General features: G+C 38.8%; 50 protein-coding genes, 3 long non-coding RNA genes, 3 other non-coding genes and 1 pseudogene across 114 annotated transcripts; 23 read left to right on the top strand and 34 right to left on the bottom strand.

Moving 5' to 3' along the window:
* Positions 1-636: 636 nt before the first annotated feature.
* Positions 637-6,187, bottom strand: LOC111804903 (T-complex protein 1 subunit epsilon). The gene is made up of 9 exons (XM_023689729.2): positions 5,840-6,187; positions 4,303-4,621; positions 3,425-3,773; positions 2,940-3,072; positions 2,474-2,526; positions 2,040-2,142; positions 1,456-1,622; positions 1,265-1,378; positions 637-1,148 (listed from the first exon to the last, which is right to left on the bottom strand). Exons 1-9 carry the CDS (start codon positions 6,036-6,038, stop codon positions 978-980), a joined length of 1,608 nt encoding a protein of 535 aa, XP_023545497.1. The 5' UTR covers positions 6,039-6,187; the 3' UTR covers positions 637-977.
* Positions 6,188-8,482: 2,295 nt separating this feature from the next.
* Positions 8,483-11,859, top strand: LOC111804899 (protein terminal ear1). Its single transcript, XM_023689715.2, has 5 exons — positions 8,483-9,428; positions 9,653-10,310; positions 10,577-10,699; positions 10,803-10,944; positions 11,023-11,859. Exons 1-5 carry the CDS (start codon positions 8,717-8,719, stop codon positions 11,314-11,316), a joined length of 1,929 nt encoding a protein of 642 aa, XP_023545483.2. The 5' UTR covers positions 8,483-8,716; the 3' UTR covers positions 11,317-11,859.
* Positions 11,860-12,123: 264 nt separating this feature from the next.
* LOC111804905 (vignain) lies at positions 12,124-13,900 on the bottom strand. Its single transcript, XM_087128438.1, has 4 exons — positions 13,191-13,900; positions 12,786-13,018; positions 12,556-12,697; positions 12,124-12,468 (listed from the first exon to the last, which is right to left on the bottom strand). Exons 1-4 carry the CDS (start codon positions 13,714-13,716, stop codon positions 12,257-12,259), a joined length of 1,113 nt encoding a protein of 370 aa, XP_086984564.1. The 5' UTR covers positions 13,717-13,900; the 3' UTR covers positions 12,124-12,256.
* A 2,310-nt stretch (positions 13,901-16,210) lies between these two features.
* Positions 16,211-17,145, bottom strand: LOC111804906 (uncharacterized). The gene is made up of 2 exons (XM_023689732.2): positions 16,868-17,145; positions 16,211-16,564 (listed from the first exon to the last, which is right to left on the bottom strand). The coding sequence occupies exons 1-2, from the start codon at positions 16,970-16,972 to the stop codon at positions 16,478-16,480; spliced, it is 192 nt and encodes a 63-aa protein (XP_023545500.1). The 5' UTR covers positions 16,973-17,145; the 3' UTR covers positions 16,211-16,477.
* An 83-nt stretch (positions 17,146-17,228) lies between these two features.
* On the top strand, positions 17,229-17,300 carry TRNAT-UGU (transfer RNA threonine (anticodon UGU)). The gene has a single exon. It is a non-coding gene; the product is annotated as a tRNA-Thr (tRNA).
* Positions 17,301-17,881: 581 nt separating this feature from the next.
* LOC111806240 (small nucleolar RNA snoR137) lies at positions 17,882-18,023 on the top strand. Its single transcript, XR_002816790.1, has one exon. It is a non-coding gene; the product is annotated as a small nucleolar RNA snoR137 (small nucleolar RNA).
* Positions 18,024-18,827: 804 nt separating this feature from the next.
* On the bottom strand, positions 18,828-22,170 carry LOC111804898 (protein SIEVE ELEMENT OCCLUSION B-like). The gene is made up of 7 exons (XM_023689714.2): positions 21,636-22,170; positions 21,416-21,526; positions 20,873-21,321; positions 20,680-20,789; positions 20,462-20,604; positions 19,864-20,349; positions 18,828-19,767 (listed from the first exon to the last, which is right to left on the bottom strand). Exons 1-7 carry the CDS (start codon positions 21,834-21,836, stop codon positions 19,147-19,149), a joined length of 2,121 nt encoding a protein of 706 aa, XP_023545482.2. The 5' UTR covers positions 21,837-22,170; the 3' UTR covers positions 18,828-19,146.
* A 45-nt stretch (positions 22,171-22,215) lies between these two features.
* On the bottom strand, positions 22,216-26,186 carry LOC111804901 (coilin). 9 transcript variants are annotated; one of them, XM_023689724.2, is made up of 12 exons: positions 25,757-26,160; positions 25,538-25,602; positions 25,194-25,451; positions 24,520-24,706; positions 24,364-24,397; positions 24,241-24,297; positions 24,101-24,141; positions 23,824-24,012; positions 23,605-23,676; positions 23,391-23,525; positions 22,877-23,171; positions 22,216-22,788 (listed from the first exon to the last, which is right to left on the bottom strand). In XM_023689724.2, exons 1-12 carry the CDS (start codon positions 25,949-25,951, stop codon positions 22,667-22,669), a joined length of 1,650 nt encoding a protein of 549 aa, XP_023545492.2. In that variant the 5' UTR covers positions 25,952-26,160; the 3' UTR covers positions 22,216-22,666. The 9 variants fall into 9 exon arrangements, with proteins under 9 accessions (XP_023545492.2, XP_023545493.2, XP_023545494.2 ...); XM_023689725.2 differs by having other exon boundaries at positions 24,364-24,394; XM_023689726.2 differs by having other exon boundaries at positions 24,529-24,706; positions 25,757-26,159.
* Positions 26,187-27,206: 1,020 nt separating this feature from the next.
* On the top strand, positions 27,207-30,895 carry LOC111804900 (alpha-galactosidase). The gene is made up of 14 exons (XM_023689717.2): positions 27,207-27,368; positions 27,759-27,906; positions 28,058-28,315; positions 28,421-28,595; positions 28,791-28,852; positions 28,934-29,097; positions 29,187-29,284; positions 29,394-29,452; positions 29,526-29,660; positions 29,746-29,990; positions 30,068-30,194; positions 30,290-30,365; positions 30,442-30,492; positions 30,576-30,895. Exons 1-14 carry the CDS (start codon positions 27,301-27,303, stop codon positions 30,797-30,799), a joined length of 1,890 nt encoding a protein of 629 aa, XP_023545485.2. The 5' UTR covers positions 27,207-27,300; the 3' UTR covers positions 30,800-30,895.
* A 232-nt stretch (positions 30,896-31,127) lies between these two features.
* On the top strand, positions 31,128-36,987 carry EIF4B2 (eukaryotic initiation factor 4B2). Its single transcript, XM_023689682.2, has 3 exons — positions 31,128-32,520; positions 36,183-36,608; positions 36,708-36,987. Exons 1-3 carry the CDS (start codon positions 31,412-31,414, stop codon positions 36,724-36,726), a joined length of 1,554 nt encoding a protein of 517 aa, XP_023545450.1. The 5' UTR covers positions 31,128-31,411; the 3' UTR covers positions 36,727-36,987.
* Positions 36,988-38,385: 1,398 nt separating this feature from the next.
* Positions 38,386-39,517, bottom strand: LOC147790062 (uncharacterized). Its single transcript, XM_087128316.1, has one exon. The coding sequence runs from the start codon at positions 39,515-39,517 to the stop codon at positions 38,543-38,545; it is 975 nt and encodes a 324-aa protein (XP_086984442.1). The 3' UTR covers positions 38,386-38,542.
* Positions 39,518-41,254: 1,737 nt separating this feature from the next.
* LOC111804878 (putative protein phosphatase 2C 14) lies at positions 41,255-44,280 on the bottom strand (annotated as a pseudogene). The gene is made up of 7 exons (XR_015422911.1): positions 44,107-44,280; positions 43,794-43,894; positions 43,566-43,719; positions 43,302-43,473; positions 43,148-43,241; positions 42,840-42,948; positions 41,255-41,738 (listed from the first exon to the last, which is right to left on the bottom strand). The product of XR_015422911.1 is annotated as a putative protein phosphatase 2C 14 (transcript).
* A 487-nt stretch (positions 44,281-44,767) lies between these two features.
* LOC111805120 (ethylene-responsive transcription factor ESR2) lies at positions 44,768-46,160 on the bottom strand. The gene has a single exon (XM_023690019.2). The coding sequence runs from the start codon at positions 46,024-46,026 to the stop codon at positions 45,040-45,042; it is 987 nt and encodes a 328-aa protein (XP_023545787.1). The 5' UTR covers positions 46,027-46,160; the 3' UTR covers positions 44,768-45,039.
* Positions 46,161-47,607: 1,447 nt separating this feature from the next.
* LOC111804875 (protein DOWNY MILDEW RESISTANCE 6-like) lies at positions 47,608-49,915 on the bottom strand. Its single transcript, XM_023689683.2, has 2 exons — positions 49,098-49,915; positions 47,608-48,400 (listed from the first exon to the last, which is right to left on the bottom strand). Exons 1-2 carry the CDS (start codon positions 49,884-49,886, stop codon positions 48,140-48,142), a joined length of 1,050 nt encoding a protein of 349 aa, XP_023545451.2. The 5' UTR covers positions 49,887-49,915; the 3' UTR covers positions 47,608-48,139.
* Positions 49,916-50,768: 853 nt separating this feature from the next.
* Positions 50,769-52,581, bottom strand: LOC111804876 (RAF-like serine/threonine-protein kinase PRAF). 4 transcript variants are annotated; one of them, XR_015422998.1, is made up of 4 exons: positions 52,172-52,543; positions 51,517-52,059; positions 51,077-51,144; positions 50,769-51,003 (listed from the first exon to the last, which is right to left on the bottom strand). XR_015422998.1 is itself a non-coding variant. In XM_023689684.2 (3 exons), the coding sequence occupies exons 2-3, from the start codon at positions 52,341-52,343 to the stop codon at positions 51,641-51,643; spliced, it is 591 nt and encodes a 196-aa protein (XP_023545452.2). In that variant the 5' UTR covers positions 52,344-52,399; positions 52,483-52,581; the 3' UTR covers positions 50,769-51,640. The 4 variants fall into 4 exon arrangements, 1 of the variants encoding a protein (XP_023545452.2); XR_015422999.1 differs by having other exon boundaries at positions 50,769-50,994; XR_015422997.1 differs by having other exon boundaries at positions 50,769-51,144.
* Positions 52,582-53,475: 894 nt separating this feature from the next.
* Positions 53,476-53,549, top strand: TRNAN-GUU (transfer RNA asparagine (anticodon GUU)). Its single transcript has one exon. It is a non-coding gene; the product is annotated as a tRNA-Asn (tRNA).
* Positions 53,550-53,560: 11 nt separating this feature from the next.
* Positions 53,561-55,868, top strand: ARO4 (armadillo repeat only 4). The gene has a single exon (XM_087128689.1). It carries the CDS (start codon positions 53,842-53,844, stop codon positions 55,672-55,674), a length of 1,833 nt encoding a protein of 610 aa, XP_086984815.1. The 5' UTR covers positions 53,561-53,841; the 3' UTR covers positions 55,675-55,868.
* A 692-nt stretch (positions 55,869-56,560) lies between these two features.
* LOC111804954 (F-box family protein) lies at positions 56,561-59,023 on the bottom strand. The gene is made up of 4 exons (XM_023689794.2): positions 58,262-59,023; positions 57,780-57,913; positions 57,245-57,427; positions 56,561-56,997 (listed from the first exon to the last, which is right to left on the bottom strand). The coding sequence occupies exons 1-4, from the start codon at positions 58,872-58,874 to the stop codon at positions 56,830-56,832; spliced, it is 1,098 nt and encodes a 365-aa protein (XP_023545562.2). The 5' UTR covers positions 58,875-59,023; the 3' UTR covers positions 56,561-56,829.
* A 400-nt stretch (positions 59,024-59,423) lies between these two features.
* Positions 59,424-64,160, bottom strand: LOC111804951 (glutamate--glyoxylate aminotransferase 2). Its single transcript, XM_023689792.2, has 14 exons — positions 63,431-64,160; positions 62,954-63,119; positions 62,798-62,863; positions 62,552-62,669; positions 62,109-62,190; positions 61,887-61,974; positions 61,653-61,811; positions 60,753-60,926; positions 60,533-60,664; positions 60,331-60,396; positions 60,158-60,222; positions 59,975-60,066; positions 59,729-59,885; positions 59,424-59,618 (listed from the first exon to the last, which is right to left on the bottom strand). The coding sequence occupies exons 2-14, from the start codon at positions 63,068-63,070 to the stop codon at positions 59,513-59,515; spliced, it is 1,422 nt and encodes a 473-aa protein (XP_023545560.2). The 5' UTR covers positions 63,071-63,119; positions 63,431-64,160; the 3' UTR covers positions 59,424-59,512.
* A 147-nt stretch (positions 64,161-64,307) lies between these two features.
* On the bottom strand, positions 64,308-66,947 carry LOC111804952 (uncharacterized). The gene is made up of 8 exons (XM_023689793.2): positions 66,529-66,947; positions 66,343-66,437; positions 66,158-66,261; positions 65,948-66,048; positions 65,763-65,866; positions 65,081-65,518; positions 64,843-64,974; positions 64,308-64,609 (listed from the first exon to the last, which is right to left on the bottom strand). The coding sequence occupies exons 1-8, from the start codon at positions 66,778-66,780 to the stop codon at positions 64,450-64,452; spliced, it is 1,386 nt and encodes a 461-aa protein (XP_023545561.2). The 5' UTR covers positions 66,781-66,947; the 3' UTR covers positions 64,308-64,449.
* Positions 66,948-68,513: 1,566 nt separating this feature from the next.
* LOC111805725 (protein neprosin) lies at positions 68,514-70,949 on the bottom strand. Of its 2 annotated transcripts, XM_023690930.2 has the most exons (7): positions 70,601-70,949; positions 70,427-70,513; positions 70,136-70,348; positions 69,867-70,031; positions 69,608-69,661; positions 69,367-69,513; positions 68,523-69,266 (listed from the first exon to the last, which is right to left on the bottom strand). In XM_023690930.2, the coding sequence occupies exons 1-7, from the start codon at positions 70,817-70,819 to the stop codon at positions 68,889-68,891; spliced, it is 1,263 nt and encodes a 420-aa protein (XP_023546698.1). In that variant the 5' UTR covers positions 70,820-70,949; the 3' UTR covers positions 68,523-68,888. The 2 variants fall into 2 exon arrangements, with proteins under 2 accessions (XP_086984791.1, XP_023546698.1); XM_087128665.1 differs by lacking the exon at positions 69,608-69,661 and having other exon boundaries at positions 68,514-69,266.
* Positions 70,950-71,837: 888 nt separating this feature from the next.
* On the bottom strand, positions 71,838-72,332 carry LOC111806025 (putative pectinesterase/pectinesterase inhibitor 26). The gene has a single exon (XM_023691352.2). The coding sequence runs from the start codon at positions 72,330-72,332 to the stop codon at positions 71,838-71,840; it is 495 nt and encodes a 164-aa protein (XP_023547120.2).
* A 748-nt stretch (positions 72,333-73,080) lies between these two features.
* Positions 73,081-74,915, bottom strand: LOC147790061 (uncharacterized). The gene is made up of 2 exons (XR_015422993.1): positions 74,775-74,915; positions 73,081-74,549 (listed from the first exon to the last, which is right to left on the bottom strand). It is a non-coding gene; the product is annotated as an uncharacterized LOC147790061 (long non-coding RNA).
* Positions 73,596-76,221, top strand: CRK2 (cysteine-rich RLK (RECEPTOR-like protein kinase) 2). Its single transcript, XM_023690049.2, has 7 exons — positions 73,596-74,361; positions 74,471-74,584; positions 74,708-74,847; positions 74,921-75,131; positions 75,210-75,444; positions 75,532-75,682; positions 75,769-76,221. The coding sequence occupies exons 1-7, from the start codon at positions 73,596-73,598 to the stop codon at positions 76,102-76,104; spliced, it is 1,953 nt and encodes a 650-aa protein (XP_023545817.2). The 3' UTR covers positions 76,105-76,221.
* Positions 76,222-76,623: 402 nt separating this feature from the next.
* On the bottom strand, positions 76,624-82,169 carry LOC111805142 (2-phytyl-1,4-beta-naphthoquinone methyltransferase, chloroplastic). Of its 19 annotated transcripts, none has more exons than XR_015422983.1 (13): positions 81,882-82,169; positions 81,722-81,786; positions 81,547-81,637; positions 81,369-81,457; positions 81,040-81,173; positions 80,775-80,836; positions 80,544-80,643; positions 80,360-80,388; positions 80,164-80,287; positions 78,515-78,586; positions 78,374-78,437; positions 77,858-78,303; positions 76,624-77,743 (listed from the first exon to the last, which is right to left on the bottom strand). XR_015422983.1 is itself a non-coding variant. In XM_087128667.1 (9 exons), exons 1-9 carry the CDS (start codon positions 82,011-82,013, stop codon positions 80,198-80,200), a joined length of 792 nt encoding a protein of 263 aa, XP_086984793.1. In that variant the 5' UTR covers positions 82,014-82,168; the 3' UTR covers positions 78,653-80,197. The 19 variants fall into 19 exon arrangements, 2 of the variants coding, with proteins under 2 accessions (XP_086984793.1, XP_086984794.1); XR_015422984.1 differs by having other exon boundaries at positions 77,858-77,985; XR_015422986.1 differs by having other exon boundaries at positions 78,527-78,586.
* LOC111805141 (cysteine-rich receptor-like protein kinase 2) lies at positions 77,066-79,913 on the top strand. The gene is made up of 7 exons (XM_023690050.2): positions 77,066-77,816; positions 77,904-78,020; positions 78,129-78,271; positions 78,364-78,574; positions 78,654-78,888; positions 79,010-79,160; positions 79,260-79,913. Exons 1-7 carry the CDS (start codon positions 77,066-77,068, stop codon positions 79,602-79,604), a joined length of 1,953 nt encoding a protein of 650 aa, XP_023545818.2. The 3' UTR covers positions 79,605-79,913.
* Positions 82,170-82,731: 562 nt separating the features above from the next.
* LOC111805834 (homeobox protein knotted-1-like 6) lies at positions 82,732-93,876 on the bottom strand. 2 transcript variants are annotated; one of them, XR_015422975.1, is made up of 6 exons: positions 93,368-93,876; positions 92,752-92,871; positions 92,478-92,613; positions 83,649-83,887; positions 82,931-83,178; positions 82,732-82,876 (listed from the first exon to the last, which is right to left on the bottom strand). XR_015422975.1 is itself a non-coding variant. In XM_087128666.1 (5 exons), the coding sequence occupies exons 1-5, from the start codon at positions 93,662-93,664 to the stop codon at positions 83,014-83,016; spliced, it is 957 nt and encodes a 318-aa protein (XP_086984792.1). In that variant the 5' UTR covers positions 93,665-93,876; the 3' UTR covers positions 82,914-83,013. The 2 variants fall into 2 exon arrangements, 1 of the variants encoding a protein (XP_086984792.1); XM_087128666.1 differs by lacking the exon at positions 82,732-82,876 and having other exon boundaries at positions 82,914-83,178.
* Positions 93,877-96,101: 2,225 nt separating this feature from the next.
* On the bottom strand, positions 96,102-98,145 carry LOC111805086 (protein trichome birefringence-like 2). The gene is made up of 5 exons (XM_023689969.2): positions 97,373-98,145; positions 97,045-97,237; positions 96,764-96,954; positions 96,529-96,687; positions 96,102-96,454 (listed from the first exon to the last, which is right to left on the bottom strand). Exons 1-5 carry the CDS (start codon positions 98,143-98,145, stop codon positions 96,112-96,114), a joined length of 1,659 nt encoding a protein of 552 aa, XP_023545737.2. The 3' UTR covers positions 96,102-96,111.
* Positions 98,146-98,810: 665 nt separating this feature from the next.
* LOC111806039 (protein CLAVATA3 INSENSITIVE RECEPTOR KINASE 1) lies at positions 98,811-102,736 on the bottom strand. The gene is made up of 11 exons (XM_023691375.2): positions 102,010-102,736; positions 101,670-101,802; positions 101,484-101,555; positions 101,208-101,351; positions 101,050-101,121; positions 100,915-100,974; positions 100,729-100,817; positions 100,495-100,638; positions 100,040-100,381; positions 99,453-99,844; positions 98,811-99,280 (listed from the first exon to the last, which is right to left on the bottom strand). The coding sequence occupies exons 1-11, from the start codon at positions 102,107-102,109 to the stop codon at positions 98,963-98,965; spliced, it is 1,866 nt and encodes a 621-aa protein (XP_023547143.2). The 5' UTR covers positions 102,110-102,736; the 3' UTR covers positions 98,811-98,962.
* Positions 102,737-104,489: 1,753 nt separating this feature from the next.
* On the bottom strand, positions 104,490-106,359 carry LOC111806038 (F-box/kelch-repeat protein At1g23390). The gene is made up of 2 exons (XM_087128297.1): positions 104,993-106,359; positions 104,490-104,924 (listed from the first exon to the last, which is right to left on the bottom strand). Exons 1-2 carry the CDS (start codon positions 106,091-106,093, stop codon positions 104,601-104,603), a joined length of 1,425 nt encoding a protein of 474 aa, XP_086984423.1. The 5' UTR covers positions 106,094-106,359; the 3' UTR covers positions 104,490-104,600.
* Positions 106,360-106,588: 229 nt separating this feature from the next.
* Positions 106,589-111,267, bottom strand: LOC111806037 (ATP-citrate synthase alpha chain protein 1). Of its 2 annotated transcripts, none has more exons than XM_023691373.2 (13): positions 111,100-111,267; positions 110,802-110,910; positions 110,107-110,283; positions 109,822-109,983; positions 109,612-109,692; positions 109,330-109,381; positions 108,974-109,088; positions 108,790-108,871; positions 107,749-107,844; positions 107,550-107,651; positions 107,297-107,413; positions 107,102-107,218; positions 106,589-107,011 (listed from the first exon to the last, which is right to left on the bottom strand). In XM_023691373.2, exons 2-13 carry the CDS (start codon positions 110,898-110,900, stop codon positions 106,940-106,942), a joined length of 1,272 nt encoding a protein of 423 aa, XP_023547141.2. In that variant the 5' UTR covers positions 110,901-110,910; positions 111,100-111,267; the 3' UTR covers positions 106,589-106,939. The 2 variants fall into 2 exon arrangements, with proteins under 2 accessions (XP_023547141.2, XP_086984790.1); XM_087128664.1 differs by having other exon boundaries at positions 110,802-110,931; positions 111,100-111,178.
* Positions 111,268-112,194: 927 nt separating this feature from the next.
* Positions 112,195-115,928, bottom strand: LOC111806035 (uncharacterized). 5 transcript variants are annotated; one of them, XM_023691370.2, is made up of 9 exons: positions 115,676-115,928; positions 114,687-115,041; positions 114,081-114,114; positions 113,527-113,742; positions 113,249-113,338; positions 113,050-113,115; positions 112,870-112,961; positions 112,742-112,789; positions 112,195-112,670 (listed from the first exon to the last, which is right to left on the bottom strand). In XM_023691370.2, the coding sequence occupies exons 2-9, from the start codon at positions 115,007-115,009 to the stop codon at positions 112,547-112,549; spliced, it is 993 nt and encodes a 330-aa protein (XP_023547138.2). In that variant the 5' UTR covers positions 115,010-115,041; positions 115,676-115,928; the 3' UTR covers positions 112,195-112,546. The 5 variants fall into 5 exon arrangements, with proteins under 5 accessions (XP_023547138.2, XP_023547137.2, XP_023547135.2 ...); XM_023691369.2 differs by having other exon boundaries at positions 115,648-115,815; XM_023691367.2 differs by having other exon boundaries at positions 114,687-115,038; positions 115,648-115,815.
* Positions 115,929-116,218: 290 nt separating this feature from the next.
* On the top strand, positions 116,219-116,923 carry LOC111806036 (ubiquitin-ribosomal protein eS31 fusion protein). Its single transcript, XM_023691372.2, has one exon. The coding sequence runs from the start codon at positions 116,280-116,282 to the stop codon at positions 116,748-116,750; it is 471 nt and encodes a 156-aa protein (XP_023547140.1). The 5' UTR covers positions 116,219-116,279; the 3' UTR covers positions 116,751-116,923.
* A 1,046-nt stretch (positions 116,924-117,969) lies between these two features.
* LOC111805021 (axial regulator YABBY 4) lies at positions 117,970-119,627 on the top strand. The gene is made up of 7 exons (XM_023689882.2): positions 117,970-118,228; positions 118,314-118,448; positions 118,517-118,679; positions 118,760-118,808; positions 118,917-118,992; positions 119,075-119,148; positions 119,406-119,627. The coding sequence occupies exons 1-7, from the start codon at positions 118,142-118,144 to the stop codon at positions 119,410-119,412; spliced, it is 591 nt and encodes a 196-aa protein (XP_023545650.1). The 5' UTR covers positions 117,970-118,141; the 3' UTR covers positions 119,413-119,627.
* Positions 119,628-119,860: 233 nt separating this feature from the next.
* On the bottom strand, positions 119,861-121,193 carry LOC111805022 (uncharacterized). The gene is made up of 4 exons (XM_023689883.2): positions 120,847-121,193; positions 120,636-120,741; positions 120,453-120,530; positions 119,861-120,175 (listed from the first exon to the last, which is right to left on the bottom strand). Exons 1-4 carry the CDS (start codon positions 120,910-120,912, stop codon positions 120,117-120,119), a joined length of 309 nt encoding a protein of 102 aa, XP_023545651.2. The 5' UTR covers positions 120,913-121,193; the 3' UTR covers positions 119,861-120,116.
* A 996-nt stretch (positions 121,194-122,189) lies between these two features.
* LOC111805024 (DNA-directed RNA polymerase subunit 10-like protein) lies at positions 122,190-123,299 on the bottom strand. Its single transcript, XM_023689885.2, has 4 exons — positions 123,151-123,299; positions 122,917-122,975; positions 122,655-122,749; positions 122,190-122,537 (listed from the first exon to the last, which is right to left on the bottom strand). The coding sequence occupies exons 1-4, from the start codon at positions 123,184-123,186 to the stop codon at positions 122,512-122,514; spliced, it is 216 nt and encodes a 71-aa protein (XP_023545653.1). The 5' UTR covers positions 123,187-123,299; the 3' UTR covers positions 122,190-122,511.
* Positions 123,300-125,135: 1,836 nt separating this feature from the next.
* On the top strand, positions 125,136-128,223 carry LOC111805019 (SBP (S-ribonuclease binding protein) family protein). 4 transcript variants are annotated; one of them, XM_023689877.2, is made up of 5 exons: positions 125,136-125,365; positions 125,455-125,513; positions 126,566-126,742; positions 126,937-127,298; positions 127,535-128,223. In XM_023689877.2, the coding sequence occupies exons 3-5, from the start codon at positions 126,637-126,639 to the stop codon at positions 128,084-128,086; spliced, it is 1,020 nt and encodes a 339-aa protein (XP_023545645.1). In that variant the 5' UTR covers positions 125,136-125,365; positions 125,455-125,513; positions 126,566-126,636; the 3' UTR covers positions 128,087-128,223. The 4 variants fall into 4 exon arrangements, with proteins under 4 accessions (XP_023545645.1, XP_023545647.1, XP_086984635.1 ...); XM_023689879.2 differs by lacking the exon at positions 125,455-125,513; XM_087128509.1 differs by having other exon boundaries at positions 125,136-125,513.
* A 65-nt stretch (positions 128,224-128,288) lies between these two features.
* Positions 128,289-132,655, bottom strand: LOC111805020 (uncharacterized). 2 transcript variants are annotated; one of them, XM_023689881.2, is made up of 8 exons: positions 132,499-132,654; positions 132,311-132,394; positions 132,014-132,094; positions 131,786-131,925; positions 131,553-131,655; positions 131,415-131,484; positions 128,745-128,807; positions 128,289-128,656 (listed from the first exon to the last, which is right to left on the bottom strand). In XM_023689881.2, the coding sequence occupies exons 1-8, from the start codon at positions 132,558-132,560 to the stop codon at positions 128,579-128,581; spliced, it is 681 nt and encodes a 226-aa protein (XP_023545649.2). In that variant the 5' UTR covers positions 132,561-132,654; the 3' UTR covers positions 128,289-128,578. The 2 variants fall into 2 exon arrangements, with proteins under 2 accessions (XP_023545649.2, XP_086984636.1); XM_087128510.1 differs by lacking the exons at positions 128,289-128,656; positions 128,745-128,807 and adding an exon at positions 129,548-131,279 and having other exon boundaries at positions 132,499-132,655.
* Positions 132,656-133,267: 612 nt separating this feature from the next.
* Positions 133,268-135,115, bottom strand: LOC111805023 (cytochrome b-c1 complex subunit 8-1, mitochondrial). Its single transcript, XM_023689884.2, has 2 exons — positions 134,812-135,115; positions 133,268-133,584 (listed from the first exon to the last, which is right to left on the bottom strand). The coding sequence occupies exons 1-2, from the start codon at positions 134,979-134,981 to the stop codon at positions 133,536-133,538; spliced, it is 219 nt and encodes a 72-aa protein (XP_023545652.1). The 5' UTR covers positions 134,982-135,115; the 3' UTR covers positions 133,268-133,535.
* A 341-nt stretch (positions 135,116-135,456) lies between these two features.
* On the top strand, positions 135,457-142,130 carry LOC111805017 (PPR superfamily protein). 4 transcript variants are annotated; one of them, XM_023689876.2, is made up of 5 exons: positions 135,457-137,837; positions 138,066-138,147; positions 138,253-138,574; positions 140,894-141,002; positions 141,754-142,130. In XM_023689876.2, the coding sequence occupies exon 1, from the start codon at positions 135,590-135,592 to the stop codon at positions 137,579-137,581; it is 1,992 nt and encodes a 663-aa protein (XP_023545644.2). In that variant the 5' UTR covers positions 135,457-135,589; the 3' UTR covers positions 137,582-137,837; positions 138,066-138,147; positions 138,253-138,574; positions 140,894-141,002; positions 141,754-142,130. The 4 variants fall into 4 exon arrangements, with proteins under 4 accessions (XP_023545644.2, XP_023545642.2, XP_086984675.1 ...); XM_023689874.2 differs by having other exon boundaries at positions 135,457-137,891; XM_087128549.1 differs by having other exon boundaries at positions 135,457-137,891; positions 138,026-138,147.
* Positions 142,131-143,426: 1,296 nt separating this feature from the next.
* LOC111806050 (polygalacturonase At1g48100) lies at positions 143,427-147,591 on the top strand. Its single transcript, XM_023691393.2, has 7 exons — positions 143,427-144,191; positions 144,681-144,812; positions 145,014-145,241; positions 145,336-145,380; positions 145,475-145,682; positions 146,490-146,680; positions 146,961-147,591. The coding sequence occupies exons 1-7, from the start codon at positions 143,631-143,633 to the stop codon at positions 147,354-147,356; spliced, it is 1,761 nt and encodes a 586-aa protein (XP_023547161.2). The 5' UTR covers positions 143,427-143,630; the 3' UTR covers positions 147,357-147,591.
* A 600-nt stretch (positions 147,592-148,191) lies between these two features.
* VPS34 (vacuolar protein sorting 34) lies at positions 148,192-158,245 on the top strand. Its single transcript, XM_023689446.2, has 17 exons — positions 148,192-148,462; positions 148,769-148,865; positions 149,212-149,308; positions 149,741-149,899; positions 150,004-150,213; positions 150,644-150,822; positions 153,241-153,388; positions 154,019-154,114; positions 155,086-155,221; positions 155,326-155,447; positions 155,680-155,874; positions 156,039-156,209; positions 156,292-156,429; positions 156,770-156,924; positions 157,380-157,523; positions 157,630-157,777; positions 157,861-158,245. The coding sequence occupies exons 1-17, from the start codon at positions 148,351-148,353 to the stop codon at positions 157,996-157,998; spliced, it is 2,445 nt and encodes an 814-aa protein (XP_023545214.2). The 5' UTR covers positions 148,192-148,350; the 3' UTR covers positions 157,999-158,245.
* Positions 158,246-158,810: 565 nt separating this feature from the next.
* Positions 158,811-162,812, top strand: LOC111804695 (ADP-ribosylation factor 1). 2 transcript variants are annotated; one of them, XM_023689447.2, is made up of 7 exons: positions 158,811-158,968; positions 159,591-159,761; positions 159,949-160,019; positions 160,152-160,271; positions 161,015-161,133; positions 161,214-161,295; positions 162,556-162,812. In XM_023689447.2, the coding sequence occupies exons 2-7, from the start codon at positions 159,614-159,616 to the stop codon at positions 162,559-162,561; spliced, it is 546 nt and encodes a 181-aa protein (XP_023545215.1). In that variant the 5' UTR covers positions 158,811-158,968; positions 159,591-159,613; the 3' UTR covers positions 162,562-162,812. The 2 variants fall into 2 exon arrangements, with proteins under 2 accessions (XP_023545215.1, XP_023545216.1); XM_023689448.2 differs by having other exon boundaries at positions 158,869-159,007.
* LOC111804697 (type 2 DNA topoisomerase 6 subunit B-like) lies at positions 162,623-167,542 on the bottom strand. The gene is made up of 12 exons (XM_023689451.2): positions 167,452-167,542; positions 167,230-167,338; positions 166,918-167,001; positions 166,417-166,443; positions 165,897-166,005; positions 165,733-165,808; positions 164,674-164,694; positions 164,360-164,550; positions 164,010-164,151; positions 163,718-163,909; positions 163,486-163,620; positions 162,623-163,123 (listed from the first exon to the last, which is right to left on the bottom strand). The coding sequence occupies exons 1-12, from the start codon at positions 167,485-167,487 to the stop codon at positions 162,830-162,832; spliced, it is 1,416 nt and encodes a 471-aa protein (XP_023545219.2). The 5' UTR covers positions 167,488-167,542; the 3' UTR covers positions 162,623-162,829.
* Positions 167,543-168,190: 648 nt separating this feature from the next.
* On the bottom strand, positions 168,191-172,489 carry LOC111804696 (Thioredoxin superfamily protein). The gene is made up of 7 exons (XM_023689449.2): positions 172,205-172,489; positions 171,942-172,034; positions 170,682-170,801; positions 170,531-170,609; positions 169,703-169,789; positions 168,957-169,019; positions 168,191-168,562 (listed from the first exon to the last, which is right to left on the bottom strand). Exons 2-7 carry the CDS (start codon positions 171,995-171,997, stop codon positions 168,494-168,496), a joined length of 474 nt encoding a protein of 157 aa, XP_023545217.1. The 5' UTR covers positions 171,998-172,034; positions 172,205-172,489; the 3' UTR covers positions 168,191-168,493.
* Positions 172,490-174,116: 1,627 nt separating this feature from the next.
* LOC111805087 (uncharacterized) lies at positions 174,117-175,071 on the top strand. Its single transcript, XM_023689970.2, has one exon. The coding sequence runs from the start codon at positions 174,117-174,119 to the stop codon at positions 174,981-174,983; it is 867 nt and encodes a 288-aa protein (XP_023545738.2). The 3' UTR covers positions 174,984-175,071.
* Positions 175,072-175,096: 25 nt separating this feature from the next.
* On the bottom strand, positions 175,097-178,394 carry AMSH2 (associated molecule with the SH3 domain of STAM 2). Of its 9 annotated transcripts, none has more exons than XM_023689974.2 (9): positions 178,258-178,390; positions 177,876-177,913; positions 177,634-177,777; positions 177,228-177,317; positions 176,436-176,498; positions 176,255-176,329; positions 175,823-175,885; positions 175,579-175,631; positions 175,097-175,489 (listed from the first exon to the last, which is right to left on the bottom strand). In XM_023689974.2, the coding sequence occupies exons 1-9, from the start codon at positions 178,346-178,348 to the stop codon at positions 175,312-175,314; spliced, it is 795 nt and encodes a 264-aa protein (XP_023545742.1). In that variant the 5' UTR covers positions 178,349-178,390; the 3' UTR covers positions 175,097-175,311. The 9 variants fall into 9 exon arrangements, with proteins under 9 accessions (XP_023545742.1, XP_023545739.1, XP_023545740.1 ...); XM_023689971.2 differs by having other exon boundaries at positions 176,240-176,329; positions 176,436-176,501; positions 178,258-178,381; XM_023689972.2 differs by having other exon boundaries at positions 176,240-176,329; positions 178,258-178,381.
* A 297-nt stretch (positions 178,395-178,691) lies between these two features.
* LOC111805090 (uncharacterized protein At4g28440) lies at positions 178,692-182,348 on the top strand. 2 transcript variants are annotated; one of them, XM_087128508.1, is made up of 4 exons: positions 178,786-178,849; positions 179,676-179,776; positions 180,052-180,292; positions 181,773-182,348. In XM_087128508.1, the coding sequence occupies exons 3-4, from the start codon at positions 180,070-180,072 to the stop codon at positions 181,961-181,963; spliced, it is 414 nt and encodes a 137-aa protein (XP_086984634.1). In that variant the 5' UTR covers positions 178,786-178,849; positions 179,676-179,776; positions 180,052-180,069; the 3' UTR covers positions 181,964-182,348. The 2 variants fall into 2 exon arrangements, with proteins under 2 accessions (XP_023545751.1, XP_086984634.1); XM_023689983.2 differs by lacking the exon at positions 179,676-179,776 and having other exon boundaries at positions 178,692-178,849.
* Positions 182,349-186,242: 3,894 nt separating this feature from the next.
* On the top strand, positions 186,243-188,617 carry PG1 (polygalacturonase 1). Its single transcript, XM_023690322.2, has 2 exons — positions 186,243-186,376; positions 186,561-188,617. The coding sequence occupies exons 1-2, from the start codon at positions 186,308-186,310 to the stop codon at positions 188,361-188,363; spliced, it is 1,872 nt and encodes a 623-aa protein (XP_023546090.1). The 5' UTR covers positions 186,243-186,307; the 3' UTR covers positions 188,364-188,617.
* Positions 188,618-189,643: 1,026 nt separating this feature from the next.
* LOC111805899 (Radical SAM superfamily protein) lies at positions 189,644-199,494 on the top strand. 2 transcript variants are annotated; one of them, XM_023691185.2, is made up of 10 exons: positions 189,644-189,998; positions 190,422-190,540; positions 196,775-196,851; positions 196,989-197,091; positions 197,250-197,347; positions 197,526-197,656; positions 197,761-197,869; positions 198,456-198,647; positions 198,740-198,876; positions 199,017-199,494. In XM_023691185.2, exons 1-10 carry the CDS (start codon positions 189,811-189,813, stop codon positions 199,303-199,305), a joined length of 1,443 nt encoding a protein of 480 aa, XP_023546953.1. In that variant the 5' UTR covers positions 189,644-189,810; the 3' UTR covers positions 199,306-199,494. The 2 variants fall into 2 exon arrangements, with proteins under 2 accessions (XP_023546953.1, XP_023546952.1); XM_023691184.2 differs by lacking the exons at positions 189,644-189,998; positions 190,422-190,540 and adding an exon at positions 196,296-196,643.
* LOC111805897 (protein CORTICAL MICROTUBULE DISORDERING 4) lies at positions 193,859-195,930 on the top strand. Its single transcript, XM_023691182.2, has 3 exons — positions 193,859-194,760; positions 194,856-195,099; positions 195,198-195,930. The coding sequence occupies exons 1-3, from the start codon at positions 193,980-193,982 to the stop codon at positions 195,922-195,924; spliced, it is 1,752 nt and encodes a 583-aa protein (XP_023546950.2). The 5' UTR covers positions 193,859-193,979; the 3' UTR covers positions 195,925-195,930.
* A 9-nt stretch (positions 199,495-199,503) lies between the features above and the next one.
* LOC111805900 (equilibrative nucleotide transporter 1-like) lies at positions 199,504-201,824 on the bottom strand. 2 transcript variants are annotated; one of them, XM_087128505.1, is made up of 2 exons: positions 201,045-201,824; positions 199,504-200,444 (listed from the first exon to the last, which is right to left on the bottom strand). In XM_087128505.1, exons 1-2 carry the CDS (start codon positions 201,584-201,586, stop codon positions 199,667-199,669), a joined length of 1,320 nt encoding a protein of 439 aa, XP_086984631.1. In that variant the 5' UTR covers positions 201,587-201,824; the 3' UTR covers positions 199,504-199,666. The 2 variants fall into 2 exon arrangements, with proteins under 2 accessions (XP_086984631.1, XP_023546954.2); XM_023691186.2 differs by having other exon boundaries at positions 199,504-200,397; positions 201,061-201,822.
* A 375-nt stretch (positions 201,825-202,199) lies between these two features.
* On the bottom strand, positions 202,200-205,257 carry LOC111805898 (benzaldehyde dehydrogenase, mitochondrial). The gene is made up of 11 exons (XM_087128504.1): positions 205,071-205,257; positions 204,580-204,714; positions 204,293-204,435; positions 204,071-204,224; positions 203,747-203,976; positions 203,584-203,673; positions 203,311-203,484; positions 203,099-203,236; positions 202,874-203,011; positions 202,738-202,799; positions 202,200-202,657 (listed from the first exon to the last, which is right to left on the bottom strand). The coding sequence occupies exons 1-11, from the start codon at positions 205,138-205,140 to the stop codon at positions 202,384-202,386; spliced, it is 1,608 nt and encodes a 535-aa protein (XP_086984630.1). The 5' UTR covers positions 205,141-205,257; the 3' UTR covers positions 202,200-202,383.
* Positions 205,258-207,293: 2,036 nt separating this feature from the next.
* LOC111805924 (uncharacterized) lies at positions 207,294-209,437 on the bottom strand. 2 transcript variants are annotated; one of them, XR_015422931.1, is made up of 3 exons: positions 209,280-209,437; positions 208,487-209,200; positions 207,294-207,495 (listed from the first exon to the last, which is right to left on the bottom strand). It is a non-coding gene; the product is annotated as an uncharacterized LOC111805924 (long non-coding RNA). The 2 variants fall into 2 exon arrangements; XR_015422930.1 differs by having other exon boundaries at positions 207,294-209,200; positions 209,280-209,436.
* Positions 209,438-209,633: 196 nt separating this feature from the next.
* LOC111805923 (uncharacterized) lies at positions 209,634-211,108 on the top strand. Its single transcript, XR_002816719.2, has 2 exons — positions 209,634-210,604; positions 210,690-211,108. It is a non-coding gene; the product is annotated as an uncharacterized LOC111805923 (long non-coding RNA).
* Positions 211,109-212,045: 937 nt separating this feature from the next.
* Positions 212,046-216,243, top strand: LOC111805720 (potassium transporter 6). Its single transcript, XM_023690924.2, has 8 exons — positions 212,046-212,477; positions 212,578-213,070; positions 213,176-213,229; positions 213,826-214,086; positions 214,175-214,227; positions 214,450-214,573; positions 214,665-214,919; positions 215,041-216,243. The coding sequence occupies exons 1-8, from the start codon at positions 212,439-212,441 to the stop codon at positions 216,120-216,122; spliced, it is 2,361 nt and encodes a 786-aa protein (XP_023546692.2). The 5' UTR covers positions 212,046-212,438; the 3' UTR covers positions 216,123-216,243.
* Positions 216,244-216,449: 206 nt separating this feature from the next.
* Positions 216,450-218,892, bottom strand: LOC111805721 (protein RICE SALT SENSITIVE 3). 2 transcript variants are annotated; one of them, XM_023690925.2, is made up of 8 exons: positions 218,558-218,892; positions 218,455-218,477; positions 217,877-217,907; positions 217,676-217,810; positions 217,490-217,610; positions 217,346-217,387; positions 217,201-217,257; positions 216,450-217,074 (listed from the first exon to the last, which is right to left on the bottom strand). In XM_023690925.2, the coding sequence occupies exons 1-8, from the start codon at positions 218,695-218,697 to the stop codon at positions 216,610-216,612; spliced, it is 1,014 nt and encodes a 337-aa protein (XP_023546693.2). In that variant the 5' UTR covers positions 218,698-218,892; the 3' UTR covers positions 216,450-216,609. The 2 variants fall into 2 exon arrangements, with proteins under 2 accessions (XP_023546693.2, XP_023546694.2); XM_023690926.2 differs by having other exon boundaries at positions 218,455-218,474; positions 218,558-218,888.
* Positions 218,893-226,913: the final 8,021 nt, after the last annotated feature.

Raw genomic sequence — 226,913 nt, 5'->3', positions numbered from 1 at the left:
CTGTCAGAGCAAAGAGAGGCAGCAAACGCACAGCGGGCGGGTGGACTTTTGAGGCGTTGCCCCATAAATTACATTGCCACTTCCTGTCTCACCCCCACTCATTTATTACTATCATATGTATGTAGTGTCTTAAAGCTCTTAAATTCAGCTGCAAAGATGTTTAAAATCAATCATTAAGTAGTAACTGCTGTTTTTACTACTAGGGAGAAAATAATAATGGAGGACAGGGAAGAGAATTCTAATTATTTGCTTCAAGTTAATCCCAACCGTAGAACTTGCATGCCCATGAGATCCTCCTCTTTTTCAATGTCTCCTTTTTCGAATATGATAAGCTTCAATCACACCATTTATTGCATTTCCATTCCTTTGCTAAGCAAAAGAAGAGAAAAGAAAAAGGACCCACAACTCCTTTTCCCCAATATTAAAACAGAACCACATTCACATTTCAACTAAAACATGATTTAAGGAAAACTAGAGCACTCTCTCATAAGGGCCACGCCAGCTCCTTCATTGTGGAAAACATCTGGGGCAAACACGATTCAATTCTATCGTCAAGGTTCCCTAATGTAAACAAAAGTTCAAAAGAAGAAAAAGAAGGATAGGCACCGCAATGGGGATGACTGACAAAGACGATCATACAAAATAGTCCTCCATTCATTGATGATAACATCAGAAGCCCAGAAAAATGAACTTACAGCAAAATAGATGGTGAATGATGTTGTAACATTGCTCATGTAGAAGCCACGACCACCTGGTGATGCCTTATATTCAGCTCATCCCTTACACACACATAAACAATAATCTATCGTCCCAAAAAAAACCATACACTCGGAATATTTAAATGATGCCCGCAAAATTCCAAGGAACGTGTCCCTATTTTACTAACAGTACGAAAAATGTCTATCACGTCACAGACTGACCCATGCCATTAGAAAGCCGTGGCTCAAAAGTTGGCAGCACAAAGCACAGTAACATTATTAATATTCTGAAGGAGAAATGACATCATCAATCTTCAGGATCATCTTCACCACCTGAGTTGCCAATAAAATCTGCTGTTGCTTACCAATCAAAGTCTCAAATACATTTTGCTCCCGCATGTCATTTGTGCCGATATCATTGCAGTCTATTCCACAATATGGATTGTTCTCCTGCACATTAAATTCAAATCAATGATGAGTCTTTCAAGCAAAAGTAGAAGCTTGAAGTCACAAATATTAAATCTGTAAGACAGTAGTGATTTGAGATGGTTGTTAGTCTCACTTACCTTAATTTGCTGAGATTTTACAGCAGAAAGTGTTTCGATTGGTTGTAAACCACTGTTCTCCGCAAGAGCCATTGGAACAGAATCCAAGGCATCAGCAAATGCCCTAATAGCATACTGCAAAAACAAGGAGAAAATACTCAACATGCTTTGTCCATTTAGAAGAGGCTATGGATAAGAAAAAATCCTCATACCTGCTCAACACCAGGGTATTTATCAGCAGCAGCCTCAACGGCAACTGAACAAGAAATCTCAGCTGAACCACCGCCATACACAATAGAGTTATTGCGGATGAGATTCCTAGCCACACATAAAGCATCGTGGATACTGCGTTTTGTCTCCTCTATCATCATTTTGTTACCTAAAACAAAACATCGCATGATATAGCTCAGGAGCTTGTAATCATCAACGGTCTTGAATCAGGACATTGACTTGCGTTCCATCATATCTATCTACTAAATTTTATTGACTCTTTTATATTGTACAATTTTTTTTTTCCATCTTTTCTGATTTGCTAATGTCAACAGCCTGTCTACCTACTTGTGCTGAAACTGGATACTGCCAGTCTGCTACCCAATTTAAAGCTGTGCAGTCATGAACTCGGTTCACTTTTGGCCATAATGCTATAAACTTGCCACCACTGGCAGTGACAAGTCTTTACTACTGAGTCAAATTTGACACATCTTTTCTCTAACCACTTGTCAAATTCTATCGATCAACACATAATGCTAAAATAAATTACTTGAAAAAGGAACAGAATAACAAAGGATCTACTTACCTCCACGGATAAAAATGGTCACAGCCCTTGAATTTGCACAATGTTCAATGTATATCATCCGATCTTTTGTTGTACCAAATGATTTTTCTCGAACCAAACCAGCCTTTAAATGAGGATAAGAGAAAGGGAGATATCATTGTGAGTTTAGAGTTGGTTGATATATACAAAGAATGAAATTCAGAAAAACAGCAAACATAAGATACAAGTAACCAATACTTCATTCTTTCACCAAATCCCCCAACAAGTTCACAAAAGAGGAATTGGCTGGCAATTTAACTCAGAAGACCAAGTTAAATTTATTTTTCATCCACATTAACTCCAAATGGTTTAGACAGAATATCCTTGCTATCAACCATGAAGCAACGGGATGTAACAGCAATACCATGAAATTACTTGAATTAAACTAAAGATAAACGAGATATGATCAGCGTTACCTTCCCAAGTTTCTCTGAAGTCAATTCCTGGAACCTAGGGACTATTCTCCCACCTACAAAGTAGATAAACCAAAAATTTAGACAAGGAAGTGAATTAGAATAATACTATCCTGGGTGAATGACAATTGAAAAATTAGGGATACCACTGAGCAATTTGGATTAAAAACAGTGACTAAAACGTCAACTAATTCTTAGTATAATTACAAATCAAAACATTTTAAATCTTCGCATCAGGCAGAAACTAGGTTTGAGAATAAAAAAAATTAGTCAGGGACACAATTATGCTCTTTTTAATAAGAAACAAATAATAAAATACTCAAAATATTCAGTAGTTACAGAACTCTTGAGAATATTCACATCCCAACACTGCTAGGCGGAATCTAAGGGTTTTCACTGCTGAGCCAAAACATCATTTGTCACCAACATGACTAATTCCAAAAGCTTATAAAATAATTGAGAGATAAACCTGTGGCTATTGCTATCAACTCTAGCTCCACACCACCAACCCATCTCACAGCTGGCAAATTTCGGTGTAGCAGCAGATGATTTGCCTCATCATCAAACCCCCATTGACAAATAACCAATGTAGCGCCAACATCCTGAAACACAACATGTATCAGCACAAGAATAAAATAAATCTTCCATGAGAGGGAAAGGAAAAGGAAAAACCCTAAATTTCAATATTAGCAACGGAAAAACTAAAAAACATCGAAACATAGTCAATGGAACAAAAAAAAAAAAACAATTCTAAAGAAAATTATTAAAAGAACCATAGGGGAATATCCCTTCAAAAAAAGAAATGTAAGTCCAAAACACTCATTGATGGGCAGATTTCCAGGCCTCTTCCATGAAACTTATCTATTCCCTAATAACCTCTCTCAAGCCAGAAAGACCACAAAATAGATAATAGGATTACATTATAGAACAAGATTTGGTAATTTCCGTTTCTACCTTGCATTTTTGCACCATGTCGTCAAAGTACTTCTGTTCTTGCAGTCTCAACGTCTGGAACTTCTCCACTGTATCAATATCAACCTTATGCTTTGTCTTGGGTTTCGGAGGTTCAAACGGGCAAGTTAATATGGCAATCTTAGCATCTTCAATTTGCTTTGGCATCTGAGGGTGACTCATGTCCTTGTCAACAATAATACCATATACAAGTTCAGTATCTTCTAACTTCCCCCCTACTTTCCCCTCAACTTTTATCAAGTCTAAGTTAACATCCCTTCTTTCAAGATCTGCCACAGCAACAACCGCTTTAACAGCAATTTCTGCTAGACTGCGCTTACAGCGATTCACACTGCAAGATCAGGAAAAGTGCTATAAACAATGTTGAAGTTACAAAACATCATAATAAAGATTCATCAACCATCATTCTTTAGCCTGCAAAATTAGATTACAAGAGCACTTGACTGCTGGTTTACACAAACAACTCAGTTGCTTAAGTTTTCTATGTTCATAATAGGATCTCCGATGCAACATTCATGATGCTACCAAACCAAGTTAAGAGGAACCCACGGTTTAATAATTTTCATCTGTTCGTGTTTCACATAATCAAACCTATGCACTACCAATAATTTAAATTACATTTTATGAGAACTAGATTAATGATACTATAATTGCATGTGAGCGAGCACAAGACTAACAAACAAGATATGCAACGCTTATTAAATATTATCAAACAAAGGTTACAATAATTATACTTTGTACCCTTAAATATAACATGCACTAATGAAATTAATCCGTCCAACATCAGTAAAAGATCAAGAATGCTGATGTAATTAAGAAACAGCAGAGCATACTGGACAAAAAAAGTCATGTTACCGTACATCTTAGATGATAAAGTGGTCATGCAAGTTTGAACCAAAGGCTCTAAGTCCGTCTCTCCAAAATCAAACTTCTGGGCAATATGCTCCAGATGGTCAACAGCTATCTTTGAGGCCAGCTCATAACCCTCTGCAATTCGAATAGGATGAATTCCTCGTTCTAATAGTCGCTCGGCCTGTTCTAAGAGTGCACCAGCCATTACAACCACCCCAGTGGTGCCATCACCAATCTCATAATCCTGACTTCGAGACAACTCAACCATCAATTTTGCAATTTGATTATCAACATCCATCTGCTCCAAGATTGTTGCACCGTCGTTTGCTGAAAAATACATAACAAGTGGAATTTACTGGAAGATTAGCCAACAATACAAAATAGGCAACACTTCCAAGAAGTTTAACTTCAACAGAAAAAATGAAACCGAACTTACAACACTACTGAAATATAAATTTTGGGAAAATATTATTGAATATAATGTAAAAATGTATTGTTTTCCATTACATCCATGATACCATACCAAAAAGAAAAAAAAAAAAATACATTAGACAGATGTTTGGAGGTAACTTCAGGTATTCAAAATCTATTGGAGTTACAACCTAAGTCCCATTATTCAAAGAACAAACTATCGATTTTATCATCTGTTAAACTTCAAAATCAATTTTATCAGCTGATAAACTTCAAAATCAATAGGACCAGAGACCAAGAGGAAGAATAGTTGCAAGAACTTAAGAAAGCAAATTATGGGGTTGTTGATGAAGTACATTGCCATTGGAATCTTGACATCAGATTTGAGGCTAATATTATTCACCAATTAAAATTGTAAGAAAAACATAAGAGGAAACGGAAGTTTACGGAAAATACCACCTATTGATTCACCTAGGACTCAAAGTAAATCCACAATGGGAAAAAATGAGGTCTAGAAAAAATTGCATAAAATTCAATTTATTCGCGGCTAAAACGCGACACGATATCCAGGCTCCAGCCCTAAAGAAGATAATGGTTTCCTTTAAATCTGAGATAAACCTTTTCAACTTTTCTTTTTTCTTTTAAAGAACAGTAGTGAGTGTTCTGAGTATCAAATGGGGTGTGAAGGAGGAATTCAAATTAAGCGCTGAAGAGCGAACACGAGGCAGTGATCAAAACCACATAATTTAATGAATGACAACCTTCCACTAGCGATCGTTTCTGATTTACAGTCTAACTCATTTCCTAGTTATCAAACTTACATTAATTATCGACAAAACCTCAATTAACTATATTATTATTAGCTTATCTGTAAATCGCTAAAATTATCTCCAGTTATAGACCCTGAACAGCGAGTACAGATACCTATAGAAGATTTTTTTTTTTTTTTTAATGCAGAGTATAATAGTATGTCCCCCACCCCCTTTCAAGTACCACTCACTAACCCTTTACGATGCTACGTCCATATTTAAACAACGGACAACGCTTCTCATTCTCAAATCCCATGATAGAATGTAAGAATTAAGAAACATACGAGAGTACAAATGAAAATGAGAGGAAATGAGCGAGACTAACTTATTGTAACGTCGCCATCAGGACTCTGGAGCATCTTGTCCATGCCCTTAGGACCGAGAGAGGTCCTGAGGATACGAGCAACAGCTTTACCAGAAGCAATATTAGCCTTCTGAGCATCGAGGCCCCTCAATCTGGTCTTCTGCTCCTGCTCCTTCAAGATTATAAATGGCCTCCCAAACTCATCGAACGCGAGCGCCATGACTTGGAGGAGATCAGCTTCACTCTCGGATTAAGCAAGTTCCAGATCGTATATAACTATGAAATGGATCTCCGACCGTGGTAGCGAAGCAAGAAGAAGCTACTGGAAATGGAAATGGAAGTGGAAATGGAAATGGAAGTGGAAATGGAAGTGGTTGGGAGTGGGAGGGAAATAGCGGGAGGGTTTTAGAGTTTCCCTCCTTTCAGAAAGCGAAAGCCCTAATTGAATCCACCTGTCCCCTTCGTGGGCTTCCCTTACGTTTTGGGTTTTAGATTTTTGGGCCTCTCTTTCACGGCCCACTTCTGCTTGTCATTAAATGAAATAATAAAAGAAGAGAAATTAACCCAAAATAGCAGAGATTTAAAATAATAATAAATAATAATGTGCGTTTGTGTGGCTTCCCTCACAATACGCAGCCTTCCGTTTCGCGCCAAAGGCTAACCATCCCGAATTCCTAACCGAAATGATGGTGAATTCGTAACTATATAAACGCCTTCCCATTGTAGTTTCAACTCAAGCCTTCACCATTCCTGCAGTCCTTCGCCTTCACCATTCCTGCAGTTCTTCGCCTTCATTTCATAGAACTGCATTTTCATTCAATATTCAATCCCCTTCTTCTTTAAAACACAGCATCAAAAATGGCACGCCAATTTGTTGTTCTTGCTCTCGTCCTCTTCGCCCTTGTCGGCTATGCCTGCGCAGCGTCCCCCGCCGATTCCCCAAAGGGCTCTGCTAATAACACCGACGTTGGAGATCTCTTGGCTCCCGGCGCTGACAAAGAGATAGGAAACACTGATGGGGGTGACGCTACCGACGGCAGCAACGACGTGGTTGAAGGCCCAATCAGTGGACCTGGCGTTCCTGGAGGTGAATCTGTCCCCGCCGAAGCTCCTAAGAGCGGTGCCTCTGCCGTGGAATTCTCTGGCATGGTAGCGGTTGCCGGATTTTTCTTCTCCCAAATGTAGGAGAGCTTCCATGTGTGTTGTTGATGCTTTCATGTAACCATTTGCAATTGTACCTGAAAATTGAAATTTTAATAAAAAGGGAATAAGTGAGGCTCCTCTTATTTGATTTCATTTTGAATGAGTTAATAATAACAATAAAAATAATAAAAAGTAAATAGGAAGGAGTTGAATTGGAAGTGAGGGTTACATTTCGTTAGGGTGGGGTTTGCAGCTATGAAGGTACCCCGCCAGCCCCTCTAGCTGGAGGCTGCATCTGGAGTGCTGCAGGCTGCAGCAATGTAGTAGTTCAGAAATGGCTATTGAAAATGCAACAGCCGTAGCCTAATGCACATAGGATTACGTGCCACCGTTTTTAGAAGGGGCGTGAAGGCCCTTCTGTTTTACGCACTCCCAGATTATATATTTATAAATATTTATATATTTATATATTTATATATTTATGTTGCAATGAGCAGCTAACGCTACGTGCATGGATTTGCATGCATGGGTCATTTCATTTCAATTCTCATTCCAATAGTGGTTAAATTATAATGTTTTTAAAGTAAATTAATTTGGGAACCAGATTTAATCAAAATTGAAGAAGAGGAAGCAATACATTGGTTAAGTTCATATTATTATATTTTCATGTGGTATATAGTTCCTGAAAACAGGGTGGGGGTGGAGAACAAAAGCAACGTAGATTTTTAGAGACAGTACGTGGGTCATCGCTTAATAAATCTCGTTCTTAGTGTTAATGGGGAACACAAATGCAGACACACCATGCTAAATTGCTACCCACTCTGTTTATTATAATATTTGTCCACTCAATTCAATTTTATACCCATTATTGAATTATATTTACCCCAATTAATGTTATTTTTTTTCTCACCTTTCTCCAAAAATGCCTCCTATTTTGGCATTTTATTTCCATCGCTATTGTTACACCGTATAATCTTTGTAGTCCAATAAGGAAGATTTTGATTAGAGTAACCGGCGGCCATTTATGGTGAGTATTTTCAGATTTTTATTCGCTTAAATATTTTGAAATTTCAAAAGTTTAAATAAAAATAAATAATGTGTTACGAATTTCGAAAATTAAAAAATTAATATAATATAAGTTAACAAGGCGTTTGTGCGTTGATAGCTGAAGAGGGTAGGGAGCAAAAACGAGGAGTCGGGCAAATTAAATAAATGTACGAACAAACAGAAGAAAGAAAAAGGAAATAAATAAATAAATAAAGCAATTACAAGGTGAGGAGGTGCCCGTGAGAACAAAAAATAATAAATATTATATATAAACGGAAAAAAAAAAAAAAAAACAAAAAGGAAACATTATTATTATTATTATTATTATTATTATTTCGCTTCGGCTTCGGCAAACGCGCGACGTTGATACGTGGCGCTCCTACCTTTTTGTCCCTCTCATTGCCCTTCCTAAACATTCGTATGGTCGTTTTCTTCTCGATACCTCTCAAGGGTACTTCCGTATTTTCCTCTTAGGTCACTTTCATTCCATATCCCTCTCTTTTTAGCAACCTATTCCTGCTCCTTAATGGATGTGGCGAAACAGGAAACAGCCAAACCATACCAAACCAAACCCTTCTTCATCTCCTTTTGTCTACCGGAATTTATTAGGGTTTCTTACGAGAGAAACACGTCCGGTTTCCGTCGGAAAACGGCTTAACTGACCTCGGCTTTTGTCCGCCGGCGTTCCTTACGAGTTTCAAGTCGGCCATGGGAGAAACAGGTGTCATCCGGCTTCAGAGAAGTTTGGACCCGGCCGCTCGAGAGTTCCGACCCGGAAACTTCAGTAATCTGCCTCCTGTTGTTGGGCCGCCCGTCTGCCATGTTTACTATTCCTTCGGTGCTCCGTTTCCACCGTCGATGAGCGAACTGCAAGTGGAACCGTTTAGCAATTCTGTGATAACGTATTCCCCTAATTTTCCGGTTAATTTTGATCCGGTGTTTGTTACTCCAGTGGAGGAAATTGCGGTGCCGCAGGTTCAGCCGTTGTCGTCGTGTCCGACTCGGTCGCTGTTACTGAGTGCGGTGCCTAGTGACGTGAGCGAGCCAGTGGTGCGAAGGGATTTGGAATGGTTTGGGGATGTGAGAGGGGTTCAGATGGAGAGAATCAGGGATGGAATCCTGACCGTTCATTTTTACGATCTGAGGCATGCAGAAAAGGCCTTTCGAGAGATGCGGAACCAACATTCGATGCGTCAAAAACAACTTCGCAACCAACATTCTTGGTTTTCGCAGAACAGTTTCGACACGCCGCCGCGGTTGGCTCGTGCCCTAATCGGCGGCTGTGCTGTGTGGGCCGAATTCGTTATTCCGACTAATAACCCCGCCGTATTGGACTGGAACAATCAAGGCACCGTCGTTATTTTCAATTTGGAGTTGGATGTCTCCGCCTCTACTCTCAAGGAAATCTTCGAGCGTTTTGGTAATTTTTCTTCCTTCCCATTCGTTTGGGTGGGGACTTTTTTTTGGGGGTTTCGTTATTATATCTGATGCCAACTCCTTCCCCTACTTTATGTTCTCTGTCAGATGCATGATGATGATTGTACAGTAATTGTTTTGTTGTTCTTTTTTCCGTGGGGGGTGGGGTGTTTTTGTTTTTTCCCTTTCCTATTTCGCTTCAGTGATTACCTTTTTCTTTGGAGTAAGGCCCCGTGAAGGAATTTAGGGAGACGCCATTGAAGAAGCACCAACGGTTCGTTGAGTATTTTGATGTTAGAGATGCCGCTAAGGCCGTTAAAGAGATGAACGGTAAGGAAATACACGGCAAGCCGGTCGTCGTTGAGTTCAGCCGTCCCGGTGGCAATGGCCGGAAGTTCTTCAATCCCATGGTCGCCTCCAGAACACTACACACTGGACACCACCAGCAGTCAACCTCGTCTCGGCCTTCGAAGCTGTCTGGTCGTTTCAAAGACCCACATCGTCCATTCTACCCGCAAGCGCAAATTTTCCCCAAGAAGGTGCAATATGTGAGCGGCCGGAGCTTAAACAATGCAGATGAACTGATGGACAAGTTGCAGCCATTGAACTGCAGTGGAAATACAGGAAATGGAATTGAAATAGGGGCCTCAGTCGACACTTCGAAGGGGATAAATGCAAAGAAGATTATGAATAATCAATCTCCAACCAGCTCAAAACAAGAAGCATTTTCTCAACCTAGGATTAATTTTAGGTTGAGGAAGAACAACTTCTTGAAGAAATCTGACCCGTGTTTCTTAATAAGCGAAAACGCAATGGATGCAGAAGCACCCGATTGCAGAGAGTCCAGAACTACGGTTATGATCAAGAACATACCCAACAAGTATAAGTGAGTTTTCTGTTTCATTCTTTATGTACATTTCTATTTTATAGAAACAAGCTCATGAATGTCCTTGGTTCGTGTTTAAAAACGTTTTCAAACTCAGTCAGTCAACCTCTAGGGAGGTCTAAATAAAAAAATGTTTCCATTTTGAAGCAAACGACAGAAGTATTTCTGAACAGGCCTGAAAGTAGGATCTCTTTTAAAGGAAATTATTATTATTATTATTATTATAAGGCATGGACTAATGGGGGAAACAAACATATAATGGGCAGTCTGAAGTTATTACTGAAGACTCTGGACAAGCACTGCGTGAAGTGCAACGAGGAGATAGGCAACGATGGAAAGGGCCTTCCTTTGTCCTCCTACGATTTCGTATATCTTCCTATTGACTTCGTGTGAGTGATTATGGTCCTTCTTCGTCTGTCATTTTTTGTTGATCTTGCTGGACCACAGTTCATTGCCTTATTATTTGTTTTGATTTTCCTTTCCAAACTGCAGCAATAAATGCAATGTGGGATATGGGTTTGTGAATATGACCTCCCCACAAGGAGCATGGAGACTGTACAAAGCTTTCCATCTCCAAGCTTGGCAAATCTTCAACTCCAGAAAGATCTGCCAGGTTACCTACGCTAGACTTCAGGTGGGTAATAGTCATATGGCTGGGCTAATTAATTTCCAAAAGTTGCTTATTTTGGTTTGTTTGTTTGTTTTTGTGTAGGGGTTAGAAGCACTGAAGGAGCACTTCAGGAACTCAAAATTTCCATGCGAAATGGAACAGTATGAGTTGCCGGTGGTGTTTTCGCCTCCTCGAGATGGCATTCAATTGACAGAGCCGCTTCCCGTTGCCGGAAACATGCATGATGGTGATGGAGAACACGCGTGTGATGCCACCGAGACCACCACAGATGAGTCATCGGAGGCAGTGGTGTGTGAGGAAGGTGGTAAAGAGGAGGAAGGTGGTAATGGTAAAGAGGAGGAAGCAGACAGCAGCAAGAGATCAGAAGATTGGTAATGGGTGTGTGGCAGTGGGGGGGAGAACGTGTATGTGGTGTTGTGAACCCACCCACCCACCACACAACCGCACCGAACTGTACAAAAAAATCACAAAACACAAATCAAAATGACGGTAGCATTGGAGCTCGGGAGCCGTCTTACAAGGCAAAGCTCGCCTCCACCCACCTTCTTGACTGACTATCCATCACTTCTCTCTCTCTCTCTCTCTCTCTCTCGCTCATGGATGGGGGTTTCTTTGACATTTTATGCTCTTAGCCAAGGAGATGAAAATGGCGTTTCTCTCTCCTTGCATAGGGATTTGAGATGGTGAGGGTTTGTTGATATTTCGATGGTGGTCTTGGAGGTCGTGTAGGTGGAACATCTGTCTCTTTTTTTTTTTCTTTTTTTCTTTTTTTTTTTTTTTTTTTCTTTTTGTCCTTTGCAGAATTTTTAAAACATGTTTTTCAAAGTATATTTATCGTATGTTTAATTAAATTAGTTTTTTTGTTTAAATATGGTTGGCGTTTAATTTTATATTAATGGAAACATGTGAGTGTACTAATTTTTAGGGGCTTGTATGCTCAAGACTAGTGCGTTTATTTATTTTATTTTTAAAGGGAGGTTAAGAAGAGAGAAGGGAGGGCAGAGCTGACCAACTTTATTACTTTATACATCAAATCGGCAATGTCAAATACTCTGTCACTTTCACCGCCTCTCTCTCTCATTTGAATTTGAATTTGAATTTATGTTTGGGTGGAAATTTGATGAGGAGTTTAATACGTTGCATTGTGTATTTAGAACTGAATTATGGAAATGAATGGAAGAAAGAGTGTTTTAATAAGACCACACTAATTTCTTATTTTTGATTTAAGAGTAATTCATGAAACATATATATATTTAATTAATTATGATAGAAGAGTGAGAAGTAAGTAATCTGGTTGTGGGTGGGGTTTGGAGTGCTAGTATTTGATGGGATAAGAGGCTTCCATCACTATTCCACACAGCCCTTCCGACTGCTCCACTCCTCGCTTCATCCTTACGTAACCTTCCTCTCCCCATCCAACTCCCCACGAGTTCCTCACCATCCAGTAATCTGTTCCCTCTTCTGTTGTTCCGTAACCAATCGCCACCACTCCGTGATTCAGCTCCGTTCCACAGTATCCATCGAACACTCCCTGCAGTTTTCCCACGGTTTTAAGATTAACAATGCCTGAAGATATTATAGTGAAGCAATCGATTGCTCGAATCAACCACAAACTTGCCTGCGAGTAGAATTGGAAATCTCTCCCCACGGCGTCGATGGCGACTGACACTGGTTGGTTTGCGACGGCTTGCATCAGGGCATTCTCGTTTTCAGGTACGCTTTCATATCCATCTATTGTTACTGTCGGTGAAGATTTCTGCTCAAACAAATAAATAGATGCTTAGTTTTATCATTTCTGAAAGGATCAACGATATTTTAGTGTTGAATTGAATTATAAAACTGACTCTGGATGAGCGACACAATCCTCTTGCGCCGTGGTACGGATAGTTGTTCTCAGTGGCGATTCCACCATTTCTCTTTATGAAATCGAATGCGATCTCCATGAATCCTCCGTTACAGCCTTTGTTCCTGAAATTGCAGTCGAGCAGCTCCTGCTCTGATAGAGATAATAGCTGGTTGGTTTTGATTTGGTTGATTCCTTCAACTGCAGCCACAGATGAAAACGCCCAACAGCTTCCTGCAATATATTTCATAATCCATTGGTTATTTATGATTTCCATTGACATCGAATGCTTCACATTTTCATAATCTAATTGTGAGAACTCTCAAAACACTTAAACGTTGTGTCGAGTAGTCTAACTTTTTTCCTCTCCTACAAGAATCTACAAAGCCAGAATTAGAAATTCTACCACATTTGCCTTGCTCTTTGATGTCATTGACAGCTCCTCTTTCCCTCCAGTCGATGTATGATGGGAGATCTGTAGCCTGCTCATACATGAATCCACCTGATCTTTTGCCATGTAACTTCCTGTAGTGGCTAATATTGGAGCGAGCATAGAAGCTCACAAACTCAGAGTTGGACATATCCGCGAACTTGTTCAGCTTCAGCTTGTATGGTTTGTTCATTTGGTTCACTGTGAACACATGGTTCACGTTCTCTTTAAACACATTGAAACGTTTATGCTTCTCCTTTAGGCCCCTCGAGATAGTGTGGTGGTTACCCCACCTCTCATACAGCCGCCATAGACTTTCCTCTGTTGCCAACTCCTTCTCATCGAATTCAAAGCTTTCACCCAATCCTGAAACTAGAACAATCAAAAGAAAAGGAACCAAAAGAAATTTGCTAATGGCCATATTGATTTGGAGAACTAGTTCAACAGGGATATGAGTAATATGGATGAGAAAGCTGTTGGTTGAGTTGGTTTGGCAATGCATGTCTTAGCAGCTTATATAGACATGGCGTTGGTGCAAGAAATTGAACTGGATCAATTTGAACCCAACTAAACCAACTTGATCGCTTTTTCCGTTGGTGATGATATGGTGATAAGGTTTTCTTGATTGTAGCAATACAATTTGGTTAGCGTTTACTCCATATGTACCTCTTATCCATTAGGTGCCGAGTGTTTTTACTATGATCATGTTGATCAACATATTTGACCCAATATGAATTGTTGTGCTAGGTAACTAGTGTAGCTTAGTTAATATTAGTTTGGTCGTTATTTTTAAATCAATTATTGCTTAATTAGTAGCTTGGATTTGTTTATTTATGAACATTGTTGTGGGGAGTATTCTCTAAACTTTATGGATAAATCATTTTCTTTGTTTGGCATCAATATTACAGATAATGTAGATTTTGAAATACAATCAACATAATGTCATATTCATAATTTGTTTGAATATTTCAATATACATGCATGGTGTGACAGCTTTGGGTTGATTGAGAGTGAAGCATCTATGATTGTTCAAACTTTTAGCCAGAAAATGTGGAAGGGGTGACTCTAATGGTTATGCATCATCGGAATGGGAACTCTTCATCGGGAATTGGGAACGATCGTTTTTTAATATTATATTTTAGTCCTAGTTTCGATTGTCAAAAAAATTCAATAAATCTTTAATTTCGTTATTTAAAGTTAAGTTATTTCTATCGAAATTGGTTAAATAATAATTATTTTAGTAAAAGAAAAAAAACATTGAATATTGAGACTATTTTTAAAATTAATAAAAAGTATAGAAACTGAATTTGATATTTTATCCTAATGTATATATGTATATATATTATGGTGGAGTACATAAGAGGTGGCACATATGAAATAGTGGAAGGTGTTTGGTCTGTTGATGCTTCTTGTTCTGTTCAATGTGTTATGCGTAGGAGACATGAAGAGATACTCCCATCCCCCAAATGTTATGAAGCAGTGTGGAATTGGGAATGAATCCTCCTCCAATTGCGACCGTCTTTTAATGCAAAACAGAAATCTTTTCACAAAACGGCGAAATAGATGAATCACTACCTTTTCCACTACCCCACATTTTTCGAAAATTCCGTTACTGTGCGTCCTTCTATCTTGTATGCTAGGCTGGAGTCTATCATGTATATATTTTTATATACAAAAATTTGGATGAGAAGCATTTCAATCCCTTAACTATAGTGCAAAAGTATATATATATATTTTTTTTTACCAAAAAAAAATTACACAGCAAATGAAGAGTTAAGAGTTCCTAACATAGAATACACTAGGTTGACATACAAATAATACAATTGCTTAACTTCTAAGTGTTACCTGTACATGTGATACGAGTTCCTTGGTTAATACTTATTTTTGATCTATCTCTCCAGAACATATAATCCATGGATTACCAAGTCCTCATGCTCACAAGGGATCCATATGTTTAAGTAGAAATTCAGATGAACTTAATCAATATAATGTTAGTAATTACCATGTTGAGGAAGAAGAGAAGTTACGAAGATGTAATGGATACTGTTTTATTTTGAATATTCATGGTATTGGATAGAACACACCCTCCCTACTAGGCAGCAGACATAGACATTGAAGGCTCAAAACTTTGGGAGAATATATGGTCAAATAGTTCCTCCCAATGGCCTTCGTATATTTGCACCAGTGAATAATGAAACCAACACCTTGCAGGTTGCAAAATGTTTGGTTTCTATGGTTTGCTTCTAAATCCATCACACGAGAGACAACTATTAAGGTTTTTGCATATGGATATACGAAAGCCCACCATACAACATACAAATAGCCAGGGCAAGCAAGAACTGATATGCAATAAACTTCTAGGAAATTAAACAACTGCATAATATTCTTCTCCTTTCTCAACTCGTCAACAGAACTGAGCAAATGCGTTACAGATAAGGGTTGTGGTGATGTCTTAACTTAAGGACGTCTTGTTGTATCAAATCCCTAATGTCCACAGCAGTATGGGAAGCTTGAACTCAACCTAGAAATAATGAATCTTATAGAGTTCATAATGATTCTATTTTTCAATAAAAATGGCCAAATAATTCCAACTTCGGAAGAACGATGTCTTTCTGAACACATTCTACATGAAATGATGAACAGATATCAAGAAACAAGGAACTCTCATCTAACATGGATAAACAAAACAGGGACTGATCAAGAGACAAGCAAGCATGTCAACACTACAACCGGATTTAAAAAAACATGCAGTAAAATGAGTATCCGTTTATCTCAACAAGAAACTAAAAGGAGCTAAAAGATTATATAGAGAATCTTTTCCAGGTGAATCAAGATGCAGATGCAATTTTTCTCCATACAAGGAACGTTTGCTCAAGAAAAGCAACCTTTAGATAGCTGCATTGGTATCTGTTCATCAACTGAAACAGGAATTTGATAACTCCTGAACCCAAAGCAAACAGATTCTCATCCCAAAGACAAAGGTAAGAACACAACAGGAGAGTCAAGTTCAGGAATTTCAATTATTCAAAAAGCAAGGCTCCATATTGAAATGAGCATTGCTTACGATTTGATAAGCAGGGAAGGTGTAGAAATGAGTAATCGACCATTTATAGGCCACCCCATTATCATTGTTGTAGAACGGACAACCGATACTTATAAAATGTGTAGAGTCTAAGCTGATCGATCAATACCGATAACAGCAACAGAAAGTACAGAAAAACAAAAAAGAGGACGGAAGGCCACCGGTCAAGAAGCGTTAAAAGTCAAGCAAGAGAGTCGTTCTGTTTCGCTTGTTGCAGTAGCTCTTCTCTAACTCTTCTGATCTCTGCTTCCCTTTCCAATCTCTCTTTCTGAAACACCAAAGTGGAACACAGAGATACCTTATAAATGGTTATGATTTACATTCCAAAAGAATTGCAAATAGATTCAAAACAGTTTATCCAATGTTCTGCAAGCCAAAAGAACATCAACCACAAATTTCTAATTAACAAAAGTTATATGAAATATCGCATTCAAAGCTAAGCTGCCGAAGACTTGCCACCTAGGGTTTTCTCTTTTCCTACTCTTCTATGGAGAAATGGAATTCAATTGAATAATTAACTATAAGTACCAGAAAATTGGAGAAATCTGAAGGGGGAAAATCGAAACAGAACCTTTTCGTCTTGACGGAGAGCGATCCAAACATGGAGTTTATCCATCGACTGCCAGAATACAAAGGCCCCTAATGACATTGCAAAGAACGTCGCTACTTTCACCATCTTCTTCCCTTAGCTTGAAAAGCTCGTCGTCTCAACAGATTATAATTCCGCAGAATGATCAACAAAACGCGACGCAGGAATGCAGGAGAACAAGGCCAGGAGTTGGAGATGGTGTTGCGATGCGAAGACGACTAAATCTCTTTGAGAAGTAATCTGATGCGATGAAATTACATGTATCTCCTCGTTTGATCAATTTTGAGCGTGCGACTGATTGTTAAACCTTGTATGTGGAGAATAAACAGGAAAATGTCAACTAGCCCCTATAGCTCAGTGGTAGAGCGTCAGTCTTGTAAACTGAAGGTCTGTAGTTCGATCCTGCATGGGGGCAAATCTATTTTCCTTTATTTTTTAAAAACATTTTTTTTACTTTTTTTAATACAATATTTTTGAATTGGGCCGGATCTGAAATTCTAGTCAAGAGAAACCAGAAGCCCAAGCACACCAACGGAGTTCCATTTTTTCCGCTCGTCATTGCTCCGCGATTTCCTATAAATAAAGCACCTAAACCCTAAAGTTCTATCACTCTCGACTGCCGCATCTGCGACCATTGTTGGGACTTTGTTCCCGAAATTTGGTGACTACGGAACTATTGGGGTCTTCAATCTTTTCTTCCCTGCTCGTTTTCATTGGCTTATTGATTTTTGCTTCTGCTTGCAATGTTTGTTTTAAACTTTTTGGTGTTGTATCGCCTTTGATAGGCGTTGCGTTCATCGGTGGGTTTTATATCCAGATGGACGTGTCAACGAAGGCGTACATTAACTCCAACTCTTCAAACCTAATCGACTTCGTTTGAATCGGAGTCAAGATATGAGTGTTTTGTGACTTGTAGCTTTGCTGGTTTGACGTTGAGACATTTGCTTTTCGAAATCTAGGGTTTACTGACCTGTCGTTAAATTAATTGCTTTAATTGTTGCTTCTTACTGGTGAACTCTTTCAGATTCAAATGATGGATGTTCATGTTTCCGAAGCATAAATTGATTTAAATTTGCCAGTATTAAACAGCGTTGTGTAAATTCCTATTGCACTCTGCTACCTGTCTCCTGGTACAGTTACTTTTACAAGATCAAACTTTCCTTCCTATTTTTCTAATGCTATTTCATTAATCTTTCCTATTTTCCTAAAGATTTCCTTCCTATTTTCCTATTTTTCTAGTACTTTCCTACGTATTATAACTTCCAATTCTCTTAACAATTTTTTGTCTTGAACTGTCTGACGAAACTTTCACTAATAATCTTTTTTATTAGTAGTCGCTTTACTGTTATTTTAAATTTTGGTTTCAATTATATCACCTGATTGGAGGAAATGATTTTGATTCGTTTGCAAGTTTACAGATGCTTAAATGTATTCAACTTGAGACTAATCGTACATGGGGGTAAATGCAAATATATAGTTTAAATGTAATTAAGAGAAACCATGGATGTGTCTCTGAAACTGAAAACCTCCGCCGGTCAGTGGTTTTCTTTAAAGTTATATTTCAATGAACGTTCTTCAGAAAAGTAATGGTATTACTCCCCAGTATCTTCAGAAATAATACCTTTAGATCCCTAATCGGATCAGGATATACCCAATAATATTTAGGCTAGATTTGCCGCATTGCACTAGTCTGGAATCCCCCTAATGTGGGTGTCTGACAGAAAAAATTAAGTAATTCCTAGCATATGACGACCTGTCGGACTCATTCTTAAAGATACAAAATTTATACTTGTATGAAGCTGTTATCACCGCCTGTGTTTAATTCCAACAGTCAAATGTATGCCTTTCAAAGACAGAATGGATATACTGCAATGAAGTAGAAGGGAAATCTAATGGAAGCCGATTATAGTTGTTTAATAGATAGGGGATGATAAAGACTTAATTATTTCTGACGATCAAGAAAAAAGCCTATGAATAGAATCAATTAGGTCTGTTGGTTACTACTCTCTTTCCGTAGAAAGTCGGAAGCATATGGGTTGAGTAGATAAGTATAAATATAAATTTGATCTGAATGGTACGTAATAACGGAATTGGAAAAGAATCTTCAGTTCCATGCATCCATGGAATTAAAAGTACTTGAATTACACAAACAAACCACACTGCAAACAACAAACTCACTCCCTTTCTTTAGGATGGACTCAGAACTCCGCTTCAACTCTTCCAGTGTTCTAAATTAGGTTGCTTCCGTTCTTAGGATTAACTCAATCGTTGCAGCAGCGATACATAATGAACTTTTCCATGGCGGTACCACATTCCGAACAAACGATCTTCTCTGGAATGGTGCCATTCGAAGAAGGCAGAATCAAGCGGTTGCAATGCTCGGGAGTGTGGGTATCCTCAAGCTCTTTCCTCATAGCAGCCATGAATCCTTTCTCCTTCGCATTCACCTTCCAGCGCTTTTCGTACCCATCCACCACATTGCTTATGATCTCGGCTTTGGCTCGAAGCATGTCGGTTGACCCCTTGCTCATCACCGCCCACCCCTGCCCTCCACTGTCCAAGCTCATCATCGTCATTGTCTCTTGCATTATGGGATCGTTTTGGATTGTGCTCCCTCTCTGTGTTTTCGAGTACCACATGCTCTCTAACCTCACCCAGAAGAACCAAATCAGGGTCGGATCTTCCAGGGTGTGGATCAATTTGTCTTCTAAAATTGCGGCCATGTTCTTCCTTATTTTTCCTCCTGGATTGCTCTTCCCTACGTAGAGTACCTCCAATTCTATCCCGGCGTCCTTCGCTACTTCCACCACGTTTCTGCTGAAGCTTCTTATCCATGCCAGATCTTCCCCTCCTATAATGCATATGTATTTCCCTGTTTCTATCTGAATTTACAGGAGCAGAGTGAGTGAGATTATATGAAGATTGGAAAAGTGCGTTCAATTTGGTTGAGATTAAGGAGTCTATGGGGAATACAATACCCATTGGAACACTTGGGGCTCCACTGAATCCACCAACAGCTCGAGTCTCCAAGTCTCTTCTTTCCAAAGTGAATCCTCTCGAGCGCTTGTGAAAGGGTGGGCCAAGTTTCCCCAAATCCACATCATATGGAAGGCGTTGGTATTAACCACTTTGCCTCGAGGGTCCAAGACCACCAAGAGAGGCTTTTTGACAAATTTCCATACCTGTCGTATGTACTCCACGACGGCAGATTCGATCATTGAAGGATGCGCCACCGAGTACCATGGCATCATCCCCAATAACCGTTCGAATTTCTTCTGTTTCTCATCTGTCCATGGGGACTCCACAATTGGCATCCACACCACCTCGTAATCGCTCTCTGCTCTACTTTTGTTGTTTATACAGTCCCTGTAGATTTGTTCCAGCATTGAAAGCTCCACTGTGGTCAGGTCCAGGTCAGAGATGAGGAGCAACACATTTTTCTTTCGCAGCACTTCGAGGGTAGCCTGTGATGTTGTGATTAAAGTTTGAAACCCAAATAGAATGTGTGGAGTACTTTAGATATTCTCGTTATAATGTGTGTCCGGTTTGTTAGAAAAGGGAAAACTGAGGACCCACCTTTTCCTTGCTTTGACCATCGATGAGGGGCGGCTTATCATCCTTGGAGAAAATCAAAGCCTTCAGAATCTTGTGGTTGTCAATGTGGGGTATCTCGAAAAGTCGAACCAGGTTCGCATACGCTTCTTGATGCATCTTCTCATCTGTGTATCAATCAATCACAAACACGACCAAAAACAGGGAAAGAATTGAAGTTTAGAGAGCTACAGAAGCCTCACTTATGTAATGATGACAAGCACGAAGCAGCTCTTCAAGATGCTTCCGTATGCTGTCGATCTTATGGGTCAAATTAGACAGCTCCCATGACTCAGATGCTGATGCTAAATACCTGATCAAATGTTGGAGAGAAGAAACTAAGAATGGTTGGTTAGCTAAGTTCGATTACCAAAAGTAGGAGACGGTGGGGCATACTCATGGCCGACTCCAACGAGGCCTGCAGTCTGTGCAGCACATGCAACAATGCTTCTGATTGTCCAGTAAGTAGCTGTGGGAATAAGAGTGATTGCGCTCTTCATTTCAGGCGTGTCTGGAGTAACGTAATGGGGAGGAAGCATGGTGAAATCAACAATGCACTTGGCCACAGCCATGAGTGTGTTGATGAGTTTGTCAACTTCTTCAAATTTTTGCTTCACAATGTCGATCCTCTCGAACATTTCTGGGAGTTTCTTGAGGAGCGAGATGTCTTTGGCGAGGAAGTCAGTTGTGGATTGCTGAGCCAATAACCAAAACTCTCCATAGTTTATGGCAAATGCAGCCAAGGCCAGCACCACCTTAGCATCCCATGGCCAGTTTGATAATAAATTGAGCACTTCCATCGTCACGGTATGGGTATCCCCAGCTCTTGAACACCTGTACCGTATCTGTGATCATTCAAAACAAGCAAACAAAATGAATCTCTGAAAGGACGTGAACTTCTTCTTGTGTGCCTAAAAGGAAGAAGAAACTGTAAGCAACCTCATTGGAAACTCTATTGATAGTGAACGATACAAAATTCAGCAAGTCCAGCAAGTCTGTTGGGCCTGGAGAGCGGTCTTCGATTGCCTCCAGTTGAGCTCGTGTTGTTCCCTGCAGACAAATTTAATCAGTGAGCACCATAACTTTCTTCTAGACCAAACAGATGATTTGGTTCAATTTGAATCATGAATATGCAAGAAAACAATTGTTATGTATGTGCCTGGTGAGTATTGAGTTTAGCTCGAAGGAAAATTTTTTCAACGAGGCCGAGCAAAGGGTTGACAGGCAACTCGAGGGGTTCCTCAGAATGAGTGGCCAAAACTTGCTTAGTGAAGGCATTTTCATCGCGTGTTGCGAATAGATGACGGTCTTGTTTAACAAGACTCGACTTACGCGGTGCTGCAGCAGCCATGGCTTGCATTGTTCAATGGGGAAGCTAGAGTGGAGTATGTATGTATTGAGTAGAGAATTGTGGTGATTGTGGGATAGAGTTGAAACCAGGTTAAATAGAGGGATAAAAAGGGATTAAAGGTGAAAAGGTTTGATGAATTTCTACCTTGCTTCCAGGGGGGTTTAAATTAGTATAAAAGTAAAAAAGAGAGGATTAAGACAAGGCATGAGTGTTTGAGTGGAAAAATGAAGTGTTGTGATCCAAGTAGTGATATAAAAGCATGTGCCAACTGGGGAGCTGCATTCAAGTTTGCCTCGTATCAGAATCTCAGCGTCATGCCATATATGAGTATTGGAAGATTAGAAGAAAGAAGCAAAAGAAAAGAAAAGAAAAGAACGGGTGGGAGATGTTTCCTTTTAATCATAACTGAAACTAAGAGAATGTCACTTTATCAAGCCAAACAAAGCAATCGTGCAGCACATGGATGCAGTTAGGAGGATATTAGGACAGTTTATCAACATTCTGGCTGTCCAACCAAATTGGGATGTGCTTAATATTTCTATGCTTAGTATACTCCTCAACTATTTATTGTTTCTAACATTCAAGTTTATCCAGCAGACAAAATGGCTATAGATTCTTGTAGCAACGTTCCCATTTTGTTTCCATCATGACAGACAACTTCTCCACAACAAAATGAAATTACGTCGATCGTGTGCCTGAACCGAGCCTAACCGCTCACACAAAATGGCTACCTTCCATAGCCTTCCCACTTCTTACAGAGCAAGTGGTAAATTTTTGTACAAAATTACGTTAATTGAGAGGTAATCAACTAGCCCCACCGGAGTATCTGTCATGGACTATTATGAAGCTCCTTTCCAAGATTTCTTCTCCCCTCTTCCCCATCCAACGTCCTTGGACAAATTAGCTTTCTTCGCGCTGGAAGCCTGGACAATGTCATCCCATGCATTTTCCTTTCCATTTTCTGAAACCACCAGAAAACAACACACAAGGTTGAGAGCAAATAAGCAGCTTTACTTATTCCTAACACACAACACAAGTCGTGTCTGTACCCCGTTTACTGGTATCGTTTTCCCACTTTTTCCAGCTTTGTTTTGATGCCCTGGGCTGGTTCTCCCCTTGTTTACTGGTATCGTTTTCCCACTTTTTCCAGCTTTGTTTTGGTGCTCTGGGCTGGTTCTCCCATTTGTTCCAGCTTTGTTTTGGTGCAATGGAATGCTTCTCCCACTTGCTCCAGCTTTGTTTTGAAGTAGATGCTTCACTAATATTACCACCACCAGCTGCTTCAAAACCTAGTGAGTTTTCATGCTCAACGATTCTGATGTCAACGAGTGAGGAGTAATCAGCCTGCATAAATTAAAAGAGTCAATTAGCAGCTGCCATGCTGTGTTTTCCATCTTGTTCATCGATCATGAAGCTGAGCCTAGCCTGACAACAGAAAACACACATCTGGCAAGTGTAATTTAATTTGTTTGATTGTCCCTAATCCCATATGCTTATCTGATTAACTCCCACTTCAAGTGAACAACATAACTAAAGATGATAGATGATGGCTAATTTGAGCACCTTTAAAGACCCATCTTCCGCATATGGATGCTTGACTGCTTCCTCGTTCATTGCCTTAAAAACAAATGGATATTCTGGAACAGGAATCAGCATAATCTTATTTGCTTCAGGATTACACCATGATACCTTTCCAACCTAACAGGATTGAGCAAAGTATAAGTATGGGCCTCATCGAAGATATTAATATCATAATGGGAACCAAAGGAATTATTACTCTGAAGGAGGAAAATTCTGGAGTCCATGATGATGATAATTCAATTAAACGATATGCAATTATATCACCTCTCTGCAATATAGAAGTTCATGGCTGAGATGATTCCAACACCAAACAATGGTAAATTTAGACATATCCAAGCAACAGAAGCTAATTCCAGATTAGGGAAGGACAATGCAATATTCACACAGAAACATGTAAAACTTATCGAAAACAAACCTCGGGCAAGCTCAAACAAGGTCTGAGTTCATTGAAGTCAATTGGACATTTCCTAGTTGATGAATCTTTTTTAGCTTGCGACTTGGAACTTTGTCCTTCACAGTTGCAATTACTCCTCCAAAATGAGGATTTCCCTTTACCCCATTTTTTTTCATTCTTAATTGTTATCCCATTTGACCGCGCGGTGTCCTGAAACACTCAATTCGAATGTCAAAGAACTTGGTTTCACTTGCAAGGACTATATAAAAGCAAAGAGCTCTAAGCACAGGGATAATACCATAGAAGCTTGAGCTGGATGCACAAACTGGTTAGCTTCTCCTGGATCGAACACAAATTAAAATACACAAGTTAGCACTTGCACCAAGCAGCATAAAGTTGTAACACGAATTTTGGAAAGAATGAGAAACACAAACAGACCTTGATCAAGAGGCAGAAAACGAACATGTCCTGGTCTAGTTTCCACGGGGACAATTCCTTCATCAACACTACTGTCATCTAGCTGTTCAGAGTCCTCAAAGTAATTCTCAACAGGTAACTTACCGTTACTATTTCGAACTATTCGTTGCTGTACCTGCTGAACGATCAATGAATAAACATCACTTTTAACGCTTAAAATGGAGATTTTTTTTAAAGGAAAGGCCTTCCTTATTTAAATTTAACTACAATGACAAGATATAACATCCTCATAAGACTTACTTTACGAACCTTTTGCTTCTTGTTTGTACCAGTATTGCCATTGGATGATTTGCGCTTCTCGACCAGACTCTTATAAGAAACAGAAACTTCCTGCTGCGATCTACAATTATGGTCTGTATGAAACTGCTGAAGATTTGATGGAGAAGCCAGACATTTGTCAGTTGGAGCAAATCTATTCTTCTTCTTCCTACAATTTGGATAATGTAATAAGCATCAGATAGTTCATGCAGGGTACGACTTCGCCAAACTAAATGAAAAATGCTCTAATACTAGCATATGGATATTGGTCATGTATCTAGAACAGAATGAGACGGCATCACATGAAGACCATTGTGGCTGTTATTGATCGACAGAAGTTGCACGGTCAAGATGTGATGCTATCAATGAACAACCAAAGCCCAGTTTACAACAACACAAAACATTCACCATCCCTTAAGAATCACAGCATGAACCAACAAGTTCGTGGCTCTAACATCCCGGTACTTGTTTTACATTCCACTAGAATCATAAATGGCATCATTCACATTGAAGCAGCTAGCATAAACAAAAGCAAGATATGAGGATCAAGCACCATCAAGAACATGGTATTTGAACTAGAAATGTTGCCTGCATATAAGAATCTAATGCTATACGATTCTTTAGATTTAGCATTGATAGAGACTGGTACTAAATACTTTGAGCTGTGAACTGTTTTCAGTGCCTTCCTTTTCCTGCAAACTGTTTTCTCTTTGCTTCCCACATCCACTGTGTCTTCCAACTGATTCAGCAGATCATAATGTTCATCATCTTGTTCTGCTTCATTTTTGTAGTCAGTGCACTCCTTCACAAGCTCCTCGTTGGCTAGAAGCTGAACATCTAGACCAGCAGGTTGCCCCTCCTCCATGTCTGCCATCGTCTCAACTGCAATCACATTGTCCTCACTCTTCTTCACCCTGTTAGAAGAACAATACGGCAAACTGGGAGACTTGGTCTTATAGAGACGAAGTATTCAAAGAGCAAATATCGCCCACAAACTGACCTAACAATATCTCCATCCTTCAAAATAGAAGTAGGCTCAAAGGGTGGTAGAACAAACCCATCCATCTGTAAGAGGGAAAAGATGAGCTAAGCATGCATATCACTGAAAGTGCCTAATCAAAGACAACCAAACAACTCTCCCCCCCCCCCCCCCCTCCTCCATCGGGAATTGCAAGTGAGAAGAACGCAGAGAAAGCGAGAGAGAAAAAAACAAACTTACAGAAAGAAGGAGGCCATGAGGGCAAGCATCGCGAAGAAGGAAAAGGTCGAGAAGATAGGAGGAGAAGTCGGAAATGGAATGGAGGTGGGATTTCAGAAGAATCCAACTCCGTTTCAGTCCATTTCTCCTCTGCGGCTTGCTCAGTAGGCGCCCCTCTTCGAAAACCAAACGCACTCTTACTGTCCCCGAATTCATCGATCATCCGAACAAACCCGACACCCACCAAGATTGCTTGCAATTCGCAACAAATGGAAGATACAATTAGGCTTCAAATCGCTCGATTGCTTCGGTGCTTGCTTTCAATTATTTATTTATTTAATTAACACAAAATCACACCTTTTCTCTCTCGATTTTTAAACTCAATTGCATTAGCCTTTATCTCTTATTTGTATACTCAAAATCTCAAATTTTCTTGAGAACCCACAACTTTGTAACCAATATCATGGTAATTTAGTCTTCTTCCCCCAATATATTTTATCAACTTTGCTGATCAACCGTTGTCGATCCACATCAATGGATAACAACGGATATGTTTATATGTCCATAAAAGTTGAGTATCAATAGAATACCATTATCTTCGTGAATAGGAGATCTATGAGATGAAATAAAAGGTAATGTCATACTTGTACGATCTCGTCGATCATGGTCGATTTTAAGACTTTTTTTTGTTTGTTTGTCTGAGGATCCCTTCTTTACACAATTTAAACATAATTGTCTACTCTTTCTTACATGATTCAAAAAATTCATGCGAGGCGGGAAATGGGGAGTGGCTTCCCTGTCCTCGTCCCCGTCTCAATTAGTCATTGTTATTATTTTTGTTCGAAAGTAACATTCTTTAACTCCAATAAAAACAAAACAATAGTCGAAAACTGAGATGTGGTTGGTCGGCGCCGATTCTTTCTAATATTAATAAAGCATTGGCACCTCAGCTATATGCATGCATCTTCATAAAAAGAAAAATCATAATTAAATTTATTGTGCGTGTATGTATGTACATATATATAATAATGATTTTGAATCGAATAAGAATACCATAAATCATCTTACAAATAAACATTCCTTATTTAGTGTCAAAATAAGGAACATAGTACAATTCTCTTTGTGATGAGAAAGGGATTTCGATTAGGATAAGAATAAACGTATAAAAATTAATAAGCTAAATTAATAAAAATAGTTTTATCTGTAAAATTATTAATATAAAATTTTAAAATAGTTAATAATACTCATGATTAATATTTGAATTGAAAGGTATAGTACACCTGGTTTAAAAATTTATATATGGACACGTAGTAATACCTTAACCATAAAAAAAAATTGAATTTTTTCTTTTATTGTAACTATATGGATAAGAGTGGTTAATCTTAATAATCCATGCACTAAAGAAAAACTATTTTCACCCATTTATGGATATATTGTTATTTAAACGGGTCTTTATTGTTTTTGTAATTCACATTTTTAATTTAGCAGTATAAAAAGAACTCTGTTTCATGCTCTATTATGAATTTGATAGTTGAGAACAGCCATCGCTGTAGATAGCACACATCATGAAAGACGTCTTCTTCAACTCTCTCTGCTTTTTCTTCTTCTTCTGTTCCGTGTTTCAATTCAATCGGTGCGTAAATCTCTCATTTCTCTCACTTTTCTTTCAAGTAGTATAGCTTATATGGTCCTTAACTCTGCGTTGTTTAAAGAATTCCGTTTCCATATTTTGTAAAGGTTCCTCTACTTCCTGTGAAAAACTAGGATTGTTGTTGAGGGAAGAACGAAGATCCATTTCATTTCTTTTTAAAAATTGTATTCCCGTGAAAGGGATTCTATTGCTTCCTCTCTATTGTTACTGCAAATTTAGAGATGTGCTTGGTTTAGGACTTTCTGTAAAGCCCATCTGTGAGCTTGTGTTGTGCTGTGAACTTCGTTAACTTTGGATCATCTAGGGCTATGGTTTGGATGAAGCCTCTTGATTTACTAATCATATGGTGCATACTAACTTTAATCTTTTTAGGGTGTCCTCACAAAATGGAACAGAACGTGCTGTCGTCCCGCCGAGAGGTTGGAACTCTTATAATTCATTTTCCTGGATTATTTCTGAAGAAGAATACCTAAAGAATGCAGAGGTTGTGGCCAATCGGCTTAAGTCTAAGGGATATGAGGTAGGGCTTTGGTAACTTGCTGAAAATTGTACCGATAACATTGCTCATTTTATGATCTAATTAATGTGTGCATTCCTTTAAATTTGTTGTAATGTAATGCGGTAAAATGGTGGTAAGATGATTAATCTTCTCGGTTGTTTGATGGATGCAGTACGTGATTGTGGATTACCTATGGTATAGGAGAAATGTTCCTGGTGCTTACGCTGATTCTCTTGGATTTGATGTGATCGATGAATGGGGGAGGATGGTCCCGGACCCGAGTCGGTGGCCTTCCTCGCAAGGTGGAAAGGGATTCACTGAAGTAGCTAAGAAAGTTCATGATATGGGTTTGAAGTTTGGAATTCATGTCATGAGAGGAATAAGTACACAGGCAGTCAATGCTAATACGCCTATATTGGACATTTCAAAGGTAACTTAGTTCCCTTATTTTTCTGTATTACGTGAGCATTTGTAAATAGTCAGCCCTGAAACACACACGGGAGAAATGATTATAAGGTTCTCAATTGCTTGGTAGGGAAGTGCCTATGAAGAATCCGGGAGAAAGTGGTTTGCAAGTGATATAGGGGACAAGTCGAGGACTTGTGGATGGATGAAAAATGGTTTCATGAGTGTGAACATGGATTTAGGAGCTTCAAAAGCCTTCTTAAGGTCCCTTTATCAACAATATGCTGATTGGGGGGTTGATTTTGGTAAGTTTACTGTCATTGACACAACGCAAGCTCACTTTCTACATGTTTGCATGCCTCTCTCGAAGTATTTGATAGTGTTTTAGATCTGTGATGAATTTCATTTTGTTCTTCAAAGTAAGATGTCTGAATCAAAAAGATCTTGCCATTACCTGGAATCTTGATACTAAACTGAAATGATCATTCTTTTTCCGGCAGTGAAACTTGATTGTGTCTTTGGCGATGATTTGGATTTACCTCAAATAAGCTTTGTGTCTGATGTATGTTCTCTTCTGTCTCTGTCACAGACACATGCAATTGTTACTCATATGCTAAATGCTAATTCATTTAAGTACGCACAGGTTCTTAAACAACTTGACCGCCCAATATTGTTTTCTCTGTCCCCCGGAAAAACTGCGACGCCAGCCATGGCCAAGGATGTAAGTGGGCTGGTTAACATGTATAGAATAACAGGTGATGATTGGGATAATTGGAACGACCTCGTTTTCCACTTTAACATCACCCGGTAACTTAAGTTATTATGTTTGAGTTCAAGAGATTCAAATACATACCATTTGATATTGATGTCATCTCAACTTGTACTCTCTTCTTCAGGGATTTCTCTGCTGCTAATATGATAGGCACCACAGGCTTGCTGGGTAAATCTTGGCCTGATTCAGATATGCTTCCATTTGGGTGGCTTACCGATCCAGGTTATACATTTTATAAGACTGAACACACTAAAAATGACTGTACAATTAGATTGAGTAACAATCTTAAGCTTGTATACATGTTATTAATAATGTTGGATGAAATGTTTAGCTGCAAATGAAGGCCCACATAGGACAACCAACCTCAGCGTAGATGAACAAAGAACTCAGGTAAATTTGTGGTTAAAAGAGGGAGAGAAAGAGAGTAATATCATCGCTGAAATGTTGTTCAACTTAATTTCAGATGACTTTATGGTGTATGGCCAAGTCTCCAATTATGTATGGAGGAGATTTGAGGAATATTGACGATGCCACCTTTAGTCTCATCACAAATCCTACGCTTCTGGAGATTAACTCCTTCAGTTCAAATAACATGGAGGCAAGTTGAGCTTTTTCAAGCTTGGAAAGACTTTCTTGATATCGACGTTTTGACTATTTTGTGTTCATTTCCATTGCCATTACAGTTTCTTGAAGTTGCTTCAACAAAGGTTTCGAACAGTAGGGAGAAGATTGTGAAATGGCATTCTAGAGATATGGTGGCATCAGTTTCACCTGTACTGGGGCTCACCAAGTGTTCAGATTCAGACGCAGCTGGTTGGGTTCCTGAAAGTCTGAATCGAGGTCTTCAAAAAATATGTTGGAAGGCAAATCCAAAACACAAATATGAAACACCATTTTGTGTATATAAACGAGGGCCTCGACTTGCAATGTAATTGATTTGATGCTCTATTATTATTTTACTGTCTCAAGTTTTGAGTTTGTCACAAAAATTAAGTCGTGGTACAGATACAAAGAGGCAGCTAGTGGGCATGATCGAGGGGATGTTTGCCTGGATGCAACTCGGCAAAGGAAGCGTAGTTCTGAAGAGTTCAGGAGGGGGTCATTTTTCCCTTGTATAAGGCATGAGAACCAGGTGTGTCAAAATGTCCGAGAAGATGAAGAAATTTCTCACCCTTATTACTTATCTCTGTGATGCTCTTATTGGAATGTTGATTGTTATGAAAACAGAAGTGGGAGTTATACAGTAATGGGACGTTGGGAAACCAGCAATCTGGGGAGTGTGCAATTGTAAAGCAAAACGATGGTAATGAATTGCGTTGTTAATTATGAGGATGATGTTGAGTTTTTAGCATGATGATGATTTGATTGCATTGGTGCAGCAGAAGGTATTGAGAGTGGAGTTCGGTCATGGATTGCTACAGGGAGAGGAGGTTAGTGCATCAATCTCTGAGATTCTGAATGGGTTTTCACAACGTTGTCGTGGGTAAAGAAAGAAAGTTTTGATGTAATTCAGGTGAGGTATATGTTGCTCTCTTCAATCTCAACAACGAGAAGACTGAGATATCTGTGAAGATTTCGGACCTTGCGGAGGCACTTCCAGGCAAGGGATTGGGTCAACCTTCCTGTAAATACAGAGAGGAATGGAGTGGAAAAGAGTTTGGAGTGATGTCGGGGTCGACCATAGCTGCACCACTTCAAACCCATGCCTCTGCTCTATTTACCATCAACTGCAGCTAGCCCTACTGCCTTGTGGAACCTCTCTTTTTTCTACCTAAAACTTTGTATTAAAGCTTAAATAATACAGAAATAAAGATTTCCCAGTCTGCTTCTGAATTTTTTATTTTTTATTTTTTATTTTTTATTTTTTATTTTATTTCCCGTAAACTGTTGATACCAAATGAATGGAGAATACAACGCATCCTGACCGTCCAATAGGTTGAAGTCAACAAACACAGATCCTCGTCCACGTGGCCACTGCTTCTTTTGTGCGCCGTTTGATCACTTCCCCTGCGGGCGCGTGGGATCCAAACTCCCATATAATCTCCACGCCCACACGACTCCCCACTCATCACTCCAGTTTTGTAATTCCATCCATTTCAATTACAAAACATCCAAAGGGAAGACGGGAAAAAGAGGGATTCTATAAAATCCTTCTTCCTCTCTCACAACGACCGTTTCCATTTTCTATTTCCATCGCATGTTCTCTGAGCTCCGGCTCCATTAACGGAGCCTAGCTCATTCACCAAACTCCAATTTTTCGTTTAGATCTCTCTTCTTCCTCTATTTCACTACTTGCGATTCCTGGATCTCGAGCTTCAGCCAAGCCAAACCAAACCAAACGAGATACAAATGTCAAAACCCTGGGGTGGAATCGGAGCCTGGGCCGCTGATGCCGAGCGTGCTGAGGATGAGGAGCGAGAGGCGCAAGCTGCTGCGGCCGCTTCCCAAGCAGAATCCAAGAATTTCCCTAGCCTTAGGGAAGCCGTCAGCACCAAGCCCAAGAAAAAGAAGATGTCGCTGTCGGAATTCACTATGGGGACCTTGACGGGTCATGGCGCCGGCGGTAGGCTAACGGACAGCCAGGGCTTGACCCCGGAGGAGATGATTCGGCTTCCAACTGGTCCAAAAGACCGCTCTGGTGAGGAAGTACGTTCTGGCCGGCTCGGTGGGGGATTTCCCACTTATGATCGCCAAGGTATGTCTGCTGGTCGATTTCGAGACCGTGATGATGGCGATGGGTCCTGGGGTGGTGGTCGACGATCTTATGGCGGGTTTGATGAGGAACGCAGGGGCTCATCTCCTAGGGCTTCCAATTTCGATCAACCTTCGAGGGCTGACGAGGTGGATAATTGGGCAATGACGAAGAAATCGCCCACATTGGATTCAGGTCGACAAAATAGGTATGGGTCGCTAGGCGGTGGTGTGGGTGGAATTGCATCTAGGGCAGACGAGGTCGATAACTGGGCACGTGAGAAAAAGCCTATTCCATCGAGATCCTCCACATTCGGTTCCGGTTATCGTGAGGCGAATGAGCCTGATCGATGGGGTAGAGGCCGTTCACGTGATAGTGTCACAGAACGGCCCCGATTAGTGTTGGATCCACCCAAAGGTAATGTCGTAACAAATGAAGCAACAAGGACGAACAAGCCAAACCCTTTTGGAGCAGCAAGGCCGAGAGAGGAGGTTTTGGCCGAGAAGGGATTGGATTGGAAGAAGCTGGATACAGAAATTGAGGCCAAAAAAACCAGTAGGCCAACTAGTGCTCACTCTAGCAGGCCTTCGAGTGCTCAATCCAACCGTTCGGAGGGTCCAGGATTACAGGGCGTAGAAAATGTGGTGAAGCCGAGGCCAAAAGTCAATCCATTTGGGGATGCCAAACCTAGGGAGGTTTTGCTGGAGGAACGTGGCAAGGATTGGCGAAAGATAGATCTGCAACTTGAGCACCGTGCTGTTGACAGGTCTAATTTCACTTTTAGTATTGTTAATCTCTATCTCTCTGTTATGGTTTGGTGCTGGGGACAATTTCTTTGTTTTCTGATTGTCATTTGCTTCTCGGAGGCAAAATTTTCCGGTGTGAAACTGGCCGGAGTTGTTCTATTGAGGATTAGGTGTAACTTGATTTTTTCTGATGACTAGCTATCGTCTTAGACTGGGAACTTGAGTGACCACATATGTCATATAGTTATGTCCAGCTTGTTTACTTCGGTGTTGGAGTCATTGCCTAATGAAGGGTTGAAAGGACGGAAGGCGACTTTCAAATGTGATCACTTTTGGTTTAGAGACATAGGGAGTCAGTTAGAATTTTGGTTTAAATCCTATTAACCCATGAACTCTTAGATATAGTTTGTTTGGGTCCTTGTATTTTCAACTTTTGATTCATGAACTTCGCTTAAAGAACTCTCACTCTCATTGGACATTGGACTCTCCTGTGTTTATGCTAAATCATTTATGGCATCTGTCCTGGATGGTGGATACATAATCCAACTTCCGACACATGAGCTAGGGCGCAATACCGGCACACTCGTGTCGTCTGATACTGTCCTTGAAAAATTCATTTCAAAGGAAGACACTCGAGACACTCGCCTTGCTATACTCGTCCTTATTGTGACGCACGTATGTGCCACAGGGTATCTCGCTTAGGCCACAGGGCCTAGGTGTGAGCTGACACCATGCCTCCCCCCATAGCCCATTTTTAGGCATTTTCAATCTTCCTCGGGCATACGTCATTTTGGCGAATGGTCGTACGATGTCGAGGAGCATCTGTTCGGTGTCCGATTGACACAAAATTTGGCGAGCATTCATATTTCATATGAAAGGACTTGACTCTAGAACCACATGCCCAAACTCCCTTTCGAAATCCCGACTTTTGAGGTTAAGGCCTGGGGCCCTACCCGACCCTTCAACAAGCCTATCTCTGACACTCGTGTCTACTCGTTGCCCCTATCTTTCTCATGCCTCGTCTTCTCTTCAATGCTCACTTTGTGTGGCGTGTTGGATGATGCACCGTCCTCTTTGGTCGCATCATGACACATGTCTAGGCCATCGTGTGGCTAGATGGGCACCACTTGAGGGTTGCCGCTTTGCTTGTCACAATGTGAGGTTCACAACCTACTCTCTTCACAGTATGATTGTTACTAGTGAAGTTATTCAGAAGACTTCAGAGGAGGAGAACCACACTCCAAACAAAGGAAGTAAATAGACTTACCCAAATATTTGAAGAGAAAGGGCCTATCGGAAAAGAATAAGAAGGGAAAAGGTGGTGGATAAAAATGTGTCTTTGTGACTCATTTGCTTCTTTACGTAGAGTCTCACGGTCATACATCTTCGATAGTGGGGCATCATTATCTTGACACGTTCATGACAGGCCTTAAAGGGAACTCAAGCCCCCTTCACATCTTTTGCCCGACTTTGTGGCTTCGTCGGACCTTGGGCGAGGTTCACCTTTGCCAATAGAACACAACTTGTGCGGAATACAAGCTTGTTTAGCTACCCACGCCGCTTGTGCATTCATGTTCAATCGTCTGTGACTCTAGCCGATTTACCTCTACACTAAGCCAAGTTATTCGGCTTGACTTTGCCTTTACTCTAGGTCAAATTCATTTGGCTTGACTTTGCCTTTACTCCAGGTCAAAGTCATTCGGCTCGACTTTGCCTTTACTCTAGCCCAAAGTCTCTCGTGTGCATCATCGCATCTCAGTCATCATCTTGGTTCCCAAGGACACGACCATGCATCGTGATGTCGTCCCCATGTCTCGGGACAGCTCGACCATCTTGGCTTGCTCGGACATGTCCTTAGAGACCAACCCATGTGTTGCTTATCTGATCGAGACATCTCGAACATCCATCTATCCAGGTTTTCATCGGGGCATGAACTCCCCCTTTTCATGGCATGTCATTTACGGGTTTCGTACCAGATAGCGGGTACATATTCCAACTTCTGACACATGGGTTGGGGTGCAATGCTGGCACACTTGTGTCGTCTGACACTATTCTTGAAAGACCCATTTCAAAGGTAGATATCTAAGACGTTTGTTTTGGAACGCTTGCCACCCACGCTATGACATACGTATGTGCTACAAGGTAGCTCGCTTAGGCCACAGGGCCTAGGGGTGGTGGAGAGCTGACACCATGGCTCTCCTTATAGTACATTTTGAGACATTTCAAATCTTTCTGGAGTAGACGTCGTTTTGGCGAGCGGTCATACGGCCCCATTGAGCATCCGTCAAGTATTTGATTGACTCCAAATTTGGTGAGCTCTCACCTTTCATATAGAGGAACTTAACTCTAGAGTCACATGCTGAACCTTATATTGAAACCCTGACTTTTAAGGTTATGGCTCGAGGTTGTACCCTGCCCTCTCCGAGCTTGTCTCCAACTCTCGTGTCACCTCGTTCTCTCCAACCTTGTGTATGCCTCAGCTTGACTTGGGTGCAACTCTTGGTGTGTTTGATGATGCACCGTCCTCCTCGGTCACATCATCACACTTGTCTATCTTGGCCCTCACGTGGCTGGATGGGCGCCACTTGAGGTTCACCTTTGTCTATCTTACGTGTGGGGGTCACAGCCTACTTTCTCAAGATTGTGACACAAAACACCAATTTAGAGAGAGCGCGAAACCAAGGACACCTTTGTAATCTTTCATAAGTATTAAGGCATGAGTGAGTAAGTTCGCAAAGAACTTTAATTTTCTGTTCTAGAGAAGTCTATGTAACAAAAACTCTCTTGGACATGAAACCCAAGTTGCTTTACATGTAAAAGCATTTAGAACTTGATGTGCGCGGCCTTCTTTTTTAAATTGGACATGGATATTGTTTTAGAAGACATGTACGACAAGCCTTAAGTATCGGTCATTGTTGTGCTATCATGTGGTCACAACATTTGCTCGTTTTTTACAACTTACATCTAGTATACTTCGCTGCAACCTGACACAAGCCTCAAGTATCTTTCAGTTCTAAGCTATATTCAGGTGACTTCCCATATTCAGTTTAATTTGTTGCAACATTATAGTTGAGGCATAGATAACAATGAATCGTGAGGAAATTTTCTAACTTTACTGCTGAGAACTGTGTCCATTTTCATCATTAGATTTTTTTTAACAAAAGTTGTGAAGGAATTAAAACGTTTAAATGCTAAGCTGTGAAGTGGTCACATTGTTAGATCGGGTTTGCTGTCAAATAATTGGATGCTAAGAATCAACCATGAGAAAGTAGTTTTTCCAACTCCTTCAGAGATTCATTATATGTTGATTAGAGTTTAGGAAAGGTATGTTTTTATGCTTATAATTTGAATACAGGAACTGAATGTTGAATCACTACGAAATGAAATTATAACATCAGGTTTGTCTTCTAGTGTATTGCTTTTCTGTCTGTACCTGGGATCTTGGAGAGACTTCTCTATCTATCTTGTGCTGTGCAGTTTAAGTTTTATGGAATAAATTTTTATTTTTTAAACAAAAGAAAGATGAAAATATTTTATTTAAAGGTGGTACAGGTCTATGTGGCCGTTGGTGGCTTAGTCTGCAAATATTGTATTTTTTCATGAAACTGTTGGACGAAGTGAAGCTTTACTTATCTATCTCATATCACCTTCACATTGAACCGTGTCTACTTTTTTACCACAGGCCTGAAACAGAAGAGGAAAAGATGTTGAAGGAGGAAATTAATGTTCTAAGAAAGGAACTTGAGGAAGGCTTACATCTGAATACCAACAAAGAATCGGTGCAAGAATCTGCTGGAGAGATGCAAAACCTGCGTGACAGAATAAATAAAAAAGAACGTGAACTGGAGACTTTGGTCCTTGATTTGGATGATAAAGTTCGGTTTGGGAAGAAAGCCACTGAAAGACCTGGCTCTGGAGCAGGCAAGGCTGCTGCCTTTCAAGAAAGACCGCCTTCTCAAGGATCCTTTGATGAGTCCAGAAGTTTTGAGTCTATGGACAGACCTCGATCACGAGGCACTACAGATGTATGGAGTAGGTCTGCTGATGATAGAAAACCAATCCAAGGTGCCAGAGATGGAGGATTTTTGGGTAACAGAAACATAGAGAGGTTTGGATTTGTTTGTCATTTTGTTCCTTTCTGCTTATTCTGTTTGTTCCAAATTTATCATTTTGAATCTCAAATATTTCATTTCTGTTCTTATTCCAGGTCGAGGGATAGATGGTAAGCTTGCTTTGTGGATACCATTGATTTTACGATCTTGTTTGAGTATCGGAAGCCAAGATACATTGGTCTCACCTTTTACGATGTTTTTTCTTTTCTTTTTTGAGCTCCAGAAATTGGAGCGAGAGAACTACTTGTCTGGTGCCAAACTTTTGTTACCCTTCAAACGATGTAAAATTGCTATTTTTTTCTTATTTTTGTTGAAATTGAGGAGCCTGTATTATGGTTAGGACTCGAATTATAACCAGACAGTTGGGATTCCCTAGTTCTTTTTTTCTTCTTTTTTGTCTTGTAATAGTCATTCTGTGTCATACAGCTAGTTCGGTTGGTTTTGGTCATGGACATAACAATCTAAGTTCCATTTGCACGTGAAAGATGTTATAAACTCCTGTTTTTCATGCCTGCTCGATAGGAACAAAATGGTCAAAATTGTTGTTCCAATGATGGGATAATGGTGCTATTCATCTTTTTTGTTTACTTGTTGACCATTTTTAGCTTGCTGGAGGACTGGTTTTAGAACGGTTATTAAATTAATTTAAAACATGTATAGCGACAGAAAATCGTTTTAAAGAAAATGTACATATGTTTTCATTGTTACAGGGCTAAAAGATGATCAAACAGGACTCGAACCAAGAGTTTTACTAAGTTAAGTTGGGTTAATGATGATTTTTCCTTAAAAACTTCTTTTCAAAAATCTTCTTTTTAGGAAGAAAGATTTTGGAATTGAGATAATAAGCATCTCTTTTATGTGAAAGATATAATGCAATAATAAGAAAGATGAGATATTTATTAAAAATAAATAAAAAGATGAGATGTGACCAAACATGAATAAGAGAATCTTAGTATAAGAAATATTGGTAGATGGAACATACCTAAGATATCAAATAAAATTGATATTAATCGTGGAATGGAAAATTTTAGTGCTCGTTTGATGGAATGATTTATAAGCATCAATTTGAATGGCAGTTGTTGGCATGCAGCGAGGTGAGGACAAGATAAAAACCATGCCACCAAAGCAGTCCAACCTAACCAGTAGGCTTCCTCTGGGTTATTATTTTCATCCTATAAAGTCCAAACTTAACTCATTCTCTTAAAATACAACTTCTTGCCATTGTTAAAGGGAATAAAGAGGTCTATTGTCGTAACTAGTGATATAAAATATGTCTACATAGATATTAAGAAAACATTAGGCACTGTTTGTCCTGTCGATTAAAAGTAATCTTAAAATACTGTATGACTATACTTGGGAATGAATACAAAGGAAATTAAATTAAAAACTAAAGAAAAGAAAAGGCCGAAGAAAGTGATGGAAAAAAGGTAAAAGTAGACCGGTAAAAAGATGTGCAGAATATAGATATAGATCTTATGAAATTTACGGAGATATATTCATATTGCAATGAAAGCTAATAGTTAGCAAACACGAAATAAAAACAATAAGAGAGAGAGAGAACAAACCCGTCGCTGTGAGATTAGGGCGGACTGGTGATGGGCAATGAAGATAGGGATGATAATTGGGCATGAAGATGATCTCCTATCTGGCATGTCTAATCCTGTCCTTCTATAATTCAATCCCTCTTTGTTTACCTCTTCTTTCTCTCTCATGATGGGTCCATTTGTTGCCCATCAATCTTCTAAAATATTTCTTTCTCTCTCTCTCTCTCTCTCTCTCTCTCTCTCTCGTATTCTTTGATTCTTTCTGGGGAATTGGAATTGGGATTGGGAGCTAATTCTGATTCATCAATTCTAAATTTGTAAAAACAAAACTTCAAGAGAACCCACTTTTGTTTTTACCATATCTTTCGATTTGCATTCATCATTCTTCATTCGATCTTCCAAGCATAGAGAAACAAACAAAATTTGGATGACCCAGCTGCATTCTCAACCTCCCCGGAAGTAGAAATCACTTCTCTAATGGACATTCCTGTGGTTGATGTCAAGGCAGAGGGTGGAGGAGCAGATGGCGATGTTGATGGAAGTGATGATGATGGAGATTCAGACCATGATGAGATTGGCCTGAATATGAAAAGCCCGTACCTGGGACCAGAACCAAACAGCCAATCGTGGACATCCCAGTAAACTTCTAATCTCGTTCTGTTGATTAATACAGATTCATTTCCTCTGAACTTCCAGTGAAGGTGCTTGATCTTGATTGCTGGTTGGCCATCGATCTTCATCTCCAGTTCCGGATCGAATGAATCAGAGACACTGGGATTTGTATTCACGTTGATAAACTCAATTGAGATGGTATGGAGCTTGCCTTTCTCATGGAATTGAATTCTGGTGGAGAACATTTTCTTCCCAAATACATGTTCCTTCTTCGAAACCAGAGTCGGCTCTATCAAAGCTGGCCGACAACCTGTTTTTCTGAAGGCATCTTTCTTGAGATCCCCAATAAGCAAAACAACTTCCTCTTCACAGACAACGGCCACATAGTAATCTGACTGTGGTTCTGTCTCTCCACTGAATTTTGCACTCTTGAGGTCCCAAACCACATCTACAGCTCGACCATCGACTTCAAAATGCTTAGAACCTTGTTTTCTCCAGAAGTACCATGGCTTCATTTCAACCTTACACTGATATTGCTCGTTTCCTTCTGGTCCTTGAACACAGATGGACAGGCCATGAAGTAACAGGTTCTTGCACCAAGTCACTGTGATGAGGCGACACTGACCAACGATCTTTGTTTGATACATTGACATAAACACACTCTGTCCTGACCTGATTACTGAACCCGGATCATTATTTGGCCTCTCCCCAAATGAGAAGCAAGCAGGAATTCCAATTGAATCGTGCATGGCTTCAGTGAATCCAACAAGCCGAATTGTTTTTAGAAGCTGGAAATGGAGTTTGGGCCAAACTAGCTGAAAATGATGACAGTAGAAAACAGAAAGGAGGAGGCAGAGAGAGAGAAAGAGAGAGAGAGAGAGGATCTGGACGAGAATATTATTACCACCGTCCCAGAGATCTATTTCAGGGGTGCTGGTGGACAACTTCTTGGCAGTTTGCGCTTAGCAAGAGGAAAGAACCCATTATCTGAACTGGCAGCTCTGAATGTGGAAAAGGAGGGACGAGGAAGAAAGAACTGGACGCATTTTATAATGGAAAATACCATCTGCAAGCTGTGTTGAGCATTTCTATGTTCCTTTAGCAAAAAAAAAAAAAAAAAAAAAAAAAAAACAAAGAAAGAGACTACAGAAATAAAACTATTTATTCTGCTGTACAAGTGATTTGGCCCCAATAATGGGTATTAACGCCTCCCATCTCCATAAAACTAAACTTTTTCATGCACGGTAAAAAGCAGACAAATCCCATTTCATCCAATGAGAAAAGAATTCATAGAAAGGAAAGATTTTAGGCAGTCTTGGAGGTACACAAGCATGTGAGTGAGTGAGGAAAAAAAAGAGAGAGGAACTTCATAAAAATTTGAAAAATCTTTTGGGTTTCTATGTGGGCAGATGTTATTCTAATAATATAATGTGTTCGAGATTTGTAATTTTCACCTGGGTTTCTCCTCCATTGTTTGAACTTTGCAGTGGAACTGTTGGGAAAAGTGACTTGGAAAGGAATCTGAAATATAGATAATGTAGAAATGTAAAAGATCTGGTTAAGATGGCAGAGAAAATGGTCCAATTTCAGTATTCACTGTATTGAGTAACAAGTAGGATTACTTTGAAAGTAGAAAACAATAAAGCATAACCCCACTTGTCTGCAGATGAACATGAAGCATACAGATAAAAACCAACAAAAAATTAGACAGCTTCAAATTCCCTATATCCGAATGACTTACGAGTCATTGTGTGTGCCTAACCAAAGTTATCATTATTATGTTGAATAAGAATTAATGAAACATAGGGATGGGGCTAATCCACAAAATTGTTAATACTAATTAGTGTACTCCCCCACGACATCACCTCCATCGGACTTTGGTCAATATTCAGCTTCACAAGAGTTATCTCCAACCTGATCCTATATTTTTGTCCAGTATAATTGACCTAACAGTTCTGCGACGACAATCACCCACTTAAAACAAAGTACCAACATTGATCATCTTAATATTTCACAAAGCATCAGCATTAGATTTGCTGTGAGCACAGAATTTCACTATGTAAAACAAAATAGAGATGAAAAGGATGGAGCATGACTGAAAAGGGGGTGGTGGGATTGGATTTTAATTGGTGTAGACGTTCACAAGCACCAACATTGAATAAAGAAGACATTTCTTTTTCTTAAATTATTGGCAGTAGCAATCAACAAATTTATACAGTCAATTTAATTAGACGCACAAACTTGACACTCATCATCAAACCAATTTCAAAATATTAATAAAGGTTAAAAGAGGGGCATAATTCAAGAAAAAGTTCCGGCATTTGATAAGTAGTAGAAAGAATCAGAATCAACCTGGCTGGATCTATACTTGGCAAGCCAAAAATGAAATAATCAAATCTGCTTTTCTGTACCCATTTTTTCTGTTATCGATACTCAATGGTGAAAGTTATCCATTTACCAGAGATATCGCCAAATCAAACTTAAAGTTACAAGAACTCCCAAATCCTCTTGCACTCGAAGGAGCTCAAGTCGAATATCATTATGGTAATGTCATCCAGACTACCCCTACTCAGAGCTAGATCTACAAGTTCCTAACATGCAGCCACAAGTATACTGGAAGTGGGTATCTTCCTATAGCAATCATTATTCTCCTCAGGTGAAAATTCTAACTTCATCTTTTTACGTCTGACCAATGATATTCTCCTTGATTTTGATACAGGACTTACAATTTCACAAGCATAGTCATATTCACCTTCTTCACAGCTATCAATTGCCTTTTCACTGATTGGAGATTGGCCCACCCCCACTTTCGGTTGCGTGGCTAATGAAACTCTCCGTAGTTTTGATGGACTTGAATTCAGAGAGCAACGGGTACGGCTAATGTTTCTCAAGGGAACCTTTTGATATCCTGAAACTTTTATCCATCAACCGCGGTTGTGTCACAACATCAACAGTCTCTTGGTTTCCAACCTATGAAATTTTGTAACTTCAAAGTTTAACAAAAATTACCAAAACAGCACAATCACCTACCCTCTGATTGATTTGATATTCAAAAATTAGTTTCTTTCTTGAGCAGGTTAAGAACGCTACAGAACAACTCCCCAGGTAGAAATGGAAGTAATTGAATAACTTAACAGATTTCTTAAGACTACATCTACTTCATCTTTATGCTCAAGTTTATTCCCTGTTAATGCCCTATGAGAACATGATTTATTTCTGGTAAGTAAACTTGAAGATCAATCAGCTACACTCCGAATTCAGAATCTCATTATCATCTCAGGACACAAATTCATTATGCTATCCGTATAACTCAACCAGCTTTAACACATGGTCCACAGAGAATACTCTCACGTGGTGCGTTTTGCTGAACATTAGTAAAAGATAAGGTGACCAAGTGCAGATGTATATATGTGAGTATATATGTGAGTATGTATACATCCTTTTAATATTCTCTTTGAAAAAGTTATTTTGCAAATATTTTTGTAACTATTCATAGATAGGACTTTCTTTTGTAATCTATTTCATCAATCAATGAAATAGTTTCTGTTTGCAAAATTATTTGGGAATAAGACATATTTCCTAAAGCATGCCGTTTCAACAAATGATTTTATTGCAACATCTCAGATATCGTCTATTGAAGAGACACTTCAACTTCATTGGTTTTCTTTTATATTGGATTCTTTTAAATCATCTTTTGAAGAGCTGGTTTCAACTTGTTTCTTTCAAATTGTATTCTCACTCATCATTGAAATGGAGATTTCGTACTTCATTTAATGAAATCCTCTTTAAAAGTGATTTCATTCAGAACTATCACGATTTTCAGTTTTTCTAACTAATTGTTATTTTTAATTTGTAGGAAGCAGAAAATGTATTCAAATGAAGAAGCCATTTACAAAAAGGAGACATGAGTTATCCCAGAAAGTCACAGAATTACGAAAAGGCTTCCCAATCGACACTAAAAAAAAATTTGAAATTTGTTTCCAAACAATTTTTGTAAGTACACAATATTTTAAAAAATAATCCAATGCATATGTAAATGTGTGTACATATTTTTAGGAAATTCATCCATACCTTTTCCCATAGCCCACATCAGTTGCTGAAACAAGGAATTCCATGTGTTCACAAAGAAGTAGTACCTTTGAATCAGGCTCTGCCATCACCCAGTCCTTTAAGTGAGCATCTCTGCTGTTGAAGGAATGACTAAACCCTAGCTTTAATTATATCTGCATTATTACTTTAGGAATTTAGTTACATTTCTTTTTCTATATTGTTACCAAATATCTAGGTATCTAGCCAGTCTTTATCTATTATAAAAGGCACATGTATCTCCCTAAACATTAAGAAAAACATGACCAAGACATAGAAAGAACTCCATGAACAATCTCCAATGCCTCTAGAAACAGAGAGAACTCCATGGACCCATGCCCCCCCCATGAATCTTAACACATCCACCATACATCACAATTTAGAGTTCTCTACCTTTACCGTCATCTCTACCCATAATAATCAAGTACACTAGATAACAGCTAGTACCTTGCATTCTATTCTTTTCCGTTCATCCTCCTGTTCAACTCTATGGTCTTTGGTTGCTGCTTCAGCTACTCCACCACTACAAAGAACAGCTCTACAATCGCCCAAATTGGAAAGAATTACTTCTTCTCCTTGGTATCAGAGCTGTGACACAGCAGACACCACTGCCTAAACCCTGGAAAATTATGGAAATTTTTATAAAACGGTAGTTCAAGATGGACAAGAAATTGCACTTGAGGGAGAAAATGTAGCTCCATTTGGCATTACCAGATCCAAGAACCCTTGGTCCGTTTTCAAGACAGCGGCTTTAATTGCGTCCTCCTTCTCTGCAGATCCCATGCAATTGCCCACCACTTGCAACATTTGCAACAAATTCCGCTGCCTTCCTGCCTCCATGGTCAACATAAACGCCAAAAAAGGCCTACGCTAAAAGACGGTTCATCACAGAAGTAAATTAAGCTGCTAGAATTCTAAAAGAAATGAAAGCTCAATTACATCGATTAAGTGGCCTTTCGAGCGAGGAATGATCTTGCGAGTATCATCCATAAATCTCTTCTTGCCCTTGACGGAGAAAACCCCCACGTGATCTGGAAAATCTGAAAACAGAAATTGAATCAAAATATAAAGGGAAACAAGTACTAGAGCACATGGATCGAGAGTACGCCAGAGTACGATAAATGTAAAAAAAAAAGAAAAGGAGATCATGACGAATTAGCAATTTAATCGCACACAATAGACAGAAACACATATTACAACTTGTGTTTCTAAACAGATCGATATCATATCGCAACGAAAAAGGACCAAATACTTTTGAAAAGAAGCATCAAAGGAAACTCGATAAACGCACAACTTTGAGTTTTCGCAATTAATCTGAAGAGCGATTATGAGATGCAAACAGCGGAGGCGGGAAGGCATAATAAGGAGAAAGAAGCTCAAAAACGGCCTTAATATAAAGTTCAGGGGAGTAAACAGAGAAGTTCAAGTTCACCAGTCCCGCCGGAAGGAACGGAATCGGATCGGGGAGTGGCGGCTCCAAGTTCGTCGGCTTGAATCTCCCGCAAGACGGTATGGATCTCAATCTTTGGCGGGTCTTTCCTTTTAATATTGAATTACAAATTTTGAAAGCTTATGTTTATTAAAAATTAACATTTTGGTTTAAAGCGTGATTGACTTTCTGTCCCGATATTAGAACTGATTTCTGTCCCGATATTAAAGTGTAGCTTTTTTTACTTTTATTTTTATTTTTTTTTTTTTGATATTAAAGTGTAGCTTGGGTTGGTAGTTTCTACTACAAAAAAAAGTAAAAAAAAAAACATTAATTTGATATTAATGGGTGGAAATAATGCAGCATTATTTTAGATTTAGAGAAGAATTTATATATTTAAAATAAAGTAAATTGAAATAGAATAATTATTGTAGGTGTGAATGTTTAAAAGAGAGTGAAAGGTTAAAAAGCAATAATGGGAAGATGAAAAGAAATAGAGTATTAAATGAACTCTTCTCCTTTACTCTCTTTCTCAGCCTTTTCATTGTCCCATCAATGCCTACCAATAACTCTCCATACATATAAATTATTTGGCATCCATGCACGCCATGCAAAGTATTGAACGTCCTGATCTAGGGTGAGATATCTTGTGTATTCGTATTAAACTAATTAAATACAAGAGGTGGAGGAAACTATTTTTTATATCTTTTATTTTTATAGTAAATCAAAATATTTGAAAGGAGTTCGGAGTAGTGATCATAACACAAAATACACGCTCTCAGGGCATTGGAAGATGTCATCCACCATCACATTCTCAGGATTCCCAAATACACGCTCACCACCTTCATTAAACTCCGCCTGGATGCTACAATCTGGGTAATCCAATAAATCCAAGTCAGTAGTGAAGCTAGGTGAGTGTTGGTTCTTCAATTCATCCGCAACCGGGTCGGATTGATCATCGGAGTTGGCTTTGGAATAATCGGATTTCGGGAAGAAACCGTGGATTATCTCTTCCAGCAACCCCGAATCGGGGGAGTCCTTTGGGAGAAACTGGGAGGAGTAGTAGTTTTGTTGTTGTACGGAGTGATCTGGGGGAGAGGCTGCTATTTTGGTCGCCAAGGTATTATTAATCAATGAAGGGGGCTTTGGATTACTAGCATTGGCAGAAGGGAAGTTGAGGAAATCACGAAGAAGAAGCATGTCGAGAGTGGGAGAAGCGGTGTTCATCCTCTGCGCTCCGGACCACACGAACTCGGCCCCACGGCTGGGACTGGAAAACATGGGCCAGTTGGATGCGTTCACACGGGGGAGACCCGGGTGTGATTGTTTAGGGAAATTGAAGCGAGGGATTACATACTCATCCCACAATGAGTGAGGGGGTGGGGAGGAAGGGTATACGAAATTGGTGCGAGCCTTCAGGCCACGCATGGACCGTGCGGCGCAGTCGTACGCACGTGCAGCCTCCTCCGCAGTGTCGAACGTCCCAAGCCATCTTCTTTCTTTGGACTGAGGGTCTCGAATCTCCGCAGCGTAACGCCCCCACGGCCTGCGCCGAACTCCACGGTACCTCATTGTGGCAGTAGTGGAGTTGTGATCTCGAAGGGTTCGCTTGAGACCGGTGGCGCTGGTGGGAGCGGCGGTGGTAGTGGTGGCGGTGGACTTCATTTGGTAGTCGAGGAAGGGATTATTGGTGGTATTAGTATTATTAGTATTATTGTTGACACGCCTGAAGGAGTCTTCCATTTTGAAGAGAGAAGAAGATTCAACGGGGAGAGGGCGTGTTGTGTTTCAGCAGTGGGATTGGTATTGATGTCACTGCGGCTGCAGCCGGGCGCGTGTATTTATAGTACAAGAAGAGGAGACAGGTCAAGGTGTGGGGTCCCCATCATTTCCTCTCATATACCTTTTCACAGTTGCAAAATTATTTTTGTATTTTAATTCAATAATGCACTCGTTTCTTCATCCAAACAAACCATAATACAATTATTGGAAGTATAGAGGTTGGCGGTATTAATATCTCTTTACATATAAATGGGTAGTAATAAAGTTTTTTATTTATTATTATTTGTTATTTGTATATGTATTTTATGCATAATGGGTAAATATGAATTAAATGTCTCTACGTACCATCGTATAGATGTATAACTGGGGCATTTTATAATATATGTAATTAATATGCCTTCCCAATAAATTAAATTAGAGGTTTCTGCATATAAATTTTTTTTTTTAAAAAAAGTTCATATATCTAATGGTTGCATGAGTTTTAAAATATATATATACATATACATATATATATATATGGATGATGGCCTCCTAAGTACCACTTTTTAGATGTCATTAATGATAATTAATGAAAAATCAATAGGTACGCCAAAAGTGATTAGTGAAGCTACGCCACCTTGGCTACTTTTTAATGGAATACTAGTACGTACAAGTATTAATTATTAATGTACACAAAAGTTTTTTTTTTACAAATAATTATTTCTAGACACAATAATGTAAAGTTCTTTTTATATTATGAATACTCTTTACCTTTAAAATACGATTTTAGTCTATATACATCGACTTATGCGTATATTTTTAAATACCTCAATTTAATTTTTGCAGTTGAGTGAAGTGTTCCTTTAAATATGTTTTGAACTAATCAAGATTTTCATAGTGTTTAAGTTTAACCAGGTATGAAAAATTGTATTATTAATTACATTTAAAGTGTATTTTAAAGGCAACCTTATAAATTTATTATTAATTACAAATATTTATGAGTGGTTATGAATTTTAATATTGAGAAAAGGAAGAAGAAAGAAAGATATATAGATATCCGCGTGAAATCATGGGACTTGTTGGTTTTTTTTATTATTAATTGGGTGACATTTATTTGTCATTCCTTTTCAATACAAAATAATGTTTCAAATTAAATAATATTGTCTGAAGTAAATAAGAATTATTGAATGTCCGTGAGTGAATATTACATGTTTTTAGTTACTACAGTCCAATCCTTGTAATAAATTAATAATTCCATCACAAACCAAACTATATTCCTTGCACTTCTATTATATAATAATGTTTTTACTTATGTATATATAAAATATATACACATGCCTTTAAATGCCTTTCTGCGTCCACTTTAATTATGCAATCCCCTGTATCAATTTTTTTTTTCTTCCTGAATTCCCCCTTTAATAATGCCTCATTTAATTCTCACAAATGCAACTTTTTTTTATTTATTTATAAAATATTATTTTATTTAAAAACAATAAAAACATTATACTTCCCTCCCACAAGGGGAACGTACAAAGATATTTAGGGCATTGTAAATGGTAGTAAACAGTATTGGACGTGGCATCCTACCATTGGTCCATCCCCATGCATGCTCTCCTCCATTTTATTTTATTTAATGCACATTTATAATTTTTATAATTCCCAATTTATACCTCTGCACCACCATTTAATTTTTTTTTCTTATTAACTATTTATATTTAATAAAATGTGGAATATAATTGGGCGCTTCACTTTTTAACCCCCACCCTCCTATCGGTCTCACATTCATTTTCCTTTTCTCTGCCCCCACTTCTGGTTCCCAACTAAGGGTGCATAATTAATTAAATAAATATACAGTTTTACGGATCCAAATTGTAAGCTGAAGTGGGATGAGTCATCCAATGATGTGGCATCGCTGTTGGCATTTTGGAAAAAAAACACACGTGCCAAATAACCAACCATTTATCTGATGTGGCATCGTATTTACTACTTTCATTCAAGAACAAAGGGAGAGAAATGGTGTTTTGGTCCAGAACAGCATTGGGTGTTGTACAGAATTGGGCCGAGGGCCCATTTGGTTAAAGGAACAAGCAAGCATTTAGGTGTTGAGAGAGTTGGTGAGCTGGAAAGTCTCCTTGACTCTTCTTATTGTTCCTTCTTGTGCGCGGAATTCGTGCATGAATTGTTTGTAAGTGAAGGTTTTGTAGAGGGGCGGGTGGTGTTCGTCCGTCAGCTCCTCAATGGGCTTGATCACCGTCTCGTCGTTGGGTGCATAGAACATTACTAGCGATAATCTTCTCCTCGCACTGTTGGTTACAGCCCTGTGGATCACGCTTTTATACCTTCCATTGCTCAATACCTTCAAAATCCACTCTCATATTTTTTAAATTCCAAACTATGGAATATAGGACAGATTTAAGCTTTCAATATTTTGTAAGCAAATTAACAACTAAATTTGGGAAGAAACACAAGTGTAGAAGATCATATTGTGAGCCTCGAACAATGTTAGATTAACACGACTCCCCACAATGGTATGATATTTGTCCACTTTGAGCAAAAGTTCTCATGACTTTGCTTTCTACTTTCCAAAATGTCTCATTCAAATGAAGATAGTATTATTTGATTATTCCCTAAAAAACTTAGTCATGTCAATAGAATTTTCGAGAACCAAGTATTGTAAGTCTTGAAGGCATAGTAAAAAAATAACTAAGACTCCAAAAGAAAATGAGTCGAGCCTCCCGCCTCGAAGGCATAGTAAAAAATGACTTAGACTCCAAAAGAAAAAGGAGTCGATTAAGGGGAGACGTACTCTGTTCAAGGGGAGGTGTTGGATGAAAGTCTCAGGGAATGATCATGGATTTATAATCAAAGAATATTATGTATGAAGTCTTTTGGGGAAGCCCAAATCAAAGTGACGAGAACTTATGCTCAAAGTGGACAATATCATACCATTGTGGAGAGCATTGGTTTGAGGCCTTAGAAGAGTTGTGATTTCAAACAAGTCCTGTTCATCTAACCGGTGTTACTTGGAAAGCAAGAAAAATAAAAACACAAACCTGAATTTGATCGGCCACGTTAACTACCAATGAATTTGGATGAGGAAGGAGAGAGACCCATTGCTGATCTTTCATGATCTGAAGGCCAGCGGCCTCTTGGGACTGCAACAGCACAGCAATGGCCACAATATCAGTATGAGTGCCGAGGCCCATGGTGAGCTCTGGTTGTGGGCAGGGGGGATAGTAATTAGCCTGCGAGTACAGCTCCGGCTTCTCCCCTATGCTTCTCTTGAGAGCCCCCTCGTCAAGCCCCAGCCCCAACGACATGAGCCCCAAAACCCTTTCCATTAACCTTCCCATTTCCCTGGAGTACTCCCCGTACACTTCCCTGTACTGAGGTGGGTTTTGGGGTACGTGATTTAGAAATTCCTGCCCCACCGGATCCCACGGAAGCGTGAAGGTTTCGCTCCACAGATTGATCTTCCGCCCCTCCACGTCCTTGGCGTAGTAATTGAAGATTTTAACTTTCTTAGTGTGATCCGTGGTCACGTATTGGTTTCTTTGTTCGGGAGGGAGGTGGAAGAATTGGGTGGTGGTGTCCAAGACGGCGTCGCATAAGCGTTGTGGGATCCCGTGGTTGATGACTTGGAAGAAGCCGAAGCTTTGGCAGGCTTCCGATACTTGGTGGACGAGAAGGGATTGATCGTGAAGATCTAAGTCAATGGTGGGTAGGGAGATGGCGTGGGATACGTGTTGGAGATCAGGTCTCATATGGTCGGGGAGAACATAGGAGGAAGAAGAAGAGAGGGAAGGAGGAAGAGAATCGAAGGCCATTTTGAATGTTGCCATGATGTACTTGTTCTGTTGTCAACCTAAGCTAAGCTGCGGGTTGGGAGCTTTTGGTGTTTGGAATTTGGAAATTTATAGAACACCAACAAACTTCCCTCCTCCCTCCTACCACCCAAACCAAAACGATTGCTAAAACACCTCCATCTCCATATTACACTTCGTCACCCATCACACCCTCTTTCTTACTCCGATATTACAAATGGCATCCGAGATGTACCTCTCTGACGTGACGTTACTATATGATTGTGATATATTGATTAAAAAAATAAAAATAAAACATATAATTGCATTTTCATCCTCTATTAATAAAATGAAAGTGGGAGAGCTGTAATTTGACTTAGAGAGATTGAAGCATGTTAGAAAATAACGTTTGGGATGGAGCATTCATACATACCAAAAGGGTTTGACTTTGTGGGCACATGAAGAGAGAGGATGAGGGCTTTGTGTACCCAAATAATAATTTTGAATGTTATTATTTAGGAATCAAATATAAAAAAAAGTTGTGATTAATGATTGAATGATTGTACAATCCAAAAGTCCTCCACAACTTAACCAAATTATTAAAGTCTAAGTCTTTCGTATAAGCTAAATTAATGAAGGTTCTCTTCATATTCCATCATCCATGAATAAATAACTGATTAATTAACCCAATTTGGATACCCTACGTCCTATATTTTGTTGGTATTGCAATTTTATTATAATCCCAATTCCCAAGAGTGTATTGTTTAGTTGGATTGGGGTGGGATAATGGACTTGGATTTAGGGTGTACCAATGAATTAGGCCCATGCCCACAATTCAAGTGTCCCCTTGTTGTGTCTGGTTAGAATGATGTATTATGTTAGAAGAAAGTAGAGGAAAAAGATATTTATAATCCAAATAGATTCTGCTTTATACTTTCCCTTTATTGTTTTAATTACTTTTGGATGTCTCTTTCCAACAGGAATCTCCATTTTTGTGGAACCAAACCCAACCTCTTCCATCTCTTTCAAATCTCATCCGTTATTGTTTCCTGAATATTTGCCTTCTTTGTTTATGGAGATTCCTTATTAAATTCACCTGCATCCCTCCTCCGCCGTTTTAAGGAGATTCTCCAGCCGCAGCAATTCACTAAGGAAACTAATTAAATTACAGTTTCAATGATGAGAGGGCGAATTCAATTAAGAAAGAATTTGGAGTGGCGGAAACTTACTCATTTGTGCCCGCAGCTTTAATCTCCGAGCCCAACCGTGAGACAGAATCTCACTCCTGCCAAAGCTCCTGGACAAAAGAATCACACAAAATGATTTCAAAACAGAGAATAAACTTCCACATATTTGATCACACAAACAAGAGCATGCAAGGGAATACACTTGTTTGTTCCTCAGTTACATAAAACAGATAGATAGCATGCGAGAAAAAGTAGGCGGGGGCAAAAATAAAACAGATAGATAGCATGCAAGAAAAAGTAGGAGGGGGCAAACGACGGCGGGGGAATTGGGTAAGCCAAATTTATCACAAGGCAAGGATGGAAGAAGAACAAACTCAACTCAACTCAACTCACCACAGTATTAAGTTGGGGATCCGTAACGAAATTGGACTGAAAATTCATTAATCGCAATGCAACCAAATTAGCACAGCAGAGACAATTACATTGTATCAGCCTCTGAATTTTAATTTCCTTTAAGTGGATAATATATATATATATGCATATATAATTCAATTGATTTGGTTTCTGTTTGGCTATCCGGTTCCCTCCCTGCTGGAAGAGTTAGGGTTATTCCCAGCTGCGACCATTGTGGACGAACATGCGGCTAGAGCTTCCCTGAATATTATATACACTGCAAGGAACCGCAGATGCAGATCTCTCCAAGTAGGAAGCATGTGGCGGCGACATCCGACGAAAGCAACGGTGAGCCGCCGACATCGAGGACAAGGAGGAGGAGGAGGAGAAGGAGGCCATTGAAGAAGGAGGCGAGATTCTCTTGGCATATTTAGGAGGGAAAAGGAATGCTCTGATCTTCAACGACGAGGAAGAGGAAGAGGAAGCCGCCCGATCGTATTCCTCGATGAGATTGGCGAGATCTTCATCGGAGGTGATGGAGACTAGAGCATCCAGATCTTCCTTAGGCAATTGGCAACGAAAGCTCACAGAAATTGATGTTCCGCAGAGCTCCCCGAACTTCAACAGAAGATCTGTCGTGTAAGATTCAGAAACTCCGAAGTTAAAAACCATAACCAAATCAATCGGAAAGTGGAAGAGAGAGAGAGAGAGAGAGAGAGAGAGAGAGAGAGAAAAGACGGTTACCAGAGAAGGAAATGGAGCGGTTGAAAGCAAGAAGGCGGGTTTCGCCACCGTGATAACGGAGTTCGCCGTCGGGATAACGAGGGAGAATCTTGCCGCCGTAGCTGCAGAGGAACTTGATGGTGGGAGTAGGTTTGAAAGTGAGTGCGGTGCGGTGGAGGGGAGGTCTGCCCATGTGTCGTCGTATGCCTTGTTCTTGTTCTTGTTCAACCGGAACAGAACACCCTTTCCCTGTATTTATAGACTTTCGATTATTTTCTCAAGTTAAAAGAAAAAAAGAAAAAGAAAAAGAAAAAGGAAAACCCGGTTCAAACCGAAGTGGTGAGAGAAGAGAAGACAGGGTGGATGGAGAGCAGCCACGTAAAAGAAAGGAAGGAAGGATGAGACAGCATGAATTGTGACACACACATTTTATTTCCTCCCTCATCCATGCCATATTTAATATATAACCCAAATGAATCAATATATATATATATATATTTTTAAATTACAAAAAAGAAAAAAGAAAGAAGGCCGAAGGGTCATGGGATGGGGCCACCTACACGTGGGGTCGTATTCACATAATAAGCCTTACTTATTTATTAATTTGATTTAGCAGGGGTGGATATCGGAATGAGTGAGGAGGGCGGGGCCGGAGGTGTCCAATTGGGGGGACCGTACTTGTAAGACGCGGAGGGATATGATTGGGGAAAGGGGATGAATGTCCCGATCTATGAATTAATAGCATTTATTAATGAACGTTGATATTTTGTGGGGGCGCTGAGTTTAGCAGATTTTTCTCAGGTTTTGAAGGCAGCGTAGTGCATAGGTAGGCAATGTGATGGGTGGTTGGCATGTGCAACACTTTAAAGGCTGGAGGGGACGAAAAAGAGGAAGAAGAGGAAGAAGAAGAAGAAGAAGACGACGATGGATGGGACGTTGTTTTCCAATGGCGATGGAAAGGAAAAGGGTGGAGCCTTCTTCTTATCCAGAATCGCTTTTACTTCATTCATTTTGATACCCAACTTGGAGGAACATGCAACTTCAATTCAGACATTACGTATCATCTCTTTCAATTCATTGCTTTTTGTTTATTCAACATTATCCCTTTTCCTCTATTTCTTTTTCTCTACGCCCAGATATTCCCAATAATATCTACTACCCAAGAAGATACTCTTGATCAGTGGTGTGGGTGCTTCAAAACTTGGGGGGGGAGGGGAAATGTGGTTGACTGAAAGAAGCCCAGGTTGAACTCCATGAAAGCTTTTAGAATTCATATGTAATCAAAAAATAAATATATATTATTTGATATCCACCGTGCACGAATAGCTGGAATAGCTCAGTTGGTTAGAGCGTGTGGCTGTTAACCACAAGGTCGGAGGTTCAAACCCTCCTTCTAGCGATTTCTATTATGTTTTTTTTTTTTTTTTAAATTTATAAGAATTATTGAAGAAGGGGAACGAACGATGATGGAACACAGACCAAAATTCCAGACTGTACTTTTTCATTTTCTCTTATTATATTTCCCGATTCTGTCTCATACCCAAAAGCTAAATTGGAAAACCCACCTTCTCTCTTTCACTCCCACTCCAACTCCGCTCACTTAACTCGGAACGAATCGGTATTTAATTTTTCAGCGTTCAGGAGAATTGACGTTGACGGACCACAAATATAGAGTACCCTAACTACCTCAAATGGATTCCGGGGACAAGCGGATTGAAGAGGAACTGTCCCACCCGATTGTGCTGTCGGAGCGTGTTCGCTCTGCCGTCGACGAAGCCGAGTCCTTCAAAAACGAGTGTGCGGAAGTGGGCAAGCAAGTTGATCGCCTTGCCCAAATGCTCAGAACCGCGGTTCGATTCGCTACAGCAACTCCCACCCTCTACGAGCGTCCCATCCGGCGGGTGGTTGCCGAGGTTTCCAAGAATCTGGAGCGTGCCCTAACCCTAGTACGCAAATGCAAGCGTCAGAGTGCTCTTCGCCGCGTAATGACTATCACTAGCGTTGCTGATTTTCGAAAACTGTTCAACCTTCTAGACGCTTCCGTTGGGGATATGAAATGGCTTCTCACTATATTCGAATGCAATGGAGGCGGTATCGTGCTTTCGCTTCCCCCAATTGTAAGCAACGACCCGATTATTGCTTGGGTTTGGTCCTCTATTGCCTCGATTCAGATGGGTCAATTGCACGATCGTATTGAAGGGACCAACGAACTCACTTCGCTTGCCGCTGATAATGAGAGAAACAAAAACATTATTGTTGAGGAAGGCGGAATTCCTCCTCTGCTCAAGCTTTTGAAGGAAGGACCCTCGCCGGAGGCTCAAATTGTGGCCATCAAGGCACTTTATACGCTTGCAAATGATCCGAATAGAGTGAGAACTATTGTTCAAGAACATGGAATCCCGATTATAGTGCAGACTCTTGCAAACTCGCCGATGGTGGTGCAGACACAAGCGGCGGGTTTGGTGGCGAGAATGGCGATGCATGACCCCCTGGCTCAAGAAGATTTTGCACGGGAGAAGGTGATACGACCCCTCGTCACTCTGTTGTCGTTCGAGACTTTTATGGATGAAGTGGGTAGACAAAGCATTCATTCCATTGTTCAGATCAACAGGAACTTAGAGAAGAAGACACTAGTGGATAAAACAGTGGAATACAACCCGAATGCGAGTTCGCAGTGGAAGTCAAATTCTTTGTGTTATATGGAAGGGGGCAGCCGGGGAGGAAATTGCCGGAAAGAGAGGGAAAATGAGAGACCTGAAATAAAGCTTAAGCTGAAAATAAGTTGTGGTGAGGCGCTGTGGATGCTTGCGAAAGGGAGCGTGTCGAATAGCAGGAGAATTTGTGAGACAAAAGGATTGCTTTGCATGGCAAAGATGGTGGAGAAGGAAGAGGGGGAGTTGCAGCTGAATTGTTTGATGTGCATAATGGAGATAACAGCTGCGGCAGAGTCCAATGCGGACCTGAGGCGTGCAGCGTTCAAGACAAATTCTCCTGCCGCCAAGGCTGTGGTGGATCAGATGTTGAGGGTGATCAATGATTTGGACAACCCAACTCTGCAAGTTCCTGCCATAAGATCCATAGGATCGTTGGCTAGGACATTTCCCGCGAGAGCAACACGAGTCATTGGTCCTTTGGTGGTGAAGCTTGAGAGTAGGCATGTAAATGTGGCTGCAGAGGCTGCCATTTCGCTGGGGAAGTTTGTTTGTCCGGAGAATTTCCTTTGCATGGAGCATTCGAGGACAGTAATAGAGTTGAACGGGGTGCCTCTCGTACTGAAGATACTTGGGGAGAACGAGAAGACACAGATGTATGGACTGATTCTGTTGTGTTATCTTGCACTTCATGCGGGCAGCAGCGAGGTTGTGGATCAGGCCCGGGTTTTGACAGTGCTGGAGGGGGCGGATCGCACCATGATTGCCCTGCATCCAGAATTGAAAGACTTGGTGGGGAAGGCAATTAGTCACCTCAATCTGTATCACGCAGGAATGGGAGTCCATTCCAAGGGGCACTTGGGGTTGCCCTAGAACTTCTCCTTTCCTAAATCCAACCGTTTGGTTTACTTTGATGATGGCGGCATGGTATTATGTGTATATCCTCTAAACAAAATGTTCCACAGAGTTGTGTAGAAAATAAAGCTTATACCTTGTTAGCTTCCAATGTTGTTGACATGAATAGAATGGTTAAAAAGATTACAGAGAGGAATGCAGTTTTTCCTCTGTCTTCTCGTTCCGCCTTTAATTGGTTGTTCATTATTCACCCAATTAAAATCCATTTCCTTTGGGTTGGTAGTCGTCTCCAGTAATCTTTTTTTTATGTGTACGTCCTCTAAACAAAATTCTATTCTGTAGTTGATGGATTGTATGAATATGAACCACGAAAATCTGGGCAACAAACGGAATATTAAGTAAAACACAAGACTTCATTAGTTTTCAAAGCATGTTTTCCTACGATGAACAAGCTTACAGTCACCATCCAATGAACATCTTTACCTAAACATGTCCTCCGCTCTTTTTATACACATAACACTCACTACAAGGGTTTAAATCTTCATCTTGTACTGCCTGTTGGTTAGAATCAAATGTTGATTCTCAAGCTACAGACCTCAACAGAGCTGCCTTTTTCGGTTTTAGAAACACAAGAATTAAATCCTGGCCAAAAATCCCCAATAAAATGATAATCACTTGATAACATGATTTATTTCAAAGATATGGCACGTAATCTCAGAGGATCAGGAATGGAAATACAAATCGATCATCAGAATTACACTAATACATATGAACGAATCATATCCAGCACAACCTGAACCAGTGAAACTTGCAAATGAGGGAGTGATACGTGATTAATTGAAAAATGGGAAGGAGCTTCAAAAGACAACACTCATGTAAGAATCCTCTAAAGAAAGTAAGAAAAGAAAAAAGAAGAAGTATGATTCATTCTGAATGCCTTTGAAGAAAAAGATACAGAGAATCCATCTAATAAGTGGAATTAGTATTGAGGCAACTTTTATAGTGACTGACTTCTAGTATTTTAGGATACAATGTTTGCAACAAAAAACGTTCAGACTACTTTTTGTACTAAAGTTCCTTGATTTGTCGTATACATGGAAATGTCTCGTAGAGAGAACAAAAAAGAAGTAAAAGAAAAGATCCAGACGTGCACTAACCATTGTGAAAAGGGGATCAATGAGAAGAAGGCAATGCACGCCAGTTATCAGCAACAGACATGACTCGATCTCGGGAACTTTGCGAAAGTTGTTGGAGAATTACATTCTTGACATGAGCAGCAGCTCTTTCACCAGAGCGGGTTGCAAGTTCCAAGTAGACTACAGCTTTCATCATGTCCCTTTCCTGCCCAAGTACTTAAAAATCAGTACCTACATGAATTTTCAAATTCCAAGTTTTCTTTCACACTCTTTTGATGGAGAATTTGTCAACCTAAACAATCAGGCCCCTTTTCGTTTTTCCTGTTTTCACAGTTAAGTTTTCCATTCATACTACAACGCTCAAATCATTCCGGGGGGAGTGGTCAACACATCTAGTGCCAAAGCAACAAACATCATTGTAAACGGAAAGATAATATTTATTTGAAACGTACAGAAAAGAGATGGAGTCCATGCTCAAATTGAGCTTTACTATGGCCACGATCAGCAGCCCGCTTCATCCACTTTTTAGCCTGCTGATGGTTGTGTACCAAGCCTTCCCCGCAAGAATAGCACAGAGAAAGATTGTACATAGCACGCACATATCCACCTTCGGCGGCCTTCAAAAACCACCTAGCCTTTTTCACGAAAAGGAGAAAAATGAGAAAGGAAAGGAAAAGAGACTGAAAAATCTAACTTTCACTGCAAACTTCTGCAACAATGAATGACTAGTCTTCATCAAATGGTTCATTGGGAGGAAAAATAAGAGCAATAGGTTCATAATCTGGTGAAACTAAGGTGCTTAAATATGCAAAATAATTTATAAATAGGAAGTATGTTCATAAAAGTTGGATAGATCGGAAGAATACACAGCAAGATGGGCCTAATCGAGTATCACCAAAAGGATAAACGGGCAACTAATTCAAACATTATATCGAAACATAAATCTGTCTCATAAGCAAAAGGGATAGGAAGGGGGAAATAACATACAGCTTCCTGTACATTTCGATCCACGCCATGACCCTGATGGAGACACAAAGCAAGTTGGTATTGAGCTCGAATGTTGCCAGCCATGGCCGATTGTCGCAGCCATCTTACAGCTTCAGTGGGATTTGGTGGTTTTGCTGCACAATTCATAGAAAGAATAATGAAAAGGTTGAAAACGATTAATTTGTTCTACAGAGGCAGTACCATTCATCCAGTTATCTACTTAAGCAGTAATACATAATTCACAAATTGTGTCAAAACAAACACAAGGAGAAATCTACATAACTAGCAAGTTCAGTAGTCGAAGGCCTGCAGCAAGCAACTAATGAAACATTTTTTCCGATTTAAAATACAGCAAAAGATCGATGCGTTGAAGCAATTCAAATCGTTGAGCATCCAGTGATTAAGTCTAACTAATAAGATTCTGCTTGTCAATCGAGTTAATACATAAGAGGGGGAATGAAATGGAATAAGATTGAGTATACCGTGCAAAAACGAGATTCCTAGATTGCACTTGCCAGCAGGATCGCCTAGGTCAGCAGCCTTTTGGTACAAGGCAATAGCCTCGCCTTTGTTGCCCATCTCCCAATAGAGAAGTCCAGCATCAACCATAGCAAGGGTGGACCCACGCGCCGCAGCCTTGAGAAAGGAATTAAGAGCCTTGTCAGAATTGGGTCGAACCCCAGCTCGACCATGCTTGAAGCGCTTTCCCCATCGCAGAAATAGCATAGCCTCCCTCAAAGGCCTGAGCGCCTCGAACCAAGGCTTGCATACAAACGACGCAGCTCGCAGATTCGGGAGGTTGAAAGAGGCGGCGATTTTGATCAAAACGTCGTAAGGCAAGGCAGAGAAATCCTGGCCCCCAAAAGAGGAGGGTGGCAGGAAGAAAGGCGTTTGAGAGGAGGAAGAGGTAGATGGTGAGGCATGGAGTCTGTCGGGGAACTTACTGGAAATGGAAATGGAAATGGAATTGGCGTGGGGAGAGAAGTGATCAACATCATCCTCGACCTCAACCGCAGCTTTGCCCTTGACATTGGAGAGAGAAAAGGAAGAGAAAGGAGAGGCATCGGAGCGATCTGGCCAAGTTCTTTGCTTCATAGTTTTGAGGAGGACAAGGCATCTACCACTACTCCATAAACAAATAATCAGAGACAGAGAAGAAGAAGGAGAGGGATTTGGTGGCGCAGTGCCCCAATAAATACGCCCAGTTTCCTCCGCCCCCTCCCCCAATAAATACGCCCAGTTTCCTCCGCCCCCTCCCCCGCCCCGGAGATCACTGCTTCTCGCTTCTCGCTTCTCGCTCGTGTGCCTTGACCATTTCTTCCTTTTCATTTATTATCTCCGACCCCACAACATTCCTTCCAACCAAAATAATCATCCTTTTTTCTTTAGAAGATATATACTGATTATTAAGTAATTTTCCTTTCATTATTTTACTTATCTACCCCTTCTACCATTTTTTTTTTTTTTTTTATTATTCTATAAATATGAATTGACTACATACCGCATAACAACCACTAAATTATTCCATATTATTATTATTGTTATTATTTACTTGAGCCAATTGAATTTTGAACTCTTCTTAAATTGTTTGAAAAAGTGCATTTCCTTGATGTTAAGGGTAGAGAAGGTTAAGAAGGCCTGGAGTTCACGAAGACCACTGAACACAGCTTATGATGAAGGTCCTATATTTAGTCTCTCCCATACACACCAAAAGAAAGAAAAAGAAAGATCCACTAAGCGTATTGTTCCATGAACTCATCGTTGAACTTTTTAAAGCTAGCCATGATCGCCGGCATCTCCTCCTCCGGCGGCAAGATGGTTGTTCGCAAATGGAAGACCCTGCAGAACCCATAAACACAAAAGGAGTGTTAACATCTTCTACTATTCTTCTCAAAACAACCCACTCCCACTAATTTAGTGTTGTTATGGAAGGGAAAACGAGAGAGTACCCTTGTTTCTGTCCGAATCCTGAGCCGGGGACTGTCGAAATTCCAGTAGCTTCCAGAAGCTTGAGACAGTAGAAGACATCAGCTGCTTTTCCTGCTGTTTTTGCTGCCTCTATTGCTTTTGGAGGCAGCTTGATTTGAGGGAACGAATACATGGCTCCTACAATACCCCCAATTTTCTCCCTTTTATATTTCTTTCGTTCAATCACTATTCTTCTTATTATAACAACACACCACCCATGTTCTTACCTTCAGTGAAGTTGCAGACTACATTCTTGCAGCTGTTAAAACCATCTGTCATTATCCTTGCCCTTCTCCTCAGTGACTCCAGGATCCCTTTGCTACATTCATTCTCATGGTTCATATTTCAGTATTACTACTATTTTGATATCATCAGAAATAGATAAACGTTCAAATACCATATAGGCATACCTTTCACGATGATATTGCTCATAGGATATGTCTCCAGGTTTGGGTGGATTGACCATGAGCCCCATCTACATTGTACAAAATAAGTCATTCTTGTAAAAACATGCTACATGAATTCAGGCTTCGACACGTCCGTCTCTGAAATATAATGACTAGTACTAACAAACAAAACTTACAAACACTTGTGCAGGAACATTTGGACTGAGTGATATTGACGCAACCTTGTAGATCTCATCCACTGTCTGCAGGCAGCATTAAAAGTACATGTACACAGAATTTGGATGGTGAGTGTGACAGAAGCAAAGATGGGAGGAGGACTCTGGTCTGGTGACTACATGACCACAAAGAAAGTTCAAGAACCAAATCCTAGTACCAAACCTGAGGAGGAATGTTCGTCATTTCAAAGTATCCACCACGTTGTCCGCACTCGCCCAAATATCCCTTTGACACAGTGTGGAACGATACGAGCTGAAGTTCCTTGCTGATGGGAGGCCCCATATCCATCAATACCTTCCATATGGTAAATAAGGCTACTTAATACAAATACACAGGTAGAGAGGAACATGTTTACTATGTTCTAGTGGCACTGTCACCAAACCTTTTTAGAACTAATGAAGGGTCGTTCATCCTGATAGATGTTTTGCTGATAAACTTCATCACCAAGTACAGCAAGATTTTCTTGAAAACAGAAGTTCAATATTTCTCTTAAATTTGCTTCACTAAGGCATTGACCAGTTGGGTTACCAGGGTTTATGATTACCATTGCTCTTACCTGGTCGTTTGACAGAATATAAGAGGGATTAGGTCGTGAACACAAACAATACATTTACATGGAATTATCTAACACACAAAATTATTCAAATATGCTGTAATGATTGGGATTGGGATGAAATATAACGATATATGTATCTAAAGTATAGATATGTAACAATCCAAGTCCATCCAAGCCCACCGTTGGCAGATATTGTCTGCTTTGGTCTGTTATGTATCGCTGTTAGCCTCGTGATTTTTAAAAGGCGTCTGTTAGCTAGAAGTTTCTACACCCTTATAAGGAATGTTTTGTTATCCTCTCCAATTGATGTGGGATTTCACAATCCACCCCCTTGGAAATCCAGCGTTCTCGCTGGCACACCGCTCGGTGTCTGGCTCTGAAACCATTTGTAACAGCTCAAGCCTACCGTAGCAGATATTGTCCGCTTTGGCCCTCACATATCGCCGTCAGCCTCACGATTTTAAAACACATTAAGGAGAGGTTTCCACATCCTTGTAAAGAATGTTTCTTTCTCCTCTCCAACCGATGTGGGATCTCACAACATCTGAGCAACAAGGAACTGATGAAGCACAGAAGGTGTCTTAGCTTTTGAATTGTTGTGACTAAAATACCAGATACATGAGTGTGCATTGAAGTTTCACCAATCCCGTTTCAGATACAGGCATCATCACCCAACATTAAACACAATTCTTCGAGTATCAAAAAGCGTTAAAGAGCTATACTAACCGTGATTCCTTGAGAGCGAGCTTGTGCTACGGACTGACGAAGATCATTGACATCAAGACCCCAGTTTGAGCTCTCATCTAAATAATATGGAACCAAGGAACCACCATACAGAGCAATTGTTGCCGAATAAAGAGGGTATTGAGGGACTGGAACGAGAATCTGGCAACACGAAGAAATGTAAGGCAACATACCAATAAAAAAAAAGAACTGAAAGGATAAAAGAAGATACATCACCCCATCGCCTTCACCATGGATTATAGTATTCAGTATCTGCATCACCCCTTTGCTGGCTCCATCTGTGAGATATATCAGTTCTGGATCACTGTCATTTAAGCATGCTGCAGTGAGCATTCTCTTGAGAACAAAGGTTAAAATTTATTGGCTCACCATCAAGTCAATATATCGGGGTCAGGAAAAATTTAGATCTTCTTATATCTATAGCTAGCACAGTTATACCTCGGATAGCCATCACGCCTTTCTATGAACTCCGCCACCTCCTTTCTTACTCCTGGATTTCCTCGGGAATCACTGTAGGCACCTGAAAGAGTAGCCAAGAGATGAATTTTTTTGTCAAGGCTGGTATGCCTGAGCTCTTCACTTTTGACACCTCAACTGAATAATTTTAAACTCAATGGTACTTTTAGGTGGTGGCTAATGGCGATAAGTAGAATACAAGCAATGGTCAAGAAATTTAAGGAAACATACTAATTTGGTGGCAAGAACGGAGTAATAAACAAAGCCCGTGGTATCTATATTTATTGATAACACACACTCGGATAATATGGCCATATGTAAAGAGAATTCTTATATTATCAACAGAACATCAGAGGCTGTAAAAAAGGGATTATGTAGAAATGGCTTCATGGAATGAATAAGTTCTTTCGTACGAAGTAACATACCTAAACCACCCTCAATCATTGAAAGATAATGTTTGGCCCTGGCAATTGCATCAGGAGGAAATAATTGTTCTACATTGGGATCATCTAGAAGAAATGGGGCTTGGCAAAGAGCAATTACCTGGGGAAGAACAATATATATTTTAATTATTGAGTTGGTATTATGCAACAAGGTATTGCTAAGCAACTCAAGTCATTTAATAGCAGTAAGTGTGAAAATCACCACAGAAGAAGGAAGTTGAAGTGAACCTGACGGGGAAAGGTCAAAGGCTTTTGGCCAAGAGCGTGAGGGTTCCCAACATTTGTGAAGATAATCTGGAAATTGTGAAAGCAAAAACAAAGATGATATGGATGAGAAGAAAATTTTGAAGAAAAATAAATGAAACAGATGAGAAGCATTCAAACCTTTTTCCCTTCTTTCTGAAGCTGAGAGGCTCGAAGATACAGTTCTCCTCTGACGGCATATTGCACCTTTTTCACATTCTCGTTTATGGACTCGTAATCTAATGCTTTTGGACCCATTTTTTGAGATAGTAAAACACACAGCTCCCTTTCGGTCTTCAAATAACACCTGATAAAACAACATTTCATGAACTTCCAGCACTCCTCAGTAACCATAGAACACAAAATAATTTTCTCCCAATAAGATTTCTCCCTCTTCGTTTACCCCCCTTAATTACTCCATCACTTTTCTTTATTTCATCCTTACTTCCTTAGAAAACTTCCTTAGAAACCTCAGTCTCCACCCTCATAATTTGAACAATAATCCATAAGAGATTCACGAGCAACCAAAACAGAAAAACCCCTCTGTTTAAAAACCCGTTTCTTGCCATAATTTTTCTAAAGCAATGCAACAAATACATTAGCTTCCCTTCTAGGTACCTCTCTTCCAACTTTGGTCGCTTTTCTTGGACTCGGATTCCTTCGAGTATGGTACTGAATTTCAGCTTCTTCTTCTCTGTATCTCTATCTCCCTCTCTCTTCTTCTCAATAGGAAAGAAAAGTTTCACAGGAGTAGTTATTTATTCATCTTTTTTTTCCCCCAGTACTCGAGCCACTCGTCACTCTGAGACATATCCTTGCTGTAAAATTTGGACACTAATCTCCTCCTTGTGTTTTCTTTTCGCTTACCGACAAACGGAGGCCGGTCAGCGATCAGAAATGGCGGTTGTCGTTAGTGGGTGTTCATGCAATGCTCCCAGTTGGAGGTTGGAGCAATGTATTGGGTGTGGAAGGCGACGAAGAGTTTGATCGACCAAGTGGCGATATAAGATGCCATGTGCCTATCTAATCATGAACCACCCCTTCAACAATACCATCTACCCTCTTCAATTCTCTTCCCTTTCCTGAAAACTCAGAACAAACTTCTTCTAATCTCTGCCTCAGATGCATATAATATCAACGACACCGCTCCAACAACTGTTTCCATTTCAACGCAACACCAGAAACTCACTCTCAATCTCCTGATGTCAGTCAAGTTCCACATTGTCCAAGTGGTGCAATCTCATGAGTTTACTCATTAAAGGTCCACCCCATTTCATCTCTCCGCCTGATAAATTATGTTCTTACGTACTCATTGTCTATCATTTTATTTGGTTCATTCCCTGGTTTCCAGAAGTGCATTCGGGCAAGCAAATTTTTCATTGAATAGCTTTCCTAAATTTCAATTACATGAAACTGAAAACAAAATCGTTAATGGTTTAGCCTACTCTCTCAAGAAACGCCAGTTAGTACTACAATTGATGGACAGGGAAGAAAATTCAGAAAACAGAAGAGACTTTTTTATTTACATGAAAGGTGGAAAAGAATGAGGTAACAAAAGGTTGTATGGCATAGTAGATGCAATAACTTTTGTTCCAATTCCCTAGTAGTAGTGCTATTTTAAGCAACAATAACAGCGCCTATGGGTGAGGTTGGTTTGGCAAGGTTGGGGGGTTCTTCCTGAACACATGTTTTCTACAACGTTCAAAAATGGCATCATATATGAGATCAAATTGAACTCCTGCTCTCTCCCGATTCACTATGAACATTATGTGATCCCCTTCAATTACCTTGTAATACCTGCAATTTTAATCAAACCTTACATTAAGATTTCACCCGAGCCTTCAAGTATTGCATGCAAAAGCCAGAATATAAAAATAAGAGAACGCTTTGAAGGCACAACTATGCTTTAACTGGAAGTGGATGGCTGCATGATATTATGCTTATAAATTCTAAATGATAACAATTGCGTTTCAAGCATGGAAATTAGGATTTCGGACAGGGAAAAGGAATTTGAGGATGTTTCAACTAACCAGATACCAGGTTCGAGGGGTTTACAATCTGACTCGTCTACTACATGACGATTTGGATGCTCAACTGGAAAGCGTGGGTGAGTCATGGAAATGGTGTTGAGTGCACCATCATTGTCCTGCCAATCTTCATCTCTGCAAAAACATTACTGTTATGTTCTGCTAGCATGATGTTATTGTTTTATTCATAAATCAAATCCAAAGATGGAAGGAATTTCTTGCTACTTATTTCTTCACACACCTGTAGCCTTTGTAAGGGGGAGCGACATCAGAAGGATGGCGCCATTGACTCATCTGCAGAACTCTGATAAAGAACAAGGGATGGATTCTGAATATGCTTGATGGAACTGTGACCCCCAAAATCTTCCTAGTGCACTTGGTTACATAGTTAAAATAGTATGTATCAGGAAAGGTCTGTAAGTCGCTGTTTAGACGGATGGAGCCCTGTATGGTAAGATCAGGGAGGATCCAATCTCCAGAGGCAAATGGCCCAGAATTTCCCTTGAGACAATCAAGAAGTCCCCAAATACCCATTTTCTTCCGTGACATGTTGAAGTGATCAAACCCAAAGTTATAATATGCTTTCAACCAGGGTATATCAATCCAATCATATATTATGACGCCCAGGCGGCACAGCTGTAGCAGGCATACAGGCTTCATTGATCTCCCATCTTCTGGCCTGGAACAAGTTGAGAAGAAAGGGACTAACATGGTTAGACTTGACTGTGTAAGCATGTTGCAAATATTGAGTAGGTAATATGTGATGTTTAAAACCTAAAACTAACCAGTATCATTCAATTTCAAGCATGTAATTGGTTAGACTCAACCATAAGCATTTTGCAATAATTGTCTCCCAAGCTTCTAAAAGTTGTGATTCAATGAAATCAACTAGAAGATATGTTTCAACCAATAAAGGAACTTACTGCATCCCATCCAAGTAGGTCCTGGTAGTCCCATTGAATACTCCTGACAAGGACGTGATGCTTATTACCCAGTTTTCCGTGGTGTTCTCATGCCCCTTGAATGCCTGAACCAATAAGAATATGTGAGCATCTCAATCTTTCAGACACGTGTTGTGGACAAAGATTAAACTCTATATTTCCCTAACCTTATCAGCGAGCATTTGCTGGAGTAGTCGGACGACCTGAGCTCCGGCAGAATGCCCCACAAAGTGAATAGGATGATCTTCATCCCATTCAGGATAGTGTCCTGCAAAATACCAATTCCAATAAGAAGATCGGTTTAAAGAAAGGCCGCTATGCAGGGCAAACAGTTATTTGGAATTTGGGAGTATATGAAGTTGAAAAGGACGGGAAACCTAGTTCATAAACCCGCCCAAACTGGGAATGGCCATAGGCCTTGCTATGTTCTTCCCCATAATCGACTCGTCCGCCTTTCAGATAATAGAACAATTCCCGAGCCCTGAGAAATCAAAACCCGGACGTAAGAATCAGAACACAAAAGCATGAAGGGAATTGAAGATTGAATTGATGAAGTATTCACCTATCATGAACGCTGGTTAAGGATCCTAGATCAGGCACAAGCACCCTATCGTCCTTCTTCTCCGCACCCGCAAAGTAGGACAAACCTCCCAATCTCTGCGGAAATGGAAGGGGGAGGGATAATGAGAGGTTAGGAGGGACATAATAGCATGGGGAGAAGAAACGAAAGGAAAGATGGGTTACTTACTCCTTGGCCGAAACCAAAAATTCCATGGACTAATACAATCGGAGGGAGGGTGTGGGGATTGGGTATGGTTGTGGTGGAAAAATCCTGTTCGTTCTCAACTTTGGGGGAAGGAGACAGAAAGCGTCGGTTGAAGGTTTGAGAAAGATCCCCAGCGACGGCTGAGCTAAAAATGTAAAACCCATACACCAAATGAACAAAAGAGCTAAGAAATAACTCGGTGAAATGCAAGGCATCAATCCAGAGACGAATCATACTGGCGAATTCAGCAAAAGAAAAGAAAACAGGAGAGCCTTCTTCAACCCTAGAAACAACAGGCGAGGGGCCGAAGGAAGGCTCTTCTGCTGCAACCGGGAGGCTTCAACTCTTCTCCTATATATCACTGAGAACCTAAACAACCATGGGGGAGGGGAGGAGGGAATAGGCGCCTTATATATAATATATATATATATATAATATATATATATATAAAAAGAAAAAAAAAATAGAAAAATGGTTTCCCCCACAATATTCTCACTCTTCTTTTATCCATTTCACATGCGGATTATTAACCAATCAGCTGTCCGTTTGGTCCAACAGCAGACCCCAAAAAGCTCAAATTTTTAGGCAATGTTAAAATGGAGCTCGTATTTCCGAGTGGGATTATTTCCTGACCCCTCTCAAAATTGTCCACCTAAGAAACAATATAAATATATTTGTGGGTTTCAATAAGAGTGTGCCGTGCTGGATCCTACCTGGAAGCTTTCTCAGCCGACCAATCTTCCCAACTGTATTCTTATCCCTTCTATCCACTCCATGTTTTTCATTGTTCCCTTCCTTTTTTTTTCTTTTTTCTTTTTTCATTTAAGCAATTAAAAAAAAAAAAAACATGTAATTCAGAAAACGATTATTGTAAAAGAAATAAAATAAATGAAAAAGGAAGCATGAATGGTTGGTAGTTTAAAAATGAAATGAATGGGAGACTGGGTCCCACTTCTAGAATAATCAGGTATGATAATGTAAATAAATTGCAATTTTATGATAGGGAAATGTGTAGTACAGAAGCCACGTGTGTAGTGGATGCCCAAAAATTAGATGCGTGTAAGATCTTCACACATGAATGTTCTGGAACTCCTCACCATAATTATTTTCAATTATTTTCGTCATTTTTTATATTTTCTTTTAACTTAATTGTCTTCCAATCGTTCCGCGGCGTCCGCATATACTTATTTTCATCCCTCTATTTTATTTCTTACGATTTTTAATCAATTTATATTTTAATTATTCTTTTTATTCAAATTAGCACAAGATTATGATTCGTTTTTTCTATAAAAAAAAAAAAAAAAAAATGGAAGCTTTCAATTACATGGGCCTGTCAATAAAATATATTAAAAGGGAAGGGTATTTGTGTCAAAAATATATATATATATATATATATAAAAATGCAGCAGTATTGGTAAACAAGAAGGGCCAGCTGTCAACGTGCCTACAAATCGGCCCATATGGATCGGTTGGCCCATAACATTTAATTCTACAAAAATCAGTACATATTTTACTTGAATTAGTTTCAATTATTTGTGATAATTAATAATATGGGCAACCAATTATGTTTAGGTGTGGAGTGCACCCCACTTGCAAAGAAACTAATATTTCTCTTGAAGCTTTTTAATATATGCATGCATTTAAAACTATATATTACATATTAAAATTCATAGATTAATTTGTGTGACCTATTCCATAGGATCATGCATTCAATTGCACACCCTTTCTTTTTCATTTTTTTTTTCACATGAAGTTTAATTATGATATGTCCTGTACTATGGTGGAAGAATAATACAAGGCATGCACTTCTCTATTATGTTATCTTCGAGACAAAGATAGATCCCCAATTGATTGTACACCAAGCATTCATCATTTTCTACTTCAATACATTATTCTATTTTTTTTATACACATTATTACTATTATTATTATGATTCTTCTTTTGAGTACAAGATGTGGAGGCTATTATTATAAAGTATGATAGATATACTTAGTTGAATTGCATGCCATATATTTTTTTTAATTATAATCCATCAATATCGCTATTTCTTTGCCCGCAATTTACAAATATAAAGTCCTAAGGAAGGTGGTGATATTAATATTCATCACCAATTACTAAATTTTGTAATAATAACCAAAAATTAAAAAAATAAATAAAAAAAAATAAAAAAAAGGAAATGGGGATACAAAAAATGGCGCCAAATTAGAGGACTATTTTCCAAAAACATTCAACACCCCTTTATCGGTAATCGGTATATCACCCCCCCACGAATAAATTTGAATAATTTAGAGAGAAAATAGAAAAAAATAAAAGTATATTTACCCTTTTGGCCCTGTGTAGTGTCAAGGGCATCGGCCGTTTCGACCCGGTCCACCGTAGTAAAAGTAGTTTCCCCAAACGGTGTTGATCCCACCTTGAATGTCGTAGCAGTTGGGATGGTCCGCCAAAACCACCAAGTTGGATAATGGAACCAAGCTGTTGTCCCAATCCACCACCTGCAGGTTCCGAAAGTAGGAGGCTTTTCCGAATCCCTCGCCGGCGAAATGCCCACTCCCCATCTCTGTAGTGGTGTGGAATCCCGACGGACTTGAATTCACCACCTCTCCCCCGAATTGCACCATTGTTGCATGGTCCTGTAAATGGGTGAAGAGGAAGGACGGCCAGTACCCCACCAAAACTCCCGACCCGAATTCCAGCCACCAATTTCCATGCTTCGGATCCTACACCCATTTATTTATTTATTTATTTATTTATTTATTTATTTATTTATTAAGAAGTCCAAAGAAAAAGTTGAGATAGAAGCGGATTCAAATGCTGCACCTTCCAGACCAACAAGCTGATGTCGAATTGACCGCCGTCAAACGAAGACGTTGGAGAAATTGCAGCCCCAATTGCAATTTTGTTGTTTGTCTGGACAAACCCCGAGCATAGCAAATTGTAACACCCGGTTGCTTGGTATGCATCCGACTGTCATAAAATTCATCTCAATATCAGCCCATATTTTGTTACGCAGGTAAGGGATGGAAGAAAGCAGAGAGCGTTTTGTTGATGGGTTACTCACGGTCCAGTAAGTAAAAAATCTTGGGTAATTGTCTCCATACAGTTCTGGACTAACCTGTGGATCCAAATTTCAAAAGCATTGGCATCCATCCTTTAAATGGAAAAAGCAAATAAAATGGTCTCTTTTGAAATTCACTTTAGTCAAATTCTTTGTCGGCCTACATCTTTTGCTTTTTTTTTTTTTTTTTTTTTTTTTTTTAGTTTTTTAAATCCAGACAAGGATAAAAGACGAGGTTTTTGTAACATAGGGAAAGACATACCTGCCAACCAGCTTCAATGGTGTTGAGATCGTCGCCGAAGGAGCCGGAGATGACCCACATTTGCGATAAGCTGAATTCATACTGATCGGCGACTCGTGGTGCCCACACATTGATGCTTGCTTTCGCCCCGAAGTAGTGATCGCCGGTCACGTATCCCACAGCGTGCTGGTTGTAAAAGGAAAAAAAAAAAAAAGGCATGAGAGAGTGAATGGTCACCTTCAAGCTAAAGCAATCCGCATGTATTCTGTTACTTTTGTTGGAAATCGTACCTCATGCCCGTCGCTGCTTGTTTCTCTCCTAACCCATCTTCTTACTTTCCTTCCAAACATCTGAAAAGAGGTAGCTCTTAACATGTCTTCCTCAGTTGTTCTTCTTATTGGGACGGTTCCCTCTGGGCAATTTTCTCCATTCATGCTCCATAATTGGAAGCTCTCTGTCACCGTCCTAGGCGGCTTATGCCCTTCTGGTCTCTCTGGCGGATCCTGCAAATCCAGACAAGAGCTTAGACTTAGATTCCCCTTGAATTGGGGTGCAACCAACGTAAACTGCGATTTGATTACCAATGGTATCTGCCCTTTCAACTTGGGATGGTCAAATGCGGGTTGCAGGTGAGATAAAACGCAATCTATGAGGTCCCCATCAGGACTCTGCATTAAGAAAAACCCGGTCTTGTTTATTGTGGAAACAGAGGAAGTGCAGAAACAGAGTAGATACAATTGGAATTGAGTAGTAACCTGAATTGTGTGGAGGGCAGGCTTGTTGATGTTGTCCAAGCGAGCCCTTATCATCTTGAGCTTGTTTAATTCCTGTTGGGGATGGAAGGTCTGATTTGTGGCGTGGGTTTGGGTTGGCGAGGAGTGCAGCGGAGTTATTGTGGAAGTAAGAAGAAGCAAAAGAAGCAAGGCAAAAACGGGAATGGGTTGGGAGATGTTGAAGCAGGCGGAGGAGGCCATGCTCAGGCGGCGTCCAAGCGTTGATCGACGAGAGAGGTAGAAATCAAAGCAAGGAGATTTGGAGCATTGTAGGAGGTTTGAAAGGAAGGGGAAGAAGAAAAAGAGGGTTAGAATTTGGGTATAGGAAATGTGAGTGTGGGGCTGAGTGTTATAAGTAGTTGGGTAGTGATGGAAATGATGATGGGTTCTCCTTTTTCCCCTTAAAGAGAGGGAAAGAGAGAGTGTTCCCAGTCTCCAATACAAGGGACCGGAAGAAACTTTAGCTTTTGAGATTAAAGGGGGCAACAATATGAATATATGAATATATGAATATATGCGAATATGAATTGTTTGGAGGGGCGGTGGGTTCTTCTCCGTCAGTACTGAGATAGAGATGGTGTCAAATCATGTAAAATGGAATTGTTGGGACACCCACACACAATGCATACTACTTACTGCGAAAGCTGAAGGCTTTGTGAAGGCTTTGGGTGTGTTTGCAATAGAAATTGAAGTAAAATAAACGGTAAAAAGTGCATTGGAAGGATGAGAAAGAAAAGGAAGCGTGGAAGTGGAAGAAGGATGTTGTTTGAACAATGATTTTGTCTAAAGCGGGCGTGGCTGTGCTCTCTTCGCTCGCCTTCCCCACTTTCTATTTATTAGTAACCCAATTTTTGGCGAATGCTACATGTGTATATATATATATTTATTTATTTGCGAACCATAATAATTGAATAAGTTTTGGGTGTAACTGGAGTGGGCTTTCGGAAAGGCCCATCAGTGCTCCAACAACAATACACATTCACATTGGTGCGTAGGCTATGTTGCGTGGGGGTTTGCAGAATAGGATAGAAAATGATAGGACATTAGAAAGAAGAAAAGATGATGAGATATTAGAAGAGAAAAAGGCAGAAGGGGATTCCTTCTGAATGCTCTTGCCTTCTTCTTCCATTTCATAAATTCAAACCAACCAAGAATGAAACATCAAGGAACAGGCTCAACCCAACCCAAACCAAACCACTACACAAAGGGAGTCCGGATTTCAGTGCCACCGAATCAAACTAGACAAATACAAGCAGTTGCTCGTCATTTTGCGCATCCTCACGTTTCTTCGGGTAACCGGTGAACTTAACCCACTCTCCTCCACCGCATCGTCGCATGTCACGTAATCGGTCAATGCCGCTGAGAGGTTAATGCCGAGGCTACCCTTGTCGTGGCTTTTCATGTTTGAAATGGAGGTCTGCAGGCTGCTGAATGCGTCGTCGTAAACCTCCAGGCAAACTTCCATGGCCGATGTCTTGTTGCGCCGGGCCTGTCCCATCGCCTTGTACGTCTGCACCATCAATAGCCTGATCGTGGCCTCGAGGACCACCGATGGGTCCTCCCGGCCCCTAGCCACAGAGCGACACAAGACCGGGTAGTCCGCCTTCTGGCAGATGTCCATTCCAATTTTGAGATTGAAAAATGCGTGGGCAGTGAAGCACATACACGCCATAATGGCCACAAGCAACGAAGAGCATGAAGTTGTGGAAGCCATTATGTGTATTCGAACCCCTGCAATCCGAAGGGTGTCTCGCTGCGCCTGGATTCAAGGACACAGGGAGGCTATTCCTTGAACTCGAAATATTTGGTTTCGTTTCGAGCCTGTTGAGTACAGAGAAGGATTGTTAGCATTATATAGTGGAGGGGTGTTGGGTTGGTTGGCCTTCATTGTAGCGATGGCAGGGCATCCCATGCGTTGCGTTCTTTTCCATATCACAACCGCTCATCGTACGCATTTATCTCTCTCTCTCGACCATTGGTTTGACCAACTAATCCGCCTCTCCATGTGGATCTAAACATCTTCATATTTTGTCACTCACTCACTCCCTAGGCATGAGCGAGATGACATAGATATTGTTCCTATTTTTATGGGGGGAAAAAAACACAAAACAAAGGATTCCACTGTTTTAATGGAGTAGTTGGGTTGGGGTTGACCATTCATCCTTCTCCTCCCACCAATCGCCTGCTTTTCTTTTCAACCATGGCATCATTCTGATACCAAAATACAGAGGTTTGTATATTTGAGAGGATTTGATGTTGAATAATTTATGTCAACTCACCACATTAATTATTCCTTTTCCCTTCAATTTAAAGTCGTCTCTTTCTTATTCATCACACAAAACAACGACTCATCCATTTTTTCAAACATCTATAATACTTTAAATAAAGATAAAAAAAAAAGAAGTGAGAGGTCAGTTTTGGCTTTTGAGAGTCAACTTCCAAGTTTTTGAACGGATAAGCACTGAATCAAACAAACATTTTTCTGTTTTCTTTTTACTGTCCTTTTTGAGTGTTTACATATATTTGGGCATCGTCAGAATTGAAAAATATGTCCATTTGAAGTTGCGGCTCAGTGCTCCACCGCCCAACCAAGCCAGCACATGCCATCTTATTCAAGGCTATCCCTTTGACTTTCTATTCAACCCCGTGTCTCTCTCTCCCTCTCTCTCTCTCTCAAAACTTTAAAATTGAAGCTCCCCACCTAGGATATCCAATCCAAAAATTTGATCTTTCCGACTTTGATTCTGCTTAGCTTTTAGCCATGTTCCAGTCATTAATCCCAGCTCAAGCTGTGTTCGACCCCAACGGAGGTGGATTCATCTTAATGCTGCTTTGCTTCTGATACTCTCTGCCTGCATCTATCCACTAATGATCGCTCCGTTCTTTTCGAATTCACGTGCCTCTTATCTCTTATTGCTCCACATACATACTTGATTGGCCTTACAATCGGAAGCAGAGACAGGAAAGGAAGGTGACCATGAAGACTGGATCGCCACTTGTTCCCCGATGTGGGTTGTTGATTATCATCAGCGCTCTTCTGTTACTTGAAACATCGACAGTGGCAGACCCCAGATCCCAAACCGCGAAGATACTTTGTTCAACTGTGTTAGAGCATAATACAACGGCTTTTGTGCCCAATTTCGTGGGCACAATGCAAGCAATCAGTGACCAAATGCGAACTGGTGGTTTTGGAGTGGCACGTGTGGGTAAAGGGCCGGACGCCAACTACGGACTCGCTCAATGTTACGGAGATTTGTCGCTGATGGATTGTGTGTTGTGTTACGCGGAAGCCCGTACTGTCCTTCCTCAATGCTTCCCTTTCAACGGCGGCCGGATTTTCCTGGACGGCTGCTTCATGAGGGCTGAGAATTACAGCTTTTATGAGGAATTTTCAGGGCCTCTTGACAGGGCTGTGTGCGGTAACAATTCCATCACCAACTCCGTTTATGGACAGTCGACCAGGCAGGCTGTGGCCCGTGCAGTCGAAACTGCACCCAACAATGGAGGGTATGCGAGAATTCAAGTGGCTCTCCCTGGAACCCCCAATGCCTCGGTTTACTTGTTGGCTCAGTGCTGGAGGAATCTGAATCGCAGCTCCTGCACTTCCTGTTTGCAAAACGCCTCTGCTTCTATCTTGAAGTGCTTGCCTCGATCTGAAGCAAGAGCCCTCAACACAGGTTGTTTCATGAGATACTCTAATGTTGACTTCTTAAATGCAGAAGCTCAAGCAACAAGGTCAAGAGGTATGGCCTAAAATTGATGTTATACGCTATATTTCATTTCAAGTTTTCAACTACACCACTTGTACCTGGTTCGAACTTAATGTGGAAATCCCATTCACCCACTCTGCAGGCACCATTGTAGCAATTGTAGTCTCGCTGGTGAGCTCTGTTGCTGTTTTAGTCGTTGGAGTGTTGATTGGCATCTACATCTGGAATAACAGATATGTAAACAACAAACGAAGAGGTAAACTTAAAACACTGCCTTTCAATTCATTGTTAGTTCAAGTCCCAAGAACTTGAAAAACAGAACAGATTGATTACTTATTAATTGAGATCACCTGATGAGCATTTATGTATGGATTGAAAGGTTCAAACGATGTAAACAAGATGGCAAAAACACTAAACAATAGCAGCTTGAATTTCAAGTACTCTACCCTTGAAAAGGCAACAGGGTCCTTTGCGGAGGCTAACAAGCTTGGACAAGGAGGATTTGGCACCGTTTATAAGGCAAGTCTTGTTTTGTTTGCCTCAAGCATCCAACTAGTATGTATAGCTCAAACACTGAGGTCTTTATCTATAGGGAGTTCTGTCGGATGGAAGAGAGATAGCTGTGAAGAGGCTGTTCTTCAATAACAAACATAGAGCAGCAGATTTTTACAATGAAGTCAACATAATTAGCAGTGTGGAGCACAAAAATTTAGTGAGGTTGCTTGGGTGTAGTTGCTCTGGACCTGAAAGCCTGTTGGTGTATGAATTCCTTGCCAACAGGAGTCTGGACCGCTTCATTTTTGGTAAATCTTGACACCATCATTTCAATGGAATCACTTGTATCAACATTGCTTCTGATTAGCTATGGAAACTATATGCAGATGGAGAAAGAGGTAAATCGCTGAATTGGGAGAAGAGGTTTGAGATTATTGTGGGAACGGTTGAAGGGTTGGCTTACCTGCATGAGAACTCAAAAAACAAGATCATTCACAGAGACATCAAGGCCAGTAACATACTGCTGGACTCAAGGCTTCGAGCTAAAATTGCTGATTTTGGATTAGCTAGATCCTTTGAAGAAGATGTGAGCCACATCAGCACTGCCATTGCTGGAACCTTGTGTGTATTTTTCCTTTTTGTCTTGAGAATGTTTGTATTGTTTTCTTTTTGTGAAAGTAGATCATTAAGTGGGTTGTGAATCCACAGGGGATATTTGGCGCCAGAGTACTTAGCTCATGGGCAGCTAACGGAGAAGGCAGATGTGTACAGTTTTGGTGTGGTGTTGCTGGAGACGGTGACCGGGAGACAGAACAGCAGGAGCAAAGCCTCGGACTACTTGGAAAGCATAGTACTAATTGTAAGGAACCCTCTTCTGTAGTTTCCTTTTGTAATTGGGAGTTTGTTGGAAACACAGAGAGTGGAAGTAACAAAAACATAAAACAGGCATGGAAGCACTTTCAAGCGGGAACAATGGAAAGGATATACGACCCAAACCTTATGGTTGAAGGAGATGGAAGCATGAAAGAGGAGATATTGAGAGTGGTGCAGATCGGGCTTCTTTGCACACAGGAGAGCGCATCTCTGCGACCCACAATGTCGAAGGTACTGCAGATGCTGATGAAGAAGGAAGAGAAGCTTCCGGCGCCGACCAACCCACCCTTCATGGACGAGAGGACGATGGAGCTGAACGATACCAGTGAGGACCCATCCTACTTCAACATGACGGAAGCTTCTTCCTCAGCGGCCACCGTGACCCATAGTTCATTTCATCCCAGGTAATAGTAACTGTAATAGTAATTTAGTGTTCAGGTGAGGAAGAATGTTGCAGACATTTTGGCGATAACTGTATGAACCAGCTTAATCTGAGTGCAATTCTGTGGCCCCTACAATTCCATATCCACGCGTCTGAACGGAATAAGGGGTGGCATCCAAATTGTTTTGTGCTTCCTCGTGGAAAGTTTGAATTCAACAACTCTTTTGCTTTAACAAAAAATACAACTACCGTAAATTCAACGTAGGCTCAATTATTGAAATCCCAGGCTTACGAAAAATGGGTCTTTCTTTTTCTCTCTCTCTCTCTCTCTCTCTCTCTCTCTCTCTCACTTGGAAAGCTTAAGGTCATGGGTTTGTTGAAACCCAGGTACCCCAAATTCAAAAGAAATGAATTAAACAAATGAGCTTTGTCAATCGGGTTAGGTTTTTCCCTTTTCTCATAATGGGAAAACATGAAACAATCACATTATTTATACAAGGAGAAGACGAGAGAGAATTTCTTAAGAACTATTTTCCGAATCAATATAATCTCATGAAACACTAAATGTTTCCATAGAAAGCGAGGGCCAAGGTTGTAGTATGTTACAGTCATTTCATTTCTTAACAAAATTATTGCTTTCAAGAAAAGAAAGAGAGAGGAAAGCCGCCATTGTTGAATCTTTTGACTGGAGATGGTGTCGTGAGGTCTCCTTTCTTACGCTCAGGGACTGCGTTTCTTCAGGATGTTTTCTCCAGCTCCTCCTCCTCCTCCTTCCTCGTCTTGACTTCTTCTCAATTATAACCATCCACTCCCATCACATCACTCCTCATTTTCAACGTTAAATATTTTTCAGTTCTATATTTGGTAGCCCCTTTCGCAGAGCCTGTCACCCAATCTTCTTCTTCTTCTTCTTCTTCTTCTTCTTCTTCTTCTTCTTCTTCTTCTTCTTCTTCGCCACCCTACGGACTCAACACAACCCCAGAATCAATGGCGATCCAGCTTTATGTCTTATTTTCAGTCCTTTCTATTCTTCTGCTGCTCCCAACTTCAACCATGGGGAAGCCAAGAGATCAAACTGTGAAAGTGATGTGCGGGAAAGAACTCGAGCACAACACCACGGCCTACGTCCCTAACTTTTTTGGTTCCATGGAAAAAGTTAGACAACAGATCCGAACTTCAGGATTTGGAACGGCCGGCACAGGAATAGGACTTGATGCCAGCTATGGGCTTGCCCAATGCCATGGAGATCTCTCCCCCCTCGAATGTGTGCTGTGTCATTCTCAAGCACGTACAGTGCTTCCCCAATGCTTCCCTTTCAATGGCGGCAGAACTTTCATCGATGGCTGCTTCATGAGGTTCGAAAACTATATCTTTTTTGATGAATATAAAGGACCCGAAGACACTGCAGTTTGCGGGAACTTGACCCAAAATGACCCCAACTACAGACAAGCAGCCAAGGAGGCAGTGATGCAAGTAGTCAATGTTGCACCAGGCAACAGAGGCTTTGCGAAAGCTCGAGTGGCTGTGGCCGGGAGAGCAAATGAGTCTGCCGCTTACGCTCTGGGTCAGTGCTGGAGAAGTTTGAACCGCAGCTCTTGCAGATTATGTTTGCAAATCGCCTCTGCTTCAATGTTGTCATGTTTACCTGTATCGGAAGGGCGAGCACTGAACACAGGCTGCTTCATGAGATACTCGAACACAGACTTCCTCAATAAGGACATAAAAAATAGTTCCAGAGGTAAAACTGATCCTGCCACACTAAGTTTAGAGTATGCTTACCAACTTTTCTACTCTCCCAATGTCTGAGACCATGCTTTCTCTGCAGGTGCCACAAGAACCGAATTGATAGTTTCGGTCCTGAGTTCTGTTGTTGTTTTGATAATCGGAGGAGCAATTGGTGCTTATATCTGGAAGCACAGATATATACAAAATAAAAGAAAAGGTAAAAAAAAAAAAAAAAAAAAGACAAAGCTGCAACTTTCATGGTGGTCTCTTTGGGGGAGATTAATTGACATTCTTTTCTTCAAATGATATGATTAACACTTCACAGGAGGTTCAACTGATGTGAAGAAGTTAGCAAAAACTCTTCAAGATAGTAACTTGAACTTCAAGTACTCCACCCTTGAAAAAGCTACCAACAATTTCAGCCTCGATAACAAGATTGGACAAGGGGGGTTTGGCTCTGTTTATAAGGTTATTATTCTTCCTCTCCATCTTGACAGGACCTGCAATCTCCAATTATGACTAACAACACATCATTTACCATTCATTCCTATGCATCGCAGGGAACTCTACCTGATGGAAGAGAGATTGCTGTTAAGAGATTCTTCTTTGATAACAGACATAGAGCAGCAGATTTCTACAATGAAGTAAACATGATCAGCAGTGTCGAACATAAAAATCTTGTAAGGTTGCTTGGATGCAGTTGTTCTGGACCTGAAAGCCTACTTGTTTATGAATTCCTACCAAACAAGAGTCTCGATCGCTTCATTTTTGGTAAAGCTCTCTCTGAAAAAATACATTGCTTTAAGCAATTAAAAGATCTTCCCTTAACTTTGTTCAAAATATTGAACAGATACCAAGAACAGTAAAGCTCTTGATTGGGATAAGAGATTTAACATCATCATTGGAACAGTTGAAGGTTTAATATATCTACATGAAAATCCAAAGATCAAAATTATACACAGAGATATAAAGGCCAGTAATATCTTGCTGGATCAAAAGCTCCAGGCGAAAATAGCAGATTTTGGATTAGCAAGGTCTTTCCAAGAAAATAAGAGCCATATCAGCACCGCTGTTGCAGGAACCCTGTATGTTTTGTCATCAACAAGTTTTCTTCCAGTTAGTTTGAAATTCCTTCAATTAGATGAAAGCTAAGGGAAGATTTCTAGTGCCACTAACATTCCTTCTTTCTACTTTGTGTATCTACAGAGGATATATGGCTCCGGAGTATCTAGCTTATGGTCAGTTATCAGAAAAGGCTGATGTCTATAGCTTTGGAGTACTTTTGTTAGAAATTGTTGCAGGATTGCAATACAATGGCATTCAAGTCTCCGGAAACATTGAAAGTCTGGTCACTGCTGTAAGTTCTGTGAAACCTTTTCATATCCTTCTTTGATCGCAAATTCTACAAACAGTAGTATGACGTCTGTCTTCCTTTTGTTTCTACATGGTAAATTAGATGTGGAGACATTTCCAATCAGGCACAGTTGAGAGGTTATTTGATCCAAATCTCAACCTTCAGAATCACTACAACAAGAAAGTAAAAGATGAGGTATTGAGAGTGGTGCACATAGGGCTCTTGTGCATCCAGGAGATTCCTTCTCTACGACCAACAATGTCGAAGATAATGCGAATGCTGACAATGGAGGAGGAAGAGCTCCTTCCTCCACCCACCAAACCACCCTTCATGGATGAGATGACCATGGAACTTGATGACTCATGCAAGGACTCGCGATATTATTCCAATACGGAGGGCCCTTCTTCAACTGCTACGGTCAGCCATAGTGCTTTTTATCCCAGATAACAACCATAAACTGTGGACCCCTCTAAAGCTCCCAACCCTACAAAAGCATCCTCAAGAATAGAAGTGGCTTGCATTCCTCGCATAAATGGTCTCTTGAAAGCCACGAAGAGAAAGGATCCATTAGCCAGAGGGTAGCCACCACTAAGCTTTCAAACAAACTGACATTTGTAGATATGGTGAAGAGATAATAAGTTCCAAAAGGCCAGTCGAGTTGAGCTTAACAGGATTTGATTTTGAGTTCTTCAAGATTTTAGCTTCTCAAAACTCCATTATGTATACATCCACTTAATTAAGTTTCGATGTTTATTATCCAGAGTTGGGCAGAGTGGCAAAAAGAAACTATATGTTGAGTTATAATGTCTTCATTACATTTACCACAGAAAAAATGTACTAGAATTTGGATGATTTTGTTATGAGGCTTATAACATACATCCTCGGATACGTAATCCATATACTGACAACATAGTAGCATTGGGAAGGGGCCAGAAGAACCTTATGCATTGATTAAACAAACATTGACATCTACGGCAGTTATATATTTTCTGTTGCTTAAACTTACATGAAACAGAGGTTCGTTGAGAATGCCACAGAACTTAATGCATCAAAGACATGCCCCCAAAACACCATATTCTCACAATAGTCAAGTTCCAGAGCTTTGAACCAAGGCAAAACATGAATCCCATCTAACGAGATGCCACCAAATTTCCCATCAGGCCTCCACTAATTTCATAATGTATAGAGGTAGAGAACCCTACCTCTAAAGCAAGCTTTTCCAATTCCTTTCCTGTATAAAAATAAAATTTGGTCAGCAGGTGATACTAGAAGAAGATCCTAAATTCATAATTATAAGAATATAAAATAAGTAAATAAACAGAAGGCTTTTGTTTACAGAACAAATAATAACAGCAGTTGTTCTGTCAGTAGAGACAAAGAGCCTGCCTGTTGAAAATTCACTGATGGATTTAGAAAGATATTTATAATCCTCAGCAAGCCCATAACCAGATGCCATTGGGACAACGATGTTGTTGATCATCCATTCCTTGCATAGAGGAAGTTCAGAAGAAACAAGCAAAACAAGTAGGGGTTTTAGGGATACAAACTGAGTAGACACTCACTAAATTTGAAGTGTGCACCACACAGCAAAAATTTAGGCCTTTACATAAAAAGTACCTGAATAGCAGCAGTAGTCGGTTGCGTAGCCTTGTTGAAGTCGAGAATTGATAGCTTACTACCTGGAAAGACCACCTGAATTTTTTTAATTAAGAAGTGTACGCAAATTTTGTAACTGAATTCTACCATTTTATCAGTGAAGAAGATATAAAGAGAGGGATCAGTTGAGTCACAGTAATAAATTCACAATCCAAGATCAGAAAGCACACCCCTCCCCCCGCCACAAAAAAAAGAAAAAAAGTAATGGAGAATAACCAGCAAAGACCTTCTTTCAATACTCTAAGCATCTCCTCCAAAGCTTTCCGTTTATCTAGCACATTTCGTAGACCGTACCCCATCGTAATGGCATCGACAGAGCCGTCAGAAAATGGCAAATTGAGAGCATCACCCTCCACCCACCTTCATTTAGGCAGCAGCGTTATTACATTGATAATTTCAAAAACGGTTACAAATTGCAAAAATTGTAATTCTTACTGTAGCAAAACTCTATCGTCATAGTTTGATTTTTATAAGATAAATACTGAGTAGAATGCTTCAATATTTTCTAAATAGTGCAGACCAACATATTTATTGTTCAAGATTATCAATGCTCATTCAATGTTCTTATAGCAGGGTCTGGAGAGAGAAGTTTGGCGAGAAGAAGCAATACTTAGCTGCTGCCGTGAGAAATCAAGACCCGTCACCTGTGAATTATCCCCAAAGAATCGGGTGATTAGATATCATGATCGACAAATTAGACAAAGAAACCAACTTGGGCTTTGCGTCGGGTTACCTTGCCATTGGATCCAACTTTCTGAGATAAGAGGAACGCCAAATCGCCGCTTCCGCAGCATATATCCAAGACCCAATCTCCTGCCTTTGCACTGTTCCAAAATGTTCGAAAGCTTAGAAAAAATAAGAAGAAGAGATAAGTCAATTCGGCATCAGAAAACGAGAACATCGCATACCCGCTCCAGGAGACGGCCATCCGTTTCCAAATACGATGCTGACCCAAACTGAGCAAATCATTCAACTAAGTTCGAAGCAGAAAGGAAAGTAAAACTTCAAGAGGGGAAAAGGAAAACGAGAAAGAATGGATAGAGGAAGAGAAAGTAAATGTAAGCGGACGTTATCATAGACAGGCGCAATACGGTCGAACAATGCCTGGCGGTCGGTAGCGCATTGAATAGGGCGGTGACGCAGAAGAGCTGGAGTGGTTGAAGGAGGAAGACGGAATTGGAGTTGAAGGGATGAAGCCATGCAATTGCAGATGACCGCTTCGCCTAAAGGAGAATTATGGTTATGGAGATCCCGCTCGATTCACCCTAAGCGCAAGCCGCCATTGTAACACTCCCGCCAGACTCTACTTTGATGCATTTGCCATCATTCCACACAATCCGGCTTATCCAGTTTACGTTTTTCCAACAATAAAAAAAAAAAGATAAAAATAAAAAAATAAAAATAAAAAAAAAATCTTTTTCTTTTAAACAAGAAATGTGAGACGAGGAATTTGCAGATGCAGTTTAGCTTAATTGATAAGTTTTTTTTTCCTTTCTTTATAGATTTACCATGTCAAATTATTTATAAAAATATTATAGATTTATGTTGCATAATGTTTAAATCACTACAAGATAAAGTATTCAACTTGTGTGTTGGATGATAAAGTCCCATATTGGCTCATTTAGGAAATGATCATTCGTTTATAATCAAGGAATGCTATATCTATTAGTGAGACCTTTTGGAGAAGCCCAGAGCAAATCTATGAGAGCTTATGCTCAAAGTGGGCAATATCGTATCATTGTGGAGAGTCGTATTCTGTTCGTCTAACATGGTATTCTCCGAGTGCACTAAATCAGAAATGCGAATCCATGAGAGAGATGGGGCTGCAAATGTGACCGAGAACTTCAGGTTGTGGCTTATAAAAATAAAATGAACTTTGATTAGACATAGAGAAGGGAGAGTAGGAGACAGAGAGAACTCATCCAAACTTCAATTAACATTTCCATAATCAATGTTAACAATTTCAGAAATATACAAAAGAGATGCAAAAGTATGGAAGCCATTTTGATAGTTTCCCAGCCATGTACTCAACACAATTGTTTGTTCTTGGACATATATATATATATATATATATATATATATATATATATATATATATATATATATATATATATATGCGCTAAACTATTGGGGCTTAGCAAAAGTAAGTGATTTTAAAGCATGTAATGTATACCCATTGGGATGATGTATAACCTCAGTCTCAAGAGTCGAGCCTAGCGTATAATTGTTCACCCACATCATCCATACTTGCAAATTGCATACTTTCAGAAGGTTTCCAGTGCCGCTTTCGTTGATTTATGAACCAATTGTTAATTTGCTTCGGATCTAGTCCTGTTGTCTCTGCCAGCGCCATCTTATCAGCTTCCTGGATGATTCACAAATACGCCATTAATACAATACAATTATCTTCATTCATTACTATCACGTTGCTTTAAATTTTTCTAACACAAAATCTCAATGCAAATGTGTTTCAATCAGCAACAAGTTTAAGATTAAAATGTCCTTCCATGGGGACTCTAGACAAGCAACGAAGCACCCTGCGTGTGTTGCAGCAACACTCGGAACTATCAGTCATCAATTCCATAGTAACAAGCCACTTTAAATCCAACTTTATTTTACATCCAAAAAGACTTTCATAGTCAATGGCGTGCGGACAGAATTAAAATATAATGACAGGCTACACTAAAATAAAAAACTGATGAACCATGACAACTAACAGTAGCTACTAAGGTCAGGAGCGCTACAAACTGGAAATGCCAAAATAGTTGCAAGAATATTCGTTGGAGAACTAAAAACATGGCTACGTATATTTGCTGGTGGAGAAAGAAAATGTACCGTAGGATATGGCCATTTATAGTGCACATTCCACCACTCGAGCAGTACTTTCCTTCCTTCTTTAGGTAGTTTTCCTTTCTTCTTCTTCTTTGAAAATTCCAGCTTCAAGGTTCCAATGTGGCTGCCAAATCTACTCAAGAGCATATCTTTAAGACCTTTGTCTTCTAACCTCATTTGAGCATCTTGTACTTCCCTCTCTCCCCAGTTAAGCTCATCATCTGATGACATGGCATCTTCGTCTGCAAAAGAAAATTTTCAGCCAGACATACATAGATAAGAGGAACTACCAAAGACAGCCCAAAATTTATCCCATGAGTCATCAAACAAAAATAAAGACTCATACTGTACATAAAAACATAGTAATTAGTACAAAAACAGAATGAAGATAGTCTGAAACAGAATCACTCAATGATTTAGGATAGGGGTTTTCTATATAGCAAAGCCAGACAACAAAGATTGAAGGATATTCGAATATTAGATGGCCATTTAAAAAAGACAAAGTAGCCACCCGTCTACATCTCCGTTATATATCATCATAAGTGAGGACAATCCTTTTAGGTAGAACAAAAACAAACAAAATCATGACTAATGCCTAAAGTGGGCAACATCGTACCATTGTAGAGATACGTCGATACTTGTTTTCTTAACATCCATCCAAAAAAATGGTAGAGATACATAAAGACTTGTTCTCTTGACATCGAAAAGAAGATAGAAGATAGAATGATATAACATTATAGTGATCATGATCAAATTCAATGCTGGTCATTCAGGTAGTAGTCAGAAGTTTACTCGCAGACATCCATTGTAAATTTTCTACAGCACCTTCAGAAAACAATCAAGAGCACTCATGTTTGGAAGGATCTTAATTCAAAGTTTGAGAATCTAGTCAGTTCAAACAACCTTAAATTCACTTCCAGTCAGATTTTCGACGGTGTCCTTCGTTCTCTAAATTTATCCAAAGCTTCAGACTCTTGTTATTTAAGGAACACCTAATTTTAGGGTCTGGATTATATTAATTGGTTAACTCTCTAATGAAGGCAAGATGCTTATCGCCTTTCATGTCGTAGTAATAATTTACCATTCATAAAAAATTTAGCACCCCCATTAGAAAATAAAATGCCTGGTTTCCAGGAGTCTGGATGTGTATAATCAAGCCTTGCTGTCATATTACGTATGTCTTCAAAATTCAACCCTCTGAGTGTCACCACAATTCAAGAACACAATGCCAATAGAACTGTAAGCCAGAGAGTTGTTCCTATCTAGCATGCCCTGTTAATCAAATCATGTAAGCGTTTTCCATTTATGCATCCAAGCGTACAGACATTCTAGTAGTCAAGGCATCACAATCACCCCCGCCTATTCTCGGTCGTGGGAACCATGTTTTAGGTACGGCCATCTATCGCATACTTACAAACGTCCTTCACTTCACGGAAAGATTTGGATACAGAGGTTAAACTGATTACCACGTCATTTTCATCTAACAATTTTCTCCAGCATTTGCAAGGTCAAACGTAATATTGTGGAACTCATCAAGATTATCCTTCCAGGCTTCTTCAATTGGATCCATCTCCAAACTCAAACAATCTCTCTCTAAGGCATATCTTGTTGGTTACTGATCTTGAAAGATAAGAGTCCTAAGTTTGTCCAATGGTTCCACCACCGCTATAACACCATTCACTTGCTTTGAACCCATTATCTGAAAGCATAAAATGATCGGTCAAATGTAGATTCTCTTATTGCATCCTTCTAGTCTTCAGTAAATGTAGAATGCCAAGTTTGCAGATTATCTGTTTTCCTTGAAAAGCCAACTCCAAAAGTAATCGCCCACATTTTCCTCTGATCGAGAAAAGCTTTTACAGCAGCCACAAATAACAACCAGAAGTATAACTCACAAACACAATGAAAGAATGGAAGGGAAGGGGCAATAAGAGTATGAAACTCAATGTTAGATTGGGTAGCTCTAGTAAATTATAGGCTCTAGTATTGGCCAATTAAACTGTAAAGAATAATATTAATTTAAGTTTTGTGATGTGGTGTATATAGTTTCAATCTCATCAAAACATTTCTCCTATAGTAGAACTCATCCTCACAAGGAGAAGCAAAGATGATGTTACTGGTTTCATTCTACCTTCTAAACGTGATTTCTTTGTCCGTTTTCTTCCTTGAGGCTATTTTCATTCTAATAGTATAATAGTGAAAAAAAAATTCACCATGAGTATTAAAAGAAACAACACTGAATAAATCATTTAAACATATAGTTTTAGGGCAAAAAAATTATTCTATTTGTTTGAAATTATTTTTATTAAAAGAAACAACACCGAATAAATCTCCAAAGGGGACTCGATCCTCACAAAATTAAATGGAGAACTTGAAGGGACAAGGATTTAAATGGGGCGAGGACAAGAACAAGGACAAAGATGCCATTCCCTAACCCCGCCCCGTGAACATCTCGATATATAATTCACTACTCAAACCCAACTATTTGTCTAAGATCTTATAGTATCCTTCCGCTAGGAAGATTGGAATTTTTAACCATATTCCCCAATGTGTTTTAGGCTTGAATACATTAGTTTACAGTCTTTTCATCACAAAAGCAAATATTTTAAAATATTACAAACAAGAGTTTCCATAAACATAATAATAGAACACAATAGTTAAGAGACGTTAAATACGAAGTCGTGCATGTTTCTATGGCTGACACATAAACTGATATTAAAGATTATGAAACCAATAACCCCCTAAATAAGTGACATCAAAGCATGCCTTTTGTTCACTCCTTCAGACAAAATTACTAGAAATAATCTATGTGCTTGTCCGTGTTAAAGGGTACTCGGGAAAAAAATTAAGGACATGGCCTTATTTTCTATTTTTATGTAAAAATAAATAATTGGTTAAAACAGAAACCAACACTCCTATTTGGACAATTAGCAGTCTCTTTTGGAAGTAATGGAATATCAACGCATTATTATTGTGGAAACAAAATAACACTGGATGTGGGACTTACAACTAGAACATCATTTATCCCAACTGTTTAAAGTAAGAGATAACTAATTCAAGAAAGAACAATGACATTATATAATATTATCATTCTCCTCACGTGCAATTTTAATACATGCACTATTGCCAGCTTAACTAACTGACCATAAGTTAACTAACCAACCATACAGGTGACTTAGAGCTAAGCAGTATTGTACTCCTAGTCCTGATAATTTGACCAGATCTTATGATATAATACGGAACAACGAAACCAACTAAACCAAAAAAGTAACCGCAGTTACAATAACGACAAAATTGACTGTAGCCGAAACTGCAGCTAAGATAGAAAACCTTACTGTAAATATGTGTTTAAAGAGATCACTAAATTACATTAGCATCTCCGACAAAACATAATAAACATTCGATGGGCTGAAGCTAATAAGCGAGCAATAAACCAAGGAATACAAAACAAAGTAAATCCTTCAAACGAAAGTTACATTTTAAGAATCTAGTTGACCAACTTGTTGGGCAGAATGGAAAATGCAGACTCGCGGTCCAAGTGGACAAGATGGCGTGGTAACCAAAACTTGTCTTGGAAAGGGAGAAGATACCCACACCACCATGCACCAGATTAAAAGTTAAAAGTACGGAGGTGATCAAAACTACGGGCTCGGGAGCACAACCAACGGGCCACGACCGACTAAAATCTAGATAAAATTTGATAGCATTTCTTGCAGAAATCATTCTTCTCAAGAAACCATACCATCGGGTCTAAACCTGGGTCAATTAGTACTCTAGTTGGACAGGTATTTTTCTGACAAAAGACAGAACGGGACGTGCAACAAAGTTTTTCTCCAAAATTAATTAAAGCCTGCATCCTTGGACACAAACACCAGTGGTCAAAACGACGAGACCAAATCGGGAGTCATAGCAGGGGCAAGGGCACACGAATTTGGCAGTAAAGGGCCCCCAAGAATGATCACAAGGAGGGAAGAAACATGAAATTAATTTTCTCATTTAAAGAAATAGAACCCAACGTGGGAATCTGGGACACCCAAAAGCCGAATCGGAGCTACAGATACGAAGCAGTCAGGTCACACGTGTAAGACACATTATGAAGCTGAAAGACCCACAACAGACTATTTGTCAACAGAACACTGAAGAGAGTGCGTGGGTGAGAGAGAGGGAGAGGCCTTAAAGCTGCTTCTCAGCGCAAACCACGGGAGTCCATGTGAGAGCTACAAAACCTCCACACCCTTCTCGACCCGACACTATATCACCATTTTAGAATACCCTCAAACATCTCATTCTACTCCCAAAACAAAATCTTTTGTTCTCAATGTGAATCTTCAATTATTTTATTTGCTACTATTATTATTATTGGAGATCAATAACATACAGGAGATTGAGAATGATGGAAAGAATGACTTTAATTATTAAAACTTTTTTTAATACACAAATTTGATTCAGACAACTAACCTCTTTGTCAAGATTGTAGGTCAAACCAGCTATGCTCATGTTCGGAGTTTTAGATGTAATTTAATAATAATATATCTATTAACTTTCTTAGATTTGAAATATCCTTTCCCTGTCACACATTTAAATAAATTAATTTTCAAGTGACAGAAAAACAGTTTAAAAGACCTGAGCACATACTATAATTGAATATAATTTAATGACGTTTTTGTCCAATCAATTAAAAGTACTCAAATATTAAAAATATTGTGATACACTAGTGGAATAGGTCACGATTTTATTATAATAGGCATAATTTTGGTCCATGTGTTATATATATATATATATATATATATATATATATATATATATATATATATATGTATGTATATAATTTTCAAGGTTGACTGGTTCGTGTATTCTAAATAATTTAATTTGAAATTTATTTTAGGAAAATATAATTCAGTACCTATTGTAATTTATAAACTAACTAGCAAAAAATGTATATACAGACATATCATTAATTTACATATATTTTTAATTATTTAATTTTTCTATTGCTATCTAAAGTTAATGTTAGATATTAAACTAACATATACATGAAAAATTTAAAACTACGATGAAATAGATAAAACAATAAGGATTTAAAGTGATCAAAGTGATGCAAAGTGATGTGTTTAAAGCGAAAAGAATGGGGCCAGAATTATAGATTCGCCTAAACTAAAGAATCTTAGCTGTGAAAATTTCGGACTTCTTTTCTTAGCCAGGCAAGAGGGTCTGGAGGGGCACACCAAAGCCTAAGAGTAATCTTCACAAAATTCGTATCCGAACATAAAACATTCTGGAAACCAGAACACTAAAGCTATATGAAGACTATATAAGCTTTATGTTCTTGTGCATGCACTTAGTGCATTGCCTATATAATTGTGTGTGAATATATGACATAGGAAACTTAGGAACAAAAGAATCTACGCCCTTTTCTACTCTGCTTATCCTAACGAGAGAGACGGGTCATCAAAAACTCAACCGCTAGTATTGGGAGATACTGGAAGAGTTATATTAGCAACGAAAATTTGATGTGAACACAATGTCAAAAATAAGTATGGTAAAGAATTTTACGCACCATGCTTTAATGAACAATATTGACGTAGTTGAAGCAACCATACAACAAAAAGGGATAACAAATCAAGAAACAAATACGTGCCTCCATGAATGAGTTAGCATACTATGGAGAGAGTATAGCCAGAAAATTAAAATAAACTAATAATAAGCACATTAAAAATGACAAATCAAGCTCATATGTTGCAATTATAAGTATTCAAACTGATCAGTTTAAGTTATTTAGTAAAACTTGAATATTCATCATATAAGTGCTAGGCATAATAAGAAGAAAATAAAATTGTGGAGATCATTTTGTCAATGATAAAAATATCAAAATAATGTCCAATCATATGAAAAAAAAATTTAAAAAAAAAAAAAAAAAAACTCAATTATATCACATCCCGTAGTCACCTAGACAACACAACAACGAGTGTATGCCAAAAATATTAGACCTAATCACGTTCAATAAAAATAAATTAATTATATTGATTTTTCCTGCCATCACATGAACAACCAAAGTTTCTCTCCTAAAATTGTAATCATATTCGTTCAAAATAGATGATCACGATGAACTCTAAAAACTGTAAGTTAGACCTAGAGCACTCCATTGAAAGCGCTGAAAGACAATTTAGGGTGAAGAAATATGTAAAGACGACGACAAGACAGCATACCTGAAAAGGCAAATTTGTACCTTCCCAATAAATTATTTTAGTTCCCGACTATGACCAATGAGATGGCTATTCCATGATCTAACCGCTTTTACAAAGCTACATCTTTAATCAAAGATGATGAGAACATCTAAAGCTGCCATATTCAGTCATTTGCACTTGCACATTTCGCAAATAGCGGAAAAGGTGGGTGGGATGGCTCGAGTAGTGATTTTGGATACTTGATCCATGCATTTTACTAATCCCAAGCAATGCAGTTTCTAATCTCACACATAAATAAACTCAGTGTAACTCGGTGAGCCAACACTATTTTCTTAAGCTACGTAATTATTCTTACAAATCATAAACCCACATGTCAGGCATAGATTATATAAACTCAATCTTTCTGTAATTTACTTGAATGCAATAGAATGAACATCAATCACACAAATTTATAATTTCAACCTCCAACATTATAAAACCAAATGATCAGAACTATGAGAAACCTATCCTAAAAAAGAAAAAAAAAAAAAAGAACTCTCTCCAATTCAAGAAAACGTTCCCAAACAAGCAAATACTGTATAAATATTAGATTTTTCAACTGCAAGAAGACATCCTAAATGAATCCCATAGAAGTTGCAAAACAAATAAATATATATACCGCAAACGCAATTTTACGAAAAGAGAACCAAAAACCAACCTAAGTTGTAGAGTACCTAGGGAAACGATGACTATTAGTTTACGGGAAATATAAATTGGCATTGGGAAGCGTTTCACAGTAGGTATGCAGCTATGTAAGTGATTTTTCAGACTCAAATTAAAATGTGCAAATTAAAAAAGGGAGGAATAACTGAATTATGAGCATTAAAATTAATACAAATATTTTCTATATCAAAAAAATTTTCCACAATTCAGTTTCATGACCCATAATTTTTTTTTTAATAAACATGCAACTACATACTTTTACCTGCATCCAAACCTATTTTATGGGAAAATCAACGAAGAAAATATTAAATGTTTCAAAAGTTAATAATAATATTAAACAATAAATTATTAGGACATTTTCTGGTGTATTAAAAAACAAAATTTAGATCCAAGGAAAAGTTTCTTTTTGCAATTTTTTAATAGTTTATAACAAGTGTAAAGTAAAAATATTCTGAACTCTAATAAATCATTTCTTGAATAAAAATTGACAAAAAGACATATAAAAAATCACAGCTATTATTTTTTATTTAAGAGGAGAAAGGCAGAGTTAATGGGGTAAAAATATTGACAAACAACTATCGAGTGCTTGTTTGAGGCAATACATTAACATGGTTCAATCTTTCTTGTTTTTCTGCCCGTCCTATTTTCATCTTCTGAATGCCAGATATGGGCATTATTTTGTTTTGTATTTTTCTTTTTTAAAAAAGGAAAAAGATGGTAAAGTCTAGTCCAATAAGATGAGAGAACTGTTTGATACAGTCCTATGAACATCTCAAGTATGGAAATGTTGAAGTGATAAAACAACAGTAAAAAGGGAAAGTTGAAGCAAAATATATTTTTCTAACCCTCTACCAAAAACAATAGGAGACAAAACGTCCAGCATATAATGCCAAGGTAACCACAATCTACACCACCTGCCACACTGGTGCTGCGTGTGACTACTAAAATTCAACTAAACAAGCATGCACCAGGAGGAGAGCCTTCCACCCATTTATAGATGACAGAGGGAGTGGTCGAAGTTGTTTAGCTCTGTGCGTATCTTTAATTTTGGTAGTAAAAACCCTTCCATATTTTTATGTGAACAGCATTACACGCCGAGTAAAAGAAGGGAATTAACCCAAACAGGCCACAAGTCCCACTTCGGTAGGTTCCCTCCAGACTCGCACCCCATATTTAATCATTGTCACCAACCACCCCGACCATAAGTCTATACCATTACCATTACCATTAGCATTACCCGGGAAAGTCATCCCCAATATCCGAGAGTCAAAATCAGAATCTCTAGTACGGAAACCTCTTTACATCCGCCTTATCCTCGAAAAGGTAAGAAACGAAGAAAAGGAAAAAATGGATAAAAACAACAAAAAGCATTTTTACCGTGGCTGAGTAATGAAATTAAACCAATACCCATCCCAGATAACAAAACTAAACTGAAAAGGAAAACGGTTTAGGAAAACTGGGAAGGAAGGTCCAGACTTCAGTAGGCGTTGTTTTAAAGTCCCCAAGCTTAAATAATGATGTCCATTGTACAAAAAAGAAAACGCTGAGCAAGCAATAATCACCGGAAAAGACCCGAGAATCGTGGGCAATCAAAGGCGTGGGTCTCTCTGTACTAGGGTTCGCAGTTTGTTCGTGTTGTATTACCCCACGCGAAACACCCCATACTATTCTTCCGAGTTTTGTTTGGGGGTCTCAGTGCGTTCATGATTTGCATTCCGCAAATCAAAAACATCGACAGAATAGGTCGGATTGGGGAGACTAAGTGGTGGTTGCTTAAGCATTTTACATCTACCCGTTTGGTTAGTATTCTTTCTCCTAAGGCCTAATAATAAATCATTTGGGATTCAGATTAAGTCAAAATAATGTAGGCGAATAGAAACAAGTGGAAATAGAGTGCGAAAACAAGAGATTATTGAAAGAAAAAAAGAAAGGGAGAGAGACTGACTGGAGGAGCTTCTGGTGGAGGCACCAGCACAGAGGTTGCTAAGTTGCAGTTCGATGTTACTCAAGAAGGAGGAAGCTTCATGAAAGGGCCTTGACAGATCTGATTTATACTTCACCAGCATGTCACAGTATGTTTCCTATCCGGAGAGAGACAATACCAGTTTTCAGCTATACTAGAATAGAGTAGAACAGAAGAATAGAAAGCACCATGGCCAAATTAGTTAGAATCACGAAGATTGCGTGTGGGCGGGCGAGTGAGCGGGGGGGACCATTACCATGAACTCATCGAGCTCGGGATCGCCTCCGAAGCACGTGGACATGGCGTTTTGTTTATGACTGTCATTTTCTCGCCGGATTTCCTCCAACAAACAAGCTATCTCCGGCGGAGCTCCAACCTGAGCCCAAAATAGAAACACATAATTAAATGAAATTAAATTAAATTGGTAGCAAGTTAGTTTATGATGCACCAGAAAACCTTTCGGTTAAAAATCATCGAAGATTCCATTAGAATTGCAGTGAAAATCAGACACACGGATGATTTTTAATTTCTAGGTTTGATTAATAGTAAAAGGGAACATAAAAGAAAAAAAACAAGGGCAATTTCTACTTTCAGTTTCAAGTTGAGCTAGAAATTGTCAGGCGCCGCTACTTTTTCCCCGTCTTCCTTTCTTGTTCGGGAAATAAGTCTCGGTTCTTGGAAAACCAAAAGGAAGACCGTAAAAAATTAGTCATGGGGATGATGTAGAAACAACCGAGTACTTCACAGGAGTCAGAATTGGAAGATCAAAAGCCGAACGTAATTGAATGGTAGTAAATCAATAGTTGGGCGCAACACAATTGAAAGTGGAGAACAGAAAAAAGGAGAGAGATAGGAAGAAGTTGTTGGATCACCTTGTGGCAGTCAATATAAGCGTGAAGCAAACGAGGATAGGTAGGATGAGAGAGAATTTGGGCCTTGATGACGCTGGGAACATCTTGAGCGAGCGGGAAATCTGGAGTGATGGAAGGTGGTTCAGGTTCGGAAAGCAGTTCATCGGATCCGAACACAGGAATCCGATCGCGGGGAAAGTAGTTGGTGGAGGGAAGGAAGGTCTGGTAATCGAGGGGAAGGATAGGAGTGTGGGGTGAAAGGAAGGACTTGGGCGAGAATTGGGGAGTGGAGCGCATGCCGTACATGTTCTCCCCCATTTCAACTACAGGTGAAAGGAAAGGAAAGGAAAGGAAAGGAAAGGAAAGGAAAGGAAGAAAGAGGAGCGATGGAGAGGGGGAGGGGTAAGTAAAGCTGCTAACTCATGAATCCATGACTCGGAAGGAGTTGAGTTGAGCTACTATCGGAGTAGCAGTTTGTTACCAAGGCGGTGGTGGACAGTGTGAAATTCTTGTTTTATTTATTTAACGGCCCATTTTTTTTTTTTTTTTTTTTTAATTTTTAATGTTAATTAGTTGTCCAGTCATCCTCCTCGCTCCCTTCGGCCTTTCCACTGCACCATTGTTCTCTCGCTCCCTTCTCTACTCTCTTTAATGTTAATTCTAAATCACTCTCATTTCATTTAACTTCACCTCCTGTTTTTATCTTCATTAACATTTTCCCTTTTTGACTCATACATATATGTAGGGTTTTAAAACTCCTTATTCTATATTTATCCAACTTCCTGTAGGAATTATTATCATTACTGTTCAATGTATCACACATTGATGTGAATAATTGAACTGAGAGAAACGTTTATCGGATATGAATTATTCAACAAGAGAAGATGATCCAACTCAAAAATTAAGCAGTCAACCACCTCATGGTTTGCAATAGTTTCTTCACGTTGTTTCTTGACATTGTCCATACCTGAATTTTATTTTAAAAGAATTCATTTTAACTTGTTCATATTTGAAATTATTCTTGTAGATAGAAATTATTCTTGTAGATATTGTATGTTTTAGTTCGTATCTCAACCTTTTAATGAAACATGAAACATGTATGCTAAAAGTTATAATCATTTCCAAGGAGGAGGCACCCATAGAATAAAGTTTTTAATAGGGTTTATTATTGTGGAGGCGAAGAAAATGGAGGGCAGTGGGCATTGACTAAAGTCAAGGGCCACGATCTGTGTCCCCCCTAAGTATGCGGGGTGCAGTTGTAATCATAAATTTGCAGCACGCCACAGTGAGCTTCCCCTGTCCGCTCTTAACTCTCCTTCTCACTTCTTAATTATTGTCATTACTCTTTTCATCAATTACTCTCTTTTTTCCCCAATCATTGATTTGTTAACAAGTATTTAGATAGGTGATATGAGTGGTTGTATGTATGGGTGGACAGCCCACCAAAGAACACCACAAAATTGTCTACAGAAAAGGGTACAGAGAAGGTGCAAGAAACATCCCCCCTATCTGTTGTTGTAAAGCTAAGTTACAAATAACACACAGTTGCCTCTGTTTTTGGTTTCTTTGTTTGTTTCTTAATCTGCTTAACCCGACCAAACAATGGATAATATTGTAATTCTTAATTCGTTAGCACAGAATTTCAGGTCATAAAAAATGCTGGGAGGAGGGTGCCAGAAGGCAGAAGGCAGAAGGCAGAAAAATGCTGAGCTCCTACTTGTCTCTTCTGAAAGCAATACTTATAACGCTTTCTAAACGCCGACCGCTTTTCATTTCCTTCACGGATTCTCCACTCACCACTCATTCCCCCCGTTGAACGGATCGGGTTTGCTTCCTGCCCTTTCATTTTCATGCCTTCTCTCTAATCCGGCCCAGCCCAGCCCAAAACGCCTCCAATAATTCTTTTCTTTATTTATCGGTGGCCGTGGGTGCGATTCTGAGGAGGACCTCTTTGTCCTTTTCTTAATTAAGATCCTCTTCCACAACAAGAATCTTCACGCCCAAATCCCAATTTTAAAATTCGCACAATATTAGTGAAAGCCAGAGCTGCCCCTCCCCTGTCCCTACCCAACCAATGGTCTGAACAGAGGTCTTAATGTAAGCTGAGTCGAGCATTATTTTGATTAGTGAATTGGGAATGGAAGCTCCACCCAAATTTGAATCGTTTGGAGCTTATCCAGCTTCGAATGGAATGGAATGGAATGGAAGGGTGGGAGTATTATAATGGGGTACCAGGTTGGTCCTGTATTTAAACCCACAATGGAGAACCCGACTTCTCCCCCAGCTTTTCTAATCTAAGAGGTGTTGAATCAGATAGGGGCAGTCGCGCTGTGGCTTGGTCCATGGACCATGACCACAGCCCTTGAAGAAAAGCTAGTGGAGATCCGGTGAGGGTATACAATGCCAATGTCTCACCTTCCTCCTCAAATCCCTGAGCTAAACCCATCAGCCATGCCCTCTGCCTACTTAGTTTCATTCTCTGCTTGGCCTTTGGATTTTGCTCCGGCATTCCGGCAAGTCACGAAACGGCGTGGACTCTTACTCAGTCTACTTTATGGGGTCGTCTTTTGACCTACAAGTTAATGAATAAAAAAAATCCATTTCTATTTCGAACGATTTGGAATTATAGAATACATACATCATTATTGTTGCTCTACATTTGCACGCCTCAGGTAATCTATCACTCTACTGTAGTTGTAGCCATGTACCATTCTGCTGCTCACAACCTAAACGATTAAACAGTATTTGATCCGTATAAAACTTGCTTAGTTGCTCCAATATCTGTTTGCCATCCTTAAAAGGGAGGCATAAAGCAGCTCATTCCAAGTATCGGGTACGCCGGGCAAGCACCAATGGCTGCAATCTTGAACCCGGAGACCGGCACGTTTTTCTGCTTCTGTCTTGTACATCATTCTATAAATTGAAGGGTGTGCATCCTTCCGATAATGAGTGAGCCTGGTGATGTTTAAGTACCACACTGGCGTTTTCATCTCCTGAATCACAGACTCCACAGCCCTCATTTTGTTAGGGTACTTCCCCAACTGTGTTTTGTTATATATTGGTTCTGTTTCACCGCTGCATTGCCCTCCGGAGTTCCATTGCCCACCACTGCAAACATATATTCAAACCATTTCTAACAATATTCCAGATTGGAAGCAGGAAAGGGAGAGCATTTTATATACCTGAAATGAGAATATGAATACCCTCTGAAGAAAACCAGAGTTCGATTTCTATCAACATTGTTGTCGACCCATCGACCCCAAGTGGTGAGAGCCCTCTTAAACGCTTCCAACACCTTCAGCCTTGGGTGCACATGGTTACCTTCTTGGTAATAGTCTTCTCTAAAACACAATGTTCATTCTCAATACAAATCCCCAAGAGGTTGGATTGAATCAAAATGATGAGTATAATACATACCCTCTCGATGTTTTTTCATGAGTCCACCAATGGCCTGTATTAAACACCAAAACATCGGCATCCTTATACATTTGGGTGGTTGGGTCCATTTGATCCAATCTTAATGTCTCGATGGTTCCATTCTTTCTTTTGAATGAAGACTCCCTAACTAGGAATGGAGAACTAACAAAATCCACAGAACAGTTGTAGTCCTGCAGATGCAACAAAGGGAAAGGTGAGTTGAAAACATTAGAAAATGACAAACATGGGTTGACTGGAATGGAAGATCATGGAAATCTTGCCTCGAACCGGAAGGCGTAGAAGCCCTTCTTCTTGAACTCTGTCCTTCCAGATATCTCATACACTCTTTTCTTGTCGCTTATACTATGACGAAGAATGCACACCAGAGACTCCCACATGTTCCTATTCAATGAATCCCCAACAAACACCAAACTCTTTCCCCTCAACACCTCTAGAAAATGTGTTGCGTTCAGACTGAAAGCAGCAGAATTCAAAAGGGGCATTAGGAAAGAGGTTTGTAAACACCATGGTAATTTTTCATTCATTCATCCACCATTGAACCTAACATGCAAGTAATTGAAGGACGAGGGGATTGAGTTAAAGTAATACCTTGGAATGTTACACCCATTTGGCTGCCATTTCCATTTCAAATATCCATCGTCCGGCCTCTTATTAAGATGACAATCAAAGTCCCTGTCGATGTAAGGGCAAGAACCCTTAGGATAATATGGCTTCGAATCATCCCTCACCCATCCACCATCGAAGATATCACATTCCTCATCAAAACTGTTATTTGATGTTTCCGCTGGTTGAGACCTACCATCACCTTCGGACGGTCTCTTGTCCTCAGCATTGGAAGAATGATTGTTCTTTTTCTGGTATTGAGTAGTATTGTTGTTCAAACACGTGGTGTTACTCGGTAAATTATCTGCAGTTATCTTCTGGGTGTCCAACTTTGCTAGGCTAGAAATTGTTCCATTTCCAGTAACATTTTTGGATTCAAGGGACAAAGTTGCATTCCAAATTTTGGAGCAACTTGGCGAATGGGTGTTAAGTTGCAAGCTCCCATTGGCAAGTGGCTGAACCAATGACGCCATATGGGGAGGAACAGGCACAAGGGTTGGTGTGTCGCCATCATAGGTCCCCAGCTTGGAAGAATTAGCAGTTAGATCAGAAAAGGGGAGAGACGAGGAAGAAAAGAGGGAAGCCACGGAAGTGGGGCGATTAGGAAGAGAGAAGAAGAAATTGACATGAGAAGAAGTGTAGAGCCAAAGAAAGCCGACAACAATGAGAGGAACGGCAATGCCAAGACCAAACCCAGGAACAAGTCTTCTCCTCGGCGATAAAATCTGCTCGGGGAATCCAAGCTTCCGGCGGAGCATGGCCTAAATCGGTGGAGGCTACCCTTAATGAAAGAAGGATTTGATGGAAAATGGATTATAAAGGTGGCTGAACGCCAGAGAGAGGGGGAGCTTCAGGGAGTTGGTTTGTATTTTTTAACGGTTTACAAAGCGGCAAAAGAGGGAAAATATCAGCGATGAAGTGCGAGGCAGAGACAGCAGAAACATCAAACTCCGAACCCCTTAATATTATATATATATAATAAGCAATTCTAAACCATGATGAATGCGAACGAATTAGAGCAGCATTGTTCATTAAACCCGTTTCATAATTTATTTGGATGGATATACGAGGGTCTATCTATATAATATAATAGTTTTGGCAGATAATGAAACGAAACGATGAATCCCAAGTCGGCGTCCTCGCGTGTAACTTCGACAATGATGCTTCGGACCGGATCGCATGCCGACATGCGCTCATGTTTATCGTAGTATCCACAGCCGGCCCTTCCGCCTCCGCCTTGTTCAATCATCTTATCCCACGTCCATGTATTCTGCATTCTAACTTCGATTACGACGGAGCATGCAGTTCGTGGCAGGGCATGGGGCCCCACTTGAACATCCATATGGTCTGGGCCGTATTCTGTGCACAAATTAACAAACGACATGTCGTTTTGTTCTGGCAATGTCGTATGTTAGGACATTAATTTCTCAACAACCACCTTAGGAGCATGCATTACTCTTTCTCTCATTCCTTTTTACAGAAGAGAATTACACAAGCATGAAACCACACTTGTTTCTCTGCAACTGCAAGTTAATGATGTAAGAGGGAATTACACAAGAAAGAAAATGAAGGCTCTCATCTGGGGCCTGAAAGCTCCATGGCTTCCACGATCAAAGAAGATTCTTCTATATAATCTGAGTACAGCTGAGGGGGTTTCTCACACAGTCGGTATCTTGGCGTCTCGACGTGCTGTGACGCTTCCCATTTCTCAGCTAACCCATCGCCTTCCAACATTTTTAGTACTTCAGACATTTTGGGTCGGTGAGAAGGATTGAATTGAGTGCATAACAGGGCAACCTGGACCATTTCCTCTAGCTCAACTCTGTCGTAGTTGCCTCTTAGATCCTTATCCACCATCATATTCAGCTTTCCTTCCTGGTGCAACCTTTTCACCTATTGTATATTAACAGGAAAAATTAAAGAACTCCACATGGCTTGTTTAATCAAAACAATGCAAGACCCAAGAAGCCAAACATGCAGGTTTCTGGTACTAATAGATTGAATTATCATGAGTGTAGTTGGCATGCACATAATGAAAACAAGGAGATGCTAGAGCAGTAGTTACCCAATCAAGCATCACGCCCTTCTGGTTTGCTCCTCGACCAAAATCCAGAGCCTTCTGACCAGTAATTAACTCAAGAAGCAAGATTCCAAACCCAAAAACATCAGTCTTTTCTGACGATTGTCCTGTTGATAAGTACTCTGGAGCAATATGGCCAACAGTGCCGCGCACCGCTGTAGTCACGTGAGAATCTCTGTGATCCAAAAGTTTGGCCAACCCAAAGTCTCCAACCACGGCCTCGAAGTCTTCATCAAGGAGAATGTTGGCGGCCTTCACATCACGATGGATAATTTTGGGGTCACACTGCTCGTGCAAGTACACCAATCCTCTAGCTGTGCCCAACGCTATTCTCTTTCTCATTGCCCAATCTAGAGCCGGCTGCCCATGGATATGATCTGATAAACAAACAAGGGATTGAAGATTATGAAATGCCCCACAGCTTAATTTTTCTTTTCTAAAAACCAAGTAAACAGCCTCATCAAGCTATGTGGAACCATATGAACATTCAATATCTTGTGTTGTTAAGCCAGATGCAATTGATAGCCACCAGCAGTGTTATAGGGGTATCAATATGTTTTCATGCACCATACCTCTTAGACGAGATGCAACGCTGCCATTGGGCATAAATGGGTAAACCAGCAGTCTTTCACTCTCAGTAGAACAGAAGCCAAAAAGCCTGAGAAGGTTTCGGTGCACAGCTAAGCTTATCATCTCTACTTCAGTCTGAAATTGGATCTCCCCACCGGCAGTGTTATAATCCTTCAACCTTTTAACCGCTACCAGAGTCCCATCATTTAAGCATCCCTTGAACACAATTCCAAACCCACCTCTACCCAAGATATTCTTTGAGTTGAAATGATCAGTTGCTGCCCGAAGTTCCTTGAATGTGTACCTTCTCAAATGACCCAAACGTACCTCTGGGTCATATTGATCTGTTCCATTAATGTTACATTAACTCAACAACAATTTCTGTCATAAAATTCTCTTCCTGCTGAAGAAAATACTACTTAATCAAAATGCCATGAATGAGCAAGGAGAAACTTACCATTTACATCAAAGAAGATCTGCTGGTTGTGTCTGTATCTCCACCAGACCAGTAGTCCAATAAGGACTAATACAATAAGAGCAGCACTAAAACTTGCCCCAAAAGCAATTGCCTTGCGGTGGCTCTTACCAAATCCCAAATTTCCTGAGGAAAAAAGACCCCAAGCAATCAAAAACCTGCTTCAATATGTTGAGTTAACAAATAAAAATAAAATAGAAGTCATCAGACCCACACCTTCGAGAGCATCTGGAGCAAACGACAAGGGCTCTGGAAAGATAGCAGAACAGTTGTTTGGACCACAGCTCAGAGGGTTACCAATAATTCTGAACGAAAGAAACAGTACTACTTGAGGTTTTTGAAATTTTTTTTACTTGATTAAGATGACATGAATTTATAGATATGATAAAGAAAATAACTCACTTGAATGTTCTTGCTGATATTTTGGGCAAGGAGCCACTCAAGTTGTTGTATGAAAGGTCCCTATCAGTTCAACTAAAATCGTGAATATATATTTCTCCCAACTAGAAAAGTGGTATGGAGAGGTAAAGAACATACACAAGCGTGAGACCTTCAACTTTGGATAGAGATTCAGGGCAAGGTCCAGTTAGGCTGTTGTTATTTAGTCGCCTGCCTTGCTCAAAAACATAATGGGCAGTTGACAAAGATCAGAATGGATGCTGAATGAAAAGCAAGAGAAAGATTACAAAACTTACAAATAATTAAGCTTCTTCAAGTCTCCGAGGGAACTGGGTATTAAACCACTGAATACATTGTTGGAGAGATCAAGAGTCTGCAAGTTATCTAATTTACCAATGGTTGCAGGAATTGGTCCTGAAATGTCATTGTTCTGAAGCAACCTGCATATATTTGTGATAGCACATGGAATTATTTTCATTCGATAGAAAATATACGGAAATTTTGTAGAACTTTAACTGAATAATCAAAGTGCATAAACCAGGGGTTCGTGTAAGGAGAATGGAGAAGCTTACACTGATTCCAACTTACTGAGGTTTCCAATCCCCGGTGATAAGACCCCAGACAAACTCTGGCTCGGTAGCCCCCTGTTTATAAAATCAAGAACAAATAATCCCAAAATAATAAATTGAACTTTTAGTATGAGGTCAAATCTACGAAACAATGAGCAAAAAGGAGATAAGGGAGTAAAGAACACTTACAAAGCAGAAACATATCCATCAGGAGAACAGGTGACCATTCTCCAGCTACAAGGATCCACAGAATTAGAATCCCAATTCTCCAAGACATTGTGGGGATCTATGAAATCATTTTTTATGGCCATCAAAGCTACGACTGTTCAGATTTCCAGAAGAAGGAAAATGTAAGTAAAGTTCATCGCCTGACTCACAAATTTGAATTCCGAAACACAAAATAGCTGGACTAAACTTGCTGAATGAAAACAAAACAAAACAAAACAAAACAAAACAAAAATGGGGTTGTTCGTAGTGGATAAAATGTAAGATGGAGGGAGGCGGAAACAGGAAGCAAAGAGAGATTAACCTTCGTAGTTGACACCAGAAGGAGACAGCGTAGCAGAAGAAACTTGGAGGAGTGCGAAAACTACAAAAACCGGTTTCCATAACAGAAAAGGTGGTTCCATAGTGAATTCTCCGTTGGGTAAATTCTCAGGCCATGTTGTGGCATGTATGAAGGATGAGCATAGTAAAAGAGAAGAGGAATGAATGGGAGTGAGGTGAGAGAAAGCGAGAGTGTTGTGGGAAGTTGAAGTTGTGAGATCCTAGAGATCTGAGAGGGGCGAATGTGAATGGTGCTTGAGCCGTCTCCTCAGGGACTCCAAAACCATACCCTTGCTTCTTCTTTAGATGAAGATTGAGAAAAAAGAGAAGGAAAGCACCTTGGTTCAGTAAAAACACATTCAGCTCAACCCCTGCAGAAACAAACAAGAAAACAGAGACCGTAAGAAACAGCCAAGGACGGACCCAAATACAGATGTAAAAGGGGAGTTACAGCTTTTTTGAAAAGAAAAAAAAAATGGTGTAGCTTTAGAGAAAAGGGATTTGGAATGAAAGAAGAACTGTGGGAGTGGGTAGAATGGGTATGGGCACGGGGGAGTGTCCGATGCCCGATGCCCGATGCCCGATGCCCGATGTCCATGGCTCCGCCTTTTTCCTTTTGGCTATGCGAAAAAGAAAAGGGTCACGTGCTCCCATTGGGTCTCTCTCCCCTTCTTTCCCCATTTCCATTGTTACAAAGCCTTCCACTAACGTTTGTTCAGTCCCTCTCAACATTTTCTTTTTTATTCCTTCCTTCATTAAACTTCAATTCTATTTATTATTGTTATTATTATTTTATTATTTTTGTTGAAGTTACAGTTATAAAAAGGGAATATTGGTAGAGGGTCCCACACTACCGCTATGGTGGGTGGGCATGGCCTACAGGGAGGGAGAGTGAATGGAATAGGGTAATTTTTAGGTGAGGCATGTCTTTTTAACATCATTATTATTATTATTATTATTTTTCAGTTGATGAGCAAAAAAATATATATAAATATAAATATAAAAGTGAGCAATTTCTTTGATTTATTAAATAGAATGCGGTATTATTGTCGCATTGGGAGGATTGAATATTCCGAATTTAAAAAAAGAAAAAACAAAAATTCCGAATTTGTGTACCCGAGACTCCTAACACGAACCCCGCGGCGTTTTCAGCCTCATCGCCTGCGGGTCTTTTATTAACTTTTCTAATTAAATCCAATTTGTGAATTCCAACTCTATTAATTAATTAATTAATATATATTCCACCTTCCCCCCCTCTTTTTTTTTTTTTTTTTTTTTTTTTTTTTTTTTTTTTTTTTTTTTTTTTAATTGGACCCACAATCTTTACCATTTTAATTTAAACATCTTCAAATCCTTTCATCTATTTTTTAACACTTTACAAATCATTCTATCACCATCCTACCAAATTAGTTTTGAAAAATAAATCTCAAGTCAGCACCTTTCCAACGTTTGTTTGCCTCTCTTGTGACATAACCACGTTATCTACTTATCACTAAAAACTACGGGTAACACTTGTTCATAATCATATCTAAGATTCTTTGTTTTTCTTTTCTAATATTGAGCTTTTTGAGATTTAAAGGAGAGTTTTAGAGGCTGGAATTTAAGTGGTAGAAGAGAAAATACTCCAAATATCCCTATTAAATCTAAAAATAATATATAAAAAAAAAACATAAAAAATGATGTTCAATTAAGACGCATATATTAAACTAAGCACCTTAGGATCAGGATCAGGAACCGTAGTAAACTGTTTAAAGGGTTGAGATCCTAGTCCTCCTAAACTAAGACAAACTGGAGAGATCAGAAGAGAGTGTCATGAAGATGATAGTTTGTGTCCAAGTCATCCAACTACCCCAGAGATGTAGTCTGGCCACCACAACAACCAAAGCAGCTCAACATTGAGCTACCCAATACTCTGATAGTAGTTGAACAAATGGCTCAAACTTTCTAAAGCCCATAAAATATTCATTACCTATTGAGATAAAGATAATGAGAACCTACACGTCAACTGTCGTTTTCCATTCTGATATTATTTTAACAAATGTTTGTCCAATCCAATGCGACCTGCAATTATTATAAGAAACCAAAAGGAAAATAGGTAAAAAAAGGTAAAGAAAGGAAGGCAATGAACCATGAAAGTTGGAAAGGACTGGCAATGGTAGGCCCATTCTGGGCAAGTTAATCCACCCTTATCCATATCACCAGATGAAGAGACGAGAAAGCGATCCAATATACATTTATATAAATACTAAAATCAATGTCTGCCTATAACCCTATGACCTTCACTACAACTCTATCATGTTTTTCACTCAGATTTTCTTTCATAAATTGTTACTTTTTTTATTTTTCTTTTTATTTTTAATGAAGCTATTTATTAAACTTCAAACTTTATTCCGCTCTAACAAAATTGAAGCTCCCTATTCTAATATGGGGTTAAGAAGCATGGTAACATGGGAGGGGATTAAATTTTGACCAAATGCATGTTTGATTTCACAACAATAAGATGTCATAAGTACTATTCTCCAAATCTCCACATTTATAGTGTGGAGAGATACAGGCAACGCAATGAATCATGTGTTAAAATGATCGGGTTTTGTTCCGAGTGAGAAGCGTGGAGTTCCGGGCGCGTTCCAAGTATGGGAGGGTTACGTTGGAGCAGGACACCACCAGGTTCCGGAAGCGGCAAGAGTCACGGTCCAAGGCGGCGGCTGTCACGCTTCCCCAGCGGCATGCTCCCTCCTTCACCTCGCACACAACGACCTCCCTGGCCTCCGAAGGGTTGTGCACAAAAACAAAATCTCCCATCACATTCAAGTGAATGGAGGGCATATACTTGTTAGACGAACACGACTCTCCACAATGGTATGATATTGTCCACTTTGAGCATAAGCTGCTTTGGGCTTCCCAAAAGGCCTCATACCAATGGAGTTAGCATTCCTCACTTATAAACCCATGATCATTCCCTAAATTAGTCGATGTGGGACTTCCATCATCCAACAATACTCACTCTCGCCCTTCAGCTTCTCCACCAGCTGGAATGGCATCTCCCACTCATCTCTCCGCCCCTCCGTTTCCACTAATAATTCCCACATCACTACGCTCCTCACGTCCTCCGCCTCTCCCCTCAAACCCACCACTATCATACCCTTTCCACCACAACCAATCACCGAGAAGAACACGCTTTCCACATCATCTCCACGCACGTTGTACGGTCCGCACCAAGTTTTTGTCCGAGGATCAAACGAGTACGTTACGCCCGACCTTTTCACGCTCACGTACATTTTGTTCTGCTCCGCCGCAACTGACAGCCAAGTGGAGGCCGCCGAGTCCATGAGCTCCGTGGGCATGGAGTCGCACCACTCCCACGTGCCAGTGGTGGTGTCGTAGATTTCTAGGGGAGGAATGGTGTCATCATCTTGTATGCCGCAGCAGGCTCCAGAACCGGCCACAATTATATGGTTGCCCACCGCGGCAACCACAGGGTCGGGGCGCCACCCGATGGGTGGGGCGGCTACTTGCCAGTTGAGGTGGAGTGGATCCATGGAGAAGGCAAATCTGGAGGCGGAGAGCATGTAGAGGAGGGAGGAGGGGGAGGATCTAAGAAGAGAGAAGTAATGGATTGAGGAGGAGGAGGAGGAGGAGGAGGAGGAGGAGGAGGAGGGTTGTTGGACCTCCATCCAGAGGTGGGACCGTGGATCATATGCGAGTGTGGTGACGGCGGATGGAGAGCGAGTGGACTGGGAGTGAAGCATCAGCCATGGCTTTACAGTGTTGAGACGAAGGAGGGAGCTGGAGATTGCCGAGCGCCACGAGGACGCCACGCTGTTGGCGGAAACAAGATCCACCAACGGCACGTGGCTTATTATCTCTTCCAAAATATCTCCGCCAATTGCACATTCCTCCGCCCTCTCACTCATCTCAGACTCCGCAGTTGGAACATTTGACGCCGTTGAAGACGAGAACAAATAAGAGAAGGGAGAGTTCATTATCTCAGAACATATCATTTGCTTACCCATATTTGATGTGATTTGTTCTGTGGTCCGTTGCTTCTTCTCTGGTCCCTGTTCCATTGTTTCAATTTCATATATTTTAAATTAATATGAGTGGGAGGGATGAGCTGTAAATTTGGATGGCTCAGGTGGTGGACCACCACTGAAATCCAAACGTCACATTTTGATTACATGTGAGAGTCAGGCTCCAGTGTAGGGTGTGGGGACACGGTTGACTTATACCCTCCCGACCTCATCCTTCCGGCCTTTAATCACTGGGCCCTTCCCATTTGTTTCCTTCCTTGTCCGGAAGAAGATGCAGCCAGATAAGTGTTATTCGGACAGACACAATCATAATTAATCCTGCGGTTGTTGCTCTTTTTCAAGCAATAATATTCATGCAAACCACCATCAACCCCATTTGACAACAACTCTAAAGGGATTATACTTTCTCGGTAGCTAGACAGTACAAATTTCATGCACAAGGAAAAGTAGAAAAGAAGGGAGATGGAGGATGGTAGATCCTTTTTAAAGAAAAGAAAAAACTTAACACTTTTGGAAGTAACAGGACTTGGAGACAGGGAAGTATGATTCCATAGAAATAGTTGAAAGAGTGGTGAGAAATAGGCGTACTCAATTGAATACCTCCCCTCTTAAATGTAAGATAAGCTATGAGCTATACTGAAAGCGAAACAAGATAGCCACTGGTCGCTACACCCATCTACATTGAATCCACACTTTCCCCTCTGCATTAACATTATCCACTCAAAACTTCTCTGCTCACTTATTCTTGTTCTAATGCATCACAAATGTATATTTTTATTTAAAACTTGAGGAATTACCACCACCAATTGGTTAAACCCAAGAAAACTACACACATAATATAAGATTTCTATGACAAGCTCGACGCGGATGGTGTATCCTCACTTAGGCAGCTGCCGTTATGCACTCAATTGCTTGCTTGCATATACCAGTCATGGTTGCCTCTGGCCCATAAACCTATATATTAGAAACCAAGGTTTCTCAGTACCAGCATTTCTTCAGGCCTTTGACAATATATAGTTGGAAGTAATTAATGCTTCACTCTACCTCAATTGGAACACCAAGTTCTTCACCAAGTGCCCGCATCTTGGCAAGACCTCTCTGGTAGTTGGGGCCTCCTCTCCTCACATAAATATTCATCCTAGCCGCTTTCAGCCTCGATTCCTGAATCATAACACAACATTATTAGTGTACTTCATGAATCGACCAAATGGATTCCCTGAAACTGGAAAGGGATTTCACCTTCTCCTTCAAGGCCCGAATTATGCCATTAAATGTAGCAGCTACATCAGTAAAGTTGGCTATCCCTCCTCCAATCACGAGTGCTCTCTTTTGGCCATCGGGGTCAGCAGTTGCACACTACAGGGAATAGAAGTATCCAATATACAGAAGCAGATGTTTAATTACAAATTCAAGCATCTCCACATACTCGTGATTGCAATTCGATATGGTACTTATGTTATGCACATCCAACTTGATAATATACAATGCTTACATCAAGAACAACTCTGGCATACTGCAACACCTCCTCCTCATTAGGTGCTCCACTATATTCTGCATAGTTTCCGAGCTCAGTGGCATAACCAAGATCTCCAACCTATACAAAAAGAAAACTTCTATCAAGAAATTCAAAATAATAAAATTTAAGGGTGAATCCCGACAGTCAAGTATTGTAGCGGACAACAGAAACACACCGTGTCTGCATATATGACACTTGCACCACCTCCAGCCACCATGGTCCAAATTCGTCCCTTGGGATTCAAAACAGTGAATTTCAAGGATGCACTTGTCTGTATAGGTGAAAATAAAAACAGTTGATCTAATTAGTTAAGAACAAAAACTAATTCCAGCACATTAAACCCAGTATGAAGTAAACTGAAATGCCATTTCAGCAAACTCGCTGATGCATGGAATGAAATTAGTTTAATCTGGTCGCATAAGCATTGAATTAGAAGACTTGTAGCAGGAGCAAGAAAACCTCAGAAAAACACATTTGGCACATGTATAAAACAACTAACGTAGCAAACTGGCTCACAAACAAGTATTGGATGCATTTTGCACATGTTGAGAGAGGGCCTTAGACGTGTAGTTCCTTGCTAGGTTCTATGCCTCTCTTTGAGCATTGGCGACAGAACATTTTTGTAATATTTCCTAGTTCTTATTCTTCTTGATTGGAGTCATTTCCTTTAATTGGACTCCCTTTTATAGGCTGCATTGTTTTTGGATGCCCTTGTATGTATTCCTTATTATTATTTTTTTCAATGAAAGTTGGTGTATTCCTTATTATTATTTTTTTCAATGAAAGTTGGTGTATTCCTTATTATTATTTTTTTCAATGAAAGTTGGTGTATTCCTTATTATTATTTTTTTCAATGAAAGTTGGTGTATTCCTTATTATTGTTTTTTTCAATGCAAGTTGGTTTTTTATCCAAAAAAAAAAAAAAAAAAAAAAAAAAAACTGACTTGCATACAAGAATAAGAGCACTAAGTTCAACGTGAATTACAACAGAACAAAAATGCCCAAATAACACAATGACAACTGGTATAACGAAACAGAAAACGGCCAAATATCATTACTTGTTCACCCAATAAAAGGTTTTCGAATGCAAAGAAACATTTTCCATGAATTTCCAGACTAAAAGAATATATGTAAATCAGTCGTCTAGGGTGAAGAACTGTTAAAGGAGAAGGACATTAAAACTATGAAGAAAAAACTTGACAGATAGGTTCATTACCTTTTCATCTAGGCCATGGATAAAGCTTTCAGTAGGACTCATAACCCTACCAAATGGCATAGGAAATTCAATACTCCCCCACCTATAAGGTTAAAAATATATCAGAATATATAATTTGCTAGGCTTGTACTTGATGCACAAGCAATGGATGAAATGCAGTTATAACCAAGGGCGTCAGACATACTTCTTGAAGTTCTTGAAAGCAGCAGTATCATCTAGTTCACCTCTCATATCCAAAGGATATGGCTTCCCATCAACAATCGCAAAAGGATTCATTTCCAAGAAAGTAAAGTCCAGATCTGTCTCACAATAAATTGAAATTAAGTGATCCGTGTACAAAATAAACTAAGGAATTAAATTTACTTCAATCAAACTACATAAATTTTTAAGTCTAATGGACTACTCTGGTGATGACTTAACATGATAGCAAGACAGATCAGCCTAACAGTGATATTGGAATATATCAAATACTAACCTAATAACTTCAGTTTTTGAATCTACCAATAACATTTAAGTTCACATCCCTAACAAATAAAATACCTTGGAATAGGGTATAAACTGCCTTGATAAAATCCTCGATTTCTCCTTTGACCTGGATTGGAAAATAAATTTATGTCAACTGTCTGGTCTTCCAAAGGGGTTTCACGACTTCCCGTGACAAGATAACCATTTCAGATAAATTAAAGCCCCATACGTGAATAGTATATCAGAGGTCTTAGAGCAGATTTAAGGCTTCCACAAATTATGTAGACAAGAGTACTATATGATGCCCATATATAAATATCAACAGAGAAAAAACAATTTTCATCGATGTAAGCTTACCTCCAAAGGAAGGCTTGCCACCAGCTCAGCGCATGTTTCTGAAGTGAGAGACACTCCTGTGGGGATAAATATGGTTTTAACCTGAATGGAAGAGTGTTTCACTGAAACTTAGTAAAATTTGGGGGTGAGAGAAATCAAACAGGAAGAGTAATTCCTGAACCTAAAGAGCACTTTTATGCAAAAGATTGTTATCTTTTTTAGCAGCAATACCTTATCCCAGTTTTCTTCGATTTCAATTCCTCCACACTCCGAGAAGCTAATGCTGCACCCAAGTCTCTCTGAGACAATATTGAGATAGTATTCTTCCTTGTGCGGAATGAAGGGTTCCACAATAAATGTTGTGATAGGTCCCTTACATCCACCCATTGATACCTGGTTATGAAAGAGAATAACATAGTAAAAGGATCACTGAGCGAGAGTAAATGAAATGGGAGACAGAAAACAGACAATAATAATGAACATATAGCTCAAGAAGGCAAAGGGAAATAAAAAAACCTCTTTGCCAAGGCGCTCTTTCACAAATGCAGCAACCTGAGCCAGATCAAGATTTAAGGCGACCAAACCACTTTTCCCACGCTTTCCAAACAACATATCGGGCTTCACGACCAATTTTGATGATGAAAGCCAAGGTTCCCTCTCAACAAGCTCATTGAAATCAGTTGATTCAGTGACCTGAGTCAGATTTTAATCATTATAAAATCAACATCGCCATAAAAAGGGGAAAATGAAGAGACAGAATCATGCATGCTCACGATTTCGAGTCGATGTTCGAGCAAAGACAGGGATAGCAACATTAGATAAGATAATATTTATTCTATAGACTATTTAAGCAGTCCTCTTATCAAAACAAATCCAAGGATTCAAACGGGTGAATAACACTCACATCAACCCTGATTGGGTAGTGTTCAGTTGAAAATTTCAGGCCGGAAAAAGAAGAAAAAAAAAAAAAAATCGAACATAGACAACATTTAAAGGGGAAAAAAGGACGATTCGGGTTATTGGAACTAAGATTCCAAGCAGCACTCTCGCATAACAAAAAAGAAAAGAAAAGACGATAAGCATTCTTCACTGAATCACTAGTTTCTAGTGAAGAAGACACCTCAACATGCAACAATGTGAAGACAACGTCAAGGAACAAAATTGTTAAAAATTTTGAGGTCTAGAAAAATAATGAAACAGGACTGACTCACCTGAGCGGATTGGATGGGCAGTTCTCTACCAGAGATCCGTTTGAAGTGCTCCTTCAACAATTTCTTTGAATCGTATTCTCTGATCTTCTTGCGAGCCATTTCTCAGACCCTGCAGTCACTCAGAGAAGACCTTCCAATCAGACCATTTCCAAGGTAAGAAGTGAATCCTTGACTCCATTCCATATTGGATAATCAAAACAAAGACACACTAGCAGATCCTTCAAGTGTTGGTTGCAGAGAAATGAACTCAAATGAAGAAATGCGGATTGAAAAAAAAGCAAAGAGAAAATCTAGTTACCTTTGGATTAGAAGTAGAGAAAGGATCAGAGTTGCGAAATTGGGGCCGCCTGTAATTTACCGCACAATGTTTGTTCTAAAAAGGCAGTCGTATTTATAGTTGCAGAGCATTTTAAAAATAATTTTCTAAAATTTGACCAATTAAAAAATAATAATTGGTTGGGTAGTTTCGTTGGCTATGGCTTCAAACGGCGGGAACCTGAATTGCTTGAACGCGAAGGACAATGAGAACACCCAACCAACGGGTGGACGCTTTTGCCGCTCACTCTCATTTATCATTATTCTATATTGCATTTTATTTATTTAATGAAACCGTAATATAGTTTATTGAATCACGAGGTGTGACACGTGATACTCGTGGGGGGTTTTTTCCCTCAAAGAAATACATACTACATTAATAATAAATAAAATAAAACGAAAATTGAGGAAATTTAATCCCAAATCGCAACCAACGGTGGTGCTCCTCCGCATCGGTCCCGCGACTTCAACGTGAAACATGTGACGGTGTCGTTTAGTAAGAGTAAAAAAGACCAATTAAAATCATTTTCGTTTTGTTAATTTTCAAGTAATATATATTTTTTTAGAATTCGAAAAAAAAAAAAAAAAGTATTACAAATATTAGTTTAAAAAAATTTCAACGTTTTAATGAGGTGAAAGACCATTTATTATAATACTTCTGACTCGGTCGCAAAATATGCATTATAAAAATGAAATTTCCATTGATTATTTCTTAGCATTTATTAAGTTGACATTAATGCATGTATTATAATTTTGTCTAAGAAAAATGCACACAGTATAGTCATATTAAATGGCATTGAACGCGCGACTTGTTAATTTCATATAAATAATTTGAGTCTACATCTTGAATGCCATTTGCATTTGTTTAATCACAATTGTTTCAACAAAATTAGGTGGGGTTTAGAGGGATTACTCGTGGAATCTTAATTAATTATGTGTTTTTAGTAACGGGTAAAGTCATTCACCTTACTTAAATGCTAATTAATTGTTGGACAATTGATTTAATTTTAATTTTAATACTATTTATTACTGCTTCGAAAGAATTGGAACTACTAAAAGTTTTGAATTCACATGAGAATTAAAAACGTACATCATGGTGACTGTCTCTGCATTGATTTATAAAAAATATAACCAAAATTATTATTTTCTGCAATACTCTCCGCTTTTAATCAATTTATAACTAAAAGATAAGAGTATTGATTCTATTGAACTATGAAATAGGCTAAAAAAGCTGGCACCCTCCGTCTAGCATTGTTAGAGTATGAGTCCATCCGAGGCCTGCGTTTTTTTGCACTTCGTCGTCATGTTTGGCCGCTCAGTATGTTGTATGAGTATAATATTTCCGTCCTCGCTCGATAATTCAAAGTAAAACATGATGGGGATCACTGGAAAACACAGCTTCATAACCCATGGTTCGATGGTCGTCTGCTTCAATCATCGTCTTGCGTTTGAAACGACTGCGGGAACAATTTTGGCAATAGAGACTGCTTGATTTTGATCACTAAAGCGAAGACCCCAAAACAAGGGACATTCATCAACCCAACCCCAGCATACCTGCAAAGTGAATGGCCTTAACTACTAAATGTACAAAGACATTGGAGTCAGAGGCAGAGACTCATACTTACCATAAGGGAGCAGATGGGGGTGACAAATCAAGAAATGGATAAGGCCACCTGCAATGAAGCAGGTAAAAATAAATCAAAACATGTAGAATCTTTGCAGGAAATTATGTTAGAGCGGAGTGGAAAGTTACGGCATTGAAACAAAAGCGTGGAGGATCCATTGAAAAATGACAAACGTCCCTGTCCACAATACAAAATATCCTATCCGGAAGAGTGGATATCGCTGCAGTTCAAAGCAGAGCCTTAAATCATTATCCAACCTCAATGGAGTATCAAAAGAGAAGACTATTGAAGGAAGTATCCAAACGTACCAAATCATTCAAAATTGTTTCGCCAAGAAGACAAACAGCATTTACCGAGTGCATGGTAACAACAAACTGTGGCCAAACAGTGAATCCATCACAACATCAATCAAACAAAACAAAATGCAACTACCCCAATTCAAATAAGCACTATCAATGACTTTCTTCAAGCTAGATCGAGAGGTCCGACAGAGAAACAAATACTTACAAAACTTAATCCACGACCTCGAGATAGAAGATATGGATAAAGAATGAACCAAAATACTATGTCTGTGAGTACTACAGCACCTGCAGATGTCTAGAAAAAGAAAACGGAGAGCAAGAACCATCAGGGCACCCACTTTATCTTCTCTATATGTAAGAGAAAGATGATAATAATAATAAAGGTTAAACTAATAGCACGTACGAGACTTTTCCAACCTGTGTATATCCATAGATTTAAACATAAAAGCTGTTTCAGCTAAGTTTTAGGAGGAAAATAATCACCTGAAAGATAATTTGAAATGCATATCCACCCACACCAGCAGCTTTGCGTTCATGAAGATCTTCAGGGGAGTTCAAACTCTTGGCTGTATTGGCCATATCAGGATTCTCCCCACCAAGAGTCGGGGGCACATAAGTGCCTCGCTCTGCATCTAAACTTGTACGCTCGGTTGAGCTGCCACTATTATAACAACCATAAATGGAGAATGAAGTTGCAAGCTACAAGATGGCAATATTTGAGCTTAGTTAATAACCTGCAGATAAAGGGAAACTAGGCCATGGAATTTTAATAATTCATTGAATGTTAAGGGTTGTTTTCCTGATTACTCTAGTCCTCAACAACCAAAAGGATTTTCATATATAATAAGAAGGTGCAACATATATCAAACGATGGATCACTATTTTAGATATGGTAGTTATGTTATGCACAGGGCTAGTTTCAAAGTCCCAAGCATATAACATACTTATGCACCATCCTGCTTTGTGTCTACTAAATGTGAGGGAAGTATAACAGGATTTGCCAGCAGAAATGTAGCTTTCAAAGTTATAAAGCATACCCCAAAGTAGAGCGTGACCAATGTGAACGTCCACCTGCACGAAATAATATGTTAGTCTGTGGTTTAACTTCATTTCCTACGTTGTCAAAATAGTTCATAACTTTTTTTCTGTACATTCAAGATGATCAATTGATTAAATATGATGACCTGAGATGGCAGGTTGATTATTACGTATAGTCAACTACATAAATTTGCAACCTCTCTGGCAATATACGAGACAGACATCAGAAGGATACCATCTAAATCAATGATTGTAAATTTCATTAAATATATTGATGTAAGATGAGAAGAACAAGCTTGACAAGCATGGGAATAATAAGAAGAACAAGATTGTCTGACAAAGCACGGGTAGTTGAGGATTATTGAGAGGAGTAGTCCCACATTGGCTAATTAAGAGGAAGATCATGGATTTATAAAGTACGGAACACTATCACCATTGGTACGAGGCATTTTGTAAAAACCAAGAGCAAAGCTATGAGAACTTATACTCATAGTGGACAATATCACACCATTGTGGAGGTTCATAGTTCCTAATACTGGTGTCCTCACTTAATATACTATTCAGTTAAGAATGGTACCAGAATACGAGATGTATAAATGACTTACTGAGTATAAAATAAGAATATCCTGCCTCCAACAACAACAGCGTCACCTAATATCAATCCGAAAAGCACAGCAAAAGCAAGCATTCTGTAAGCTAGCAGCCAAGCTGGATGAATTCCTTTCAGACACGGCCGCCAGAGTTCATCTTCATACAATGACCCTGCTGAATCTTGTGAATCATCTCTCGACCCAGATTTGGGTCTTTTGAAGCCTTCATATTTCGATATTAATAAGGCTGCCACTACCATAGCGGTTGATAGAAAGACAGCACATAGAAAGAACCTCCAGTTCAACCAATAACTTAAAGTATTAGTATCAGTAGTCATGACAGGCTTCCAGGTATGATCTGAAAATTCTGCTAAGAAACTCATGATGGGTTAATTGTACACGAGACAGAAAATCCGATTCAATTATTGTAGCTGTCTCTGAAAGATAGTCTAAACTTGAAGAAAACTGTTATAAATCAATGGTCCAGACAGAAAAAAAAAAAAAAAAAAAAAAAAAAAAAAAAATTAGAGCAGGGAAAGAAGAAAGTAGGATGGACCCCAATGACCGTGTGTGGAAGACAAATTCAGGTTCAAACAAGGAGGAACAACGACCATTAAATCAACTCCAGTCATCGAAAATGATTTTTGTGAGAATAACAACAAAACTTTTCTGAACAATCGAGTTTTTTTCACCATTGTAATGGGAAAACGGAAAGATTAGAACGGAGCGAATCCATGTGCATGAAAGAAAAAACAACCACAAAAGAATGACTTGAAACTCAATAAACAACACCAAGAAGTATGGCTAAAACTCATATATCCAACAAGAAACATCACAATCATTAAACGTCCACAGAAATGGGAAATAGGGGGAGAGGGATTCCCTAATTCTTTACTTTAGATTGCTCCAATTGAATCGAAACAGAGGCGATCATTACAAAACTAGAAAGGCAAGAAGACCAGCAAAGTATTCGTACCAATAAAAAAGGAAGGCGTGGGGCTTACGTTCTGCAAATGAAATGGAAGGGAACAGAGAGTTCAATAAAGAGGGAGATGCTTTGCTTCCTTCGATGATTTGAGAGAAAGGAGAGTTAAAAGCTGTACAGAGAAACTGTGTTAGGTAGAGAAACTGTGTTAGGTAGAAGAACTCCGCAGGTGCAGGAAGAAGTGCAGCAATTGGGCCTTCCTTCCTTCTCTTACCGCGGGATCGCGGGAGGAGCAGACTTGGGTAGAGCCGTAAGGAACGGATTGGTTTATGTGCGACTTTTTGGGAATTTTTCTGGACAGACTTATGGTCAATCTAGCTGCCACGTGTACCGCCAAAATTATAATAAACCATATTGTTTCAATTTCAAGCTTCACATAGTTAATGCGTTCTTTTGCAAAGTTATCTTAGTGATGAAACGGGCCTGAATACTTTGGGCCATAAAGCCCAGCCTGCTACATCCATCAACCCAATTAAATGCAGATCAGTCGAACCGCTTCCTGACCCATTCCCGAAAACCCGCCCAACAAACCTAATTCCCATATATAAAGATTTCGCATCAGATTTAGCCCTAATCTCTCGATCTCCCCTCGTCGCCTCGGTAACCTGCGAGACTGCAACAATATGCAGATCTTTGTCAAGACGCTTACCGGGAAGACTATAACTCTCGAGGTCGAGAGTTCTGATACCATCGACAATGTCAAGGCAAAGATTCAGGACAAGGAGGGAATACCGCCGGACCAGCAGCGTCTTATATTTGCCGGTAAGCAGCTGGAGGATGGTCGAACTCTTGCCGACTACAACATCCAGAAGGAGTCCACGCTCCATCTTGTGTTAAGGCTCCGTGGTGGTGCTAAGAAGCGTAAGAAGAAGACCTACACCAAGCCTAAGAAGATCAAGCACAAGAAGAAGAAGGTCAAGCTCGCCGTTCTTCAGTTTTACAAGGTCGACGATTCTGGAAAGGTTCAGAGGCTTAGGAAGGAGTGCCCTAACGCTGAATGCGGAGCTGGTACCTTTATGGCCAATCATTTTGATCGTCATTACTGTGGCAAGTGTGGTTTGACTTACGTGTATCAGAAGCCCGGCGGCGATTAGGTCTATTTTATGTCTACATTTTGATAGATATTGCTTGTTATGATAATCATTTTTTTGGGACAATACTAGGATTTCAAATGATCAAATTGATCTATTTTCATGAACTGTGTTACATTTGGAGATGCTGAATGCTCAAATTTTGGTTCATATATTCGAAGCATCTTTCAACTTTTGATTGTTTGGTTGTTTTTACTCGGAGACGTTATGAAGTTTTATGTTTTCAAATTAGTGCCGTAATTACGTCAAATTTGGTACTCCCGCTGCTGATTACGAATTCAGTCGGAACCAGTCTTGGGCCTCTTATTAGTATATAGGAGCTCTAATGGTTAACCCAAATTTTAGTTCATCACTCTTAAAAGTTTAAGCCATATCAATCCAAATGAGGTCTACACCCTCTGAGCAAAGTGAAAATAAGCTCTAATGGTTAACCCAAATTTTAGTTCATCACTCTTAAAAGTTTAAGCCATATCAATCCAAATGAGGTCTACACCCTCTGAGCAAAGTGAAAATAAGCTCTAATGGTTAACCCAAATTTTAGTTCATCACTCTTAAAAGTTTAAGCCATATCAATCCAAATGAGGTCTACACCCTCTGAGCAAAGTGAAAATAATCCTCTATTAACTTCAATCTCTAGCACAGAGTACAATTCAAAGAGTTGGGGACAACTCCAACGCTCAGAAACTCTCATACCAAAAAAAACCCAGAAATTTCACCCTTTGTGTTCGAAGAAAATGGATATTAACCACGTTCTGTTGCACACTTTGTGTTCGAAGTGAAGGGCACGGTGGTTTTGCCAAAATAACCAATTTCTGAAGCTGCTAGACTGAAACCTGAGAAACACATACTTCAATACTTTGGGGTTGCACAACTTATGAGCCCAATCACACGTCATTTGGGTTTGAACAAAATTAAAAAAGAAGCCCAGACCAAATTCAAACAAGAAGTCAACGGTATCTAGCTCTTTTCACCAATTTAAAATTTTTAAAAGCTACGAATTTAGCCTTATTTATATCTAAAATATATAATTTACCTTACGAACCTCTGTATCGGTCATATAGGTTTTATGTCAGTTGTGTTAGGTTAAATTTGAGTGATATATTAAGAGTTATGGACACAACCTGTGGTTCCTTCCTGTCCATGGGGCAGCTAGTTGAGGGTTGAAAACATATTAAAATAAATATAGAATTAAATGATAAAAGAATCTTAGTGAGAAAACGACACAATGAGTTCATTAATTGAAAGGGCAGTAAAGTATTTGAGAATGATGAAATAATAATGCGTCCACCAAAATCAGCTATAAATTGGAGTTGCCGTTGTGTCACAGACATACTCAAAGCTCCTCATCTCTCTTTTATCAATTGTTTGTAGTTTGTACACAACAAGGCGTTGATATGTCGTCCACACTGGAACAGCTCCTGCCCGACCCCTCCGAACAGATTCGCTATGTGCAATGTGGTCTTTGTAGCACCATATTGTTGGTAAGATCATACTACAATAAAATTATATATTGTAGTTTTTGTTTGGAAGTGTTGAATTAATAATAGTATTATATTATACGAACAGGTAAATGTGCCATACAGCAACTTGTCGATGGTGGTGAGCGTAAGATGCGGCAACTGCACTGGCCTCCTCTCCGTCAACATGGCGAAGCCCTCTTTTATCCCTTTTGATCTTCTCACTTCCCTCTCTCACAACTTGGTCGGTACCCTTTTCATTTCATTTGGTTTCCCTCCAAAAACATGTTCTTAATCATTCAAAATTGACAGCCAAAGGAGCCTTTCCAAGACTTGAACGTCCAGAAACACTTGTGCTTGGACAACCTCAACAACACATCCGACCTCCTAACCTCGTACCACAACATTATCCAAAATCACGAAGACGATGATGATGATGCCATCATCATTCCACCCACTCCAGTTGTTAACAAGCGTACGCCTCCATGGACAATATAGTATTATCATTATTATTTGAATTTTATTTGGCTTTTGATTGTGGCCTCTCATAATTAGCCCCGGAGAAGAAACAGCGAGCCCCGTCAGCTTATAACCAATTCATCAAGTAAGATAACAACAATAATAATATTGATAAGGAAAAAAAAAAAAAAAAGAAAAAAAAAAGAAAAAAAAGAATGGTATTTCATGCATATGATGTGTGCAACCAACGCAGGGAGGAGATTCGGAGGCTGAAGGCGGAGAACCCGGGAATGGCGCATAAGGAGGCATTCAAGACAGCGGCAAAGAATGTAAGAAAGAAGCATTGTTTGTTTGTTTGTTTGTTGATTAATTAATTAATGTTTTGAGAATTGGGTTGGTTGTTGCATGCAGTGGGCTCATCTCCCTCCAGTCAATGGCGAAGGAGATCACGTGGGGAGCGGGCGGAAGGGAAAGAGCTTAATCAGGTAATTAATACAAGCAAATGAGGGAGTTAATGAAATGGGGTAGGGTACGTGATTATTTAAACACAGATTATATATGAGTAGACAAAACATTAATGTTGAGTAATGAAGAGAAAGGGAAAAGTGTTTACCATTTGCGTAGAGGAAGAGTTGGAAAAGTTGGGTAATAAAGAAAGGAAAGCCAACGACCACGTCCTGAAATGGAGTCGCACTTAATTAAGAATTTATGAGTAATTACTTGCAATTCTCTCTGTTTTCAGCAATTGAATGGATGCCACTGAGATTGAGATTCAGATTCAGATTGGTCTCTGCCCTTTCCACCAAAACTAATTCAAACCCCTCACTCAACATGTCTTTATATCTTTAAATTGTAATGCTGCTTCTAATTTCATTTCATATCTATATGTGTGTGTGTTCTAGCTTTCGATATATGAAGGCAAGCTTAAAATGTGAATCCCAGCTCCACATACTTCTCTATGCAATTACGTTCCTGCTAAACACACTAATAATTTGGTTTTTTTTTAAAAAAAATAGAAAATATGAATAGCCTTAATCTTGAAAATGTTGTAGACTCTTAAAAGTGGGCATTAAACCTTATTTTGAGTGATGTTGATGAGGCTGACTCTATTAATGAGAGCATTAATTAAAAAGCTTGACAACTGGTGTGTTATTAATTAAAAGGCTTCTATTTTGTCCTTTGCCAACCAATGCTCTATTTATTTCAGAAAAATAAGTATTATTCAATTACCAAAGGCTTATTCATCCAAATCAGAAAGTTGTTTGGGGGTGGAGTTCCTCTTAGGAGGAGGCACTCCACATAAAATGCTCCATCTCTCTCCTTGCTTCTGCACGCCCAAGAATACGCCTGAGGTCCAACACCTACCACTTAATCTATACATCTTAACCAGTTGAGCTATAGAAGAATACGTGATTGAAACATTCCGTTGTTGAAATAACAGAACGTAGTTGGGTCACCTCCACTGATATTGTCTTCTCATGATTCTGGGCACACTCCTCATCATGAATTTGGCTGTACATGGGTCCAAATTTAAGATCACTTAAACTCATCCAGAATTTATTTAATGATCAAAGAAGTAGGTTTAAACCTGTTCTCTTACTTTACACTAACAGTTGTTAATGATAGCATAAAAAGTGGAATGTTTTAAGAACAAAACATATTCCTATTTTGGTTATTAGAGGTTTTCATGATGTTATATGCCAGACTGAGGAGTTTAAGGAAAGATTTTTTTAATAATTTTTTGGAGGTAGGAAGGGAAGGGAAGGGAAGGGAAGGGAAGGGATCATACTGAGGAATGGATGGCGAGAAATAGTGCGGAAATATGCCCGGAAGAATTCGGGGTTCTCTTTCTGAAGCTCTTTCCACACTGTGAGGCGCAACCACAAAACACAAAACACAAAACACAAAACACAAACCCCAAAACCTCAATTAATTTGATTTAAAAGAAGAAAGTTAAAAGAGTATTATGGACCTGTATGTGTTATGAGAGGGCGAATGTTTGCATGGTGCGCCAATGCCTTCACGCACTCATCTCGACTCATATGAAGCAGCAAGCATCTCTCTATCAGGTGTTGGACCTGCAATATTCAAAATTATACTCATTACCAACTTACTTTTGTATGATTATATATATATATATATATATCCAATCCAATGGAGAGAGACAGAGAGAGAAGCAGTACCTTCCAGATATAGGCCTGGGGGTGGCAATGAAAACAGGGAAGAAACTGGTGGCTGTAAGGGTACATAATACATATAAATCTCTGTTTAGGAATTGGACAAAACCAATAGAATATAAGTACATTCAAGGGAGATGTTGTTGAATCCAGAGAGAATAGGAGATGAGAAAGGAGTGAAAGCTTCACAAGCGCCAAAGAGGAGTAGATGATATTTGTGAGCTTTTTATGGCAGAAGAACAAGTAAGAGGCGAGAAGACCATATTATATTATCCACAGATATCCGAGTGAAGGGCGGAAACAGGAGAAGCAATCCAAATGATGGGTACACCCAATCCAAATGAAGGAGATAAAAAAGGAACAATGCAAATCTCTCCACCCCTTTGGCTCCAATAATTTAACACCCTCTTTAAGTATTATATCATATACTGTCTCCCAAGTGGCATTCAAATTACAGCTACACATTGATGGTTGATTGATCCCATTATTTAAGATCAGCTGCCTTCAAAATGAATGGTCACAACAACATAGAGAGAAATTGGAAACCCATTTCAAAGGTGAGCCTCGGGATGGATAAGTTTTTAGTGTCTAGTCGCTGCCCACGTTGTCTCCAAATTCAACATACACGCGGTGAAATGGGATGGGAGTGATTTGTGCTGTGACAATCTTTCAAGTTCATGTCTCCAATCCTCAACTTGTGTTGTGAAAGAATATAGTCCCTTCAAAGCCTTGATCGTGATTTGAAGGATGAGCAACCATTTATTACATCAATTTGACTGAATTTGAGTTTGTAATGATCTGATGTTACTCAGTGTATTTACCACTATATTCATTCCACAGTACTTCGCTTCTATTCATGCTATCACAAAATTCTATTCTGAGGAGCAACAGCCCTGCCCTAAAAACAATTACAAACCAAGTCCTTAGTTTTAATACTGGACATTCAAACTATTGACACAAGTTATCACCCACAAAGGATGTCATTAGCGAAGATCAAATAATTTCCAACAAAATGTAAAATATAGCTGTAAGACTAAATCGCACTTTACAAACCCCTTTCATAGGTCTGAACAGTCTGCAAAATATGCTGAAGATCAAAGAAAAAGTTCAAATTGTACAAGCCCAAACCATTTTTTTGGGCTTTCCCTTTCCTATAGACTTCCCTTAAAAGGTTTTGGAGTGAAAAGCTCGAGGAAAAATAAATTCCCCTATCAAATGAATGAAGGAAACAATATGCAGGTCAAGCTAAAGCTTATGAGCACGTGGGAAGATAACAAACCATCTTTTATGCCTCTTCAGCTAATCGACATTGAGAAACCAAAAACTATAAGCATTTAGAACAAATGGCGTAGCAAAAACAGCTGATAGTTGTATTAATAGGATTGTAGATGCAATAATGCAGATATAGACGGCATTACACAAAGCCAGTTAAGAGAACAGATTCTTCTCAGCTAAAATGACAAGATCCGTTTTTCTAACGAACTGATAAATAACTCCTAAAAACTAATAAACACATAGAATAGAAGATTAAATAACTGAACTCCTAGACATAAGCTGAACTCTGGTCCTGTAATGATTCTTTCCATAGTTCTTCTCTCTCTGAACTGGACGCGAACACCGTAAAAACATGAATCACTGCTGGACTGAATAAGCAGCAAACTTGTCCCCCGCCTAACTGGGATCAGACTTGTCCAGAGCTGAAAACAACAGCAATTCAAGTGTAAAAGGGCGGCGAATAATAAAGTAGGCAAAAGATTGTACATAACAAATTTAACAACTCGTGCACGAACATAGAGAAAAGAAAGAGGGATTACTATTGTAATTAAGAAGCTTCTCAATAAGGTCAACATGAGTCATGAGCATTCGCCTACAGCAGTAGCGAACCAAGCCCAGGGCATCAAGCGCATCCCTAATACAGGAAAAAGAAAAGCATTAGCATCCCCAGAAGGGTATACTTTCGTCCACTAGCAAGCAACGTTAAAAAATCAAGAGATAAATTTAAAAACCAAACACGTGTGATGACAAGAAATATGAAAGGGGAAAAGAAGGAGAAGAACGAACGTGTTACTTCCTTACCCTTCTGAATAGTCTGCCTGCAGAAGATCAAGGTAATGATCCCATTTGTTTCCAATCACCTGAAAAAAAATTAAAAACTGCGTCACAGAAAGAGTCGATACTAAATTGAAAACTTTGTGATCTCGTATGCAGCAAACCAAAAACAGTCGCACATTCAACGATAAAGGAAACATGAATACGCAATTCTGAGAAGATGGTTAAATTAAAATTTGAATATAGTTGTCCATGGCTTACCTTTCCGCAGGTGAAGCAACGAACTGGGATGATCATCTTCGCCTTCTGGTCAGCCCTCGGAGGGAAAGATTGTAGTTTCTAGGGCTTGAAAGGGTTTAGCTTCGCATTGTCCACATCGGTAGGTATTGCTAATTTATATCCTCTTTTGTTGGGCTTTGATCTATAAGCCCATTTAGCGATGGGCATTTCCCCTGAAGGCCCAAAATATGAAAGTTTAGTTGGGCCCAGAAGAGACAAAATTGTATGTGAAGACTGCAAAACTAGGCCCAAGTAGTTGGGCCTTAGGCAATGCAAATGAGAAGCAGAATGTGAGCGAGACCACTGAAGCAGAGCCCAGAGGAGGTGCAATTTACACATTCATGGCTGAAGATGGTTTGAGGCAGGGTTTGGATTTGTTGGGTTGGTGAATTAGTCAACAAAACGTGTTTGTTTGAATGGGAAGAATAGAATATAAGGGCACGCCGATTGAGGCCCATCCACCGCGTTGTGTCCGGAGTCCGGTTTTGTCCTCTTCTCCTTTCGGCTTCTCCGTCAACAAAATTGACCTTTTACATTCATATCAATATGCACCAAACACGAACAGTTGCTGCTCTTTCCCATTCAAATCCATTTCTATTAACATGTTCTTTTTGTAACTTGGGCACACAACAGTAAAAAGTAATTTTTTTTTTTTTTTTTTTTTTTTTTTTCTTGTGTTAGTTGTGAAGTATTTACTGGCATTGGCTTATTTAAAAAGAGTTTTAAGGGGAGGGAAATAAAAATATAGTCAACTTTGATAATTCAAAGTTATTTACCTAACAAGTTAAAGCATTGTATTATCGACCTGGATCTACACTCCATATTTGAATCTCTCAAATTAAATTGGAAAGGAAGAAAAAGGGGGAAAGTGAGTGAATGAATGAATAAATAAATAAATAAATAAAAGAATAAAAATGGTTCAGATTTGGAAGTAAAAAAAAAAAAGAGGAAGAAAATAATAAATGCAATGGGGACTAAAATGGTGACCCGCAAATCGGGGAATGGAGATCCGTGAGCACAGCAGGCTGTCGCTTCGCTAGAAATGCAAAGGCAAAGGCAATTGTTGCAATTGCGCGCCAAAAAGAAGAAAAGAAAAAAAAAAAGAAAAAAAGAAAAAAAGAAAAAAAGAAAAAAAGAAAAAAAGAAAAAAGAAAAAAGAGTTGGTGGGCCCGGGCAAGGAGTGGAGGGAAGGAAGGATGAAGAGAAGGCACAAGGCCTTGTTTCCCGCCCCTTCTTTATTTATTATATTATATTTATTTTTTCTTTTCTTTTCTTTTCTTTTCTTTTGTTTTTGTGGTTTCAATAATTTATTTATAGTTAATGCCTCTCCTAACTCCTAACTCCTCACTCCTACCCACCATCTCCTACTCCTACGCTCATCATTTCATTTTCACACCACCAATCCTCCCCTTCCATTTTCTCTCTCTCTCTCTCTCTCTCTCTCTCTCTCTCTCTCTCTTTTTAATTCTTACATTTTTTTTATAATAATAATTTTATATATTTTATTTTCGTAGTAATATATAATAATATATTCAAATTCAAATTCACAAACCAACTACAAAACGGTCCCTCCCAAGGACACCGCGACTTCCCAAAAATATATTGAGCAATTATGATAAAGCTCACACCACTATCTCATTCAACTCTGGGTATAATCCAAAACTGTAAAAATAACAATCAAGGAGTTACCAAATACCGTAAAATAAAGAAGTAGGGTATGTTTTAAAAAAAAAAAAAGGAAAAAAAAGAAGGGGAAATGGAGGAGTGGGTGGGGTCCAGGGGATGGTGAGTTAAATTCGTGGGTTGGGATATTATCACCTTTAATTCTCTTCTTCCTCTGGGAATGGCTTCCATAATTTGAGTTTCGTAAAAAAAAAGAAAAAAAAAAAAAAAAAGGAACGGAAATCCGTTTGCGTAACCACTACCACCGATTCATTCATTCATTTGATTCGAATAAATTTTGCACTCCCACCGCACCACCTTCCCTTATTTTCTCTTCCCTCTCTCCTATAATTTTTCTTCTTCTTATTCATCATCTTCTTCTTCCTCTTCCTTCTCGTCGGTTACCGCTCCAAAACCCTTCCATCCCTCTCTCCCCTCTCCCCTCTCCCCTCTCCTCCATATATTTCTTCATCCTATTCCTCTTCCTCCTTCATCATTCTCTCTCCTTTTCTTTTCTGCATATACCATCTTCAAGGTATTCCATCTTTCTTTTCTTTTTTCTCTATATCTCTCTCTACTTCTCCCAATTGTGTGGATGAATCTGTGTGGATTGTTGTATGCCAGGATCTGGAGATGATATTTTCTCTCATCTCATACTCTGCCCAATTCACTTCCTTCCTCAGGTATTTCCTCTCACCTTTCCTTCCATGTTTCAGAATCTAGCTTTTGTTCGCATCGTTCCTAAACTCCTGCCTCGCAACCCAAACTTCCTATTCCTAATAAATCCCTGAACCATGATCTCAACTAAACATATTGTTACACTCTCTGTTCTTTTCTTATTTAATCCCTTTTTTCTTTTTAATTTCATTCTGCGATTCCGGTCAAACCTGCTCATCAATCCTTCTTACTTTCCTGTTTTAGAGATCCCCGCACTTCCGATACATTGAACTTCATCCTGTTTTTCCACTTCTTTACCGTGTGCCCATCCCTGCCGATGTTTTTTCTCACCATCTGGATACGGTTCTGTGATTGAACTTCTGAGATTTTCTTCTGATCTGATGTCTTTCTAGTGTTATTTCTGAAATTCGTGCTTGCCTTCAATTTGATATTTATGTTTGACTTTCTGCTATCAAGGTTGATTTCACGATGGATAGTTTCTCGTATTTTCACTTCTTGGGATGGATTGTTATTCTAAGTTAATGTTCCGAATAACTGGATTTTAGAAGATTACTGATTCCTCATTATTGGAGTTTCAAATACCGAATCAAGTCATGGAACATCTAACCCCTATATTGTAATAGGAGATGTTGAAATTGAGGCCCGTATTGTTTTATTGTATTTGGGAAGAGTTTAATAGAGAAGCTTTTGTGACAATGCCAAGAATGTTCTAGAACTTGTTTCATCCAAGAATTTTGGCACTTCTATGAATTGACTGCCTCAATCCTCTTATTTCGTCGGATGTTTTTCCAATTAAAACCCTTCGCCCCCTCTTGGTTAAATGATTTGAAGTTGATGTGGTTTAGTGTCTAAGCCATGTCTCATGCTTATGTAGTGAACATAACTTATCGGTAATTGACATATACTTCTTCCTTGAACTTGGGTGTTTATTTCCCCATACCCCAGTTATACTAAAAATATGTTCATGTAGTGTAATAGTTCATAATGCTGTCATTTTTCTTGTCATTTTAATTCTATCATTGAAATAGATTATTAAGACTGTTGTCTGCTTTTGCAGGCTGTGAACCCTCATTGCTGTGGGTATTTTAAATTTCACATTATCTGAAGTCCACCAGTTCTCTGGAAAAAATGTTGGGTGGCAACAATGGCAATGGCTTGCTTCCCGTTTTCCAGGATGAAAATCGAAATCAATATCAAACTAATGCTTCTGGCCAGCTGCAGTTGTTTGGGAGTGGTAAGTTGTTTTTGTTTCTAAGAATCTGATTTCAACTTAATGAATTCCATACAGTTTTTTTAAAATTATGTCTAACCAGAATAAATGATTTGAATTACAATTCAAGTCTGATGAATATTTTGAAGATCAATTAGAACTTGATGAATGATCTTTAGTTCTCTTGGTTCTCATATAATTCACAATTTATATTGCAGTGCCTGTTAGCTGTGGAATTGAGCCTGTTAATTATTTTGGAAGTGAGCAATTGGCTCATATGCTTCGCCCTAACAAAAGAAGTAGGGAAATAGAAGATTTCTCATGGCAGCAGAAGCTTCAGATTTCCTTAAATTATAATGCCTGTCAAGATGATGCTGATCGTTCAGCAAGCATTAGAAACCCAAATGCTGTATCAACAGGCTTGAGGCTATCGTATGATGATGATGAACACAACTCCTCTGTTACCACTGCAAGTGGAAGTATGGCAGCTGCACCTTCCATTATCTTTTCGCTTGGTGATAATATCAGGACTGAGATTGATAGACAGAAGGAAGAATTCGATCAATATATTAAAATTCAGGTACTTTTAACCTGCTCAGTGCTTCTAGGAGTTTATGCTATGCTGAATTTATGATGTTATTTCCTGGAAGATGTTTCTTGTCAATGTCTAATTTTGTTCACGTACCTCGTATTACTCTCTATAGCAATCACTTCACACTGCGCCTGTAAATTGGGTGTTCATGTTAAAGCATCATCCTTCAATTTAGTTAATTCAATTGTCCGATGTTTTAAACTTACCATCTACCTTGCCAACAGGAGGAACATTTGGCAAAGGGTATTAGGGACATGAAGCAAAGACACATGGCTTCCTTTCTTAGTGCGATTGAGAAAGGAATTGGGAAGAAACTACATGAGAAGGATGTAGAAATTGAGAGCATGAACCGTAAAAATAGAGAACTGGTGGAGAGAATAAAGCAGGTTGCCACTGAAGCCCAAAATTGGCATTGCAGAGCAAAGTACAATGAATCAGTAGTGAATGTCCTGAAAAACAATCTTCAGCATGCTATCTCGCAGGGTGCCGACCAAGCGAAGGAAGGGTTTGGAGATAGTGAAGTGGATGATGCTGCATCACACATTGATCCAAACAATTATCTTAATGTTCATGGTGGGACTATGAAATCTTCAACCAGCAATTTACCAGGTTTCAAGGAGCACATGATTTGCAAAGCATGCAAGGCTAAAGAGGTTTCCATCCTACTTATGCCTTGCAGACATTTATGCTTGTGTAGAGATTGCGATGGGCTTGTAAATGTCTGTCCTGTCTGTCAGTTGATCAAAACGGCTGGTATCCAAGTGTACTTGTCCTAAATTAAAATCTTACCAAAGCGCCAAAGAAAATCTTGTTTTCCTTCCGTCTGTATGATATATACCTGCACTTTTTTTCAAAATCACTCAAGTGAACGCTGATGTTACTCGTTGGAAAATTGAGTTTGAATGGTTGAAAACCTGGGGTCTTATCGGACTCCTTGTCTTAGCATGAAGAACGATCGCATTGTTTTTGCACATACCGTAGATCTAATTTTTTGTTGGTAAATTCATTATTTATTTGTCATTACCCCTCTAATAGTCATCGCTAGCTATACAAAAAAAAGTATTACAAATGTGCTTGTAAATATGGGCTAGAGTAGTGGTGACAACAAAACTCTCCCCTGCAGAACTTAGTAATAATAATCACCTTTCTAATAAAACATCAACAGTTAAATTTGCACACTGCTAATCTGCGTATATGTGATGTGTCAAAGTAGCATTTGGTGCAACGTTGAGGCACCCATTAGCCGTCTCTATAAAGGTCGGCAAGCATTAGATTCTTCTCCTATTATCCACACGTGATCTCTTGCTCACAGGTCCAGCTTCCAGATGTTCGCAGCATGATTGAATCTAAAGCACAAAGTTAGTAAGCAATGATTAAATCACAATGTGCTCAAATGTGGAGAATTGATCATATGATATATATAAATTTTTTAACCTTATCAAGCTTTTCCCTGACGAGATGCACAGTTTGATTCATAGATTCAGATGCGAAGTAATCCTGTACACGAGAAAAAAGTGACATTTTTAGCCACAAGAAAAACTACAACAGGCTACGCAACAAGGACAGGAATATATATAGAAAAGAAGTAACGTCCACAAACATTCAATCCATACATTCAACCAGAAACAAGAAGATTCAAAAGCCATTATCTGATGGGCCAGCCAACCAACATCAATCAGACATGTACATCAAAAAAAATCAATAGGGCAAAACTCACAAATATAACTAAAGAGTACATGGCTCTACAGCTAACCAAAGGGAATTAAACCTTAACAATGAAGAACGTACTTGAAAACAATCAAAGAAGAGATAATCTACAGAATCAAGTCAAGAGGTCCTACAGGAAAAGGTTACCCGTCTTAACAAGACTATGATTTTATTTCAGGGAAAAAACGAGGAAAAACGATAAAAAGGCACTTATTAATAACCTGAAACTGATAAATGAAAGTATACTGAACATAACTGCAACTGCAACTAACAAGTGTGTCAATAAGAAAACTATAAAGGCATTAGATAATTAGTTAGATGTTAATGTCAGTTAGTTAATTCTATTGATCAGTTCATTCGTGATTCACTAGTTATTCTTATCTTTTTATAAGTTAAATAGCCCATACTTGGTTTATCTTGGAAGTTTTTTTATAATTAAAAAATTTAGACTCGACAGTTTCGGTGGTTTCCCCTTGTGATAATTTTGACTTAATCACAAAATCTTATTGCAATAATCTGGTATCGAAGAGTCTTAGGTTGTTCCTAAAGATGAAGGATAACCACAAACGAAGAATGGAGTTGAGATATTGGGGGTGGTGTGACCTGCCACCAAAAAAATCTTTTTCTCCACATTCGGATGCAAAACCATGTCCTCGAACATCTACACACTTGTTCCACACCAACAAGCTCTTGCTTCATCTAAAAGAAAATCAAGCCCCTACCCCTAATTTCCACCCACCAGGTCAATATCTATTACATTGCAAAAGTGCATCTTCTTCACCATTGATTCACACCAAGAGGCATTTGCTTCATGTATGTGTGCATGTGTGCGCATGTATATATGCATGTATGTAAATTCTATATGGACACTAAGCCTCTCTATCTTCAAATCTTCAAATCTGAGTTCAATGAAAAGTCACTACTGCATCATGCTCATTTCTCCAACGCGTAGTTGGACCTTTCTCTCCCCTCCTCACTTAAGGTCACCAAATCCCTGATTCCAGAGAAAAAGGGCAAAAGAAAATAAAGTTCGACTATCAGTAAAGAAATCTGACGGCAATGAATGTCAAGGACTTATTTTCTCCATTTCTTTCCGATGGTGTAATAACTACCATAAGAAGGTGAACCTGATTTCTATTCTCTCTCTAAAGTGAGATTATAACATATATTTTAAAGAAGCCCTAAAGACTAGAGATACATATCAGTCATCTAAACCTTCGACCAGTCTGATAGCAAGGATAACAAGCCAAGTTGATTTCCAAGGTCCTCAAGCCCAAGGAGCCCACAATTTATATATATTGTTTTAGTTGAATCACGTTTTGATTCAAGGTGCAAGCCATCAGTACACAAACGTAGGCCTCTCCAACCTTCTTCATTACCCAGAGTTAGAAGCCTACTACACTCTTCAATATAATACAATTTGTGGCATTGGGTATGGAATTTGGAGAAAAAAAATTCTAAAGATAATTTTGAAGAGGTAGTCAAAACTGATGAAAATATCTTCAACAATGAATTTGATGAGGAGCCTAGAGTAGAATAAGTGGCTTGGTATTCTTAGCCAAATAAACGGTGTCATTTGTTTTAAATCTTTTCAACACACAAATCTGGCCCAAGATGCAAAAGACATTTTAGGTCAAAAGTCTAACAACTCGGTGAACTATGCATTAATGAGAGACTTGAAGCACCAACACTTGAGAACTCTGTTATTGAGGAATTGATGGTTACTATATTACAACTATTGACACGTTAGTTCGAATTCTTGAAAAACAAAATGAGGAAATGAAAAAAACCAAAAATGAGAATACAATAGTCACTGGATAACCTATGTACCTACCATTCATGATAGATGGGGCAAGTTATGGAGTCAGTAGTTAGTATTGTTAGCCTATTGGCATGACTACGTTGATGATAAATACATTTTTTTCTTCTTTTTGATGAGAAATCGAACTTTCATTAGGGAAAAGAACAAAAAGAAGAAGAAAGAATATAAAGACATACAAAAAGAGATTCCACAAAAGGAGGCAGCATATAAGAAGAGCCTCCAATCAAGTAAAATAACACTACGTTGATTGCAGATCACCCCACTATTTTATTTGAATTGATCAGCAAAAGAGCAAGCAAAAGGCATATACTTGCCTAATTACAAATAAAGAGATTTTCTAATTTTGTGCTTGCAACCTATCACATTCATTTGCCTTTCAAAGTAATCGTGCAACCTGTTGGACTTAACTCCTTCTACCCGTATTGCAGCATGTAATGGAACTACGTCCAAATACATCCAAGTACAAGAGAAAGCATAAACTAAACAAACACAGAATAATGATTCCTAGCTTTGTTAATAATCATAACATAAAAGGTGAGATGACAAGAGAAGGAAAAAAAATTATGATAACAAACCTGGTCAGAGGAAACTCTTGTTATTTGAGACACATGTGGATTGGAACTGAGTGCTGCATCTCCATAATTCCTACCAAAAAAGGACAGTTTAAACTATGTCGAGATTGGAGAAACTGCAAATTTTCATTCTGCTTATACCTCTTTTCAAGAGAGTTCTTCTGTTCAAGAGTATAATGAGAATGAGAAGGATTTGTAAACTTCGTGGTTGCTGAATTAACGGCAGATCCTCTTGGTCTTCCAGCTGATAGCAAAGTTATAACATGCTTAAAAGTGAACTATTGGAAGGAAACACCATTTCCTCCTAAAACAACATCTTCCTATCATACACAAAATATGCCAAAGCCTACTTTTTTGAGCAAACACAAACTTACAGTCCAATCGTGCTAAAACTTCTCGTCTCCTAACTTCTAGCTTTTCCTTTGTATCAAGCAAACTTTCAAAGTCAGGAGCATAGGAGACTTGCAGCCGGTTACCAAGGAAAACAAACTCATCCAATTTTCTTTTAGCAAACCTAAAAGTTAAAATATTATGGTTCAAATACAGGGGCTCAATAACGCATTATTTTGATCAAAAGAGAACCACAACCAAGCTGAAATTACCTGGCATTGCTGACCAAATGAAATTTGACAAAATAAACGTCTGTGAATTCATCACATTCTTCTGCATCCATCGGTTTACACCTGTCGGAGTATGAAATAAGACAGAAGGAAAATATGTAGGCATAAGAGGTGTTGAATATTCAAAGAGAGGCATATGAAATTATCAGAAACCAATCCGACACTGCTTTCAAGATGAAATGGCAATACATGTCGCAGCTGAGGTAAACTAACATAACGCGCTACAGAAAAAGGATGTAAAGATGATTATAGAAGAAAGAAGGGAAACGAAAAGAGTACTCTTCAAGGTTTCCATAGGAGGAGAACAGTTTGAGCAGCTCATCTCCGCAACCCAATGCCGGAACGTTTCTCACAATCAAATACCTGCAGGATTTCACAAAAAAAAAAAAGAAAAGAAAAATCGAGGTAAATATAAGCCGCATAGATCTTGGATTCCGTAAAGGAGAAATAAGAGAAGCGGAGTAGACCTTGACTCATCGCAAATCGTATAGACGCGAACCGCAGGGGGCTCGTTTGTATAGCGAGGCATCCCCGTACAAGTCTAGCCGCGCGATCGCGGGAGGAGCAGACTTGGATAGAGCCGTACAGGAATGGATTGGTTTATGTGCGACTATTTGGGAATTTTTATGGACAGACTTCTGGTCAATCTAGCTGCCACGTGTACCGCCAAAATTATAATAAACCCTATTGTTTCAATTTCAAACTTGAAACATAAAATAGATAAATCTAAAATTCAGATTTTTTTTTTATTTTTTTTTTCAAAGAGTACCATGAGAACATTTCATAAAACTTATTTATCGATATATTATATTAAGGGTAAAATGGAGAAGAAAAACTTGCAGCCACATATATAATACCTTATAACCTAAATATATAGTACCTTATGACCTAAATTCTGAAGAGAAAATTCTTTTCAAGTCATTTGAAACAATCAATATTATTTTGATGAATATTTAAATTTGATTAATTTGACAAATGATCAATAAAAACAGTCTTGGGCCATTTTTTGAGTCACTATCCATGGGAGTACCACCATTGCATCTCTTTCAAACATTCACACGCTGAATTTTCTCTTCTAGAACATTTTATTAGATCACACATCATTTTTCAATTCAAATTTTAAATTAAAAAAAGGTGTATCACACTAACATAGTACTGAATTTTGGTGATTTAACGAATCAGGAGCATAATAGGGAGGATGAAGGTAATTAATATAAGGAGGAGGAGAAAATGGAGGAAAAAAAAAGGTTGATACTTTGATATCATGGAATCTAATCAGAGTCTTAAAAGTTTGGTTGGTATTGAGAAGTCTGCAGAGGGTGGCGAATACGCATCAGTTCGCATCAATGCGTGTAACACTGATCGACAAAAAAAAAAAAAAAAAAAAAAAATGTAGTAATTTATTCCAACAAACAAGTGAGAAAATGTTCCTCAAAATAAGAGCACATCCTCTTAGCCTAAGAAATCAGAGCTCCATTTTGACTTCTTCAAGGTCCAGGCGCTTTCAGTACCTGTGAGACAACTTTTCATTCTCCTTGTACTGCTGTGCGTACCTGCATCCAGAGAGTAAAATAACAAGTTTACGACTGAATCACATACATCCACATGTTCATCAACAAACATGGAGGCACTTTTCACCGATCAATCAACTAATTCAAGTCATTTATCATATACATGTATATGCAAACGATACTTCAATCAAAGTTAACAAAAACTCGAGACCCATCCATAATTGGTCTCGTCTGACGCCAAGACTGCATAATACATCTTTAGGCAAAATGGAAATTTTAGTTATAACCAAAAAAATGGCTATCAAACCATCCCATCTAGAGCTCAAAATACTTGAAGAATACAACGTTTCCTCATGCATGGTAATGCTAATTTCATCATTCTGCTACAAAGATGTCATTTTTTTCGTCTCACATAAGTAATATAAAGCATGAATTAGTCATCGTGTTATCATCCAAAATGAGTTTTAGATTGATTTCTAAATCTCTTGCCCGGATCCAATTCCTCAATCTTGCGTGTGGGGATGATAACTCTTAATCTCTATTCTATAATATATCCAAAAGGTAATAGCTCTACCCTATACACTATAGAACTAATTTTGCTCTTTGATCGTAGAGTGCGTGAATTTAAAACAGACCAAAGTATTTAAAGGTTAATAAAACTATACACAGACGGGGGAAGAGTGACTACAAATCTGATTGACATGAACTAGGAACAGTATCAATCAAGTGCGGCAACGCCTACTGATAACAAAATCGGAAACAGAAATGAAAACTTGCAGTTGAGGACAACAACATCATCACGAGATCGCTCCAAAAAGAAATAGATATAAAAATAAAAACATAGATGTTCCTATTCCATTCCCACGGATAAAAAAATCAATCAATCTGAATGCGCAATAAGATGCAATCTGGTGTTCAGTTCCAGTAAAAAATTGATTGCTTTGAGGAAAATATTTAACATTTTAGATCTTAAGGCTAAGTCTATAAAAAAAAAAAAAAGACCAAATCATTAATAGAATTCTACGGCGGAATTGTTTCCTCTTTGAATCTGATTAATAGATTTCTCACCTAGACTGGACTCAACCAAGTGTTATCAAAAGGCGAGCTACCGAGCTCGTCGAGAACAAATGAAGACTTGATTTTAAGAAGAAAAAAAATTGAAAACATATTGAAATATGAAGGGAGGAAACCATTCAACGGGCAAACCCTAAAATCGAAGTTTCAAAAGCTATGAAATTAAGGAAAGGAAAAAGGAGATGAAAAAATTACGTGTAGGTTCCGACGACGGGGGTGATTAGAAGGGTGGCACTGATCCAGTTCTCGGAGATCTTATGGTGAATCTTGCCGGTCAAGTCGTTCCATAACCCTGACATGGTCTTCTGCTGGAACGGCGATAAAGCATAGATCACAGCCTTCATCCGAACAGGTTGCTTCCCCATGGCGATCCTAACTCTTCTTCAAACGCGGCTATCGAATGCCTCAGGAGATTACGATGAAGATGGCGGCTTTTGGGTCGAAAGGGGTTGGTTCTTGCTCTCAAATCTAAGCCAGACTGTACTTTCGAGAAACTGCGTATTTCAAACTAATACTCACCGTTGGATTTTCTACCTATCGGACGCTTGAGAAATCGTATTGCGTTTTTTTTCCCTTTTTTATTTTCTAAAATCGGCTCGAGAAAGCTGTATGAATAAAAATTAAATGGAAAGCTTTTTAGTTTCAATTCCATCGAATTAAATATTTTGTAATACTTATCTAATTATTATTTTTACGTTCTAGTAGATTTTTTATTTACAAGAGTCCCGCAAAGATTTCTATATGCATTTGAGAAATATAAAACATATATCTACAAAATTAAAAATATTCAATATAAAAATAACTTTAAAGCTAAATTTTAGTTGAAATTGATGAGCTTACAGGAATTTGTTGAAACTTGGATTTGTGTATATAGGGCTGCATCCTATTTACACAATCTTCGTTCTTTTTTATCAACGCTGGAACCGCCAAGTTCTAAAGCCATTCGTCGGGGCTCGGAGAAGCTGAAACTGTGATGCGAAAGGTCAGGGAATTCGCCTCCTTCGTCCGAACCATTACAACTGTTACTTCCGAATTTGTATCTATCCATTTACCACAGCCATACTCGTATTTGAGTGTGCACGCTCCTGATGCCATTTACCTTAAGAATCGAGAAATCGATAGACTCATTAAATTTGGCCATCTTAATGCTGCCATTAAATTGTTCGATGAAATGCCTCTTCACGACGTTGTTACGTACAATTTGCTCATTTCTGGGTGTTTTCGCCATGGGCATCCAGAGCGCGCATTAGGTCTCTACAGCCAAATGGTTTTACGAGGTATTAGAGAAAGTGCGTCAACATTTACTTCTGTTTTGGGTACTTGTAGCAACACGGATTTTTCCAAAGAGGGAAGTCAAATTCACTGCAGGGTTGTTTTTCTTGGATTTAGTTTGAATTTGTTTATTGGTACCTCTCTAATCGATTACTATATGAGAATGGGTCTTGATATTGTCGCTTTGAAGCTGTTTGATGAATTGCCGCAACGAAATATAGCTGTTTGGAACTTGTTGCTTCGTCGGTTTTGTGAACTGGGTCAATTCGAAAAGCTTCTGGGATCTTTCTCGAAAATGCAATTGGAAGGCGTAGAGCCAAATGGTCTAACTCTTTGCTATTTGCTTCGAGGTGTTGGTAACGAAAGGCTCTTAGACGAAGGGAGGCAACTACATTCCCGAGCTGTTAAGATCGGACTGGTTGAATCAAATATCTTTGTTCCAAATGCTTTGGTGGATTTCTACTCTGATTGCAGAAGTTTAACAGAAGCAAAAAAAGCATTTGAATGTATTCCATTAGAAGACGTTATTTCCTGGAATTCGATTGTTGCAGTTTATGCAGACATCGGTTTCTTGTCAGAATCACTTGAGTTGTTTTCTCGGATGCAGTTTTGGGGAAAAAGGCCGTCAATTCGGTCGTTAATGGCTTTTTTGAATTTATCTAGTCGGACAAGGAATATCCAGTTGGGGAAACAGATTCAATCTTGTGCGCTGAAGCTGGGTTTTGGCCATGAGAGTAGTCACCTTCAATCGGCTTTGATAAATATGTACGGAAAATGCTTTGATATCGAGAGTTCAGTGGCCGTGTATGAAAGTATTTCTGCGAGAACTTTGGAGTGTTGTAACTCTTTAATGACATCTTTGTTACACTGTGGTGTCATTGAAGATGTGATAGAGATGTTTGGATTGATGGCTGACGAGGGAATTGGACTTGATGAGGTTACTTTATCCACAACGTTAAAAGCACTATCAATGTCTTCTCCAACAGACTTGACCGGATGCAGATTGCTCCACTGTTGTGCCATAAAATCAGGTCTTGGATTTAATTCCGTGGTTTCTTGTTCTTTAATGGACTCTTATTCAAGATGTGGTCATGTTGAGCTCTCTTGCAAAGTTTTTGAGGAAATCCATTCCCCTGGTGTTATTTGTTTCACCTCAATCATCAATGGATATGCCCGAAATGGAATGGGGAAGGAGGGCATCGAAATGCTTAAGACGATGATCCAGAAAGGCTGGAAACCTGACAAAGTGACGTTCTTATGTGCATTGATAGGGTGCAACCATTCAGGGCTGGTCGAAGAAGGAAGATTTGTATTTGAGTTGATGAAAACCGTTTGCGGAATTGAACCAGACTGGAAACATTATTCATGTATGGTTGATCTTCTTGGTCGTGTAGGTCTACTTGATGAGGCAGAAAAGTTGCTGCTAAAGGTGCCCGAGAAGGTCAACGGTGTAATCTGGAGCTCCATGTTAAGAAGTTGTAGAATTCATAGAAATGAAACAATCGGAAGGAAAATTGCTAAGTCGTTGGTGGATCTTGAAGCTGAAGATCCTGCCGCTCTTTTGCAGGCTTCAAACTTCTATTCTGATATTGGAGATTTTGAAACTTCAAAGCAACTTAGGGAAGTTGCATTGACAAAAAAAGTGATAAGAGAAATTGGTCACAGTTTAATAGAGGTGAAAAGTCATTGTTAACTGCTACAACTGAGCGTCAGTGATGCCTTGAGGTTTCTTTCTTGGATCTTCGGCAGGTACGATCTTTACTTACTACGAAGCTGATTCCAAGCCATTTTATTGGCCTTATTCCTTGAGACGGGGTTTCCTGGTGTTGCTTGACACCGAGGAAAAAGTACGCGTGCTAGTATCTATTGATAGGATCAGTTTAGCAGATGAACATATTTTTCTCCTCGGTGGTGAGCATTATCAATAGCTTCGTGGTTGCACCTTAGAGGTTCGTGTCTGGGAGTGGTACATGTTATATCTTCTTCATTGTCTTCATGAACTGGTTAGTTATTATTTGATCTGGAAGATACTACAAAATGTAACGGTTTAGTTTATGATTTTTTTTAATCCAACGTATTCTTTTTTATTTCCATCACTGTAATTTGTAAGATGTGTAAATTTTAGCTCGATGGACAGAATTTGTGGCACCAGTTTATTCTCTCAGCTGGATTTGCAGGTCCCTCGCCTGTGACTTGATGTTTGGTTAATGGTGTTGCATTGAGGGGATGTGGCGTCATTGGTGGTTTTGGAAGCAAATGGTGAGCAGCATCATTGTGTCTTAAATAAAAAGAAAAGAGTGAAAAATACATCCAACATTTTTGTCAGAATGTTTGATATCTTGCGCTCCCCCGTTTACTTTGCAGAGGACTATCTACAGCAGAAACATATTTTTCAGAATCATAAATTAGTTTAAAAAGAAGAAGAAGAAGAAGAAGAAGAAGAGGATCGTAATATTGTAGAATTGGGCAGCAAAGACAAGTGGTCTTGATTCGAGATATGGACCATGGATCAATCTCCAATCCAAAGCTAAAAGCATCATCTGGATCAGCCCACGGATGCAATTTGTCAATACTTGGCCTGAATTCCTGGGGATTTCTCGAGTGTACAAGTCACAGCTGAGACAACAGCTGATGAAATTCACGTCTCTGGATCAACAAATGCATTTGTACAGCAAGATACGAACAGGTTCTTATCCTTCTTAAATTTCTGTAATAAAAAAATTAATGACCGTGACAGTATGCTTGGATGTGTGGCGTGGTGGAAAAGGGAAATAAAATGAAGCCGACTCTGCAACTAAAATGGAATTAAGTCACATGACATAGGAGTGCTAATAGAAATGGTTAACTAAAAAACTGCATGAACATAGAACTGTCTAATAGTTGTCTAAGACGGCTAAGTGACTGACATGACTAGTTCATTAACCAAAACATTGGTCACATGTATATAACATAAGAATTTTGACAACATTTAGCCGTAGCTAATGGAATTGTAAATTCGAGGGACCAGCCAATAACAAAGCACAATCTAAGCAACCAAAGTTAAAATCGTTTGATTGAGAGGCAATTGAAATAAACAAGTGAATTAAAAAATATATTACCATCAAAACGTCTACGGACTGGGGTGGTGAGAAGAATTATATTGTGGCTTGAAGAGGGTCAGAGTCGTCCCTGTCAAACCCATTCTTTGAAATAGGCTTGAAGGCACATTGTAGACTACCTAAAGTGTCAAAATAGGCTTCACAATTTATCCTTGTGAACAATGGTAAAGACTAGATGTGAGTTCCTTAGATTTATATTTGAACAACACCATCTCCATAAAACATGATTTTGAGGCTTACAGACAACGAATCCTCGCGAACGAAGAACAGGTGAAAAGTAGATTCCTAGACGAGTAAGGCTGAATTAGTTAGGGATTTAAAATAAACAAAATGCATGTTGAATTCAGTTGTACATATAATCATATAATTAATTAAAACAACACGGAGGACTGGATCTAAAATTAAAGTAGGCATTTAGGAAATTTGATTTATCTACGATGTTATTATGTACTATCTCTGTCTAATTGATCCCTGCATACATTTTTTTAGTATCAAGTAGTAGCTGTTGTGTCGGTTCTCTGACTTAGTTTAAACTGGCTGTAACTATCGTTTTGATTCATCTTGGACATTGAAATTATAGAAGAAATTGAACTTTTTACCCATTGATGTGACACTTCTCTATCACAATACTTATCGAAAGATTCTTTTAGCATCTCCAAATTTTCTTTGGTATATTTTCCTTCCATCAGAGTAGCTCTAAGTTTTCACGTGAGTTTTGTTCTGCCAGTGAACTGATACAAGCTTTCCATGATTTTGACAAACTGAAATGAATTTGGGAGATAGAGCGGCCCCTATGAAGTAGACTCCACAAATTTCTTCCCATTTAAGTCTCGTGAAACCTTCAGCTAAATTTTCTACCAAATTATTATGCTGGAGTGCAGTTTGTCCACTTTTTGAATTTTTTAAGAGCAAATCCTACATTTATGGATGGATTACTAATTCATATGAGTTGAGTACTTTGTAGTCCAATAGCTTAGGTTAACTTTTAAATTGGCTTTTAAGCATTTGAAAAACCATTCCAAACAAGCTCGTAATTTAAAAAAGTCTCGAGATTGTGGGGACATTATTGGTGGAGGGATGGTCTGTGTGGAGAAATGTAGATGTTGAGGTGAGAAAGAAAGAACAAAAGAAAATGATGAAAAGATTGAATGTGACTATAGCTTATGCGTCATGTGGCTTGGCCTGCTGCAGTATTGCTCATTACAGAGATCACACCACAAATTTATTAATACACACTTCTGTCTCTCTTCCTAGCCCTCAGATCTTGTCCTTCACAACCAATCTTCTCTCTCTCTCTCTTTCTCTGTTGGAAGGGAACTCTCGTCCGTGAGTTTTTGCCAGCATGGCTTTTTGTATGTACACTGTTAATTTGAAGCTTAAAACTTTCACACATCTCATACACCAACCATGTGGGGGCAACCATTTTCCTCCTCAAATCTTTCAATTTTGAAAACTTTCTACCCATTGATCTTTTCTCTTTCTCCTAACTGTTCTGTGTCTTGTCCGCTTCCTTCCACAACTTTTTTAGTTAAGTGAATCATAACTTTCTTTTGTTTTCAAAGAAAAAGAAAGCTTTTCCTTTCACTTTATTAATCCTTTCTCAAATTCCACACTATCCATCCAACAAAGATCATATGAAAATGAAACAATATTACTCGATAAAAGTCTCTAACTTTTCGTTTCTGAAAAATGGCAAAAAAAGGAAAGAAATTAAGTCCAAGAAGAATCAGGATCCATCCTCATGTATGTCATTAATTTACCAATATTCTTGTGCAGCATATGGTTATTAGGTATATGCTTTTTTAATCTTAGTTGTCAAGTCAAGTCAAGTCATTGGGATCAATAATATAATACAATCAAAGTAGCAATAAAAGAAAGATTTTATAGCTGATAGAATTCACATGCAGGACAAAAGCTTTGCCAAAATGTGAATCCACACTTGGCAGCCACAGAGAAGACGGATTAGGTGTTGGAGCCGCAGCAAAGTCTCAGCCACAACCGTAAAAACCTAAAAAGGTGCGAATTTTTCTATATCAGTTACACTGTTCTTCGTGATAGATATAGACAAAACTTTTGTATTTGATTTTGTCCTGACTTCAAATTCTAGAATGATCCGTGAACTCCCTTGTTCCCAATGGATCATTATTTTTCTCTCCCTTCAAACCCCACTTTAAAAAATAATCAAATTACCAAATAATATTATAAACTCATGAAATTCTGCCATTTTGGAGTGCGTAATTGTTTATAGGTAAAGTAGGTAGCTGGGACTGTTTGTATGCTATTTTTTATTGTTTCTAATTATTATTCTTTGTCGAAAGATGTCATTTGGCGAACCTAACCAAACACGTCACCAGACACCATGGTTTCTGGGTATAATGGGAAAATGAAATGAGTAGCACGACAGGTTGAAGAGTTTGGTGCCTCGCCTGGTGACCCAAACCACCATTCCCTTCATAATTAAAAAATTAAAAAATAAAGCGAAAGAAAACAATTGGAGTCGAAATTATTTAAAGGTGTGTCTATTAATTGAATGAGTTCACGGGGGAAGAACACTTGGTAGGCAAAGTTCACGCGCACAAAAAGACGGCTCAAATAATACTTTTTTTTCCTCGTCCTCGGTGCTTATACGATACAAGGGTGGTCTTAGAACTCGATGAATCAACAGCTCATTACAATACTTATTACCTAATACTTAGAATTGTCTGCTCCAAAGGTTACTATAAGTTTACTGAGCATTAATATCATTTTTATGCCGTCATTGTGGTAGGTGAATCTCCGCATTGAACTTTGGTTGGATGGCAGAGGCAGAGCATTGGCATCGGTTATTAGTGCTGAGAATGTTGGATGTTCAGCCAATGAATATATGACTATGAAGAAAACGAAGCAAGTTTTGACATGTTTAGTTTTAAATTTAATTCACAATTTTTTGAAGTATCATGCTCCACTGAGGATTAAATAGGGAGGGAGATGAAGACTCTGTTCGTTTGGTGGGCAATTACGATGGAAAATGACAGGTGGAAGACGTTAAAACCTACCCTTGCCTTTCGGTCTAATCCTTTCTTCTGTGTAGAAGCGATAGGATAGGTATGTAGAAAAGGTGTGGTTTTGGTTTGATTGAAATTTGAAGGGGAAGGGGAGCCCTCAACAGCCACAGACATATTCTATGTTCTCTTCTTTGGTAAACAAGGATTTGTATTTCTGTGTGTAATCTAATGCCATTTATACCGTTTTACCTTAAAATAAATTAAAATCTTTTCACCACATTAAAAGGAAAGGAAGTTGAATATAAACATAGTTCAATCTTGGACACTAATTGAATAAAACCAAAAGATAAATGGTAATTTTCCTCTTTTTACTTCTCTCGACAGAAAGACATGATTATTTAAAGGAAAAGTGAAACCATTGATGTTGAGACAAAAATGGTTTCACGATCATGATGTAACTAGTTGATTAAGAAATTTAGGAACAGTTCAACACGAGCATAACTCCTCGATATCCATTTTCTTGAACTCGAAAATCTTTAAACCTCCCTCAACTTGTAAATAGAAAAAGAAAAAGAAAAAACAAAAACATTACAAACGTGAGGTCTGATGGGATTATTCGATAATGGGATCAAGTGTATGTATTGAACATACAACACAAGTCGTTTATTTTTCTTTTCCTATTTATTTAAAAAAGAGAAATATTATTGAGGGAAAACAATGGGCGCTTCTCTATTATTATTATTATTTGGATGGGGGAAGGGGGAGGAAAACAAGTTTTGAAGGGTTGCTTTCTATCCCTCCTCGCTCCTTTATCATCAATATACGTTTTTAATATATTAAAAAAATTGAGTGATGAGAAGATAAAGGTTCCAAACAGAGCCAAAATGGTTGAAACCAAGAAGCAGTTTGGCGTGGGAACCGTAAGCTTACAGCTTTTGTTTGACTTCATTCTTTCTTCATCGTCTTCCTTTTTGGTGTAAATGTAATTGTAGAGATCCTTGGGGAATTGGAGTGCGTTGTGTAAGAGAGGGGAAATGAAATGAGAAGCAAAAGCAGGCAGACATAGAGGGTTTTGTACGCTTGTAGTTAATGGCAGGAAAAAGAAAAGGGAAAGAAGAAAAGAGAAGATTAGGCCCGTGAACGTTGCATGTGACCAAAAAGAGCTGCTGTTATATTCAGTGCTGGCCTGACCTCGATACTTGTAGACCCACTCACGTGTGTCTTTTTGGCCTCTCCATCCCACCAACTAAAATAATATTCACAACTTCGCTTCTTAACCATACAAATGATTGAACCCCGAAAACGTAGCTTTAAACTTGGAGGTAATTAAAAAGCTTGTGCGGTAAGAATGTGTAAGAAAATTTTTGGTGGTGCTGTAAGAAAAGGCAAGAGTTAGGTAAATTAGAATGAAAAAGGGATCCAAATAAGGTAAAGAAGAGGGAATGGAGTTGAGGGGGTGAGGGGAGCATATGGTAGATGAGTGAGTTAAAGATGAGTTTTAAAGAGGCAGCTGGATGAGTCACATGCAGTCACATATGAACATGTGGCCAAAACGCCACGTCCCTGTTTTTCAGCTTGGCAATTCCTACCGGAATTCACAAAAAAGAGAGCTTCCTAATTAATAAAGGATGAGAGCGCAGGAAAAACAGGGAGAGGGGGAATGAAAAAAATAAATGCCTGCCATTATCAAAATGGTATGTTGTCTAGCATTTGTCTGCACAGTCTCCTGAAGCTTTTACAGAGTCTCCACCTATTTAACCCCGCTTCACCTCCCACTTGCTTTGGCACTCTCAAGACCACTGACTCTCTCTCTCTCTCTCTCTCTCTCTGTTTCTCCTCTCCTTCGCCACTGAAAATGATGAGTGGGATGAGTTCCAAAAGCTTAACACTTGTACTTTTTATTGCTTTTCTTGTTTGGTCTTCAAACTTTGAAGCTTGCATTGCAAGGAGAGGAAAACACTGGAGACAGAGCAGGGAGGCCTCTGCTTCTCTATCCAAGAAGAAAGGCAGTCATGGCGGTAGCAAGAGCCACCATTCCGGTGGTTCCCACTCCAAAGCTCCACCGCCACACAATGCCTCTCCTCCCTCTCCAATTCCTCCTAAGCCCAAAGAAGAGATCGTTCAAACTCCACCCAAGAAAGGCTACAATGGCGGCGATTCCGCCATATTCAACGTTCTAGATTTTGGTGCTAAAGGCAATGGAGAGACTGATGACACTAAGGTACGTTCAATTCTACACCATATTCAACCTTCTTTTTCCTCCTATACAAATACTTGGAGATTGACATCTAACAGAATTTAGGCACTGCATAAGGATAAAGTTCCATTAATAATAATATTATTATGAAGAAAATTTGTACAAATGTGAATCATCATATGTGTTGAAATACCAGCTTAAATCACCCCCCCCCCCCCCCCCCCCCCCCCCTCTTAAATCATTGTTTGAAATACCAGCTTAAATCATTTGTGGGAAAAAGAGCAGCTATTATGGCCAAATAAGCTAAGCCAAAAGAATTGCCAGAATAATAATTATAACATAAGGAAAATAAAAGGTAGCTGACACGCAGCTTAATGTAACCCGGCCTTCAGGACCAGCTACCAGGGCAGGCGGGACCCACAGCTAATGATAGAAAATAACTTAGTTATGACAGTTTTCTTATTAAAACAAAAATTAAGATTATTTTTTTTTTTTTTGCACGACCCGTTTCAGGCATTTGAAGACGCTTGGGCCGCCGCTTGTAAGGTGGAGGGATCGACGGTCATGGTTCCCGCAGAATATGTGTTCTTCGTAGGACCCATTTCCTTCTCTGGCCCATATTGCCAACCGGACATCGTATTTCAGGTAAGCATTATCGAATCCAGAAGCTTTTCTTTTACGCTCTAAGAAAGTAGAAAGGGGAATTCACGGTTACCCCATTCAAGGGTAACCAGCCAAATCATTAGGAACAGTTGTCGGACCCCCTCCCCCTCCCCCAAATCATCACCTCAGTTATCATTTATCATTTTGATGCCATTATATTGGCTAATTAAACTTAATTTGTAGCTGGATGGAACAATTATCGCTCCCACTGATCGCCAAACTTGGGGGAAAGGGCTGTTACAATGGATCCAATTCACAAAGCTGGTAGGGATTACCATACGGGGAAGTGGCGTAATTGACGGAAGAGGGTCTGTCTGGTGGCAAGATTCCTCTTTTGATGAGCCTATAGATGACGAGATGAAACTCATTATCCCCATAAACAATACCAGAGCTGAAACAAAACCGACGCCGGTAATCAACACTATCTATCTTCTTCTATATTACGCTTTTGTAGTTGTAAAGAGAAAGGGAAATGATGGTGGTTCTCTCCTAAAATATGTGGCAGATAGGAAGCAATCTAGATGGGAAGATGCCAAGCATCAAGCCAACTGTAAGGCTCACTCACTTACAAACTTCTAAGACGATTTCATTATGGCCCCATCATCCTCATCCTGTATAATTATTTGATATGTTATGTTACACAGGCACTTAGGTTTTATGGAAGCTTCAATGCCACGGTCACGGGCATAACAATCCAAAACAGCCCCCAATGCCACCTCAAGTTTGACAACTGCGTGGGAGTCCTGGTGCATGATTTCAGCGTCTCATCTCCTGGAGACAGTCTTAATACTGATGGAATTCACTTGCAAAACTCCAAAGACGTTCTGATCCACAGCTCCAGTCTCTCTTGTGGTAATTACGTCATTTGTTATTCAATATTATCTCTTAAATGGCTAAGGGTGTGCATGTCTTGACTCTTGAGATAAGCTCAATACTCGACATTCAATCACCATAGCCACTTAAAAGGAGCATTTGATGGATAAAACACTAAATATTGACATAAAAATGTGATAGGGTCCTGAACACATGCAACCTTATCTTGTCAGGAGACTTGAGAGTCTTTCATTGCAGCAATTTGCAAGCATTCACAGTTCGACACGTCACAATAATCAATCTTTATCCTATATAATGTTGAGCTACCAATCATATGTTGTGTGTCCATAATGCTTATTTTGTTTGCATCGTTCAGTTTTTATTGTTTGTATAGGCACTTAAAATTGTTTCTATCCTTCCTCCTTATGTCTGCTTAGTCTAACACAGGGGTCCACTGATCTTGATATTGAATTATGATATCAGATAGATCCTAAAGTTAACCAACACCTTTCCCTTTCTCTCTTCCTTTTCCTTTTCCTTTTCCTTTTCCTTTTCTCTTTGATGGAATAATCCCCCTTCCAAGGTGTGACCCCAACCACACTACTCTGCCACTTTTGGCACCTACAAGTTATAAAAATTAAGACCTTTTGGGAATGATGATACTGAAGTATAAGTGCAATACTTCGATCAATTTCGGCATGTTGATTCTAAACTTAACGGAAGAAACGAGAAAAGAAAACAACAAAAACAATGTAGATTATGAGCATGGAACATGAGAAAATCTTTGCTAAAAGTTTGATGTTGGACTAAACAGGTGACTGATGATATTTGGTCTGATCCTTTCAGGAGATGATTGTGTTTCCATTCAAACTGGATGCTCGAACGTATACATACACAATGTGAACTGCGGGCCAGGACATGGAATCAGCATCGGCAGTCTGGGAAAGGACCATACAAAAGCTTGTGTTTCAAACATAACAGTCCGAGATGTCACAATGCATAACACGATGAACGGTGTTAGAATCAAAACATGGCAGGTACTTGTTTTTACGAAGAAAAACATGTGTTTCATCTTGTGTGAGTATGGGCCCTTATCAGCATGTTATGAATTCAAAAGCAAGTTCTTAGTAGGTACTATAGTCAATCGCTGCTGTCCTCCTGATACTCATAGGCTGAAATTAAATACCTTCAAAAAGTTCACAATGAACGGCATTCTTTCATGGACAGTCACAAGGCCCTATGAGTCATCTACAATGTTAATTGCTAAGCATTGAATATCCATAAGTATTGATAGAATGCGAAATGATATGTTTACAGGGAGGATCCGGGTCTGTTCAGAACGTTCTCTTCTCAAACATTCAAATGTCCGAAGTTCAATTACCAATTGTGATCGACCAGTTTTACTGCGACAAAGCCAAATGTACGAATCAGACTTCAGCGGTGGCTCTATCAGGAATCAATTACGAGAAAATCAGAGGGACTTACACAGTGAAGCCTGTACACTTCGCCTGTAGCGACAACCTGCCATGCACGGATGTAACGCTGACGACTATAGAGCTGAAGCCACTGCAAGAGCGTTATCACTTATACGATCCTTTCTGCTGGCAAACTTTTGGAGAACTGAGAACCCCCACTTCACCTCCAATTGGGTGCTTACAGATCGGGAAGCCATCTAGCAACAGAGTTCAATATGAAGAAAATGATTCCTGCTAAGCTTAGAGTATAATAGTAGATGATTTCTGAGTGGTCGGCATTTGTGACCCCTTTTTTTTTATACTTTTAGATGGCTAGATTAAAGCATATATTCTGGGAAGATCTATCAGCTCATACCAATCTTTCCTTATAGGGTTAAATATATGTGAATCATATAGTATATAGGACTCGATGTTTAGCTCGAACTTTATAGTTGGTAACTAAAGAGCATATTGTTTGATGATGCACATTTTCATTGCTTGGTGTCGGTACTTCTCTAATTCTGCTCTGCATAAATACTCCTTCTCCAGTAAAACTTTTTTTAATATCTTTTAAAAATGTAATAATGAGGGTATGTTTTAAATAAAATATTAACCCTTTCCCTTCATTTGTACTAAAAATATTATTTAAAATTTAAAGTTTCAGAAATACATTTAAACCGTGGAAAATATATATAAGAATGGTAAAAGTATTAGGTTATAGATTCAAACATTGTAGGAGAGAGAACAAAATGGAAGAGAGAAATGATATATAAATATAGATAATTGTTGTCCACATACTAATAATAAAAATTGAAAGCTTCAATTATAGAAAAAGAAGGGCATTAATATTAATAGGTAAAATAAGCATATAGCTCTGCCAAAGTGTCTTCAAGGGTAATTTAACTATATTTTTATGGGGGCATTTTGACGAATCCAGTTTTTACGTTTTAAAAAATCCGTTTTTCTAAAACGGCATTGAGCCCAATTGCCCTAAAACATCAAGAAACGGTGGTACAGAATCAGAGACATCATACGAGATGTGCCATATATATTTGTTTGATTATTATCCCCTCCGCCAAAATCTAAATCAAAATTAAAATTGAAGTTTAGTTTTTCTTTTACGCAAACTTTGCTGTTCTTCTCAGCCTACCTCTCTTCTTTTTTCTTTTTTTCGCTAAGCTTTTATCCGTAAAGCTCATTCGCCATACGAAGTTAACTATGAGCAGCTTTATTTCCCAATCCATTTAGCGGAGATGACCGGAAACGAGTTCAGATTCTTCTTGTCCTGCGACATCAATCTCCCCGTCACCTTTCGGGTTGAAAGATTGGAGGGTAATTTGCCTCCCGCCAAATCCTCTGATCCAGGTTCCCTTCTAATTCTTTCAATTCATCTTGATCATGCGTAATTTTTCGTAGTTATTGCTCGAAAGCCCATCTGGATTTCCTCTGATTCCCGCCAACATAGTTCAATTATGACGAAGTAGGTGTGTTTTGGATCACCTATTTGGTCGTTTGTAAGACTACCTGATGGTCAATTGAAGTCTTGGCTGCTGAATTGCAGCTTGTTAGTTAGATAAACATGGATTGATGGGACGATTGTTTTATGTACGTTGTACTGATGTTACTAATTTTTCTTATTTTCATGATATATTCCATCTACTTCTTCTTCAGAAACTGATTCTGCACCCGAGGAGAGAAGAGCAGAGCTATTTGTGGAGTGTGCTCTATACATTGACGGTGCCCCGTTTGGCCTCCCTACTAGAACAAGGTTTCATCCATTTAGCCACTCTGTTTTTTTTTTTTCGATCTCTTTCTCCATCACTATTAAGTTCAGGATTCCTTGTATGGACACGCCTCGTATTCGTATTTCCCCTCCCTTCTCTTGAAGATGATTCTTGCCAGCTTGATTTTCTAACTTTCAAGGCCCCTGTGATTTTCCAACGTAATTATTTTCACATTTAAAGCACTAGAATGTCAATCAAGTTTGTTTTTCAAATTTAGAATATCATTTTATATATCAGCACCTTTTATTTATTTATTATTGTTGTTTTACTTTTCGTTTCTGATTGAAAGTGATGATAACTCTTTACCTGACTTTTATTGCATTGTGCTAGATTGGAATCAGCAGGACCTTCATATTGCTGGAGTGAACTTATCACATTGAGTACCAAATATCGAGACTTAACTGCTCACTCGCAACTAGCTTTGACGGTTTGCCAGATTTTTATTTGTTTCATTTCCCCCATTTAGACAATTAGTATCTAAAGTTCATAACTGTTTGTATTGAACTTTTTTTCTATCGTAACCATTTGAGCCTTTAGAATTTGAGAGTTGTAACCAATTGTACGAGTCCTTTCCTTTGTTTATACTCATTTTAGACTTTACGGTATAATTTGTAGCTTTTCCACCTAAGTAAATCAATACTCTTTTCCACCTGACCAAATAAATATTCATCGTCTTCGCCTATGAACATTGCTAATGGTTGATCTGCTACTGCCTCTCTTGGTTTTTTTTAACTTACTTTGACACTACTTTTTTATCTAGATTACGATTTTTGTTGTACTCAATGTCTTTGAAACAATAATATTATTGTAAATATTTTACATTTTGTTTAAGTTGTCTTAGTTTCTCTTGCATTTTTAGGTTTGGGATGTATCACGTGGGAAAGAAGAGGAATTGATTGGGGGAGCCACAATCCTTCTTTTTAATAGGAAGAAACAACTGAAAACAGGAAAGCAGAAGCTTCGGCTTTGGCTAGGAAAAGAAGCAGATGGATCATTCCCAACAACAACTCCTGGAAAGGTTTGAGACTACTATGTACTGCAAGAACATCAATTTTCAACTTTCAATACTTCAACGGCTCTTCAATTGATCACTTTATTCAACTACAAGCTGTCTTTGTACAGGTCCCTAGACATGAGCGTGGAGAGTTGGAACGTCTGGAAAAGCTAGTGAACAAGTATGAAAGGGGACAAATTCTTCATGTCGATTGGCTAGACCGCATTACATTTAAAGCCATGGAGCAAATTAGGGAGCGAGAAAGCTCTAAAAATGGGAATTCTAAATTGTATTTGATTGTTGATTTCTCTGGATTTGAACATCGAGTGGTGTTTCAGGTACTGTAGATCTAAATTTATATTTGTTTTGTTATATTATATTATTGTTATCAATTTTTTTGTGGCCCATTCGCATGATTAAGTATTTGATATTGAATGATCATAGAGGACTGATGATCTCATCTTACTGTCTTATTTGCTATACAGTGGTTTATCTTATGTTGGATGTTGCCGTTTAACTTCTTGAAAGTAAAAACCATGATGTCTTGCTTTTCTCTTACCCAAAATAATAATAATAGTAGTAGTTGTTCACACATTCTTATCTGATAGTACTGATGATTTCTACTGCTCTGTCGCATTGTTGCGTGATTTCAAAGGTCATGAATGTTATTGTACCAGGATCTACGAATAGATTTCAACTGTTTCTATGCTAAGAGAACCCCCCCCCAATTCACTGTATGCTGATCCTTGTTGGCTTTATGATATGAAGGAATCTGGTGCAAATTTCCTATTACCCTCTCCAATAGCTTCAACAAATGAAATCGTAAATGTGTGGGACCCTGAAATGGGGAAGATTAATCCCTCTGAGCACAAGCAGCTGAAGCTGGCTAGGAGCTTAACTCGTGGTATCATTGATAGGGATCTAAAACCGAGCTCCAACGAGAGAAAGTAAGCAGTCAATTAAGATACCAGTTAACCACTCAATTTTATTGTGGTTGAACTGCCTTTTAAATTTGAGGTTTACTAAATGACATCTAAATTTGATCTACTATGAGAGAGAGATTAAGCAGTAAAAAAAATTCTTTTAGTTTGTTTTCACTGATGGCATATCTTTCAGAAAAATAGAAGTTGTTTTTCCTTCCAAAGTTACAGATTGTGTAGTGATTTTGAGTGCCCAACAACTTTAATCTTTACCTTTCATTAGAAAAATTGTTCTCAAGAGTAATTCTTGAAAATAAAAGCACAAAGCTAATCTTCTAGAATTGCTTCCAAATAGCCTTTAGATCATGTTTTCATTTGTTATATTCTAGGTGGAGAGTTTTCACTTGAATTGTTTACTTCATTCGTTTTGAGAATGTCTTATTCAGATAACATTATCCTATTATTTGTATTTCTAATTTAGAATAGGAAATGGATGGTCGTGCTTTTAAGGTATGAAGGAGATAAAAGGAGTTCCGGGCACCTTCATGCTGTGCCTTCAGCTATTCAGATTTTAAAGATTCCACTACTCTTGATAACTAACACAGCAGGCCCACCTGAAGTTCGGGTTCTTTCGTACAGACTTTTTGGGCAAATCTTTTCATGGGGGACTGTCCTTCTCGCTGTTATTTTTCTTCCCTTTTCAGAACAGTATGTGTGTTTCACTGGAAATTATGTTTGTCTAAGAAGAAAGGAAGTATAAAGAAAATGCAGGCCACACACATACAAAAGAAAAAACAGCTCGAAACCCATACAAAGAGAAAACTATGTGACGACCCTCCTTTTTTTTTTTTTTTTTAATCTTGAAAAGAAGAAGAGAAAAAAAAAAAAAAAAAAAAAAGCCACAAAAGTAGTAGATTGACGAAGGAAACATCAAAAGAAATCACACTCCTACCCTCCTCCTGAGTTCCTTTCTCATTCTCAAAATACTTAAGGTTGCTTTCGAAGCAAATGTACCATAAAATATCAAGAAACCTGCCTCAGAACTCTCCAATATCTTGAAACGGAGGATATAGAAGGTCCTCCAGAACAAAATGAATGAATCCAACGACACACCATATAATTGGGAAAGCCTGGACCAAACCTTCACAAAGAATGGACAAAGTCAAAGGATATGATTAAAATCCTTCAAGCCATTACTACCCATGACATGTCAATGAAGGAAAAAGGCAAAAAGGAAGTCCTGTAGAGGATATCCATGATTTTAATCCTCCATTGAGCAACAAAGAAGCTAAGTAATGAGCTGTATTTCATAGTTTCACCTTCTAGAGATCTGCAAAGGAGGGAGCTGAGTGTCTGAGAAGGAGCTATATGATAAGACTTCAGACTCAGATGATCCCTACCTCCTGGAACAGGAAGAGCCAGAAATCCTCTATTGAGGACAAAATAGGACTCAACAATTTTTTTTTTTTTTCCAAATAAGGATCTGATAAACTGGAAAGAAGAGTAACTCCTGAATAGTGCTCAAGGCAAGAGGACATATTAACAAGTTATCCTGTCTTCAGAATCGTAGTTAAAAACTCACTGTGAATTAAAGAATCTGAACCAAAAGTGCAAAAAACCATAGAATAGGGACAATGGAAAAACCAATGCTTGATCCTCATTGGCTAACATAATAAACAAACAGTAGGTTGCAAATGGTCTTGATATCTTCTGTCTAACTGAACCAGTTTTCTCTTCTTCTAGATATTAGCATTAGTTGAACCTTTATCTGAATATGACTCTGGCCTGTTTTGTGCACTTATGTTCTGTTTTATCCTGATTGGAGATGAATTCTCCCGAGGCCCTGTAGTTGAACCAGGAATGTATATAGTTCTGTTTATAGCAAGATAGAAACTTTTCATTAATTAATTCAAAGAACCAAAAATACTCAAGGATATGAACTCTTGAAAGAGTGTAAAGGAAAAAGAGAAAAGGGAGAAAAAAAATGAACAAAACACGCTGAACCAGAAAAGAACGATCAGGAAGAATGAATGAAAGCATCCCAATTTGTGAAAATAATACTTGAAGAATGATGATCAAATAAGCTACAAAGTGAGCATTATTGAGAAGTACAATTAGTGATTTGCACATGGTATAGAATTATTGTATTCTATATTTTTCTCATTGAATAATGGTAGAATTTTTTCTGTTCTCAGGCACAAATAAGTTCATGTTTGGTTCTTTGTATACATTTTAATTAGATACCTTTTGTTAGCTATATTGCGTTACCATGTCACTGCAATTTTAAAGTTGAAGGGAAGCTTTTCTGTCCACCTTTTTTTACCCCTAGGTGATATATAAAGCATGTTGATAAATCGATTACATATTTATTTACATTTTAGGTTACTATGTTACTGCAGTTTTTATCTTCAAACTATGTTGAATATGCTCTCTTCCTTTTGTTAGATCAATACAGAGGATACTAAAGTACCCACCTACAAGAAGTTTGAGTGGAGATGAAAGACAGCTCCTCTGGAAATTTCGTTTCTCATTGATGTCGGAGAAGAGAGCTCTCACAAAGTTTCTTCGATGTGTTGAGTGGAGTGACATTCAGGTTAGATCTTTTTCAATCCTCCTCCCATCATCGTCATTACTCTTTGTTGTTGTATCATATATTTCTTACCTATGTATCCAGGCATGAAGTGAAATGGAATCATATATTTCTTACCTTTATTGTTGTTCATTTTCAAGAAAATGTAGAATTCTCTCAAGCTCGTATATCAACTTGACATTATGGAATCTTCTTTTTTATTTAACCCTTGCTTCAATAGGCTTTGGACGTGAAGTTTGAAGATTATGCATTTTCTTGTAATAAAAACATCTGATGGTCAGCCGGAGAAGAGGTTTATATAAGAGTAAATGACGTTGTTTTACCAAGTAGGATTGACCAAAACCTAATATCTATAATCTCAAGTTCCCAACAACCCCCCCCCCCCCAAAAAAAAAAAAATAGGTCAGGAGTTACATTTAATAAAAAGGATGTTTACCTGTAATTGCCTGATAGCGTTTGTCACCATATTTGTTCTTTACAATTATGTTTACCTTCACTCTTGTGGCAGTAATTACATTGCATCTCCGTGCATTAGCTCTCTTTCCCTGTTGAAATCTTCCTTCATATATGCTATTGGTAGAAAACATGATACATTTTTTAAAATTTATATTTCTGTGAACATACTAAGTGCAGGAGGCAAAACAAGCATTAGAATTGATGCATAAATGGGAAACAATCGATGTCTGTGATGCATTGGAGCTTCTCTCTCCTGTTTTTGAAAGTGAAGAGGTAGTTCCACTTATTTTTTTAAAAAAGTCAATATTTTCATTATTTACCCTTGTAATGATTGTCACTTTATTTCTCTTCCACATGCACGTCCATAGAGCTTTTAAGGCACAACGTGCAAGCAATCGTGGGCTCAAGTGTTAAAGAAAAAATAATTCTTTGTCTTATTTTTATTTTTTTTTAAATTGTATGAGGGACAAAGATTTCATTATAACCAAGGAAAGATGTAAGGATTTCAATTACAAGAAAAACAACAAAGAAATATATTGCAATATCAAAAGGGAAATGACCATATCAATAGCCTTTCGAAATAGAATAATCATCTCCCTCTAAGATCCCCAACTCCTCCTATTTATAGCCAATTCATCCTAATCCTAACTAATTACCTCTAAGCCTTTACTAATATCCTATGTATATTTCAAACGTATGCTCTTTTAGTACTGTCACAAATGATTACAAAAGATAAAAAAATAAAATGGGAAATTTATAGATGAATATATAATACTGTGAAATAATAATATAATGAGCGTTTATTTTTCTAAAAAAGATTTTGTTCAAAGATATAGACCTTAATATAGTGTCTTTCTTATTTCTTTGGAAAATAAGAAAAATAAAAAAGCTTAAGATAAGAAATGACTGAGGCACGTGCCTTAACAAAAGCTTAAGAAAAGGCTGAGGCACGCGCCTTAATGAATGGATATGAACACAATGGCACATTCGAGGGAGGATCATTTGTGATACATAATTAAAGAGGTATTGTGAACTTTGCAAGTAATCAAATACTGGGTAAGATGGCATGCATTATCTCATTCCGTAGGAATTCTTCCAACTTTTTACTTACAAGTTCTTATGAAAGAAATAGAAATGAGTTCTTATGAAAGAAATAGAAATGCTGGAAGGTGTCTCGTATTTGTACTGAGCATCTTAGTATAATAATCAAAATGAATTGGATTTACATATAATTTCCATCTCAGGTTCGTGCATATGCTGTCAGTGTCCTTGAAAGAGCAGATGACGAAGAGCTCCAGTGTTACTTGCTTCAACTGGTTCAAGCTCTTAGATTTGAGAGATCTGATAAATCTCGACTTTCTCATTTTCTTGTGCAGCGTGGTATGTGAATGCTTGTGTGCTTTCTATTCTAAATATGTTTTTGTATTCCAGTGCCAATTTTATCTTTCACCATATCTTACCCAAGATTCCTTTGAATTTGACAGCACTACACAACATTGAGTTGGCTAGCTTTCTTCGCTGGTATGTTGCGGTTGAGCTTCATGATCCTGCATATGCCAAACGTTTCTACTGTACCTATGAGATCCTGGAAGAGAATATGATGAAGGTATTTTCTAGAAGCCTCAGAAGTACAATTATATATTTGGGATATGCAAAGATGCAAGTTAGACAATTATAAATTGCGTTATAATGGTGGGAGTTTGATAAAATCATGCTTGGATTCGTATCCAACAAGCAACTTATTTTTCCATGGAGCTTACAGATGATAGAGAAATGGTTCCATGGAAGTGAATTAATTATGCATAATGTACTTCAATAATTAAATCTGCCTATTGCAGTTGACTGCTGGTGTCAATGGAGACCAAGATGGTTTTAAGCTATGGCATGGCTTGGTGCGTCAAACGGAACTGACAGCTCAGTTGTGTTCAATAATGAGGGACGTAAGAAATGTGCGTGGCAATACCCAAAAGAAGATCGAGAAGCTCCGGCAGCTGCTTTCTGGTCTTCTGAGCGAACTCACTTACTTTGAAGAGGTACACCTATAGATTGGATGCTGTCTACTGCAGATCTCAGAATCACGAGCAACCTACAGGGCCTTGTTTGTACATTTTGATACAACAAAGTTTCATTCTTAGATAGTTTCATGTATTTATCAGGTTGCTATATAACTAACTTTGTCGGTATTTCTTATTGGTAGGCCATACCATCGCCATTGGCTCCAGGTGTGCTCATTGTTGGGATTGTGCCAGCAGAGTCATCAATATTTAAAAGTGCACTACATCCTTTGCGTCTTACTTTCCGAACAGAAAATGGTGAAAGTTGCAAAATCATCTTCAAGAAAGGAGATGATATTAGGCAAGACCAATTGGTAAATTTAAATTAGCTCCCCCCTCACCCTCCTGGCTCTTGCAAACGTCACTATTGTCATTATGAGTTCTTGGTATCTATAGGTTGTTCAAATGGTTTGGCTCATGGATCGATTGCTTAAATTGGAAAATCTTGATCTTCACTTGACTCCCTATAAAGTTTTGGCGACTGGACAAGATGAAGGCATGTTGGAATTTATACCATCTCGATCTTTGGCACAGGTACTGGGCACATCTAATACAGTTCACTTCTATTTGCAGAATTTGAATATGAAATATTTAGTCTTTTAAAACCACGGTAAGAAATTTAAAAATCATCTCAACCTTATTCTGAAATTTTTCTTAATATTGCGCAAGGTTTAATGCACGCAGCCACGAGGAATCAGGCATCTTTGAATATTACACAAAAAAAGAGAAAAAACTATCATTCTTTGACTTCAAGTTGCTTTCCCTAGTAATGCTTTTAGGTTAATATTATTATCCACTATAACAAAATTTAACATGCTTGCCGCTTGCATGATTTTTTAATTGGTCGATTAAGATATATTGTTCTTGTGTCTAGATCCTTTCAGAACATCGCAGCATCACAAGCTATCTGCAAAAGTTTCATCCTGATGAGCATGGGCCCTTCGGAATCACGGCTACCTGTCTTGAAACATTTATTAAAAGCTGTGCTGGATATTCTGTCATTACGTACATATTGGGCATTGGTGATAGGTGGTTATTCTTGAGCTTTGTAGCTTTATAGCCAACATCTAAGAGCTTAAAATCCTTGTCTTATTGAGTGTTCTCGTTAAGAAGGATAACTGAGAATTATGATTTTCTTGGTAAATTTCCAAATTGCTGAGGCTGTAGATGTTTCTTTATCTTTGAACTAAAGAGGATGGCAGTTATAAGGACGCCACCTCCACAATAAGCTAAAGTAGAAATTCTCTCCTCTATAGCTTTTTTATGGACTTGTTCATCTGTTTTATTGTTGGTAATTTGATTCATTTTATGATACTGTTGCCAACTTTCCTCCTCTTCTTTCATGAATATATATAATTATTTCTGATTAGAACAACAATGTATCATGACTTTTACCTTTGATTTTATTGGATTGAAGCTCAAAATTATCCGGACTCCTATCACCAGGGTTGCATTCTGATAGCACTGATCTTCTTCTTCTGCAGACATCTGGACAATCTTCTCTTAAGGGATGATGGGCGTCTTTTTCATGTTGATTTTGGCTTTATCCTCGGCAAAGATCCCAAGCCATTTCCACCTCCCATGAAGCTGTGCAAGGAGATGGTTGAGGCTATGGGCGGGGCTGAAAGGTATATAAGTGTGCAGTAATTAGTAAATATACGTAGATTGTCTTTTTCCCTGAATCTTTGGTCCATGCATGAGAAACTAATTGCTAACCATTTCTTCGTACTTCAGCCAATACTACACAAGGTTCAAATCATATTGTTGCGAAGCATACAATATCCTTCGAAAGTCGAGTAATCTTATCTTAAATTTATTTCACCTGATGGCGGGTTCCAATATTCCCGACATTGCTTCTGATCCTGAAAAGGGCATTCTTAAAGTGAGTTTCTTGTTCGGTTTGGTTGGACTCTTAAACTAAAGTATTCTGTTCTTGTTCTGATGGAGAAGTTGATGGTGTTACAGCTTCAGGAGAAATTTCGCCTGGATTTGGATGATGAAGCCTGTATACATTTCTTCCAAGATCTTATTAATGAGAGCGTTAGTGCGCTATTTCCTCAAATGGTAGAAACAATTCATCGCTGGGCGCAATACTGGCGATGAGCAGCCACCCACAGGACGTGCAGATTAGAGAGTAGATTGGTAGTTATCCATAGTTGTTCAAAGTCTCCGCCAGCAATATTCATCCTCTTCTTCCCCCAATTGCAAAATAAAACTTCTTCAGTAGATAAGTGGCCGAGGTTCTTTGCTATGACACTGTAAAAATTCGAACTTATTTTATAGTTTAAGCAGTGTGTCAGACTTGGCATTTATTATTTCATCCAATTTCATACATCACCCTTTTGGCTTACGTGCTACTGTATCTCCTTCACTTGCAAAATAATTTTGTGTGTACAACAAGTCATTCATTCCTCGACTAATTATAAAGGTGAGGTGTTTCCGCTGGTAGAGAAAGTCGAAGAAGAGTGAGATCTTGAAAGAGGGGAAATTTGGAAGTGAGCAGGAAGAGATATTACTCATAAATATTTTATGCCTAATAAGAACTATCACAACTAATGGTTTTAACACTTCATTCTAAATTTTTTGACATTCAATTTCAATATCATAAAAAAAAAAAAAAAAAAAAAAAAATGATAATTCTTTTGTCTCAATAAGATTTGAGTATTTAACATCTTAGTTTGGTTGTTCACATATACATTTAACTAATTAAAAATCAAATTAAGTTCATAGACAATTTTTAAAATTAAATTACAAACTTAACCATTGAATTTTTTAAAAAATAATATAATAATTATTAGTATTTTTATTTATTTTATCGTACCAAAGCTAAATGCTAATGAACACTACCACTGGCCACTTGGCGCCAATTAATTGGATGGACAGCGGACTTGAGATGCAAATTCGATTTAGGGGTAGAATCGTATTTCCGCCCTACCTCGATCGCTTCTTTATTAGGCCATCCTAGCAATATTCTTCCTCCAGCGCCATATTACGCGTTGCTCTGAAGCTCGATTTTTCTTGCTCTCTCCATCCCTTTCAATACACCTCTGGCCTCTTTGTGTAGCTCTCGGAGGTAATTCCAATCTTCTGAATCTCGATCTGCTTTCGTTCTGTGAGTTATACTTCTTTGGAGAATATCGATGGATTCATTCCATTCCGTTCTTGTATTTCTCCCTCTCTCTCTCTCTCTTTGCTGTTGATTATATGTCGGAGTTAGGCCCTTCTTATGTGTCGCCAACGGTTTTTCTGATAATTAAATCGTTTATTTCAAGAATTTCAATGATTATTTACTTCTGTTGAAGGATTTCTGTTCGATTTCGAACTCTTTGACGTGCTTGACGGATCTATGGTTCCGATCTGTTCTGTTTGGGGCTTAATGTTTGTTTTCGTAGATCTTGGTAATGGAATGTTAGTTATTTAAAGGAACTGTGTGAGCCAACCGGTCTTTCAGATGATCACGATATCGATCTCGCTGTGTCACATGCATTATATCATTCATTTGCTCACCTTCTTCTCCGTGCAGTTGAATGCACGGAGTAACTTCCCTGGATTTCTTGTGCTGGCGTTTTTTTACTGGAGATTTAACCTTTTCTTTTATGATTCAACAGTGTTCTAAATAATTTTAGCGATTATTCCGGTTCGTAATCATTGTCATTTCTCCTTGTGAGTATCATACTTTTGCTTCAAATATGCAGGAACTTCAACGTTACGAACAGATATGGGGCTGACTTTCGGAAAGCTCTTCAGTCGGCTGTTTGCTAAGAAGGAGATGAGAATTCTGATGGTTGGCCTTGATGCTGCTGGTAAGACGACCATTCTCTATAAACTCAAGCTTGGAGAGATCGTCACAACTATTCCTACCATCGGTAAGCTTTTTATCCCTCCCTTCCTTTCATTCTTTGTATGTAATTCTGTTTTTACGCTACTTAAAAGATTGTGTAATCATTTCGGAGGAGCTACTAGTCTTATAATTATTAGTATGCTTTCATTGATGTGATTGGATTCCCTGACATCAACATTTGACATTATAATTGATTTTTATCTTTATTGCAGGATTTAACGTGGAGACTGTGGAATATAAGAACATCAGCTTCACTGTTTGGGATGTCGGTGGTCAAGACAAAGTATGAATTTAGAAGTCTATTTTTCATCAGTTGTTAGCTGTGTACAAGCTTCTCAGTGCATTTTTCTCTCTATAATTCAATCGATTCATTAATGATTAAACGTACTAATAAATGACATTTGTCTTTCCGCAGATTCGTCCATTGTGGAGGCACTACTTCCAGAATACGCAAGGTCTTATATTTGTGGTGGACAGTAACGACAGAGACCGTGTTGTTGAGGCAAGGGATGAATTGCATAGAATGCTGAATGAGGTGTGCTGAATGTCTGCATCATTCATTAACTTTTATTGTTGGGATCTATAGATTTCATGTTATCCACACTGTCAATAGAGATATCGTATTTTGTGTTAAATATGACAATTTAAATTCTAGAGTTGCAGTTCTTAGCCAAAGATTGGAGGATGATCAATGGTAACTTGATTTTCTGTTTCGTACTATGCTCGGTATGCTTGCGTGTAGGAGTTGCATCAAATAATTAAACCACTTAAGAGGAGTCCTAATCGTGAAGTTTCTTAGTGGATAGATTTGATGATATTTTATTATGGCATGCCACATGTATGGAATTCGTTTCTTTCTGTCCAATGAAAACCAGACCAGAATGATTTATGAATCATTATAGGAGATTAATTGTGTTTATTTGTGCGTTGTATTTTTTTTTTTTTTTTTTTTTTCCTCTTATATCCTTTGGGCAAAAATTATAATGTCTTGAGTTAATTTGGCATATATTTTCGTTTGTCAATATTTGTGCAGTCCAATGACACACACTCGTAGACGACATTGGTTTCAAACTACGACTAGTAGTTAACCAGGATTGAGCATGGCTTTGTTTCAAACTACTACCTCATTTCTACCCAGACAAATCATTCTTTAATTTCTCCCCTTTATTTATTTTACCCGCTTGCTCCTTGGTTTTTAGTGGTCAATTATTTTATTGGGTTAAGGACATGTATGTAAGATGGAATTGCGACTGAAGTTTTTTTGATCACTGACTTCAGGATGAGCTTCGAGATGCAGTATTACTTGTGTTTGCTAACAAACAAGATCTCCCCAATGCAATGAATGCCGCTGAGATTACTGATAAGCTTGGTCTTCACTCTCTTCGGCAGCGCCATTGGTAATTCTTGTGTTCTTCCATCCATTACCATTTTTGCTTCATACATCTGAAGTCTGATCAACGTCTTGTGGTGTTTATAGGTATATCCAGAGCACCTGTGCAACCTCCGGGGAAGGGCTCTATGAGGGTTTAGATTGGCTCTCAAACAACATTGCTAACAAGGTACGTGCCCTTTCCTTGTGTACCAGGCCTAAATTTATGATTAGTGACTCGTCTGATTTATTATCTTTAATTTACCTTTATTCATTTTGGGTTTTATTATAAAAAAATGCCCACCTTTTTCCTTTTTTAATATTGAACTTGATTTTTTGAAAAGCCTTTTCGTATACATATTCATATTTACGTAGACATTTAAACTCCAATATGAAAGCTAATTACCAACGTAAAAATGCCTTGATAATATTATGTTTAACACGATGTAACAAAAGTAAAATACTACCAAGAAGGGGGAAAAAGTGAGCTAGAAGTTTAGAGCCATTAAATCACCATAAATTGTAAACGTAGTGCCTTATTCAAATTTAATGTCCGTTATTGAAGGATCAATGGTGAATTGTGGAAAATTTTGTTAAGATGACAAAATTGAGAACTACAATAAAAAGATAAAGTTTTCTAACTAAAAAAAATTGAAAAGCCAAGATTTGAGAATTTTCTAAAATCCACGTACAATTGAGATAAATATATATATATATATATATATATATATATATATACTATTAATAGAAGTAAGATTGAGTGTTCAAGGACTAGAATATATTATAAGTAGAACACTTTTTAAAGAGAATTTCTAAATATTTTTAGAATTAAGGTTAAATTACAAATTTAATTTTGAAACTTTCATGTTTGTGTTTAAATTTTGTGTTTGATAAGTTTTTGACATATTCAACATTTTTCAATATTAAATGTTCAATGTTTTTGCTCATAGATTTGTGAAATTTTTTTTTAAAAAAATGTCTATATGACAAGCACAAAATTAAAAGCCAATCTTATTAGACCAAAAAATCTAAACGTTTAGGAACTCATGATATACTTTTTTAACCTTTAGGATCTTATTTGAACTTTTAGAGTTTGGGGTTAGAACTTTGAAGAACAGTTAAAGTAAAGAAAAATTATAGTCAGTAGGTTTGAAATTTCAAATATTTATTATAATTAATATAATTTTGAATTTACCAATATTTCTAAATAATAACGAATGTTTAGACCAAAAAAAGTTAGAAACGAGTTTTCATTTCTAATTGAAGAAACATGGATAACATCGGTTAAAAGTTGAACATTCTTATAACTTTTATTTTACTGTTGTTTTTTTATCTTGAAAAGAATATTTATATTCATATTCCCAGAATGATCTAAAATAATACTATTAATGACGCGTTATATAGAACACTAAAAATGATGGACTTTTGTTCAATGTTGTGTGTGATGCAGGCATAAAGCTGTGAAAGAGTTGTCTTGTAGACTGGCAATCCTGGATGCAGGGGTGAATGTTATCTACTTTTTCTTGTTTTTTTGGGGAATAGTCTTCCATGCCTTTTCTTTAGGGATAATCTTCCGTGGTATCGGTCTATCATATTGTAATGGATATTTGTGTCTTCACCTAGCCTTCTGTGTGTTTAATGAGATTATGTTATTCAAACTAAACTCGTCATCTTCTAATGTGAAATTCTTCAAAATTATCAGTTTCACTTGGCAAAATTTATACTTACAAATCCATTGGATCTAAACCATCTTCATCACATTCATCGTCCACAAACTGTAGTTCGTGGCGACCTTCAAACAGAAGAGGGGCAACTTCTTTAGTTCCTTGTTGCCTTCGGTCATTCACCTCTATGGCTGAAATGATCTTTTTCTTTATATTTTCTCCAACAATTTCCCCTTCTGATTGATGAGGTTGCAGGCCAAGAATTGCAAGGCATTCTTCTTTGAAATCCATGTCACTGGAGTATAAAACTAGGCCAGCAATTGATTTGGCAAGATCAGGGGCAAACTTACTGATCTGAAGATGAAAAATGGAAGCAAGTTCAGGAAGCTGCTCTTGATTCCTACGAGAACATGCTAAGACCTGACCATAACCTAAAATTATGAGAAAGCAAGCTCTACACGTGCAAAAGGATGCATATAGTATTGCGTGCATTTCGAAGATAATTCATCACGATAAAAAAATCATTTGCCAAACTTAAACGTGTAAGCAGAATTCTTGGCTAAACTACGTTAGTCCTCGTGAAGGGTTGAGATTTTAAAAAAAGTTGAAAATATTATGATCTTCCACAAAAAAGGGCTTCTACTTTAAAACTAAAAATGCACCTGTTTAATTATTAATTTAGTCTGTGCACATGAGACAGTGAAATAGAGATTTACCTTGAGGGTATCGGCACTGAGAAGAACTCCCGCATGTTTATTCTTGAAGTCGTCCAGTGCAAGTTTAACTGCTTTTCTTATGAGTTTTTTATCAAACCGTGTCTTCTGCAACAAAGGCATGGCCTCGAACACAAGCTAAGGCAGAAAACGAATTTTATATACCATACAAAATAACGATCAAAATTATCCTTCTTTATTAACATTCAAACATAAGATTTAATGAATATTATACCTTATCATAGCAGTGGACAACAATATGAATATGAAAAGATAGGGGCATGTGTTCCCACTTTAATAGTGCATGACTTCTTTGATCGATAGCACATTCCAAAGCCAATCCATAACGTTTCCAGTCAATGCCTGTTAATGCCTTCAGAAGTGCCTCGGAGATTGAACAAGGCGCAAAATCTTTAAAACAGAGAACCTATGTAATCATGAGCAATAATCAAAATTAAGCCAGAGTTGCATGGTACTTTCTGAAGCGGAAAGAACGGGAAGGAAGGGAGGGTGATAGGTCAAACAACCTTCGTATCAGAGCATCCTGCTCCAAAGCAATTATTGGTCGGGTTTGATATTTCACTAGTCACAACCGCTGCCTCCACTACCAGTTTGGTAGTTTTATGCTTGTCTTCACAAACCATTCCACCCCCACTCCTCAGATTATCCCTAAAGTTTGAAATTTGAAAATAATAATAATAATATAATGCACATCGTAGGCGAATTTAACAGCTAAATTATTTAAACTATGAGTGCAGACTGGAACAAAGTTTCTTCATATCTCATCAGGAAATTATTTGTACTCTTTATAACACACCTATAACCAGAGAAGTTCAGTCTAACAACGAGTTGGCGTAAATTGAAGTAACAAACTCACCTGTTAGGGAAACAAGAGTCACAGGCCAAACTGGATCCATGCCTTAATACATAACTCTCAAGGCCCAATTTCAAATGATCAAGAGTTGAAGCTGCAAAAGAGGAACCAGGGGAAAAATTTTCCAGGAAAACAGCATCATTACGTGACCCTGGGACATCCTGGCCGTCGGCCATAACTTCCATTGCAATATTCTTGTGAAATTGAAAAGCTAATGAGTTCCTTTAGTACTAAACTATCGCCATAGGAAACGGAGGTAATTTGGAAATATATATATTCATGTAGATTATGTGGATGGAGCAGCGAGTTCAACTTACTGGGACCTGTAGAACGAGAATCTGCAAAATAAAGGAGGATGAACTCAGGTAAGAAATGCGACTATAATTCAATAAAGAAAAACACCTTGAGAAATGTACACTGTAGAGTTTATTTGAAACATCAAAGGTGTTGATTTGAGATGATTTTAAATTTCTGTTCAATATCACAACTATGAGAAATCATAAAACTTCAGAGTTCAAGGAACAAAATTTGAAGTTTACTACAATGACGGGAGACATCAAAAATGAAAATTTTTATTTGCATGGGCTTCCAAAAGATCTACACTAACGACTAACTAGGTTCATCTCAAGCAAGTACATTACAAAACTGATCTTGCTACGGTCTCTTGAAATTCTATCCCTAAAATGAGAGTCGAGACTGCATTGCATGTTTTGAGATATTGCAGACTATCTTAAAACCCTCGTAAACTTCCATTATCAAATTTCAAAGAGCAAAGACCATCTTTTCAATTAAAACTTCATTTTCACCTTCATTTTCTATCTCATTGAACCCACCCTATTGTTTTTAATGCTTAAAAAAGTGTCAAATAAACAAACAGTTCATTGCCATTTTTTTGGTTTGACAGAAGGTGCATGATAGAGGGGTTAATAATTAACTGCTTACGAATGCCCTTACAATTCTCCTTAGAAACTATGGGTAGAGGCTGGCCTTTAAAGTAGTTTTGAGCAATAGTCACAGTTACAGTCCATGATAGGAGGAGTGCAAGAGCAGAAGTCTACAACTACCCCTGACTCCAAACTTAATATTTCATCTCAGGTCTGATTCATTTTGTTTTGTATGAGGCAATCTAGCTAATTGCCGCTTAACTAGGCAGTGCCCCACATGGAAGTATTGTACATATTGACTTATTCATTTTGTGAAAGCAGCAAGTAAAACCGTAGAATTTCAGCGAAGGTGGCAAAGAGGAGAAAACATATAAAAAATATTTAAGCAGTCAAATAGCTGGCATACTGCAAAGAAAAATAGTTAAGATACAATCAAATGTTATCCTAAGACAGAAATTAGTAAATAGATTCAGCCATAAAGAAGAAAGAGACCTTCTGAAAGAAGCAGTTGAACTCCTCCAGCAAAACATCAACACTTTCAGAAACAGACAAACACACTTCGGTTCCACTAGTTCACGTATTTTAAAAAATCCGATTACTGCCTATTCCAAATAAAAATAAAGAGAAGTGACCAAAAAGTTAAAATGGTTCCATGCCTGAATTTCACACCATGCTTAATGTTCGAAGGTAGCAGAATTGGCTTCCTGGTAGTGACATTCTCTTTCAGATTCAACTCATAGCAACTTATCTCTTTATCACAAATATCTGCAATCTCTACAGTGCGTTAGTATATGCACAATAGGTACAAGATTTAAAAAAACAGAGTACAACTTCATGAAGCAAAACTACGCAAAATAAATATAATATGCTAGAAAGGCTTGTAAATTGTCGATAAATCAGTTTCTTTTCATCAATTTAGAACATCATCTTCTTTCCTTAAGTATCCATTCACACTAAACTTATCTTACACCTATGCTGCTATGCACTTAGGAATTGATCTAGAAATTCAGCATACAGTAAAAATGTACAAAATGTGCTGATGAATGATTAGGAAGGGATCTCAGTTCTAGGACACAGCTAGTGACTCTTCCTTGGAGGTGTTGAAGCAGATGCTAAATTCATTCTTCCCCGAGCCATTAACTGAAACTAAAGTAATTTTGAGGAAATGGAACTTACTTGTAGTTCTCACATAAACAATTCCGTCTGCATAAAATAGCGGAGATGTATTAATCAACATAGCAAACCCTACGGCAGAGTATTTAAATAATTTTTCAACGTGAATATAGATACATATAACCGAGATAACTTCAACAAACAATTATAAATGTGATGAAGAATTGTTTTCTGAATGCAGCTTTTCGAGAGGACGATGGTTGGACTTGCTGTTTGTGGTAAGCCTCAGCTTAGCTTATTTGACTAAGGAGAAAATATAATCGCTGGTTAAACATGTATGCTCGTGTTGCCTTATAGGTAGGAAGGTAAGAAAAGTTGCACATACTCACGAAAACAATAAAGATGTCTACAGCTATACATGAGCTACTGCATTGAATGGCAGGATAAGAAAACAATAAAACAGTAACACGAAGAATAATGAAATGATGTAGAGGTACTAATCAAAACATTTTACTAATCATCAAGTGCTGCCAGAGCGCTACAGGAGCAGAGTCAATTACTCACTCCATGTTTCGGCAAGGATACCTTCAACGGGGCACTTCAAATTCTGAAACTCCTCTATGCAGCTTCCAAGGCCGGTATCTGAAACTACATCGAAAAAAAAAAATCTAGAAATAATATTTTGAGAAATGAATATTACTCGGTGCGAATTTTTCTTCATAATTTTTCAAGCTTTGGTGCTTCCTTCAGAACCGAACGTAACTAACTGAGAACAGAGTCGTCAAAATGTGTTATAAACCAAAATTGAAAAGGACTTGATGAGATTTTTAATATTTCCAGAATCGCCGGCGACAAAGAGCGTGGGAAATCACTTACTAGAAATACGAACTAGTGGAGGATCGGAAGCGGGAGAGCGTTGCAGAAGAACTGAGAGTCTGCAAAGTCGTTCGGAGCAGATGCATCTCCGTATTGCCGAAGAAATTAGCTGCACTAAGCAAGTTCAGGAAGAGTATTCTTCAAAATCTCTCGTGCTTTAAGTCTCACAAAACAAAAAACAAAAAATAAATATCGGTCTCAGTTCAACAAGATTGAACTTACTAGTAGGCAGAGGTCTTGAAGAGAAGCAAATTCCATGGTTGCAGCTTTGAGAGGATGCTAAAACCAACTCCCGCGCTCCCGTAAATAAAACATGCACCACGGCTTCCAATTCAAATCTTAGTTTTATATGATTCAAGTTGGGCCGGCCCACGCACAAAAATTTCCTAACGAGGGCCCAGTCCACTGAGAACGTTTTCGGTTCCGCACATATATTTTATTCTTCCATTTTTCAATTTTTAAAAATTATAGTGCAAAACATTATATTATATTTTAGTTTATGAAATATTATTTGATCTATTGATGTTTTGAAATTATATTATATGGTGAAAATTACTAATTATAAAAATTCTTTGAATTAATAGTTTTTTTATTAAAAATATATAAAAATGGAAAAAGATTGTGTAAATTTTTTATGGTTAATCCACTATTTGATCCCTAAAAAATAAAATAAATGAAGAATTTCAAGTAAACAAGGATTTGTACATACCACATTACCTTTGAACTATATTTATTGTGATAACTATGAAGATAATTAAAAATGTTTGGAAACAATATTTTGTTTTAAAAAAACATAGTACTGTTTAATTTGACATAATTAGTTACGTACTTCTCTCGTAAAAAAAGGTTCCCATAATAAAAGAAAACAACTATATATTTTATATATTCTTCTAGCCAAAGTAAACAATTACATAACTAAGAAACATGTACTAAAAGGCCTCGAACCTGAGTCACAATCCACTGACTTCAAATAAATAATTTCATACTGAAGAGAGGCAAATGAAATGTTCTGAAGATGGCCCCTTGGAAAGAAATTAGATATCAATATTACCACATAGAGGATATACGGCTAACTTTCCTGCGAACCTAGTTATACAAACTCGAGGGTGAAAACCAGGAAGTATCTTGTATGAGTCTACTTTTCATGTGGGCATAAAGATTAAACATCTATGGAGTTTGTATCCATCATGTACAGCACAAACCAGTTCAAAATCACAGATAAGTTACAAAGGCTTTGCGCTCTTGACCGTGTATTACTTTTGATTCAGCGACCATATATCCCGTGACGCTTAAAAAACTCTCTGAATCCGTAGGCACTGGGGTCATAGTTGAACTGGATAAAAGAAAATAAACAAATCAATGAAACAGAAACATAGGTCAGTGAAGGATCCCGTTTACTATTAGAAGCTTAGCTTGCGGAATTGAGAACTTCAATATTTTCCAGCAGAGAAAACTTCATTAGGCCTTATTTGGTTTAAAAGCCAGCCAATCATTTTAAAATACCATATGTTCAATGGTAAATAATGTTAATAAAATCAGGTGAAAAAACAGGACATCCAAATCAAATGTTAAGTTCGTTACATAAACTTCTTTTAGTGTTGCTGGGATGGGATGTAAGAAGGGGAGATGCTGTGGAAAATGGACAATGACCATACGTGAAAGCATCAGCAATGAGAAATGAATTGATAAATTGAGTATGCTTAGGTTAACAGAGCATGAAAACTTACGGGTAGAACCTTCACCGAGTACTTCGTAATGTTAGGATCAGAAATCTTTCCCTGGCTAGATGCCTGCACAAAAAATATTGAATTCAAATCATTAATAAATGGACTGAGAATGAAAACGGTAAGGTATACACATTTTCTTTTAGCATATAGATAAGTACTATTTTACGGCAGTATTGATAGAGTTTGCCTAGCTTCCATTTAAGACCGTATCTCCCATCAGCTTGTTGTTTACAATACAATGTTTCTAAATGTAAAAACAACGTAAAATGGAACAAATCCATCTTCTAAATAAAAAAAAAAATAGTCAATATTTTCTTGAGCATTAAAGCAGCAATGTTCATTAATGGTTCCATTATCTGTTGGTTCGCTGTGCTTGCAAGAAATGAAATGCAAGCACAATAATGTTGGATTAAAGCCACTTGTTCTGGATACAAACATGTGAAGAAAGTTCTATAGAGACCACAGAGCTAGAAGCCACCATCGCAGCATAGCCATTTTCCCTTAAGCTGTTATCTTTTGTCAATACGAATTTACTTCTGTCTGTTTCATATTAAAAAAAAATGCATTATCACATTTTATGGCCAACTAAAGTTCAAGATAAATTGTATACAGCATTGACAAAAGTAAGCACACATTATTCAAGAAAGAGCTTATTTTCCCATTAATCAAGAATTGGAAACAAAATCATATACGGTTACACTGGAAATCAAACTAAGACAAAACACAATCAGATGGGGCAGTCCTACTTGTTGTGGGCTATGAAACATCTCGATAAATGGATATTCCTTTCTCTGCCGTGAAATGCAGAAACCAGGATACTTTGGGCACTCAACCTGAAGTTTAAACGTGAGATCGAAGTCACAAGAAAGTAAACACAAAAAATGCAGTGGCATATTATGATGTTGTCTATTGTTTCAAACTATTGACTAAATCCATGGATCACAGAGGCACAATGATAAGATGACCGTTACAATGAAATTAAGAAAACGGCTTAAGGAACATTTTCATAAAAAAAAAATGACAAGAAACATAAGAAAACGGCTTAAAGAAGATCAACGAACTTATATGGATACCTTGTAATGAGAAATCATAAATTTGTGCATGGTGATTTCAATATGCACAATAAGATTAACATTAACAAATCATTCTATATATTTTCGAATAACATTTAAAAAAAAAAAAAAAAAAAAAAAAAAAATTAATAACCCCAAAAGGCAGAAACATTTCAATACAGATGGGGCATCAATTAGAGGAAGCGGAGTTTGAGACGTACCCCCAGACATATAAGCATGCTCAAGAGACATGTAAGTCAAAAAAACAGAATGCAATGTTTTTTTATTACTATTTTAATCTCTGAAATAAAGTAAAATAAATAGGTGGCAAAAAAAAATGATGCAAAGGATGACAAATGTGATTAAATAATAAGAAAAATAAAAATAAATCAAACAAACCATTGTAAAAGTTCTATAACTCAGTTAGACTTCAGAAGAAATGAAGCTGTCAAAAGATAAGAAAAGAAAAACGTCAATAAATCATGGCACGTCGGGTACTCCTATCATAAGAAAATGACTTACACGCATAAATTTCACAGTCGGATAAAACTCAACCGCAGCTTCCTCCAATACTTTGTCAAGATGCTTTGTGTAATTACCTCTATAGAATTAAACATGAGCATTTAACCTAGAGAACAAAAGGAAGGTGCTAATACGAACAGTATTCATGTACCTGACTGTAAAAGCAACAACGACTGGATAACCTTCATGAAGGAGCTGGACAAACTCACGTTCAGATGTAAAATGTATGACCCTTGAAGGCCCAAGATCTTTTGGGAAACCAGTATAGTATCTATAACAAGTAGAGGGATGTGGAATAAGCAAAATTGTGAAGAAAAAAAAACAGACTACAAAGAGTCGTATCTCACAAAAGTAGAATGCAGTCTGGAAGAAAAGTTTATCCTAATCATGTACCTTTGACCATTATAATGCTAAATACAACTCAGAAAATCGGCTCTTGCCTAAAATGAACAAAAATGCTTATCTTCATGGAACATGGACATGGAACTCCAAATATCCTCATCCAACAACAGAAACTAATAGATGAAATGATCCAAGCTTAACATAAATAAATATAAGAGAGAGAGTAACTCATAGTTCAACTTCTCAAATATAATAAAGTGATTGTTAAGGGGAACCCAAAATAAATATAAGACTTTCCTGGATTAGAGGGTTCGGAAGGGGTGGAAACCCAAAATGTTAACAGTTCCATTTTAATCTAAGGAGAACTAAAAGGGCCCCTCTTTCCATTTTCCTCTGCCTAGATGGATATGAGGTTAGTTCACAACATCAGATGAGAGGTGGATTAGATGTTTGAAGGCAACTAGAAATTGTTCTTATGACAGTTGAGTTATTGATGTTAGTAAATTTACCACAACCTATCCGCTTAAGCTTTTGGGTTTATTGGTGATTTAACATGATTTCAGAGCAAGAGGTCATGTATTCAAACCTTTGTAATCTTATTTTCACCCCAATTAATATCAATTTCCACTTGTTGAGTTTTTTACAATTTTTCGAGCTCACAAGCAAGGAAGGGAGAGTGATGAAGTATTGATACAATTAAATTTAAGGTAAACTATCAGCTTGAGCAATCACAATGAGATGGATTGCCTGGGCGGAAAATGGCAGGTTAGTAACATGGTGCCGCCTCATAGAAAGCATAACAGCAAGATGATCAAGGAAGAGATCAACAGTGGAGTGAAAATAGATTATTTGAAGGGATTGATTGGATGCAGATGAAAATGGGGTCACATCCATTCTAGTAGGAAGTAAATTTCGCGTGTCATAATCATGGAAACAACTACTGCTAAAAGAGCAAAAATGAAGAGCTGCAAAGTCCACAGAGTGCTTATTCAATCATATTGCTGATATCAGGGGTCAGACTTCCCAATTCCTTGCGCCAAAAAAAGATAATAACAACAACATCACATACTTGCATGTCGCACGAAGGTGAATAAGCATTCTATCCAAAATTGTTGGGTCTCCCATCTGATCAAATCGTGCAAACAATCAACTTCTCAGTGTCCTACAAATATCAACATAAATGCATTTATCACTGGTGAAATCTCGCAGATCAAACCATTAGCAGAGTATGAAAAGTAGAGGAAAACAAACAAACTAAAGCACACATCCAAATTAAACTATAGAAGCCGACAAACCATAAAATTAAAAGGGGAAAAAAGGATAACTATCAACCTTCAATCACGGAATTACATAAGGACGTGCAGTGGGAAGGTTTGCTGGAACTATGGTTATGGCGAGTGGCCGTGAGACAATATTTCGAGGCGAGCTTCTGGATGGAAGATTTGGCGCGATAAGAACCCCACTTGTGACTCTGAGAGGCGAGAGAGGGACCGAGAGAAAAAGAAGAGAAACGAGAGAGGACCGAGTGAAGTAGGGGTGTATATTTGTTCGGCTCGATTCGATTTTAGGTCCAACCGATCGGTTGGGTCTCATAACGGAAGAAATCGAACCGATTCAGACTAGTCGGCTTATGAAGTCCCCATTTCGTCAAAGATGAAGCTGAAATGGTTTGTGGATCGTATGTCGTCTAGTTTGTGGATCTTGAATCGTTATTTTCACCCAACCATTCTTTTTTTTTTTTTTTTAAACTAAAAAAACACTTACTATTTTAAGAAAAAATTAGAGAGAGATCCACTCTAAGCTTTTAAACTAAAGGAATAACATTTTATATGCCTATATTAAAATATAACATTTTTTTTTCCACGCATATCCATTTTAAACATTTTTCTCATGCCATTATTTTAAATTTAAAATTTTTAACTTATTAGTTGAAAATAATGGTATTGTAAATGAGAAAATAAAATTGATATTTTTGAAGAGTTTATTAAATAAATAATGTTATCTTATGTGAGACATACTTCTCATATTATTATTTATTTTCATGTTATTATTTCAAACTCTCTCTTTTTTATTTTTTAATTAGTTATCTAAAATTTTTATTGGGTGGATAAGAAAATAATAAAGGAATAATAAAAATTTTCTTCATTCTAAAGTTTTTTTTTTTTTTTTTAATAAATGAACACAATTTTTAAATGAATATATATTAATGGATTATGTGAAATTGATAAGGCTTACAAGTAGAAAGTAATGTCAACTAGATTTAATTAAAATAAATGGCATAAATTTGGATATGGTCAATGATATTTAAAGAAGAAATGAAGTATTAGAAAAAAAAAAAAGCAATAGCATGTCCAAAGTCCTTAACATGCAAGTCATGAACAAAACAAAACCATCCACTTCCTTATGTCATCGGTGAGGATTGATTGCACCTAAACCATGGATCTGAAATCCGATCTTTTGACTTTGACTTGCTGATCAGGAATGCATGCTTGTCAGCCAAATGAGGCTCCTTACCCGGTGACGAAATCCCTCCCCTTCTCGAAGTATACCGAGTCCATCAATTTAGAAGCTTGCATAAAAAATAATAATAAAAAGCTTGTGTGAGCTGTCCGGTTTCACGTGTGAACAAAAGAAGCACCCATACAATTTCTCAACCGCCGCCAAACAAGAAAAATGGAGAAAATGGAAAGCATTGCAATTTTCATAAAATTTCATCCAGTTTTTTTATTTAATCAAATTCAACATTGAACTTATATATTCATTAAGTTTACAAGGAAAATAATAATAAATAATAAAAGACTCTAAAAACCTCATTACTTTAATATATACATATATATATAAAGCTTAGTAGAGCTGAAATTGACTATTAATATTTTCACCAAGAACTTATAAAAGGTCTGAAAGTAACCATTACAATTTATAATTTATAACCGGCAGTAAATATAAAATTTATTTGTTCTAAAAAAAGGTCAAAATGAACACAATTCACTCGCTTTTAGTAGTCTAGAAGTTGGTTGCTTCGGATTCCATGAATGAATCAAAGAAGAAAGCCAAAAGTAGTACTTCTCGCTCAAAAATTGGAAACTTCATAGTCGTCTCCACCAAGCAACTACCTTATTAAATAACCGAGCAAATTCTCACCCATCAGCACCCAAACCCACACCCCTCGCACACACGCGTTTATAGTTTCCGATCTCTTCCTCCCAACGCCATTTTCCATTTTTACCAGTCTGGATACGAGGAGATGCACGCTGGTGAGCTATTATCCTTCTCTCCTTCTTCTTCTTCTTCTGCAACTACAACCTTAAATCAGGAAGATTCTGCCGCCACAAAGATGAACATGGGCGTCTCTGCTAATTCCAGCCAGGCGGAGCAGATGGAAAGGGACCTTGAATCCTTGGCTTTCGACGACAAATTACGGGTGGAGGATGGTGAAGAAGAAGAAGATGATGACGATGATGGAGAGTTTTCGTTTGTGTGCGCCAATCCTGATGTTTCCTCCCCAATTACCGCCGACGATGCCTTCTATAACGGCCAGATCCGCCCCGTGTACCCACTGTTCAATCGAGACCTCCTCCTTGTGGACGAGAAGGATTCTGAATCGCTTCGGCCGCCCTTGAGGAAGGTGTTCATGGAAAAGCGCGATACTCTGGCTCCCAAATCGGAGTTGGAGTTGGAGTTGGAGGTGGAGGGCGTTGTTGAGGGCACCTACTGTGAGTGGTCTCCTTCGGCGGCAGGGCTTGGCGAGAAGAGCAACTCCACGGGCTTCTCCAAGCTCTGGAGATTCCGGGAATTTATGAAGATGCACCGAAGCAGCAGCGATGGCAAAGACGCATACGTTTTCTTGAGCAAACCCTCTAGTTCCAGTTCCCCCAAGTACCCCGACAACAAGCCCCACAAGCTTCAACCTCAAACACCATCCTCTGCCTCCGCTCCAAAAGTCAACCGCCTCAAACCCCAGACAGCAGCCTCTGCCCACGAGACACACTACGTCAGAAGCAGAGCCCAGAACCAAGCCCACAAGCGCAAGTCCTATCTCCCCTACCGCCAAGATTTGGTTGGCTTCTTCACCACCGTCAATGGATTCAGTAAAAATGTTCATCCTTTTTAAATCAACATTCATTTTCCATGTAAATATTTCTACCCCAACCCATAATTTTGGCATTAGCAATACAATGCGATGCGAGAGAATTAATTCAGATTGAATTTTGTAACTACCAACTGTAACTTCAACACTTTCTTGTATATATCTATCAAACAAGTCTCCATAATCCCTAGGCCTTGGGTTCCAAAACACTGCTACAATTCTCAACATTTAATAATGCGAGCCATTGGATGCTTAAATTCTCAATTCACTGTTATTCTAAACTTGGACATAAAAACAGAGTGCGATTCTTTCGTACTATGAACCGAACCCAAAACCGCTTTGGAGCATTGCATCATGAACGCAAGTCAATGATTTCAAATCTCAAGTTGGAATTTTGGTAGACATTAGAGCAGAGCTCGTAAATGGGGCTGCCATCTTCTGGATCTTTGTGAGGGTGAAAACCATCCTCTTGACACTCCCTCAGGATCTTCATCCCACCAGGATCACTCAGTCGAAATATTCCAAAGCTCCTAAAACACAACAAACAGCTTCCACCATATCAATTATAAGTTGAACACAGCAATTGAGTTTCACACCAATTGGCACTTTGGATGGCTACCTTGATGCATCTGTTGGAGCAACGACAATGGCAAAAGCCTCAGGCACCATTACCTGCTCAACCAAAAAAACAAAGGGATAAACTGTGGGATGCAAATGATTTCAAGTTTTACACGACTCAGATGAACAGACAACCGTCAATTTCATGAGGAATCAACGACAATGGCAATCAAGGGCATTCACAATGATTTAATTCGAAGTTATTAGCTAACCAGCTACCTCGGTGGTTATAAAGAAGACATTACCTGATATGGATAGTGAGTGTGCAGATCTATTGAAGACATGAAACAACTCTGTGAAGGATGCGTCTGGAATTTATTTTTCAGAAGGGAAAAAGGAAAAGGCTTTAAAGGTTAGAAAATACATATGCTTATATTAATATTTTCAGGAGACAATTCAGGAATATTTACTAACAGTTGCTCAAAAGTCACAAGTGTGAACATCATAATACATATAGATATAGAAAGGAAAAGCAAGTAGTTTTCATCTTATTAATATCCACTCAATGAAAGCTTTCGCCAAATCAATTGTCAAAAGATATTGGGACTTTTCTCTTGGTATTCTCACAAGCTTATAATTGGAAGCTAAAACATGAAGCTGAGATGTTATCATACTTGTCCAATAGGCACAAATATTTATGAGGGAAAAGTATAGGCATGTACAATTGGGCAGCATACATGAATCCATCCAACTGGACAAAGGGATCGTTCGCTATGAATTGCGTAGACTTCTTCCTCGTTTATAGCTTGGCACTGTCATTTGGTATGAAGACAGAAGCAAGTACGGCCTGTAAGAACATTAGAGGGCGGTTTTCAATATAAACCAAAGAATAAAGGTCAAGGGAGGCGATGATCTAACAGAATTGGAAGTCGATTCCTGTTTTGGTATGACAAGCGTAGTCACATAGAAGGTTTCTTTCTCCTGCTTTTAACAGAAAGGGGGAATATATATAAGTTCGTAAAACTTTATTTCAAACAAACATGTCCCACAATTAAAGCGTATAAAGCAAGGCAAGTAGCATATCAAAAGAAAAGGGAAGAAGGAAAATATACAAGGAATCGATTTCCCATGCCAGTGGTGTCATGACATTTTAAGTACAATTCTCCAGAATGTAATTTAGGAAATTCAGGGAAGGGGACGATAAGAACAAAGGTAATGCCACCAACACCTCAAAACTAGCTTCGCATTGGAAACTCAAATTATTGAAATCTCATTTCCTTACGTGAAGTTGTTGTGAATAAATGTGACTATTAGCTTTTGGAACGACAGAGATATTATCGACACGAACCAACTTGAGCACAACTCAATTGGTTAAAAAAAACGTCCTCAACCAAGAGGCTAGAGGTTCAAATCTCCTACTCCAGCGTTCGTTACAACTCCAAAAAGTAACACAGCCATGAGTCTAACATTTAGTAAAGTTATTTGAACCTCTGAATGACATGAGACAGCCAACTCAATAATTATATACACAGAACTGAAATGAGTTTTGAGGACAATATCAGATGGAAGATCAAAGGTCAATTTAAAATTATTCAAGTAATCTTTAGACATGCAAGAAGCCAAATACAATGACTCTATGGTAAGAATATATATGTACACACACACACACATTATAACTCCAGCTTCAATGGAAAGTGTAGGAAATCTTACTAAATGGGCTCCAAGAATCCCACAGGTCTCAAGATCTTTCTCCGTGTTACTCTTTGAAAGTGCGAGAAAATCATCCATTAGTCTTGTTGACTGAAAATGAAAAGATTGTAACGATCCTAAGACAGCATCTCGTGGATATCCGGTTTGAGTATAATAGCAAAACCACGAGCATTGGAATTGAGAAGAAAAAGGATATCGATGTCTAAGCCGTAAGGTAGCCAGAATACATGGTTGTAACAAGTGGTTATCATTATTATTATTATTCTTATTATTATTCAACGATATGTGGGGTAGAGATAGATGGTTGGTTGGCTAACAAGAATACATGGGTGCAGTGCAACAAGAGGTTAATTTAGTTCTATACACAACAAGAAATAGTTGAAAAAAAGTGGGACTTTTTCCTTACTATATGTAAAGTTTTGAGAAGTCCAGATGCAGATGAGTCATTATTGGAGTTGAAGTCTCCACGCTCGTCATCCCCAGTAATTGGCGAAATTTGTACATCTTGAGGCAATTTTGCTGTACAGGAGATTGCCAGTGATGGGGAATTCTGAGTAACAGGATGCCGCCTGGTTAAACAGTGTCAATATTACATGCTAGATGGGAAAGAAGACAGCAGCTTCTGTCCGAGAAGAGAATTGCCATTACCTTCGAGTTCTCATTTCTTGCGAACCACTGTCCATGGCCTAGAGGAAATATGAACACGGACAAATGATACTAATTAAAGACGAAAATAATGAACCCAGCTTATAGTATTGAAACTTTTTATTCGCTAGTGGAAAAATGGAATCGTTCCTTCGATGACACGGCCCTGGAAATTGAGATTCTTGTTCGATATGTAAATCAAATAATTTAATCTGATTTGTTGAATAGCTATAGTCAGCAAGGAACCACGGACAAAGGGCATCTAAAAGAATTAAATTCCACAATAAAGGGAAAACATAATTGGAAGGAAACGCTTAGCTGAATTTATAACAGTTAAAAGAAACGAAGATCTGCGCGCAGGAGAGGGAGTAGAAAGGGGACGAACCTTGGAGTTGGCTGGATAATGATGCAGTGGAAAGCAAATGGGGAAGAAAGTAGGGAGCAATCTGTTCGGCGTGGGTTGGGATCAGCTCCATCCAGTTTTACCCAGAATCGTTTTTCAGGTTTTTGTTAAGGCCCAGGGGAACTCAACCTTCGGTGACCCCGAAGCCGGCAGCCCGGCCCAACAGATTCTCTTGGTTTTTCTTTAATATAATTTATTTGGATCCAACTTCTACTTCATTTAATATAATTTAATATAGAAGGAAAAGTATACTTTATTTTCAAATTAAAAAATAATGTATGCCAGATTCAAATACGCATGTTTCATCTCTATGCACCTTATCCTACCGAGGATAAATTAAATCTTTATCTTTTACTAATTTTATGTTTTGAACCCCCCGAGTTACAAGGTTAAATTTCGAAGGGTAGACACGTGGTCGACCACGATTAAAGTCTTCTGACGATCAATCATCGACGGTTGTTACTTCATACCAACTTTATTTCTTTCCTCCAAGCCAGACTTTGACGGCTACGTTTCTGAAATCAGATCGGCTTCCTTTTTCTCCCTTCGTCTTTGCCTCTACCACCCGTAAAAGGTGATTTCTAAACCCTAAAATTTCAGTTCCAGTTATTCTTGTACCTCTCCTTCTTACATTTTATATTTCTCTTCGCGCTTCTGAACTTTTTTGGCATTCAGGTTGTGATTTTGTGGTTCTTGTTCGGTTTGCATGGTCTTTTTATGATTCCTATTTATGACATTCAAGTCTGAAATTTTATATATAAAATGCGATGAGAATTACTTGCAGAACATTAAGTTTGCTGATTTATAACTAATTTACGTTTTTCATTGAGGTTTAAGCATGCTTCGAAACATTATTTGAGCACGCGCCATTTCTTCAAGTTCCACATTGGGCCTCCTGTAATTTGATACACCTTCATTTGATTCACGAAATTTTTCGGGACACAAAAGTTATGAAAAACTGTGTATCCTTGGTTTTAATTATTAGCGTTTGAGTTTAAGCGATTAATAGCTTTTAAATGCTCAGAAGCGATTAATGGTGTTGTCATTGGAGTGCATCTTTACGGACGATTAGTTGGTGGGATGAAAATTTAGATGTTTGGGAGTGAACGGAGAAAATGAGATTCGCGGTAAATTAAGAACAAGAACAAACGACATGTTATTTGAGAAACATATGCACTAAATCTTTGGTTGGGTGTAAGAACAGTAATGCTCTGGTTAGAAAGATAAATGTTTCTCTAGTCACCTTGGTTCATTTTATTATAAACTGAAAGAACTTCTATATTATCTTTAATTTTTCAGATACAGAGGTAGAAGCTTGAATAATCAAGCAGCCATTAAAATCGTGTCAAAACTTGATGCCAATTGCCTACAACTTAACATTTTTTCTTTAACCACTGTAGGTTGACCTACTAGTCAAATGTAGGCTTAGAGGGAAAGTGTGCATAGCCACCTGCATAAGACTTACGGTCCTACAGTGTCTTTGAAAACCAAATGCAATAGAGTAAGACAATTGTCTCAAGATTAGTCGAAATGATTGGAGATTTTCAAATATTTAAAATATTAATAAGAAAAATAATTTTCCACTTTGCTTTTCGATCTTATCGTGTTTCTTTGAAGGGATAATTTTAATTATTTCACCCATTTTTTGTCATGGATATTTAATCAATCCGAGGCTTTCATCTACCTTGTTGATATGCTAGCACTCTGGGCCTTTTTTTATTCACTACATTCTATTGTCTAACTGTTTTCTTATTGTTTATATATTGGTATGAATAGGCATTTGTATTCTCGGAAATGGCAGAATCAAAACCTGGACTAAGGAAACCAGTATTTACCAAGGTTGACCAACTTCGGCCGGGCACTAGTGGCCATACTCTTATAGTCAAGGTTGTGAATGCTAAGATGGTATTGCAGAAGGGTCGTCCTGATGGTCCTCAAGCCCGTCAGATGCGAATTGCTGAATGCTTGGTGGGTGATGAGACTGGAATGATCATTTTTACTGCCAGAAATGATCAAGGTAAATTTCAACGATATGTGAGCATGCATCATTTGTGTACTTGTATCTTGTATGAAGCATGCCAACTTTCTTATTTGTGCTTTCATTCTGTACATATTACTAAACATTGGACGTTAATTGGTTCTTGATATCCACATGCAACAGAAAAGATGCAGGTAAGAGTTTTCATAACTGATTTATATGGGTGTCTCACTCGTCCACAATGTATTTACACATTTCAATATGAAAGGTATAGGTTGTTTTGATATATCAACTTCCTATTATTAAAGATTTCATAAATGTTTGTGGCTTTATGTTGTCTTAAAATTAACGAGGAACCTTTTTCACATACAAGGAACTAGATTTTTACTAAATGCCGGTACATACAGAGGTTGAAATAAAACAGCAATTGAAATAAATCATCCACACAAAATTGCCTTTTAAATAACTATAACTTCATACTTTTTCGGTTATATATATGGTGTAATGTCTAATAGTTGGATAATCACTTCAATAGCTCACTTGCATGTCGGATGTTGGATTAATGTAAAGTCCATACATTTGTAAGGATAAGCTCTTTGCCGAATCTTGAGAATAATAGATTTCGAAGGAACCTTCTGTTTTTTTCTTTTTTTCTTTTTTTCTTTTTAATGATCTTATGAGGGAAATTAGTGCTATAAGGTCCACAAATGTTTGTTAATGGTGTTCCTTCCACAGCTTCTTTCATCTCTTGATTGCATTTGCACATTTTTTATATTTTGATCTGATTATGCATGCCAGTGAGTGGTCACCGTTCACAGTACTGTATGTTAATTGTATTTTTTAATCACATATGGATGCTTTAGTGATCAAATGGATCTTAGGCTATTTTATTGTATGAGGGAGTAAGAAAATGAGCTGCTGTATTTGTTGTTTTTTTCACTCCTGAAAAAGAAAAGATAGAAGTGGTGAATCGTTGAATGGAAAACTGGTTAATAACACCATAACTTTGTAGTTCTATTGTTGCAAAGAAAACTATTCCTCCTCCTGCATTGGCAGATGAACGAGGTGGACAAGAATGCTATTTTATGCAAGGTAGGTTCATGGTTTGACAGAGGGGAACAGGTGGTTTAGGAATGGGATAGTTTTATGTTGTAGATGAAAATTTTCTTCGGTCAAACTCTTGTTGTTAAAATATATGCCTGTGATTTGACTCAGCCTATCTTTGTGTAGCTTACCTTTGTTCATGAGATTAGTAAATAACGTCATCTAGGATTCCCTTTAAGCAGTCGGGACAATTTTGCAAGTTATGTACCTTGTGATTTTAATTCCAACTGACCTGACCCCTATCGTGTTTAGTTAGCCAATCCTTAGAGAAGATTTTATATTAATATTGAATCTGCCCTCGTAGCCACAGTTCTATTTGCTTATTTGAATGAGTATTTCTTTTGGCGGCATGTTTAAATGGCATTAAAGTTTCCGTAGCTCATTTACTCGCATGTTGTTGCTTTCTTCCGTGTAGTGGACTTGATGAAAGAAGGTGCTACTATTACCCTGCGCAATGCTAAGATTGACATGTTTAAAGGATCAATGAGACTTGCCGTGGACAGGTGGGGCCGAGTTGAAGTTACTGAGCCTGCTGCGTTTACTGTTAAGGAAGATAACAATCTTTCACTCATTGAATATGAACTCGTGAATGTTGTGGAAGAGTGAATTTTGTGATCATGTTCATTTTCCTGCTGCAACATGACCATAAAATAAAACAATCAAGCTACAAACTCACGAGTTTCCGTTGGGGTGTCGAAAATGCTCGCACAAGTTCATTATTAGGGAATAGAATTATGGAAGCCAGTAGGAAAGTTGATTTCCATCCCTGCAGCCAATTGGTGGAACCGTTGGGATCTACAAACAGGTGGGTGATGGCTCAGTTGATGGAAGAAGGCTTGGCTGGCTTTTCTACTTTTCGTTTGTCTAGTATTTTATTGCTTATGAAAACACTTTATGATATCGCGAACTATCATCAGATGACAAGACTGGCACCTTGTTCCGTTAAAGCTTATGTTTTTGAAAATTCAAGGTCGATGCCAACTTGACTGCCTTCGAGTGTCAAATCTTATTCTTAAATGATTGATTACTCCCAAAGAGTGAGGATTTCATGACCATTAGTTTAGGAAATAATGAACAATGGTTGTGGATCATAGTCTAATCGAGAAACTCGTAGATTTGTTGGGGAGTTTATCCAGGAATTTCCAAGTAAAATTCACAGGAGAAACAGTGAGGGGAAAATGGAGATCATATGAAGTATTTATGTAAATGCATTACGTCTCTTTGACGTCATGCACAATCATCATTTGAAACAATGTTTATTTGGAGTCCTAATATCTGCTGTCACTACTCGCATATCTTTGTATCTTATTTGAAATAGCTCTGTTCTCCAACATGATACCGCATTCAAATGATTGGATGGTCAAAGGCTTCAACTAGAAGAAGTGCTTTATTACTTTATCTTTTGGTTATGATCGCATTTCTACCCGGAACCAGGGCACTCATAGTCTCGTCTTCATCTGTTTGGTCAAACCAAATGGTTTTAAATTCTATTAATAGTGTCTGTGGTGGTCTTAATTAGGAGTCCGGAGCGTTCACTTGAAACCCCGTTTCTGGCTTATTCTGGGCCCCCATCCACGAATCTCACGGTTGTAGTGGTCAACCGAATTACATATATACCAACCTTCATCCATTCAAAATGAAAGCAGAGGCCGTGCGTCCCATGATGAAGTTGCCTCTTTCCCATCCACTTTTGGGTGCTCTTCCCTTTTTGCTATTGGTTGCATGATTAGTGCCAACACTATTGTGTTCTCCAACCATAACAATATCATGACATTAGTGGAGTTTTTACTTCATAGTTCATTGAAATTTTCAGGTTAATGTGGATTGAATCTACATGCCAATTCGAGATATTTTTACGGTTCTTCTCTTTTGGTCTAGTTAATGATGCAAAATTACCAATCACATTTAAATTTTCGAAAGGCCTTAATACTTCAGTGAAAGCTACATCCAATACTAAATGAAAACAAAAGACTCAAGTAAGTGCTCTTTTTTTATTTTGTGGCAACAAAGGTAAAGCTATTCCAGCAATCATATGGTGGACATGCTTCTGAATGCATGAAACTTGATTTGAAAGCATCCGGCGGGTTCTACTCGCAAAAAAAAAAAAAAAAATAATAAATAAATAAAATAAAATAATGAGGACGCACTACCATACCCAGTTGTCTGCTTTATTACTTCATTTGTGTTGAACACCAGGTTCTTTTAGTCCAATATGATCATTCTACCAGTTAACAACATGATAAACACAAAGTAATCCCGAATCCTTTTGTTTGTCATAACTCACACTTGGCAAAGGCAAAAAGTCTTTTATTTTTATTATCAGTATCAAAACATGCGCTATTATATTAGTCTGTGGAGTTTGGTAGAACATTGTTATCAGCGGGGCGAACCAACTTTATAATAATTGCACTTCTTTTGATCCATTGAAAAAGCAAATGCAAAAATGGGCAGGATCCAAAGACGGAAACTTTATGATCATTAAACCCAATTATAGTTCTTCTTTTTAAATTGAAAAAATAAAGGATTTGGTTTAAACAATGAGAGAAGCTCACTAAGTAAGACTGGGGAAAGAAATTTTGAAAGAATATAATAATAATGATGCCAGCAGAGGCGTTGTTATTGTAGAGTTGTAGTTGGTGGAATGTGCAAAAACAGGATCCTTTGCATTTACTTTGGGTTGAAGTTAATTAGTTTAGGATCCAAAATGGGAGCGCATGTGAGATCACATGCATCATATTATTAGGCCAATTCAGATAATTACTTAAGGAGACATTCGTTTTCATTTTCTTAATCGGATTCTAGCATCACAAAATGTGTACAGTTTTTAGAAAAAGGGGGAATCAAATCAAATTAATCAGGATAGTTCCTTCCCCAGGAAAGGGAAGCGTTCAAAGGCGTTCTAAGAAATTAATTGAGCCAACTTGTGGTTCAACATGAAGTGGGTCACCAACCAAAACACTGCATCCATCATTTCATGTTTATGGCAATACCATTTAATGAACACTTAGTATTTATGGAGCACCCATGTGGCTGAAGGACAGTGGCAGGTAACCGCATTGCCACTGAAACAAGTCAAACACCCACCATCTTTCCCACTTCCCTTTTATTTATTTTTGATTTCTCTGATAAGCCTTCTGATTTACCTAACATTTAAGAAACAGAAGAGGAGTAATAGGAATAGGCGTAGGCGCAGGGTTAAGTCTCCCAAACATCCCTTTAAAGTCAAGTGGTTGGGTTGTCGTTTCGGAGGTGAAGTTTGGAGTTTGGATGAGAATGGAATGATCACTTAATGCGTTTTCTTTTAAAATCACCACATTTTTGTTGCCTTTGCAATTGCATCATTTCAGACGCTAAACTTTTTCTTCCCATTAAACAACATCATACCAAGTAGAGTAACCAATTGAATGTGTTCATTTTTAAAAAAAAAAAATAATTATTTACAGATGATTGCTTTACTTATATATCAATACCAAGGATCTCTTTTTTAGGGGATGCGAAACAATTTTTTTTTACAACCAACTATTACATTCTCACTTGAACAAATTGGGTGTATTTGATTGGGCAAATAAAATTGGATGACTAATTTAGTTGTACACGTTTGTTCATAATTATTTATATGCAAAACGTGTCCTCATATACCTCTACTCTTTGAAAGATGTTTCAAAGGTGTGTTCAATTTATAAACTGCTATGCTAAATTTCTTTAATTTTTTGCATTTTTTTTATCCCATTCCTTACCTTGTTTTTGGCGTTAACTTAAAGAAGGAGGCTTACACCCAGAATTCATTCTAAATTAAATCCCAATTAAATATAGAAAATAAATTAATATTTGGTAATGGCAAAAATAGTGCATGCATTGACAATGACTGGACATGCGTTCTTCCATTATTATTATTATTTTCTTAAAACCAGTGGTTTAATATATTTATACATAATTAAAATGAAGGGAAAGGAGAAACGAAATTATGAGCATGGCACCCTCTGTACTTGTACCGTGTAAACCAATGAAATTACGATTTTATATAAATAAGGATAATACATAATGAATGAAACACACTTTTACAAAGTATTTATACAAATTTTGATCTGAAATTAAGATACTCCTTAATTTTTGGCGACAGAAAGGGGGAGAATGACGAAATTGTCCAAAGAATAGCTTGGAATTTACGATGAGGGACTGTCACGAGCTTTGTCACTGTCGTGTCCAAGATAATGGAGAGAAATTTTTAATGATTCCAATAATGCATAGTTGGATTCTTGCATTTCTACTTATTTTTCCCCTAACGGAAAATAAATTAATATTAAAAAATTGAAAAGTTGGAGTAGTACCAATCAAAACAGGACACGTGTACTTTAGAAAACGCGGCTTCTGAAACTACCCCCGCCATTTCCCTATCTGTCCTCTACTATCGGCCTTTTTTTTCTTTTTTCTTTTTTTTTTTTGTTGCAAGTGTGATGAATTTTGAGGGTAATCTATTGTGTGGCTGTCATGTGTCCTTATTTTTTTTTGGGCAATGGCGCATAATTAAGATAAATTCTTCTAATTCGCGTCATCCCTATTTGAATAATTTAATGGGCTGCGATGGCGAGATTGAGAGTAGAGAGGCGGGGCGGAAAGCGGGGAGGCGTCACCTAAAGAAAACAATCCCATATTAAATCAGTGTATAAGTGTTAAATAATAAATTGATGATCCAACTAAAGTTTGGGATTTGAAAAATCAACACATATAGACGCGTACGGGTTTGGTTGCAATTGGGAAGAAGCAGTAGAGATAGCAGCAACAGAAGTCCAAAAAAGTAAAGAAAAGGCCATAAATATAATATTTGGGTGTCTGGAAACCACTATAAATTTCTGCCTACAATTGCAACCGCACGCCAACATTCCCAAATCTCACCCCCTCCCCTCTCCTCTCCTCCTCCGTGGAATACTAAAAACAAAACTCTTCAGAGAAATGCATACATTACCCGCGCCCCTTCTGGTTCTCCTCTATCTCTTTATCTTCTTGCTTTCACCGCTCAATGTAAGTCCATATCCATTTCTCTGTTTATTTCTCTTTACTTTACTTTGAGCTTTTAATCCCTCTGCTGCTGCTGCTGCTCCTCCTCCTCCTCCTCCTCCTCCTCCTCCTCCTCCTCCTCCTCTTCCTCTCCTCATCCCTGAGTGTATTGTGAATTGTAAATTGTAATGTATGGTTCTGGAAACAGGTTCCCGCGGCCGCCGACGAGGACAACCCCTTCACCCCAAAAGCTTTTCTGAATCGTTATTGGAACAAGGAGGTGCGGAATGATTTGCCAAAACCCACTTTTCTCTTCTCCAAGGTCTCTCCCTTGACGGCAGTGCAGTCGGCGGCCTTCGCCAAACTTGCAGCTCAAAATGCTCTCTCCTCCCGACTCCCCGAGTTCTGCTCCGCCGCTAACTTGCTTTGCTTTCCTGATTTATCCCCCTCTTTGGCCAAGCACGACAGCACCTCCAACTTTGCCGTGTATTCCAATAAGAACTTCACCACTTACGGCACCCAAAGATCTGGTGGAATCGACTCCTTCAAAAACTATTCCAATGGTGACAATGTGGTCGTCGATTCCTTCAGGCGCTACAGCCACGAGGCCCTGGGCCACACCGATCAATTTTCCACCTATGGCACTGATACCAACGTCCCCGACCAGAGCTTTAACACTTATGCCTCCAAAGCCGTCGGAGGCAACGGCGGGTTCACAACCTACGAACAATCCGTCAATGTCCCCAATCTCCGGTTCACCACCTACTCCAGTGATGCCACTGGAAGATCTCAATCCTTCAAGAGCTACAGCGAGAACGCAAACGCCGGAGATCAGTCGTTTGTCAACTATGGGAAACGGGGAAATGGGGGTCCGAACGAGTTCACTGGCTACGGGACCAACGCAAACGTAGTAGGCTCAGGGTTTTCAAGCTACGGGGCAAACGGAAATGGTGCTAACGACACATTCACCAATTACGGCAACGAGCAGAACAACCCACAGAATAACTTCAGGAGCTATGGCGACGGTGGGAATGGAGCGATTGAAAGCTTCTCTAGTTACAGGGACCAGGCCAATGTGGGGGACGATTCATTCCAGTCCTACTCCAAAAACTCCAACTCTGCCAAGGTTAATTTCGCAAATTATGGGAAATCCTTCAACGAGGGTACGGACAAATTTAGTGGCTATGGTCAGAATGGGAATGGGCAAAGCGTGGGGTTCAAGACGTATGGGGTGAATACGACGTTCAAGGATTACGCAAAACAGGGAATTAGCTTTGCCAAGTACAGCAATGTGAGCTCTGGGGGCGCGAAAATGTCGGTGAGCGAAAGTTTGGCGAAGAGGTGGGTAGAGCCCGGGAAGTTCTTCCGGGAGTCGATGTTGAGGAAGGGGACGGTGATGGCGATGCCGGACATCAGAGATAAAATGCCGAAGAGGTCTTTCTTGCCCCGATCTATTCTGTCCAAGCTACCCTTCTCGAGTTCGAAGCTGGAGGTGATGAAGCAGATATTCCACGCAGGGGATAACTCGTCGATGGAGACTATGATGACGGAGACGCTTAGGGACTGCGAGAGGACGCCCAGCGCCGGGGAGACGAAGCGGTGCGTGGGTTCGGTGGAGGATATGATAGACTTCGCGACGTCGGTGCTGGGGCGGAACGTGGTGGTCCGGACGACGGAGAACACGAAGGGGTCGAAGGGGAACATAATGATTGGGGCAGTGAAAGGGATTGAGGGAGGGAAGGTGACGGAGTCGGTGTCTTGCCACCAGAGCCTGTTCCCTTACCTCCTCTACTACTGCCACTCCGTGCCCAAAGTTCGGGTGTACGAGGCGGAGTTGCTGGATCCAACCTCTAAAGCCACCATCAACCACGGAGTTGCCATCTGTCACCTGGACACCTCGGCCTGGAGTCCCGCTCACGGGGCCTTCATAGCTCTCGGATCCGCCCCCGGTCGGGTGGAGGTGTGCCACTGGATCTTCGAGAATGACATGACGTGGAGTGTGGCGGACTGATCGGTCGCCGCACCGGGGACGAAAGGTGAATTATAAGTGGAAGCTCTCTCACTTTCCAATTGAATGCAAAATAGAGAAAATATTTTCTGTCGAAGTCTTTTTTTTTTTCGTTTTGGCTTACCTTCAACAGTTGTACGTTTACCCGCACTAATTTGGGAATTGGTTATTTGGAAAAAGGGTAAATGTAATTAATTGTAAGTGATTTAAATTAATTTTGTGGAAGAAATGGAAGCGAACTCAAATTGTGAAGAGAAGAGATGAGGTGGTCCTGTGTCCATATCTTTGTTGTGTTGCGAGGGGGATCTGCCATCAGACAGCTCACACACACTTTGCCCGTTGGGACTCTTTTTGAAACTTGTCTTCTCCTTTTTCGTTTTCTTTTTCTTTTTCATTTTTTTTATAGCTAATCATTTATTATCTGTACTGTTGACTCACAGAATTTCGTATACCGGATATGCTCTTCCCTCTCTTCTCCACCACCGCCAACACTTTTTGTGCACCACCGCCAACACTTTTTGTGCACCACCGCCAACACTTTTTGTGCCTTGCCTGCACTTGCTTACCATTAATAATAAGTCACTATTTTTTTTTTTCTTTTACCTAAAACTATGTGAAAGTGAAGCAAAAGGGAATTTTGGAGTCTCAATTTTCATTTTTGTGATAAAAATTGGGACTACTTTGCCAAGTGAATGATAAGATTTAGAGATGTGTTTGTGGATGTGTTTTGGGGATGGTGAGGATAAAGAAGACAAGGAGGATGGCGTTGGCTTCTATTTTGCGCTTGGGAATCTAAACATGTAGGCATCTTGTCACATGCGCCCACCCAACTATTTTTTCTTGCTCCTCTTTTCATTTGTAACATTTTTACCAACTATTATTTATTTTTCTTTCCGTGTGCTACTTGTTGAAGTCTCGTCAACATTTGAGTGGACGGCTTATAATAAAAAGGAGTTGGACTGCGACATATACATATTCATAATTATGGAATTTTGTTTATAGCGGCCTGTCCATTTACAAATTAAATTTAGACATGATTATACTTTCGTTTTTGAAGATGGACCCAACTATTATATCTTTCCCTTAAACTTTCTTTTGAAGTTACAGATTGAAACAAAAAATAAAATAATAATAATTTAAAAGCCCAAAGTATTTTTGAAATAAATTACTAAGGATTAAAAGTAATTTTGAAATTGCCATCTCTATCTCTCCCAACTCTCAAATTGGTATAGCTCAGTGCACCTTTAGTTCCCCAAAAAGAGTGTAGATTTAAATTGAATAGCCTAATTTCGAATTAGTCAACAATTTTGAGGGCAAGCAGACGCAGGCCCAGTTTGGAACAGCCCAAGGAAACTCCATAGGCTTAGTTTTCGTCCCAGAGGTCTATCAGATCGCTCCTCTTCCACTTCTTACTTCCAAGTTCTCGCTTCACACAGCCAGCCAAACAAATATGGCGGCTTGCTCTACCTGGAAAACCCTACGAATTTCCTCCTCTTCCGCAAGAACCCTCCTTCAACGTTCCTCCTCCTCCCCCTCTGCGTCTCATCTTGTGTCCAAACCTACGATGTCTGCGCCACTTCCTTCTGCAAAGCCGTCCGCATCTTCCCGCTTCTCTGTTCCGAAGCTTACCAACTTCAGGTATGTTTTTGGTTGTTTTGCTTTACTTATGGTATTCGCTCCTTTTCGATTTGGAGTTATGTTGGAAATATATAATTCAGTAATGTAATGCCGTTTTCTTCGGCTCCAAGATTTGGTATTTCTCAATTTCAATGGCCACAACCATTTCCATTTCCTTTTTTTTTTTTTTTTTTTAATTTAAAAAAACTAGTTTCTTGGATTTAATCCATGTTATCAGTTTCTATTTCCCTAAAGAGGTGATCGTTTCTCTTTTCTAAAATCTAAGTAGTTGCCCCTGTTCTTTAAGTACATTTACTGGGTTAGCTCGTCTATTTTTACCCATCCACGATCGAATTTTTGCGATTCTATACATTTCTATACTTACTGAAGATAATCATCATGAAGACTCAAGAGTTTTTATGCTAAATGCTGCTGCTCCTTTAGGCTTCCAGTGGAGTTGTCAAGCGTGCAGTCTCTAATGCCATTGCACAGTGCTACTGCTTCTGCCTTGTTTACTTCCCTGCTTTCTTTGCATAACAACAGTTGGGGTTGTCTATCTGAAGGTAACCTTTCTACCTTACTTCCTTGCGTCAATGTTAAATTACGCTATTAGAACATGCGATAAATTTATAGAATTGCCTTGCAATTGTGTTGACCTTTAATTTCTGAGTTTCTATATTAAATTACGCTATTAGAAGACTAATTGTTTGGTTAGAGTTAATTTAAGAACTTAGATTGTTTTTGCTAATTTTCCGTGAGTTTGAATTTTTGTTTGTTAACGAGGTTCAATACATATACTGTAGATTTGAAATGCTAATTAGATGCCTGTGCAAGAATTTTTAATTCAATGTCTTCTGCCTCAGTACATCATTTTAAGTTATCACGAATTCCAGAAAACATACTAATCACAAACATTGATTTAACTCCATGAGTTGTTAAAGTTTCAAGTTTCTACTGATTCCTTAAAATATACTCATGATAAATAGTGATTTTATAACCCCATGAGTTGGCCAGTTTTCTACAATATCTAGATTGTATGGTTTTACATGGAGTATTTTCTTTCAAAGTGATAATGAACACAACCATTGATATAGCAAAAATTTATGGTAAACTTTGCTTTACAACAAAAAGCATCCCGTGAGGTAGGGAGAATTTGAGAGGATTAGGTTAATTCTTTCTACTATCCCTTTTGTGTATTATTACTCCCTATAAAGAGGAGTTCCCCTCATGTATTTCACATCTAGATCATAATAAAGTTTCTTGTTGATTGATTCTTGGAGATTTCTCCTCTAGTCACTCTTAGGTTACATCACCCTGATTTCAGTTAATTCTAGAAATAGAATAATTATGAAAAGAATTAGATAAATACATGATACAAGTGGCTCTTTTGCAAGTATATGATGCTGAGTTTTAATATAATGATTAATTCAGGAATTGTCTTTCTTGAGAATTGGGGTTTTAAGCCTACTTGAAGACTGTTAATACTGATGTGAATCTTTATCTAGAAACCAAATTGTGGGAATAAAAACTTACGAAATTGTGAGAGTCAAATAATCTCTCTAAAAGGTTCCTAGATTTCTTGATTCTAAAATCCTTCAGTGATGTTCTTAAACTCCGATGGGGTTGTCTCTCGCTGTCTAGTTTTCTGGTCCTAAATTAATGAATTCATGGCCAGTAGATAAGGCCATGAAATACCTACAAATATAAATAGAAATCCAAGTTTATTTCATCGAATTAGAAAGTAATCTGACCATAATACTCGATTGTGGTGGAACTTCACGTTTGAAGCACCTAGGTTCTAAGCTTTTCGGGCGAGGTTTTGGACGGTTTAGTGGCTAGGTGCTGAAATTATTCTTAGGATGATAACTAAATGCGTAAGTGCACTCGAAATATTGAAAGAAAGAACACCCAACATTCAAGGATTACCCCACAGCGACATTTCCAAATAATTTCTTGAAAGATCTTTCAGCTTTTCATTCCTACTTTCATGCCTCTGCTTTCTCCATCCCCAAATAATGTTCTTTTTACTTCTCAACATGTAATTTCTGGAGGGAAAAAACAATTTCATTTTTTTACTTCAAAAATGAGTCATCTCTGAAAACACACTCGATGAGAAGCCAAAAATGTAAATTAATGAACAGTTATTAAACCTATTTGACTGAATATGTGTTTAAGAAATAGAAATGTTATGATTGTGTTCCTGTAGGTGTAAGTGGCTTCAAGTTCTACTCTTTATTTTTCTTCATATTTTGTGTCACACAGGATTTGCTACACCGCTATAACATGGCCGGTACCTTCAGTTTCGCTACCAGACGTGGAATTTGTGGGAAGCAGATTTGGTTATATTGTATGTTTTTTGGTTACAAATTGAGTTGGATGTTCCTACTTCAGTATGTGATTCTCTCACTTTTCCCTAGTTTACAAACCATTATAGAGATGATAGGTGACAGGATATCCCTATATGCTTTTGCTGGTAAAAAGTTTTGCAGAGAAAGTAGGATATTGAGATCTCAGCAATGTCATAGAATAATTGGGAACTGTGTTCTATTGTTATATTTTTATCTGCACAATTATCTTAAGCTAAGCCAAACATGACTAGTTTCCATCCGAGTCCTTGTCACTCAGTTTGATAATCCTGCCACATTCGGTCAGGTATAGATGTTGCAAAATGCATGGTGATATTGTTCTTGTAAGTTTTGGACCATCAATTTAGCTATGAGTTTGGCTCATTTTTTAACTTCTTCTCTGTTCACTTGGGATTTTCGTACCCAATCTAACCTCGTTTTCTTTGGTCGTGAATTGAGTTTTATTTAGATAAAGCGTTTATCAGTCCATTCCTCACTTTCTCGGCTCCTATTTCGGGTCAAAAACAGACAAAAGCATCATCAACGAACCCAGGGTATGTTTAGTATCTGATCCATTTCTAAATTTATGTTTTCCAAAACAATATTGGTGGGACTAAATCTGAATATATTTTCTGAAAATGTGAGTTTATTAGTGTAAATTTTGAAAGCAATCCTTTCGGCTTCTTTTTTATTCAAGAACTTTTAAATCAAAGGAATTAACATCTATTTATATAACATTTTGGATAAACTAAGTGATAGGAGTATAATTAGATTAGTCAGAGATCTAGAAACAGTATTTGGAACTTTGTTTTAAATTGAGTCAACAACAGGACTATAATTAGATTATTCGAAGATCTATAAACAAGATTTGAAACTGGATGACTCATTACTTAGAAATGACAAAGATGACCCTCGGATATAACTCAGAAATGACAATGCAATCTGCCACTTAAAACTTAGAAATGACAAATACGACCCTACGACCCTCCGATATCTAAGGGTGAAAGTCTCAACTCTTTAACTTGAAAGAAAGCTTTCAATCCTAAGAAATCTGCCTTTTACCTATTAATTTAATAAAAATTCTGTCTTTCACCTACTAATTTCTAATTTGTGAGTGAGAAATCTGTCTTTTACCAGCTAGTCTTTCTTCCTACTCTTCAAATGTCTATACCCACTAAATTTACTGTCTTTTTATTGCCATTGCAGCTGTCTTTTTATTGCCATTGCCAGCTAGATTGTGAAACAAATTTACAAAATAGAAGGAATATAAGAAATTAAAGAAATTATCGCCCAAATAATTAACAAAAAAGTGTTCCTTATTAAAAAAAAAAAAAAAAAAAAAAAGATGAGAAGAATAACAAAAACCAAAAGAAAAGGAAAAAAGAAAAAAAAGGGAAAGGTTCTGAAAATTATTCGAAATTATAATGAGGTGGGTGGGTCCATGTGACCGTTGTGTAACGTTACAAAGTCCGAAATTCAAAAAAGTTGGGCCTTTTTCCTGTGATTGCCTTCCGTTGGCAACGACCACTACCCCCATTTCTTGTCAATGAAAGCAACTGGGAGAAGCCGGAAACATTGAATTGTAACTAAGACGGAAGTAAAAGAATCTGGGAAAGCAAGTGGTTGGTTGTTTCTTGTAGTTCTTTGAAGTTGGAGAATGGCGAGTCTAGCACCGGGAGTTCTGGTGAAGCTTCTTGATGGAATGCATTCGGGGATGAAACCCACGAGCGATCACCGGAGCTCGCTGTTGCAGGTGACGGACATTGTGCCGGCGGATCTAGACGAGAAAAACCTGTGGCCGAAGCATGGCTTCTATATCAAGGTGTCGGATTCTTCGCACTCAATCTACGTGAGTCTGCCTTCGGATCAAGACGATTTCGTTCTGAGCAACAAAATGCAGCTAGGTCAATTCATTTACGTGGATAAATTGGAACCCGGGTCGCCCGTCCCAGTGGTGAAGGGCGCGAAACCACTCCCCGGGAGACATCCTCTGGTGGGAACGCCAGAACCGCTAATGGGTTTAAGGGAGAAAGGGGAGAAATGTGATGAAAAGTCAAAGGCGGCAAAGACAAATGTGTCAGGTCCGAGGCGGGGTTCTTGGGGAACCGGAAAAGGGCTGAGCTTGGGAGATGGGTATTCTTCTTCACCCATGATTCTGAAACCCATTCCGCTGGACTTTGAGCAGTGTACGCCCGTGAAGGAGCGTGCAGCTCCCAGCTCCCTGATGATGTCTCCCATGGTGAGGGGCAAGAACGGAATCCGGTCTTCCTTTGGTGGTGGGCTGTTGGCTAAACTCGAAAGCCCTGTTCCTGCTTCTTCACTGCTTAGGAAAAGCTGTGCTGTTCCCTGTGGATCGATGTCCAAATTCCCTAGAAGCAAGAGCGTGTGCGAGCGAGAACCAAGGATTTCACCACCAACTCCCTTCAACTCAGCTGTAGGTACAATACATTGTTGAACTCTGAAGTTGTCTTTTTGGCCTTGAAACATGTTTTTTTGTTTTTGTCATTTTATTGTTTGGACCTCGTTGTTACAGCGAGGAAGAGCGCGACTCCACCCCCAAGGTTGCGAAATCAAAGGACCCCAGCTGCTTCTGCTTCCTCCCCAATGATGAAGAGTTCTGAGTCTGATGATAGCGCCACCACTCTTCCCATGAACTTACCTGGAAAACTCAGTATATTAGGGAAGGAAGCTGTGCAGCAGAGAGATACAGCGCAGAAGAATGCCCTCCAAGCCTTAAGAGGTGCTACTGCTACGGAAGCTTTAGTTAGATCCCTCAGGTACAGCTATACAGCTTAGTGTTAGATGTGTGTGTCAGTTTCGTTTTTCATCACTCACTCTTGCTCTAAGATGGATATTTTGTTGTATGTAATCGTAGGATGCTTTCTAGGTTGAGTAAATCGGCTAGAGCCGACGCTCCTGCCAACTGTTTCGACAAATTTCTTGAATTCCACCAGCAAATGATGCAGGCAGTGAGTGATATGGTGTCCATTCAAGCCGCTACTGAACTGGCTCAGAACCAGACTTCCAAAAAGCAGCAACAACAGCAGGAACAAGAATCTCCCTCCATACTAAGCGAGATCACACCCAACTCCAATAATCCAGAATCAAGTTTATCCCAAAGGAGTGGGTTGTACAAATCGGTGGCAGCTTGCCCGGAGAGGAGCGAGCAGAAGAAGAGCAACTTTGGGAAGCAGAAAGCAGCAGCATTTGTTGGGAAATTAGGCTTGGGAAGTAGTCGTAGTAGTAGTAGTAGTAGTGGGGAGAATGATGAAAATGAGAAGCCGCCAATGGCAATGGCAATGGCAATGACATCATGGTGTAGGTTGGGCGACACAATCAAACTGGCGAAGCAGATTGAAAGGGAAGCTGGAAAGTGGTTTATGGAGTTCATAGAGAAAGCATTGGAAGCGGGTATGAAGAAGAGCAAGGGAGCGGGAGACGAGGATGTCAGCAAAGTTCCTCAGTCTCTATTACTCAAGCTCATCAACTGGATGGAGGTACAGTGTTGTAACAATAACAAGACGACGGGGGCGGCAGTAGTTCTCCATCCCAGAGCCTCACAAATTGCTCGCAAATTAAGAATCAAGATCAAGAACCCTTGACTATTATTATTATTCTCAATTTCTCTTTGCTTTGCTTGCAGCAACATGAATTCAATTCTTCACTCATTCTCCCCAATAATACTTGTCATTATCTAAATAGATTAAACAGATTTTCGGAATAAGTGAAAAGTCTGTGATATAGGTACCCTAATACCTCCTCTTCCCCCACTCAAAATACCCTAATACCTCCATCTCTGCATAATCAATAGTTTAGCCCTTACTAAAACAATTCATAAAAATTCTTTTATTTTGTATATATGGGTAATATTTGTTTAATAAAAGAATATTAATTAACAATATAAAAAATAGGATATGAATGATAATAATATAAAAACACTACTGAGAAACGCAGGTTCTTGAAGAGTCGAAGACCAACACTCGTTTATTCAGAGCCTCGATCTAGTTAATTTAGCTGTTTCCGTACCTAAAAAAGGGGGAAAACCCCCCAAGGGCTCTCAAATACGGTGGAAACTGAAACTAGAGCGCGAAGAAGAAGATAGGTTGCGTTTGGATGAGACGCCTGTTCTTCCCCAAGCCTTCCATGGCCTCCTCCATCCTTGCCCCATCCCACTTTTATTCCCTTTCTATCCCTTCCGCACGTCTATGTCCTCCGTTGCACCTAATTTCTTTCCTTTCTTCTGCTGGTCGCCGCTTTACGACTGCCTCTTCCGCATCACCTACGCCGTTATTTGCTCTTGACGATTCTTCACCTGATTTCTGTCAGTTCTTGAGTATCTATGCCTGTTTTCTTACATTCTTTTATTTGTTTATTCGACTACTTATCCTTCGATTCTGTCATTTTGTTGCCATTTACATTCGGATGATACTTTTGCGGTCTCTTTTCTTATAGCTATGCCTGAGAAAAAGGAAATCCTGCACACCGATTCCAAGATGCTTCTAAAGGGTCTGTCTTACACTGAACTTGAGGCAAGTCCCTGCTAAACTCTCTCTCTTTCTCGTTTGCGCTTATTCGTCTCTCCTTCTTGCGCGCTTATTGAAGAAGACCCTTTGCTCGGATACGCGCATCCTAATTTTTGTTTTTACCCGAACATATACGCTGATAGAAATGGGTTAAAGCTCGAGGATACAGACCTGGTCAAGCTTTAATGCTGTGGAAACGTCTTTATGGGGATAACGTTTGGGCTCATTCCGGCGATGAATTAGAAGGTCTTCTTGCTTTCTCAATTTATTTCGAATACCAGCCTTTCTTTACATTTTAAGGCTTTCATTGATAGCAGAATTTTTCCATCATCTGCTTTTCTCTTGTTGTAACTTGCAACTTATCTACTCAATCCAATTAATTTCTCCGTGCTGTCAAATCTTAGGTTTGAACAAAGATTTTAAGAAAATGTTGATTGAAAAAGCTGAATTCAGGGCGCTATCTTTGAGGGAAATTCTCCCTTCATCTGATGGAACGAGGAAGGTGTGTATAGTTACATTCTAGCAAGTGCTATATTATAATTATTCAATTTTCTTTACTTCTGGTTTCTTTGTGGGTTCTGGCTCCAGTGTACAAAATATCATTATACTTGGCTTTAGTTCTTTGCATTTGTGCTCCCAAGATTCGTCTGATTAATTGCAAAGCTCACAGGATATTACAGATTTTGTTCAATCTGGAAGATGGATTGATAATAGAAACTGTTGTTATACCTTGCGATAGAGGCAGGACTACTGTTTGCGTTTCAAGTCAAGTGGGCTGTGCTATGAACTGTCAATTCTGCTACACTGGCAGGCAAGCTTCAATTCTTCAATTTGATTAGATGCTATGCTTTCCACATGATCTTAGTTGTAGTAAACAAGAATTTTCAGATTGTTAGTTTTCAATTCATTTTTCAGGATGGGCCTGAAGAGACATCTGACTGCTGCTGAGATAGTAGAACAGGCAGTTTTTGCGAGGCGTTTGCTTACTTGTGAAGTAGGGTTAATTACTAATGTTGTGTTTATGGTATGTTTAAGATCTGAAACTATCTAACATACAAGATGGAAAATGAAATATATGGAAAAATGATCTTTTTTTGGAATTTTGCTAATTCTTTCAACGTGGCTGATCTACCCTATGTCCAGTTTGTGGTTTATTTACCAACCAAGATTTCGCTATGGGTGCAAATTAGTAGATTTTTAAATCCGAAAGGAGAGAATATGGTTGGTAGTAACACCTTATCAGAGGGGTGGTCCTAGTTGGTTTGGCACTCTTACAGGAATAATTCTACCTTCTTTCAATCTGTGCCTGCAACATTTTTTCATTTAATCATTGTAGACTATTCCAAGCCACAAGTCCTTTATGCATTTAGCTGGAACAAAATTTGCAGGCATTTCTAGCATTCTTAGTTTTCTTTCCTGATAAGATTTTTATTGTTTCTTTGTTTTATGTCATATTGAAGATTTATGCTTGGTTTTTTAGGTCTTACTGAATACCTCTTCTTTATCATTATTTTCATTATTAAAACCTGACATTTATAATGGTTGTCTCAGTGAGAACCATCATCTTTTTCCATGTTTTGATCAGAAAAACTGAAATTGAATGTTATTAGGGAATGGGAGAGCCGCTTCACAACATTGACAATGTCATTAAAGCAGCAAATATAATGGTTGATGAACAAGGCCTTCATTTCAGTCCTCGCAAGGTCACTGTTTCAACCAGTGGACTTGTTCCCCAGCTCAAACGTTTCCTTCATGATTGTAACTGCGCTTTAGCCGTTAGTTTGAATGCAACTACTGATGAGGTACATGCTTAACGGTTGACATTACTCTAATGTGCGAAATAAAAAAAATATGAAGAATTCCCTTCTCTCACGTGGCAAAATAAACGTTGCAGGTTAGAAATTGGATCATGCCAATTAACCGGAAGTATAAGTTAGGCTTGCTTCTTCAGACTTTACGTGAGGAACTTCGCTGCAAACACAATTACAAGGTTCTTTTTGAATATGTGATGCTTGCTGGGGTTAATGACAGGTTATTACAGCTTCTATGTTTTGGACTTATTTATTGTTTAAACCGGAGCTGTAGATGATGAGTTCATTTTATCAAGTTTATCTTTACAATCATTCTAATCTTTTGTTTTTTGTATTAATCGGTTGTATTGTAACATGCAGCATTGAAGATGCGAAGAGGATTGTTGATCTTGTCCAGGGTATTCCATGCAAGATTAACCTTATTTCATTTAATCCACATTGTGGATCTCAATTTAGACCTACCTGCAAGGAGAAGATGATCGAGTTTCGGAATGTTTTGGCTGCAGCCGGGTTGACTGTTCTCTTGCGACTAAGCAGAGGTGATGACCAGATGGCTGCCTGTGGTCAGTTAGGCAAACCCGGTACAATTCAAGCTCCTTTACTCCGTGTACCGGATCAATTCCAAATGGCAATGAAATTGGCTCCCTAGACCCTACTTTGTTCATTCGATAAGGTGTAGAAACATTCACCCCCAGATTGAGAAAGTCATCCCTCACATCTTATCCCAAATTTTATGTCATTCTTCAGTTTCGCTTGTCAACTTGTACCTTATTTTTGGGATAAATTTTGAATTTGGTATTTATAACCAGTGATATGGGCGTGGTGAGTTTGACACTAATTTGCAATGTACTTGAACTTAACGACGATGTAGAAGTTGAAAACGTAGGTACTTTTCCAGTGTCTGATACATTGGGCAGAAAAACAATACTTGCTTTATAAACAAATTTGAAAGGAGAAACGACGAGGGTGAAACAATCCCGGTTTTGAGATTACACGAATAGAAAATATCACTAGATGATCCAAAACCAAGACAGAACAGAACCGGCCGCCAAACCGGTGACCAAGAACAGAACCATGACAACTCCTGCGGTTTCTGCGTGTTGCAACTGGACAATCTTTGGAGCCAACATCATGAGAACACTTGTCAAATAGCCATTAGTAAGACCCATCAGGCAAGTCAGCATCGTCACTGGAATCTCAGTTCTGAAGACTAGAGGACCGTGAAGACACGCAAAGAAGAGTGGAAAGAACAAGAGTCTCACGGCACATCCACCAATAACAATCTTGGGATTTTGAATAACATAAACTGCAGTGAGGGACTTGCCCACAAGATCGAACACGTTGTAGCCAGTAATAAGGAGAATCGGGTACCAGTCTTTGAGAATGGAAGAATGAACATCCTCAGTAATGTATCCTGGAAATATTGACAAAGTTACTATGTAGATAAGGAGAATCCCAAAGCCGTACCACTTGACCCTCTCTACTATCTGCCACAGCGTTGATCTCCATACCATCCCAGTCAGAGGCCCTTTTTCCTCTTCCTCCATGTTTGTAGCTTCTGCCTTCAAGTCCTTGTAATACTTCACCACAGGTAGCTTTTCAACCACATTGTACAATATTGTACATATAACCATCACTACAATGGAAACGGCGAAGTAAAGCTTTGCACTTTCTCTCAGCCCACTCGCATCTTGTGGGTATATTGATTTGGTTAGAATCCTCAAGAAAGAAACAAGGACCCCTGCACTCAAGTCAGCCAGCGGTTTAGTACAACCTCCATTAGTTGAGCTAACAGAAAAACAATTGCCTTATAAGATTCTTTGTTTACTAGCCCATCTTGACAGACAAAACAATTGATTTCATGTCATGGATCACAAGAAAGGGTAAGCAAGATATATAATTAGGCAACTTTGATAACAGATAGAGATTCTTGTTACCATAAAAAGAACTAAAACTTCCGGCCACATACGAAATCAAGACCCAGGAGAAGGCATCCAATGGAAGATGATGATTCAAGTAGACTTCTTTGTCTACTAACCTCTCTAAACCTAAACTCTTGAGCAGTTCATCTCATATTCATAGGTCATAACAAAAAGGCAAACGAGATATGTGAATCAAATAGTACACAAGAAAAATGCACCACAACTTTCCAAGTTACAAATTTGTAACAAGTGGTCCAAACAATTAGCCTTATGTTTGCTACAAAGATCAGATACAAAATAATAACTAAAGAATGAAGGTAGAAAGTCTAAAACCACATTTATTTATTTATTTTTAAGAAAAAAGCCTCATGAATCGGAAAGTCATGTAGGTTCAACATCCAAAATCTGAATAATAAGAGCAAGCAATTTTAATCTCGACAAACAGCAATTGACATCTTACAATTACCAAAAGAAATCAATACCGGAACCGGCGGTGCCAGCCACAACAGCCTGCATGTACCTCTCCGGCAGCTCACCAGCAGAGCCAATCACCCCACCCTGCACGACGGCATCAGCAGCTCCACACAAGACCACCGATCCGATGGTCACATAGAACCCCTCGTACAACCCGACCCGGCCCTGAATGTAAACCACGTCCATAACTGGAACCACAAGCAGGGTCAGCACAAAAAGGACCAAACCCAGGTTGATCCTTAAATGTGCGTTAGACTTGTGGGAATACAAGATAATGAAGACGAGGCAAATGAAGGAAACCCCCATGTAAACAACAGCAAAGATGCGATCGACGCTTGCATCTGGGTAGAGATAGGAGAAGTAGTCAATAGCCGTGACAAAAGCGTTCCACGGAAGGAGGTAACCAAAGCCCAAGGTAAAGTAGATTATATAGGCCAAATGGAATGAATCTTTGGGAACCTTATTGGGTGTCGCAGCGACGGATGTAGTCTCCAGAAGAGAGGTCGATTCCGAATCTCCATCGGCGAGACCCATCGGAGATTCAAACAGTCCGGATCTAGGTAGGGTGAGTTAACGTGGGCGATACTGCAGAATAACTATGAATTGCGAAGTACAGCAATCTGGATAATTTGGGTCAACCTAACAAGATTAGGAATCTAGAACTAAAAAGAGGAGTGATCGGCGCGCTTTAGCTTTTGCCTTTGGCTTTGCATTTGCATTTGGGGAGTGGGGACTCGGCTCGGAGTCCTCAGCCGTGCAGGTATCGAACACCCACCACCCAATTATATTTACGATTCTTATCCTGCCGTGACTCGTCACATTCCATTACCTCCTGATCTCAGCCGTTCGTGTCCAATGGATGAACAGCTGAGATCCTTAGTTGAAATTAGTTTATTCCAACAAAAACTGCCGAGGGCTTACTTGCGTTCTCTTGGTTTAGGTAAATATTATTCAATTGCTCTGGCGTCCCCCAAAACCGAAGGCATAGTTGTATATTTCCGTTTCATCCGGAAGGCAGCCTTTAGGTTGCCTTAGCATAGGCAGCACCCTAACAATTCCATTGGCTACAGTTTATGAATCAATTTCTTAGAGATAAACTTCTTAGTTCAAAATCTCTGTTGTGGGAAAGAGAAAGAAAAGGAACGAATCAAGAAAGTATGATTATTATACTTATGGAATCTTGATTCTAAATTAGACATAGAAGCAGAAACAAGATTTGTGAAACAATGATTCATTCAGATTAAAACTGGCATACATTTTATTTTATTGGTGCCGATGTGAAGAAAAAGAAGGGGAAAAAGCATGCATGGGGATCCATCCATCCATCCATCCTAAAGCCAAGCAGGGTTTTCCAAAGGAGTGACAACAGCCTTCACTTGCAGGTAATTACTGAGGCTGTAAATGCCCTTTTCTCGCCCATGTCCGCTCATCTTGTACCCTCCAAAAGGAATTGCAGCATCAAATATATCAAAGCAATTGATCCACACAGAGCCGACTCTCAAAGCACGCGTCAGCCTGTTGGCTGTGTTGATGTTTTGAGTAAACACCCCTGCGGCCAGCCCATAGCGACTAGCATTTGCCCTCCTTATCACCTCCTCGATCTCTCTGCACTCACCAAAAAACTGAGTCAACCCTTATTCATCATATTCATTTGGAAGGACTCAAAATTAGAAACTAGTTTTCACTTGTATTTCAAGATTGTCTGTACAGGACCAAAAATCTCCTCCCGTGCAATTGTCATGTCATCCTAAATACACAGAATGATGATGTTAGAAGGAGAATGCTTAAAATATTATAACAAGCTAACAAAAAGATACGGACCTTGACGTTTGAGAAAACTGTTGGCTGGACATAGTAGCCCTTGGAACCGAACCTCTCTCCTCCAGCTTCAAGAGTGGCTCCTCCTTCAATTCCAGATTTTATATATCTCAAAATCTTTTTGAATTGTTCCCCATCCACCTGTGCATCATTTCAGTCACAAACATGTTGGTTGAGTTGGGTCTAAAAGAAAGAAAGAAATACTGGTAACACAACTTGCTCCCTCACCTGAGGACCTTGCTCAATTCCACCTAGGAACGGATCACCAACAACGCGGTTCACAGCCCGTTTCCTTGCTTTTTCAATAAATTCATCATATACTTTTTCATGAACAAAAGTACGAGAACCAGCACAGCAACATTGTCCCTGTAAGAGAACATAATAGTTTTAGTGGAAGATGAATCTGGTTGTGACCATACCATCAATGTTGTTTGACGAACCTGGTTGAAGAAGAGAGCGAAGTGTGCCATCTCCACAGCTTTGTCAACATCAGCATCCTCACATACAATGAAAGGGGATTTTCCTCCAAGCTCCAATGTGACTGGCTTCAGATTGCTTTTTGCAGCTAGTTCAAGTACTACTTTCCCTGTTTCGGTTGATCCAGTAAAAGCAAGCTGGGAGAGCAAGAGATGTTTTATTTTATTTTTTATTTTTTAATTTTTAGAATAGACCTTCTCAATACAACCAACTATGAGTCTTGTAATAATAACTACCTTATCAACTTCCATATGACTGGCAAGAGCAGCACCAGCGGTGGGTCCATAACCGGAAACAATATTCAGAACGCCCTCAGGTAGTCCAGCCTGCCATTCAAAGATGCAATAGCTAAGCTTGATGTAAAGTAAAAAAGAAGAGTTTTGATAATTGGGCATCTACCTCATGCAACAGCTTGGCCACATAGAGAGCAGACAAAGGTGTCTGCTCGGCTGTCTTCAGAACAATAGTATTCCCACATGCTAATGCTGGGCCAACCTTCCAAGCAAACATGAGCAGAGGAAAGTTCCATGGAATGATTTGACCTGCAACACCAATAGGTTCGTGCAAGGTCTGCACATTATACGAGCCATCAGCTGGAACAGTGAGTCCGTGAATCTTATCGGCCCATCCTGAGGTAAGTGTAGCGGATGCAGGTCTCATTAACACATTGATTGATAAGTCATGTTGTCCAAAAACTAAGCCCGAAACCTCGACAACACATACCGGCGTAGTATCGAAAGATGCGTACAAACATTGGGACTTCCAGTTTTGCTGACTGTTCGTATGTTTTGCCATTGTCCCAAGTTTCGAGTGCTGCAATTTCCTCAGCATTCTTTTCAACCAAATCAGCAAACCGCAAAATTATCTTTGATCTTTCCTGCAGACGAGTTTTGGATTAGCCTACAGTTTAATAGTGGGGAAGGAGCAGATATATGATGAGCTCACATAAGCAGTCATCCTAGGCCAAGGCCCTTCATCAAATGCCTTGCGTGCAGCAGAAACTGCAAGATCAACATCTTTGGCGTCACCTTCAGCAACATTCGCAATGACTTCCCCAGTCCTTGGATCTAATGTAGGAAAAGTTTTTCCTGAATTCACAAAAACATAGTACATTTGGATTGACTTTCTAATTACTTCAAAAGTGTTTCTAAGAAGCACTTCAAATGTGGGCTCAAATCAAATCCATGATGGACATGAGAGTGGACAAATTTCAATGATTTGAGAAACTGTACCTGAGATTGAATCCAGAAACTGTCCGTTGATTAATAGCTGGGTGTAATTCACTTTCACAGATGGAGTAATCGGGGTTTCAACAGCAGCCGAAGTGCTATATTTGCCAGTTGTTGTGCCTCCCAAAGGCCTCCTCCCTGATCAAACAGAGTTCCAATCAGTTAACAGTTAAGGATCTATAAAAAGCAGGATTAGAAGAATGATGCAAAACAACAGAGGGGCATAAAAACAACATTCAAAACTCCAACTTTTCTCTTATCATAACATGCCCACTCATCACATCCGCACACAAAGGAAGGAGATACAGCTCTACCGGATCCATTGATTCGCTTCACGGACTTGTCAAAGATGAAAATTTTCATACGCTTTATTTATTTATTTTTTTCCTTTAATCGATCGATCTCTCTGTTTGCGGATTAGAAAAACTGGAAAGATTTACCAAAAAAAGCTTAAAATTAAACATGATGACCGATTGTTTCAGTGTTTGTGTTACCTTTGGAAAGGAGAGCAGGCGAAGAAGCAAGGGAACGACATAAGAGCGAGGATAGCCTCCGACCCGCCATGACCTGACCGTGAAGAATCACCAAAAGAATCTTTCCTTTTGAAATAGTTACTCAATGAGAAAGCTCGGGGAGTGGGTGTTGAATGATTGCTTTTGCACTGTTTTTTTTTTTTTTTTTTTTGTTGCCGAATATATATATATATATATATATATAGTGTTTAGATATGATAAGCTTTAGTATTGACTCCCGACTTTACGTATTAGATCGACAATTCAAAATGAATGGTTGTGTATATTAAATAAAATATAACTGGCAGCGCTTTCGCATTTTCCCAAAAAAGGAAGGAAAAAAGGAAAGAAAAGGAAAAATCTTAAAGTCTCCCATTTGATCGGTCGAAGAAACGTGAGGCATTCAGTCTGTGTGATCATGCGGTTGGAGGAGAATGGAAATGACAGCACACCACTGATAGAATGCCCACCAACCCAATGGAATCCAGATTTAGGAAGATACGCTCAAATATTAAATTTTGGGAATTCAATTACAAAGAGGTGAGAATGGAGGAAGCTAAAAATAGAAGAAGGGGTAAGAAGCTTAATCTGAAAACGGATCTTAAATCTTTCAAAACGTCACGCTGCAGTTGGAAACGTGTAACGGTCAAATCCGGCGCCGCGCATACGTTGTGAAGTCAACTTTCATGGCCACCGCCGTTGAAGTTGACGTATTTGGTTTCGATGCTTTTCACCCTCTACGTTACATTTACGCTCGATTCGGAGCTTTCTATGTTCATTTCCACTCCTCTCAGCCTCCTTCATCCTCATTCTCAAATTCACCTTCTTTTTACTCACATATTTAATTTCTTTGATTCATGTTTAATCTCTCTTAATTATACTCTTCTCTCCTTATTAACCCCCAACCACTGTAAAAAAAAAAAAAAAAAAAAAAAAAAGGATTTTTTCTACTACAATTCTATCAAAATTTCATACCACCGGGACAGTTACAAATTAGAAAATGAACCCAATGTGGCCTGGTGGGTTTGCATTCACTTCTGCTCTCTCTGCTTTCGAACCCGTAGTGTCTTTGCTTTGCTTCGCTTCAAATTATTCTTCTGGAGTGTTTTACGTGGGGATAGGAAGATGCAGTTTATTAGTTATTTAAATGCACCAGCGTAGATCAGTATTCTCCGCTTGTTTCTGTCACTTGGTTATCTGTTTATAATATTACTTGCGTTCATAAAATTTATGTTTTTCTATTTTTTCGTTTGATTTGGTTGCTAATAATTGTATCATAGGTTCAGCCAAAATTGTCCATATGTTTAGCCTGAAATAATAGTCCCTTTAGAAATGTTATTCGTCCCTTTAGAAATGTTATTGTGAGATTCCACGTTGGTGAGAGAGGGGAACGAAACATTCTTAAGGGTATGAAACCTCCCTCATACAAGCATTTTAAAAACTTTGAGAACAACCCTGAAACGAGATATGCTTAGCCTGAAATAATACGTCCCTTTAGAAATGTTATTCGTCCCTTTAGAAATGTTATTGTGAGATTCCACGTTGGTGGGGGATGGGAACGAGGGTATGGAAACCTCTCCCTAATACAAGCATTTTAAAAACTTTGAGAACAACCCTAAAAGAGAAAGTCCAAATAAGACAATATCTACGGACGGTGTGGGCACAAATGGTATCAGAGCTAGACATCGGATGGTGTACCAGCGAGAATGCTAACCCCAAGGAAAGTGGATTGTGATATCTGGTTGGAGAGGGGAACAAAACATTCTTACAAGAGTGTGGAAACATTTCTCTGGAGCGTTTTAAAAACCTTGAGGAAAAGTTCGAAAGAGAAAGCACAAAAGGATAATATCTGTTGGTGGTGGGCCTAGGCCGTTAAGTTATTGGCCTGCGTGTGTTGGTGGTGGGCCTAGGCCGTTAAGTTATTGGCCCGCCTGAATTGAATAGATGGATGTATTCCAAAATATGTAATTTGCTAATGGTTTTGTCCGTAGCTGAGGACAGGTCCACAGTTTAATTTGCATTTTCTTTTTGTCAGTTCACCTAAGTAGTTTGGATTGTCCTCTCTCTTGGGCAGTGGCGGATGTTCTTATTGGCCCTTCTTTGATGTGTATTGAATATTGTCACGACCCGAAATACATAATCTTCAAGCCGTGACTAACATGAAATATGATATGTAATGTATAAACGAGAAATTCAAGGAAAACATTTATTTCAAAAGAATTTCATTCATTTCGTAAAAAAAAAGTATCTTTACTAAAAGGACATAAGTGCCTAGGTAAAAACAAGAAAAGAAACATTAGAGACAAAGTGTACCATTCAGTAAACTAGACAAAGCCCCAGGACACGTTTCCTCTATGACAACCCACATCGATCAACGCGCCCTCTCTTGACTCGATGCCTCACGTACCTGAAAAAAAAAGGAGGTATAACAGGAATGAGTATAAAAATTATACTCAGTAAGCCACCTATTTGTAGGCTCTTGTCGCACTCTAAACTTAGCAAACAATCGCAGACTTTCCTTTGGCTCTAGAACAACTGATTCTGGTCTTATCTCATTAGGGCTCCCCCTTCGAACTTGTCCCTTCGGACTTCTTTGGTTCTTAGACCTTTTATTTATACCCCTAGAGTTCCTGTTATGCTAACCTGTGTTGGATTGGTGCCTTGCGAGTGGCTACCTCGGCATGGGTATGAGATTACCTGGGGTCTCGCCTAGGAAGTGAGCTGCAACCCCCTAGTCCCATGATAATCCCCCTGTATTCGGGAGGGCTACCTCCCCTATTCCATCCAGCTAAATGGTCAATTACGACGTGGGTATCCTGTTTCCCATACTAAACGACTATCGAGCAGTCGAGTCCTGATCAGGAACCCGCTCGTCCCCACGAAGCTATATCACCATCCACACACAAGTAGCCTAAGGGTACTCTAAAGGTGTTTCATGTGCCGTGATGGTCTGTTAAACTAATAGGGAAAGGTTAAGTCTATTCCTTGGTGGCTTGTCGCTCTAACCATAAATCTCTCGACTTAATCATAAAAGTGGCCATGAAAATTAAATGAGTATGTACATAACTATCCTCCAACATCATCAAACAATTTTCATGCAAAGTAAACATACAAGCTCAATGGGGTGATAACGTCCATTAACTCCCGTAGCGCAGATTTCACAAATTCTCATCCTCCTTTCAGCATAGAATATCCATATAATAATAAGCCAAAACTTAAAACATAACAACAATACTAAGGTAATTCTCATAATCATTCACATAATGCATCCTACTTTAATAATCAATTACCTACATATTGTCACGGGAAACTACGACCTAAGATAATTAAACTAGCATGCATACATCCCAAACGACTTCTACAAGTATTACTTCCTAGAATTCCGTGTGGTGACTTACCTGGATGATGTGTGCCCTTACACAGCGTTTCCACACAAACTTGGCATATCGAAAGGCGGTGATTTTTCCTCAATTAGATCCTATTTCATATAAAATGGGTTTAGGATTGGAATCAGGAGGAAAATAGGAAAACAGAAGTCGAACGGGCCAAAAATAAGATTACACGCGCCAGCCACGCGCCGGAGAGCAACCACTCGCAGGTTACACGCGCGAGTGTCACGCGCCCAGAGATTTCTGCAGTCGCGGGTTCGGTTCGGACGCAGTGGCTCGGGTGGACCGCGGGTCGTCGGTTCGGTTTGGTTCGCCGCGCGGGTCGGGTTGCGTTGCCGGCGACGCGTGTCGCAAAGAGGCTGGAGCCGCGTTTTCCCAGGCGGCGCTCGACGCGTGTTCGAAGGTGATTGGCGCACGCGGCCCTCTAGCTGATTGACACGTGGCACGCCGGCGGCATCTCTCCTAGCGGAGAATCAAGTTTTTCCGAGGTTCTCTCTATTTTCTATGTTTCGATTCTTAATCCAAACAGAAATGGTTTCTTCAACAAAGTTTTAGATCATCTATCAACCTAGTGCCAATATTTTTTTCTTGATTTTTGCTTAGTCATACGGGTGAGTTATGAGCGTCGGAAGGAGGTCCGGTAACATCCTTACCGTTCTTGGAAAGGTTCTCAGATCCGGACGTTTCGTCCGATTTCCTCACCAAATCAGCGGCAGATCTTCCCTGGATGAAGGTAGTAGACTTAAACATCCTACTCCTAAACAAAGATCTCAGATCTGGAAGGTATAGTTCGAAATCTTACCTTGCGGGTTTTCTTTCTGATCTTGACGAAAGAGGAGGAAACCTCAACACGAGTTCTTACTTCACTCCAAGAAGAACTCCAGAGAGCAGGTCTTAGTAGGAGATGGATTCCGTCGGCGACTCTCCGATGAAAAACTCCGGCTATTCAGTTTTCTCTCTCAATCCTTCTCTCTCACACTTTTCTTTTGCAGGAAGGACCTTCAAGACCCCTATAATGGGCTGAGGGGTAAAATGTCTATTTTGCCCCTCGGCCGTTTTTTTTTTTTTTTTAATACGTTACAAATATTTATTGAATTGGGCACGCTTTTTATATCTCTCTGTGAATTTCTCAGCTTGCTTAGTTGATGCTGATGTAATTTAACTCAACATTCATTTAGATCTATTGCCAACAATCAAATTTCTGGGTAGTTAGTAAATGGAGAACAAAATAGTTGAGAAGACCCCTTCTTGTGTTTTTTCGTTGAAGTGACATGAGTTCATATGAATATTGTTAAAATTGGTATTTGACTCTTTAGTTCAACATTCATTTAGATCTATTGCCATTCTCAATTTGCATGCGATTATCACATTCTTGCACACTCTCTATTGCTGGCTATGGCTTCAAATTCAAATGTGGAGCCTAGAAGTAAGAAATCCTGTGATATTTTCTTGGCCTGTAATAGATCTGTCTTACGGTGGTTATGGATGTGTTCTTACATCCTCTATTCAAACTTCAAAGAGGGGGAGTTTTGTGGAAGTCAATTTTTTGGGTAACTTTATGGGACATCTAGCTCAAGAGGAGTTGCATACATCTTTGGGATACATCTTTGAGATGGAAGGTCTAACAAGTATCTTAGTTAAAACAAATGTGGGTCTTCATTATAATCTTTCCTGCAAAATAAACAGGACAAATATGCTGTGAACATTATAATTTTTCCCCCTTAGCTGTATATCCACGTGTCACACTTCATATTGGCGATGGTAGTCAGCTATGCTTAGTTTTTTCTCCCTAGCCATGGACTTCTGCTTGGATTCTTCTTGCTTTTAAACGTTTACAGGAGTTGCATTTTTGAAGGCTGTCCCGAAGGGACTTATGATGCTATTATAGTGGATTCTTCTGATCCCATAGGTAAACTATCTGCCTGAGGGTATCTTTTCAAGTTGTAATTTTTTAGTGCATCTTCAGGTCCTGCACAACAGCTTTTTGAGAAGCCATCCATCTTTGAATCGGTAGCCAGAGCTCTTGGACCAGGAGGCGTTGTGTGTGCACTCGGGCAGAGTACATGGCTTCAGATGCACGTTATTGGAGACATAGTGGCAAACTGTCGCCAAGTATTCAAAGGCTCGGTAAATTATGCATGGACTACAGTTCCAACATATATCCTGGGCAAGCATTTCCAGATGATTATTAACTACTCTTTTCTGCTTATAGAGATAAGATGTGATCATCATATCTGGCTGCAACGTTTCCACAACTTTTGGCAAGAAGGTGTTGTTGATTCAATAGCAAAATGAGGATTGGTTTGGGTCTTCATTTTCAACCAAATGCCTTGTCTACCAACACATTTTACCACCACTAGAATTAGGCGTTTTATTAATTTCTCCGCCAGAACCAGACGACACCCTAGACAAGCTTAAGAGAAATCTATCTCAAGAATTATTAAGAATTATCAACCAGACTGATTTGCACCTTTTGTATAAACTTTACCAATATCAAGAATTATTAAGATAATACGTGAAAAAATAACTGTGGCCTAAAAAACGAAGGTCATCGTCACCCAGCACGCCAAATCTTTGTATATATTATTACACAAATACATAACACAGGAATAAAATATGGCTTCGACTTCAGTGTTGTCTGGTTCTAATATTTGTTTATGCATTTCAACAGCACAAACTTTAATATAAAAATAAGGAAAGGGCACGCCATTGCATGAGAATATATATATTATGTTATATGAAGTGGATAAGCTTTGATATATTATAATGGTGGGTTTCCATGTCACAAGCCATACATATATGACACTTGTCATTGATGATCAGGATTCACGAAGAAGGAATTTTATTTTAAGGAATCAATGTCCGAACACAATACAAAAACCAACCACCTCACTTTAAAAACAAGAATAAAAAATAAAACCCATATGAGATCCACGTCAAAAAATTAGTTCACCAAATCAACATTAATAATATGTTTGTCTATTGAACTCATAAGATATAAATGTCTACACAATCAATAGACTACAAAAATTCAGTTAATCAAAAGCGTCTCCCTCTCAACATTGCTTAGCATAACAACAAAATTAAATCAACATTATTGGGGTTTTGTCGAGTTCCCCGATGAGAATTGTCGGTGAGAAATGTGTGTGTGAGAGAGGTTTGATGGAGAGAGGAGGAAGAACAAAGAAGATGAGGGAAAAGCTTAGTCAACTTTGTTCAAAATTCAAACTACGGATATGACTACTAATATTATGAATCCATCTAAAACTGACGCTTTAGTTCTCTCTTACCTTGCATACATATGTGTTCCCTTTTTTTGAACTAAAAAAAGAATAGAAAAAATGTGTTCTCTCTTACCTTACATACATATGTGTTCCCTTTTTTTGAACTAAAAAAAGAATAGAAAAAATGTAATTCTTTAATTAATACAGTAATTCCTATGGTAAAAATTGAAGCTTGAAATGAGTAATTATGTTCTCTCCTACTGTCAAAAACATAATTACTCAATCAATCGCATAATAAAGATTATTTATTAGATATGAGTTTAGTTGATCTCACAAGAATTTGGAAGTTACGTCAGCTTCCATCCACTCAATTCGCTCGCTCCAATTCCCATTAGAAGGTTTCCAGAATTCATAGCAGTCGGGCCAACTTCTTAGGGACCTCAAAACTTGATTACCCTCGCTCTAAAACCTCTAAACCATCCTCCCGCTGTGTCTTTTCGTGTTTGCCTTTTCTGCCTTGTCTGAATTCGTGGTGGTTCACCTGCTTTTCTATTTTCAATTAAAACCCACGTTTATTATCTCATCTCTTTTCCAAACATTTTCCCCTCCTTTTTAAATAAATCTCTCTCCATATTGATTGATATTCACGTTCCTTGCTGCATTCGCCTAACTTCGTATCTCAACAATTCGGTATTCTCTCCAACCATGGTCTTGTTCAAATTTTGAGCCCTCTGCTTATGGATCTGGAAACTGGGGTTTATCCCAAGTATGCTAAGGTGAGCTAAAAATCTCTCAACTCTGCATTAATTCCTAATCTCCACAGTTTCTGAATGAGAATCCATCTTAGTTTCTAATTTACCCTCCCTTTAATTGCAGAAGGATTCATGGAAGACAGTTCTGACTCTAGCTTTTCAGAGTCTTGGGGTCGTCTATGGTGATTTAAGCACCTCACCTCTATACGTGTATAGGAACACTTTTGCTGAAGAAGACATTGAACACTCGAAGACCAACGAAGAGATTTACGGCGTTTTGTCATTCATTTTCTGGACCCTTACCATTGTCCCTTTGCTCAAATATGTATTTATTGTGCTCAAAGCAGACGATAATGGCGAGGGAGGGACTTTTGCTCTCTACTCATTGTTGTGTCGACACGCCCGAGTCGGCTGGTTGCCCAATGTTCAAGCGGCAGACGAGGAGCTGGCTGAGTACAAGAAAGAAACCATAATTTTGCCACCCAAAAAAAGCTTTGCATCTAAGCTGAAATCCACGTTAGAATCGCATAAGGTATTGCAGACACTTTTGCTCATTCTGGCTTTGATCGGGACGTGTATGGTAATTGGCGACGGCATCTTAACGCCTGCTATTTCTGGTATTTATGGCATTCCCTTTCTGGGTTGTGAGTTTAAGAAACAAACAAACAAACGACGTAGGGTATTCGTTTGTAACTAATTGGTCTTGTTTTGGACTGTCGTAGTTTTTTCTGCTGTCTCTGGACTGGAGTTCACGATGTCAAAACAGCATCATAAATGTAAGATTTAAAACCTTGCTCCATTTTTGGATCATCATCACTTTGTTTGCCATTGAACCAGTGGTTGAATGTGTTATAGTATTAATGTAATTAATTTTACCATAATCCATCTGCTCAAGCTTTTGGTTTGATTGGTGTTGAACATGATATTAGAGCTTTGAACCCTTGCTAATATTGATTTTCACTTGCTGGCCTTTTATACATTTCTAAGCTCACAAGAGAGGGGGAATGTTAAAATCTTGATATAATTAAATTTGTTAAAACACAACAGCTTTAAAACTTTGAGTTTATTGGCGATTTAACAGAAAGATGGTGACGAATTTCGCTCTGTTGGATTCATCTCTGACAAAGTAAAAGCTTGTTGATTTTACAGTGTATTTGATTTTGAATTCCAATGTATCGTGAAGGTTTCCTTCTTTTGGAAAATTTTGTTAGTGCCTGAAGTACCTACTGTTGAAGGGTCACTAGTAGATACATGTATGTAGTGACCCTTCAACACCTACTGCAGCCGTGCATCTATAAAATGTTATTCGAAGTTCATTAGAACATGCTTGATCCAGGCAAGAGTTCCTTTTCAAACGTTGATATTATCGCAGATGTGGAAGTTCCAGCTGCGTGCATCATACTCATAGGCTTGTTCGCCCTTCAACATTATGGAACGCACAGGGTTGGGTTCTTGTTTGCTCCTATAGTTACAACATGGCTTCTGTGCATTAGTGCAATTGGTTTATACAACATCATTCACTGGAATCCTCATGTTTATCAAGCACTTTCTCCTTATCATATGTTCCTATTCTTGAAGAAAACAAGGAGAGGAGGTTGGATGTCACTAGGAGGGATTCTACTTTGTATAACTGGTAACCAATGGTGATACAATTTTTGAAATTCATCCTTTCAGAGGCAGAATGTTCCGTTAGTTTATGAAATGTTGTTCGACTCTTCCAGGTTCAGAAGCCATGTTTGCTGATCTTGGACACTTTTCACAATCATCCATCCAGGTAACTGGGTATCTCTGGTTTGGTTTCAGATTTTGAAGAATCATACGTATTGGCGTTTGGTTTTAAAATGAATCCTGATTGAGATCTATATTGGTCTTGTTTGAAAAAAAGAAATATTCTCGTAATGACTGTATCTGAGCAAGTTCATCTTCAATCTGTATGTAATTGTTCGTGTAAATCTCTGATCTGAAGAAGCTTCCTTTGTCAAATAATTTGTGACAGATTGCATTTAGCTTTATGGTGTATCCATCTTTGGTTTTAGCTTATATGGGGCAGGCTGCGTATCTATCTCAACATCATTCGATACCAAATGATTATCGAATTGGATTCTATATATCTGTTCCAGGTACTTTTAGTTACTTTACATGATATTTATGTAATATGGTTGCTTCCAGCTGATCTGATCTGATCTTAGGTGCTTCTTATTTATTGTCCAGAGAAGTTACGTTGGCCTGTTCTGGTAATTGCCATCCTTGCTGCTGTAGTAGGAAGCCAGGCCATCATCACTGGAACTTTCTCGATTATTAAGCAATGCTCTGCTTTGAATTGCTTCCCCAGAGTCAAAATAGTCCATACATCATCTAAAATTCATGGTCAAATTTATATCCCTGAGATTAATTGGATCCTGATGCTTTTATGCTTAGCCGTTACAATTGGTTTCAGAGATACAAAACGTTTGGGTAATGCATCAGGTATGAAACCACAATTAATGATTGCTGGGTGTTGCCTCTTCTTGGAGATACACTTGGTTCCATGATTTTAAGGCTAAATGAGCGTGCTGGTTTTATATATTTATTTGTTTCGGTGAAACAGGCTTGGCAGTAATCACGGTGATGTTGGTGACGACCTGTTTAATGTCGTTGGTCATTGTGATTTGCTGGCACCAGAGTGTTGTCCTAGCAATTTGCTTTGTGGTCTTCTTTGGGTCAATTGAAGCCATGTATTTTTCAGCTTCTCTCATTAAGTTTCTAGAAGGAGCATGGGTTCCCATTGTGCTTGCCGTGGTCTTCATGATTATTATGTATGTGTGGCACTATGGAACGCTGAAGAAGTATGAATTTGATTTTCAAAATAAGGTCTCAATGAATTGGTTGCTTAGTGTGGGATCCAGTCTAGGTATTGTCCGAGTCCGCGGGATTGGCATTGTGCACACTGAACTTGTCTCAGGGCTTCCAGCAATGTTTTCACACTTCGTGACCAACCTTCCTGCGTTCCACCAGGTGGTGGTTTTTCTTTGCATCAAGTCTGTTCCAGTCCCACATGTTAAACCTGAAGAGCGGTTCCTAGTTGGTCGAATTGGAGCCCGTGAGTACAGGTTGTACAGGTGCGTTGTGCGATATGGATACAGAGATGTGCACAAGGATGACACCGAGTTTGAAAAAGATCTTGTATGTAGTATAGCTGAGTTTATAAGATCACAGAAGGTGGAATCCAGTGGTTGCAATGCTAATGCAGAGGATGATATTTGGAAGGAAAATGAGAGAATGACAGTAGTTGGAATGTGCTGTACGCATAGAGACGGAATTCAAATGCAAGAGGATGGTGATGAAGAGTTGGGGGAGACGTCTGAGCATAGGGAAATAATGTCACCACGACGTCGGAATTGTATCGTCCGGGCACCCAGGAAAAGGGTGAGGTTTATTGTGCCGGAGAGTCCAAAAGTTGAGGCAACAGCAATGGAGGAACTGCAGGAGTTGATGGAAGCAAGGGAAGCAGGAGTTGCTTACATATTGGGTCAGGCGCATACTAAAGCAAAGCAAGGATCCAGCATGCTACGAAAGCTTATAATTAATTATGGGTATGAATTGTTAAGGAGGAATAGCAGGGGACCCAGTTACCCCCTCAATTTACCTCATGCGTCTACTCTTGAGGTAGGAATGTTGTACCATCTCTGAAAACCCACACCCACACCCACACCCACACCCACACCCACCTAAAATCTCTATTAATTGTACATCTTGTATCATCTTACTCGCTAAATCTTTACACTTGTATATACCTTGTTTGAGTTTTCAATCTCGTCCTTTCCAACTACCATTTAATTCTTATGTTGCCCCACCCAATGATACCTCATAAGAACCCGACCATTCTCAAATAAATGTACATTATCTTGTAGATTGTAAATAAATATTTAAGAAGAAAGTGTTTAGAAATATTTTACCCTTGCCTTAGGCTCAAAGTGATTTAAGAGAATTGTTTTAGATAAAGAACAAGTCCTATCGTGTCAGAACCTATTATAATTATTTTTCTAGTATATATTTGAATGGAGATTTAACAACTTTTCCCGTTTCAAATCTCTTTTCCAAAGCTGCACAGGGGAAAAATGGTGGGTAATGTCAACAATGTAAATAGAACTATAGACATGCATGCATGTCATAGCAGCTAAAATTCTTGATTTTGACAATGATAGCGATAAGGCGGCGAGATGGAAGTGCTGGTCTCATCCACATATAACTCTTGGTCAATCTCTTCCTTGGCCACCTTTTCCATGGATATGGACTGTAATTGCCTCTGTTGTAGTGGCAGTGATGACTGTGAGCTGAGCGGCAGCGGCAGCGGCAAAGGCACCACCGAAGGTAGCTTTGAAAGGAGAGCCTCAAGGCTGCTCATGGAGGGAGTTACTCTGATCAATTGATGGTTCAAGTACGAGTGGCCATCGTAAAGCTCATATCCAGGGTTTGCTCCTCCTCTTCCAGAGAATTGCCATATATCTGACTCGCCAAACCCATCGACCAGCTTGATAGGACATACCGACGACGACGGATGTGGCAAAAGCACACCCGGAATCCTTTCTATATAGTGGAATTTCTTTCTTAAAAATACCACACAGCTCAAATCTTCAACCACCTTTAATATGTAGTGAACAGGAAAGTAAGTACATATATGTTACTAACAAATTAGAATCAGACTGGCAATCATTAATTTTTATCCCTCAAATTGTGTAAATATATAGTTTATAAGTAGAGAGAGAACCTTGTGAATAGCTCCTAATTGAACAACTCCTTCCCGAACCGCTATAAGAGCTATGGTCTGCAACACAATGGGTTTAATTAGCAAGACCAATTAAGGGTGTCAGAAATATTCGATCTAACTAACCTCCTGGTTTGGTCAACTATACCTTTATGCCCGACTGAAACTGCGCCTCCCAAGTTCTAGGTTGCTGTAAAATCATGCATGATTCTTTTAGTTACTTGAAGAGGCACAAAATGGGAAATTAATAAACAACACAACAACAGAGATGGTTAATTAAAATAATTAGTACTATGTCAGCTGAGTGGTTATTGTGCCACGACGACGACGACGACAACAAGCTTATTTCTTGATCATTTGGTTCACTGTAAATCCACTTATGACTATGATCGGCCGCGACTTTTCCGATTAAACTGTGAATGGTAAAAGAATTAGAAGAAATTGATTGAATTGGTTTGAATTTGTTACAACAACTTACCCTTCTCCGTAACTATAGATCTCATGCGACATCTTAAAGAAGAGATCTGGTTGAAGTCCCTGACAATTGGCAATATAGCTGGCTGACGATGAAGTGGCGGCGAAGTTGCAGAAACCATCTTCCCAGACTAGTATCCTGCCATTTCTCAACGTTTAGACATATAATTAAAAATTAAGTGCGCACATAAACTGCAGTGTGTACCAGTTTCTTCTGTTCCCTCTTGATCTGTCATTGTTGGATGATGGAAGTCCCACATCGACTAATTTAGGGAATGATCATGGGTTTATAAGTGAGGAATGCTAACTCCATTGGTATGAGGCCTTTTGGGGAAGCCCAAAGCAAAGCCATGAGAGCTTATGCTCAAAGTGGACAATATCATACCATTGTGGAGAGTCGTGTTCGTCTAACATGGTATCAGAGCCATGCCCTAAACTTAGTCGTGCCAATAAATTGGTAAATCCTCAAATCCTCAAATATCGAACAAAGAACTCCTAAAGAAAAGGAGTCAAGCCCCTCCTCGAAGGCAGTCAAAAATGACTAAGACTCCAAAGGAGTCGAGCCTCGATTAAGGGGAGGCGCACTTTGTTCGAGGGGAGGTGTTGGATGATGGAAGTCCCACATCGACTAATTTAGGGAATGATCATGGGTTTATAAGTGAGGAATGCTAACTCCATTGGTATGAGGCCTTTTGGGGAAGCCCAAAGCAAAGCCATGAGAGCTTATGCTCAAAGTGGACAATATCATACCATTGTGGAGAGTCGTGTTCGTCTAACAGTCATAACCGCCTTGAGCATCCCATCTGCTATGAACACCAATGCAAGTAATGCATTTTATTATATTAATTAGGATACTAAAAGTGGAAGCCATTGGTTTTGGGCTTACTTGGGTGGAGGGTAATTTCTTGGCAGTATCCTCCAAAACACCGCATAAACCCACTGAGAGTTTTCATGGACGCACAGACTTCTCAACGTATGTTGAAGAAGATGACTCACAGCTAATGGGCTTACAACATGTTCTTCCATCACACTTGCAAACCTTAATTACTCTCTTTATCTCTCATAGACAGCAAAAATCAAACAACCCAACCTCCTTTATATAACCAAATCTCTCTCTCTCTCTCTCTCTCTCTCTCTCTCATAGAAACTCACACACACACACACACACACAAAACAAATGAATTATTAGATTATACTGTATAGTAGTCTTTATTGATTTCCAACATTCGTATCCCCCTCTATCTATAATCCTAAGTCCAGCTAACAGTTAAATATTACTCTTTAACTAACTGATAGCAGAAACACAGTTTTCTGGACTTTGTAAGTGTTTAAAAAAATATTTTAAAGTAAAAAACCTGAACAAATTACCATAATCATTAATTAAGTTGTTTGTTTCCTAATTATTAATTTGGTGACGCATGTAGACTTGACGTTTTTAAGGAGACACAGGTTCATTCAGTAGTTGGTCTCATGCATACTTAAGGAAATGTATTGGGAAGCTGTGTTAATGGTAAATTTGGGTGATATTCCAGCGTAAGCGCCAACAACTTCCCCAATGAATGATGAGCAAGGCAACCCCCCCCACTGCTTTTCATTTACCCAGCCTGACAAAACAAAAGTTTGTCAGCCATTTATTTTGTCCCTTTGACTATCCCCATCACTCTATTTCCTCCTTTTAAGAAATCATATATTAGATTGAAAAATGGGAATATCTACTCTCTTCACCCAAAATACGTAGTTTTACTTAATTATCACTCAATTAAGCTTACTTTCAACCCTTTACGGAGATTAATCGGAGTATCCTTTTTTGTCATATCTCTTGAACTAAAAATGGAGTAAATCAATATATCATCCTTAATGCCTTATGCCTTAAAAAAATTATTTTTTTGGGAGCTTATCTAATAATTTAAAGGTTCTTATTTAATAATGTATACATTTATATATTATATCTTGTATAATATATAATAACGTATACATATGCACCAGACTCTCCCATTCTTTCCCATGTCGTATTTGTTTGTTTTTAAAATGCTTTTATATTGCTGTGGAATGTTCGGATACATCGTATTTATAATTTATAACTTAAATCAGCGTAAATATTATATCATTATAGTGTATTTTGTTTGAGTGATTGAAATGCCTTGTCTAATAAGTACAATCATTTCATTTCCATTATTGTAAATTAAGTCTCACATAAAAATTTAAAAATAGAATCTGAAAAGTAATTGTAAAAATAACTAAAGTTTGAAGATAAGCTCATGATTTAGTTGTTAAAACTGATGCAAAATCTTGGTTTCCAAAATACAAAGAAAATGAAACATGATTGGTTTTTAAAAGATTTAAAAAGGGAGAAGAAAATTGGAGATAAAAGATAAGGTTGGGCGGTTTGGGGACATGAAAATATAGTGGAATTTTAACTTGCACCAAGAAAAACTCCAGGATACATCACGTGAAGGCATTATTGGTGACCATATTGGTGTACAAAAGCTAGTGGACCTGTCCATAAAGCCAACAGGAGAAAAGGGAAAATGAGAAATAATGGAAAGAAAAACACTTGCCTTTTAAGTACTGTAACCTAACATTTCACTGCAAAAAATGCAACCCCTTTCACCAGCTCCAGTCCTTGACTCCCTGCTGCTGCAATCTCGCTGTTTTCTTCGCCCCCAACAAAACCAAAATTTCATGCTTGTAACTATTACTCAGTAATTGCACCAAAATTTTATTTTCTAATAAACTTTTGTTTAAATATATGTGTCAATCTTGAGGTGGGTTTTAAATGAAAACATGTGTCAATTAATCAAAATTGAAAATTACACAAATTATAATAAAAAAAATATTTATTGTAACTCATTTTTTGGCCACATTTTTTTTTCTTCACCGTTTAGTCTTAATACAATCTCTAGTAAATATAGTTTAGGGTTTAGGGTTTGGGTTTGGGGTTTGGGGTTTGGGGTTTAGGGTTTAGGGTTTAGGGTTTAGGGTTTAGGGTTTAGGGTTTAGGGTTTAGGGTTTAGGGTTTAGGGTTTAGGGTTTAGGGTTTAGGGTTTAGGGTTTAGGGTTTAGGGTTTAGGGTTTAGGGTTTAGGGTTTAGGGTTTAGGGTTTAGGGTTTAGGGTTTAGGGTTTAGGGTTTAGGGTTTAGGGTTTAGGGTTTAGGGTTTAGGGTTTAGGGTTTAGGGTTTAGGGTTTAGGGTTTAGGGTTTAGGGTTTAGGGTTTAGGGTTTAGGGTTTAGGGTTTAGGGTTTAGGGTTTAGGGTTTAGGGTTTAGGGTTTAGGGTTTAGGGTTTAGGGTTTAGGGTTTAGGGTTTAGGGTTTAGGGTTTAGGGTTTAGGGTTTAGGGTTTAGGGTTTAGGGTTTAGGGTTTAGGGTTTAGGGTTTAGGGTTTAGGGTTTAGGGTTTAGGGTTTAGGGTTTAGGGTTTAGGGTTTAGGGTTTAGGGTTTAGGGTTTAGGGTTTAGGGTTTAGGGTTTAGGGTTTAGGGTTTAGGGTTTAGGGTTTAGGGTTTAGGGTTTAGGGTTTAGGGTTTAGGGTTTAGGGTTTAGGGTTTAGGGTTTAGGGTTTAGGGTTTAGGGTTTAGGGTTTAGGGTTTAGGGTTTAGGGTTTAGGGTTTAGGGTTTAGGGTTTAGGGTTTAGGGTTTAGGGTTTAGGGTTTAGGGTTTAGGGTTTAGGGTTTAGGGTTTAGGGTTTAGGGTTTAGGGTTTAGGGTTTAGGGTTTAGGGTTTAGGGTTTAGGGTTTAGGGTTTAGGGTTTAGGGTTTAGGGTTTAGGGTTTAGGGTTTAGGGTTTAGGGTTTAGGGTTTAGGGTTTAGGGTTTAGGGTTTAGGGTTTAGGGTTTAGGGTTTAGGGTTTAGGGTTTAGGGTTTAGGGTTTAGGGTTTAGGGTTTAGGGTTTAGGGTTTAGGGTTTAGGGTTTAGGGTTTAGGGTTTAGGGTTTAGGGTTTAGGGTTTAGGGTTTAGGGTTTAGGGTTTAGGGTTTAGGGTTTAGGGTTTAGGGTTTAGGGTTTAGGGTTTAGGGTTTAGGGTTTAGGGTTTAGGGTTTAGGGTTTAGGGTTTAGGGTTTAGGGTTTAGGGTTTAGGGTTTAGGGTTTAGGGTTTAGGGTTTAGGGTTTAGGGTTTAGGGTTTAGGGTTTAGGGTTTAGGGTTTAGGGTTTAGGGTTTAGGGTTTAGGGTTTAGGGTTTAGGGTTTAGGGTTTAGGGTTTAGGGTTTAGGGTTTAGGGTTTAGGGTTTAGGGTTTAGGGTTTAGGGTTTAGGGTTTAGGGTTTAGGGTTTAGGGTTTAGGGTTTAGGGTTTAGGGTTTAGGGTTTAGGGTTTAGGGTTTAGGGTTTAGGGTTTAGGGTTTAGGGTTTAGGGTTTAGGGTTTAGGGTTTAGGGTTTAGGGTTTAGGGTTTAGGGTTTAGGGTTTAGGGTTTAGGGTTTAGGGTTTAGGGTTTAGGGTTTAGGGTTTAGGGTTTAGGGTTTAGGGTTTAGGGTTTAGGGTTTAGGGTTTAGGGTTTAGGGTTTAGGGTTTAGGGTTTAGGGTTTAGGGTTTAGGGTTTAGGGTTTAGGGTTTAGGGTTTAGGGTTTAGGGTTTAGGGTTTAGGGTTTAGGGTTTAGGGTTTAGGGTTTAGGGTTTAGGGTTTAGGGTTTAGGGTTTAGGGTTTAGGGTTTAGGGTTTAGGGTTTAGGGTTTAGGGTTTAGGGTTTAGGGTTTAGGGTTTAGGGTTTAGGGTTTAGGGTTTAGGGTTTAGGGTTTAGGGTTTAGGGTTTAGGGTTTAGGGTTTAGGGTTTAGGGTTTAGGGTTTAGGGTTTAGGGTTTAGGGTTTAGGGTTTAGGGTTTAGGGTTTAGGGTTTAGGGTTTAGGGTTTAGGGTTTAGGGTTTAGGGTTTAGGGTTTAGGGTTTAGGGTTTAGGGTTTAGGGTTTAGGGTTTAGGGTTTAGGGTTTAGGGTTTAGGGTTTAGGGTTTAGGGTTTAGGGTTTAGGGTTTAGGGTTTAGGGTTTAGGGTTTAGGGTTTAGGGTTTAGGGTTTAGGGTTTAGGGTTTAGGGTTTAGGGTTTAGGGTTTAGGGTTTAGGGTTTAGGGTTTAGGGTTTAGGGTTTAGGGTTTAGGGTTTAGGGTTTAGGGTTTAGGGTTTAGGGTTTAGGGTTTAGGGTTTAGGGTTTAGGGTTTAGGGTTTAGGGTTTAGGGTTTAGGGTTTAGGGTTTAGGGTTTAGGGTTTAGGGTTTAGGGTTTAGGGTTTAGGGTTTAGGGTTTAGGGTTTAGGGTTTAGGGTTTAGGGTTTAGGGTTTAGGGTTTAGGGTTTAGGGTTTAGGGTTTAGGGTTTAGGGTTTAGGGTTTAGGGTTTAGGGTTTAGGGTTTAGGGTTTAGGGTTTAGGGTTTAGGGTTTAGGGTTTAGGGTTTAGGGTTTAGGGTTTAGGGTTTAGGGTTTAGGGTTTAGGGTTTAGGGTTTAGGGTTTAGGGTTTAGGGTTTAGGGTTTAGGGTTTAGGGTTTAGGGTTTAGGGTTTAGGGTTTAGGGTTTAGGGTTTAGGGTTTAGGGTTTAGGGTTTAGGGTTTAGGGTTTAGGGTTTAGGGTTTAGGGTTTAGGGTTTAGGGTTTAGGGTTTAGGGTTTAGGGTTTAGGGTTTAGGGTTTAGGGTTTAGGGTTTAGGGTTTAGGGTTTAGGGTTTAGGGTTTAGGGTTTAGGGTTTAGGGTTTAGGGTTTAGGGTTTAGGGTTTAGGGTTTAGGGTTTAGGGTTTAGGGTTTAGGGTTTAGGGTTTAGGGTTTAGGGTTTAGGGTTTAGGGTTTAGGGTTTAGGGTTTAGGGTTTAGGGTTTAGGGTTTAGGGTTTAGGGTTTAGGGTTTAGGGTTTAGGGTTTAGGGTTTAGGGTTTAGGGTTTAGGGTTTAGGGTTTAGGGTTTAGGGTTTAGGGTTTAGGGTTTAGGGTTTAGGGTTTAGGGTTTAGGGTTTAGGGTTTAGGGTTTAGGGTTTAGGGTTTAGGGTTTAGGGTTTAGGGTTTAGGGTTTAGGGTTTAGGGTTTAGGGTTTAGGGTTTAGGGTTTAGGGTTTAGGGTTTAGGGTTTAGGGTTTAGGGTTTAGGGTTTAGGGTTTAGGGTTTAGGGTTTAGGGTTTAGGGTTTAGGGTTTAGGGTTTAGGGTTTAGGGTTTAGGGTTTAGGGTTTAGGGTTTAGGGTTTAGGGTTTAGGGTTTAGGGTTTAGGGTTTAGGGTTTAGGGTTTAGGGTTTAGGGTTTAGGGTTTAGGGTTTAGGGTTTAGGGTTTAGGGTTTAGGGTTTAGGGTTTAGGGTTTAGGGTTTAGGGTTTAGGGTTTAGGGTTTAGGGTTTAGGGTTTAGGGTTTAGGGTTTAGGGTTTAGGGTTTAGGGTTTAGGGTTTAGGGTTTAGGGTTTAGGGTTTAGGGTTTAGGGTTTAGGGTTTAGGGTTTAGGGTTTAGGGTTTAGGGTTTAGGGTTTAGGGTTTAGGGTTTAGGGTTTAGGGTTTAGGGTTTAGGGTTTAGGGTTTAGGGTTTAGGGTTTAGGGTTTAGGGTTTAGGGTTTAGGGTTTAGGGTTTAGGGTTTAGGGTTTAGGGTTTAGGGTTTAGGGTTTAGGGTTTAGGGTTTAGGGTTTAGGGTTTAGGGTTTAGGGTTTAGGGTTTAGGGTTTAGGGTTTAGGGTTTAGGGTTTAGGGTTTAGGGTTTAGGGTTTAGGGTTTAGGGTTTAGGGTTTAGGGTTTAGGGTTTAGGGTTTAGGGTTTAGGGTTTAGGGTTTAGGGTTTAGGGTTTAGGGTTTAGGGTTTAGGGTTTAGGGTTTAGGGTTTAGGGTTTAGGGTTTAGGGTTTAGGGTTTAGGGTTTAGGGTTTAGGGTTTAGGGTTTAGGGTTTAGGGTTTAGGGTTTAGGGTTTAGGGTTTAGGGTTTAGGGTTTAGGGTTTAGGGTTTAGGGTTTAGGGTTTAGGGTTTAGGGTTTAGGGTTTAGGGTTTAGGGTTTAGGGTTTAGGGTTTAGGGTTTAGGGTTTAGGGTTTAGGGTTTAGGGTTTAGGGTTTAGGGTTTAGGGTTTAGGGTTTAGGGTTTAGGGTTTAGGGTTTAGGGTTTAGGGTTTAGGGTTTAGGGTTTAGGGTTTAGGGTTTAGGGTTTAGGGTTTAGGGTTTAGGGTTTAGGGTTTAGGGTTTAGGGTTTAGGGTTTAGGGTTTAGGGTTTAGGGTTTAGGGTTTAGGGTTTAGGGTTTAGGGTTTAGGGTTTAGGGTTTAGGGTTTAGGGTTTAGGGTTTAGGGTTTAGGGTTTAGGGTTTAGGGTTTAGGGTTTAGGGTTTAGGGTTTAGGGTTTAGGGTTTAGGGTTTAGGGTTTAGGGTTTAGGGTTTAGGGTTTAGGGTTTAGGGTTTAGGGTTTAGGGTTTAGGGTTTAGGGTTTAGGGTTTAGGGTTTAGGGTTTAGGGTTTAGGGTTTAGGGTTTAGGGTTTAGGGTTTAGGGTTTAGGGTTTAGGGTTTAGGGTTTAGGGTTTAGGGTTTAGGGTTTAGGGTTTAGGGTTTAGGGTTTAGGGTTTAGGGTTTAGGGTTTAGGGTTTAGGGTTTAGGGTTTAGGGTTTAGGGTTTAGGGTTTAGGGTTTAGGGTTTAGGGTTTAGGGTTTAGGGTTTAGGGTTTAGGGTTTAGGGTTTAGGGTTTAGGGTTTAGGGTTTAGGGTTTAGGGTTTAGGGTTTAGGGTTTAGGGTTTAGGGTTTAGGGTTTAGGGTTTAGGGTTTAGGGTTTAGGGTTTAGGGTTTAGGGTTTAGGGTTTAGGGTTTAGGGTTTAGGGTTTAGGGTTTAGGGTTTAGGGTTTAGGGTTTAGGGTTTAGGGTTTAGGGTTTAGGGTTTAGGGTTTAGGGTTTAGGGTTTAGGGTTTAGGGTTTAGGGTTTAGGGTTTAGGGTTTAGGGTTTAGGGTTTAGGGTTTAGGGTTTAGGGTTTAGGGTTTAGGGTTTAGGGTTTAGGGTTTAGGGTTTAGGGTTTAGGGTTTAGGGTTTAGGGTTTAGGGTTTAGGGTTTAGGGTTTAGGGTTTAGGGTTTAGGGTTTAGGGTTTAGGGTTTAGGGTTTAGGGTTTAGGGTTTAGGGTTTAGGGTTTAGGGTTTAGGGTTTAGGGTTTAGGGTTTAGGGTTTAGGGTTTAGGGTTTAGGGTTTAGGGTTTAGGGTTTAGGGTTTAGGGTTTAGGGTTTAGGGTTTAGGGTTTAGGGTTTAGGGTTTAGGGTTTAGGGTTTAGGGTTTAGGGTTTAGGGTTTAGGGTTTAGGGTTTAGGGTTTAGGGTTTAGGGTTTAGGGTTTAGGGTTTAGGGTTTAGGGTTTAGGGTTTAGGGTTTAGGGTTTAGGGTTTAGGGTTTAGGGTTTAGGGTTTAGGGTTTAGGGTTTAGGGTTTAGGGTTTAGGGTTTAGGGTTTAGGGTTTAGGGTTTAGGGTTTAGGGTTTAGGGTTTAGGGTTTAGGGTTTAGGGTTTAGGGTTTAGGGTTTAGGGTTTAGGGTTTAGGGTTTAGGGTTTAGGGTTTAGGGTTTAGGGTTTAGGGTTTAGGGTTTAGGGTTTAGGGTTTAGGGTTTAGGGTTTAGGGTTTAGGGTTTAGGGTTTAGGGTTTAGGGTTTAGGGTTTAGGGTTTAGGGTTTAGGGTTTAGGGTTTAGGGTTTAGGGTTTAGGGTTTAGGGTTTAGGGTTTAGGGTTTAGGGTTTAGGGTTTAGGGTTTAGGGTTTAGGGTTTAGGGTTTAGGGTTTAGGGTTTAGGGTTTAGGGTTTAGGGTTTAGGGTTTAGGGTTTAGGGTTTAGGGTTTAGGGTTTAGGGTTTAGGGTTTAGGGTTTAGGGTTTAGGGTTTAGGGTTTAGGGTTTAGGGTTTAGGGTTTAGGGTTTAGGGTTTAGGGTTTAGGGTTTAGGGTTTAGGGTTTAGGGTTTAGGGTTTAGGGTTTAGGGTTTAGGGTTTAGGGTTTAGGGTTTAGGGTTTAGGGTTTAGGGTTTAGGGTTTAGGGTTTAGGGTTTAGGGTTTAGGGTTTAGGGTTTAGGGTTTAGGGTTTAGGGTTTAGGGTTTAGGGTTTAGGGTTTAGGGTTTAGGGTTTAGGGTTTAGGGTTTAGGGTTTAGGGTTTAGGGTTTAGGGTTTAGGGTTTAGGGTTTAGGGTTTAGGGTTTAGGGTTTAGGGGTTTAGGGTTTAGGGTTTAGGGTTTAGGGTTTAGGGTTTAGGGTTTAGGGTTTAGGGTTTAGGGTTTAGGGTTTAGGGTTTAGGGTTTAGGGTTTAGGGTTTAGGGTTTAGGGTTTAGGGTTTAGGGTTTAGGGTTTAGGGTTTAGGGTTTAGGGTTTAGGGTT

The sequence above is a fragment of the Cucurbita pepo genome, chromosome 11, assembly GCF_057944985.1.
Source record: "Cucurbita pepo subsp. pepo isolate OVF chromosome 11, ASM5794498v1, whole genome shotgun sequence".
Taxonomy (NCBI): domain Eukaryota; kingdom Viridiplantae; phylum Streptophyta; class Magnoliopsida; order Cucurbitales; family Cucurbitaceae; genus Cucurbita; species Cucurbita pepo.
This window is presented reverse-complemented; position numbering and strand designations above follow the sequence as displayed.

Excerpts from the sequence above, each read along its gene's own strand:
- LOC111804903 (XM_023689729.2), bottom strand. The coding sequence starts at position 6,038 with ATGGCGCTCGCGTTCGATGAGTTTGGGAGGCCATTTATAATCTTGAAG. Across the intron at positions 4,622-5,839 it reads TGATGGCGACGTTACAATAA|CAAACGACGGTGCAACAATC; the intron begins GTTAGTCTCGCT and ends TGTATTTTTCAG. Across the intron at positions 1,149-1,264 it reads TAAAATCTCAGCAAATTAAG|GAGAACAATCCATATTGTGG; the intron begins GTAAGTGAGACT and ends TTTAATGTGCAG.
- LOC111804899 (XM_023689715.2), top strand. The coding sequence starts at position 8,717 with ATGGGAGAAACAGGTGTCATCCGGCTTCAGAGAAGTTTGGACCCGGCC. Across the intron at positions 10,311-10,576 it reads AACATACCCAACAAGTATAA|TCTGAAGTTATTACTGAAGA; the intron begins GTGAGTTTTCTG and ends TATAATGGGCAG. Across the intron at positions 10,700-10,802 it reads TATCTTCCTATTGACTTCGT|CAATAAATGCAATGTGGGAT; the intron begins GTGAGTGATTAT and ends TCCAAACTGCAG.
- LOC111804905 (XM_087128438.1), bottom strand. The coding sequence starts at position 13,716 with ATGCATTGCCAAACCAACTCAACCAACAGCTTTCTCATCCATATTACT. Across the intron at positions 13,019-13,190 it reads CAAAGAGCAAGGCAAATGTG|GAAGCTGTTGGGCGTTTTCA; the intron begins GTAGAATTTCTA and ends AATATATTGCAG. Across the intron at positions 12,469-12,555 it reads CCAATTCTACTCGCAGGCAA|TGTTCGATGGATACTGTGGA; the intron begins GTTTGTGGTTGA and ends AACTGCAGGGAG.
- LOC111804906 (XM_023689732.2), bottom strand. The coding sequence starts at position 16,972 with ATGGTGAAAGTAGCGACGTTCTTTGCAATGTCATTAGGGGCCTTTGTA. Across the intron at positions 16,565-16,867 it reads CTCTCCGTCAAGACGAAAAG|AAAGAGAGATTGGAAAGGGA; the intron begins GTTCTGTTTCGA and ends TTGGTGTTTCAG.
- LOC111804898 (XM_023689714.2), bottom strand. The coding sequence starts at position 21,836 with ATGCAAGCCATGGCTGCTGCAGCACCGCGTAAGTCGAGTCTTGTTAAA. Across the intron at positions 20,605-20,679 it reads TGCTTGTCATCATTACATAA|ATGAGAAGATGCATCAAGAA; the intron begins GTGAGGCTTCTG and ends ATTGATACACAG. Across the intron at positions 20,350-20,461 it reads ATGGTCAAAGCAAGGAAAAG|GCTACCCTCGAAGTGCTGCG; the intron begins GTGGGTCCTCAG and ends ACAACATCACAG.
- LOC111804901 (XM_023689719.2), bottom strand. The coding sequence starts at position 25,951 with ATGAATTCGGGGACAGTAAGAGTGCGTTTGGTTTTCGAAGAGGGGCGC. Across the intron at positions 24,707-25,193 it reads AAAACAGTTCACAGCTCAAA|GAAGAAGAAGAATAGATTTG; the intron begins GTATTTAGTACC and ends TCCAAATTGTAG. Across the intron at positions 24,142-24,240 it reads TTTTCTGCCTCTTGATCAAG|GAGAAGCTAACCAGTTTGTG; the intron begins GTCTGTTTGTGT and ends TGTTCGATCCAG.
- LOC111804900 (XM_023689717.2), top strand. The coding sequence starts at position 27,301 with ATGAAAGACGTCTTCTTCAACTCTCTCTGCTTTTTCTTCTTCTTCTGT. Across the intron at positions 29,991-30,067 it reads CGAGGGCCTCGACTTGCAAT|ATACAAAGAGGCAGCTAGTG; the intron begins GTAATTGATTTG and ends GTCGTGGTACAG. Across the intron at positions 30,195-30,289 it reads GTATAAGGCATGAGAACCAG|AAGTGGGAGTTATACAGTAA; the intron begins GTGTGTCAAAAT and ends TTATGAAAACAG.
- EIF4B2 (XM_023689682.2), top strand. The coding sequence starts at position 31,412 with ATGTCAAAACCCTGGGGTGGAATCGGAGCCTGGGCCGCTGATGCCGAG. Across the intron at positions 32,521-36,182 it reads GAGCACCGTGCTGTTGACAG|GCCTGAAACAGAAGAGGAAA; the intron begins GTCTAATTTCAC and ends TTTTTACCACAG.
- LOC147790062 (XM_087128316.1), bottom strand. The coding sequence starts at position 39,517 with ATGCACGATTCAATTGGAATTCCTGCTTGCTTCTCATTTGGGGAGAGG.
- LOC111805120 (XM_023690019.2), bottom strand. The coding sequence starts at position 46,026 with ATGGAAGACTCCTTCAGGCGTGTCAACAATAATACTAATAATACTAAT.
- LOC111804875 (XM_023689683.2), bottom strand. The coding sequence starts at position 49,886 with ATGGCAACATTCAAAATGGCCTTCGATTCTCTTCCTCCTTCCCTCTCT. Across the intron at positions 48,401-49,097 it reads ACGTGGCCGATCAAATTCAG|GTATTGAGCAATGGAAGGTA; the intron begins GTTTGTGTTTTT and ends TGGATTTTGAAG.
- LOC111804876 (XM_023689684.2), bottom strand. The coding sequence starts at position 52,343 with ATGGGCAGACCTCCCCTCCACCGCACCGCACTCACTTTCAAACCTACT. Across the intron at positions 52,060-52,171 it reads CCGCTCCATTTCCTTCTCTG|ATCTTCTGTTGAAGTTCGGG; the intron begins GTAACCGTCTTT and ends CTTACACGACAG.
- ARO4 (XM_087128689.1), top strand. The coding sequence starts at position 53,842 with ATGGATTCCGGGGACAAGCGGATTGAAGAGGAACTGTCCCACCCGATT.
- LOC111804954 (XM_023689794.2), bottom strand. The coding sequence starts at position 58,874 with ATGAAGCAAAGAACTTGGCCAGATCGCTCCGATGCCTCTCCTTTCTCT. Across the intron at positions 57,428-57,779 it reads ATCGAAATGTACAGGAAGCT|GCTAGGTGGTTTTTGAAGGC; the intron begins GTATGTTATTTC and ends TTCGTGAAAAAG. Across the intron at positions 56,998-57,244 it reads ATGGACTCCATCTCTTTTCT|GAAAGGGACATGATGAAAGC; the intron begins GTACGTTTCAAA and ends GTACTTGGGCAG.
- LOC111804951 (XM_023689792.2), bottom strand. The coding sequence starts at position 63,070 with ATGGGTCCAAAAGCATTAGATTACGAGTCCATAAACGAGAATGTGAAA. Across the intron at positions 62,191-62,551 it reads AATGATTGAGGGTGGTTTAG|GTGCCTACAGTGATTCCCGA; the intron begins GTATGTTACTTC and ends CTACTCTTTCAG. Across the intron at positions 60,927-61,652 it reads CTCGCTCTCAAGGAATCACG|GTAAGAGCAATGGTAATCAT; the intron begins GTTAGTATAGCT and ends TCAAACGACCAG.
- LOC111804952 (XM_023689793.2), bottom strand. The coding sequence starts at position 66,780 with ATGATTCGTCTCTGGATTGATGCCTTGCATTTCACCGAGTTATTTCTT. Across the intron at positions 66,262-66,342 it reads TTAACCAGCGTTCATGATAG|GGCTCGGGAATTGTTCTATT; the intron begins GTGAATACTTCA and ends TTGATTTCTCAG. Across the intron at positions 66,049-66,157 it reads TGGGCGGGTTTATGAACTAG|GACACTATCCTGAATGGGAT; the intron begins GTTTCCCGTCCT and ends GGTATTTTGCAG.
- LOC111805725 (XM_023690930.2), bottom strand. The coding sequence starts at position 70,819 with ATGGCCTCCTCCGCCTGCTTCAACATCTCCCAACCCATTCCCGTTTTT. Across the intron at positions 69,662-69,866 it reads CCATTGAAGCTGGTTGGCAG|GTTAGTCCAGAACTGTATGG; the intron begins GTATGTCTTTCC and ends TTGGATCCACAG. Across the intron at positions 69,514-69,607 it reads GATTTTTTACTTACTGGACC|TCGGATGCATACCAAGCAAC; the intron begins GTGAGTAACCCA and ends ATTTTATGACAG.
- LOC111806025 (XM_023691352.2), bottom strand. The coding sequence starts at position 72,332 with ATGGCTTCCACAACTTCATGCTCTTCGTTGCTTGTGGCCATTATGGCG.
- CRK2 (XM_023690049.2), top strand. The coding sequence starts at position 73,596 with ATGAAGACTGGATCGCCACTTGTTCCCCGATGTGGGTTGTTGATTATC. Across the intron at positions 74,585-74,707 it reads TGTAAACAACAAACGAAGAG|GTTCAAACGATGTAAACAAG; the intron begins GTAAACTTAAAA and ends ATGGATTGAAAG. Across the intron at positions 75,132-75,209 it reads TCTGGACCGCTTCATTTTTG|ATGGAGAAAGAGGTAAATCG; the intron begins GTAAATCTTGAC and ends AACTATATGCAG.
- LOC111805141 (XM_023690050.2), top strand. The coding sequence starts at position 77,066 with ATGGCGATCCAGCTTTATGTCTTATTTTCAGTCCTTTCTATTCTTCTG. Across the intron at positions 77,817-77,903 it reads CATAAAAAATAGTTCCAGAG|GTGCCACAAGAACCGAATTG; the intron begins GTAAAACTGATC and ends CTTTCTCTGCAG. Across the intron at positions 78,272-78,363 it reads GGTTTGGCTCTGTTTATAAG|GGAACTCTACCTGATGGAAG; the intron begins GTTATTATTCTT and ends TATGCATCGCAG.
- LOC111805142 (XM_087128667.1), bottom strand. The coding sequence starts at position 82,013 with ATGGCTTCATCCCTTCAACTCCAATTCCGTCTTCCTCCTTCAACCACT. Across the intron at positions 81,174-81,368 it reads CCCTGCTATAAGAACATTGA|GTGGGTGGAGGGTGATGCTC; the intron begins ATGAGCATTGAT and ends GCCTAAATGAAG. Across the intron at positions 80,644-80,774 it reads CGACTACTGCTGCTATTCAG|GAATGGATGATCAACAACAT; the intron begins GTACTTTTTATG and ends CCTCTATGCAAG.
- LOC111805834 (XM_087128666.1), bottom strand. The coding sequence starts at position 93,664 with ATGGGGGAGAACATGTACGGCATGCGCTCCACTCCCCAATTCTCGCCC. Across the intron at positions 83,888-92,477 it reads CTCCACCAGAAGCTCCTCCA|ACGAAGATGCCATGTCATCA; the intron begins GTCAGTCTCTCT and ends TTTCTTTTGCAG. Across the intron at positions 83,179-83,648 it reads ATAAATGGCCATATCCTACG|GAAGCTGATAAGATGGCGCT; the intron begins GTACATTTTCTT and ends TGAATCATCCAG.
- LOC111805086 (XM_023689969.2), bottom strand. The coding sequence starts at position 98,145 with ATGCTCCGCCGGAAGCTTGGATTCCCCGAGCAGATTTTATCGCCGAGG. Across the intron at positions 96,955-97,044 it reads TCTACGCCTTCCGGTTCGAG|GACTACAACTGTTCTGTGGA; the intron begins GCAAGATTTCCA and ends TTGCATCTGCAG. Across the intron at positions 96,455-96,528 it reads TATTCATATTCTCATTTCAG|TGGTGGGCAATGGAACTCCG; the intron begins GTATATAAAATG and ends ATATGTTTGCAG.
- LOC111806039 (XM_023691375.2), bottom strand. The coding sequence starts at position 102,109 with ATGGAACCACCTTTTCTGTTATGGAAACCGGTTTTTGTAGTTTTCGCA. Across the intron at positions 100,382-100,494 it reads GATCTTCTTTGATGTAAATG|ATCAATATGACCCAGAGGTA; the intron begins GTAAGTTTCTCC and ends TTAATGGAACAG. Across the intron at positions 99,281-99,452 it reads AGGGCGTGATGCTTGATTGG|GTGAAAAGGTTGCACCAGGA; the intron begins GTAACTACTGCT and ends AATATACAATAG.
- LOC111806038 (XM_087128297.1), bottom strand. The coding sequence starts at position 106,093 with ATGGAACAGGGACCAGAGAAGAAGCAACGGACCACAGAACAAATCACA. Across the intron at positions 104,925-104,992 it reads TGGAAGTCCCACATCGACTA|GCCCAAAGCAGCTTATGCTC; the intron begins ATTTAGGGAATG and ends GCCTTTTGGGAA.
- LOC111806037 (XM_023691373.2), bottom strand. The coding sequence starts at position 110,900 with ATGGCTCGCAAGAAGATCAGAGAATACGATTCAAAGAAATTGTTGAAG. Across the intron at positions 107,414-107,549 it reads ATGCCAGAGTTGTTCTTGAT|TGTGCAACTGCTGACCCCGA; the intron begins GTAAGCATTGTA and ends TATTCCCTGTAG. Across the intron at positions 107,219-107,296 it reads TTCGGGCCTTGAAGGAGAAG|GAATCGAGGCTGAAAGCGGC; the intron begins GTGAAATCCCTT and ends GTTATGATTCAG.
- LOC111806035 (XM_023691366.2), bottom strand. The coding sequence starts at position 115,054 with ATGAGTTTCTTAGCAGAATTTTCAGATCATACCTGGAAGCCTGTCATG. Across the intron at positions 113,339-113,526 it reads CATTTCAAATTATCTTTCAG|ACATCTGCAGGTGCTGTAGT; the intron begins GTGATTATTTTC and ends TTCTTTTTCTAG. Across the intron at positions 113,116-113,248 it reads GAGGTCGTGGATTAAGTTTT|TTTGTTGTTACCATGCACTC; the intron begins GTAAGTATTTGT and ends GTTTGGCCACAG.
- LOC111806036 (XM_023691372.2), top strand. The coding sequence starts at position 116,280 with ATGCAGATCTTTGTCAAGACGCTTACCGGGAAGACTATAACTCTCGAG.
- LOC111805021 (XM_023689882.2), top strand. The coding sequence starts at position 118,142 with ATGTCGTCCACACTGGAACAGCTCCTGCCCGACCCCTCCGAACAGATT. Across the intron at positions 118,229-118,313 it reads TTTGTAGCACCATATTGTTG|GTAAATGTGCCATACAGCAA; the intron begins GTAAGATCATAC and ends TTATACGAACAG. Across the intron at positions 118,680-118,759 it reads CACTCCAGTTGTTAACAAGC|CCCCGGAGAAGAAACAGCGA; the intron begins GTACGCCTCCAT and ends TCTCATAATTAG.
- LOC111805022 (XM_023689883.2), bottom strand. The coding sequence starts at position 120,912 with ATGTACCCTTACAGCCACCAGTTTCTTCCCTGTTTTCATTGCCACCCC. Across the intron at positions 120,742-120,846 it reads CCCAGGCCTATATCTGGAAG|GTCCAACACCTGATAGAGAG; the intron begins GTACTGCTTCTC and ends TGAATATTGCAG. Across the intron at positions 120,531-120,635 it reads CCCTCTCATAACACATACAG|TGTGGAAAGAGCTTCAGAAA; the intron begins GTCCATAATACT and ends TGCGCCTCACAG.
- LOC111805024 (XM_023689885.2), bottom strand. The coding sequence starts at position 123,186 with ATGATCATCCCAGTTCGTTGCTTCACCTGCGGAAAG. Across the intron at positions 122,750-122,916 it reads CAGGCAGACTATTCAGAAGG|GGATGCGCTTGATGCCCTGG; the intron begins GTAAGGAAGTAA and ends TTCCTGTATTAG. Across the intron at positions 122,538-122,654 it reads GAAGCTTCTTAATTACAATA|CTCTGGACAAGTCTGATCCC; the intron begins GTAATCCCTCTT and ends TGTTGTTTTCAG.
- LOC111805019 (XM_023689879.2), top strand. The coding sequence starts at position 126,637 with ATGTTGGGTGGCAACAATGGCAATGGCTTGCTTCCCGTTTTCCAGGAT. Across the intron at positions 126,743-126,936 it reads GCTGCAGTTGTTTGGGAGTG|TGCCTGTTAGCTGTGGAATT; the intron begins GTAAGTTGTTTT and ends TTTATATTGCAG. Across the intron at positions 127,299-127,534 it reads ATCAATATATTAAAATTCAG|GAGGAACATTTGGCAAAGGG; the intron begins GTACTTTTAACC and ends CCTTGCCAACAG.
- LOC111805020 (XM_023689881.2), bottom strand. The coding sequence starts at position 132,560 with ATGCCTCGCTATACAAACGAGCCCCCTGCGGTTCGCGTCTATACGATT. Across the intron at positions 132,095-132,310 it reads TCCTATGGAAACCTTGAAGA|GTGTAAACCGATGGATGCAG; the intron begins GTACTCTTTTCG and ends ATACTCCGACAG. Across the intron at positions 131,485-131,552 it reads AAGAACTCTCTTGAAAAGAG|GAATTATGGAGATGCAGCAC; the intron begins GTATAAGCAGAA and ends CTTTTTTGGTAG.
- LOC111805023 (XM_023689884.2), bottom strand. The coding sequence starts at position 134,981 with ATGGGGAAGCAACCTGTTCGGATGAAGGCTGTGATCTATGCTTTATCG. Across the intron at positions 133,585-134,811 it reads CCCGTCGTCGGAACCTACAC|GTACGCACAGCAGTACAAGG; the intron begins GTAATTTTTTCA and ends CTCTGGATGCAG.
- LOC111805017 (XM_023689876.2), top strand. The coding sequence starts at position 135,590 with ATGCGAAAGGTCAGGGAATTCGCCTCCTTCGTCCGAACCATTACAACT.
- LOC111806050 (XM_023691393.2), top strand. The coding sequence starts at position 143,631 with ATGAAAAAAATAAATGCCTGCCATTATCAAAATGGTATGTTGTCTAGC. Across the intron at positions 144,813-145,013 it reads AACCGGACATCGTATTTCAG|CTGGATGGAACAATTATCGC; the intron begins GTAAGCATTATC and ends CTTAATTTGTAG. Across the intron at positions 145,242-145,335 it reads CTGAAACAAAACCGACGCCG|ATAGGAAGCAATCTAGATGG; the intron begins GTAATCAACACT and ends AATATGTGGCAG.
- VPS34 (XM_023689446.2), top strand. The coding sequence starts at position 148,351 with ATGACCGGAAACGAGTTCAGATTCTTCTTGTCCTGCGACATCAATCTC. Across the intron at positions 150,214-150,643 it reads AACATCGAGTGGTGTTTCAG|GAATCTGGTGCAAATTTCCT; the intron begins GTACTGTAGATC and ends TATGATATGAAG. Across the intron at positions 156,430-156,769 it reads CATCTCGATCTTTGGCACAG|ATCCTTTCAGAACATCGCAG; the intron begins GTACTGGGCACA and ends TCTTGTGTCTAG.
- LOC111804695 (XM_023689447.2), top strand. The coding sequence starts at position 159,614 with ATGGGGCTGACTTTCGGAAAGCTCTTCAGTCGGCTGTTTGCTAAGAAG. Across the intron at positions 160,272-161,014 it reads TGCATAGAATGCTGAATGAG|GATGAGCTTCGAGATGCAGT; the intron begins GTGTGCTGAATG and ends CACTGACTTCAG. Across the intron at positions 161,134-161,213 it reads TCTCTTCGGCAGCGCCATTG|GTATATCCAGAGCACCTGTG; the intron begins GTAATTCTTGTG and ends TGGTGTTTATAG.
- LOC111804697 (XM_023689451.2), bottom strand. The coding sequence starts at position 167,487 with ATGGAATTTGCTTCTCTTCAAGACCTCTGCCTACTA. Across the intron at positions 167,339-167,451 it reads TTCAAGACCTCTGCCTACTA|CTAATTTCTTCGGCAATACG; the intron begins GTAAGTTCAATC and ends TGCTTAGTGCAG. Across the intron at positions 166,006-166,416 it reads TGTTTATGTGAGAACTACAA|ATATTTGTGATAAAGAGATA; the intron begins GTAAGTTCCATT and ends TAGAGATTGCAG.
- LOC111804696 (XM_023689449.2), bottom strand. The coding sequence starts at position 171,997 with ATGGGAGACCCAACAATTTTGGATAGAATGCTTATTCACCTTCGTGCG. Across the intron at positions 169,790-170,530 it reads CGACTGTGAAATTTATGCGT|GTTGAGTGCCCAAAGTATCC; the intron begins GTAAGTCATTTT and ends TTTAAACTTCAG. Across the intron at positions 168,563-168,956 it reads ACTCGGTGAAGGTTCTACCC|TTCAACTATGACCCCAGTGC; the intron begins GTAAGTTTTCAT and ends TCTTTTATCCAG.
- LOC111805087 (XM_023689970.2), top strand. The coding sequence starts at position 174,117 with ATGCACGCTGGTGAGCTATTATCCTTCTCTCCTTCTTCTTCTTCTTCT.
- AMSH2 (XM_023689971.2), bottom strand. The coding sequence starts at position 178,348 with ATGGAGCTGATCCCAACCCACGCCGAACAGATTGCTCCCTACTTTCTT. Across the intron at positions 176,502-177,227 it reads GGATTCTTGGAGCCCATTTA|CAGGAGAAAGAAACCTTCTA; the intron begins GTAAGATTTCCT and ends TTCTGTTAAAAG. Across the intron at positions 175,632-175,822 it reads ACACTCACTATCCATATCAG|GTAATGGTGCCTGAGGCTTT; the intron begins GTAATGTCTTCT and ends TTGGTTGAGCAG.
- LOC111805090 (XM_023689983.2), top strand. The coding sequence starts at position 180,070 with ATGGCAGAATCAAAACCTGGACTAAGGAAACCAGTATTTACCAAGGTT. Across the intron at positions 180,293-181,772 it reads TACTGCCAGAAATGATCAAG|TGGACTTGATGAAAGAAGGT; the intron begins GTAAATTTCAAC and ends TCTTCCGTGTAG.
- PG1 (XM_023690322.2), top strand. The coding sequence starts at position 186,308 with ATGCATACATTACCCGCGCCCCTTCTGGTTCTCCTCTATCTCTTTATC. Across the intron at positions 186,377-186,560 it reads TCTTGCTTTCACCGCTCAAT|GTTCCCGCGGCCGCCGACGA; the intron begins GTAAGTCCATAT and ends TTCTGGAAACAG.
- LOC111805899 (XM_023691185.2), top strand. The coding sequence starts at position 189,811 with ATGGCGGCTTGCTCTACCTGGAAAACCCTACGAATTTCCTCCTCTTCC. Across the intron at positions 190,541-196,774 it reads TTGGGGTTGTCTATCTGAAG|CTATGCCTGAGAAAAAGGAA; the intron begins GTAACCTTTCTA and ends CTTTTCTTATAG. Across the intron at positions 197,657-197,760 it reads CAATTCTGCTACACTGGCAG|GATGGGCCTGAAGAGACATC; the intron begins GCAAGCTTCAAT and ends TTCATTTTTCAG.
- LOC111805897 (XM_023691182.2), top strand. The coding sequence starts at position 193,980 with ATGGCGAGTCTAGCACCGGGAGTTCTGGTGAAGCTTCTTGATGGAATG. Across the intron at positions 194,761-194,855 it reads TCCCTTCAACTCAGCTGTAG|CGAGGAAGAGCGCGACTCCA; the intron begins GTACAATACATT and ends TCGTTGTTACAG. Across the intron at positions 195,100-195,197 it reads GCTTTAGTTAGATCCCTCAG|GATGCTTTCTAGGTTGAGTA; the intron begins GTACAGCTATAC and ends ATGTAATCGTAG.
- LOC111805900 (XM_087128505.1), bottom strand. The coding sequence starts at position 201,586 with ATGGGTCTCGCCGATGGAGATTCGGAATCGACCTCTCTTCTGGAGACT. Across the intron at positions 200,445-201,044 it reads TCCGGTATTGATTTCTTTTG|CTCAACTAATGGAGGTTGTA; the intron begins GTAATTGTAAGA and ends TTTTTCTGTTAG.
- LOC111805898 (XM_087128504.1), bottom strand. The coding sequence starts at position 205,140 with ATGGCGGGTCGGAGGCTATCCTCGCTCTTATGTCGTTCCCTTGCTTCT. Across the intron at positions 204,436-204,579 it reads GTTTCTGGATTCAATCTCAG|GAAAAACTTTTCCTACATTA; the intron begins GTACAGTTTCTC and ends TTGTGAATTCAG. Across the intron at positions 204,225-204,292 it reads GGCCTAGGATGACTGCTTAT|GAAAGATCAAAGATAATTTT; the intron begins GTGAGCTCATCA and ends ACTCGTCTGCAG.
- LOC111805720 (XM_023690924.2), top strand. The coding sequence starts at position 212,439 with ATGGATCTGGAAACTGGGGTTTATCCCAAGTATGCTAAG. Across the intron at positions 214,087-214,174 it reads GATTCTACTTTGTATAACTG|GTTCAGAAGCCATGTTTGCT; the intron begins GTAACCAATGGT and ends CGACTCTTCCAG. Across the intron at positions 214,228-214,449 it reads TTTCACAATCATCCATCCAG|ATTGCATTTAGCTTTATGGT; the intron begins GTAACTGGGTAT and ends AATTTGTGACAG.
- LOC111805721 (XM_023690925.2), bottom strand. The coding sequence starts at position 218,697 with ATGGAAGAACATGTTGTAAGCCCATTAGCTGTGAGTCATCTTCTTCAA. Across the intron at positions 217,811-217,876 it reads AGAGGGAACAGAAGAAACTG|GATACTAGTCTGGGAAGATG; the intron begins GTACACACTGCA and ends GAGAAATGGCAG. Across the intron at positions 217,611-217,675 it reads ATCTATAGTTACGGAGAAGG|TTTAATCGGAAAAGTCGCGG; the intron begins GTAAGTTGTTGT and ends TACCATTCACAG.